Source organism: Meleagris gallopavo, chromosome 2 (genome assembly GCF_905368555.1).
Source record: "Meleagris gallopavo chromosome 2, MGAL_WU_HG_1.1, whole genome shotgun sequence".
Classification (NCBI taxonomy): Eukaryota; Metazoa; Chordata; class Aves; order Galliformes; family Phasianidae; genus Meleagris; species Meleagris gallopavo.
Window position 1 is genome coordinate 86,372,399 of NC_139405.1, and position 273,266 is coordinate 86,645,664.

The following is a 273,266-nucleotide window of genomic DNA, read 5'->3' on the forward strand; positions in this document are numbered from 1 at the left end:
GAGCTGGGGCTCCTAAAGCAGAAACCAAATTTAAATGTTTGTATCTATTGCCCACATTGTCTGCATTATCATTAAACTGTTTAGGGCTATCACTTTAACTATGGAAATACAATTTTCCAAACATCAAGCTTTTTAAAGCAATGGTTTAAATGACAGGGATTGTGGAAACTTCTGTTTTGAAAATCCTGGCATCTAACCACTATTTTCCAGTTGTTTATTTCTCATGCTTTAGCTCTAGTTTCTTTTTTCCCAGCTCTAGTCCTTCCTCTCATCATGATAATGCAGAATTCATTTCAGAATCTTGATTGTGCCAAAACAGTAAACCAAAGTATATTTATTGGAGAGAGAATGCAAAATTGCAGGCTGGTATGCAATCAAGTCATCAAACTTCTATCCCTTGTAAAATAATCTGATCTTGCAGGGATGATTTAAAGAATATGGTGTGGTTGCTGACAGTGGAATTTAATAAATGTCTTGCATTGCTAGTTTTCTATAGCATAAGCTCCAAGTGGTGTGATTAGTACAGCTCCCGTATTAAGTAGGATTTCATTTACAACTTAAAATTGTATCTGTTTCAAATGCAGTGAACATCATTAGGGTACAACTGTGATCCTGTACAGCCTGAACTCTTATTAAATATTGTAATTCATAGGCAAGAGTATGTGCATGAGAAGTCTAAGTACTCCTTATTCATTAAGTATCTGCTGAGATCAGCAGAAGTACTGGTCCAATGAAAATTATCCATAATATGCAAATGTAAATTCAACTGACCCAGCATCAACACTTATCTCTGAGCCTACTGGTTCCTGGCTGACTTCCTACTATACATTGGCTGGTTGTCAGGCTGGATAAAAGTAAAGATATCATTGGCACACAAAGTTTAGTCTGGAAAAATCTGAAAACTAGAAATTAAGTTTGAGTTTGAAACTAGTAGGAAATGTCTTACAGTTTGAAATTACAATGATACCAGACTGGTCTGTGAGATAATGAAATATTGCTATTTTACGTGTGCTTACTACTAACAAGAGTAGAAGTTTATGTAAATCTCTCAAATTACATGACTTGAACACAGCATTGCTTTGGAAACAGTCTAAACAGATACATTTCTTTTTAACTAATGCATAGGACAGTTGATGAATTCTAAAAGATGCTATTTCATGAAACCAGTCTTTCATACCCCACCACTTTATGCATCCAGTTTGTTCCACGCCAAAGGGTACGGGACCTGCACTGCTGCTCTGAGAGAAGGAAAAGGAGAATTTGTGGCTGGTGAAATGGGTGTCGTACCTACATAACCTACGTAAGATTTCTACATGGATGAGTCATGCTACCCCCATTACTCACATCCTCAGGACTTTTCCCTGCAAACACTAACATGCACACCAATACATCGTGTCATTATTCTGAGTAAAGCCACTGGTGTGCAAGTAGTTACAGAAGTAGACTTATGCAATAAAGAACTGTACATTATGGTACATTTTATCGTCTCCTGAGATTTCAGTTAGAAAGGCAAAACTCTGTTTCTGTTTCTCTTGTAATAGTCTATCCTTTAAAACTTCAACATAACTTTGTTAAAAATAGCAAAATTAAAGTTTTGCCTCAGTTAAGGAAGAATAAGAATGTGGTTTCTTTATCCAGAGGAGAAACATAAACATGGAAAAATATGTTTTTAAATGTAGTTATCTTACTTTCAGTGACTAAAACTTGACTCTAAAATATATTTAGGCAACATGGGTTTGGGTCAACCTAATTTCTTGAGAATTTCCACAAGGAAAGCTTTCTGTCGACATAGACTTGGCTACAGTACCATATTTGTAGAATAACCAGAAATTGAATTTGAAACCACAGAATCCTGACACAGAGAAAGACATCGAGAACTTTCACAGTGTGGGAGGAGGATGACACAATTTCTGATTGCTTGAAGCAAGATGGGAATGTAGCAGAGACTTCCATATGACTAATTTGTACACAATTCATGCTTAGATTTCAGCCTGGATTTTATTTAATTTCATATGACCCCATTGGGCATCACATCTTTTCGGTGCTTTACATAAGAATGTGTCTTTTTTCCCCTTTTGAATTCAGCATCTAGGCAAAAAATATCAAATCCTACTGATGAATGATAAGCCGGAAATCACCATTTTCATAATTTAATGCTAGGAGACTCTTAATGGTTGAGAAAACATCACAGTGGCAAAAGTATCAACTACTGGGAGCTATGTTCACTTTCATGTATAATTTACCTTCCTATACCATTTCATTAAGTCAAGAAAAAAAGGTCATTAGTGAAATCTGGGTTATCACCAATGGATTTCAGTTCTATGATAGCTAATTGTGATTGAGACTACTGCTATACTACTATAAATTTTTGGGCTTCACTGTAAATTCCGTTAAAAGCAAAATTCATGCTGTAGATAAATAGATTCCCAGCAAACAGGTTTGTTTAACAGCATAACATAAAGATTTGCAGATGACTGTTATCTAAGGGCTCATGATATAATGGCATTGAGAGCAAGGTGGAAAATGTTCCTCATGTTACTAGAAATGTACTCTTCCTATGAGCAATGGCCCAGAGGTGCTACATATTGAAAAATATTGATTCAGTTAGATTTAAGTCCTCCGAGAGCTGATGTTTGCTATTATGTTCTCTATCCATGGAATATTTATTGGTTTTCTTTCCTTTCTGAACTTTTTTAAAACTAAAATAGGTATTGTCTACACCATGACAGTTCACATGCAGAAACCTTTTAACATCTGTCTTCCAAAGGCTCTTATTCAAAATAAGGAAAAATATATACACAAAATCCATGTGTTTCATTATGTGAGTATATATATATGTATATACATATGTATGAATAAGTTCAGAGACAACCAAACCACGTCATCACAAATTGAAACACACAAGGGCTGCTCTGAAAGTAATTCCTCCCGTTTTATTACATTAACCCACAACATGAGAGGCGGATGTTGTGGTCTGGCAGAAGAGATTGAACCTTTTTGCCAATATTCTGCTACATTTTGTTGGCGTGCGACAGCTGGCAGCAAAGAAGCAGTCTGTATTGTATGTCTTGTCCACAAAGGTGTGGAACAGAATTCCTCCATGTCGAAAAAGTTGACAACCATTGACATTCACGAATGCATGCTGAACGTTTATGAAGACCAAACAGTGGATGTGAGCACAGTGAGGCAGTGGGTGGTAAGTTTCAGCAGTGGCAAAAGCAACAGTGGCTCACTTCCATTGGTGCAGATTTTTATGAGTGTGGCATGCAGGCTTTGTTCATTGCTGCTGAAAATGCACATCTAATGGTGTTGGCTATGCTGAAAAATAGTGTTTAGTAGCTGAGAATTTGCTCTCTCAAATAGTGTTATTGTGCTCTTTGATGCAGTTTCCACAGGCTTAAACAGGAGGCATTGCTTTTGGAGCGACCTATGTACATTGCTTTATTGATGAGCCAATCAATTTTCCAAATATGTGGTCAGTGAGAATGTGAAGCAAGGAACTGCTGTCAAAGAAATGCCTTTCACGTGTGTCTAAATAGTATTTTTCTGGGATAAAATTTAGAACAAAAAGTATCTTATGCTTCTTAGTTGTGTTTGGATAGACAAACATCAGCAGTGTTGATATACATATATATATATACGCATAGACACATTTCATTTCTGTTTGCACTTAACAGGAAGGTGATAGCTCTATCAAATGTAGAGATGTTTGCCTGAACCTGTCTCTATGTATGAGTATATAACATGGATGCTAAGTGTCTCATTAATTCACAGAAAATCTGCTGCTGTTCAGCACTCCTCAGAAGAAGCTACATGTCAGAGAACACCTGAGGTTACATTTGAACATAGATTTGTCTCCTGGCTGAGCTGTATGTACACAGGCATGGGCCTGAAACACCTGTGGGTATGAGCATGAAAAGGAACGCAGGAAGTTGTATCTGAACAGCAGGAAGCACTTCCGTAATGATGGTGCATTGGCACAGGATGCCCACTGGCTGTGGAATCCTCTCCTTGGAGATCTTCAGAAGTCACCTGGATGTGGTCCTGGGGATCCTGCTTTGAGATACTGAGGTTAGATGGCCCTGCAGCCCCTGCCAAGCTCTGCCATTCTGTGACCCTGTGAGTGGTCCAAACGGCAAGGGGCAACGTGTGTGAGTAACACGCACCAATAGTTTTGAAAGAGCAGAAAGTTTCTCATCTGAGCTCTGTTACGGGTAGCATACCACAAGCTGTGAGAAAACACAGCGTGGTGATCCCTCGAGGTCTGTGACACAGCTTCCCCGCAGAAAGCCTGAAAGCACGTGTGCAACAGGAGCGGTGAGGTGCGTGGCCGCGCAGCCAACTTCTCAGGTCAAGTATCTGCAACGAACGGCGCCATCACGGCGTTATCTGGCGCCGTGCCCCCGAACGCCCTGCGAGTCCCACGCACCATCCCCAGCCGCGCGGCCGCAGCTGCGGGGGGCGGGCGGGAGGCGGTGCTGCGGGCGGGGCGGGCGGGCCGGCGGCGCGGGGCCCGTGTTGCCGCCGAACCGGCGCGGGGCAGAGCAACGTCGCAGCGAGCGGACCCGCTGCAGGTGGGGGAGCGCGGCCGGCCGGGGGCGCGCGGGGCTGCGGGTTAGCGGGGCGGGTCCTTTCGGGCGGGAGAGGCGAGCCCAGCCGCGCTGCACCCCGCGGGGCTCCCCGCGCTAGCGGCCGTGCTGGAGTCTGGGGGAGACGGGAGGGACGGCGCGGGGACGGGAGCGGGGCAGCGCCGTCCGGGCGGCAGGTGCAGCAGTCGGGGCGGCTCCACAGCCCGAGGATGGGGACGGTGGGAGCCGGAAAGCCGTGTGTCCGAGATAATGATATTTGTGCCTTCTTTTTAACAGGGAGCTGTGAGCCCGGTGTGTCATAGATGTGTTGGGTTTTCTTGTTGATTTTCTACTTTTTGCAATACAGTTGCAGTGCGGCGGGTAGATTGTGCTGACTTGAAATGCTTGTTTTGTTGGCACGTGATGAATTTATGTTATATCCTCTGTTATATCCTTCTGTGTGATATAGAAATCCACATTACTCAGACACACGAGTGAAATGAATTGTTGGCATCTGTGCTTAAGCTAGTTTGTGGCATGGTTGTTCAGACATTATGGCAAGAAGCAGAGTAGAAGAGATTACAGTAACTGCAATTAGACTCTTTTCTGTACCTGCAAAGGAAAGTCTGCTTGGGAGGCCACTTGGGATGGCTGTTGTTCCATTGCCTAATGCTGGGATGTACTGGTACTCGCTGTGCTGGAAGGATCTGGTCTCTGGTTCCAGGATTTCACAGGCTGGGAAACCAGCCCTCTGGTTGATTTGGAAAGGCTTCCAGCTCTCAGGCACCTGAGGGAGCATTTCAGGTTTATAATACATAGTAGTGAACTAAAGAATGAGTACAGAATGTTTATTTGAAGTGCCTTGAAAATTGTGAAAATTAGGAAATGTAGCTTTCAACTGTGAAGAGTCTGTTGAGATACAGCATATTGCAGATATGTGAAAAATGCAATGTCCAAGTAGAAGTTGAAGTAGACTGGCAAAGTGGAGGTTCAACTCAGTCAGTTCTGCTGATCAGAGCTGTATATTTGTTTGTATTTAAAGAAAAATCAAGGCAAACGTTATCCTGGGATGCTTAAGTGGATTGTTCCAGGCATATAATGTCACCTTGTGGTAGTTACAACTTCAGTGCCTGTGTCTGGTATCAGTACTGTATATGATTTTGGACACCACGGTTCCAGCAGGCAGTTAGCCAAGAGAAGAATAATAAAGGCGATCCAAGATCTAGAAAACGTAACCTATGAGAAAGAAGTGAAAGAACTGCATTTTTATGGTGTAGGGAAACAAAGAGTGATGAAAGACATGATAACAATCTTCAGATGTGTAATTGGTTGCTGCAGAGTGGAGAGAAATAAACTGTTCTTAACATCAACTGGAGGTGCAACAAGAACCAGCATGCTGAACTATAGCAAGAAAGATTAGGTTAAATGGCAGGGGAAGTCCTCTCTAATTGCGCAAGTAATTGAGCATTGGATTGTCCAGGTAGGGTATGGAACTTCCTTCACCAGAGATTTTAAGATCACATCTAACCTATCTAACAGTGTATTTATCAGAAATACTGAAAGCAAGAGTGACCGTGGCAAAGGTTGGACGTTAGGAAAGATTTCTTCTCAGAAGGAGTGATGAGGCACTGGAACAGGCTGCCCGGGGAGGTGGTAGAGTCACTGTCTCTGGAGGTTTTCAAGAAGGGTGTAGATGTGGCACTGAAGGATGTGGTCTGGAGTGATCACAGTCATGGGTTAATGTTTGGACTAGATGATCTTAGTGGTCATTTCAACCTTAATGACTCTATGATACTATGAGACATCTCATCGGATCCCTTACAGTAGTCTAGGTTGTCTGAGGCTGCCAGAAGGTCAGCCTGTGAACTGGCGCTCCTAAGGCAGTTCTAAGTGGCAGCTTTGTAAGCTAAACATTGCTCAATAATCCACTTACTATATTTTACCTGTATGCCTAATTATTACACTAGATTTTATGATCCTTTTTCCTTCTACTCAAACCACACTTACAGCTGAGGTCTAAGAACCGCGGTGGATGATCGCTAAAGAACATCTTGGTCTGGCACCATCACAACAGCAGATTGGCTTATTGGTGAATGTTAAGAAATTTGAACTTAATTCCAGAGTACAGTTCTATAAATTGTATCATATTGCTCCCTTCAGGTCGTTGGTAACACAAATATGTTTCTGGCAAGTCTGTAAGGGTTATTTTGCCTCATTCTAGGCTATGATCATAATCTTGGAAATTACTTGCATTATAATTCAGTTTGCACACGTAGCTGGAAAGTGTAGTTTGTCCTACTGGATTTTTTTGCCCAGTCCAGTTATCAGCCCAACTAATTACAGAAACAGCTAGCTGAAATGGACCTTCTCTTGGTGTTTTTCTTCCCTTACCTCCATTATGTTACTTTTTTTCCCCTCTTTTTGCTTAAATTTTACGCTTTCATGGTGTTAATCTTTGTGTTATTACCCGCTTACATTTTACTTACTGTTAAAATTCTGCAAGGTTCTTTGCTCCCCATGTTGGCCTATGAAATGAAAAAGGAAAATCAGTTTTTTTTTTTTTTAATATCTCCATTTTATTAGAGAAGGGGTGTGCATAAGACCTACCTTTTCTTTCAGTGTTTTTCGTTGCTTTGTTTTGTTCTTAACTGCTTTAGAGAGGTATTGAATAAAACAGATCTAATTTTTTCAGTGTCTCTTTATAAGACAGATCTTTTTTTTATGCTCTTAGTCATCTGTATTATCAAGATGTCTTTGTTTCTGCTTTTTTATCTTCTCTGAGCTAGCATAACCAGAGCTGAACCTGATAATTCCATTGAAGACTCACTATTTATGAAGGGTTTGCTGCTGTTTCCTGTTTTGCTGCTCTGTGTGCTTTCCATCATATCTACGATCAGGGAGCAGCCTTTGGCGCTGGGTAGAGTTGGTTCAGAATGCTCAAGGAGGTAAAAATACAGCTTACAAAATGCACTGTCTCATTTCCTCTGAATTATCTCAAAGCACACATCAGAGCCAGGACCAGAGAGGGGTTCACAGGGTGGTATCAGGGCCCATCCCACTGCCCCACCAGGAATAGGGCAAATGGGGACAGCCCCAGCCCTACCCACTGCGTACCTACATTGAGGCCAAGCTGTGGGCCTGCAGCTGGGCCCAGCAGGGCAGTGCTGTGAGGAGCTGGAGACCAGCCCTGGTGTGGCCTTGCTTGGGGCAGGGGCTGTGAGCTCCATGACTGGCATGGGGCCCTAGGTGTTAAGTTTGTGAGTGCCACGAGGACAATGAAAAAATTTCAAAGCTTCACTGATACAATTTTTGTGTTGAAGATGTATGATATCTACCCATTAGCACTGTATCCAAAGGTGGGAACTTTTGGGAGCTGGTAGACTGGGAGGCAGTGTTAAAATATGACCTAGTGTGATAACTGCAAGGAGAAAGCTTGAATACTTATCTTTGCCTATTAAACAGAAACCCCTATAAATGTTTCATGCAATATTAAGCTATGGTTCAGCACCGCCCTGGCGTGGTGGCTTGTGGAATGTGATGTTCCCTATGTATCCCCTTCTAGGGACAACCCAGTGCATCTCCTTGAGCAACGTACTGTAGCCTTTGAGTGGCCTACTCTGCCACTCATCAGTGAAATTTAAGGACAAGCAGAAAATTAGGGAGGTTGATACACTGTGACCATACATACTGCTTTGTTAAATAAATAAATAAATCGAGCCTTGACGTTTCTTCCCTGCCCATGAGTGGGAAAATAGGCTGAGCCCTACTCTATGTTGCTTCATTTAAAAATGGACTGGCCATGGGAAAAAAGCAGTAGGAGAAAACCAGTGCTGACGTAGACAAAATGACTTAAAGGGCTTTTTTCCTCTCTCTAGTTTCCATGGTACTGGGATACTGTGAAATTTATAAAGAAACTTAATTCTGTATTGCCCATAATCTGCACAGACATTGTTTTACAGCAGTGCTGATTGATTTAGCTTTCCAGGGGAGATGTCAGGCATGCTAGTAGTGATTAACAGCAGATAGAAACCAGGGAGATGAGCAGTGTTGATCACACTGAATAATATTGTGAATGAAAATAGGAGTACAAAGTAAATACATGTCAACCTTTTGGAATTTTATGTGATTTATATCGCTTCAATGTTGGATTGAGTAATTGGTCTTTTTATCAGTGTGCTTTATGCTGTAATAAAATGGGGCTTAAATAGTGAGAAGTTAATAGCTGCTCTAAGTGAAACACATAGGCCCTGAAATGAGATGCATTCTTTCTAGCAAAGAACATGCAAAAATTGCAGGGAAGTTTGTTTGCACTTGGTGAGATAAAAAATTAAACTATCTTTCATGCCAGTGAGAGATTTCCATTTCTTCTTGAGTTTTCTGTCAGTTCAAAGTAAGCCTTTAAAGAATGGTGCATTAGCACATAGGAAATCTAAATTTCCTCGTGTATTAGTATTTTAAGACCTGTTCATAATTTAAACTTTTATATTTCAAGTCTTTCTCCCTCCCATGATTAGTTCCAGTAGCTTGGTCTGAAGCTTTAGTTTGAGGCACGAGGCACTGTACTAATATCGAAGAGAAGTTGCGCGCTTCTAAGCAGTGTCAACAGAAATAAATAATGGTGGGGCAAAATGAATGTGTTCTGGAGATTGCAGGGGGAAGAAAAATAGAGGCTGGGAAAACCTGCCGCTCTTTGGAGCAGGAGAGGTTGAAAGGCAGCTGGAAGAGCCACGTGGCTTTGAATGTGGGACTGGGGACGAAGAGTCTTCTGGGAACTGGCATGGTAACAGGTGTGAGGAGGCTCAGAGGATTTTTAGGAAGGTTTGGGGGAGTTTTTTGAGAGTAGAATCTCTCGTTTCCTCACATTTTTCATCCAGACCAGCCTTTCTCATTGTTTTCTCCTGCACTGTCTCATGTTCTGGGTACTTCTCATTGCTTTTGTAGGTCTGCATGGAATAAATAACATGTGCCAACTGTAGTGGACTACTTGCTAATGTATGTGCAGGTTTGTCCAAAGCTATGAAAGACTCTAAACAAAAAAGTGAGTGTTGGGTTTTTTATGTTTTCATTAAGGAGTTATGATTTTTTAAGATGGCTCTGAATGTCTCTGTCTAAGCATGGATCACTTGGATGGTTGAAACACTTGCAACATACTGCATATTTGCTGCTGTAACAAAGCTTACAGGATTTTAAAGATTTAATCTGTGGAACACACTAGAAATGTATATTTACCCAAGCTGTCTTTGAAAGAGAGACACTGAGTTGCTGATATAGCGTTCCAACTACTGTGGTTGGAGTGTACATTAACACTCAAATTTGGTTACCTCAGAACATTTTTGTATATTTTAGAAAGTATGTAAAATAACCAAACCTCAACCTTTTCAGTGTTTAGTCCAATTTGTCAAATTTACAATAGTGAGTTGCGTTATTCAAGTTGTCTTTAATCTTTCCCCCTTTCTCTTGTGTGAATCTTTGGACCCATGGTAATGATAGAGCATGTTTTAACTTGCCTGAGTTCATTTATATCAACATCAACAGAAAATTGAAAAAAAAAAACAAAAGAAAACACAAAAAACAAACACCCGAGCTCCAGTGTGAGAGTAAGCCAATAATCTTTAAAGCATGCCAGCTTGTATTTTCCACATTAGTTTTTAACAGTCTGTACTTTCTTCATTAAGTAGAGTTAATGATTTCCAAAAGTTTTATTTTTAGTCAAAACAGTTGCAGCATTTTTATTTTGTATTTGTTGAGCCCACCTAAGGTAATTTAAAGACAACTAAGAGAAGAGTGTTGCAGTTGCTCTATTAGTAGCAGTACCTATAGGTTCAGCCTTTGACGGAGACTTGCCATCTCTCTGTTACCAAGAATACCTTGTGCTTATGTTAATCACAGTAACTGTCATTCTTATTGCTTAATGGTATTTGTTCCCTAAGTCCACAGCAGCCTGGGATATCTTATGTGGAGAGGTTAAGATAATGTTGCATATATGTAAAAGTAATAGAATATATTAAAATACCAGATCATTGAGCTCAGTGTAAAATCTTGTGGGGTAACCCTTGTTTCACTAAAGTACACAAAACTGTGAACTTTTGTCACACTAGTTGGGGAACTGTGAGGGATGGACGATGCAATGCCATGATGAGCCTTTTGAGCTATGAGTGTTACCTGTACATTAGAAGGAAGATGTACATAGTGGTTAATTGTCTTTTCCTGATATCCTTGACTTACAATGTTCACATTATAGAAAAGTACATATTGCCTTTAGAGTCTGCAAGCATAATAATTTCTGTTTTCTTAGTCTTTTAACCACGTAGGTGGCTCTCTTTGGAGCTCTGGCATAGATAGACTATTAGGCAGCAATCTACACATGTTAAAATGAACAGCTCATCCTTTAATTGCAGCTTTCTTTGACCAGTTCAGCATGTTCCTACCTCTTGCACTTGGGATCTGACCCTGGTTTTCTTCCATTTCCTCTCTCCTCATTGCAAGTAGACAGAATCAGATTCCCAGCTTTAAAAAAAGAAAAAAAAAAAAAAAAAAGGCAAGAGAGGAGAAAATAAACACTGTAAGTGTAACTACAGTGTCATTGTGGTGAAGAGGAGGAAGGCACATCTGTGCAATAATTTAAAGGGTGTTTGATTTTCTGCAAAATATGACTTGAAGTTGGAAGAAATGAGTGTGGACCACTGCTGCATTGTTAGGGTCATGGACTCATTCCTTTCTCAGCTGCACAAAGTTTTTCAAAGGAAAAAAATCACTCTGTGGGAAGTTGCTCTCTGAGATTAGAATTTATGTCCAAGTAAAAAACCCAGGGGAAAGTTGTCATACTGTGCTCTTCCATTTAATTGGGGCATAAGTTGTTTATGGGAGATGGACAAGGGAGTCTCCAGTTCTTAAAATCTTAGCTTTGATAGCATGTGATTACAAGATAAAACAGATCACTTTTGATAGAGTATAAACAGAACCAAAGTGAATGTCAGTATTTTTGGAAAACAGAACTCCTTACCAAGTGGAACAGTTTCTGCAAAGTTATCAAATTTTGTTTAAAAGGCTTCCATTTGGAGAGTGAAGACCAGTGCAGGCAAAAGTGAGGGAACTTTTGAGACACACCACAATGTTTATCTTAGGAGATAGAACTCTGTGGAAAAGTACAGCCAAGAAAACTGGAGCTAAATAAAGGGTCCCTCATTTCATAGCAAATTAAAACAAAGGAAACTTTACGTGGAAATTCAAAAATTGAAAGGTCTTGTATGTCAAAGGTGTTATGTTTCTTACTGAAAGGAAATAAAAACTTTCACCTTCTAAAAAGGAGGCTTTTTTGTACTTCAGAAACTCTGCCACTTGCAGAAAAAGCGAGGATTAAGTGGCAACTCTAAGCAAACCAACAAAATAAACAAAAGGGCGTTTTGAAGAACTCTGGCTGGAAGTTGACAGGAAAAAGAAGAATGGGAAGTAATGGCAGTTGGAGACTTGGTGAAGATTCTTCATACCCCTGAAAAGTAAATTTGAAAATCTTCCAGGTAGAATTGCACAAATCATGGAGAAATCACTGATGATAAGATGTATTGAACTGCTGGCAGATAATTAAACTGAAAAATGCACTTCTGAAATGTAATGGAAGATAAAATAATAAAGGAATTTTTTTGCTTTTGTGAGAAACAATGAGGGGTGGGGAAGGGGAGGCAGATTTGCTGAATAGGACATGGAGGTTTTTTTTTTTTTTTTTAAGGTCCTAGACAATAGAGTTTTATGTTTGATATTCCCTGATGAATTTGCAATGAAGAGAAAGGAATGTAATTGTATGCCCCTGTGATTAAGTCCATTTGCTGTGCAGAGAGGCCCATGTGGCCGTGGCGTGCTTCTGACTCAGCTGAAATGAACATTGACAACTTTTGCCAAATAGGAGAGGGAAGCTAGGATGCAGAGGATTTCATTAAGAAGCTCGAAAGAGAGGACAGCTGTACCTAATTTTCAGAAGCACATAGTTGTCTTTGAGGAAGCCAAACAGTACCAAGAAAAAAAGCTTAATTTTAATTTCCTAAAGAGTAAAGGAATTCCATTTATTTGATCTCTTCTGCTATTTTCAGATCCGGATTTAAATAAGAGATCTGCTCTCAAAAGTGGTATTTCTAGCCAAGGAGAATTTCATTTTTTGCATATGCCTGGGTAATTTACACTAAACAATCTCTGTTGTTAATGAGTAGTTTGTCCTTTTATGCTACCTGGTAGTAGCAAGAAGGCTTCAATAAGGCCCTTGTGGGAGCTGTCCATTTCCAAACCTTTTACTTATGGAAGTTTGGGTACTTTGCAGAGATGTGATTCTCTCTTCTCTTCAAGACTTGACCTCATGTACTTCTGGATTTGTTTCCTGCTCCATTTGATAGGATTTTTAGATAGAAGACATATATTACTACAGTTCTATTCCTCCAGAAGTATTTATAGGATGTCTTTGAAAAAGTTTCCTCAAAGGCATCTGGATACGAAGAAATCTTGCTCAAAAAATCAGAATTTCAAAAATCCTGTTTTATGGTTATTTTGCCCACGTGACACCAGGCTGTGTGGTGCAGCTGAAGGGGTGCTATCTAGAGGGACCCTGATGGGTCATGGTTGTGGGCCTGTGTGAAGCTCAGGCAGTTCAACAAGGCCAGGTGGCTTAGGGTAATCCTAATGATGTATGGTATTTAACCCAAGTTAAATTTAGCTTCTCCGTTTTGATATGTGGAATTTACTGCAGAATGTCAGCATTCTGCATCACTGGTATGTTTTGGTTTACTTTAAATATGTTGCCCTCAGAACTAGGGTAGAACTATAGAACTAAGTCTTGATTGTATAATTTCCTGAAGACCTAAGGACTTAGATGTGTAACTACAACTTAAGTCCACCGTTTAAATGCCAGAGAGATTCTTGCTTCTACTCAACTGCAGAGTTAAACTTAAGCATAATGACTTTGGTTATGTCAGTAAAAATTCCTGCACACCTACATGTCTGATGGTAGGCATGCCTAGACTGTCCTAGAGTGCATAGCATGGTGGGTACTTATCAACGTCTGATTCCTAGAAAGATTTACAAGGCAGAAATTCTTCTGTCTCACCTGTGGATCTTGATCTAGCAGGAATTTTAAGGACACGTTTTTATTTTCTTGGAACAATCTCCGGGAATAGTAAGGTGTGGGTTTTTTTTTTTCTTCCTTTAATGCCATGTGGATAGAATATTAGTCAAGATAGAGAAGACCTAGGTTTAGTTCCCTTCCTCAATCTGAAACAGTTTGAACAGTTTATCTTGTTACTGGTAAATGTTTAAACGATGAGCTTCTGATTAGAGGTGGCATGGAAGAGGAGAATGGCGAGAGTTGGTGTAATTATGGGTGGTATTGTGTGTTTCAAGACCTTTTCTTTGCCAGCACTGCAGAGAGCCTTAAGCATAGGGTTCAGTGTTTTCAGTTTCCAAAGTGGCTCTTGGGTGCATAACCAACACGCACCAACACCAGAAAAGTCTGATTAATTTTAGGTATTAGGCCTCCTAAAGCAAGCTATGTCACTCAGTAAGCATTTGCTGTTTACACTGGAGCAAAATAAATTGTGTCTATGTACGGTAGAGATAATGCTTCTTACCAGACAGAGATGAAAGCTAGACTAAGTGTGATTTATTCCATTAAGGGTAATCGCAAACCATAGGGTGGAGGCTGCTGTATTAGGAACAAGCTTGCAAAAGTAAAACACATGGATGCATTGCTCATACTGCTTCAAATGGTAGCAATAGCAGCACACTTAGTAGCTTCTTTATGATTTTCCTGTTCTGTATAGCTCTTTACGGAACTGTGTAAGTGTCTCTGTCGTACACAGTCAGTGATGCTCTGTGACATGGCTGGACAGCAAAGGCTCTGCCTAATTTCACACTGCCTTTCACAACTAGGAGGTTGTGTTCTACAGGGTGTTTCAATACTTATTAATAGTAACCTCCTAATATCATGAGAATATTAGAGCAGTGTATTGTAGAAATAAAGTTTTAATGTTTTTTAAACTGTCTTTTTAATTCACTTTAAGTCCACTAAAACTTTGTCTATGAATTGAATTTCATATACCATGGAGTATGTTCAGAAATTCTTTCTCTGGATCCATTTTGATCTCTTTTGTGTATGTTGGCTAACAAATTATTTATTGCTATCTCTTGAATAAGTTGGGTATAGAACATTCTCTTTTTGCTTCTTTATTCTATTTTGTATTTGTTTAATGCTTGGTGATGCTGCTGGATTACAATAGTTGTAACAGCTTATGAATTCAACGATTTAAAAGATAATAGATATTTTCTGTTACCAACACAGAAATAATTATAAATCCTCTGCATCTTGGAGAGCAAATACAAGACAAGTAATTTTTTTTGGTTAGCGTTGAATGACATCAAAGCAGGCATTGAACTCTGAATCTGGAAGCTTTGTTTTGTACCATGAAAGGCACTAGCAGCACCTCCTCTTGTAACTACTTGCTAGTAATGCATTTAAACCATGATTTTCTGCTTATTGTAAGAAATACAAATCGGAACCGACATTTGACAGATGAATTTATCTCCACAAGTCTCCACAATGAAATTGCTGAGACATGCTCAGTGCTTTTGTCCAGCTGTTATAATCCTCAGTTTTAAGAGCCAGAATCAATCCTGCAAACTTTATTTGCTCTGAAGGACTGTGAGAGTTTGTCTTCTTGCAGAGCAGTGAGAACACAAAATATATTAGCATTCTCCATGTAAGATACATTCAGCATTTTGTGTTTTTTTTCTTTTCCTTTTTTCTACATGCACCAGTCTGACATTTAACAAAAAATAGCAAGTCCTTCCAAACTTGAAAAAAAAAACAAACCTCAGGAATATGTCTGAAAATGCATCTGGCATGTTTTGAAATGTCAAATTTCTGGCACGCATAATAACATTGTGTTCCTTTCACTTTTTTTGGAAACCCATATATTAGAATCCATAAAAATAAAACACCTGCTTTCTTAACTTGTGGGTTCTCTCTGAAATAATACACATGATAGTACAAGAGAACGTGACCTGTAATTTGTTCAGGCCTTTCCAAAAGCATTGATATGCTGTGGAAGCAACTTCTCATAGGTCCTAGCAAATGGGCCATGTTGTTTTACTCTGTTTTGGAACCTGCTTTGGTGGCATGGACTCTGCAGAAAATGTGCTACAAGTATGTTTTGTAATGTGTGACTGATTTATAAAAAAAAACATCTGCAGTGGAATGTTTTTAAAAGCATGTCTAAAGCTGGAGTACTGGTGGTAGGTGGATGGTTGGACTGGATGATCTCAGAGGTCTATTCTAACCTTGGTGATACTATGAAGAGTGAGGCATGCTATTTGCACTATTGAGTGCAGTGTTGTGGGAGGAATAGGTTGATATTTTAATCATTCTGTGTATAATGACTTATTCAATGATAGGAAATGCAGTCTCTCACAAACTGCTTGATTTAGATCATTAAAGTTAGCTAAAATCTAAATTTAAAGACTTATAAGATGGCTTTTTAACTGTATTCTAATAGCTTATAGTGTGGAATGGTTTGTCTGTGAAGGCATCAGAGTTCGTTGCCTAAGCTAGGTAGAAAAGCAGATGTAGTATCAAACCTACTGTCTGTTTTCTTCTCTTTTCCTTTCTTCTTAGGGGAGATTATTGAAGTTGCACATTAGTGCATATCACTGTGTGTATAAAAATGTATCATTAAAAGAAGCATGGCCAGCAAGTGAGGGAGGTGATTCACCATATCTTCTCCATCCTTAAGAGGCCCTGCATCCAAGTCTGGGGCACCCAGCATTAAAAAAAAATTAAAAAATGGAGTGTTGGAGTGTGTCCAGGGGAGAGCCACAAAGATAATCAGAAGTCTGAAGCACTTCTCTCTCCTGTGAAAGCAGACTGAGAGAGCTGGGGTTGTTCAGCCTGGAGAAGAGAAGGCACCAGGGAGATATTATTGCAGCCTTCCATTACCTAAAAGAGGCCTACAAGAAAGCTGGAGAGAAATACCTCATCAAAGTTTGTGGTGACAGGACAAAGTGAGAAAAAGTGGACTTAGTTTAGATATAAGAAATAAATTCTTTGCTGTGACAGTGGTGAGGCACTGGAAGGGGCTTTGGGCAGCCTGATCTAGTGGGAGGTGTCCTGCCCATTGCAGCAGTTAGAACACAGGTGATCTTTGAAAGTCCTTCCTAACCAAAACTATTAACTTATTCTATATTTGTACTTTTAGGCATCATCTTGTTTAGCCCGGTTTAGTGTGAGAACAGCAGTGTGCTGTGAACACAACATTGTTTGAAGATGGATGCTGAGATGAAGACAAATTTCTGAGACTGGCAAAAAAAAGTCAGAACACTATGCTTTTCCAGTAGTACTTATTTTGCTTATTTATCCTGTTAGTACAAATGGGTTCATTCTTTGTAATATGAAAAAAAGGGGTGAAAATTATCCTGAAAAGCCAAGATATATAATTCTAGGTTAATCTGTTAAATTCCTTTTTTTTCCTTGCTACAATCTGTTCTGCTCTGTGTTACTTAGAAGTGCTATTGAGAGCTCTGGGAGGAAATAAGAGTTTATTCTCATGATTTTCATAGAGAGAGCCTATCTGAAGTACAACTTTATTATTAACAAATTCTAAGTTTTGCTTAATGGCAAAGAGAAACAGCAGGCTAGTTACAATATGGGCTATAATACTGTGAAATCTTTCAGAGTAGTCTGAGGAAGCATGCTTAACGTAATTATTGCTTAAAAGAGAAGAAAAGTCCCTTGCTGAAACCTCTGCAGATGACAAATGCTCACGACTTTTTGGGATCACTGCTGAATGTAATAGCAAATTTCATCCCTGAGTCCGAGATGACTCTCCAACCCATATGTTGAATATTGCTTCATAGTTGTAGAGTGGGAGGAAAGAATTTGCCTTCTTCCCATGTGCTGTAGCCTGGAAATACTGAACAGGATGCTGCCTTCCACCCCCTCTCCAACCTTGCAGTGCCAGCTTGTAGGGAGTTGTCTGTGGCAGCCAAGGAAGAATTTTCTGCAATTTTGAACACCGAAATCTCAGAGAATTTCCAAGTGTGTAAGAAACTTGTGTGAATCTGAATGTTGTCGCTGTTGTAAAAATAGAATCCTCTGACTTGAGGTTAGGTCTTCTTTCAGTTTTCTGGGGGTTTGGAAATGTACTTCTCTCGTAATATTAAATCTTGACCAGCGAATGTCTGAAGATTAAGCAAGTGGCCAGTAGCGTAGATTGTCCGAGTGAGAGGAAAAAGGGAAGCAAGTATATTGAAAATGAATTGTAATAGCAGTATTACAGGGTGTAGAGGCTTTTTCATAAAGAGAGGTAGTACGTGTGATGCTCCTCACTTAATAGTGGGGATTTGCTTCCTTGCATCCACAAGGGATGTATTATAAAACAGCCATGGAAAAACTAAGCAGTTACGATGCAGATATGGAACTGTGTATACAAGTAGGAAGTTCCACATGAGAAAAATCCAGCATAAAGATAAGTAAGGAACATTTTTAACACATAAATACAAGCACTGACCTTTCAACATCAGAATGGAAGAGATGGAAATACTCATGAAAGGGGGAAAGCCACACCATTACTTGTTAAAAAATCGTAAGCAATAAAAAGCCATTTTGGAAGTTGGGAGGTACAGGGTAGGTGTTGTAGTATAGGGTGTTCTCTAAATAGCTAAACTTTCTTTCGTGGTTACTCATCTCTCTCTCTTAGCTCTTGGTGCCAAGAGAAGTCAAATATGAGGGGTGGCATGCTGCTAGTAGAGCTCTGTTCTGTCCTGTGCAGCAGGATGGCAGGGCTGTCTGGGTCTGCTTTACTCACCCTGTTCCATCTCCTCCTTTTTGCTCTTCATTGTACTGTCCTCTTACCTTCATATGCCTTGTCCTAAAGCCAAATATCTCAGGAAGGCAAATGACGTGGAAAAGAGCATTATTCCTGATGAATGGGCGGGCTCTGCACCTGAAGAGCAAGTGCCCTATAATTTACACTTGTGAGTGAGAAGGAGGGTTCCTGGAAGTGATTCAGAGACACAGAAATGTGGAAGTTGGAAGGGTCCTCCTGCGATTCTGTAGTCTAGCCATGCTCAAAGCAGACGCATTTAGTGTAGTTTGGTTTGGGCCTTGAACAGACCAAGTTTGAATAACCCCGAGGATGGAGATTTCAGTGCCTCTGGTAGTCCCTTACAAATCCAGTTGGCATTTTGTATTTTCCAGCACGTACCCATTTCCACTTGACTTTCCAGTGTGGCTGTAGGAGAGACTCCTTCCATCTCTTCTATGCCTTCTATTGCAGATTGCACTAAGATGTCCCCTCAGCTTTACCTGCATTTAGAATGGGGGTTGAGGAGAGAAGAAGAGACCTCACTTTTATTCCTGCCTCCCATTTATAAGTTACCTGGTGATATGGTTGATGCCCCATCCCTGGACACTTTCAAGGCAAGACTGGGTAAGGCCCTGCACAACCTGATCTAGCTGTGGTGTCTCTGTTCATTGCAGGGGAGTTGAACTAGATGGCCTTCAGAGGTGCCTTCCAACCATAAGGATTCTATGATTTAGCTTCCCACAACCTCAGAACAATATTTCCAGGGCTGCATGCAGCTTCCCCATCCTGCTTTCCTGTTCCTGGAGTCAACTTGAGTCTTCCCAGATAACTTAGCTTCCTACCAGTTTCCTCTTCATAACTTGAAGCCATCCTGCATTTCACCCTCTGCTTTCATCCTGCACTGCCTCAATTTCTTCAGCAAAGGATATTAAATAATTAGAAACAGGTTGAGTAGCAGACAGCTAAGGGATACCCATTGGCAGCAGTGCTTTTGAGATCATCCTGAATAATCGTTCTTTGTCAGATTTATTCTTTGTAGGTTACTTCAGATATTACTTTTTTTTCTCTCACTATTCAGAAGATAATTGCCTCAATATGTGCTGTTGCTACAGTGCTGGGGCAAAATAAACCAGTATGTTTGGATGCGTGAAGTGTAAGTCTTTTGAATAGAAATGGAATGATTCTGAGATTTTACAATAGCAAGTATGTGCCCTGTTCTGTGTCAGTGCCTCAAAAATATGGTGGCAAAAACAAAGTTCAGAGGAAAGTCACAAAAATGAGAAGGGATTTGAAAAACAAGTATTACAGTGTGAAACTTACGAAGGTAAAGTATATGAAGGGCAGGACTGGATGGTGGCTTGGATTGTGTGTATGTGTAGATAAAGTGAAGCAGGGGAGACCTTGTAGTTTTGATAAGAAAGTCATAAAAAGAACTGGTGGCTGGGGATTCTGGCAAATTCAGCTTTGAAATACAGTGCAATTTCTTGAAAGCATCAGAAATATGGTGCAGTGTCTTAAAAGTGAGGGTAGTTCAACAGTACAAAAGATTAAGGGGAGTGGAAGAAGGACATTAAAACAAGAATAGATATTTTTCTAAAAAATGTTTTTTTTTTTTTAATAGTAAATGCATTTCTTGTAAATATTCTGTGGCTTTATGCGTATGGGGGTCAAACTTGATGGTAAAAATATCCTGGGTGACTCTTTCTCTTCCCAAGGTCACACAATGACTTTTGGCAAAGATGATTAACTTTCACTTAACTGTATGGTTGTTAAAATAGCATTTCTCTTCCAAATGTGAGTGCTTTCATGTATAACTTAGAACAGCTTCTTGTTCAGGTACCCATTGAGGGGACTGGGAAAAAAATAGTGCATTTGCTATGTCAGAAAGTGATTTACAACAGCTAGGGTGAAGTTTTCATGCCTTGTTTTGAATATTTTTTTTCTTAATGCTATTTACATAGGTGAAACAAAGCTGAAAGCAGAGGGTGATACAAGAATTTCCTGGGATGGGGTTTATCCAGAGACACTGGTTAAATAAAGCTGGATGGCAGTGGCCATCTCCCAGTCTGCACCTTTGCTAAATGTTTGTGTGCATTGCCTGTTCACTGTTTATTCAACTGTGCAGCTTCCATGTCCTTACTTGCCTCGTGAACTGAAGGAAGGATCTATGTTACGGACTGGGGAGGAATTTTATACTTTATAAACATAATCTAAATAATTATCTTCACAAAACAGCTGTAAAAGTAATCACATCTTAAAGAAAGTGAGCTTGAATATTTACTGGATCATCCTTAGTCTTTTTTGCAGGTGATAGCAGCTGAGCAGATAAATCTTGCATGGTTTTAATCTTTGCCTTGAGTTGTTGCATATCTGGACCTTCAAGAGTTTATTAAAGTACCAAATTTAGGAAATAGTTGAAAGAATAAATATTTATGTAGTAAAGATATTTTGCCCTTTGAACATGAATGTGCTAAATTTGTTTTCTTCTCTCAGAAAACTATCTTAAATGTTAAGAGTCTGACTTAGCTCCACTGAAGAGAACGGAGCTATTTTAAGTTTTTTGATAGTTCAGGACCTCAGTTCCTCTAGAATCACTACTATTTCTATTCCTGCAGCAATCACAGCCTACTTTTGAATAAGAAAAGGACTATAGGGAAAAAAAAAAAGAAAAAACAACACCCTCAACCACTATATTTTAAAGAACAGAAATAGAAAGCCTTGAATTCTTTTTCTGTTTGTTTAGCTTATATGATTCTTCTTGGTTTGATGTCAGTGAGTGTATATAAAATAATATAATATATTGGCACAATTTTAAGATATAATCAAATATTTCCAAGATACTTTCTTTTATGTAGTCGAAAGCTGGCTGTACTAAGTTCAATGGAATGAAAAGACCCCAAAAGACCAAGATATTAACAGTGGCTTTCACTGTTGTAGCAGAACTGCTGAGTCACGGCTTGAAGTGGTGATTGAACACCTGGTGGGAAGGCAGGCCCAACCCAGGGGAGCTCGGGTGCATGCAATGCTGCTGAGTGACCGGGAGGGGTGGAGCTTGGATCCACCTCTTCCCAGACCTCATTTAAGGGTTGGCAGTGGAGGTAAGGGTACTTTGCTGGAGATCCCTGTCTATCTGAGGCCTTCTGAAGGTAAGCAGCTTCTTTCCTTTATTTCTGTGCCTATGGCTGTTGTATTTGAGCAAATCCTCTCTTGCAGAGCTTGCTACTCTGCTGTCACTGCTGTACTTTCAATCCCATTACAACTATATATCATAAAACAATAAAAACAGCTTCTGCAGGTTTAGCAGAAGCTTTAACCAGTTTTCCCCATGGCTATAGACTACTGTTAATTAAAAAAAAACAAACAGTAATCTGTTTTATCTCCAACTGAATGCTTCCAGAAATGAGGGAAAAGAGGGAAGATAGTTAAAGAAATGAAAAGGGCTAAGATTTCAAATAAAATGTTAAAACCTTCAGCTGAAGTGGGGTTCTTTGTTGTCATTTTTACTCTTACGGCTTTTGACAGTACATCACGTGTCACTGGGAATGGTGTTAGCCATTATTTTTAGAAAAAGATTATGAAAAACTGTAATAGGCTGGATCTGTTGTGCTTGTTGGAATCCAGTCCTCTTTGACAGATAAATAAAAAGGAGATGGATAAATAGAAGGGAATGGAGATAGAAAATACAATTCTTGATTTTGATATTCTGTACTGAAAGAGGCAGACAGAGCTCATAGATGGTCTTTTCTTCATATAGCAAACATTTTAAATGTTGTGTATTTCCTACTACTTCTTTTTTGATTTCACTCAAAATGTTGCAGTCATGACATTGCAAATCATTTGTATTAACTAAGCCAGCCCTACCTTCCCTTTTTAAAATGTAGAGCACAAAAATAGATGTGTGGGAAGAGGAGGAAGTGAAGAGCTATCAGCAGAAGCATTTATCTGGCACATCAGGGACCTAGTTGAATTTGATAGTGATGATAGTGTTTCTGAATTCTCTGCCAGTGTTCTTTTATGCAGACTTTGAGAGTTGTAGCAATAATGGATATAAGTTCCTGTGTATCCTTTGTCAACTAGGTGTAAGCATAACATAGTCTATATGTTGCTTTAAAAGTTTACTTGGATTGGTTCAGTTTTCATGTTATCATTATGTCACTTTCTATCAACATCTAAGCTATTTGTGATTACCAGTTACTGCACTCTGCCCCAATGGCTGTTTTCTTTCCTTTATCAACACTTACTATTGGCCCATTTAAACTGTACATTCCTGAGTGCAGACAGAATGGTCTCATAGAATATTGCTTCAGGATTAAGTTGTCAGTTGGATTAAATTGTCCTCTTTTCTTTAAATACATATACATATGCACGCTTAAAATTAGACCTTTTGGATATCCAGTAGGAATAAGTTTGACTGAGTCTTATTATCAGAGCATAGTTGAGTTTCAACTGTACAATTTGAGTGTCAGATTTTATCCCATTGATTGGCTTTTTTGTTTTCCTTGGATCTGTTGAAGGAAGGAAAATTCTGTGGAATCTCAAGTTGCTTGATAAAGAGAGAAATAACAGTATGGGCTTTCACAGTCAGTATGAAATCATGGTTTCCAGGGAGACCTCAGACTCATTGCTTGCAGCCGGGATGCTGAGCTGCCAATGGTAGTTGCTTACATAAGTTTCTCATCCCTGTATTGTTCTGCAGTCAATCATGTATCAGTTCAGCAACTCAAAAGCTGTAGCAAGGCTTTTTTAATGGCACAGCATCATTGAGGAGTCCAGCAAAGTGCAAAATGCCAAAAAAAAAAACCAAAAAAAACCCCACAAAAAAACAAAAACAAAACAGAAAAAAAAAAGGATTTAAAAATACATTTCTGTGATTTCAGATGTTGGAGCATGAATACAAACTTTCTCTGCAATAGATTGGAGGAGTCTGTGGGTTTGCTGTGCTTCATTGAATCTCATGAAAAATAAATAGTCAGCCAATTCATTTAAGAGTGTTTTTTTCTTTCTGCTTTCAGAAATATTTTTCTTTCTCGCTTGGATTAAAACAACTGTATTTGTCTTTAATGTATAACGTCTCATGAAATAGGCTGGATAACCTGTTATCTTGTAGTGTACAATTTGATGAGAAGTATACATAAAAAAAAAAAAAACTTTGAAAATCTGCCTAAATATGATTCATTTCTTTAATCCTCTCCACTTCTTTACTTAATCTTCATAATGCTTTATGCTACCGGATGCATTAAAGCTATAAATATGGAGTGTAAACTTACCATGTTGTGTTAATTTGTATGAATTTATTTTGTACACCGCATACTGCCAGTAGTGGAAATTGCAATTGTTTCGCACAGTTTTTTCATTTAAATGACTTGCTCTTTTTTCTCTTTTTTTTTCTTTTTTTTTCTTACTTATCTCTGAAATGCCTTTCGGATTGAAGATTTAAACGATTTATCAGTAGTCAAGTAATGCACTTTTGATGTTATCAATTTTTAATGTGAGGCTGAAGTTGTAGCTCTGCCATGGGGGGATGAAATATCAAACATAAACATGAAATACTTGTTAATGCCTTTATTGAGCTCTGGATGAGAAATCTGAAATAACATTTAAGCAGCCTTGTCTCTGCGTATAGAAAGGGGCATAGGTGTCCCTGCCTGTGGAAAAGGAGGTGGAACTAGGTGGTCTTAAAGATCCCTCCCAACCCAAACCATTCTGTGACCCTATGACAGGTCATGCTTGTAAATGCGAGACTGCAGGTGACTGCAGTCCTTTCCTACCTCTGTCACTATTTTAAAAAGAAAGATAGCAAAGAATGTTGAAACAAGGTGGAAGACCCAGATAAAATCTATATTAGTCTGTGTGTTTTAAGGGAGTCCATGAAATGTTTTATGCTTGTTTTCAGGATCAGCAGATGTCTCTGTGTACTCTGCTGTGTTACTCTGTGTAACTGCATATTCCTATATAGCAGCTGTAATATAAATAAGTATAGATGCGACTTAGCTGGAAAAGAACTGCTGTACAACTGCTTCTCATTTTTGTTGCACTGGTGCTAACTATAATAACAAGTAAAGAAAACTCACAATGTATGCATCTTAAACACGTCATTCTCATTTTTGATCCCTCTTAGTAAAAACTCCTGTGAGCTATTTTGTAAGCACGTATTTAATGCTGTAGAACAGTCCTAGTGTGAAAATAATTATACAGGTGATTGTACTAAAACAGTTCATTCCTACATAAAAATAGAAAAATAGTATGGGAATAGTAATACCCTCCTTATTGTAAGCAATTTTATGTACTTATGCATGGCACTGCAATTATGTACGCGTATTTATGTACAAACTGAGCCTAAGCTGATTGTGTTTACAGCCTCACCCTTCCAAGGCAATGCTGTTATTCTTTTAAGTGATTGAAGGTATAATAACCTCATCAGTTGTGCTTACTGGGAAAAATAAATGAAGTGTAATAATATGGAAATAATGGAAAACATTGCAGAATGGAAGTGAAATCCAAGTGGAAATACAGATTCAGACATATTACTTGTTAAAAGTAGCAGACTTGGAAGTAACTTCATTAACTTTTTGAATGTTTAGGGCTGGTAATATTAGGAATAAGCATAAAAAGTTAATATAAATTGCCCCAAAATGTTATTTGTAAGATTCATTTATTTTGAAAACAGATTGAATATAAAAAAGGTGATACAATATTGCATTTCTTTTTCACATTTATTTAATGCACATAAATCGGAATTTTCAGGGTTGCTTTTGTCATGCTGTACTTTTTCTATATTAATGCATAAGCTTTGGAAATAGAAAAAAATCTCCATTATGTCCTTTTAATCATTGTTATAATAATGTTTTAATATTTCTTTCTTTGTGTGCCAAACTGAATGATCCCTAGCTGAATTGAGAGATGTTTATACAGTGATGTAATATGAGAGAAGTGTTAATTTATACTTGGAAGACAAGATAGTATGCATAACCCTTAGACTGTTTATTTTCTTGGAATGCTGGAAAAGGTTAAAACCTGCCCTTACCTGCTTCTTTCATAGGAAGAAACTAGCAATGGGAAGAAGCGAAGAAAGAAACAACCTCTGTAACGCTTCAATGCCATTCCTGAGCAAGAACTCTTAGTATGTTAGGGAAGCCAGGCTTTTCAGAGAAATGAAGTCTCCCTCCGTTCCCCAGTTTGAATAGTGATAAAACTGCACAGAAGAGCAAATAGTTTTGATTCTGTAAGATTCCAAATTGCTCTAAATGGAAAGTTTCTTCAGCAAATATTCCTGGGAAGAGTAAAATGATACACAGCTGGGCACTAGAAAGCTGCATGTGGAAACAGTGCATCAGCAGGCTGCCTTCTCAGACACAAGAGGTGCTGCTTTTAGGCTTCTTAAATGCAAGGTGGAAATGCTGCCTAACCTGCTTAGACACCTGTTTCCTACTGAAAACTCAAGGTGGGCATGAAATTCTTCTGCTGTGTATGCATACAGAGGTGTTGTGGTTTAACCCAGCAAGCAGCTAAACACCACACAGCCTTTTGCTCTTCCCTTTCCCCCTCACCCTAAAGGGGGGGGAAGAGAACTGGGGGGGGGGAAAAAAAAACAACTCACAGGCTGAGATAAAAACTCTCTTCCTTTTCTGTCTTGTTCTTACTGTTCTTTCTATTTACTAATTATATACGTGTATGTGTATATATGCAAAACATATGATGCACAAGCACTTGTTCACCACATGCTGACTGATGCCCAGCCAGTCTCTGAGCAGCCCCAGACAACCCTCTGCAGTTCTATAAGTGTGTTTTTCTTTTTTTCTAACACAATGTCATATAGTATGGAATATCCCTTTGGCCAATTTAGGTCACCTATCCTGATTCTCATGCCTTCCAGCTTCTTGTACTCCTTAGACCCATTGCTGGCAGGACGATACGAGACACTGAAAAGCTGAAACAACCGTGGCTCTGTACAACACTGCTCAACAACAATTAAAGCATCAGCGTGTTATCGATGTTGTTTTGGTTCTGGGAGAAAAACATAGCATTGTACCAGACGCTGTGATGAAAATCAACTCTTGTCCCAGCTGAAATCAGGACAAGAAGATGCACTTGTCTGAATGTTTCTCTATGTACTTCTGTGTAGCAAAGCTGTTTTGAGAGTTGCATGCCTTTGCCATCTCCAACACATGGGCAAGCATTGAATTCCTTCAAAATCAAGTAATGGCTGTTTGTTTCATTAATGGCTGTACCGGGTATCCATTTCCTTCCCAGCTGGGGGTGTGCAGTGTTTGCCCTGTTAGTGTAAATGCTGCTGCAGAGCATAATTGCAGTGCCCAGAAAATGCACCAAGGAAGATGGTGCATATAGACACTTACTGTCTAATTGGTTCAAGCTGCCTAAAATGGCACAGCATGTGGCTATGTTGAGATGACACTAAGCTCCAAACTTAAATGAATTTTCTACCCGTGTATGACAGAAAACAAACAAACAAACAAAAAACCCAACTTGTAGAGAGAGATTGTAATTTGTCTGTTTCTGTAGTTTACCATGCATTCCTGAGGCATGGGGTGGTGGAGCCAAGCTTTCTTGCTATTGTTTTGCCTTTCGCTTAGTCTGAGATGAGCAGAAGCTTGCCTGGCTTTCAATGCAGATTACAGGCACTTAGATACTGAATAATATCTGGTGTACTCTACAGTCCCTTTTTTCAGGGGTACAAAACAGAGACCTTTATTAAGGCATTTGGGATTGCTCTTTACAAGAGAATCTGTTTTATCCAGAGGGCTGTTCTCACTCAGAATATCCTTTTAGTATCAGAATGGTGGCAAGTAACCAGCACAAAACCAACGCACAAAAAAACCCCTCGTAAAATAAACATATAGTCAAGACTAGAAGAATGACCAGGCTGAGTTGTAAAGATCCACCGAACCGAGTATCCTGTCGCACTTAATGTCTGATAGACCCTTGTGGCCTGATAGGCCTTTGCAGCTTTAAGTTAAACAGTTTTGTAGAGCTGGGAGGTAGCCAAAGGTTTGCTTTTGCTACCCAGTGCATCACTAGAATTGCAGAGCCTTTGGGTGTGGTGCACTGTTCCATTTACAGTGGAAAAATGAAGTAGCCATGAGGGAAACCTCGACAAATACAGTAATGTGTGATAATTCTCTTGTATTACTCTCCCAGTACCCAAACCTTTACTTTAGCTGGATGCAATATCTGTGCATTAATTTAGTTACCCTGTATGAATTTGTCTTCCATGAGTTCTCACATGTTAAAACCAGATAGCTATACTTAAGAGGTAGGAAAAAAAAAAAAATGATTTCCTGGTTACATTTGTTAAAATCTACTCACGGATAAAAAGAAAAAAAAAAAAAAACAACTAAAAGTCTTTTATGTTTGTTTTGTTTTGTTTTGTTTTCAAGCAATTTCATGTTGCTTGCTGTAATATTTTGAGGTATATGGCTGGCTACTATTTGATTCCCAGCAGATGCAGAGAAAGTAAGGAGCAAACAGGACTCCCGTGTCCTGCTGCCTGTTCAGGTCTGGGACAGATCTGCTACCCCTCAGGGGTTCCCCACACAGCCTGAGCCAGCTCCTGAGCTTCTGCGGCAGAAAGTTGACATGAAAACCCTGACTTCTCAGCTCTCAAAGGCAGAGCAGAAAGCAATGAGCACTTCCATGAACCACCATAGAGACTACTTTCTATGTTTCTTTTACAAGAAAAAAGATAGAATGGTCATGATCAGCTGTGATTAATTTTATTTTTTTTTGCTGTGTCAGTGGAGAGGTCCTAGGCTGGTATTAATGATGGCCTCTTCATGGTAGCAGAAATGAGGCACTTTGGCAAGTGTTTTCTGTAAGAAATTTCAAGTGTGCTTCTGTTGCCTGGGCTGTAATTACTGTGTTGAGAAGACACAGAAGTTTGGTCTCTAGAATTATTGGTTTGGCATCTCTTTTGACTATTAAAAATGCAGTGCTATATTATTATTTTCTTTAAAATTTATTGAACACTGGTAATTCCTGGAATCTTCTTTGGGTGGTTGCTTAAGTTTTAGGTTTATCCTTTTAATTTTGGTTTCTATTAGTAAGTCTGTTTTGGACTACTAAGTGCTTAATTTGGCTTCATACTTTAGGTTCAGTATCTCATATTTTTTGGGTTTTGTTGTAAATGAAATACAGAAAGACTGTTGCAAAGAAATGGAAAAAAATCTTCCACTGAAGGAATACAATTTAATTCTGCAAATCAGACAAGCCTGTTTTGGCAATTATTCTGCTGATTCTTTTTAAGAAATGCCTCAAATGCAAGCATAGTTTTCACCAAGAGAAATCTTGCTCCGATGTAATAGTTCAATGACTTTAATGTCTTTCAAGGTTAAAGACTTACCCTGATGGCTGCTGTGGAAATTTCTTCAGTGTGAGAAGTGAGATATATATTATGCATGCCCTACAGTTCCCTCATGTGCTTCCAACGCTGATGCCTGATAACTTGTGAAGGCAGAATTATTTCTTTAAGCAGTGGAGCAAGAAGTTTGGATATGCCTTAGTTTAAGAGGCCATTACTGCATGGTGAGCAAAAGTTCCTGCTGTTTGGATAGATGGGGTGGAGACCAGGAAGGCCTGTTAGCATTTTTCTTTCTTGCTCTAAATTTTTTGTCTGCTAGGACTTTTGTTTTGCAGAGTTTTAGGACAACTTGATGAGAGCTGACCAGTGGGGACATATGAGGGCTATGCCATTAATATTTCTGTCATTTAAAATACGTCCACGAGTGAAATGGATGTAAATGAATAAAAGTGAAAATCATAGAATGGCATGGATTAGAAGGATCTTTGATAATCATCTCATTCCAACCCTCCTGCCATAGGCAGGATTGCCACCCACTGCATCAGGCTGCCAAGAACCCCATCACACTTGGCCTTGAATGCCTCCAGGACAGGGGCTTCCACAGCTTCTCTGGTCAGCCTGTGACAAAAGGCCACAATGAAGTTCCCCCAGGCCTGACGTATACGTTTCTTGACCTTCTTCATGGAAGGCATTTTAATTCTAGGAAATGGTCTAAAAAAAGAGAAAGAATGGTAGTGATAGAACTAACATGTGATAGGTAAATACAAATATGACAAATATCATAGCTGGGTCTGAAGAGAGAAAGGGGTTGCTTAGTCTTCTGGCCAGTTGTAAAATATTTGATGGAGATGAGGAGTTGTGCAATGAGTTGTCCCTGAATTGCCACTGAAAATTTGCCATAAATTTAGCTCTTTTTTTTCAGCCAGCTTTGAGATGATCATTCTGAAGGATATACTAAAAGGTGAACCCCAGAGCTAGAGGAATCTTAGCTTTCTCTATCAGAACTTCTATTTTTCTTATTGATTTCTCACATAAAATTAAGATCTAAAAATCATGCTATTTAGACCTGTGCCTTCTGAAGAAAGAAGAACAGAAATACTCAGGACACTACTCTAAACTAAGACTGGGCCTTTCGTGTACCATCTGCTACCTCAGACATTTCCAAGAAACTGATACAGGTGATCCCTAGGTAAACCTCTAAGTGGTTTTTGGAGATGTCCAAGAAGAAGACTCCACAGCCTTTGGGCAGCCTGAGAAATGTATATTTTCACATTATATATATATATTTTTTTTCCACGGTAGATTAGAAGAGTGGCTTAATTAAAATAAATTTATTACATTATATTTAGGATGGTGTTGCGAGACCAAAATTCCATATTTGCCATTAGAGACATAATTCAGAGATCGTGATTACAAAGGAGATATCATGAACGGAATAAAAAAATTAAAATTTAAGATGCATATAATTCATATAACTTTGGGTGTTATGGGACACAGTCACCCGGCCTTGATGGTTCCTGTTGTCCTGAATCCTCGTGGTGGGCCCAGCTCCAAGGTGGATGAGACAAAGGTGTGCCTGACTCCCTGAAGGGGGCTTGGATTGAGACAACAGTAAATTCTGTACAGCTGTACCTGATGCATAAACACTTGCTTCGGAATAGGAGCTGTCAAGGCTTTGAATAATGGCATCAGAAGAAGGATAGCAGATTAGCAATTGTAGCAGTTATTGATAATAAAAACTCCTTGTAGCCCATATGTGGGCCTTGGTGAAAACTGAGCTTTGACAGAACTCAATTCTGGGTGTGTGTGCCTGACTGACACGATTTGAGTCTGAGGTCTATTGCAGATCAGCTTTATGTCAGAGCCTGCAGATTCTATTGAAATTGTTCCTCGTGCACAAGTTTTGTACTGTAATGACACTGTATCTTCTCTTATTTCTTCCCCTTCTAGTTTAACCTCAAGACTTTGAAAATATAATACACATGGCACAGCTTGTAAGACTTTTTCAGACACTGTTAATTCTGCTACTTTGTGACTACATCTCAGCTGAAGATGGAGAAACAAGAGCAAGTAAGTCTTAATTTTTATATTTCAGCTTAAGGCAATCTCAAAGCATGCCGTATGCTATCTGTTTTCAATCCCATGAAGATACTTCTTTCCATGGTAATTTCCCTGTTGAAAATTCTATGATACAATATCTTATTCCTTTTATAGGAAGAGGTTACCTGTATAAGTTTCTTGGAAATGTCTGAGGTAGCAGATGGTACAGTAAAGACCCAGTCTTAGTTTAGAGTAGCGTCCTGAGTATTTCTGTTCTCCTTTCTTCAGAAGGCACAGGTTTAAATAGTATGATTTTTAGATCTTAATTTTATGTGAGAAACCAATAAGAAAAATAGAAGTTCTGATAGAGAAAGCTAAGATTCCTCTAGCTCTGGGGTTCACCTTTTAGTATATCCTTCAGAATGATCATCTCAAAGCTGGCTGAAAAAAAAAAAAATATATATATATATATATATATATATATATATATATATATATATATATAAATATTCTGTATCTGTTTTATTTGGGAAAATTAACAAAAGTACCTTTTTGAAAGACAAAATGGCCAAATAAAAAGAGTGTGGAGAACTTTTCTCTGACCACAAGGATGCTTCCAGGATAAGAGTTTTTCTTCTGGTTTTCTTTCAGTCAAGCGATTTCAGTTATTTTACAGGAAACTCCATCAAATTCCTTCTGTTCTGAAAAAAAAACCCCAAAAAAACCCATATAGAAAAATAAGTGGACCCAGAGGGCTGGATTCAGTGCCATCCAAAGTCCAACCTAGATTATTCTGTGTATTTTTGTCCCTTGACCGGGCTATTTATCTTTTGTTCTGAAGAATCACAACATGCTTGCCTCTTGCTCCTTCTCCCAGCATCTTTTCTCTTTGCCACTACCTCTGCTGCATAGGCATCTCTCTAGCAGACTGTGGCTGCTTGCTTTCAAGGAAAATGAAATCTGGCAAGGAGTTTCCTTGCCATTCCTACCTAATGTGGAGTTGGAGCCTTTCATGAAGCAGAGGGCATGGAAATACACAGCAACCTGTGTAGCCCCAGGTGCCATGGGATCAAATTAACCTCTCTTGATTTTAGCTGTTTGCTTTGCACCTTGTGTATCAGTTATCTCAGCTCCTATCAGAATGAATGGAAGGTGTCTCTCCCCTCCAGAGGGTTATTGCTTCCATCTGAGGATATGCATATGCAATAGATAGGACTGACCTATTGAAATACACGTGTTAGTCCATAACCTGCAGTTGCTAATTTGGTGAGGGCTCCATTTTTGAGTGGTGAATCCATTCCGATGTCATTGTGCAGTTAGAAAGACCTCTCTAAGTAGAGTGCATTGTATTTGCTAAATGATTAGATAAACTTACTATGGAGGTTGAGCTGATTAATTGAACATTTTTCTTTTAGTGAAATCAGAATATGCTATTAACAGCATTCAGTTGAGGCTTGGGGCTTTATGACAAGTTTTAGAGGTGCCAAGTAGTAGTTTCAGAAGTCCATTAAAATGTATTTGTGGAAGGAGTGGATATTACTGCTGAATTCTGGAGTATTTGGACTATTCCTCTCCAGTGAGTTTTGGTTTGCTAACAAAAATGAATTTTTCTGTTTGTCATTTCTACAGACAATGAGATATGGGGAAAAAAAAATCCTCTCTGCTGATTGTATGAATTGCAATTGGCAGCTTGAGGAACTGAATTTCAGAATATTTCCTACTCATTTCTGGTGATAATTTACAAAACAGAAAATGGTGTAGTTTTCAGATACCAAACTTGAATCTGTGTAGCTTACAGAAACAATCTTCCTTTCTCTGACAAACTCAGCTGATTTTTTTTTTTTTAAACAATATGTATTTATTTTGACATAGATTCAAGTACAAACAGTAATTAATATGAAAGAATGTTTTCCTGTGGAAGAGGGAAGTGGTTGAGTTCACTGAAATGTTTGTTTCATTTTTGTTCTTTTCAGGTTGCAGAACTGCTCCGGCTGATTTAGTCTTTATCTTAGATGGCTCTTACAGTGTTGGCCCAGAAAACTTTGAAATAATCAAAAGATGGCTTGTCAATATTACAAGAAATTTTGACATAGGGCCAAAATTTATCCAAGTTGGAGTAGTTCAGTACAGTGATTATCCTGTACTTGAAATCCCTCTAGGAACTCATGAATCCACTGAAAATCTTATCAGGGAAATGGAATCCATACATTACTTGGGAGGAAATACAAGAACAGGAAGAGCTATTCAGTTTGCCTATGACCATCTTTTTGCCAAATCTTCAAGATTTTTAACAAAAATAGCAGTTGTTCTCACTGATGGAAAATCCCAAGATGAAGTCAAAGATGTAGCAGCAGAAGCAAGGAAAAATAAAATCACTTTGTTTGCAATTGGTGTAGGCTCAGAAATTGAGGAGGATGAACTTAAAGCTATTGCCAACAAGCCTTCATCAACTTATGTATTTTATGTTGAAGATTATATTGCAATATCAAGAATTAAAGAAGTTATAAAGCAGAAGCTCTGTGAAGGTAAGTGATCATAAAATGTTTTAGTGGGTGTGCAGAATGAAGTTTTGTACCTATACTGGTTTCTTCCACAAGCAGAATTCATGATGAATGTAGTCTAAGGCTCTTGATAACCTTTCTTATGTTCTATGATGCCCTGTCCCTGGAGATGTTCAAGGCCAGGTTGGATGGGGCCCTGGGCAGCCTGGTCTAGTATTAAATGTGGAGTTGGTGGCCCTGCATGTGGCATGGGGGTCGGAGCTTCATGATCCTTGAGGTCCCTTCCAACCCTGGCCATTCTGTGATTCTGTTTCATCACTCTTGCAGAAATCCCTCTCAAAATGTTATCTCTCTGCTAGACAAAGAGGGAAAGATGCAGAATGTTAACACAGTGAGTTTAATTTCAGCGTATAGAATTTTGCCCTAAGTTCCAATTTTTTTGCATTGATAACGTTTAGAAACATTGAATTAGTTGAGTGCTTCTCAGAGTGCTGAGGATATAGGGCTGACTTCATCCCTTTTCCTAGGTGCAGCTGATACTTATCCACATTGCAGAGTTTCTTGGCAGTTGAAAGGGTAGCCTATTATTCCAAACAAGAGTTCTACAAGTGTGTGTTGAAAAAAACAGGAGAGACTGTTGGCAAAAGTGCCTGGAATTGTAACAAGCTGATCTTTCTAAAAAGGATTTTGTCGAGGAATTAGCCAAGACCAACACTGTAAAATGATTTTTTAGTTTTAGAATGCTGCAACAGTGCTGTTGCATAGAGTTTTCTGATAACTTTGTAAAACAATGTATTTCCTGCGTATGAAAAAGCAAGCAAATTTCTTCTAAAATGTGTCACTCAGAAGGACAGCTAGTATGCATCAGTGCTGTATAGTACATGTGCTATTACCAAGAATTGATGGAAGTTGTATTTCAGTTCTACTGCATTTCTGCACTTTTAAAGAGCAAAAAGTAGTTTTCATTTGTTCTCACTTTGAGTATTGACTTCATTGAAAAGGAAAAGGCGTTATTTATGTTGAGATTAATAGTGTTCATTTCTTGATAAAATTATGAAAATCATAATAATTCCATCTGGCTGATGTAGTGAAGTCAAGTCAGTCCAAAAGTTAAGTCAACTAAGTGCAGCTGAATCCTTTAATAAAGCTTCATGCAGGGGTGGTTTTCCCAAAAATAAGCACAATATTTTCTTTAAATAAACACTATATCTTTGTCAAAATAAATGTGTTGCTTTCACGATTATGTCTAGTGACATGGTTTAGCAGTGGATTTCTAGTGTTAGGTGGATGCTTGGACGTGGTGATCTTAAAGGTCTTCTCTAACCTAGATAATTTTATGATGTTGAGTTAGCTAGTGTCCTTAAAACTCAAATACAGTATTTGACTCAATTCTTGCAGCACTAAATTGTGACTGCTGACTACATGTGCAAAATAGTGTTTCCTTTTACTGATTTATTTCTAATGACCCTTTTTCTCCATGCCCTTAACATGCTCCCCTTTCATACTGACATTCAGAGATGCCTCTTGCAAAGAGTGGACAGAGCCAATTGGCAGCTTTGTTTCTATCTGCAATGCTTTTAACAGGTGAACTCAAAGACTAGCAAGCCGGGGAAATTTTGTACATCAATAGTGGATTATTTTATTCATATTGTTAAGATTGATTTTGATTCTGAGAAAGGAAGTTCCATAAGAGTAAAGCAGCAATGATTTGTCTATGGTCAACCGCATTGAACTTTCTCAAAGTTTTGCAATTTTGACTTGATCATCTGTTTTAATGTCAAAATAAATGCTAGCCTTTACTCTTTAGTGTTTCTAAGTTTGTTATTTAATGAACTTAAGAGCATAGAGACAGTATTTCCTTTTTAGGAAAAGAAAGCTGAGGTTTGGTGGGTTGTGGGGCAAGTAGTGCTGATGTAAAGTTCCTTGCATGGAGGGCTGCCATGTGTCTGTTGGGTACTCTAGTGTTTGTTTCAGAGTATGCCAGGGTGAAAAGAGCTGCTGATCCTGTCTTCCAGAAAGGATAGGGGTGTCTGGAAGGCAAATATGACTAAAAGCATCCCCAGATATTTAAGATTTCTTATTCTGGATGTTGAGTGTTTTTAATATTCTCCAGTAAAAATGCAGAAAAGATTGTGTGTCAAAATGCATGTGAAAATAATAGTCAGTGCAGACCTCAGAAGCAGATAACAGATTTTAACATCTGAAAGCTTTTCCATGTCTCAGGAATGAAAAGTAAAGTATCAGAAATCCATATAAAATCATTAGAAGGGAACAAGATATAACTGTAGGCTGGTGAGTTGCTGTGACTGGGACTGTGAACTGGAAATACACTCCTGTCTCCAGTGAAAGACAGCTCTTAATTTTGCCATTGACTTCTGCATCCTTTGTAATGGCCCAGTTAGTTGTCAGAATAGCCCTGCCAAGATGGTCCAGAAGACCCAATGATTAGCCTTACTGTGAATGTTTTTATGTAGTTCTGCAGAGTGCCATTGAAAATAAACAGTAGTTTCTTAATGTATAATTTGACACGTGTTTAATTTATACTAGTTTGATTCAGAATAATGACCCTCTCACATAAAATAATCTGATTTCTGCATTGTTTGATTTTACAGCATATTTCTAATACTGTGACTGAGAAGAGATGTATGGATTCGTTATCTTGTCAGTGCACATGGTTGTCTGTAATCTGTATTAATGACAATATGACCATTATTTAGCTTTGAAATAAACCTTGTAGCAATATAATGGAATCATTCTTTGTGTGCTTTTTGCTATATTGAGTAAATAAACCTGAAAAATAAAGTCTTGTTATTTTTACTTATTATTGGAGCATGTGGACTTAAATCCTACATCTATTTTTTGAGACAAATAAGAAGGAAAATAGTGCTATATTTTCCTTTTTTTTTTTTCCTTTTTCTTTTTCATTGTAACATTCAGAAGGTAAACATTTTATTTTCCTTTATTTAAGCAGGGAATTAATGCAGTTCTTTCTTATACAACCAATCAGATAACTTGTAATATATTTTTGTTTTGGGACTCTGCTGATATTTTCCTATGGAGAAGAAAAGAAATCCAAGGGGAATGCATGCGATTTCTACACAACTACTCCAGGTAGTTGTGGCATGTCCTGTTAGGGCTGATTATCCTTTCCGATTATAGATACTTTGTGCACACATTCTAGCTCAAGATTTTCTTGAAATTTTACTATCCCACTTTTCCCACCAGAATGGAGATAGCTTCTGATTGCCCTTGCATTGGCTAAAAAGAAGCTGTGAGGCATTGCTTTTATTATATAGAAATTCCAGTCTAAGCCATTGGGCTGATAATTCCTTGGCACTGAAACCTGAGTTTTCCAGCCACTCCATCATGATGGAGGTGAGAGAACTCTCCACCACTTCTTTGGAACTTTTTCCTATCTTTTTTTTTTTTTTTTTTTTTTAATGTGAAGAAGTATGTTTCAAAAGAAACAAAGGAAAGTGAACAATTATAACATAAATAATCTAGCATAATTTTAATGTAATGGAAGATTTTTGTTCTTTCAATTCATTTAATACCATAATTCAGTATTGGCTTTAGAATTAAATTTTGCTTTTCTGTCTTGCATGCTTTTAAACAGTTAAATTCTGTTGTTTTTTTTGTTAAAAAAAAAAAAAAAAAAAGATTGAACAGAGATAGCATAAGAGATAGCATAAAGCCTACTTTAGTTTCCACAGGAAAGATACCATACAGTGTTTGTCCAGCATCAAGCAGATACCAGTGTAATGAAATAGGTTAGAGCCACTTTTGAGAGAGAAAGTGGGGGAAAAATAATAGTTGTAAATAATTCTAACTTTTTCAATTTTTAGTCAAATTTTGTAATTAGGAAAGAGGCTGAATTAATCTAAATTGTTAATGCAGTAGAGTAACATCGGTTTCAACACCAAACTGAGTGGTGCAGTTGATAGACCAGAAGGAAAGGATGCTGTCCAAAGGGACCTGGACAAATCTGAAAAGCAGACCTAATGAGTTCATCAGGGCCAAAAACAAGGTGCTGCACTAGGGTCAGGGAAATTCCAGATATGTGTACAGAGTAGAACTATTTGAGAGCAGCACTGTGGAGAAGCATTTGGAGGGTTCTGGTGCACAAGAAGCTCAACATGGGCCAGCAGTGTGTGGTTGCAGCCCAGAAGGCTCCAGGGGGACCTCATTGTGTCCTTTCTGTATTTCAAGGGAGCTCACAAACAGGACAGGGATGGACTTTTTACTGGGCCTGATAGCGATAGGACTAAGGGAATATTTCAGTCTAAAAGAGGAGAACTTCCTTTATTCAGAGGGTGGTGTGAGATAGTGCCACATAGAAGTTCAGAGAGTCCAGGATGCCCTGGAGGTGTTCAAGGCAAGGCAAGACAAGACAGGGCTTTGGGCAACCTGGTCTAGTGGGAGGTGTTCCTGCCCACAGCAGGGGGTTGAAACTGGATGATCTTTAACGTCTCTTCCAATCCAAACCATTCTGTGATTCTATGATATGATCTACTGTAGCATTTTGAGACCATGAATTCTAAAATATGTCCAATAGTTTTATGAGTCAAATATTCGGATACCTTTTTAAGTACGATTATTTACAAATTAAAATAGCAGTATGTAGTTGCAGTAAAATGCGATGTCTCTGTATTCTTGCTTTTCTCAGAGGATTCTGCATATTAGTTCTCTCTTGTACTTCAGTAGCAGTTATAAGTTCATTTTTTATTTCTTGAGAGGCAGCAACAAAAAATTGGGTAGATGAGAGGTTACCTTTTGGAAGTTTTAAGTTAAATTGTATTTTTAACTGTATATGCATTTCTTACTTTGCAGAATCTGTTTGTCCTACAAGAATTCCAGTGGCAGCTCGAGATGAAAAAGGATTTGACATTCTTGTAGGACTAGGTGTGAAGAAAAAGGTTAAAAAGAGAATTCAAATACCAACTACTAATGCTAAAGCTTATGAAGTAACCTCCCGTGTTGACCTGTCAGAGTTGACAAGGTATTTACATTGATAAGGTGCCAAATGTGATAAGATTTTAATGTTTGTTTAAATTGAGAGAGACTTGTTTTAAGATTTATGTAACTGTTCAAATATTGGCCTTTTTCTTTTCTACTGCCTTATTTAGGAATGTGTTTCCAGAAGGTTTGCCTCCATCCTATGTGTTTGTTTCCACTCAAAGATTTAAAGTAAAAAAGACATGGGATTTGTGGAGAGTTCTAAGCCTGGATAAGAGACCACAGATAGCAGTCACAATTAATGGAGAAGAGAAAACGTTGTCATTCACTACAACAAGTTTAATAAATGGCACGCAGGTTATTACTTTTGCTGCACCTCGTGTAAAGGTAAGAAGTAGATCAGCATTCTGCTGGAATACTCATTTAAATACACATTTTTCCTTCGCCCTTTATGATTTTTTAAAAATGCATGATTCTTATTATTGACTGCTTAGGCATTTAAAAATGGATGGTGGGTACTTCACCCATGTTTCCTCAGCATCCACAGTGTCTGCTTTGCAGGTGGTTTTTACTCAGCAGTTTCCAGCAGGTGATCGTGAAGATTATAGATAATTATTTGCACACAGCTCTTGGCTTAACATATGCTGGAAAGTGTTTTCTGCCTTTTTTGTAGAATCAAAAGGGTGAAAATAAGAGTAGTCCATTTTTAGTGGAAGGTTTTTTGTTAAGCACCTAAATTCCTTGCAAACACATAATGAAATGAGTTCTTCTTTAGAAGAGCACAAAGTAAGTTGAGTCTGGATTTGTTTAGCTCTCTGTGGAATAAAAATTCCTTTCAGCTGCTTGTTTTTCTCACTGAAGGGATTCCCCTCTTTGTGCAAACCATTTTTATTGTTTCTTAGTTTATTCTGTAGGTTTTCTCTCAGTCTTTTTTTCATTATTCCAGTGAAGTATTCAAGTCTGTAAGAAAGAGAAATAAGTTGCAGGAAGGAGATTTAGTGTCTTCACTCTTGTGTTCATACCGGTATATGAATACACAGCCTAGAGATTCTTGTTTCTGGCTCAGGGAGTATTTTTTTAATTCAAGCAAGAGGGACACTTTGGCCAAAAAAAAAAAAGAGTGGGAAAGATTCATTGTTGGAGCACTGGGTTGCCAAATGGGTTCTGATTTTCTGGGAAGTGGTGGCCTGCATTTGAATTCTTACTCCAAGTGAGGCTAATGAAATTTGAAATATAAATCCTTGGAGAAAGAAGGTCTAATGTCTAAGAGAAGGTCTTAGCTACAAGGCTTTTATTGGGAGGTGTTCTATTCTGTTTTTTAAAAGAAGAATTTTGCCTTTTCTTTCTAAATTTTTTCTGCCTTGATTTACCTGAGATTGCTGGAAATCTTATTTATGAGTAAATCCAATGCATTATATATAAGTGTTTTGGGTATCTACAGGGGAAAGAAAAATACTCCTGCAGTCCTAGGTATTTTTATTTTTATTTTCTAGTGGTGATTTATCACATTACCCAAGAAAATTGAAGCGTTTAATATAGTGGTCTGTTGTTTATTTTGTCTTGCAATGAGAACCACTGTAAATAAATAAAATTGTGATCTACAAATGAGAATATGTTGGAAACAGAGCTGCTGCGTAAGGCTATGTAACGAGAACTGCTCTGAAAGTAATGCCTCCTATTTTACTATGTTGGCCCACAACGTCAAGGGCAGGTGTTGGTGGTATGGCAGTAGGGATTGAATCTTCCTACCAATATTCTATTTCATTTTGTTGCTGTGCAAAAATGTCAGCAGAGGGGCAGTCTGACAAGAGGGCATCTGACATGGAAGCGTCTATGAAGCAAAAGTGTGTTGTTGAATTCCTCTGTGAGGATGAAATGATACCCACTGTCATTCATCGATGCTTGTTGAATGTTGATGGAGACCAAACAGTGGATGTGAGCACAGAGAGGCGGTGAGTGGTGCGTTTCAGCAGTGGTGACAGTGACAGTAGGTCACCTCCAGTGGTGCGGATTTTTACAAGCGCAGCATGCAGGCTTTTGTTCATTGCTGGCAAAAATGCATAGCTAACACTGGTGACTGTGCTAAAAGGAATGTTTAGTAGCTGAGAATTTGCTCTATGAAATAGTCTTACTTTGCTCCTTGCAATTGTTTTAGTTTCCATGGAAATAAATAGGAGGCATTACTTTTGGAGTGACTATGTACTAAGTGAAGTGGAATTAATTTATCTTCATGCCTACAGAAGTTAGTAAAGATATATAATGAAGTGTATGTTTAAATTACTATTATGTGTATGTACTTACTGTTGGATTAATTTCATAAATTTAGTTATGTGAAAAGTAATCTAGGCGAGGCAAGGCTAAATAGTTTAGAAATTAAGGGAAAGACTCAAGGATACTATTTCTTCCTCTGTTGAATTTCTTTTCTTATGTAGGTGTCTTCTTTAAAGCTCTCTTTAATTTTGCTACCTATGTAAATATACTCTATTTAAATCTTAAGCTGAGGTTCTGTGATATGATGAATGTAATACTTTTTTTTTTTTTTTAGACTATTGTGATTCCTTCTGCCAATAGCATTTCTTTAATATTTTTCTGTAAAAGATTAAGTAGAAAGTTTTTCAAGTACTGATGTGTTTGTACTACAATTTAAGATCTGAAGTACTTGAGACATCATACCTCTGCTTACAAAAAATACCTCTCAGGTTTCATATTTGCAACAATTACAGATCTCAACATGTCCTGGGTCAGACTGATCTGTTTGGTTTAAAATAATTCTGAAGTGCAGACTATTTATTAGCAAGTATAATTTTCTCAGTTGTATTACTTGACTAATACTTTCTTTGCCTGTGCAATTGTAAATATAGCTTAAGTGTTCAAAATGAGTTCTACTGTCGTTTAAATTAAAAGTAATTTTGTTTTAAATGTTTCCATTTTCTCTGCTTTTTTAGACATTGTTTGATGAAGGCTGGCATCAAATTCGTCTCTTAGTTACAGAAGACTTTGTAACTTTGTATATAGATGACCAAGAAATCGAAACAAAACCATTACATCCTGTTTTAGGTATTTACATCAGTGGACTAACCCAAATAGGAAAGTATTCTGGAAAGGAGGAAACTGTACAGGTATGCTTATGCTAAAAGCACAGTAATTTAAATGTCAGGTTAATGCAGTTGCTGTACTGTAAGTTAGCATTGCACTGGTGCTTTATATTTTCCTGCTTCTTGCTCTTCTAATTTACTCTAGGTTGAAATTTATTATATAAAATTCTAGTAGAGGGAATGCAAGTTGTCAGAAGGACCCAGAACAACTGGTATATCCTGCATGGTGTACTTAGTTGGTGCCTTCAGGAGGTATTGGTTTTTGGTGAGTCATTAATTTGATGCAGTACTTTGGTCAAATTTGGAGGACCATATATCAGAGCGGAGTATATCCTCTGTGCTTGACACTTGCGTTTAATTTCCATCCATCGTTGCGTGAGCTGCGTCAACACAGCTGGGAGAGAACAAAATTTCTCTCATCGCTAGCTGTCAAGAAAGTATGAAACTTGTCAACTCTGGCTATGTTGCACAGCAAATACTGGGGGTACAAGGGAGCAACATTTGATTGCTGTGCTGGAAAAGAAGCCCTGAAACCGCTGTTTGAGGTTCTCCTCTATTCTGAGGAATTCTATATTCCTCTTGCCTTCAGCTGTATGCAGACACCAAGAAGCTGATAACATCAGGCTATATAGGATAGAGCAGTGGTGAGGACTGTAATTTGACAGTGTTCAAGATGTTGACTAAGTAGTTTGTTTCCTTGCATTTATAAAAACGTGAGCAAAGTGATAATAGCGCTAACAATTAGATTGAGAATAAAGGAAGCAATACTAAGAAATACTGAAGTACACAAGTAGGCGGAGTTTTTCTACTCATTTTGCAAGCTATACTTATCTCTTTTTAAACTACAGTACTTAATTTCATGACCCTTCCTACTCCTTTTAAACTGTGTTGATGTGTTTTGCGTCATCTTCATTAACTCTATTCACATGCTGTTAATCAGTCTCAGTTTTGTGCATTTGCAGCCAGGCTTCAATGCTATTATTAACATATTCTAAAACTGTACATGGAAACTTGGACGACATTCTGTGTGTGTGACTCAGCATTTCTGATAGAAATATAGTTTGTATAGTAACATTCTTCTTTATGAATAACAATGAATGCTTCCCACAGATTTCTGGTAGGCATTTTCTTTCAAGGAAAGTAAAGATTTTGGAATTGTAATCAATCATCTCACACATTTTCTGTGTCAGCACAGGATTATCTCATTCTCATAGTTTTGTATGTTCTAGGATTTTAGGGTTGGTTGTTGTACCTTTTTTTTTTTCTGTCTGAAGTCTCTGCAGAATTGGATTTCATAGCTTTTGCAACAATACAGTTTCTCAGTTGAAGAATGTCATTAGCAAAACATGTAATCTAAAATAAAAATAAAAACATTTTAAGAATGTAGAATTGTATCAGATCATCTCCTGATAGTGGACTGGAAAAGAAATAGAAAATCTGCCTCACGTTGCAATTTTGTATTTCAAAAAATACTCATATTGCTATGTATGGTGTTAACAGACTTGATATTCTCTTCTGTCTTTCCTCTGCTTGTCAAACTTATGATTTCTTGTTAAGTGTGATTGGGGCTTTTTTCTCTTTGTGGCCATGACAGCTTCATGCTAAAAAAGCTGGTTTGTGTGTATTTGTTTTCCTGCAGTGACAGAGCAGAACGGCATAGATTTTTGCTTACCTGTTGCCAATGTTTCTATTGACTATTTCTTACAATTTTATATTGTACATCTAAACTCTAAACTAAATTATTCCAAGTGTCAGGGATGCTTTCTGATGCTTCACCAAAATTTAGTAATCTTACATCTAGAAGAGGCAGTCAGTGTAGACATGTCTAATCAGAACTGTTAAGGTGAAAAGGGAAATGTTGGTTTTACTTACAATCAAAGAATCACCAAGGTTCGAAAAGACCTCCAAGATCATCCAGTCCAATACTTGTATACTTGTTCTGTTGCAACTGTTTCCAAATGGCATTGGTAGCTGGTATAGTTCGTGCTGTGCATGTTTGGATTTACTACCAAGGATTAAGGGTGGTTATTTCTATTATTTTAGAAAACAAAATCTTGGATTGATTATTTTTCTTTAAATAACTCTGTTACAGAATGTTGAATCGGTTGCATGTATGAATCACTGTGAGAAGCATCACTGAGAGTTCCTATATCTTTCATTGATTTTTTAACTCTAGCGGACACACAGAGCTTCCAGTTTCAGTTGCTTTTAAATATTTTGTTCATTTTTAAAACCTCTGGAATGATATAAAGAAGGATCTTGTTTAAACATAGAATGTCAGACTATTAATGATTTTTCTAAAAATGTCTTTTCTGTCTTAAATTATAGTTCGATATACAAAAACTGCGAATCTACTGTGACCCAGAGCAAAATAATCGAGAGACAGTCTGTGAGATCCCAGGATTTGTGAGTACGATAGATGGACTTTTGTGACCTACTTGGCTTTTTTACTCATCACTGTTTGAAGCTGACTTAGGACTGTGCAGTATTAAGTGACCCAAAATTTGTCCACTTTCAGCCTTAGTTTTGCACAAACACACTTTAAAAGCTTTTTTCATTTTAGATATTTGACGGTGCTAATTTGTAACAGCAGTGTAGGAGAATCTCAGAATTTTCAGTTACAAATTCAAGGTTTTAAACATTTCAAATAAATAAAATGGCTAGATTACAGCAGTGTAAAATCCTTTAAGCATAACTTTTTAACTTATCTAATATACATTTTGCTACTTCCTCCTTGAAAATTCTGTATGTACTCAACAAACCTATACTTTTAAATCACCTTTTCATATCAGAAATATCTGTGCTGAAGTCTGATTTTAAAATCCCAGAGGCTGAAATGAAGCCAGGATTTTATGAAGTATGTTATTAGTAAGACAAAAGTAAAATGCTGTTCAGTATTGCAGAGTTCTTATATGCAATTAGGAAGCCCATGGACTCCTTTGATTCTTTCTTTTCTCTCTTACTTAATAATATGATGTAATATAAAACATGCGCAGACAAATTAGAAAACCATTCGTGGCACACAGTTGTGGCGAGATTTTCAAAAGCATTCAACTACCATCCCAAAATATTTGCTAGAGATTGGTTTATATCTACTGTTCCCTTCAAAATGTCATCTTTCGTTTGGTGCCTAGACCCAACCAAGCTAAAGATAGTCCAGGTGCATACAAAACTATATTCTGCATGTCGTGATTTAGTATAAGACAATCTTGCCAATTTGAGAATAGAGTCTGTGAATCTTCAACATCCAGATACTTCATTTTTTGCCAAATTTCCATAGAGTCACAGCTTAGTGAGTTTGGCTCGTATTCAATTAGTGCCAGCGTTTCTGTTGTAATCAGCTCCCATATTAAAACCTTTCTAGAACTCACAAGCTTAGAAAATAAGGAAGTGGCTAGGTTCTTACTGTTCTGAAATCTGAGTGTGTGTCTGGAACTAGTGAACACAGGAACGCTCTTGCAGAAGAACCTTTAAAGTTAGCTTTAAATATGAAGTAAACTTTATTATTTCACTATTTACCTGCACCACATATCTTCTTGGTCTTTGAAGAGAATGAGTAGGATATAAAAAATAAATGAGAAAAAAAGTGTGACCCTTAGAAAGAAATACTGAAAAGTCTGTCGTTCTGCAGTCTCTTCAACTTGGAAAGACGTCTGAGCAAAAAGCTTACATTTTGCCAGTTTAGTTTAACGTACTGTTGTAAATTAAATTTGGGCTTCACCCATGAAATTCTGGACTTCAAGAAATAAAAATTTTGGATGGTCTCCAAAGAGGTAATGAAAGTTGGAGACATGTGGTTTGTGCTTGTATTCCATCACAGTGTGGTTGTGTCAGAGATCCTGAACTAAACTGGGGCTGTATGTAATGTTTACAGCCTGAATTCAACCCCTCTCCCTGAGGCTTTAGAATAATTTGAAACTCCCACTATAGTCCCTGGGGAAAAGCAGTCTTCTTTAGAGTTTGCCTCAGGGAAAAATTGAATTCAGAGGAACCTGTTTACACTCAGTTGTTTATAAAGATTGTGATAACTGCGTGCATCGGAAAACTCCTGTATGTGGTGCATGTAATGGTGGCTAAATCATTAAAACAGACAATTTCATGTTTGATGTGCTGAATTATATGGGGATTTTTCTATGATAGTACAGATATCATGCAGTTGCACAGGAAATCATCTTAGAGAAAGCCAGCTTTGGCTCTGTGCTGCTGTGTATTTTCCCAGATGCTGAATTCGGGCAGAAATCAGAGATTTTAGAAATGTTTTAGGATATTTTTGGTCATTAATGAATAAGTAGAGTATTCTTTTGATGAGAAGTTACTCCTGGCAAGCGATTTGAGCTAAGTCTGGACGTTCAGTGTATAAATATATACACGGTCCAGTTTTAATTTTAGTTTTGTCATGCCTTTTAAAAATTGCTCCTGGCAACTCTTGTTTAAATACCTTTATATGATACTGAGCTTCATCTCTGTTGACGGCAGCTGCATACAAACCTGAGAAAAATCTGAAATTTTGAATTATAGATGCTGGATATTTACTGCTTCAAATTTATAACTGGTTTTGATAATGTTTACAAATGAATGGATTTTGCTTAATGCAAGTATTTTTTTATTCTTAAATGATGTTTCTTCTTGTTTCAGAATGGAGAGGTAGGCACAATCCTAAACTGCTCAAACTCACTTTAAGGTAGTATATGACTTTATATAACTTATTATTATAGGGAATGTACACTTTGTTTAAAAAAGCGAATGGAAGTTTACTAAGCTCAAAAATGCTATTTGTCATTAATTGAGTAGTACTCAGTGGACAAACTTAAAATCAGTTTTCCAACACATATTAGAATAAATGGCCTGATTTTTTTATTTTTTTATTTTTCCCGGTTCAATTGGATTGCTCTTATTTACAGGGCTGGATACTGGTGCAGAGTCAGTGGGGGTGTGCAGTCAGGTTCCTGTATCATACCAATGGGAGCTCCCTGAAGGGGAGTTGGTTTGAAGGCTTAATATGATAGTTCCCCTAGCCACGCTGGTAGCTCCACTTTTGCTTGGTACTGTTGTGAAGGCAATGTGGAACTATATTTTGAACAATCATTTGACCCTAAGAAATAATTCCATTCAGAGAACATTTTAAGGAGTTTGTATCCTTATAGAAAATCTGGATGAAATGTAATAGGAAGTGCATTAGATAGTAAGTGCAGTCCACTCTTTCATATCTTGGTTTCTTAATTTTTTACCTTTTCATATCTCTGAGAAATTACTAAATGAAAGAGAATTCACTGAATCTAGCTGCAACATATTTATTTCCTACAGATGCACCTACATTTTGGCTGCCTAGCCTTGAGATGATGAAATATGAAATTGATCTAGCAGCTCTCCCCTTTCTGCTTTAGGTTTCACATGATCTCAAAGGGGGGAAATAGATACATCAAATGATCCCATACCCTACCTTCCCTGAAGTAGCTTAATGGTTGGGGACGCGTGCACAAGATGGGGGGAACTGGGCTTTATATCCTTTTCTGGCTTGATACACAGTAGCATGCCCAGTCAGTTGCAGTCACTATGCTATACATATGATGCATATTATTTGTTAGATTATTTTTGTAAACTTCTGTTAAATATAGATATATTTAATAAGTGATCACACTTCAAATTATGGATATCAATTAGTTTAGGAAAACAGTTTTGTGTGTTGCCAGATTGAAAGTTACCAAATGGCTTGATAGAAGATCTGTGGAAAAGCAAATAGAGTTACAGGTATCGGCACATATTAGTATTTGCTTCTTTATTTATTTTCTTCCTTATAAAATGATGGATGCAAAGTAGTCGGAGGGTAGTGTTCAGGTGAGTAAAAATTCCACCTGAACAAACTAGTGAAAGCCAGGGCCCATGCAACCTAAGCAAAATCAGCCTCACACAATCTTATGGTATGCTTGTTCGGTGGTTTTGGCAAGTGTTTTGATGGTTGGTTTTATTCTTGATAGTGCATGAATGGCCCAAGTGATGTAGGCTCCACACCTGCCCCTTGCATATGCCCTCCAGGGAAACAAGGACCTCCAGGCCCCAAAGTAAGTTTTCATTCTTTCTTCTTACATTTTTTTTCCCCTCCTAGTCTCATGCTGACCTGTCATGCAGATGAAAAAAGTCGGGTTCTGCTAGTTCTGGTTTCCAGCGAATGAGTATAGTGATTAGAAGCAACAAGGCCAGGTTTTGGTGCCGTAACTCCTGATTGCATAAATACATCTTCTACTTTCAAACAGAATGGTTGTGGTTATAAAATTGTGTTGATTTTTTTTTTTTTTTTTAAACCAATCTTCAATCTTCAAAACGATCTTGCACTGCTAATTATTTCGGAATGAAGTGAATTGCTAATAAAGTAGTCTCTAAGGGAAACATTTCTTCCTTCTTTAAGACAAAATGCTTGCTGCAGAGTCACAACTTTGCTGTTCTGATTTTTGTCACCTCACTTTTAGCCAAGGATAAGAAGGATAAAGGTGTGAACTAGACTTGGGTCTCAGATGCCTAATGTGTCGCTAACAAGTGTTTTGCGGCCCTATCTTCCCCAATTACTGTGCTAAGCAGCACTGTCCCCATTTACTGTTTTCCACTTATGGATAAACAAGAAGATCCCAAACTGCTTATCTTTCATTAAGCAAATGATTTAAAGAAAATACTTTCATAATTTAAGTGGTAACAGTCTGCTGTAGCTAACTCATGTTAGAGGGCTGTTTGCTATTGTGGTAATAGTTTCTAATTAGGGAATTGGAAACCACATGTTGGAGACCATTGTTATTTCATGTAATAGAATGTTTGTGGTGTTTTTTTTTTTTTTTTTTAAACCTTATTTCTCCTTTATCATATTAGAGAAAAAGGAGAAGAAAATATTTATAACAACATTTTTTGAAAGCTATATCCTGTAAAACATGAAAGAGTATGAAATATCTGAATTAAGGTGATCTATACAATTTTAGTTAAGTGTCTGTTTTACATGCAATCTTCCAGTTGCATTGCAGTATAATAATTGAGATAATAATACAGATAACAAGATGGTGTCCAACCCAAAATTCTGCAGGAAGAATTAATAGGAAGCCAATTTAAGATCTGTAGGTATCTCACAGTATTTCTTAACTCTTGAATACTGGACTTTGCAAGCTTATAGATTTAATCTTAGTTTGTGTGTTTGTGATATTAATGAAGATTAATGATTTGTGATATTAATGAATGTAAAATTAATTCATTTATAAACTTTGAAATACAAATAAACGATATTTAAACTTTTTCAAAACAAAGACATGACACTTTGTAATTTAGGTAGTGTAACTGAAAGCAAATTTATTTTCTCTTGGCTCTCAAACCTGGACTCTTTAATTTGATCAATAATAATTCTAGAGAATCTACTATTAATTTAGAAAGTTATAACTGTTACGCTCAGTGGCTTTTTAAAGGGACATTATTCTATGTCCTTTCCCATTTAACTCAGCATTACATTTGACAGGCTTATATGCTAAAATACGTGTTTTTTCATGATGAAAGCTTGTTTCCTATTTCTCTTCTGATGTTCTCCCTGTTCATAACAATTCTGCAATTGTAGCTGTCCTGAAGGTCTGTCTGATCAGACGGAAGAAAACTGTACTTGCTTAACACTTGTGCAAGTTAAAGATTTTATTGACTGAGACTTTAATGGATTTTTCGAGTCCAGATCAAGTCTGTTAGTAAAATAAACAGAGAACTTAAACACATTAGGACAATATATTGAGTAGGAAGGTATGTTTTTGCTCTCTGACAACAAACACAATGCCTGAGAAATTGAGTTTTCTTTTCCCTTGCTGTGGTCTTAACAGAGATTATCAAAATAATTGCAAAGGTCTTATAAAAAGAATTTTTTAGTTTTAGGAGAGTTTATTTAACAGGTTTTGATCTTAGCTGTTTTCTCTTCAATGCTTTTCTTTAAAAACTAGACAGCCAAATCTTTGCTTAACGGGTGAGAGTTTTCTTCAGAGTAGAACTAGTAGAATAACAAGGTTTTGGTAGAGATTTCATTATGTTATTTATTTTTGTTGCTGATGATGTTGGGAAGCTTGAAGGCATATGTGATGATAGGTCAAACCTGCACACTGAGCATGGGCTTGCTTCTCCAGGTCCTGCATCTGAAGTTAGGGATAATTTTTCCAGAGAGGGTTTACAAAATCAGTTCCCTTTTTTCTGTAGGAATTAGTCCTCAATTGCAGGTATCTTGTATTGCAACAATAGTTTTATGGGATGTATTAGGGTTAAAGCTTCTCTATGCTAATTTTAAAATGCTATTTCATGTCTTCTGTGAGTTAACGTACTACTTCTCTGCAGGGAGATCCTGGGCAGCCTGGGAATCATGGTTATCCTGGTCGGCCTGGTCCAGATGGTAAGCCTGTGAGTACTAAAAACTCAGTCATATATTGCAAATGCAAAACTAGAGGAGAAAATGCATGTACCACTAATAACAGATTCTGAAATTTTGATGGTTTTGTCTCTGTTCTTTGAAACTGTGAATGCCACTAAGCTCTAACAATTCTACGAATGTAGCAATACGTAAAAATTCTATGAACTTGTTAATCACAGTATTTTTGTGTCAAGCTAAAATACAGACGTAATAACATGAGGTAAGCATTGTTATAAAGCAGAGAACACTGTATGAGTTTTCCTGCTGATCTTTGCATCAGTTTGCAGAAGTTAACACCTTCTGACTGTCAGACTTTACTGCGTAGATTTTTTCCATTAGAAAGCAGTTTAGTGCAGCTGAAATATAGGTATAGGTACAGAAGGTACATCGTGCAGTTCTAAGCATTGTCTATTAAAATATGTCGCAAAAATGCCTGTATTTTGCTTTTCTTTTTACTTTAAACTGACATTCCTTCAGTATGGATAGTAAAGGCTGGAAGAAAATAGATGAATAACACATGCCTCTGAAATAAAAATGCCAGATATAGCAGTGGTTGGTTTAGTCTTCAAGATTAACATTTTTATTGCAATAAAACTTTATTAAAAGCAAATAAATATATAATAATAGTCTAAGATTTCATTACAAAATAAATTAGATCTTTGAATCTAATTGGAAGCCTTCAAGACATTGACATCCAATCTGCTCTGTTGGGCAAGATTCTGTTAAAAGGCTGCAGTCCTGCATTCGCAAAGCAGTGGTAGACATGTGCCAATGGTGTGCTGAGAAAAGGCAGGCTAAAAGCTGGGAGTCTCGATCGTCCATGTTTTGATTCTCAGAATGTGGTCTCTTGTGTTTGTTGTTCATTAGAAGGTACGTCAGTCCAGAAAAAAAAAAGAGAAAAAGGAAAAAAAAAAAAAGAAAAAAAAAAGTAAAGGGGTTAAAAAATAATTTGCTTCTTCTGAAAAAAGGAGAAATTCTCTGCTGGGTACTTGGATACAAAAAGCAGGTAAATAAAACTGGGTGCATGTGCTACAAATTAGGCCACTGTAGGTTTTCATTCTCAGTTTGAGGACTACATTTTATAGTTGAGCCCTTAGTTTGTAGTGCTATCATGAAATCTCCCTGGAGAAGTAGAAGAGAGAAGGTAAGTGTCGTGACTTTGTATTTGCAGAAAATACAGCTGGGAGGGATTCCAAATGCTATCAAGAACTAAAATATAGAAAGATGCCCTCAGACATTACAAAATTTAGGTTTTTTTAGATTAGAGAAGACAAAATAGTTTATGGACTGAGTAATTAATAGTCTGTGGTTTTGGTTGACATTTAGAAGGGACATTAAGTTATTTTGGGCCATTTTTGTCCAGGCTGGACAAACCAGAGAAACCTCAGAGAAGAGCAACAAAGGGCTACATTGGGCTTTTCAGTTTAGCATCCTGTTATATTAATGGCTTTGTCCTGTGAAAAGATTGATGAGGATGTTCTAACTACACACAATTTTTAACTTGAATTTGCGGTTGCTTATCAATTTTAGGAACTGTAGCAAGTTGTTCTGTCTAAACAGGCACTACCTGCCAACTTCGATGGCTTAAAAAAACCAATAAGGTTCTATTTTTGTTAAGAATTTTTTATATCATACATTCAGTTCTTTGTAAGCTAGAGGTGAAAGCAGTGAGATTGATACTTAGTTAGAAGTGTGTATATTTTAAGGGACAGTAGATATAATTACTTATTAGAGAAAGCTCTGTGCTGCTCATTATTAAAAAGTTCATATTTTTCCTATTTTGTTGCTTAGTTACATGCTGGCATTTTCTTAGGGGTAGTAGATGGTAGGTCTAACTGTGGGGAGTCCTTTTAGAAGTAGAGTTAATGTGAAAGGGAAAAAATAGCCACTGAACACAAAAAGTGCACTTATTTCTAAAAATTGAGAATTATTCTGTTTTAAAATATAGAGTTGTTATATTGAGATGTGCCCTTCTCTCCTTTAAAAAGAAGACTGACCTTATTTCCTGATTGCCCAGTCAGATGCAACATTGTTTTAGAATTAAGTTGTTATGACTTTTTCTCACTTCTATTAATGATTTTTCACTTCAGTGCCATATATCTTCCCATAAGCACTGAGATTTGTAACTGTGAATCACGGAAGAGAAATAAATCGATGCTGTAGTCTTTCTGTAATGCTGTAATCTGGCAGTTATGTTTTTTCCTGTGAGTCATCGTTTGCATAGATGGGCATTCTCTGAACTTAGAAAAGATTATCAAAAGTATCTTGGACAGTTAGAGTAGGCTCTAAAAGCCCTGTCAATTAAGTATTTTTACCATTTTGATGTATTGAAGTTCATAATTTATTTGAAATGCTTCCAGTAAAATCATATTTATTAACTTCCTATTTTTTTTTTTTTTTTTTTTAAATCAGCTGTAGCTTTTTGCACTTGTTCTTTGTAAGGACATAATTGCAAGCCTATTAGATCATCTGCAGCTCTGGCCAGTACATTATTGTTCCTTACAGTACATTCTTGAGTGTTTTCCAGGCTAGCTTTTAGCTAGGAATGACAGAAGACCCTTTAAGTACACTGTGTAGGAAAACAGACCCCTCCTTTCGTCTTTTTATTCTGTTTTATTTATTTATTTATTTGCTGACTCTACTAGCACTTCATCCTTGCTGTCAGTGATTTTCCTGGTTTGAGATAAATTTGCTCATATGAATAATTTCAGCTGCATCCCATAGGAGAACTCTGGAAAGCAAGCTCTTAATTCAGACAGCACAATAGGCTTACAGGTAGTTGTGTAGTCAGTGTTGTTTAATCAAATGGTTTTTGCATGGAAAGCTTTTCCTGGAAAGTCAGTCTTTTTTGTTCCCAAACACATTTTTATGTTCTCCTCTAAAGTTATTCCAGTTTGCATATCTGGTATTCATTTTCTTGGAATAGTATAACTGGTCAACAGAATGTTTCTTCCTGTGAGAAAGATTTTAGGCATGCGTTTATATGTAACTGATATGTAACTGATTTTAAAGCTAAGCATCAGGAAAATTTATTTTTCATGGACTGCATAGATGGTTGTAGCACTTAAAGTTCGTTTTAGTCTGAAAAAATTCTAAACAATTCCCATGAATATCTTCAGTATTACCAGAAAATAATTGTTCACTTAGTATTACCTAGGAATATTTTTTGCTATAATACCTGGGGAAAATGAATATAAACAGAACTCAATTTCAATCATTCTTGAATTTTAAAAAAATAATACTTTGGGCTATAAGCTCTTTTCGGTATTATTTCCTTTCATCTATGTCTCTGTTTATTTTTCTTATACTGATACATTTAGAAAAGATCAAAGTAACTAGATAATAGCACAAAAATGAGAAGCATAATACTAATAATATTAATAATACTAATAATAATAATAAAAATACATTTATTTTCTAATAAATAATACTAATAATATATAATACTACTACTAATAATAAAAATACATTTATTTTCAATTAAAAATGTTATTCTCAACCTGAGATCATTTAATTGCCTTGCCAGGAGAAATTCCACTGGTAAATAAGTAGAAGGGTAAAAATAGTATTTGAATCTCAACTGGAACTCATTTTGATGGGAATTATTCATGAGAAAGAAGCAGCTGGAGTAGTTGCTTGGCCTAGAATCACAAAGCCATTTTTTATTCCAAAGGATACTATATACATGCTAGGGAAGAACTCAAACAGCAATCGCTTGTGGTTAATAGAGGTGACAGGTTATCAGTCTGCTGAAAGAAGTGGAGAAAAACTATATACTTGTCACTTTTCAATTTTGAAACTTATGGCTGACAAATTTTGCCTATTTTCTTCTATTCCATCTAGTTTCATTAATGAAAATTTGGAACCATTTACCCTGTCTTTACTGTGCTCATAAGCAATAAGCAGTTTAAAATTAATCTACTGAGACTGGCTTTACTGGTGTGTGCAGATGCAGAGTTCATAAGCTATCAAAATTCTGGCATATTAAGTAATTTCTGGTCATTTCCATATTTCTTTTTAAAAATGTGTAGAACATTGTTACAGTTGTACTACCAAGAGTTGGTGGTAAACTGAGGATTGAATCTTTTATGAAGAACTTAGTATAATAGCCAGTTGTTTTAACAGTACTCGTGGAAGCAAAATGGATAATAGTTTCCTGTGTACTTAAGATTACCTGTGCTGTTGGATAGTTTGTCTAGGGATTTAAGTTGATATACTGCAGCTACTTTCTGCAGGAAACTTTTGTAAGCATAGTTGATAATTCCACTAGAAAATGCTGTTTTGATTTCCAGAAAAGTTATTTCTTAGTAACACTGAGACCTTGTTATTGTTAGTGGAACTATGTTTTCTCCATTTTGACTACCACAGTCATGTAATGGCTTCACTGAGACCTCCTACTTTGAATTCATGGTGATACCTTGTGCTGACTTGTGTTGCATACAGCTGTGCATCAAGCAGATACATTAGTGCAGATACAACTCCATCTGACTGTTTGCAACAGTGGGTAAGGGCAGACAATAGGGATGAACACCTAAGTGATGAATAGGAAGTTATACATGCAGAGTACATCATCTCATTTCCCAGCAGTGTAACGCTTGGGTTCTAAGCCAGGTATTATGATCTTATATCTAATAGCCTTGATGAAACTTTTCTTCTCCATGGTTCTTCAGCACAAGCAGATATTTATCACACATCATGCTCAGTTAGAATATACTGCCGGAGGCTCAGAGCTATGAAAACCTTGGCAGATGGTGGAATAGCCAATGGAAGGAAGTGTAATCAAATGGAGAAAGAACTAAACAGTTCAAAGCAAAGCAAAATGAAAAAGGCAATAAATAAAGCAGGGAACAAGGCAATTAAAACTCTGTTCTGTACTTTTACCGTAATAATGTTTATGTGATGACTGACCTTTAATCAGGAGACACTTAAAAATTTACGTTGGAAAATAAAAGCTGCATTTGGTTACCTTTGGGATTTAATGTGGAATCTACCGTTCATTTTCGTATTTTGATATGTGTAGGCAGAGGAGCTTCACTGTATCCAGTAGAAGCAGATGGACACAAGTGTTTTAAGGGGCCCTGCTGTATAGTAGAGGTAGGACAGAAGAGATGGGACTTGTTTTGATCTCCATTTTGCCAGTGGAGCTATAGTGCTGCAGAAGCTCCTAAAGAAAGCTGTGAGGCCTGGTCTCCAAACACAGGACCAACTGGTATTCAACATGGCCAGAGGGGCAGGAAATGAGAAGCAGTAGGCAGATGAGTACGGACAGATTGGAGTGCTAGAGTAGGTTGTTTAAGGATGGGAAAAAAAAGCTTATTGAGAAAATTAGGAAGAAAGACCTAAGGAAGAAAAGTTAAGATGATTAAATTAAGATAACTTCTCAGAGAAAGCTAAAACGCTTCATTCAAATTCATCAAGTACTTTCTAACATTTCTGTTGCATTACAAGATTTTAGTTACTGTAGAGATGTTGCTGGTGAGATATACGATTATACTATAAAGTACAAATTTGAATATAGGCCATGGATACTTGTTTGAATGGTTATAAAGACTTATTTCCTTTGACATGAATTGAAATACGTAATGTATTTCATGAACAGGGTTTAAAAGCTTTTCTTTTAACACTTTAGATGCCTGTTTTAAATGTACTGAAGATTTTCTACAGAGACTTCCACATGGAATCTGCAGACCTCTCTGTCAGGATGTTTTCCCAACACCAAGTCACAATTTTCTTTCTAAGTTGAATTCCATTATGATTAGTTATACCACTCTAAATAGTTCTGTTTACTTAGTGTTTACAGTCCTTAAATATCTTCAGACCATTACTTGATCTTTGGTTGTTTCCTAGCTGACTAGACCTTGTTTAATTCTCTCTTGACTTTTCAAAGTAGACCTGTTGTAATTGCTTTATCATTTATGTTGTTCAGTGACTTCCAAAAATTTTCAGTAAGGAAGTGTACAGTGCAAATACCAGATTTTATTTTAATTTATATTTTATTCATTTTATTTTATTTTTTATTTTTTCTGATGTGGTACACCCATGAATGCTGTCTGAACTTCTTCCCTTTAGGCATGCAAGTGCGTTGAAGATTTACCTCTGATATTGACTCTGCTATTGTACCTACAATGTCAATTTTGAGTTGATAATTGTCATACATCTCTCTTGCTCAATCTTTTTCCCCTTACAGATAAACTAACTTGAATTTCCCTACGAAGTTCTTATTTCACTGATGATGTTGGTGTTGCTAATTTGCTGTGTCCTTTATATGAATTCTTTAACCTAAGAAATCTGTTCTGCTTTTCCCTTTAGAACTATTTGTTCTTATTATTGTCTTGCTATCCAAATTCCAAAACTAAAGTCTGTCTGTGATTTTGTTACTATCTAGCCATCTGGTACCTAAGCATCATGGTATCTTGCTGATTATAATTTCACCTTACAGGTTTTCAATTATTTGAGATTTATGAGCATTGCTACTATCCACACAAATTGAGAGGGAGATTTTGTACACTCAGTTGCTCTGATGAAAAATAATAGAGAATATAAACAGAGTGCTATTGGAGTAGTGCTGTTTGACAACACTGATGAAACATTATAGGTGGTATTCAATTTAAGGCACCTACATTTAGTGTTTTTGTGTGTGCAAAGCACAGCACTGGATATCTAAAATTCCCTTGTTATTCAACATATTTATAACTACTATACCCCAGGAGGTACGATATTCTCATGCCATAGAGCTGTCTTGCCTGCAGCTGCTCTTTCAAAATGGTGAATGTCTTCCAAATAAATTGTGTGTTTGTCTTTTAGCACTCTGCAGGTGTCTAGGGTATATGAAAAGGCAGTAACTGCTTATGTTTAAGCTGTTACTCATCAAAACTGAGTATCAAGTTCAGGGTTAGCCATGATACTTTTCATACCATTTTTGTGTCTTCTGTGAACTGATGAGAGAAAGCCAAGAAAAGATTAATTCTATTTAGTGGCAGATTCTGTATTTTCACAGTATCAGGAAAGTGAATCTTCAGTCCTGAACTAGTTTGAACTAGTCAAATTAAAAGTGTACTTTCAGTTTTCTTCATTACATAAAATACGAGCTATGACACAGCTGCTCTCAGAGTGTATGTATGTATGTCACATATACACTTCTGTTGAGGGCTCTGTGAAGTTGAGGAAGGAGGACTTTTTCTGACTTTAATGAAAAAAATAGGTCTCAGTGTGTAGGTTGTAGACTGATAATCCACAATGTATTTGCCATTTAGAATATATGTTTTTAAGTTAGAGTTTTGTGAACAATAAGCAAGTATGCAGTTAGGTTAATATAAGCGAATAGAAGGAGATTATGCAAATTGTCAGTGATAAAATAATACATTGCTACTTTTTGATAAGTGGAAAAAGAAGTATTTCGAATGCTGGTTGTCATAACTTACAGAAACTTGCCCAAAGAATTGCTAGGCTAATAGAGAATCACATGTTGATTCTCTATTTTGTATCTTATCCGTTACAGCTTTTCATTGAACAAATACAATGAACATGTGCTTTATTTCTTCTGAACAGTATTACAAGGTCTAGCACTGAGTTAAATGTGCAGTTCTTGTAAGCTGAAAACTCTTGCCATCCTCCATTCATCTTTCAAATTTTGAAATTCAGTTCAGCCAGGAAATTATCTTCTGCTATTTCTTTTCTACTCAGAAGGAGAAGAAAGGGAAATTGCATTTCAGAGATCTAAAATATGAAATAAAGTTTTATTTATATAGGACTACATCCTACAGGAAGTCACACAAACTTTTTGCTTTCTTTGGAGTAGGAATAAAAGGACAAACTTTTAAAGGCATTTTGGCTTGGTGAGTTGCTTCAGCTACCCAGGAGCTTTATAAGAAATCTTGAAATGCTACACTATTTACAGCTAAAGCTGATTTTGCTAGAACTGCCTTGAGCATTAAAAGAGCATTGCTTGATAAAGAATCCATGTAGGACAGAGACCTAGAATTCTGTTTACTTCTATATTAAACATTACCAGCTGGCTCTTTGGGCATCTGCTCAAACATCTTTTGTGAAGAGGGCACAGAAAGTACTCTCTTGTATCTAACCAGTAAATAATTTTAGCTCTGTTTATTATTCCCAGACAGCTCTAACTTACTTGAAGGAGAAATCAGACATGAAAGTTGCCTTCCTTGTATTAAAAAGGTTCTGTTAGCTCTTGTACACTGGTGTGGAAATTCCCCTATTAAATTTTGTACTGTTTTTTAGACTGAAACTCATGTAGAAATGGGATTATTCATTCTTTCAGATCAAACCAAGATCAGATTCTGGACAGCTAACATTGAGTAGTCCATTTGTGTGGGGTTTATCAAATGAAATAATTTTTCTAAGTAGAGTTGAAAGTTACTACCTGTTGAAAGGCTTCAGCCAAATAAACTGAATTTTATAGCACAATTTCCTTTGTTGTTTTATATATTTTCTCAAAAAACCTTTCTTCTAGCTCATTTTCTTCATTGGAATGGCATGCTTTTAATGGAATTAAGTAGAATTCCCTGTTCTTCAGTAGCTTGTCTCTGTTTCAGGGTTCTTTTAAAGCACTGTTTAATTTTGCATAGATAACTTGCTATTTTTATAGTATATACTGAATCCAATCTACTAAGAAGTCTCGGGCATACGTTTGGGATTCTGTCTAGGTTCTCTTGCTCTTCAAATGCTGATTTCTAGTAAAGCATTCCTGAAATTCTCTTTTCATCTCATGAAATATTTAGTATTTCTTTTCTTTGTTCCAGTCATTCAAATTTCTTTTTTTTTTTTCCTACATGTATAGCCTGTTATGTACTTCTAAGTTCATAGCTAAGTGGTTACTATTGAGAATGGAACTTTTATTATTATTGGAATTTTTATTATTATTTGGAGGTTGAACTAGATGATCTTTAAAGTTCCCTTCCAACCCAAACCATTCTATGACTCTGATTACTTAGAGATATTATAAAACGAGCTGCATAATGTATTAGAACATGCCTTGTTCATTAAAACTTTTTTTTCTGTAACTAGAAATAAGCCTTTAAAACTCCTGGCATCCCTCAGCTACTTTTGTGGAAGGAAAAAAAAAAGGCGAAAAATGATGTCTACATATGTAGGTCAATTTGTTCTTTTTTTTTTTTCCTCTACAGAATGGTGAGTAAAACAATATGTTTGTTACATTCTCAAGTACAAATTCTAAAATAACTGATTTTCCTTATTGTCTGAAAAGATTCACTGAGTTAAAGTTTGGAGGCTGCAAACTTTAGATGCAGAACTGAAAATTTATGATCGCTGAAATTTAAATCTTGAAAGTAAGATTCTAATAGTAATTACTGAAATGTTTGTGACCTAACATGAAGAGCTGGGATAACAGTTCTTTAGTGGGATTTTTTTTTTTCCCCTAAGTAGGTGTTTGAAAAATTGTGAATATATCTTATGAAAAATCACAAATCTTGGTTCCTTTTTTTTTAGGGTTATCAAGGATCAGCAGGAACTCCAGGTATCCCAGGAACTCCAGGGGTTCAAGTAAGATCCTATTTCATTTTCCACTCTACTCAGCGCTGGTATGGTATCACATTTAGCTCTGCATGCAGGTTTGGATGCCACAATATAAGGACATAAAAATATTAGAGAGTGCCCAGTGGAGGGCTGGAGGGCATGATATATGAGGAGCGGCTGAGGTCCCTTGTGTGCTCAGCCCAGAGCAGAGGAGTTGATGGCGGCTGCAGCTCCTCACAGGGAGCGGAGGGGCAGCGCTGAGCTCTGCTCTGTGTGACAGCGACAGGGCCCGAGGGAACGGCATGGAGCTGTGTCAGGGGAGGGGCAGCTGGGGGTTAGGGACAGGTCATGCACCAGAGGGTGGTGGGCATGGAACAGGCTGCACAGGGCAGTGGACACAGCTCTGAACTGATGGAGTTCAAGGAGCATTTGGACAGCACTCTCAGACATTGGGTTTGAACTTTGGGTGAACCTGCGTGGAGCCAGGAGCTGGAATCAAGAATCCTTATGGGTCCCTTGCAGCTTGGGGTATGCTGTAATTCCTGGAATTTGGAAATCTGACATAAATTATCATCTGATGGAGAGCAGAAAAGCTTTGCAGAGGCTTTAGGATATTATGGATTGATATGCAGAGTCCAATTATGTGACATTCAGCAAGAGTAAGTGTTGAGTCCTAGGTAATACATGGCTTATGGAAGAGTGTCTGGAAATTTGCCTGGAAGGAAAGCATGTGGGCAGTCTGGGGGTTGACAGCTGGCTGAACATGAGCCAGCAATGTGCCCAGGTGGCCAAGAAGGCCAATGGCATCATTTCCTGTATCAACACAGCGCTGGTGAAACTGCACCTCAAATATTGAGTTCAGTTTTGAGCCCCTCGCTTTAAGAAGTATCTTAGTTGCTCAAATATGTGCAGAGAAGAGAAATGAAGCTAGTAAGGGGATTAGAAAAATAATAGTGAGAAATTGAGGGAATTGGGGTTGGAGAAGAGGAGGCTGAGGTGAGACTTCATTGCTCTCTACTGCTACCTGAAAGCAAGTTCCCACGAGGAGGGCATTAATCTCTTTTCTCAGCTGACATGTGACAGGACAAGAAAACAGTCACAAGTGGCGCTAAGGGAGTTTTATCTTGGATATGAAGAACAATTTTTTTATGGAGAGGGTGGTCAAACATTGAAAGGGGTTACCCAGGAAAGTGGTGGAGTCACCATTCCTGGAGGTATTTAAGAGACATGGCACTAAGGAATATGGTTTATTGTTAAGACAAGGTAGGTCAGCTTTTTGAAAGGGCTTGGTCATCTTGAAGTTATTTTCCTTTGTATGAGTGATAGAATCTAGGTGTTTCTATGGTTCTGTGATTCTAAATGCTACCTACTCTCTCCCAGAATTCACTATTTCTCATTGAGAGCTGAGGTGCGAAGATTAAAAAAGGCTCCAGGGATAGCATGAATTCAGGGACAAAGCTTAGATGAATTGCATTGCGACTTACATAGCCTTGGGGTTTGCAGGTAGGTTGTCAGTTAGATCACAGATGTAATCATTGCTAGTCCAAGGCCTGTATGAGAAGGCCTCACCTGGGGCTTGGATATTTTCATTCTGATCTAGAAGCCAAGCAGTAGTTCCTTTTGTTTTAATTTGCACTGATAACAGTGATCTTGAGTCATGTCATGGGAATTGATTTGTTCTAGATGGTCCTGCTTGAGCTGGGAGATTGGACCACATGACCTCTGGAGGTCCCTTCTAACCTCAACTATTCTGTAATTAGCCACTAATCACATGTCTAAACAGAGATTTCAGATTAAGTCTAAAGTGATTGTAAATAATTCTTTCTCTTCGTAATGTTTAATTTAGGAGTCTTTACTGGGACAGTTACTGCAAAACAATGCTGTATTTTACCTGTAACATGATCCAGTCTTGCTGAATAGTTGAGAACTTAATTTGTTCAATTAAATATCTGAGAGTATGATAGGATGAAGAGCCACACTACAACACAGCATATGTGAAGGCTGTCTGATGGATATTTGAAAGGAAGGGGACATCAGTACGATCTGTCTGACAATCCTTTTTGCCTGTGGTGCTCCTCAGTTATAGCAAATAATAGTTTTGATTTTCCCAAGTCATGGATTATGAGCGTGCTGAATTCTCACGTTAGGTATGTTTCATGATTATTTTTGCTTTAGTGTGTAGTTATCAAAATGCTGTGATCAGATAATTCCCTGGGTCATATTGCATTGCATATCTAGGTCTCATTCTGTGTCATAGCACTGTGTCTTAATATTTCAGCTGTTATTTTTTTTTTCCTCTCTTAGGGACCACGTGGCTTACCAGGTATCAAGGGAGAACCAGGAAAGGATGGAACAAAGGTAAAACCCAATCAAACAAACAAAAAAAATGCAATTAAGCGAATTCTTATTCTTACATCATTTTGGTTGTACAATGAATAATACCAGTATTTTCACAAGAATCCTCTGTGAAATTCTGAATCTGTTCAGTTTTTTTTATTAAAGTTTATATAGACATTAGTGCCACCAGTAATGCCTTTATTGCTCTGAATAATTTACATTTAAAAAACATATGTGCATTTAATTGACTGGTACTTTGATATAGATGTGTCACAGTGGTTTCTTTCCATCTCTTTTCACCTTTTTTTCTCTGTAAGTGATCATCCAGATGAGCTGGGTAAGGATGTTTGGATAACATTTTTTTTTGTCAGAAAACATGGGCTAATTAAAACCAAAGGTTTTTTTGGAAAAAATTCTAGCTGAGGTCTAGCAGGTACCTTGTTGATTTTGACAGATGTACAAGCTTATATCTAAGTCCTGTCTGATAATCAGTATAAACTCGAGTCTGGATCTCCTGTATGCACAACAATTAAACCAGTCTTCAGCTGTTGGCAAGTCTGTTTGATATGTGAATATTTGTGTCCACCTTTCTGTCATATGTTTGCCCTGTAAAAAAGAGGTTTAGAAGTAGGTCTAGAAATAGAAAATAGAAAATAGGTTTAGAAAAGTTATGTTCGTTGAGATACAAGCTTATTTTCTTTCTCGTGTATTAAAGCTTCAGTGCCTCCGTTTTCTTTTTTTTGTTTGTTTGTTTTAAATGAAAGTTCATTTTCAAAACGGATTTTACTATAAAATTTCCTTCTTCTAAAGTTTCCAATCCTAATAGCAGGTCCATACATTCATTAACGTTGGGTAGAACTCTCTAGTGTATTATGCAAAATGAAAAATATGCTTCTGTGTTCTGTTGCTTTAGTGGTCTTATGTCAGTCTAATTGATCAGTCAGTATCAGGCCATGTGCTGAAAGTAAGATACTTTCAGCTGGTGACGAAAAATGCTATTCTCCTGGCAGTGTAAGTTGTGGCAGATAGAATATTTCCTAATGCTCAGTCCAGCCCTGTTTAAATTACGCCAAGAAACAGGGCTTCCACCACTGTTTTAGAGAACTTCTTCCACAATAAAGTAGGTCTTGCCATTAGAAATTTTTTCCTGATGATTAAGCCCAAATGTTCATCTCTTAATTTCATCCTCTTACTTATGAAGTTTCTACAGCAACTAATTTAAAACTTTCCATTGCCAAGTCTTTCAGTTTACCCAATAATTGAATCACCACCTCTGAGCAGAAATTAGGGTTCCATTCCTTTACAGCAGCAAGCAATGGATGCATAAAAGGTTTATTCTATGAGCTTTTCTAATTTTTTTTTCAGCTGTTTTCCATTTCTATTGCCTGCTTTTCCTACTTATTTGTTCAGAGATACTTTGATTGTATTAACCCACAAGCTTTCATTCCCACAGTTGTGTTCCTGTCTTGTGGCATTTGTGAGAGACCACTAGAAATCTCCTTTGGCATGGATTATTTTGATAAATACCACTGAGACATGCTACCATTTGTTTTTAGTCTTAGAATTTAAATATATATATAAAATAACTTCCTGGGCATAATTTATTATTCCTCTCTTATGGCTGAAATATATTATACAAATTGAAATATATCACTCTTTTTTATGTTAGAAATTAATAGAAAGATCCCGAAAACTATTTGGTGATTTGTTCTATTGGGAATGAAGTAGGGCCAGTCCACTGAGACTTTTATAGCTTCAAGTCAGCAGGTGCCTAGTTATAATTTTACCTCTTGTTGTAATACCTCAAGGAAACTTGCAGTCTAATAAATATCCTCAGTACCAATAGCAAAAATTCTGAAATTCCTGACATTTGTCAGCTGTGAGGACAATAGAAAGAACTGTTGTTCTGGCTTTTGTTTTCAATTACCAACTGCTTTTGCTGAAGTAGATTGTTTCTTTAATTGAAATCAGAACTCATTTGTCAAAGTGCCAAATTTTTATCAATTTAATCCAGTTTTATTTTGTTTATTTTTTAAAAAGAAAATACTTAATACCTTATTATTGATCTTATTGCTCATCCAGAATAAGCTTGTAGGAAATTTTATGAAGTCAGTAGGTGTTTGATATTATCAATAAGAGAATGGGATGGAACCATCCCAGATTCAGGAACATTCCTTACTCTTTGGGAATTAGGAGTGAGTGGAAGAGTTGTCACAGTTCCACAGTTTTCAAAGCTTTTTTCAAAACTTTTTGAAAGTTGCTGTTTTGGAACCTCAGTAAACCTTATTGGAAGATTACAGTAAAATGTTTAAAACGTTTCAGTGGTTACTTTTTATTTTCTGTATTAAATTGTGTTTAAATATTAATGAGCACACATCAGTCAGCATACCAATATTCTGTTGTTGATATGGTAATATGTAACATCTTTACATTGTTGACCAGTTAGATTATGGGTATTATTAAATATTAATTATTTTAGATATAAGGATTTGAAATATGTTTGCTTTTTTAGGGTGACCGTGGACTGCCTGGTTTTCCTGGATTACATGGGATGCCAGCACCAAAGGTTGAAAATAAAAACTTGTTACAATATTCTTATGTCTCATCCTACTCTATATAGCTTTTAAAGAAAGATAAGTGCTTGTATGCAGTACTTATGCAGTTGATGAAATAAATTAACAGATCTGATGTTGAAGTTGAAGGGTAATACGTGCTGCAGGCCTTGATTAAAGGCCAGTTTTCATTGCCTGATTATCAGGCATTATCAAGCAATGAAAACTACCTGTGGGGTTTTCTTTTCCATTTTTGTTCTGTTATGTGGAATTTTATGTGAATTACTTTGAACTTCAGTTTTAAAGTACTTAGAATCTTCTACATCCAAGTAATGTATCAGGAACTGAGAAATAATCATAGAATTTTCTTGAAGTCATTCAATTTAAGTGACAGGATTTTGACGGATATCTCCGGTGTAACCAGAGTAAGTTTTTCATATGTATGTTTTCCATAACATCATCAAACATATCTTCTATGTTAATATGCAACTGGATTGACTTCTTAATTTTTCCAAATCTGTTTTTTCAACATTTCAGATAAGGTTTTCATTAAAGTACAGCAGTTCATAGAGAGCTGAATTTTCATTGAAGTAGCAACCTGTAGAAAGTAACCAGAAAGTCAAAGTGCCTTATGCTCAGTTTCCATTGAAATGAAAAGCAATAAGCTTGTGAGTTGTGGAGTTCCTCGGCTTCTTTCCTAGGAAAGCTTGGAAAATTCAAGATTTGCTTTTACTTTCTTGATAATTTTCTTTCTTTATTTTTTATTTTCTATCAGGTACAACACTTTGCCTGCTTCCTTTTACATCATCTGCTCTCTATATTACTTTGTGTATGTACATATACTTGTGCATATATCTACTTCTATTTCTAAAGTCAACTTATTCACACACATTTTATCTAGGGAGAAAGGGGCCCTAAAGGTGACCAAGGACTGCCAGGGATATATGGAAAAAAGGCAAGTAAAATTATGAAACAATGTTACTGATATGTGTGGTGGGGTTGTTTGTCACATTTTTTTCCCCACTTCTGTGCAGCATTTTTACTCTGTCCCAAAGATGCCTGCCAGCAGCACTGCCATTTTGGCTGCTGGACCCAGCTGTGCGCTGCAGTGGAGCCATTGGAGCTGGCTGTGTGTGGCATGGGGCAGCCTGCTGCCAGCACCTGGGCACCTGCACCCAATACAATATCATTTATATTTTATGAAAGCTGTTGTCGCAGAGAATTTAATTCTGCATTCCTAGTACAGTCATCATTCCAGTGAGGATATGCTTTTGTTTAATAACAATGGTATTTGGATATCTTGATAACTCTCTTCATCCTTTTGACAATGTATTTATGTAACTCATTCTAATATAACACAAAATGCACATAAATATATTTTTACAAATGTGTCTATGCCTTTAATAGGGTGTATATATATTAATAATATTGCAAAACAGTCTGGACTTTTTAAAGTCCATAAAGCATATTTACACTTCTGAAATGGATCATAATTATTAATCAATTCCTGCCTATGTTAAGAAAGGAACAGACCTTCCACAATTTTTCAGAATAAGAAATAACATATGAAAATGCTGTTTAAATAGGTTGAATTTGAAGCATAAGCATTTAGTATTATTTATTTTTGTTGTTGCTTTTCTTAGGGATCAAAGGGAGAGAAAGGTGATACAGGGTTTCCAGGAATGCCTGGGCGATCCGTAAGTTTTACCCAGACAATGTGATGTGCCTTTAGCTTTTTTTGTATGTGTTAATTTACCTACTGATGACTGTTAACTGTTGCCACAGGGAGACCCTGGCAGAAGTGGGAAAGATGGATTGCCTGGAAGTCCTGGTTTCAAGGTATTTACAAATATATACTCATATATTGAAAAAGTCTTAAATAGCATTCCTGTTTGTCTACATATATTTAGTTTATTCTGTGGAGAAAAACTAGAAATTAAAACAGTATTGGGAAATGTCAAAGTTTACTGCAGTGACTGGGCGCACTTCATTGATTTCATTTAGTTTGTAAACAGGAGCAGTAGGTTTTATTAAGAGTGTATTAGTGATCATCAAAGATTTGTTCATCTTTGGGACTTTTTTATTCTCTGCCAAGCATGGAGGTGACACAACTACCCTGTGTAGTTTGTATCATCCAGAACTGTCTTCATTACGAAAAAATTTTCACCCTTATTTGCATAAGGGAGTGCATACCTATATTTTATTCAGCTGCTGACTTAAGTACTAAGAGCACTCATAAATTTGCAGTGTTACTTGCTGCTTTTGGGTACCCCAGGTGACCTGTGATAGCCATTTTAGAAGGACACAGGTCTTCTCTAGGTGATATCTGCCAGTCTGATGTGGAAGCTCTGGCTTCCCTGCGGCACCTTAGATAGCACCAGGGAACTGACTCAAGCCCCTCATAACTGCCATGGCATCTTAGATCTTAGAAAAGCACGTATATGTGTCTTAATTTGTAGTTAAAGAAACAAGTCAGTTCAAATTTTTTACTTGTATACAACAATACAGCACTGCTAGTCTAAAAATTGCCCAGCATATCTGAAATAACAGCCTTTTAAAAGTACCATGAAATTTAACTCCAATGTTATGTAAACTTCTACTTTCATTTCATTTTGATCTTCCACGCCATTTATACTTGCCTGCAAATTTTCATTACTAACGTATATCTACAACAGCATACTTTGACACTTGCAACTGTCTCAGGCAAAGACAACTATACAGATGTTCTTAAAACAGATAGTTAGATTTATGCATGTGGATATAGCTGTCTATGTTCCCATTAAAGCCAGAGAAGAATCATTCAGTTACGGGAGTGGAATCTGGAGAGAAATTCAGCTCAAAGAAGTAAGACTTGTAGACACCAGCTTAATGGCCTACATAAAGCATGACATGTAAATTTGAGATGTGTTAAAGTGTCTAAAGCATCATAAGGTATTGAGTATTTAAAAAATGACCAAATGTGGGCAATGAAATTGAGCTCCTGGTGACTGATAGCTGAATCAACACTGAATCTTTACAATTCTATATCTGTTGGCTGCAATATAAGCTTATATGTCTTTCTTTCAAATGACTTCTCCTGTATTTTCCCTAAGTATGTAGATATCTCTGCTAATTTGGTGGAGAAGTCCCTTTTCTGGCTTTTCAGGAAATAGAACAAATAATTAGATGTTTTCCTTTCTGGTGTTTAATGATATGAGCAGATAATAGTAACAGTTGTTGAGCAAAGAAATTTTAACTGCCACACATTTCAGCATCTTTTAGAGTGAAGTGTTATACTGATAAATCAGAAATTTGGAGAGTATTTTGATGATTCAATATATTAATGTGAAAATGTGTACATTTAAATTAGAAGACTTTTTCTTGTCTATTAATGTAATTACTATAATGCAAAAAAAAAATGAATCATTAGTTTTTATTCCCTTTAAAATGTAATACTTATGCTGTATTCATTCAAACATTTTGTTAATTTGACTTCCACACCTGCTTGCTGTAAAACATTGCTTCATAATGAATCCATAACCAAACTGGGAGCAGTAACAGGCTGTTTCTGAAGAAAAGCTGGAGCTTTCCTGTTTTCTTACCATATTCATTTTGGGAAAGAAAATGGAAGAAAAAGTATGCCTTGAAACCCAGATGCTACCCAGTGTGACTTCAAGACCAGTTTTTGTAATTTACATCAGTTACTATATTGTTTTATGTATTTAATTGGTCGACATTTGTTTCATGTACTTTTGCAATTATTTTTCAAATTTTCAGAGTATTTTGGGGATTGTACATATTTTGAGTAAGAGGAAGAAAATTTGATTGTGTCTGCTACCACTGTAGTTGTGAAGTGCTTTGAAACAGTTTTCAGACAATCAGTTGTACTAACAATTAGACAAAAACAATTTATTAGAACTATATGACCTTGAACAAATAGTTGGTGTTCTGATTCAACTCTTCTCAAATTTCAGAAGGCAATCCTCGCTTATTTCTTTCTGCAAACTGACAACTGTCTGCTGGGCACAGAATGAGGGAATTCTGGATTGAGAACTTCTCACTGTTTTTGTAACTGTTTTGTGTTGTCTGTTTGATGGAGCCTTGATCATGTGTTTTTGTTTCACGTTTTACTTTTAGTAAGAATAGTAATTCACTAATTGAAATAATAATTATTGTATAAAATAAGGTTTTTTTTGAATATGGTGTTTAACAGTCTTTATCATTTTAAAGGGAGAAGTTGGACAGCCTGGATCTCCAGGACTAGAGGGACATCGGGGAGAGCCTGTAAGTAGTTACGTTGCTGACATTATTCTTAGATACTTTTTTAATTGTTTTTTTTTTCTGTTAAGGGATATTGCACTTCATGTTTCACCCATTTTGATTTGTATTGGTTGCTATGTCCTTTTTTGTAAAAGCACATTTATTTTCTATTGTTCATCTTTTAATTTGGATTTAATAAAAGATATAAACTTTTAAAGTCAAAGGTGCCTTAAAAGATTCTTGATTACGTTGCTGTTACGCACCAGTTTTTATAGATAATACAAAATTGTCTCATTACTGACTTATTTCCTATTGATAGGATGTTTTGGCGAGTTATTTGTTACTTGGTGGTTACTTGAGGAAAGACTGGCTGTTTTTAACTCTCATTTTTGCAACATGGAATATGTTATTTTATCTACTTGTTAATTGAGTTTACTTTTCCACTTTCTGCTTTCTCTCTTTGTTCACTGACTTCCTTGTATCTTGTTATAGTGGCCATGTTATCTAAATCTCTGGTCTACTAGCTTACTTGGGAGCATGTTGCTGCATTATTGTTTTGCTTGTTTCCCAATACATTGTTCCTCTGCTAGTGTTTGGGCAACTTTTTTCCTACTGTTTTTATGTGGTAAACTGTGTCCTTCTCATTTCCTTGTTTCGCTCTTCAAGGCCACCAGTCTTTGCTCAGAAAGCAGAGGATCCTAAGGTATCAGAAGAAAGCTGAAGGCTTTCAGTGCTGATAGTGAGCCAGCTGTCTTCAAGCCATAAGTAATCATTCTGTAGGCCAAGAAGTGATTGGAGCTCAGCTTGTGAATCATTGCCTTTCAGATGTATGTTAAGATAAGAAGGTGAAGTTTTAAAAGATTGTGAATTTATATAGTATTGAATGGTTAAGCCAGATTGTATTACATACTCCAGTTTTAATTAATGGAGGTTCTTTTGAAGAGCAGAAAGTCTGCATGCTGATCAGGATATTGCCTCAAGGTAGCCTGTAAGACATGTAAGGCACCTAGTTGTGTCTGATTTTCTACCTGTGATGCTGGTGTAGTGCCAAATTGTATGGGCAGTTGTAGTGCCTCCATCTATTTAGATCTTGGAAGTAGAGCAAGAGATGTCTCCATGCAACCAGTGTATGGCAAAAGTGTGTGCTTGGACTGTGGGAAATAAAAACTATCCCAGTCAGCCACAGTGACCTGGTGTATGTGGGTTCCTTTATTCGAGTAGGAAGTAGTGGGCCTTCATCCAATGGAAAGAGAACTGCAATGTGGGACTGTGGGGAATACCTTGTGCATTTCACTACTTCTGTTGTTCCCATTTTTCCTCCAATACATACTTGATACAAAATGTGTAAGCTCCTCTCTGCTCTTCTGTTACCATGATTTCTCCAATTGAGAGTAGTCTTCTCTAGTGGGATACCCTAGTAGTTATGGCACTGATATGGGAGAAAGGCACCCACCTTTGTCGTGAATTCCCTGAGATAGTGAAATAGGCAGCCTAAAGTCAAGACAGACTTTGTATGTTTCTTTTCAAACTATGACTGTGTATTGGCCAACCAGATGCAGCTGTGGCCCTGGAGCAGCTCAGTAGGTTGCATGGATACCTCATCCACACAAACAATTTTTATTTCTTACATTCAGCCACATTAGTGTTAAACATGGCCTAATTTGTTGTTAGTCTTTTTAAAAATAGCAATCTTTTGATTCCTTCTGCATTAACAAATAAAAAGAGCGTGATTGCAAAGTGAACGCATCTTGAAACAATGTCTAAAAAGCAACTGCCTAGGACAGAGAGCACAGCTGAACTGAGCTCCCATTGCCTCCAGCAACTGAGAGGTGTGGTTACTTTCTGGACAATATGCCATACTGTCTCATATATTATTACTCTTATTAATCCTCGCATATATGAGGAGGAAAGAATTGGTTGTAAAAATAATGCCAAGTGAAATGGTTGTTTTCCCTTGGTAGTACTAATGGAACTGAAGTTAGCAAGGCTATCCTCCTGATCCTACGTGCTCTGTATAAGAAAAACATTTGCTATTATAGAATTCTCTCCAAAGCATTTGGTAAAACTAGTAATCAAGCTCAGCTTACCAATGACAAACAAGGCATGCTCCAAGTGCAGTCATGCTGTCACTCGAGTGGCACTTTAATGGCCAGTCATGCATCTGACTTACAACAGGCTGTTTTGGGAAATACGGTTTTTTGAGGGGCAAGCTGTCTAAAGGGTAGAATAAATCATTTCATATTTGAACTTAATTTCAGCCTAGTTCTCCTTTCTAAGGTAGTTAGAGCTTTGACAGAATTTGGTTTCCGAGAAAGCAAAGTGAGATGTGAGTTTACAGTTCTGCAGATGGGAATTCTGAAGTGAGTGCTTGTGGATGAAACTGGCAGGACATTTATAGCACTCTTCTAGGCCTGGCATATGCTGTCTTGCCACAAGTAATGTGTCTGACCAATTGCAGCTGCTGATGTTTACTCTCCAGAAATTGTATTTTTCAGAAATACAGCTGTAAATACTTAAAATGATAGAATTTGCCCTTAATATTTAGGCCACATCATTAGACCTCAGATGTGGTCTTTTATGACAGTGACAGCAGTACAACGTGGCTTTCAGCTTCTGACCAGACTCCTGCTGTTATAGCTACTCATAGTTTGTCTGTTTGTCTCCTATTACTGCACCAGTACTGTCAGTGCTAGATCAGTGCATTCTCTAAAAATTGCTCTCTGAAATTCACAGGATGTCTGATCTGTGCTAGCATACCAGAGTTCTTTTTGAAGCATGCTCAAGGTAAACCAATGAAATTACGGACTACAGAAGTTGCTGAATTTTCCTTCATAAAGCAGAAATCATTATGATATGACACAATAAAATGATGTAAATAGGTAGCCTGTATATTTGGACAGAAACCTAAGGTTAATGTAATTCTGCTGCATCTGTAGACGTGCTGAGAATAATAGAAATGGGATGCAAGGAGAGGAAGTTCCCGATTTGCTTATAGTATGTATGCAGAACTAAATATATTCTTGGTGCTTCTTCTGTGTGCCACATTGAATTGCCATCTGTGCCTTACTATATAATTTTCCAGCATTTCCACCAACAAATTGTCTTTACTGTAGCCCTTAAAGTGCAACACCTTCTTGAAGCAGGATGCTTTCTCATGTGGTCTTCATTATGTTGTGTTACCTCTTACTGTTCTTGGCATAGGAAACTATGGAAAAAGCAAACGCAGTCCTATTAGTAATTACTTTAAATGATCATAAAAAGAGGAAATAATATTTATTTATTAAAAAGTAGTTGCAGCTGGTTCTGATTAACTTTCTTCTTCAGTTCAGCTGTGCATGTATTATATCGTTGTCTGTTGAAGGTGACAGGTAAAACATGCAAATTTTAAGAGGCAAGTCCACTATTCTATATAAGATGGGACAGGAAATAATTTTAACATGATAGACAGCTTGAGAGGGAAAATAATCAGTTACCTGTATGATAGAATGGGAGTGCAAATAATGGAAAACTCAGTAATTGCTTCATAGCATTAATGGAACAAAGCTTAAAATTCACAGTCAAAATCGTTGCAATAGATAGAGGGTTGTAGGAACTATGCTAATCTCCTTAGGAAAAACATACCGTTCACTTTGCCTTTAATAAAATGCTTAAATTTTCTACTTTTAGTGATCATATTTATCAACAATATTGACAGATATGTTTCTAATTACAACCACAATCAAGGATGCAGAATCACGTGTTAATGGATTGTCAGTCCTATCATTCGTTCAGAAATGATGACCATTGACTGAGAAAGTAAAATATCTGCACCATATGTATACATGCACTTTTTTTTGCAGTGACTATGATGATATACTTTGCTTAATACGTTTTATATTATGATTTTTTATTTTCTACCCATTTTAGTTAATCAAGAAGTTGCCATTTATTTAACTCGTATTTTCAGTCATCTGCGTTGAGGAGTGATTTATGGAATACTCTTATCCTGCACTTAAAAGCAAACACAAAATCTCTCCAGGATAAGTGTGCAGTAGTGGCTGTGACAAGTATTTTTTTTTTTTTTTTTAAATCTAAAAGTGTTTCTTAGTTAATTTTCTAAATGCACCTATTCTGATTATTGTTATATTTTCATTCTCTCAGTAGAAGATTGCAGCTTTTGACCGCTCCAAGGATCATATGCTGTGCAGGTCTAGTAGTTCTGAAAATGTTTCATGGAGTACTAAACAATCATTTAAATTTTGCATTGTCTTAAGTAGGCTCTGTTATGAAAGTAGTCTATTTAGAAGCAGTTATTCTCTGTCAATCATTAAGACAAATGTAATCAGGAGACTCAGCAATCTGGGGGGTGTAAAACCATCAAAATTCTTAGCCTCAAAGCTAATATTTATACTTTTCCACTAGTCTGAGATACCTAAGTAGTGGCAGATGAGCACTGGTGGCTTACTTTCCAGAGGTACCAGCATTGCAGTCATAAGGGAAATAAGGACTACTGTTTTCTCTGCACATTATGTCCTCTGGGTCTCAAAAAATATGTCATTTCTTTCTTGAAAAATTTGCCTCGAATTTTTACTTATAAAGTGAAAGGGCTATTCAAGGGGGTGAGGTTTTTCTTTGACAAAAACAGCTGATGCAGTAAGAGTTTGGTAGGTAAAATGCCATACATTACTATTTCTTCACAAGTAGATTTTGTTGGTCAAATTAATTTTTTAATGATTGTTTACTAAATTCTTCTAAGCTAAATTTTTAGAAGGAGGATTACTTTTCTGATGACGGTCTTCTCCTTCCCTTCTTCCTGCCACTGCAAAAAAAAAAAAAAAAAAAAAAAAAAAAAAAAAAAAAAAAAGTAAGTGCATCAGTAATTTTTCCTTGAGAGGCTTTGTGGAATCGTGAGAGTAGTCAGGACAGAGTCTTCTGAAGAATTTCTGATTGTTGGAGCTACTATTACAGATGCTAATCTTCCCACTTGAGAAGTAGAGAGATGACTGCTTTGGCAACACAATAATTTCAGTAATCTTTCTTTAATTATATAGTGCTTGCTGTAAGCTCAACTACGTTTTTTAGATTTTTTTGGAGTGCAGATTTTCCTCAAAACACTCAAAAAACCCCCATGCTTTTTGAATGCTGGTTTTCCTGACAATTTTAACTTCTAACCAAATTCACTTAAAAGGTGCATATATTTTTTATGAAACATTATTTGCAACATTGCTTATCTTCATCATTTGGTCTGACAAGTTATGTTAATTAAATGCATTTTGTCTTGCATTTTCAGCAAATTTAATTGCTGTTAAGAAGATGAATGTGTGAATGGTGCTGTAAAGAAACAGGTGATTAAAATACTTTTGGGACTTCTGGCAGGTTAACGTCAATGGCTCTATTATTCCTAGGTGACAGAAATGGTAGAAATGGCAACTAGCTGCTGAACCAAATCGTATTGAAGTCGTTTGAGGGATTCTCACTGAATTCAATCTGGACAGCAGCCACAATAAGTACTGTAATAAACTTGGATCCACTGACCAAATGATGCTTGGAAAATAATGCCTGCATTTCTAAGCTGTCATATCAAACAGTTCTCTACCATCTAATTCTCACTTTCTATCTTGTTTTTTTGTGATTTCTAGTTCTTACATTTTGGCTTCACACACCATGCAATTAGATGAATTATATTCATTTTCTGCACTTACATGGCATCTTTCTTAACATAACATTTTTGTTATGTCTGCAAAGACTTAGGAAAGTATTATTTTTTGGAATTTTGCAGTTAGCATCAGTTCAAATCAGATAACTTATTCTGGAAAATCAGGCTGGGAGAAGCCCAGTGGTGTAGAAATAATTCTGGCCAAGATGGTGTACCAGTTTAAAATCTCCTTACTGATGTGTTGAACTGTGTTACAATAAATAGAATCTTGCCATTCGTTAAGATCTCTCTTAGCTTTTTGTTAACTTCCTATATTCTAAAAAAAATCTGTTAAAAAAGCATGATTCTGTAATAACTGTCCTGCAGCAAACAATTTAAATGCACTTTTAAAAAATTGCAGTATCTTCTAAGCACAAAATTATTGGTAGTTCTTATTTATTTGTATTCAATGAGTGATTCCAATAAACTAGTCCTGTTTATACACGGAACCATAAACTTGTGCATCTGAAGAGTTTTATGTTATTGTGTACTAAAATAGTTGTGTTTATTAGTAATTTTTGGGTAGAGACTCTGAACTTGAGATTATAAATTATACTTATTAGCTGTGCTAAAAAGTGAACTTTAATTCCCAGATGAAGTGTACTGACTGGCTTATACTTATATTGTAGAGTTAAGTTTGTAGAGTAACAGGTGTTGACACCCATTGTGCCTTTTTCTGCTGAGGCAGTGACCATATTCACCTCATATGCATCCTCAGCTGTTGTGTTGTCAACTTGCATAATGCAGAGTCTAGAGATATGCTACAAAACCAAAAGAGAATTGGCTTGGTGTGGATCCTCTTGTGGCAAAATTACTTAAAAATCAATATAAATGTTTTCCCACTTAAATGTTTGGGCATTTAGGGGACTGGAGCACACCACTGACTGCAATATACACAGACTTAAACAGACTTTTTTTTTTTTTCTGAAACAAGATTTTCTTATGTGTTACAATGTGTCCTCCAGTAGGCATAGTTTATTGCTATTTAGATATTACATCATTTCTTATTTTCTGTATTGAAAGACTTTGTTTTTAATAAATGTTATGACCAACAATTCCTTTCCTAGAGATAACTTTTAAATAGTGTGTATTTCTACTTAGGCATTTTTTCTGAAAAGATGACATGTCAGAAATCAATTGCTACTTGGGGCTAATGAAACATGTGGAATATATGATGCTGTTCTTAGGTCAAGCTACAAAACAAATTATCTTTAGGAGTTTGACACCTTTTACCCATATTGGACTGATATGGAATAAATTACATGGCCAGCAAAAACAAGCTCTGTGGATCCAAAAAGACAAGGCATGAAACAATATTAGTACAGAAATATTTAACACAGAGTGGTACAGAAATATCAGATCATTTAAGAAGGAATCTTTGGCTAACACTGCAAAAGTTCATTTTTGCTTTAGTAATCTGTTTCTGTAGGTAAATTTAGCCATAGCAATTACAGATTAAACCAAGGTATGATTTTCCTTGTGCTCTGGAAGGGTTTCATCGCATTCTCTGCACCGACTTTTGTTAGCTGTCTTAAGCACGGGTGAGAACTGCCAAACAGACTAAAACTAAGGGAACTATCACAGAACCTTTTATCTGACAGTGAGTATGTAGAAAATCTATTTTCTTTCCTCTTTTATTTCCTGCTAGATTCTGACTGTCTTTAGGGACTTCCTTTGTCAAAAGTGCAAGCTGGTCCTTTCTACATAATGGCCTGCAATGAACCAATTCTCTAGTAGTTTAATGGTCCTTTTGGAACACAGTTTTATTGTTTTCTTTTTTACATCCTATGACAAGTTTCACGTTATGGGCCATGTGGAAAGAAAAAAAAGCATAATTTGGTATTAAACCCACTTTCTGCTAATTTAAATAAGCGGCCCCTTACTGTAGAAAATGGTAATGGCCAAAAATTGTATTCTTCCAAATCAGTGTGATCTGAGTGAGCAGAATTGCAGTTTTTGCAGTGTTTAACATCCAGGAGCATTAGTCAAGGAACAGAGCAGCGGGCAGTGCCCTTCATGGAAGCTCTGCCATCCTTAGCCTAACTCTGATGTGCCAGGTGCTCAGACTGTGCAATGAGTCATAAGTTTTTTTGCCAAAAATTGTTAGTAGTGGAGAAATTTTAGACTATTTCAAAGACACGTAACTGCTTGAGTATTAGTGCATTTACATATAGGTATGAAATACAGCTTGGTTTGTCAGCTGATAGAAGTCACTGTGGGATTTTTAGCTGGAGTGGACATGCTTGGTTTGCAGAGCCCATTATGCTGGTGGCTGACAGGACAAGCAGGGGGAGGACATCACAGTGTCACCTGTAGAGCTGGGGACTTGGGTTTTGTCTGCCTAGCTTCGGATCCACCAGGATGTGCTGAGTCTGTTATTCATAGTATTTTGAAGAGTATTTGCAAGAAACAGTGACATCAGTTTTCACTGTGCTGGCAGTGCAACAGGGGTCACTGTGTTCCACACGTAACATATGTCTGTTTTATTTTTAATAAGCAATTTGCCAAAAAAGTAAAAAAAAGTGCTTGCAAACTCTGGTCTTCTAACTGTGAAGGTTTTGGTAATGCGTTCTCCTTGCTTGCATTAATTTAAAGCTTCAGTTTTAGTCTAGTGGATGCTCATTATGCCTGTGGGAACCGTTCTTTGTATTGAGCCTATTTTCCTTTGTTGTCAGTTCCAGGTAACCAGTAGTAACCGATGCAACTTCTTTGAATTTCTTTTATATATTTTTTTCTACTTTCTACAGCAGAAGAGTTTTATCCATTATCCAAATCGATTTTATGTGTTTCATTCTTTCAGGATTATCGGGGATTTGCTGTAATCTTTTCAAAAGTATCTGGACTGTTGTACATTTATCCAGATTTTGACTTGACTCGTACTTTCTAACATGCCTCCAGTAAATCTCTCATGTGTCATCAAGTAAGTTTGTTCAAGTGAAGATTGGTAACACAGAAACAGTTGAGTTTTTTCAGGTGCTCAGAGAGGTCATGGAGATATCCTGGTAGATGGATATCTTTGTGAGTCTTGTGCTATTGCTATAACTTATGCAACGTACTTTAATGCTTTCCTAATATCAGAACTTCAATGTTTTTTGCCGTAGAAGGAATAATTTAACTGAAATATAATTCAGAGAACTCATATATGCAAGAAAAGCCATCTTTATATCAGTAGTCATGATTTCTGCATTTTAAACATCTGACTCCAACTGATCCGCATTAACTTACTGTTGAAAAAAAATTAAGGTCAAAATTAGTACTAATCTTTATGAAAGTTCTATGCATTTTGAGAAACTGAAACTTTGAATAACAGTTTCTCAATGTCATGCTAGAAGCATTTAGTGAGGATTGTGTCACTACTTGAATTACTAATGACCATTAGGGATGCAATCTGAATTTTTGTTGCTTAAGTGGGCAGCAGACCAGCATATGACCATCTTTTAACAAAAGTTTCTGAATGTTATTCTTGGATCCATTTTTGAAAATCAATATAATTTAATTATATATTTTTTTAATTTAATTATATTTAATTAAAAACAAAAATAACAACAAAATAACTTTACTAACGATCATCATACAAAGGTAAGAAATGAAGGCAGATATTATATTATACCGTAAAATAAACCATATTTTTAAGCAATATTCAACAGCAGTAGTAACGAAGCTGGTAGATACGTATTTTTTTCTCATAAAAATGGCTGCAGAAATGAAGAGTGTATGCTTGTCTGACATTTTAGTACTTTTTTTTTTGTCTTGTTTTTCATACAGGAAATATATTTTTTTGTCCTATCTTTTACAGTCATAATCATTTTTAATAGGAAAAATAGTTTTATTTCAGGTATTTTTGTCTTGATATTGAAGGAGAATGGATACTTTGAAACGCTGTCCCATAATGATTTCTTCTAGATGTTATTTATTAACTGTTTGCACAGTACAAAGTAAGTCCAGATGTACATGGAGCCTGTTTGAAGCAGTACGGTGAAAGATTAAAGTTTTATATACCCACTCTGAGAAAATAGGATAACATACTAAGGCCTTTTCACAGTCTTGGGGAATTGACCATGAAACAGTTAGCTTATAACAGGGAATCTTTTGGAAATATCCTGTAATTTTGTATCTTCCTCGGGGATAGCTTTAGGATAGTGACTATGTTACCTGTAATTGAGAACCTCTGGCTTTACACACCAAACCTGTCAACCATAGAATGAAGTTCTACCAGGCACTGAAGGGACAGCAGTGGAAAATAAAGAATGGAATAAGCTAATACATGCTCATTTTAGGACTAAAACGTTTTTTTTCTTCTTGAAAAGTTTTTATGCATAGTTTCTTCTGCTTTTCATAAACACAGCTAGAGATGAAGAATATTGAAAAAACAAAACAACAAATAACACTAACTAGAAAAGAAGGAAAATGTTTTGAGAAACGTAGCATATGCCTTAAGTGAAAATGCTTACACCCAGTTGTTTTGTATATAAAGTCCTGGACAACCTACTTAATGGATTTTTAGTTGGATTGCATGGAAAAAAATCCAGCTGTTTAATATAATCCAAAGCCAAAAATAGACACTTCATGATTAAGGAAACCTGCATAAAAGTTTTTCCAGGGATTGTGAAACAACCTTCCTTTTACAGTTAAGCCCATTGTATCTGCCAGTTACTATCAAAGAATAGAAAAAAAAAAAAAAACATATTTAAATTGCTAAAAGTGGGATAACATAGAGTATTCATAAAGAAATATTTAATTATCACCACTGAAGCTCATTATCATAATGGAAGCTGATTATTATTTTGGATATTCTGAATTTGTAGCTGTGGAGCTGCTTAGGAAAACTACATCAAGGGATTGAACTGCATATCCAGGCAAGCTTCTTTCAGCTGTGAAGCTGAGAACCATGGTTAAGCACTGGTATCTCCCTCGTGTCGAGAACACTTAGAGCTCCTTTTACCTTTCGATATTCCTAGTTTACAGTTATGTCTTAGTAATCGCTTCTTAGTGAAGACTGTTCAGAGGTTTTGCTAATGGAACATACAGAGACCTGTTATACCAGGCAAATACAAAAACAAGACAAAATATATAAATATTTGTTTTTGGTCCAGAGAACAAGACATCAGGGTGTGAGATTTGGCTGCCTAAAGTGAGATATGTGAGGTCATCTGCAACATCTGGCATCTATAGCACAGTACTTACAGTGTACTGACATCTTTTCTAAGAAGCAGGTGAGCTTAAATGTACCACAGCACCTTAAATGACAATTCCACATATGTACATGGTATTCAGGTGTCACTTTATGCCCTGGGGGTACCCTGCAAGATCTCCCTGGTTTGTAACAAGAGCATAGAAAACAGGCAGACTTGTAATATGCAGAGATAGCAAAGGTGGAAAATAGATGATTAAGCTGGCGAAGGAGACTGAATAAAGGGAAAACACAGCAGTATCTCAATAACTAAAAAATATCAGTTAGCTGCCAGATTGATTTGCAATCAAATTAGCTTTTAGTCATAAATTCAGTGGCTTGATACGTTGAGAAGCTTTTGAATAGCCTATCTTTTAAACCTGTGAACTGTGTTTGTTAGGCTGACTTGCTAGCTTTTAATTTTGTGTGACTGTAGCACTTGCAAACTTACAAAGGGATGAAGGAGAACTTCCCATTTAAGGGAAGTTTTCAGAGGAAAAATGAGACGTTTGAAGGAAGTGAAGATAATTAAGAAAGTGAGATTGATGCTGAAAGAGCTAAGGCAGGGGTAAGGCTTGCAATTACTTAGCTTTTAAATAGAGAAAGCAATGAATAAACATTAGATGAAATTTGATGTAAAAGCAGGTCAGGAGATAACTGATTTGAAAGGGTGAGACGGTGCAACTTGTGTAAGGACAGAAAGCATTAAAGCTCAACAAATACTTTGATTTCTAGCTATTCTGGTTAGAAATATAATGCTATGCTTCTTGGCATTACAGCTGTATATCTGATAAACATGAACTATTTAAAATGCATTTTCTGGAAAGAAGAAGTCTTGAATTACAATCCATTTTTTAATTTCATATGCACAAAATATTGCTTGACAGCTTTGCAAAAACCATCCTTAAAGCCATTTTTTTTTCCCCTAGCTCCGTGAATCATGAATTATTCCATAGCATTGATTCTGTTGCTCCCTTTGGGTGGCAGTTTTCCCACTTGTGGTAGTTCCAACATTGTGTTTCCCTTAATGGCAGGAAAATTGCATGATTAATCTGTTTCATATTAAGTTTTGATTAAACACAGGCGTTTGTGACAATTTTACTTACAACATGCACTTCAAAACTTTTTTTTTATCTTATAAATGAAATTTGTTGCTTTACCTTGAGCTCTGAAGTGAGAATACGTCTTTAGATAGCTAAAGTAAAATTTTTTGATAGCTTTGTTTTTGTTATGTTGCTCTATTAAACATAACTTTCTGTTCAAAGTGCCTTATCACTCATGGTAGATTGAAAAAAAAAAAGTTCAGATTCTGAGGATTTGTACTGCATATAAAATCTCTGTTTAGGAACAAGGATGCTAATATATTTCCAACGCTTGGTTTGGCTCTTGATCTAGAAGTTAGGGAAGAAATTGAGGATATCTAGGCTGCTTTCTAACTTTGTCCTCTGGAAAAGTACAAGTAATTCTAGTTGGCATGAATGGGGATAGCCATGTAAAAGGAAATAGTAGATTCAAAAAAGACAGAGGGAAACAAAATGAAATTTTTAAATCATACTGGAACTGAACCTATAGAAATCAGTCTTTGCAATTGCTGAACTATGGAAGCTACACAACAAAGTAACTCTCATGAGAAAAGCTTATTCTTTGTGAACAAATTAGCCATTTCATTCTCCTTCTCCTATGCCAACTGACTTGTGGTGAGTAACTGTCAAAGTCTCCGCCCCATGTACTCTGGGAATCATTCTAATTAAGATAAATGATAGTTTCATTCTGAGCTGAGTGAATGTCAGTAAAGCATGAGGGAATTTGGGGAGTCTGGACCATCTTCACTGAAAAAGGAGCAGAAGTTCCCAGCACTTCAGCAGTACAGAATCTACCACAAAAGGAAAATAAAAATAAAAAATGGCTAACAGTGGCTTAGTGGCTTACTTTTGCAACTGTTTGTTGAGTTTTATCTTTCTTTGCCACTGATATAAAGGTGAAGTTAAAGGTCTTGTATCAGGTTGTTTTGTTTTTTGTTTGTTTGTTTGTCTTAGCCAAGAAAATTCATTGCAGCTCAGTGGGACGATGTGTTTCTTCCCTTTGGCATTCTTATTTTAGGGTAGTCCGTTCACTGTGTTGAATAAATATGTGGGATGGACTTGCAGCTGAACATGAGCCATGAATGTGCCCGGGTGGCCAAGAAGGCTATGGCATCTTAGCTTGCATCAGAAACAGTGTTGCCAGCAGTAACAGGGAAGTGATTGTATCTCTGTACTCGGCTCTGGTGAGGCCACACCTCCAGTACTGTGTCCAGTGTTGGGCCCCTCACTGCAAGCTGACATTGAGGCCCGGGAGGGGATTCAAAAAAGGGCAACAAAGTTGGTGAAGGGTCTGGAGCGCAGGCCTTATGAGGAGGAGCTGAAGGAGCTGGGGTTGTTCAGTCTGGAGAAGAGGAGGCTCGGGAGAGACCTCATTGCTCTGTATAACTACCTGAAGGGAGGTTGTAGTGAGCTGGGGGCCGGCCTCTTCTCTCACGCAACTCGTGATAGGACTAGAGGGAATGGCTTCAAGCGGCACCAGGGGAGATTTAGGCGGGACGTTAGGAAATACTGCTTGTCTGAAAAGAGTGGTCAGACAGTGGAATGGGCTGCCCAGGGAGGTGGTGGAGTCACCGACCCTGGAGGCGTTCAAGGAACGTTTGGATTTTGTGTTGAGAGATTGGTTTAGTGAGAACTATTGGTGATAGGTGGATGGTTGGACTGGATGATATTATAGATCTTTTCCAACCTTGGTGTTTCTGTGATTCTCTTAGCCCTACACAGAACTTGGAAATGTAACCAGGGAAAGCTTTGGTGCATCTTTTCAGTAAAAGCAGATTCCTGCCTAGTGGAGGGGATCTTTTTCAGCATTGTGTGAAGTTCTGCTGTTGATATTTATAGTTAAATTTTACATTTTACAACTACAGAATTTAACTGTTGAATAAATATACCGAGAAACCATGCAAGGTCTGGAAGTTCCTAAATGTGGTTATAAATACACCTGATTTCCTATCTTTGTGCAAATAAGATGGTTTTGAACAAAATTTTAGCAAGACTGATGTTACACAGTGTGAGTAGAGGCCTTTGAACGAAACATTGGCTTTCCAGTTATTTTTATATTCTTTGATCTCTTCTTTGGATTATACATACACTTGAGTTTTGATGACTTGCAAAATGCCAAGGATGCCATAATTAACTCATATGCTGTTGACCATTGAACTGTTTCTGTTTTATGATGTCATCACTAACAAGAAGCAGGGTGTAAACTATAAACTACAAAGCAATTGAGCCTTTTTTTCCAAGACAGCATTTTACAACTGTTCTTCATATGGAGACTCAAGTTACTCCTGACTTTTGAAATATATATGCTTAATTCTTGCTGCAAATTAGTGATGGTACAAGTAACAACAGTATCTGTCCAATCAATTTGAATAGATTTAAGAGGAAAAATAAACTAACTGAATGTAGATGAGAGTTTTAAGTGTATATCAAGCTTTGTTTTAAAGTTAAGCTACATGCATTATAGGATCACTGTAAGAAACGGTATGAGATGTATTGTAGAGTGAAATAAACAGTGAGATCAAGGAAACGTTAGAGATCTTCAGGTGTTTATCAAAGTGGAAGCCAGTACTCATCACATACGATAAAAGCTGTCTCTTGTTTTATGTTACAATCACTGAATTTTAAATAGGAAAATAGGATGACCCGAGGTGCTGTTGGCCAATATTTTTTCTGGAAGAAGACATGCTTTATTTCATATGGGAATCTTTTGTGTAATGAGTAGTGGTTTTTTTCCCCACGTCAGGATTTTCAGTACAGCGCTGCAGCTCTTCTCGGGCAACCAGGAGTACATGAGCCTGTCCAGGGCAGATGTGGAGTTCCAGCAGGAAAGCACCACAGAAGGACTGAACATCACTGTTTCACTGTCCCCAGATGAAATAGTTTGCATGTTTTCATTTGAAGCTCTTTTCTCATTCCTGTTTATTAAATTTTCTATTTCCACCCCTTATTCTGAACCCTAATTGTATAACAAATGTTAAATTTATGAGAACGTGGAGTCTTATATATATGTGTATATATTTATAAAATATTCTATGTATTTAAAAGGTTTTCTTTTTCCTTCCTTAGGGAATTCCTGGAATCCCTGGAAATCAAGGAGCAAAAGGACAAAAGGTATTATTCATATCTCAAAATGCAGTTAAAAACTGCACATATATACTCTTTCCAAAGTGAAGGGTCAGGCCGTACTGAGAGGAGACTTTTCTCAGAGGAGATTAAGGACAGAAAATCATGTTGCAAATGAATGGAGACGTCCAAAATGCTTTTGATATGTTTGTTATCACTTATTAAATCTTATTTATAGTATTCCAGAAGGAATGCATAATTTAAAAGTAACAAAGATAATGTTATAATGTTATTGGAAAATAATCTTACTCAAACGTATCTGTAGAATTAAAGGATGTTTAAGAAATTTGTTATTCTTACATAAATTAATTCAACAACTGTTGTCTTAATGTCAAAAATTTAGGGTGAAATTGGACCACCAGGTCTGCCAGGAGCAAAAGGGTCACCAGGGGAAACTGTAAGTTTGCAAAATCATGTTATTATGAACAGGAACTACAAATAATTGTCATGCTGTTATTTACTACCTGTGATAAGGAAATAAGCAATACAGTAGCAACCCAGCATTTTTACATTTACAAATCCAATCAAACCAAGTCTAATCTCTGAATCCCGTTCCCACTTTTCTTTTAAAATTGATGATTTCCAGTCTGCACATTTGATAAATAAATCCACTGAAACATTAGTATGGATGTACTCTCTAAGTTAATTAAGTTTGTATTAACTCTGAATATATTTGTGTCAATCTACTGTGAAGGTAAACACAGGTTAGATATTGTCATAGTGTACAATGAATTTCTGAATCTGAATTACAGCAGACTTTCATGATAGCGTTCACCTTTGACCAGAACAGTGAGAACAGCAGAGGTGTCACAGAGAGATTTTTATTTTGGAATTTAGGAAATTGAAATAAACTCATTCTTTTTGAACACTCCAGCTTAACTCATCTTAGCTACTGCCTGAGTGGGGTGATTTCTATGTTCTTTATAATCCTTTAGAAATGATAGAAGTTGGTTACAGATAACCTCTTGTAACCAGGTAACTGGCAATAGAGCAAGAGATAATAGTCTCAAGTTGCACTGGGGAAGTTCGAATTTGATATTAGGAAAATCATCCTCTCTGCAAGAGTGGTGAGGCATTGGAACAAGTTTTGAAAAATTTTACTTTGGTTTTCAGATATACAGATGATATATAGGTATATCTATGCCTATGAATGTGTTCATGACCTGTTGTCCTTTGTTGACCTTGAGGTTCCTCAGTAAAATGTATTATCAATTAAAACCAATACAATTCTGAATGGAGAAAAAAGAGTGAAGGCAGTTTTATGCTTTACAATTTCTAGGCTACTCTGCCCATTACATTCAAATTTTCTGCATCTACCCTCTCCATCAGTATTTTCTTTCATGAGTCCTTTATAGGCATGACCAGTACATTACAGCTATGAAAAGATTTTTTTTGTATATCACGAGTACACTGGTTAATTTTTTTTGTGGACTTAAAAGACTTTTTCCACCACCTGAAGATCTTCTTTGAAAGAAATTTCCCTGAGAACCAGATAATGTAGTCGTTCAGGTCACATTGAAAAAACACTGAACTGGGAAGTTCAGATCTCTCTCTACTCCTAGGTAACATATGTGCATTTGGTCTCTCACCTGTTCCTCTAATAATTTTTATTACCTATCACTGAAATTTTTTTTCTCCATTTCTTTCTGAGCAAAACTAAACAATATGCTGGAGGTGAGGCTGTAAGAGCAGCTATAATAAAGCCTTGTGGGATTCTACAGTGTACATATTTATTCAAGTAACTCACCTACTATGTTTTCTTCAAGTTTGCTTTACATAAATAACATCTGGTTCTGTGATACACTTGAAAATAATATGTTCATATTTCCTGACAATTCAATTTAATGTATCTTTTGTCACCTGATAAAATAAGTAGGAAATTAATGCATGGAATATTTGAATATGTTATATGACATTAGGGAATTTCAGCCAGAAAAGATAGTGGGATTTTCCTTGTATTAGTCACACTGAATATATTTGTTCCAGACAAAACAGATGGAAAGCTTGTGGATGTGCTATTAATACCTTGGGAAAATTCTTCAATAACAAGTTCTTCTTCAATAGTAACTATCCCTATTACATTACCAAGGCTAGTGATTTATTCATGTGTATGCTACATAAATAGTGTCAGCTCTGGAACATGGGGTGTAACAATAAATGTATGTCCTTGAATTTTTACTCAGGACATACTCTTCTCTTGCAATTTCACATGCCTTAGTTTTCAGTTTGCATTCTCAAGCTTTTCCTGTATTGCACCAGAACGTTTTCTTCTTGCAGAACACTGATTTCATATAATTGTTTTCCTGTATTTTTTTAATGAAATACATGAAATATGGCTTAGTAACTGGAGGACAAGACAGGAAATGGGGACAACTGGCTTTTATTTCTCCCTTTCCTGTAGATGCTCGTCTGTCCTTTAGTTATATTAAAGGTTTCTGCTTTCTTTTCTGCCTTATCTAGAATGGAATAGAAGATAGCAGAAGATTGAGGTAGATGCATGTACATATCTGATTAAATAAATCAAAAGATAAAGCTATACTGTATACCTAATATTTCTAATTTGTAAAAGATAAAATGAATGTGGGACATTTGCAATGAACATTTAACTACTTGTAATCCAAGGACAGGTCTAAGCAAGAAGTGAGGAGTTGGTATGGGATAGGCTCTCAACACCATGTTGCCTGAAATGAAACACAGGGCCACAATGAGCTAGTGATGTGAGAGTAGCCAGAAATGATGTAGTCCCTTCTCATACCTTCCCACTATTAGTCCCCAAAATTACACTTTCTTTTTCTTTTTTTTTTTTTTTTTCTGATTAACGTGCTGGAAATGAGCACAGAACAGGAGCCTGAAGAAGAAAAGAATAGTAATTTCACAAGGGTTTGCAGAAGAGGAAGGTAGACTTCAAAGACTGCAAAAAAGGTGGCTTAGAGCTGTATTTCAGAAGTGAGTCGATAGATAATATGAAATTTGATTTTAAAAAGGTAAGCTGTATTCAGCATTATAGTGAAGTCAATATTATCTAAAGCTTATTTTGCAATATAAATGCAAATAAAAAGAGAAAAAGTGAAGAAGCAGCATTAATCCGCTAATAAATAAAGACATTTCTAATGTAATCAAGGTTTAGTTCCAAGAACAAATTAATATTTTCTTACATTTTCTGTAACAAAGCTGATTCTGAAAATATGCCTTAAGCAAATGGTTAATGAGAATACACTCTCTCTTAGACTATTAGTGGAAGTAGGCTACAGAAGCTTAAGTCCAATTAGAGAGGAATTGGTTACTTATATTCCAAACTTTTTAAAGAAATAGCGTGGGCTAGTAATCCTTTATTCAGGAAAAAACTGGTTATTCTAAATGAGCTTCATCATGTCTGATGACAGATTTTAAGGTAAGAATGAATGTTCAAAGTTCAGGAAGGTGCTGGAGATTATGAGATGTATACAATATTATTAAATATATATATGTATATATGTAAACTGAGGTTTAATTAAATAATTTTCAGGTGTAATTAACTGAATGGGAGAAATCTGAGTCAGAGGAACATTAGCAGCAAAATTTTTCAAGTTTTAGTCTTGTGTAGAAGAGCCATTTTTTTCTGTATTCATGGCCTTGTATCTGTTGCTCAGAGATCAAGTTGGCATGGTTAGTAATATTAATGTGTTTATTTAATGCCTAGAAATCTATTACAACACAGCAGGACGGAAACTCAAGATAATCTGTGCTGCCTCAATTTGCAGTGTATGTGAAATATTGGAAAAGTGGTAGCATATTAAAAGCTCTGCATACAAAAATTATTTCCTGTTCTAAATATTTTGAAATTTCTCTAGTATTTTCAAAGCCAAAGCAATCCTTTTAGTCTTACTAAAGGATTTTTTTTTTTTTTTTTTTTACAACTGGATTACTGTCTGTTTAACAAATTACAATAGACACATTTACTTTTGATCATATGTAACATTTGAAGAAGATCTGGGTAATATTATTGAACTGAATAGTTTCCTAACATTTAGAAATACATTAAGGATGGTTGTTTCTATTCATATGACAGAAAGATTGATGTAAATAACAATATTAGCAGTAGTTCTTGAAAATACTATCAATAGCATCAAGAAAATTTATCGTCTAGGAAATTGGATTGCGCGGCCTAATTTATTTATTTGACTTTCTGTATTATTTCTTGTATTTTACACTGTGTGTTGTTAAACGCCTTCTTACAACAAATCATGTTTTAGAATATACCTGGAAGTCCACATGAAGCAATAATAATATATTGGTTTTATTGACACTTGAAGTTCTAAAGTAAAAAAGAGATGAAATGAAGTGGTGCCATAGATGTGTATTAACACCAGAATAAATGGGAGTTCCATTTTGGAAAGTATGATTTACTAATAAGTTCTGAAGTATACTTGATAATAGCTTTAGAGAGACAAGAAAAAAGCCAGCCTTTTAATGATTTAACACCCTTTAGTTCTTTGTTTATGTATGGAACAAAGACAACTATAAACATGCCTTTGTTTCTGTGTTCATGTCTCTGTGAGAGGAGTCTAAGGAATTGGTTTCAGCAATGCTCAGGTTGTGCACGTGTGCTGTAGTAGCAGAAGTTGTTTGGCTCTTGAGGGAATGGTTCAAACCCAATGCTTGCCAAGAAGCAAAGATGTGGCCCCAAGATCTCTGATCTTGATAAATCTCCTCAAGCTTTGGAGGAGTCATGGTGCAGCAACCGCGGAGATTCACAGTCAGAAACAAGGAGAGAATTCTGAAATACCATTAATAGTTTTGGGAACCCTAAATGGAAGCTGAGAAATTCCTTCATGGCTTTCAATTATAGCTAAGGATGTAATACAATTATATTAAAAATTAGACAGCATAGATGAGGTTTTGATTTGCAGGAGATTCTCTCTCAGAAATATTTTAAGACACCATTTTGTTTTTTTTTCCTGTGTTTATTTTTTTTTCCATTGCACAATAGCCCTTCCTCACACCATAGAAGGTGTAAGTAATCCAGAGCTACTGCCTGTATAGGGCTATGATGAAAATCATTTTTTCTATCTATTTCTTTCACAGTAAAAGCATAATAATACTCTTTACACAGTACTGAAGTCATTATTCCTCCAGCCTATTACAGAAATGTTTCTACCTTTTTAAAATTAAATAGGGTTTGATGGGACCAGAAGGCTCATTTGGACTACCTGGAGCTCCTGGGCCTAAGGTGAGCATTTTTGTTAATTCACTTGTGACTTTGATATATAAGTGCTTTATAAATGACAAAAGGTTAGGATTTTGCACCTAAGTTTTTGGTATACTGAATACTGAGAGTGACTTACATGATTTTCCACATATTACCTTATATAATAGTTTAGTCTCGAGAGAGCTTAATATAGCTCAGTAAATGGCACCTCTCATCCCATGAGGTTTGGAACTGCTGCAGAGATGGTCATGAGACTTCGTTTCAACTTCACAGTCCTGGAAAATGTTCTGCGATGCTTGGAGCCAGATAATTCTCAGTATACATCAGAACTCTCTGCCCGTGTTACATTTATTTATATTTTAATTGTGTTAAACGGAGTTACATGCTGCTTTTTCCATCTGAGGAGCCAAATTTATTTCAGATGTAACTTTACTGATTGCACTACAGCTACAGCGAGAATTAATTTGACCCATACTCTCAGAAACTAAAATAGATATTATAAATCTAGATCTGTTAGTGGAGCCTTTTATTTTAATCCAAGATGAGTTTTGGTTAGTAAGCACTGAAAGGTATATCCTAGAGAAAATTAATGAACATGGAATCCATTTCCTAAACTTTATGTTTACATTTAGCCCTCTTTCTGCACGTATTTTATCTTATACCCGCATGTACCTGTGTTTTTCTTTAAAGTTGTATACAGAAGGTGTACGTGTTTTAAAGTGGTCCGTGTTTGCCATGGTGAAAAAGATAGAATACCTATGAAATGACAAAAAGTTAATTAGTTTTATTTCCATTTGTGAAACATGCTTTTATTTTGTGTATTTACCTCTTATTCAGAATGTAAGCTTTGCTTCTAGAGGAGATCTTCATTCTTACAGAAAAACATCATAAAGTAATCAGTAATTTTTAGACTTGAATGGAAGTACTTGTGCTGACTATATGCTGAATTCCACAGACTACACTAAAAAGCAAAACAAAAGTATATTTTGGCTCAGACAGGTCAGAAGATTTCCAGTTTTATTAAATAAGGTGGTGAAAATGTGAAGTGCATGTACAAAAATATGGTATGACTGGGAAAGAGCCATAAGGGTGGTTAAGGGACAGGAGAGCACAGGCAAGTGGGTCATGTTCTGTCGTAAGTATCTCATTTTTCAAAGAGAAGATTGAAACTGAACATTTCCTTTACAGTAGCAGAAAAGTAACCTTTCAGTCACTCATTGTACTTATTTTTAAAAGCTGATTACCCAGCAGTGTTTGTTTTTATTTGCTAGTATTGCCATATTGTTTGATACCATGTTATATAATACCATATAATGCATAGCCATAGTGATGTATCACCAAAATGCCTGTGTTGTTCTGTTCTGTAGGGTGATAAAGGTGAACCTGGTCTACAGGGGAAACCAGGATCATCAGGAGCCAAGGTAAATACGAATCTGGAGTTCAAGTAGAGATTGATTTACTTTTCTGTGATTAAATTAGTTATAAGGCAGTTTTGTTTCAAAATAGAGCAGCAGTGAAGATAAAATCACATCAGAATCAATCCGATGGGTTATTCTTACTAGCTTCATACTAAACTTTAGGAAATGCAAGTCAGCAGTGTCTTTGAATCCTGCTTTACAGTAGTCTATGTGAGCAAGATTGTGTGGTTGTTTCTGTTGCATTCGTGTCAGTGCTGGCTTAAACCCAGCCACACCGTGTCACATCTGCCGACCTCTGTGGCAGATGCAGCTGTTTGACTGGTCTCTCAGTTGTAGCATGCTGTCTAGTGCTGGTAACACCTTGGGACCAGGGATCACACCTGAGAGGATTTATGGTGATGCATGTGAGCCATAAGGGATCCTGCTGCCTTTATGCTCTAAAACATGTGTTTGAATGGGAAAGCAGCACGACAAGGAAACTATCTTCACAATCCAAAGATGACTTCACGATCCAGAAACAGGATGGGACTGGGATAGACTTTCTGATGGGGTCAACTCAGTCTCACCAGAAGAACAGTCATTTAAAGCAGAGAAGAGGGTGATCAAAAAAGATCATTAACTGTTTAATCAAAAAGTTAATGTTGGAAATGCTTTGTCGGTAAGGGCAGAAAATAATTGGTTCATTTTCTACTTTTCCCCTTTTCTTCAGTCCTCTTCTGTCTCTGTGCTTCATATGTACACAATGACATTGGCTTCTATTCTGTTGTGATAGATCAGGGGAAAATCATTTCAGATTTAAAGAGGGTTTAGATTATAAATCGCCTTTATACCTAAAGATTTAGGTTAGATATAATGAAAAAGTCTTTCACAGTCAGGGTGGTGAGGCACTGAAACAGGTTGTCCAGAGATCTGATGGATTCTCCATCCCCAGAGACTTTCAAAGTGAGGCTGGATCAGGCCCTGGGTATCTTGATGTAGCTGTGGTGTCCCTGTTCATTGCAGGGGAGTTGGGCTAGATGACCTTTAAAAGTCTCTTCCAACTCTAAGGATTCTATGATTCTATTACAGTGTACTATCAGTTGAAGAGATTATAAAGTTGTGCTAAGCTACACTGAGACCAGTATGTCTTACTGTTATGTAACTTCCAGCCTCGTACTGAAATTCGAACCTGCAAACATTGCCATATCTTCCATCTGTAATGTTGAAAAATTGCATCAATTATATTAAAAGACAATAAAAGATATTAAGAGGAAATAAAAGGTAGTTTAAATGTTAGAAGTGTCTGTTGTGGTTTGTTGATTTCAGTACCCCTTCAAAAATTCTCCAGGCATTTCTAAGTTATAGAATTTCAGAATATCGTAGCCAAAAATATCATGTGACCTTGAAAAAGCATGCAATATAGATTTTGATACACAATGTATCACTGCTACTTACAGAGGCTATTTTATTGTTCAGGGAGAACCAGGAGGACCAGGTGCCCCAGGTGAACCAGGCTATCCAGGCATTCCTGGTACCCAGGGTATAAAGGTAAGCAGTTTTTTTTCTAGTTTTATCTTAATTACATTTTTTTACTGGAAGTTCTTTTCCAAGAAATGACCAGTTTCAGGGAAGTACTTTTTTCTTTTTAATACATTGTTTTTGTCAGAGGCAATTCAGTATAGTTTAGAAAGTCTATTAGCTAGAAAGCCAATCATGTCTCACAGGGAAGAGAGAATGACAAAAAGGGGAGAAACTGTTCACATCAAGTGCTGTAACATAGGCATTGATAAAATTTCCTTTATGAATTATAGTACACTAGGGTATGAGCTGTGGTTCAATATTTACTTAATATTGTATCTTCTTATAGCAAGGAATATATTGGCAAATTCTATAGTACAAAGTCTTCTAGGGATCTCCCCAAAGAATTTGAACCTATGTAGTTGGGACAGATTCAACTCAGTTACCCCTAGCTGTTTAGAGTCATCTGATCTAACCAGCTTGTCTAGGCTCTCTTGATATTTAGCTGAGTTTGAGCTCCTTGGGGAGTCATTCACTTATATCTTTGTTTAGGAATGAATGAATCTGGAAGTACTTATCTATTTACATTGACTGTAACTGAAGCCTAGATAATTGGCTAAATTAGATGTTGAAAATTTTTATGGCAAAGGTTAGAGGAATCCTACTAACATTGTCCTGGTTGAAAATTATTTATCCTGTTCAGTCAAGAACCGGTAGTTCTAACCCTTGCATTCTGAGTTTTCAGAGATAACATGCTTTCAGGATCTCACCATCTCTTGGTGTGGCCTTGTGTCAGTCAAACACTGTTACAGACATGGCTATGCAAACATTCTTCATTGCTAAAGAGCTGTTTTGTGAACATGTAAAATTTAGTATTGATGTCTCAACGGGCTGCCAAGGGAGATGATGGAGTCATCATCTGGAGGTGTTCAAGAAACATTTAGATGTTGTACTGAGGGACATGGTTTAGTGGGGAAATACTGGCGATAGGTAGATGATTGGACTGGAAGATCTTAGAGGTCTTTTCCAACCTTGGTGATTCTATGATTCTGTGATTCTATGAATTTCTGAATAGTTTTTAAACTGTAAATATGTAGGATTTTCTGACAGTCACGTGAGGAGTGATTTTTTTCAGGAGTTCCAAGTTAAACATTAGAACGTATATATGTTCTTTGATACATTCTGAAATTGAAACCTACATTGCTTTGCACACTACGTTTTGTAGTTAACATCACATTAGCTAAGTTCTTTCCTTGAGATTTTCTTGTACACGTTGATGTCATTCTGAAAATCTCATATGTGTTTAAAACTTTTCATTTTCATCTCAGCCAGTAAGGCAAAACTTTTTGTCTGGAAGCTGGAAAGCCCTTAGAATATTTCCAGTTTTAAAATACCGACAGAGTTGTTTCATGCTGTAACTCACAGAACTTAATTGGAGTGTGAAATGAATCTCTTGAGGAAAAATCAGCTATGCATTGTCTATGAAATGGGTTTTATGAGCCTGTAAATTAGAAGTACTAGAAAATCGTTACTTTTCATGCCCTGTGGGTAACTACAAAGAACTTAACAAAATTGTTTTCTAGATAATGTTTTCTCAAGATGGCGCCATTCTTCTATGTAACTCAACAAGAAACAGAGAAATATCAAAAATGTACCCTTTATCTATGCTATTAGGCAAATTGATATAAAAGAAATGGATTGAAGTGAAATTGTTGACTTCACTGCTACAAATCAATTATTTTGAATTGTAAATGAAGCTTGTATTTGTATTCATTACTTTTATAGTCTAATTTTTATTTGGAATTTCTTTACTATGGACACAATCAGTGTCCTGAAAAGTAAATGTTTAGTTGCTTTGCAAGATAATAAGTAAATTAATAATGGAAAGTACTTATTATTTACTAAAAATTTAGCTGTAAAATTAATCTTCTGACAAGTTTTGAGTTAGTGATTTCCAGACCACGTAAGGATGAAGACTTCCTAGCTTACATCTTTCAAAATCCACTGAAGTCCAAGAGTGACCAGAGTTGAGCTAGCATCACCAGAGTATTTTAATTAAATTCATTACCGCCATACAGTCTTTCAATATTTAAGGGTAATGAATCAAGATAGAAATACTGATTTTAAGGAGGGAGAATTTATTAAAACTTATGGAAAGTCTCTAGATTTTAAATCGCAGAAGATAAATCTTGCAAAATTAATTATCCATTTCATATGAAGATACAAGTCAGAATATGTATTTCTGGTTAACTGGAGTTGAAAGTATGACAAACTCCTGAATTATTCAGGAAAAATGTTGCAGTAAATGTTAAGCCCTTCAGCTATAGCTTATTTTGAAACTTGAAACCAAACCAAATATTTTACTTTCAAGTACAATACACAGCTGGCATAAATACCTTCTTATCTTGTGGGATTTTCTATCAGGAAAATATTTGCCATGGTCAGAATCTCCTCCATGCTACTGTTTAGTGTTTAAATAAACATTTTCTCTAAAAAAAATACAACTAAATACACACAGAGTTGGTTTTTACCAGGAAACTGGTGAAACAAACACAAAAGTTCCATCCCACTTCTTTCCATTATTAAATGCGATTTTACATCACCACTACCACCACCAGATCTGTCTTTTGTTTTATGTGTTGCTGTGTCCTCAACCCAACATTTTGTTTCAAGGCAATTTGAGTAGTCACACCAATTTAAGAGGTCTTCTAAGTTTCCTTTTCTGTCAATGAGGGTAGACACATTTTAGGATTACATTGTTATTGTAATTATTGCTCTCCTTTCCCTGTCTTTTTCCCTCCCATACACTCAGTAAATGAACTCCTGCTAGATTTGCTATTTAATTTGATATCTGACTTTTCTTTCTGACAGAGCTTTCTATGCCAGATTCTCTTACTATAACTTTCTGTATTAATTTCAGTTTTTGTGTACATGAGGATAAAGTTTTCTATTTTCTTTCAGTATAAACAGAGGCTATTAGATGCTCCCCTTGTATTTTCTGTGTTAAATTAAATCTGAGTACAAGTCTTTCAGATGAATCGTGTTATGATGGAGACTTTTCTTTGAATATTTTTACAGGGGGACAAAGGAAGCCAGGGTGAAAATGGTATCCAGGTACATCTATTTTTTTTCTAATCAAAATCATAAAACTATTAATAAACAACACTATTAATAGCATTATTATTATCAACACTATTAATAAAACAGCTAGAAGTTAATTAGAAAAAAAAATTCTTGAACTCTTGCTTGAAAAAGAGTAACAGCACTAAGCCTTAATTTTTCATGAAGCAAAATTGTCCAGTATGCCCTGCATTAATTGCCAGCAGCATTTTGGGGCTGAATAGGCATTTGGTGTGGCTCCAGTGAGGATACAGGTACATGGGTTGTGCTACTACCTAGGGGCCCTGGGATGTGACATAGCACCATCCTGGGCAAGGTTCTGTCCCCGTCTGCTCCAGTCATGCAGGACACACAGATCCTCATAATCAGTAATGCCACCTTGTCTTTTCCTACTACTCTATTATAAACTGTGGGATTTTTCTCCTAAAAGTCATGGAAATACACACAAAAACAGGAGAGGATCTTGTTACTACTCAGATCCTAACTTGGCTCCTGTGTTTTCAGAGTATACATTGTAGTCATCTGTTCTGTTTGTGCTCTGAACTCTTGGAGAGTAAGCTTTTAGAGGGATTGGGCTCAGTTTAAATTGAGATCTTAGGTTTTGTCTTTATGTGTTATTTTTGATAGCTTAATTGTTTCTCCCAGATAAATGCAAATCTAAGTAAACATTTATTTTCTGCAGGGACAAAAAGGAGAAAAAGGAAGACAAGGAAATCCAGGCTTACAGGTACTGTTAAAATGATGATCCTAGTTCAAGAGAGCCATGATTCATATTTATTTCTAAAGATTATTTCCATCAGAATGGGTAGGCAGTTCTTTTTATCAGGTGAAATATATTTATGTATAACATGAGTATGTAGATATATAAATTACTTCTTAAACAACTTTTGTAATTTAAATATAACAAATACAACACGTGTAGAGAAGATTGAGCCATACCCTTCTTTGCTGTGCACAGTGGAATGGCAGGAAAAAATGGACACAAATTGGAATGCAGGAAATTCCAACTTGAAACACAGGATAAACATGTTGCTGTGAAGGTGGTCAGACACTGGAGCAGGCTGCTTACAAAGGGTCTAGCAACAGCTGGCTGAACATGGCCTGGATAGAATCACTCTGAAAATTAGGTTGAACCCTGGAGGTCCCTTCTAGCCCACATGTTTCTGTGGTTCAGAATATATCTTGAGAAACAGACTGGAAGTCCATACCCTTGCATTATTTTATGAAAGCCTTCGTTATGGAAAATTTTTGTGACATGGTTAGAAATAGCAAAAAACAGATAAAAGCACAAAGCAGTCTTTGTGAAAAGTCAGGCATCACTTGAGAGAGTGATTTTAAGATATTGTGTATACCATGCTAAACTTTCATGTAGTTTATTAACACTGATAGTATACAGGGAGTCATTATTGACATCTTCTGTGCACATAAATTACAGATGTTTCCTGTTTCAGCTGCAAATCAGTGAGATCCAGTTATTTCTCTTTCTTTTAATTCTGGGCCAGTGTATTCTGATTGTGTCATAGTTGGCTATCTTGTTGTACCACAGAAAATAACTGTTAATATTTATAAATACTTGCTAACTACATAATGTATGTCATGTCTAAACAGAAAAGTATTTGTTAGGGGTACGTATCTAAAACTAGACTTGGAAGGAAGTTACAGTTGTTTTTTTCAGAATTATGACATTGATACAGCTGGCTGTCTAGCCAGAAAGATTTGATTCCAGCTGAACATGGGCAGGAGGTCTAGAGTGTGTGTTAGCCTGGTTTTATCACTCTCAGGGGTATGCAGCTTGACAGGAATCTTGCAGTGAAGCTGAGTAGAAATTTTTTAAGGAGAAATAGTTTGAACTAAAAGACCAATGACTGCGTTTAGCTAAATTTGATGTCATACTCTGACATTTTATAAATTAAACTTTCTGGGTTGTCCCCTTGCAAATAATGGACACAATTCCCTAAGTTCATTATTTTAATCACCAGGTGAATCGTAAGAATTGTTTTTGTGTTTTCTTTCTTTTTTATTATTTTTTTTTTAAGCTGAAAAACTAATATGAGACAGACCTAAAATCATTTCCCATGCTTATCTAGTTTGGGCAGCAACCAAAAAATCAGTCATTCAAATACTCTGGTAGACAGTACTAGGTCCTTCCAAGGTTCCTAAAGCCCTCAAGGTTTCTCTGAGATACTGTACAGATTCCCTTGTTAACATGAGCCTGTCAGAAAAGTGAAAAAGCCTCTGCTAAGCTGCCAGCTTGCCATGGCATTTAATGATCAGTTTGGCAGAAATGACACCAGAGCCATTTGCCAACATGAAAAATCTGCTTTACAAACTCAGCTTGTATTTCAGATGGGCTGAGCTTGAGTTCTGTCCAGTAAGATGATATGAAACAGGTACAATCTGAAGTTTCCTTTTGCTAGACTGTAAATTTTATTTCCTTGGTCTTTCAAAGAGTGAATAGGTTTTTTATCTAAATGCACTTGTTCTACTCTAATAAAATATACAATATGTAATATGTGTGATGTATTTCCCAGTTATCCTTTTTGAACATTATATTAAAGTTATTACTAAAATGTTATATAAAATTTGCATTTCTAAAATACAGAGATCTCAGAATCTTTAAATATTAACATTTGTGATTAATTATGGAAAACAAAGGAAAAAAAATATTTTTTATTCCAAGTAACTTGGCTCATCTTGTTTTTTTTTTTTTTGTTTGTTTGTTTTTAATATAATTCCTAAAGGGAACAGAAGGATTGAGGGGCGAACAAGGAGAGGTATGTATTTTGTAATGGCGAATACAATAGAACAGAATAATCCTATCTGCAAATTGTGATCTGTAAAATGTGTGTTTACAGTCTTGTTTTCATACTTACATAAGCAACAGAAGTGAAATTAATTAAAAAGTATCAGGAGAAGAGAAAGAAGCATTAGTTAAAAGAGACAGGTAGCATAATGGATATTTCACAAAATGCAAGATCTAAAAATGTTAAAGCCAAGTATAACTTTTAAAGGGATACAGATAATCAGAAAAGGAGCTGGTTGAAGGAGGCAAATAAACTGTCATTGAAAAGTAAAAAGTTACTTCATAAAAGAATACAGAATATTTGATTTAAACGGTCCTTCTTTTTCACTATCTTCACTTCAGCAGCAGCCAATACAGAAATATGGAACACAACACATAACAAAGCTCCTTCCTCTTGTACGCTTTTACTGGTTTTGGCAGTCAGCAGTGGAGGGGCAGTAGAGATCCAAACTGTTGCATTTAATGTCAATTACAAATTTATCTAATTCCTTTAGACTGTGCGGATGCACTCACTTTGCCTTTAGCTTCCATAAAGGACTGTGGGAAGGACTTCCACAGCTGAGCTATTTATCTGTTCATTTTAAACTTGGCCACTAAGATTGCTTTGTGTGCCTCTCTTTCAGAAGTAATGGCATAGAAGACTGTACAAAGATATATTTTTAGAGGATTCTATCATTGAGACTGACTTAGAAAATGCAGGGCAGAATTATTTCTCCCAACTATAAAGTTTACACTGGAATAATTTCCACATCAGCCTGAAATCTGAGGGAGATAAAGGGAAGCACACTTGGACTTTCCTTGGTCTGCGAGAAGCTAAATTTGTTCTTCTCTGGAATGTTTTAAAGTCCTGTCTCTTTTCCTGTGGTTAACTAATGCAGATATATTCATGGTCAGACCTTTTAACTGTTTGTTTTAGACGATGCATAAAATATTGGTGTACGAAAGATTAACTTGTTAGTTATATTTGATTCATTCCAGCATTCAGTGAAATGAGTATTTAATTCCCCATTCTGCTTCAACTTTACCTACAGATGTCTTTGTCCAACACCTTTTCGTTAAGAAGTGTTGCATATCAATAGCTGGACATGCTCTTTAGAAACTCACAAGCATTTAAACTTTAGAATTGTCCTATATGCTGCTGTAGTTCTATGAAATTCTTAAAAATTACAGTTTGGCTTATAGGCATTTTACTAAATTGTAGCCAAAACTGCTAAGATATTACTTGTGAACCATTGAGGTAGCTTCTTTATATGTTTTAAGTCATGGTATTTTTGTCTAAAATGTCAGTATTATCTTTACTATGCGTTATGATATAATGATGTAACTATGTTTACTTATCAGTAAATTGGTTTATTTTCTGCTTTAAAAACTATCTTGCCATTTGTCACAGTCTGACTTCTTAATAGAGAAGTTTCTTCAGGCTGTAATTCTCAGCACTTGCTGAGCTGTTTTATTCTTATTGATTTTCTTTGCCAATAGCAAAGGTCAGCAAACAAGGCCACACACAGGATGCAGCTTAGCATACAAGACCATGATATACTGCAGAAAATGTTCCCTCAGCAGTTTCATTTGCTTTTTGGCAAACTCTGCAGGCTCTTGTGCTGAGGTTCTAGTGTTTTGCCTTTTGTTTTGATTTGGTTTTTGTTAAATACTGGCTTCTTGACTGTGATGTTCTTCTACAATATATGCCATTTTCCCAATAGTTCACTGATTCTGAATGCTTTCTAACCCTTTTAACATTCAATTCAAATAAATCAACTTGCAAGTCAGATGTCATTATGTAAACATAGGCCATAGCTGTAAAAGTAATTAAACTGAAACAAATAATTTCTAGCTACATGAACAGCATTATCTTCAGATCTCAACATGTACAGCTTCTGGTGTGGCCATGGCAGCTTCTTTGTATGTTTATCCCAGAGATTTGCTGATCCTGTGGAGGTGTTGTTAAAATGACTCTTAAATATAAAACCATTTGCAATCAAGAAATAGAAATGGATAAATACAAATCTACATGGTGTAACTAAGAATATTTAGTCTCTATGGCTATGTCACAGGATTATGATATGGATTACTGATAGCGAAAATCATAACACCATGACAGGCTACAGTGTTCCACTTGACAGTAGCAAGACAGTAAAGTACAGCTAAACCTTGGACAAAGTAAGTTCTGAATTAGGGCACAACTTCTTTAATGGGGAGAGTATATGGACTGCTGTTCAATTCACATTTGGCATCTTACTCGTGGAACTTCTTTTCTGCCATCTCTTAGGCATTTTATCAACATGTGTCACCTTTTATCTTGAGAGGAAAAAATGCCTGACTTCTTGTAGTACCTTTTTTTTTTTTTGTTTTGTTTTTTGTGGGTCTTGTCAGGCAAATGGAAGCAAAAAAAGATCCAACCCCCCAAAACCACAAAAAGAACTTTTAAAGTCTTTTGGGATGCATAGACAGCCAGTCACTTAGGTATGTTTTTATGTGGTGGCTTTTCAGAGTAGGGTTGCACTGCCCTTCTGCCTTCAAATTTTATTTACAGCAGAACTAAATGACATAATGGAAGAGCTCAGTTAACCTGAACAGGCTGTGATCCCTTTTGTGATGCCAGGTATGCAATTCTGAGTGTTTTCTCTTTCAGTGACCTTGTTTTCCTCATTTCAGTATTAGTAACCATGTCTGAGATATAAGCCAGCTAAATGTAGCAGGGTGAAAAATCCTGATAGTTAGCTCGCTGTGTATGAAATGTGTACTACTCTGTAGTAATTTATCCGGAGAGCTCTGGGCACTGTTACAAATTCAGACCTAGCCAGAATGTTTTGAGTGAGCTATATATTTTTCTGATGTAAAGTGTTTTGATAAGTACTACCTGGAAGGACTTGAAGTAATATAAATAGCATAATATAAAAATCAGTGCAAGTCTATGAAGACTACATGCCTGTGCTTCTTAAACTTGCATTGTTTGCTCCATTAAGGTTTGTTTGTCATACATTGTGATTCTGTTGCCTTATTTCCTTAATTCCATCTAAAATCATTGGAAATTGACAAAGAAAATTTTTAAGCTACTGACAACACTGTGTAGAAGCTGCAAAACACAGAAGGAGAAAACTCATCAGGGAATAAAGACAGTATACTAACTTTAATCTTGGACATGTACCAAAATACATTCTAATGGAATATTTTTGGCTCCAGCACAGGGAAGGACTTCCACAGGAGCTTTTGCAGTAGGCAACCCCATACATAGAACAACCATTGCTTTGAAGAAGATAGATCCAGTACTAATTTAAACTTTCCTGGTGAAGCAAATGGACTGCAGTTGCTATCAATCTTACATAGAATAAATGAACTAAAAAAAGTTAAATACCAGAAACCCTAAATGAAATCAGAATCATTTTTCCTTTCACTTATAAACAAAAGTCATAGAGTAAAAGTCTTGATTGTTTTAGTAAATTGGAAGCATGCCAAGAACTTCTGTGGTCCAGAATTTCACTTGTAATTTTTCCAGCCTTTTAAGTTAATAAATATTTTCTTCCATATGTTAGTGAGGAATTTGTTTTATATTAATTAGTAAAGCAAATGGGTTTGTTTATGATTTGTTTAAGATTTTCTAAAGGGGAGCTGTAAGAAAGAAGGGGACAGACTCTTTGGGAACGCTTTCTTGTGGTGGGAAATGGCTTCAAACTAAAAGGAAGAGGGAAGATTTAGACTGGATATAAGGAAAAAAGTTTTTACAAGAAGATTTGTCTGGCACTGGAACAGGTGGTGCAGAGAAGAAGTGGATACTCCGTCCTTGAAGAGATTCAAGGTGAAGCTGGACAGGGCTCTAAGTGACTTAATCAAGCCATAGATGTTCCTGTTCATTGCAGGGGAGTTGGACCAGTGACCTTTAAGGGTCTCTTCCAACTCAAATGCTTCTATAATTCAATTCTAATATGGAAATTTAGGTACTTTGTAAATTTTCGTGACAACTTAAAATGAAGATTGTCATTGAAACTTTTCTTAGAATATATTTGTGGTGCTACAGAGCTTCCATGTAAAGATACAGCATGTAAAGATACAATTTGCTTTTCACTGGTTTCTGTTTCAGAAAGGTGAGAAGGGAGACCCAGGCATTCGAGGCATCAATGGACAGAAGGGAGAATCCGGTATCCAGGGTCTGGTTGGACCTCCTGGTGTCAGAGGTCAGCCTGGAGACAGAGGGCCCCCAGGACCACCTGGATCGGATGGAAAACCTGTATGCATAGGACCTAACATGGTCATTTTGGGTGCTTTAAAACTCCCAACAAATGCGGGCTTTCTGTTTTTATAACTTTTCTCTGTTTTCAATTTAGGCACGAGAATTTTCAGAAGAATTTATTCGACAGGTCTGTTCGGATGTACTGAGAAGTAAGTTTGAAAGACTCTTTACACTCTTTACTGTTCTTTCCATGTTTGAAGTGTTGAAGAAGTTTCCCTGTAACTATACAGATGCTTCTTTTTTTTGAAAACAATGCCTATACTTTGATCTGATTTATCACAGATTTTCATAGAAGAAGGACACTTCCACATCTCCATCAGGTGCTAAAAGCACTTTTGTTTCCTGAAGATACCATGCTGTCTAAAGAAAGGAAGCTGGTTTTATTTTAATGAAGAGGTAGAAATTTTTTTGTATTTTACAGTTAAAACACTCATGCACTTTTTTTGGTTTAATTCTGCCAGCCCAGTTACCTGTGATCCTTCAGAGTGGAAGGCTACAAAACTGCAACCACTGTCAGTCCCAAAGCACTTCCCCAGGACTTCCAGGACCACCAGGTCCAAGAGGCCCTGAAGGTCCAAGAGGGTTTCCTGGTTTGCCAGGGAATGATGGTGTTCCAGGTCTGACTGGCATCCCAGGTCGCCCTGGGGCTCGTGGGACAAGAGGTACTGTGTGCATATGGTTTCTATGCCTTTGTTTTCTGCTTGCAGTTTTGGATGGGACTGTTGAAGAGTGAAGGAGTAAAGGAATAGCTGAGTTTGTACTGCAAAGTATTAATGGGAGTATGGTGCAAAGGTTTCTCTGCTCTTGAAGTATGTATATCAGAAGAAGACAAAATACCAGAATGCACAAGATAACTAGTGTTCAGTTCTACTGTACTTAAATTTTGATCTTTTTAGAGTGATCTTTCATGTAGATATTTTTTAACTCCATTTAGTTTTTTTTTATTTTAATTTTCCGATCAGGTATGTTTAGATGTGGGTTTTGGTATATTTTCGTATTTGTTTTCTTCCAAACTTCCTTGTTTATGATATTTTAAAAACTTGTTATAATCACTGGTCATTTACTGTCTATAAATTCACTGTTATTTACCTGCTACCTGCAGGCTGTTCTTTGGCATATAATACATTTATAACCCTCTGACTTCCTTGGTTTTTCTCCTTTTTCCTTTTTATCTTGTAAGGATTTCTATTATTTTCTTTATACTTTTCTTAAAGATTCTGAAGTCTTTTTAATAATACTAAAGGAGCTAATGCTTTTAGGTGTCTCAGCCATACAAGCATTCCATCTGATTTCTGTAGTGCTTTTTGTGAGCTTAAATATGTACATCTAATCTGGAAACGAAATCCATTTGTAACTGCAGCAACTCTGTTTCTTATTGCATCAAAGTAATCAGGAAAGTTAAATTACTATGTAGTAATGTGCTTGACAGGTTGACAGGAAAATGGTTGGTAAATATTTTTCTCTGTAACTTCTCAACTATGACCTGGTGCAATGATAATTTGTTGTGCTTTCATAATTTCATCTCCAAAAGGAGAATGTGCAGTTTTCCTCTGGAGCTGACATTGACTAACCATGCCAGCTATTTCACACGAGAAAAATCGGTATCCATTTCTCTGAAGCAATTGAATTCATTGGGTTGTGCTGCTATGAGAGAGTATATATTTTGCCCCTCTCAGAAAGTATATCTTTTTTGGAGACTTAATTTTGCTGTACATTGATTTCTGAGTAGTCAGGGGCTGTGGTGAACATCTTACACTCTCTTCATGCATCTTCATAAATACATTGCCAGTGAAAAAGCATTAACAGTTAACACTTTTCTTAATTCTTCATCATCTGCTCCCTCAACTCATAGTGGCCATCTGTTTATCAGGGGCTATGTTGGCTCTTAATTTAGTGGAGATAAGGATAATTAAGAATCTAGTTACACTGTGCAGGTTACAAGGAAATGCTTATTTTAGATCCCATGGTTTGCTTTTGAACAATTAGATATTTTCATTTAATAAGTATCATCAAATGTTGACTTTCTAATTGTTCTTATGAAGATCATTCTTAGTGTGCAAAGCTATAAATGTGTTTGCTAATCCACAGGATTGCCGGGGAAAAATGGTGCGAAAGGCAATCAAGGAATTGGGGTTCCTGGGATCCAAGGCCCACCAGGACCTCCAGGTGAGAGATGGTTTCTGTGGATTTAATGCATGCTATTAAATATTAAGAAATAGTTTATAACAAAATGTTTATGTAGTTGAGAAAAATGTGAATAGTTTTTATACATATTATTTACTATATATCTTTTGTGGCTAATGCCTATCTCTTGCACACCTTTTAGATTTGTCATAGGATTTATTTAATGTAAGACCAATCTTGTATAGGTTGGTACCTGAGATTCCCTTTTCTTGATGGACAGGTCACTGTATCAGACAGAAAACTGAGTCTGATATAAATACGTGACTTGTAACCATTACTTAGTGAAGGAAATATTCTTCCTAACAGCATTGTTTTGATACAAAATGCAAAGCTGAGTGTTTGGAAGAGAGATTAGACCCTGATCCAGAGCTAGAAAAATGAATAAAATTCAGAGGACTTTGATTCATGCCCATGGTTCCAGATAATATGATGAAGTATAATTGTGCCAAAGCAGATTTTTATATTTCCTTCAGAAAGCTATTTTTACTTACTACATGCCTTTTTTTCCCAAAGTCTTTGTAAGATAACAAGTTTGCTAGATACGCCTGTAAATAGTTTGTGACAAGTGTCTTTTTCCAGAAGTGAAGTTTTCTTTATCTTAATACTTCACCAAACAGCAGGGCTATTTTGGGTTCCTAATTGCTCTTGTTTCGATGTGAATAAAAATACTCTGTAATGCGTGTATTCCTTGCATGTGTGTCGCTAAGGTCCTGAAGGTCCCCCAGGTATGAGTAAGGAAGGACGCCCTGGAGAACGTGGGCAGCCTGGTAAAGATGGAGATCGTGGCAGTCCCGGAATGCCAGGACCAGTTGGACCCCCTGGAATCTGTGACCCATCACTGTGTTTTAGTGTCATTGTTGGAAGAGACCCATTTAGAAAGGGACCAAATTATTAATTTGTGATTTAATAATCTAGAGGAATAGGTATGGTGCTTGTCTTTAATGGTCTTTCAAGTCTCAGGAAGGTGACCAGCAATAATTCCATAAACAAGAACAGAAGTACCTCTGACATTATTAACACTATAAATAAGGTTCCCAAATGTTATACAGTCCTTTAAGAAAGGAAATCCAATATTTTTTTTAATAACTTGCATCAATTGAAGTGTTTTTGAAAGAAATCATCAATTCTAATATAAATAAATATAACTATAATATTTGACATTTAGTATTTAAGTGTCCTGTCATATTCCTGCTGCCACTGAAGTCTTTTGCAGAAGTGCTGGAGACTCCACTGGCAGCAGGATTGGCCTGAAATGGTATAGGTCAGGTGTAAACTACTGTGAAATTTTTCACATGCAGCTGACATATACAGTATTTGATTTTGATAGAATGTGTTTGGTTTTGAGTTCATTTGTGTGTTAATCTCATTGGCTTGTGTACATTTCATAGCTCCAAGTGTTCTATGAGCAAAAACTTATATTGGATTTTTATAAATTAAGGGAAATATCTCTACTTGTTATAGAAGTAGTATCACCTAGTTTGCCACGCGGTTTCCTATTTAAAACCAAGGTGAAATGCAAGGTTAGACCTCCTACTGTTTCAAGAACAGCCAAGGTTTTATTTAAGGTGGTACTTTTGGCTACAAAAGGTCGAAAAGGTCTTATGTGGGTGATTCAGCTTACATGAAAAAAGTTGAATGTTGGTAATGTTGGCTTGTAGCTATAATTTGACAAAAAATAATTAATAAAAAAGTTTACACAAGCCCATTGTAACAGTTTTGCATTATGGATTAAGTTATGTAGCCACCGCTGTTGCCAAATTGAAGAAGTAGGTTTACAAGGAGAAAGGTCTAACTGCTGGCTAACTAACTGCAATGTTTGTTGCAATGTTTCCTTTTTCATTTTAAGCAAGGTTTGTGTAATTTTTCTTTGTATGCTTTGCTGATGAGGTGTATTGCTTGCTTTCACATAAACGGCAAATGCACAGTTCCTTGAGAATTTTAAATCCTTTTCTTAAATTAAGGCAGAGTCTTGTACTGAGCTTACCCAGTGCTTCATAAGTGGCTTTTTCTAATGTGTTGTTTTTCTGTTGTCCCACTATGAGATTGGTAATATGCTTGACATTCAAGGGAAAATAAAATTTTGTATAGAACTTGTGGTGGTTTGATGAGCAATTGAAGAGTTGCCTGTGTCCTGCATTGCGGAAAAGAGTGGTGTCTGTAATACAGGTAGGAATGCTTCCACCTGGCAGTTTTGCCTTTTTGTTTGGCGTCCTTCTATTTTCCCTGGATACAGTGCCGGCCCCAGGAGCAGTACCTCTTGCTGTGTGGTGCTCAGTGACTGCTGCCTGCTTAGAGCTACAGCCTTGTGACATGGTGTAGTAAGTAGCTTAGCCAAACCACATAGTGCAGTTCAAGCATTAGTGTCTCATCAGCCTAGTTTAGAAACCTACACAATAGTTCTTCAAAGATACCAACTTGAGAGAAAATTGATTTGCACAAAATTTGCTCCTTGAACAAGTATTCCTTGGTACCCACTGCTGGACTTTGCCCATGTGAAAAAGATCTGACTGAATTTTGGAGGACACAAATGCAGCTCTTCTTCACTTGCATTCAGTTTTCTTTTTGTTTATTTTTTGAGAGCTGGAAGCAAAGTAAATCATTGGGTCAGGAAGGAATCAGGACCCCAGTGTACTTTCAGAACCCTTCTGAGCTGTCCAGTTTGTGTGCAAATTTAAACCCATGTTTAAGTCACCTTTCTATAATAAGGTGCACAGTGTTGTGACCAATGAGCCATATCTTTTGGGAAGTTTCCTGGAGTCTGATGAACTTCTGACTACAGTGAATACAAGCAGAAAACCTGAATTTCTTACGTGTAGAAAATGCCAGTGTTCTTTCTGTTATAATGAAAAACGACACCTATGCATTCTTTCACCTACAAGAAACAGTGAAACTTTTGGAAATTTTGGGATATTTTGTATTTTCCCTCATTAATCCAATCAAACCATTTCTTTCTATATCTAAACATTTTGGATTTATGAGATGGTAGAAAAATTTTAGTGTAGTGCATTTGACCAGTAAAAATGTCTTGATATGTCGAGTCTCATTTTTGATGGCATAGGTTATGATTTCATGAGATTAAATTCACACATATATCACACTTTGATTTTAAAAGTAATTAGTGGTATTGTCACTTTCTTTGTCTTATCAGGGGTTTGCCTCCAAACTATTCTGGCTGAAGATCTTTCTGTACTTCCTAGTCTCTATCTGTTTATTAATATTTTATATACCTTTATTATTAATATATCTGTAATTTTGAGTAAGGAATGTCATTCATACTTCAGTGAGACTTATGAATGTAGTTCTGTTCAGATTACCATTTTATGAATTCTTAGGTAAGCTATACAATTGTCATGTAGATCTGTGTTTAAATGGTATTACCCAGATCTGTTAACCTCTTGTGGTTTTTTTTCTAGCAGATGAGCTAGATGAATAGGGTAATTCTTCCTGGAGGGGACCTCAGCTTAAAGTAACTGTGCTTATTAGTTCTTACATGTAAGAGCTTGTGCTTTGTAGCACTGCATTTCAGAGCTTTTTTACTGTTCTCATTCCGAGTTAAATCCTCCTGTGTTCTGATCTTCCTTTCTTTTGATCCTGTCTTCATTAGCATACTCCTACTTTTTATGAGAAGGAAAACAGCACTGTCAATCCAAAAACTAATTCTTGAAGCAATCCACTATGTAGCTACCACAGTATTTCCCTTTGAATAGCTTCCATTTATCCTTTTTCCTTATTCATTTTTATTGTTTCTAATTGGAAGCCTATACCTTTTAATTTTTTTGTCTATACCAATAAAAGGGAAACTTTTACTTTTCCTCTACTCCTTTTGTTCTCATTCTCATTCGTGAGCAATTCTCGTTCTGACCTAGAATATCTGTTCACAGCTGTGTAAAGAGTAGAATCTCAGCTAGTGCATGTCTTTTTTATATCTTTAAAGCAGACTGTCATTTAGAGTTACTTTCTTTCATGTAATAAGATACTCTATGAAAGATGGACTTTCAGAACTTAGCGATTAAGAGGCTTCACTCAACATAAAAATAATTTTTAAAAGCCATCTTTAAACCCTTTGTTTCCAAAAGGGGGATATTTGAAACTGAACTCCTATCTGGCTTTGGCTTCAGTAATGCTGTATCTTTGGTATTTTGCTCTTTGAGCTTGCCAAACCTGTCACATTTTTTCAGAAAGGTTTTGGTTTTATCAGCTAGAGGCAATGCTAACTATCCGTTGTGTTGAGGTACATGGTTTAGTGAGAACTATTGGTGATATGTGGACACTTGAACTGAATGATCTTGCAGGTCTTTTCCAACCTGTGATTCTGTCCAGCCTGTTCAGGTGCCTTTTTCAAAGCTAGTAACAATGCAGTTTACTTAAATGAAGACAGGCACTTCACAGCCTGTTCTGTATGATCAAATGGCCAGAAGCTACTAATATCTTGCATCCCAATGAGGTGCATAAATTACAGCCTAGGACATGATCTAGGCTATCATTTCTTTTACAAGATTTTATCAAGTCAGAACTTTGAAGATTTCATAATCCTTTAATTTTCTGGCTTTGTAGCGTTATAGAATAAAATGTTTGTGTGTTCATGGATTGATGGGATATTTTATCAAAGAATATAAATTTTTTTTAGTGTCTTCAACTAATCCTAAAATAAGAGGTTAAACCAATGATATAAATTCAGTAAATAAAATATCAGATTAATGATCCACAGGAGAGACGCTCATATCCTACTATATGTGCGAAGTACATGAGGTTCTTGCAGGTGTTCATCAGCAGTCAGAAACTGCAAATAGAAAACAATGACATTGAAAAAATGTTACTGTCTAACAACCAGAGATTGTCTGGAAACAGTTATGAGAAACTGTTAACTAGCATTATCTTTAAAATTGGATCTTGGGCTAAATTTTAAGTTGAGGGCAAGATGCAAGAAGAGTTTCCAGATTTCATTTAGTAACATCCTGCTTGCTCTTCAGTCCTGAGTTTAAAAATATAGTCCCAGGTTGATCTAATTCCTGTTGGTGTCAGTGTGGGAATTACAGTACAGTAATTTGGATATAATTTCAACTCACTGTATCTGTGTATGTAAAATGGACTTAATGTTTATCACTTTGCTACAGTTTTTATCGCTATTACTTCTTAATTATCAAGGTAAGTGTCTCCACACAAAGATGCAGAATTGAAAATTATTAGTGTGGGAACTGCATTTTTTAATGAAAGATTAGTGGTGTGTGGTGCTCAGAAATGTGCAGCTCTGAGAATCATAATCTTCTTGGGGAAGTTTGGAGTAAGCACATATGATATGTCTATATGTACGTAACGGTAAAAGACTAGATGTCACAGGTGGCTTCCACATTCATATTTACTTGGTGAGTGTGTGTATATATATATATATGCATCTGTATGCGTGTAATGTATGTATGCTTTACATATGTAGATATGGTTCTCAGTTCCTCATTAAACTGAAAGATGTAGTCTTTGAATTAAAGAAGATGAAGTCTAGTCTGCTGTGGAAACTGAACTATTGCAGTGCTTACTGCTGCTTGAGAGACAAGGGGTTCTTGTCAGCTTTGGGTGTAGGCAGGTTTGGTTGGCCTCTCTTAGAGGAGGAACTGACAGTCATTGGCTGTGCATCTTTCAGAACTACAGAACCTCATTTCTCAGAAAAATCAAGTGCAATAAAATGAAATTTCCTACTAGTGCGTCTGACTGGCCTGGCAGTGAGCGAGAACTGTTAAGATCTGTCTTTTGCAGTTCACATAGATTGAATCAAACATCTGTGGAAGAGACCAGTATTTTCCTGTGTGGGGAAGACACAGGTGTTAAAACAAAACATATCTGATGAATCCATATTCAGCAGTGGCATTAAACCACTGTTAGAGCCATTGCTGTCCGGTATACTGTTGAAATGTTTAAGATTTTAATTAACACAGAAAATATTTGTGGGTTGTTTTCTTCTGTTGATAGGCAAGATTTTCTCATAGAGAATGTCATCTAGTATCCTGGAGAATCGAAGTCCAGTTTTACAATGGAGTGATGACTACTATGTGATACCTGAGTTTTTCTTTACAAGCATTATCCTCCTCCCAGTAGTCACTATATTTGCATAAAGTGCTTTTTGGTAACAGAAATATTCTGGTGATGGTCCGGCGTATTGTATTATTCTGTGCTATTCTCTCCTTTCTTGGCAAAAGATGCAAGCATAAGAAGCTGTTTTTCCAGAAGCAGTGTCTGGCCACTTGGCTAACTCTCCAGAAGGTATGTTGGCGGCTTGGAGGCTCCTTGGTTGTCTGCCATGGGCTTATAGAATTATGTAAGTGCTCTGTATTCCTTGTTTGATACACTTCCTCTTGTCACTGATAAAAGTACACAGCATTTTTCCACTTAGGGAAAAGGTAGGTGTGAATTCATCAGAAGACTTAGCCACATAACTGTTTCGGCATCAGATGTCCATATTGCCTGCAAAAAGTATCTTTCTCATGTTGGAACCTTGTAAATTCCAGAGAGAGTTCCATTTATTGTTTTTACTTTTTCCTTTTGTAAAGCATAAAAAAAAATATCTACGATATCTGTGTGACACGTTGAAATTGCGTGTTAAATATCATGCAAGTAAAAGAAATAATGCTTATAAACAGTGATTCAAAGAAATAACTTTCTTGAAAGACACAAAGCTATCAGAGAATGAAGAGGGAGGTGAAGGAAAAAATAAAGAAACTGTCCTGTAATTAGGTCACGAAGTTGAAGCTTTTACTGATGCTGCCTTTAATGTGGACAAGATCTCTCTTGCCTGAAGAAAAAAACTGTTGTAGGAGTACAGTAGCCTGTATATCAGATGAAGGAAAATGAGAAAGTTATTCACTTTATTCCTCCATTCTAACATAATATTAATAAGGCTTTGAATGAATGGTGCTTCTCCCTGTTTCCAACAGAAAGCTATAAGAAAATTTGTTGTGAAAATAACACTTCCTTGATACGAAGTGAGAGACCTCACAGAGGGACAGGGAGAGATGAATCTACCAGTGCTGAGCACCAGGAATTTCTGACAGAGAGATTATAATGCACCAAATGTCTGGATGAGACTTCAAGAGATTCTAACTGTCCCACCCATTATCTAACTTCTGCTCTGGAAACTGGCAAGCACATGCTAGCACTCAACAGTATTTGTGTTAGGAAAGTTTAAAAAGATTTTTTATCTATGCAGTAAGTCCTTTTATAGTGTTTCTTAGGAAAAGATCCTAAACCTAGAACTGAAGAAGAAGAATCCTGGCTTTGTGAGTTATGATACATAGAGCTTGCATAGAATATCCAAAGCTATCTGAACTGGGGAGCTGGGTTGTTTTGCCTCTGTGAGGAAAGAGCTAGACTGGCACTCATTAAATCCTCTCTAATTTCTTCTACTTCTCCCCCTGTATCAGAGTTTCTATTGCACTCAGAAAAACAACAGCCAGCAGCTGTCTGAAGGGCAGTTCCTAATTAGATAAGCTAAGAGAAACTCAATGTTTAGTATTATTTTACAGGCTATAAGGTAGGCAGATCACTGCTAAATTATGAATCACATACACCGTTTCTGCCTGCTGGTGTTTACTGAGCACACCTTCCATGTACCACCAGGCATATATACCTGTAAACTGGTACGTAGGTGGCTACTGGAGGTATCTGCAAAAGTAACATCTATAAAATGTTACTGATGATACTCCTTTAATGGTTGGCATAATAAATAATAAGTAAGAAAAAACAGATACCTGAGCCTGCCACAAGAAGGCAACTTCTATAATGGTTGACATAGAAGAGAATTAATACCTTACTTCTTCACAAATTCATCATTGCCTTAAGGATGCTTTCACATTGTGTGCAGTGGCAAAACATTGAGAAACTGTGGATTACTACTTTGATAGTAACTCGCTGGTGAATCGTGATGCATTTTACTAGTTGAGAAGTTGACAGCATAGCCCTGACTCCTCTAACATCACTTTCTTACAAATTTGGTGAGGAGTCAGTAAGCCAATATTTAATATATATTGACAAGAAGCAACTCCAAGCTGTGTTTGATGAGGGAGTTGTATTATGGCCACGAATGCCCTGGTGACTCCTAGAGAGAAATCCCAGCTCCTGTTGTCACCAGCTGAGCCTGCGGATAACAGGAACCATATAAGATTTATTCCCAGAAGGCTGAGGGGTGTTGCTAAATGTAATGGAACTGAACTAAGTTCCCAGCTATAGTGGAAAAAGGCAGAAAGCGGTAAACTGGGAAATGAAAGTTAGAGCTAAGCACTGTTTTGGGATACTGAGTTTTTGACAAGAGAGGATGACTCTGTGACATGATTGCACCTGGAGACCTTTGGTGTATATTGGGCTTATTGGCAGGGTTGGCTTCAGTGAGACTGTGTCTGGGTGAGAAACATCTAGTTTTGTCTCTGAGTTGTGAGCAAACTAGCTGACATTATAGAGCAATCAGAGAAACAGCAAACTGCTGATAAATGGTGGCTGTTTTTCTCTCCGTGGACATTGTATGAGTATTTTAAATATGCATGTATCTAGAATAGATACAGACTATATCTGTGGGAGTGCCGTGCAGCATCTAGACAGGAGCAATATAATTGGTGTAGAAATAAATGTCCTGCTGACCAGAGGCAGCTGGATTAAAAATAACTGAAGCATTTTCTCTCCCTGTTACATGTGCCTGTGTAGTACAGTGGCATAGGAATATGAATAACAGTGAAAATAACTCAGAGCTTCTCTATCAGATGCTACCTCAGCTTTTAGACACTGCAGAAGGTAATAGAGACAACGTTGTTAAAAGGAGAGGGAAAAGTTCCACTGAAATTATAAATGTTGTACAGTGAATACAATTACAATGTGAAGTCTGTAGTTTACATTTTTGATTGGGATTTTTTTTTGTTTTTTAAGGTTTAATGTTCAGATGACATATGACAGCTCTGCAAAGTGCAATCCGTAGAAGTACCATGGTTTTTATTGCATTTCTCTCTCTTTTCTTCTCTCCTCCCACTAACTCATGCTCATAGTCTGCCTGCTTTGGCACTCTTGCTATTAGTCCTTTCACCATGTCTCTACAATACATTCTTTTAGTTTTTTCATCTGATAAATAACTAATTTGCTTTGCTCACTTTTAAAAACTTTTTTTCTAGCTGTAAAGTGTTTTTTTTAAATCTTGATTGAGCTTTGAGAGACTGAGCTTTGCTGTTTCTACTAGTAAGAAAATTACAGGGTTGACTGGACATATACCTAGGTGCAATTTAATGGATTGCAGTATATACGGCATCTAACAGTCCCTTTCACTTTTCAAATATAAAGACTTTGGCTGCCTATTTAGCGTAGCAAAACAGATACAGAGGGCTGTAGTTGCCCTCTATAAATATGACAGGATGAATGGTGGGAGGAAAAAGTACTACTTACGTTGAAGAATGTTATTACTGTACTAGTAGACAGGTGTAATCTGACCATACGTTAACTGCAGTGGAAAGCAAGTAGAGAATGGTGGCAGCTTTGTCTCTGTTTGGGAGTAAAACCTCTGGCAGCTGCCCTCACGTGTTGTTGCCCTTGTGAAAAGTACAGCCTAAAGATCCACAAGTGTCTGGAACAAACCCAGCAATTCCCGGCACTTCTTTGAGTAAATCCCATGTTCTGTATACAAATACTTCCACTTCTAAAGCATTTGGAATTTTTGCTTCATACGTATACGATTTCTTCTACTAATATTTGTTAACTGAGCTGTACAAAAGTAAACTCGTAAGCAGAGGTAGGCAAATACTCTGTAGTGAAAAGTTTTTATTTGTTCCAAAAAGGATCTCCTGTCAAAAAGGAAACTGAATGGGAATATATTCACCAGTTGGATGAAGAGTACTGGGGTTCCTTGTGTGAAGACTCCAACCCTCAGCTGCATGGGAACTGAGTTCTCACCTGGGTTGCTGTGATCACTGATCATAATAATCTCTTCTTTCCTATGCCAGTTCCTGCAGGTCCTGGAGCACTGAAGAGATAGGCAGAGGTTGGTGCTTTCAGTTTGGAAACTCTTAACTTCAACTTGAAACAAGTTATTTTTGAATATATCTCTGTCAAATTAAGAATATTTCCTACACAAGTCTATATTTAAGTTCAACTGGTTTCAAGCACATCTTTAGGAACCTAGACCTGAAATGCCTTCATTTCTGGTAATGCAGGTTCCTTTCATAGAATATGGATTATCTACAATATGTGTTCCTTTTCTTATTCTCTGATTAAAAATTAATGTATTGAGGTACTCAGAATCAGAGACTACTTTTGTGGGGATGATTGATCACCTCACTGGATATCCCAGGCTGGAGAGCTCAGTAGGTCAAGCTCAGTAATTAATTGTAATACAGAAATGTCTGAAAATGAGACAAATTTCTTTATCAGTCTGAAGAGTACTCTGTTATACATTGATAAAGATGATATGAAAACTTCTTGCGAGGTTATGCGATGTATGCATTAGTGGTGTAAAGTATCATTGATTTCAAGGAGAACAAAGGGGAAAATCTTAACATTGGCTCCAAAGTCTTCAAAATTGAGAGGAACTTTTTCTCAGCATTCTAGCAATTTCTCCATCTGTTGTACCCTTCTGCCAAGTAAAGAAATACTGTGTTTGGAAGAAGTAAAATTTCAATTTCCAGTAAAAATATTTTGATTCTGCAGAACTTTATGCATACATAACAAAATGTTCCTCTGTCTAAATGTTAAAAACAAATGTTTAAACAAATTGTCATCTGTTAAAGTGCCCTGAGAGCACTGGGCACTGGGTGTTGACAAATGGAAATTCATTTTTACCATGAGTGTACTAGTGGGAATTCTTTTATGGTTAAGGGAGTGTTCCAGCACATCTCTGAGAGCAGCAATCTCATTTGCCATGCCAGATCATCATGCATGCTTGTCCACTTTGGTTTTGAACAACCTCATCTGTTCATTTTCCTTGTACATAGAATTGCAACAGGATATTTTTTCCACTTCCCCCCTCTCTGCCATAGGTTCTTAGAAGTCCCTCTGGAATAACTTACCTTAAGACAGTGGGGGAAATTCCAAGTTCACTTGGAAAGTTCTTCTCTCACATCCGTGTTACAACTGGGATCAGTTGATCTCTTCTCCCAGTCAGCCCGAATGTCCTCTTGCAATTCTTATGCACGTGGAAGTTCCCTGGCCCGGCCTGCAGGTTTTCCACACCCATTCAAGTTCAGACAGATAAGACAGTCTGGGACCACCTGGGGATGTATTCATCTTCCCACATGCTGTGTTGATATGAACTGTACGGAATTAGATGGCAGATGCCTTAATTTCAGCCAGCATGCAACCTCTTTGAGAAGCTGCAGCGAGTTCTGCTGTAATGCTGGAACTACTGGCGATATGTGCTCTGCATGAATCCTGACCCATCTCTGAGTCTCATCTGAGACACTTAAGAAGTTTGGATATTGAGCGCATCTTACCAAGAAACAGTGGGAGCAAAGATACAGTTATTTCAGTATAAAACGATTTTTTTTTTTCAGGAAGTGGAAATATATGCTGTGTTTGGGACTTTAAAAAGCTCCAAACATATACTGTATTACAATAGTTCATTTCCAAAATTGCTTTTTTCTGCTGTAGAAGTTACTGTTGGAACAAAATGAAAGTATACTGGAAATCAGTGTTCATTTCATTTGAGTGCATTTCTTTATTTTGCTCAAAGAATTAGATTTCTTCTAATAAGTGCCACGTAACAAAAGGCAGCGTGTTTGTTGTGTTCTCACAACTGCTGTGGGCCACGTTTCAGTGCTGGAGAACTTAGAAAAGAAAAAAAATAAGAAAGGAAAAAAAAGAAAGGTTAAATGTTATCTGTCAGAATATAGATATTCTTTATAATTCCTTTTTCAAAGGGAAAGTTAGCATGACATTTAAGTAATTGCTGTAAACATAATCAAGAAATGTAAATATATGCATAAAAATAATCCTAGCCAGGCTGGGATTTTAAATGACACATCATCATCTTAAATTGAGAAATGATATAAAAGGAAGTAAATTAACTACATGTTTTTAAAGGAAATTAAGAACTTGAAAATTTCTACAGCAGCTTTAAGAGGAATAATAGAACCATAGAAAAGCACTAGTTTTGAAATGTTGGAGTCTTGTAACTTTTGGTTTACAAGCAGAGAAAAGGGAGATTTTGCACCCAAAAAAAAAAAAAAGGCAAATGAAGGAAAAAAAACATAAAAATAATGTATGGATCTGTTGATAAATATTTTGTGTGGACCAATTATAGAAGAAAACTGAAAAGGCTACATTAAATGTAGGGTGTCCTAGCCAAGCTACTGGACTGGTGTGCCCTCATCGATGACTTCCTTGCTTGCTTTATTGCTTGTTCATCACATCATGGAATTGGAGAAGCACATGTATACATTACATGCAAGCAGATGAATAAAGTCCTTGGGGCTGTTAGACCTAGAATGCTTGGTGCTTCAAGCTAGGCATGTGTAAGTGCTTTACTCATTTGTGGCCTTCTAATTAATGGAATAAATATTGTCCAGAGCAGTACACAGGATGCGGTGTTTAGCAACAACTTTATCAAACTTATAAACTTCTGAGCTGGAATAAAATTATCGTGTGCTCGTCATTTTCTTCCCATGGATAGGCCCTTCTTTGCGTGAAAGTATTTAACTACAGACATAGCTGGGGCATCATAGTTTGCAAGAAAAACTCTCTCATTGAAAATATTATTTTAGATAGTGCAGCTAAGACCCGAGCCCTTTTCTGAAGGAAAGCAAAACAAGCAAAACCCCAAAACAAGAAGAAAAAAAAACCTGTAACCTTTTAGGCAATATAAAGATTACTGAGAGAAGTAATAAAAAAATATGTATTTATAATAATGCTGGTATTGAAAAGAACATTTCCAAATGCTTCCATACAGATAATAGCTGTGATCCAGAACATGAGGTGCTGATCTCATATACTCATATGTTAACCGTTAATGTAAACATTTATTTTCTGCTTCAGATTTTGTTTTGAAACAACTACTAAGACAAAGTTATTCAAACTTATCTGAGGGAAGCACAGTCTCATTCCTGGTGAACAAAATCACTCTGCTGAGTAACATGATTTCATTGGTGGAAACACCTTCAAATTCATCAGACAGATGGCAGAAATTCAGTGAGCTCTGGACAAGGATTTTGAAATGAGTGTTGAAATTGAAGAATGGCGACAAAACAATTAAAGAAAACTGACAGCTTGTACAGTGCAACTAAGAATCATAAAGATTCAAAGCAGTGGGCTGCAGATACGTTGGCTGTACTGCCTGGCAATACCGCTTGTTTGTTTGTTTGTTTTGTTTGTGCTAAATGCATAAATTAATGACAAGTTTGACAAGGTACTTGAAAGCTAAAGGAGTGAAATTGCTTTACTGTAGCATTGTTGAGACAAAGGAAAACATCCCAATGCAACTATTAGTACCATAATTTAATGCTGTCTTTGTTTTCTCAATCTAACATTCTGTTATAAGCCAGTAATCACACACACACACACGCACACACACACACAAAATGTCATCAGTGATTTACATCTCTGAAGGAGCCACAAATTTGTTCGATGGCATTCCTAGATAAAGCTAGGAACAACTTTCTTGTGAGCAGTTTTCCATACAATAAGGAGAAGAGAAAGTTCTTTCCTGTTCTCCCAACAGTGGTCACAGTCCATCTTATCGTGGAAGAAATTCCTTTGTGATTGGAATATGATATTCTGTTTAAAAAAAGTGTACCTATAATTCAAGAGGCTTTGGTACCATGAGGGCCATATGTACATTTTGCCTGCAAATTCTGTTTTTAGCTATGGAGCTCATCTCTGTCTTCTCTTTGCTGTGCTCAAGGTAGTGAACTTTACTGAACGTTCACTTTTTAGTGCATATTCATACTGAATGATATATTCTGCCATGAAATTAATTCCTCCAAGCTCCTCCAGAAGTTTGAAGCTCAGTCATGTATGGAAGTCATGGATAGTCCTTTGTGTTTGTTGCTTCACTCATAAGAGAAAATATGTTTGTTAAGCTTGTTAAAAGTGCAAATACTTCTGTGTATTTGGAATATTCAGTTCTAAAGAATATATGTTCATGTTAATATGCATGTTCTTTCTCATTTGAAAGCTCACTTAACACAAGAGGGCATCCAAGTCAACATTTGTGCAGTCGTGTCGGCTGAAAGACAGTGTGTTAGCATTGGAATGGGCTATCATATCTTATGTCCTTCAAATGTAATTCTAATTAGAGAGAAACAATACAATATTTATGTCTTCCTAATTGAAAATTAACCCAGAATTTGGAGAAGAAAAGCATACCCTAAAAGCTATTCAGAAACAACAGAGTTGACACTGTTACCTGAATTATAGTTGAAGGAGCATTGCAGGCATAATTCCCAGGTTTCTCAGTACAGCAAGTGTCTGTCCTGTAAGAAAGAAGTTAACTTCCCAGTCTGCTTTTTGGATGAAGCTGTTTTGCTGGTTTCCTAACTGATTTTTCTTCAGGACAGGAGAGGATGTGAATCTATAACAAAAAGTATTTTCTAATTCTTTGGAATAAGAATGAACCTTGTTGTGCTCTGAGCATATGCATAATTGTCAGTCCATAGTTAATGAATTAGATGCTACAATTAAAGGGAAGCAGGGTTTGGTTTAGTTTGGAAGGGTGGGTGAAAGGGAAGTCAGAGTCAGTATAACCACTGGCCTCCAGAGCTGACTTCAAGCCTTAGGTGGGGTACCTGCCTAGATTGGTGGACTGAATGTCATTTGATGGGTTTTTGGGTTTTTGTTCAGCTTTTCCATACTCTTCATCATTTTATAGATTTCTCTCACATCCTTCCTGAAAACCCTTTTTTTTTTTCTTTTTTTTTTTTTTTTTTAAGCTCCTGATCTTTTTGATGGTACTTTAAAAAGGAGCCTTTCCATATCATCCCTATTGCTTCCTTTCCTGAGCTTTTCCTAGTTGCTTTATGTCCTGAAGGACATAATGTCTGGACAAGGTCCTGGGCAGTATAGTCTAGTTGTCTCTGCTTGAGCAGAGGGTTGGACGAGATGGCCTCCAGAGGTCCCTGCCAACGTTAACCATTCAACAATTTTGTGCTTGATTTGACATGATGCAGTGTTTTATTTCTTCTGTATCGCGTTTTCTGATGTACATTCTACTGTAATAGTTTCAAATTATAATCGAATTTGGGCTTTAATGAACTTTCAGTTAATGTTTTCACAAGTGTATATGAAGTAACTATGAGGCCTTTGTGAAATGAAAACAAATTCAGATGCACCTTTGTATATCTGTGGTTAGGAATTCACCCTGCCCTACATTCATTATTTTTCACTTATTGAATAACTACTACAGGCAATGTAATTTCCTGGTAAATCATTCTAGTGAGAAGTTTTTACTTCTTTACTTCCATTTAGTCATTTGTAGATTTGATGATCATGAGTACATATGTGTCATCTGTAAACCTGGCAACATCTGTGAACTCAGTCCATTTTTCACTTAACTTCTGAAAATGTGGAGCAGCAATAAAAAACTCAGTCAACTCTTCCCATTTCAGTGCATTTATTTATTTCTGCCCAGCTTTGTATCTCTTTACCAGCTGTTGATCTCCTGGAAGATTTTTTGTCTTGGTGCATGAGTTTCATTTCTTTTGGAGTAGTAAGGGATTTTGCTCAGAAACTTAGAAAAATGTGTCATCCTGTATTTCAGTGATAATGCTTACCTGCATAATTATTAATATATTTTTTTTATTGTCTTGCTATGGTTTTACTTTTACAATTTTAATTCTTTTTCATCTGGTAGGATATCATCTTGACTATTTAAACTGTATTCTCTTCAAATACTTTATTTTTTCTTTTTCTGCTATGTATCTCTAGTCTTTTTTTTTTTTTCCTCTTTTGCTAAGATCCTAATCTCCTGTTTAAAATCATGCCTGCAAACCCTTATAGATATTTATTTTTATTTTTTAAACGGATCTTCCTGTTTAATTGTTTCCCTCAAGAAAATTCAAGTTCAAGTGGAAGTACCTCTAGGGGAAGAGCAGAACTATTTTGCCTTTCTGCAAGGATGCTGAATACACACTGCTTGTACCTACATTTTCATTTTTGTCCTATGAATTAGCCAGGAAACTCCATAGTTACTTTTCCCTCTGTAGATTTTCTGCATAGATTTTGGCAGTGATATAGACAAATATTTCTGAGGGTTTTTTGAAATTTCAGGGTTTTTTTTTTTTTCTATTTCTTCCCTGAAATATGCTTTAAGTTATATAAACTTGTTGAAAGCATGAAATTAGTATACAACATTTTCTCTATGGAATACTTTAAGACTTCTGTGTTACACAGTCCACATATATCGTAAAGTATTAATGTTATAATCCAAGTATTATGACTGTCTCAGAGATCGTGTTTAAACAATAAACCTTTCATATTTTTCTGTATTGCGGTGTACAGCATAAAATACCTTAAATTATATACCTAAGGGATATCAAATTCAACTCTAAATGTAAGTTTTCTCTGTGCTTTGAAGATATGCTTAACAGTATTCTAATTTTGAAACTGCTCATACAAAGCATGGGTGAGAGCATTTGGTTCCTGTTTTAGACTGAAGGATTAGAAAGCAGACACCCTACCCTGCTCCCAGCGACTCTTTACACATTTGAATGCTTGTTGCTGCAGAAGCTACTTGACGAAGACACCCAACTGCAGCACTTGCTCGTGATGTTGTGCTCCTACCATGCTGCAAATGTTTACTTTAGAAAGTGGCATGAGTGAAGCAAGGAGAGCCAGAAGTTCTGGATAGCCTTGTATCTGGTGTTTAACTAGGAATTTGAGTGCCATGAAGCCTAGGAGAAGTTTGAAACTCCTTCCCAAGTCAGCCTGATTGCTGGGTTACGACAGATGCTGTTGCAGTTGTCTTGCAAATGGTCTCCAGGAGTTTGTGAGTGGCAGGCCTGCTACCAGCAGGGATCCTGAGCGGAGAACAGCCTAGCCCAGGAGTACTTCCTGCTCAAGAAATTAACCAAATGCTGTTTCTTTATTCTACTGGCATCATAGAGCTCAGAAGTCATTGGCTATTTCCTCCTTGACAACCTGAATCCAAACCAGTTGTGCATGTGGTTGGGGGGATTTTTCCCCTCTGCTGGGGCAGAGTTGGGAGCCCAGGAAGCATGGTGTACCCCAGGGCCAGCTGCTGTGCTTGGAAGGAGCTGGGCTAGGCACAGAGTGCTGACATAAGGCCAATAGCTACCAATGAGACAAAAAATATCTCCTTGCCCATGCATGGATGGTGAAGAAAGACCTAATATTCAGGCACTAGATCAACTTCACACTAACTCTTAAGGATCAGTATAGTAACTGCTTGGGTGACTTCAAAGGAGAAGGCAAGACACTGGTTTGGCCAAACTTTCTGGATCAGGCAGTGGCCAGCTGGGGAAGGGGAATTTTGGGATGGTGGGATTCAACCAAAACATTCAATTTATTGTTTTGTGAGTCTGGCCAGCTCTGTTGCTGGACAAACTCGAGCCCAAATAAAATTCATTAACAACAATGTAGTATTAAGAAGTAGGCATTACTTTTATTGCAGCGCTAGATACATGAGGGATATTATCACCTAAGATAACAAATTACGTCCTTTACATTTAGGTAGACATTGTGAAGCTATGCCTATGTGTTTGGAGAGAGATGCGCAGTCATCTTGAGATCTCACCCCCACCTCTCCCATTCAAACCTATTTGGTCAGTTAACAGCAGGGCTAACCTCCTTTCCTGCAGGCTAGATAGATAGCTCTGGTGCAGACCTGTTCCACAGTGAAGCAGGGAGTTGCTTTGGCTGGTCAGGGGAATCCTGGAATGAGGAGGGGTCCATGAGGAACTGCTGGACGTAATTTTCCCTCTGAGCGCAGTTGACAGAGCAGTTGATGGGGTGGAGCTTGGTGCAGTGGTAGGTATTTAAAGTGGCAAAACCACCCTGTTTATGTCTCCTGAAAAGTCAAATGCATCAGCAAGGAACTGAATGACTGAGCTCATGATCTTCCAGCAGCACAGTGTTCAGCACGGCCCATTGGAGGTGGTGAGTTTCTTTGGCAAGCCACGATGGGGCCAGTGACAGTCCACGTCAGGGTGGCTTTCGCTGAAGCTTTTCCCAGAGAGGCAAAACACTCCCCAGAAGAAGTGCAGGGAGAACAAGGAATCCCCAACCCATCCCATCCACCCCAAGTGAGAATAGTGGAGTGGCAGCACTGAGGCGGTGTGGGCAGAGCTGGGAGTGATGGCAGCCAAACCTCCTTGTGTACTAAGGCTGATTCCAGGGAGAACAATGACTCAGGAGTTCTGTGAACAGGACAGGCAAATGGCGTGGCATGGCTGTTGGTCTGTGGCCATTGGTGTGGGCTTTTGCAAGGGCAAGTGCCAGGTCCTGCACTTTGGCCATAGCAACCCACGCAATGCTACAGGCTTGGGACAGAGAGCCTGGAAGACTGCAGAGGAGAAGGACCTGGAGGTATTGGTCAGTACTTGGCTGAACATGAGCCAGCAGTGTGCCCAGGTGGCCAAGAAGGCCAATGGCATCCTGGCCTGTATCAGAAATAGTGTTGCTAGCAGGAGCAGGAAAGTGATTGTCCCTCTTACTCAGCACTCATGAGGCTGCACCTTGAATACTGTGCTCAGTTTTGGGCCCCTTGCTGCAAGAAAGACATGGAGGTCATTGAGTGTGTCTGGAGAAGGGCAATGAATCTGTGAGGGGTCTAGAGCACAAGCCTTATGAGGAGCAGCTGAGGGAGCTGGGATTGTTCAGTCTGGAGTAGAGCAGGCTCAGGGGAGACATTATTGCTCTCTATAACTACCTGAAGGGAGGTTGTAGTGAGCTTCTCTTGTGTAACTAGTGATAGAACTAGAAGAAATGGCTTTAAGTTGTGCCAGGGCAGATTGAGGCTGGATGTTAGGAAATACTTTTCTGAAAGAATAGTCAGGCACTGTAATGGGCTGCCCAAAGAGGTGATGGAGTCACTGACCCTGAAAGTGTTCAAGGAATATTTAGATGTGGCATTGAGGGACATGGTTTAGTGAGAACTATTGGTGATAGGTGGACGGTTGGACTGGATGATCTTGTAGGTCTTTTCCAACTTTGGTGATTTTATGATTCCCTACTGAAGAGGTCAACCCACCAAACTCTCTTTGCCTTATCAGTGGAACTAGGCAAGCCATGGTCTCCACTTGGATGAAAGCTATTGCCAAGAATATTGTTGCAAACCAGATTGAGCACTCATGCAAATGTGGCTGTTCAGGCCTGCTGGGAACACTTGAACCTGGCATAAGTACTGGGAAGTAGTGAGCATGCAATGTGAGGAGTACAATCTTCTTTGCTGGGTAGCACCACTATAGGAGTAGATTAAGAAGCCTCAGGGAGTGTGAAAGGGTGATTGACTGATGGAGCCATTCCCTGACATCCTTGCAAGAGAAGTACCTGGGTGACACTGCAAGTAGTCGTGGATCCCCTCCCTCTAGCATCCAAGCAGAGGGAGAGAACCTGGAAGACAAGGAGGAATAGGAACAGGTTGCCTAGGCTGTAGTGACCATGTAATCATGGAGTTCACAATGCTGAGGGATATCAGACAGGCAAACAATGAAATCTCAGGAAATCAAGACCCTGTACTTGGTGTTGAACCTCATGAGGTGCTCCTGGACTCACTGCTAGAGACTGTCTAGATCTTTCTGGATATCATTCTGTCTTTTGGGAGTGTCGACCACATCATATAGCCTGATGTCATCTGTAAAGTTACCAAAGGTGCATTTACTGTCCACTGATCCTACTGTCAATGTTATTCTTGAAGACGTTGAAGATCTCTGATCCCAGTACTGAACACTGAGGGATACCATTCATCTCTAATCTCCATCTGGACACTGAGCCATTGACCACCACTCTCTGGGTATGATCTTGCAACCAGTTCCTCATTCATCGACCAGTCTTTCCAATTTGGAGAGAAGGATGTTAGGGGAACCATGTCAAAGGCCTTACTGAAGTCCAGATACATAACATTAGTGGATCTCCTGTTGTCAAGCGATGCATGTACACCATCATAGAAGTCCACTAAGTTGGTTAGGCAGGATATGCCCTTGGTGAAGGCTTGTCTTGTATCACCTCCCTCTCTTCCATGTTAGCATAGCTTCCAGGAGTACCTACTCCATGATTTTCCCCAGCACAGAGGTAAGGGTAGTTCATTAGGTCATCCTTTCTACCCTTCTTATAAATAATTATGGCACTGACTTTTTGCAGTCACCAGAGAATGTCTATGATGTAGAAGGGAAGAGAAATGAAACCAGAAAAGATGCTCAGCATAAACAGAAAAGTGTAGGAACAGAAAAGCTGAGGTGATTTTAAAACCACTCATTAGTGGTACCAATCAAGTATACATGGAGATGATAGATTGGAAAAGCCTCCTTTCATTGACCTTTTGGAGAGCACTGTGCCTTTACACAAATCTAATTTTCTAGCTGTGCTATTCTTATGGAAGAAGAGAGGAGGAAAATAGGAAGGACTAGACTGAGCCTTTCCCTGGGCAAGTAATAAATAAATGAGATGGGTCCACATACACCACACATACTGGTACAGAATGTGCATCACAACAGCCTTGGGGTATGTGGTCTCTTACAAACATCTGTATTTTATGAGCTTATACAAACTAATTTGGGGCATGCTCATGTTTGACGCTGGTTGAACCAGCTGTACTTTTGGTTGCATGGAATTCTGTAGTTATTTCCTCTCTAAATTATCTTTGCTGTCATCAAATCAGGTCATCAAATGCAAATATGGTGGGTACTCCAGCCTAAAATGAATAGCTGCTGTGGTCCAAAGCAATAACTAGCATCTTTACAGGAAATCTATTTGCTGGAGACACAGCAGCAAAAAGATTTGTTTTTTGTTGGATATATCTAATTATTATCCAAAGCAAATTCTACCTAATTTGCAAGAATTTACACAGTAGTATACTTTGGCCACAGAATACTCCAAATTAATCATGGAAGATTAAGACAGAATGTCTTAAGTCTATCAGAGTCAAAAGAGTTAGAACATTATGATAGTCAGCCAAATCCTCTAAACATGCTGAAGATTAATTTATTTTAACATATTCAATTCTTTACTACTCTTCCTTTTTACTTTCTTTTTTTCTTTAATTTTTCAAATTAAGGGCAAAACAAACTATAAAACTACTTAGCATGTGTTCTTCCAAGCAGTTTAAATTGCCAGGAACCACCTAATATCTCGCCAAATTATTTGCACAGTTTGCTGAGTTGGAAAAAGTACATGTAACTGACACGAAATTAAACAGCTTCCGTGGACTGCTGATGTTTGGGGATTCTTACTTGAAAACATTGAGCTAATAGAACTACCACATGTGTTGGCTACCAAAGTGCATCTTGTTACTCACTGCTATGTTCATTGCCTATGGAAACTTACTTTTCTGCCTAATGTTAAAACATGGCACTTCTTTCTGTAAACATTGTAAGAGCTGGAAACTTCCTTAGTAAGAGTCATTATTATAGTCTCCAGCCATATTTTAAGGTGATGTGTTTTAAGTTCACTTATACCATCTTTCTTAAACATGTAATTATAGATATATGAAACATTCCCTGAGCAATGACAGTGTATGTCAAAGTCTGTTTCTTCAGTTTTTTGTTACTCTTCCACATGCTTCGGTATTTCATAAATATCATCGGGGTCTTTGAGGAAAACTTGATTTTCAGGTAAATTATTTGGATGATACAATCCACAGTGATGTAGATAACTGGTCAAATCCTTGCTACAAGGGTGGAAAATACATAGTACTCAGAGGCTGATGATGTGGAATCAATACAGCAGTCATTAAAATCTGCCTTATTCAGGCTGCTTTTAGAAAGCACAAAAAGAAAATAGCTTTTTCCTCACTGACTCTTAAGCAAAACGAAAACTAACAAAGGGTAAAACTGGAACTCTTCAGTCTTCTAGTCATGGTGTTTAGGGAGCATGAGATTATGACTGTGCACCTTGTACTGGCTTTTATTCAATTTAATTTATTTTTTAAGTTCTACCAAGTCAAAATGGCAATTATTTGGTACTCGTGTTTCATTCAATACCAAACAGGAAAGAACACAAATATTGCCACGCCAAATCAGATCACTTGTACATTCTGCCAACTGTGCTTAACCTGCTCATTTTCCTGTAATAAGCTTATAGCAATCAGTGCTTGTCAGCTTTCCTGCGCTGTAGGTCTCATCTTGAACTATCGTGTTAAGTAGTCTCCGATGAATCTATTCTCCAAAGTAATGCATTTTAATGCCTTTTTGAACCTTCTGGACTTCTGACCTCCACAACAACCCATGATAATGAGTTTCACAATTTATTTTTGCATGAGTTTTAATTATGTGTGAAAAATGACTTCCTTTGTTTGTTTTAAACTTTCTGCCTGATGAATAAATTGGGTATTTCCTGATACTTACAGTAAAAAAAAAAATAGTAAAGAGTGCTTCTCTATTCAGTTTCTCCATGTATTTCATATTTTTGTGAACCTTTATTATGTCTCCCTTTTGTTATCTCTGTCTTAACCAAAGAGACTGTCATCTCTTCCTCCATTAAAGTGGCTTCACATCTTTGCTCTGCTTTGTTTCCAAGACATGTATAAAAATGAAAAAGTGAAGGTGATGATGCACTTGATGATAATAGCTCATACTAAAAGGACAGAGACTCCATTCCTTTTCCAAGTTAGTAGAAATTCTACCAGTCCAGTCCTTCTCACTACTGGGCTGTCTTGGAATGAGTTATTCCTTTTATGAACGCATTTTTTAATATCTCTAGACCAGACAAATTCCATGGCAAGTACATGGCTTTAACTTCAAAGATTCTGGTTCAATTTCTGTTCTGGAATTACTCTATGACCTTTAGTTTCCTTGCCTGACTCTAGTATCAGTGTGCTTATCTATGATGATGTTTGTACCTAAGAATTACAAACTGTAATGTAACTGCTGGATCTTCTCGACAGTCTGACACAGTCACTCCTAAACCTAAACTGTTTTCTTGACCTGCTTGGATATGAATAGGCTGCTAATGCAAGTACCTGATTAGCAGAATTCACACCCATAGAAAATGAGATTTCTGTGTCCTGCTTTGTGTCACACAATGAATACATCTAAGTAACCTGATATTGAGCTGACAGCTGCTTTGGGTGTCACAGTCACAGCCTGAGTCAGTCAGAGGCATGTGCAGAAAGAGTTTTGGGAAGTGATAGAACCAGAACTTCTATTAAACGTGCTGTGCACAGAGAAGTAATTCAAATTCCAGATGTTTCGTGTTTGCTTTTATTTCCATATACAGCTCTCATTCTTAATCAAAACAATCTTAACTGCAACAAAGCCTATTTTTATCACATTGATGCTTTTGTCTTTTGATTAAATACTGCATTTTGTGATGTAATTCAGTGATCCTTTTCCATTAACATTTATTGGGTGTATAGGAGTTAATCTGTGAAGGAAAACAAATGTGTCATTGTCTCAGGTGCATTAAATTACATTTCCATTGACATTAAAATATACAGACACTGACAGCTTGTCAGTGTGACTGCGAACCTTTCTGGGCTTTGGTTTCTGTGACATTTGCAAACCAGGTTTCCTTGGTTTCATCAATCTTTTGGTGATTGTTGGTCAATTCCATCAAGTTAGGAACAAGTTTTAAGTGCTCTGGAAAATGGACTACCGGTTCAAACTATAAACTAATTCACAGTTTGTACAATATTTATGAAAAAACTTACTTTGATTCAGCTAAATTTCATTGTATTTTCCTGGAATCTGAATACTTGTGTTCATGGGGGAAAAAAAAATAAAAATCCTGTCTGTTTCCATGTAATCAGGTAATGAGTAGTTTTCTTCCATTCCGTATTACAAAATTAACAATGTTCAGCAATTCAGTGAAGTATGATAGTCCTGTGACAGTTAGTTGATGTTGTAATAGGATCAAACTGTGATCATAAATTGTTCTTGCCTATGGGGCAAACATTTTGTACATTACCCTATCAATATGAATTTCCTTTATCCTCCTACTTTATCTAGAAATAACAGTAAACATATTGTGCTGAGACCTATTTTGGAGAGGAACATGTAGTTCTCTCACACATAGCATAAGGAATGGTTTACTTTTTCTAGGTTAAAATGTTTCTGGCTCAGAAAGAGTTGTCATAGGCCAGCAAAAGCTCTAGACAATTTGACGCTAGACCTAGATCTGAGGGAGGCTTTGCAATTGCAGAACTCCAGAGTGGTATCGGCATGATGCTCTCAGTGGAGGTTTTCAGCTCATCCTTTTGAAGAGTTCCTGAAACAAAAAACAAATCCCATAAGCCCATTGGAAGTCTGCGTAAAAGTCCATGACGTGCCCCTAGAGTAAGTAAGAGACAGGCTTGGACATGAACAGGCAAGAAGGAGGAGCTGAGGCCAGTATATTGTGGGGGGTTGCTAGTAGTGAAGATGGAAGACACGAAGTGGTCCAAAGGATACATAAAAGCTCTCTAAGGAAGTGCAGACATAAATAATCATTTAATTATTGTCTGTCTTTTTAAGTAAGTTCAAGTTAAGTAAGTAAGTAAGCACAGCTTAATTCAGAAATAGACTTAATAGATATCTCTCGGGAATATTTTCATGCAAATTTCATCTCTCAGTTTGCCTTGTAAATTGCCTGTGAGACATTATTTTCTCAGCTATACGTGCAATACTTATGTTGTAATTTTGTAAAATTAATGCTGATAACTGATTTTGCAGAGATTATTGCTGCATGTGATACTAACAGCTTCTTCAGTTTAAATTAAGAGGGTGATAGGTCTGTTTCTTTGAAAATATCAGTATCTTATATGAAGTGATTTCAAAGATTTGTGGTTATAATTCCTAGTACTTTCAATCAATATTCTGTAATAATTATTTGAGGTGCACTTTGAGATCCAAACAGAAAAAGAATGCAAAATTAGTTGAAATAAATGAACATAATATTTTAAAGTAATCATTTCCTTTCAAAAGGGACATAAAATTTGAAAAGCCTTAAATTCAATGGCCTTTATCTCATTAATCAAATTTTGAGAGAAGTGTACAGACACACAAAATAAATTTACAGACTTCAGTCTTGTGAGGTTCAAAAATTTTATAACTTATTTTTTTCCTCCTTTAGTAGTGATGACTTGAACTTATTATTCACATATTTGCATCTAAGCTATACATTGGAAGTCTTTGCTTTAGTTGGGTCCTGGGTAATTAACTGAAAGATTTCTTGAGGGTGAAGCTAAAATATATTGTACTCGGAGGCATTACTTGATTTCCTGCTTTATGTGAACACAGAGAATGTATGGGTAAAATTTAACACTTGGCCAGGTAAGCCTAGAAATTTACAAGTCCATAGCTCACAAAATCACCTCTGCTGTGGGAAACAGACATTATCTTTACGTCCAGAATTAATATCCTAGAAAGTAAAGGTGGCCTGTACTTCAGTTTTTTCCTAAGCATTTCTCAGGGATGTCAGTGTTTAAAGTAATGATACTTATGATGGGATATGTCCAACTATTATCATTTTACTTAGACTTTACTCTTACATTTGATTTCTTAGAATTTTATTTTTTAAAATGTATTATTTATTGTAAAGCACAGAATACTCCTCTGCTTCCAAAATTATGCAATGACTCATAGAATCACAGAAACATCCAGATTAGAAAATACCTTCAAGACCACCTAACTGACCGTCACATTGACCTACAGACTCCCATGATAAATAATGTCCATTGCTGCCACATTCACATACCTCTAGGGACGTGGACTCTGCCACTGCTCTGGGCAGCCTACTCCAATACTTGACCACCTTCTCTATGAAGAAATTCTTCCTAATATCCTATTGGAACCTTCTGTGGCACGGCTTCAAACTGTTGAGAAGTCTGTATGTCTTGAGCAGCACTAAATGTCTATGTAAGGACAGGTAAATTGAATGATTTGGATTACTGGGAAAATAAAGATGCTTTCCTTTATTTTAGAGAAATACGTTATGTGAGAAATAAAATCACATAAAACACTGTTAATTTTTGAATTACATATATTTTCCCTGTGTGTTCATCTATACTCTCAACAGAAGCCTCTGGAAACTAATTAAGTTTTTATCCTTTGAACACATAAAAAATAAGGGTTTGACTTGGATGTTATATGCATAGTAGTTACAGCCATATTGCCTTAGCCAAAGTCATCAGAGTAGAGCTGTTGCTATTTCCTAATCAGAGAACTTTCTGGAGAGAAGATACATGGGAAACCGATGGAAACTCATCTAGAGTCCTAGGAAACCTACCCTAGCATCACTGCCTAGTCATTTCAATTGATATATTTGATCTGTAGACAAATAAAAGCAGTTGGAAAGACTCTAGTATACTCCAATGGGCTTACCTCAGGTGACTGTAAGATTGCAGTAGGACTGATGAGCTTTTGCCTTAAGTAGAAGTTCTTTAGAAATCAATATAAAATGATATGGTAGAATCTTAGTGACATATGTGTGACTTCCTCTAAGTACCATCATTGCTGAATACTAAAGAGTGCATGGAACTGATGTCCAATTAAATATTTCATGCTGTCTGAAGTGGGTAGGTATAGAAGTTCTGTAGTATAGTGGTGCTAGAGATCTGATAAGGGCACATGAATGCAGCTATATGCACAGTGATATACTGACTGACACCTCTAAGATTTTATTTTCATAAAATAACCAATTTTTTCTCTAAAATAGTTTCCTTTGTATTGGCAAATTGATTGTATGACATAGACTATTGCAGATGTTGCTTCCATTGCTTGTAAAAAAGAAAAAATTATGATCTCAAAGCAAGTCTCAGAGTTCTCTCCTGAATGCTGTTAGACTCTTAACCTCTCTATGTCCGAAGTCATGAATCAGTGCAGACTTCCCATGAGCAGACGGGAATACCTCACAACATGTAAATGACATGTTAAAAACAATTATCCACTCTTCAATTTCCCTAAGGTGTTTTGAGCGTTTGCACTTAAATATATGAACTGCCTTATTGAACTCAGTGAGGCTACAGGCAAAATCTTTAGGATTGAGCCATTTGTAATAAGTTTGGTCTTCAGGGTTTTCTCACTGACTTAGTTCAATTTGTACCATATTGTGGGTTAGGCAATATTTGAAACGCTTCTGATGTAATATTAAAAGATGAAATTGTGGTTTTGGACTATTACTAGCTAGAAAATTTCAGATTGAGTAATAAATGTACTGAAATCACAGTCAATCCAAAAAGTAATCCCACAGGAACATTTGTTTTCTGGCCAAGCACTGTAGTTTTTCTATACTCACATTTTGTATTCGCATTTAGATTTTCCCCAGTGGATAATAATTTCTAACAATACAATAACAATAGATTTATATTTCTATCTTTCCTCAGAGACTTTCCAGCTCTCTGAGGAATACCAGAAAGATGTTTTACTGGATAAAAGCATGAGATGTATTCTTCAGGGGTCTGTGCTGGGACCAATACTCTTTAAAATCTTTATCAATGACACTGACAGTGGAATTGAGTGCATCCTCAGCAAGTTTGTGGATGACACCAAGTTGTGTGGTACAATCGACACGTCCAAGGAACAGAATGCCATCCAGAGACACCTAGACTGGCTTGAGAAGTGGGCCCAGGTGAACCTCATGAGATTGACCAAAGTCAGGTGCAAGGTCTTGCACCTGGGTTGTGACAACACTCACTATCAGTACAAGCTGGGGAACAAATGGGTTTGAGAATAGCTTGCCAAAAAGGACTTGGGGATACTGATGGATGGTAAGCTGGACATAAGCCAGCAATATGCTCCCACAGCCCATAGAGCCAGCCATATCCTGGGCTGCATCAAAAGAAGCATGGCCAGCAGGCCGAAGGACGTGATCCTGTCTGTTCTGCAGGAGACTTCACTTCAAGTTCTATGTTCAGGTGTGGAGTTCTCAGCACAGGAGAGACCTGTTGGAGCATGTTCAGAGGAAGGCCACAAAAACGATCCAAGGGATGGAACAGCTCTCTTACAAGGACAGGTTGAAAACTTTGGGGCTGTTCATCCTAAAGAAGAGAGAAAGCTGTGGGGGGAACTGGTAACAGCCTTTTAGTGTCTGAAGAGGGACTGTATAGAAAATATTAGGTCATTGCCTGAACCAGAGGTTGAGCACCTGGTGAAGGGGTATGGCCAACCCTGGGAGCACAGAGGCAAGACATTCACCTGTGCCACCAGAAGGAGTGGACCCTGGGTCTCTTAACTAGTCTTCCCTTATTTCATTTAGGGGCTGGCAACAAATAGGGAAGTATTTCTACATGGAAATCTCCCTTTGGAGTTTCTGGTGAGCCCTGATCTTTGGAAAGGCTAAGCTATTCCTTCTTTGTTACTGAGTTGTGACCACTATCTTTCTTGTTAAGATTAAAGGCAACTATCATCAAAGGGGCTATAATAAAGAAGGGGATGGACTTTTTAGCAGAATCTGCTGTGATAGGACAAGGAGAAATGATTTCAAACTAAAAGAAGGGACAGTTAAATTGGATGTGAGAGAAAAGCTTTTTTTTATTATTTTTATTTTATTTTATTTTATTTTTTTATTAGTGTAGTGAAGCACTGGAACAGATTGCCCAGAGAGGCGGTGGATATCAAGTCTCTGGAGATGTTCAAGGTCAGGCTAGATGGGCTCTGAGCAACCTAACCTAGTGTTGATATCCCTATTCATTGCAGAAAGTTGTACAAGATGATCTTTAAAGGTTCTTTCCAACTGAAATGATACTATGATTCTGTGAATAGGTTAAGTCATGAATGACCATTGGGTTTTTGTGATTTTGTTCATAGTGGTCCACCATACATAAACATATTGTATGATGCACAGAGAATGAAGACAATTATCACAAATATTAAATTATCATGTATGCTGACTATGTGGAATCAGTGCTGACATTTTTGCATGCTTATTTTTCTGTGGAAGTGCTGCCTTTGTCTCCTATTAGTTTATTTTCCTTTTTGCTAGGAAGTATATATTTTTTCAAATGAATTGTTTTGTTTGTTTGTTTTTTTCCAACACAGTTATTTTGTTTAGCTAAATTTTGAGGCCCTCTTAATTAATTAAAAGAAAATCTTGGCAAGAAACTAAACAGATCTTGAATTACTTTTCAAAGTCCGTTTTTACACCCCTTTAAAAAGACCAAGGAAATATTTCAAAGGAGTTCAAAGAGAGGGAGTAGAACATTCGGTGCAGATGTGACTTTATGACGTGTGTCTGGAAATAAATGGTAATGTAGAATGTACATTTTGACTATCAAATGTAAACAGCTTTGTTTCTTGCTGTTTTTAAGGTTGTTTTTTCTCCTCCATTTATTTCATGGCATGTGTTGTCTGCATTTCAGCAGATGGATTGACTCTGTGCTTTGGATTATTTAGTTTGTTGTGTGACGTTAAATCTGCAATGAGTGTTACGTTGGTTATAGGCTTCATTACAGCTTTCATTCTGTTGCAATTATTTTTAATAGGTTACGTAAAATTTATAAGTTATAATATAAAGTAGCTATTGCAATGCAGTTGGATGTCGTGCATATTTGTGGGTTTACATTTAATAAAAGCTGATGCTGCAGCTTTGAGGCATTGACAAATTCTGTTTTCTGTTGCTCTATTTGGTATAATTGCCTCTGTGAACTTCGTAAGATATTTGTCAGATACCGTGGTAGGACTGACAGTATACCATGCAAGATTTATACTTTTTCCTAAGTATCCAGACTAAGGAATAACACACTAATGCTGAGCATTATCTTCTGAATTATGCGTCCTTTCTTCTCTACTCTACTTTTGGCAATTGGTGGCTTAGGGATTTCCTGAACTAGAGGCAGCATCTGGACCATCATATTTTAATAGACATTGGTGGACCCTTTTTCCATGAATTTGTCTAGTCTCTTTTTAAACTCCATATATGTTTTTGGCTGTAGCAACATCCTGTGGCAGTGAGTTCCAAAACTTAATTATGTGTTGTGTGAAAAAGGACTTCCTTTCGTTGGTTCTTAAATACTAGCTATGGGCAAAGTGTGTTCTCTGCTGAGTGATAACACTGATTTTTTTACTGTTTGGGGAAGCAATCACGCCCTGGACAATAGGTATTCCCAGCAGTAGTTCAATGTGGTTATATGTGAATATCAGTGAGAACAGTGACAGGAGAAAAGAAGTGTGCAGTGGCTCCAAATGTATTTGACTTTGTTCTGTCATTAGGCTATATGTAAGAAAGTGATATGCTTAGATAGGCACTTAGGCACTGCTGGGTCATTTATTGATGATGTTTAACAGAGTGGACAAATGTTTATGGAAGACTCTTCCTCTTCCTTTGCAAACAAACTGAAATACAAACCAAAATCTACCATACATGGTTAGACACAAGTTTCTATCGCTCTATATTTAAGATATTAGGGAATAAACACTTGTTTGCAACACAGAAACGCTGCAGTCTGACCTACATAATGTACTTAGTGTTACAGACTTTGGAGTCAATTTTTTTCTGGCCAAGAGCTCAGAATTGGCAGTGGTTTGATGTCGTTATCAAACTGTGCCCCTGAGCATTAGGAACAATACTTTTGTTACTAACAATGTCTTATTTGGTTGGGGAAAAAAAAAATAATCCCTCGATACAGTTATTTAATTAGAATTGCTGATTGCTTGGAACTTCGGCATTTTACTTAGGCAGCAAGATAAGAATATAGGGAAATTTAACCTCATATTAAAGAAATTAGTGCTTGAAAACTAGGGAAAAAAAAATTACCTTGCTAGATTCTTGCATTAACATCCCAAAAGGAGATTAGGACAAGTGTATGTTTTGTGTTTTGTTATTGTTGGTTTGTTTTCCTGTAGCATGTCTAGTTAATTTTAAATTGCATCAAGTTGGTTGTTCTTTGTGCTTACATCTGCAGAGTAATCATTTTTCTTATTAGAGAAACATACTCTTGCAGAAGTAGATGAAGGTCATTATTTTCATCTGGGTTTTGAGTAAAGACTAGACTGAAGTTTTATAGGCTATCTCTGACTGAAGGATTGTGAGACCGGTTTTCATTAAATTGAAGTTCTACTACCAATAAGTACAGGCAAAAACTGACCACATCTTATTTACTATTTGATTTGAAAGCAAAAACATCTAATGCTTTACATGGCAGTGGCGAAGCCTGTCACAGTATCACTAACCTGCGGAAGTTCATTGAGCTGAGGCCATGAAAATACAGCAAATAGATAGTCTGTATTACTGGAATATCTTATGGAGCAGATGTGTCACTCTCTGTTGTTAAATTGTAGACATCTGACTCGAATACCGAAGTTAGAGGGCAGTCTGTCTTCTTCTGTACAGGAAACAGAAAGGAAAAGAAAGTATTCAAAGAATTTTCTTGATATTCTTCAAGCACTTAAACCAACTGCCCAATTTATGCAAATTTGGGAGGTTAGAATGTAATGGTCTCAGCGCCATTTAACTTGAATTTCACATGCAAAATAATTTCCAATGATTTCTTTTCATCTTTTTTTTTTTTTTTTTTTCCTGTTTCAAAGGAGACTGGGAGTTTTCTTGCTTTTAAAGCTTTCAGTGATGTTGTTCAGTATTTTTTTTTTTTTTTAAGTAGTTAGGAAATGTTTCCACTTTGATATTAATGTAACTGCTGAGAATTGTTCTCCAGAACTGGCATAATGTGAATGAATCTATTCATTTCCCTTATGGTAAACAATTCCATTTTAGTATTAAAATCTAGTATCTTAATAACATTTGCTTTCTTGTGTGATAACTGTGAGCTGAGATGTATTGAAGATGACAACAATTACTTTAGTATAAAGACTACTTATCAATGCATCTATCTGCTACAAAATGAAGCTATGGGCAGAAACTCAACTGTAGCTTCTTCTTATCCAGCATCTCTCTTTGGGAACACATGGTATGAAAGTCTCATATTTTCAAATGTAACCATTAAAAATCCTCATACAATTAAAAAGCTGACCCCATCTGTACAGACACAGCTAAGCATGTTTAGGCAAATTAGCTTGCATGGCGGTAGCAGCCTTTCTGCTACAAAGATCACAGAATTGTAGGGGTTGGAAGGGACCTCTAGAGATCATCGAGACCAACCCCCCTGCCAAAGCAGGTTCCCTACACCAGGTCGCACAGGTAGGCGTCCAGGCGAGACTTGAATATCTCCAGAGAAGGAGACTCCACAACCCCCCTGGGCAGCCTGTTCCAGTGCTCCGTCACCCTCACCGTGAAGAAGTTCTTACGCACATTCGTGCGAAACTTCCTGTGCTGCAGCTTATGTCCGTTTCCCCTCGTCCTGTCTCCACGTACCACTGAAAAGAGACTGGCCTCACCTCTATGGCCGCCACACCTCAGATATTTATAAACCTGGATCAGGTCCCCTCTCAGTCGTCTTTTCTCAAGGCTAAACAGACCCAGTTCACTTAGCCTTTCTTCATGGGGGAGATGCTCCAGGCCCTCACCATCTTTGTGGCCCTCCGCTGGACTCTTTCCAAGAGATCCCTGTCTTTTTTGTACTGGGGAGCCCAGAACTGGACACAGTACTCCAGATGAGGCCTTACCAGGGCAGAATAGAGGGGGAGGATCACCTCCCTCGACCTGCTGGACACGCTCTTTTTAATGCACCCCCAGAATGCCATTGGCCTTTTTGGTCACGAGGGCATACTCTGATGACACCTCTACTCGAATTCCAATGTCTGCATAGGTCAGCTGCTGGCTGAATGTTTTTTTGGGGGGAGGGATCCTACAAGTATATATATACGAAAAGTTAGAGCTGGGTTAATAATATTCCCAGCTCTTGTTTCTTTGACTTAGACTCTTCTGATGTTCCTCACAATCAGTAGAACTGCACTGAATTTGCACACAATACTTGCTGCATGTAACTTGTGTTTTCAAGATGTGTTAATAGAAGCTTATTTCTCTGTTTGGAAAATAACCTAGATGAAAAATAAATATTACAGTGGATATTAACCCATTAAAATAAAATCTATAGACATCTGAACTTGTTCTGTTAAAACAGATGCGGGGCTGCCCCTGAGGCTCTGTAGAGCTCCGATTGCACATCTGAGAGCAAAAGTATATCCAAAATCCCTTGAAAATATTGCAGCATAGAGAAAACAGAATGTATAACTGATACTTTAAAAATATTTAACTTTTGCATAAAAACTAGTGGAGCCCTATATTAGGAAGAATAAAAATGTAGAATAACACAAGAAGTTTATTGAAAAATATTTGTAACTATTTAGGACAGATTTAAAACTTCTATCCGTATGGACAACATATGTATACAATAGATGAAAACAAGATGTATTTTCCACTGTCCAGGCACATAGAATTTATTCATTAAATGCATTTTATACTGATAGTTGTAAGATATATTTCCTCATGTTGATGAAACACAGTTATTTGTTTATTGGCTGAACTAAGCAGATAGAATCAGCACTTGTAGTAGCAAAACTTAAGATGGTATCCCATATGACATCCTTTCTGAACCCAGTTTTTTAATAATTGAATAATGTTGCAAAGTAGAAACACAGTAAACAAAAAAAACCTTGTTTGTTAATACTTGCTAAAAATGGAGGAAAATGCATGTCTTTGCTAGTGATTTTTTTCTTATCTAAGTAGTAGATAACTCCATGTTTAGATTTTTCATTTGAAATGTTTGTATTAATTGTTTTTTAACCTGCTGCTTTTACTGATGCGTCAAGATTTGAGAGGTGCATTAGTACCTTAATAATTGTATCTGGTTTATAACTTCTGGAATTAACTTCTGAAAAGATGACGAGTATAAAGACCTAATCAGTCCCTGAGTTAGGATTACATTTGAAAAGTACCTTATCATTCTTAGCAGATCTTGTATTTTGACGTTGTGGTTTAACCTGACAGGCAGCTCACCACCATACAGCCTTACGTTCCACTCCAGCGGAGTGGGATGGGGAAGTGAACCAAAAAAAAAAAGGTAAGTGTGAGAACTTATGGCTACAAATAAGAACAATTTAATTTGAAAGAGAAGAAAATAAATCTAAAAAAACTCAACAACAGTAATAAAGAAAAACTGATGCACTGCTAGAAATGGTATACCCCTAGCCAACTCCCCCAAGTTTTATTGCCCAGCATGACACCATGTGATATGGGACATCTCTTTGGTCAACCAGGGTCAGCTGTTCTGGTTCCCATCTGAAGTCCTTGTGTACCCAGAACTCCTTGCTGGCAGGGCAACACCAGAAGCTGAAACATCCTTGGGTCAGAGCAATTCCAGGTATTTATACAAGCTGGGGGAAGATCTCCTTGAGAGCAGAGAAGAACTTGGGGGTCCTGGTAGACGAGAAGCTGGATATGAGCCAGCAGTCTGCGCTTGCAGCCTGGAAGGCCATCTGTGTTCTGGGCTGCATTAAAAAAGGGGTGGCCAGCAGGAAGAGGGAGGTGATTGTCCCCCTCTACTCAGCTCTTGTGAGGCCCCGTCTGGAGTACTGCGTCCAGGCCTGGGGCCCCCAGTACAGGAAGGATGTGGAACTCTTGGAATGGCTCCAGAGGAGGGCCACTAAGATGATCAGAGGGCTGGAGCACCTCTCCTATGAAGAAAGGTTGAGGGAACTGGACTTGTTTAGCTTAGAGAAGGCTCCAGGGAGAACTCATTGCGGCCTTCCAATACTTGACGGGAGCATATAAACAAGAGGGGAACTGCTGTTTATGAGGATGGATTGTGATATGACAAGGGGGAATGGTTTTAAACTGAGACAGGGGAGGTTTAGGTTAAATATTAGGAGGAAATTCTTCACACAGAGGGTGGTGACACACTGGAACAGGTTGCCCAAGGAGGTTGTGGATGCCCCATCCCTGGAGGCATTTAAGGCCAGGCTGGATGTGGCTCTGAGCAGCCTGGTCTGCTGGTTGGTGACTCTGTACATAGCATACATAGCAGGGGTGTTGAAACTAGATGATCATTGTGGTCCTTTTCAACCTAGGCCATTCTATGATCCTTGGCTGTGTGTAAGCACTGAAACGTATCAAACAGTATGTTTGATTCTTTCATTTGTTGAAGGGTACTTTTGTGTGACCTAGAACTAGTGCAACAGAGGCAGAAAAGGAGTGCTGAGGTTTCATCCATCTTATCTTCTGCCACATAAGTAATGTGGAGAATAAAAACCTGCAACACAACAGGGAGTTACACTATTTATTTTGGGTAGTGAAAGGCAGTGTACACACACTTGGAATAATAAGGACACTGCTTACCAGTGAAGCAGTTTCAGAAGGAAGCTCATCTCACTCAAAATTTTTAGAGAGCCTCAGATGGCTGTTTCAAAAGCTACAACAAATAAACAAGGCCTACAGTTTTCCATTGCTTTCTTAAGTGGATGAAGAAATTTTGGACATAGTACCCTGCAAGGGATTTTTTTGCTTAAGTGTGTTAAAAAGGTGTATGGGTGGAGGTTATAAAAAGTGATGAGATATAGGATACTTAAATAGCACCAAAATAGAGCTGTTGTGATAAGCAGCACTAATACTGGCTTTTAGCTGGGTGATTAAGATGGGCCCTTTGGATGAGATGAGGAATTTTTCCAGTGGTTGCTGTAGAAAACTGACCCTGGGAGAGAGTTTGGAACCACACCGACTCTGATGATATTGAAGTCCCTGCTACTTATAGATAAAGATTGCGTGAACTGTAAAGGAATGTTTGTGTCTGGAAATGAAGCTCCAGTTCCTGGAACAAGCATTTGTTTGGATTTTTCTTCCTGAGAGAGGGTGTGATTCTTGCTACTTACTAAGTCTGAAGACTAATTTCAGTTTTCTTCCCCACTGAAAGAGCAAGGCTAAAATCAATTCACTGTATATAGTTGAAGAAAGGAATTTAAGTGATTAACTGTTATTATGGAAGTATGGTAAATGATCAAAATTTTTAGACTCAAGCCTCTATTTCTATGACTGTAAAACATACTGCTACCACGAAAATGTAGTGCCAGTGTGGCTTAGCTGTTAGCTATGTTAAATATGAGGTGTATGATCTAAGAAATGCATTCAAGAGTATATCTATTCATATATAGAGAGACATACGTGTTTGTTAGGGTTTCACATATGCCTTGTCATCTTCCGTTGACCATTATTATGCACCTTTCTTTGATAATTTTTTAGAGATTAAAAGGTTTAGTACAAGTTTGAATGTAGTCAGATGGACTCCTGTTGACTTGCTGACTTGCGGATAAATGTTGTTCTAGTACAAGTCTTTGATCTGAGTATCCTTGAGGGTTAGACTTCTTTAGAGAATCTCAAAGTACCCACAATTGCTCATATCTCAATTTAAGCAAATGCAGTAAGTACCACTAAAAATTACCTTTTATAAAAAAATGTTAAAATTTGAGTTCTGCCCTGGTGACCGCTGAGAATTTCAGATAAAGAAGCAGATCTGCTCAGTGATCAGTGTCTTCTTGATTGATCTCACTTCATAACAGGTGAATAAGTACAGACTTACAGGTAAAGTACTCAGTAGTAAGTGGCAATGATTTAACAATCTCCATAGAACAGTTTGCTCAGCCATTTTTAAGAATACATTGCCATCTGGTGTACAAATTTCTGAATTTGTCTTTAATATTTGAGCAGAAGAATCTTCCATTGTTTGAAACTTACTTTCTGTAATCAACCTATTGACCTCAACAAAATAAAACCTGTTGTACCTTTCAGTGCCAACTGTGTCATAAAGATTTTCTGAACTTCTGTGAGTTTATGCAATTGAAAGAACATGTTACAGAGACTAGTTACATGTAAGGACTAGTAGCCCCTGTTTGACTTAAATTTCTCTCTTATTTTATCGAGGTGCTAGGAGAGTTGCAGTGATGTTACTATCTTGTGGAAGAGGAAGTTTAAAAATAGAGCAGTCAGATCTTCAGCTCAGATTTTAGGGGTTTTATATTAAATAACAGTTTAAACTCTCATTTCTAGTTTGATGATGTTGCATCTATGTTCATAAAAGTCATGGTTAACAGGACTCTTTGGATAGTTACTTTCATGTGATCTCCTAATAAGCATCTCAGAGTTTTTGTTAAATCTTTAGAATACATCTTTAACTCTTCTGTAAAAGTTGATCAAGGATGATTTTCTTATCATGAAAGCTGGTAAAACTGGCTCCTCAAAAATCACATTTATGATGTGGTAGGCGTCATACAGTGATTTTCCTGCTAAAAATGCAGGCAATCTGAAAAAAGAAAGCAAATCATAATGCCTGTTTTTATTCTGAAGAGCAAATAAATGGAAGTGCATTAAAAATAAAATCAAACACCCCCCCAAGCATAGTTCATGACTGACTCCCAAGTGATTGCACAGTCTGATAAGAAATAGAACAGTCTTGTTTCAAGTTTAATTGTGGGATCAGCTCTGAATTTCAGGGTAAGAATTTTTAAATGATGAAGTTTTTAAAAGTTGTCTTTTTAAAAAAAAAAAACAAATTATTTCTAGTTTATGTGAATTTTAAGTTAACCAATAGACTGTTTTTATGACTATCACAATATGCTTGCTGCTCTGTGCCTTTATGGAGTCTAGGTCCAATTTTCCTTGACCATGAAAGACTGCCATGCTAATAAACATGTTTAATGCTAATCTTCCTTATCTTGGATTTTTGAGGACCTCATTTTCTCTTCTCATGGAATCTGAGGAACTAACACATGAGGTTACTGGGTCAGGCTCTAGTCCTTCTAACAATGAACATTGATTTGTTTAATGTATCTGTCAGGATTTGTTTGGCTTTACATAATTACTTCCAGGCTTATCTGTGATAACTTAATGGCTTACTTCTGCTGTGACCTTTTTAGTAAAGTTATATATAAAAAAAAATCACTGATTACTTAAGAGGATGTGGACTGTATTATAAAATATATTTGCTTGATTAAATGGTAATTAAAAAGAGAATGTTATTAAAAATACAGTTGTGCCTAGCTCTTGTTCATTATGACTCCTGTGAAGCTTAAAGGTCAGTCTATGCTATTGCTTATAGTGGTTATTAGTGTTTATTACATGTAGGTTATTACATGAAAGCACTGCACAAATAAAACACTACAAAGTCGCTCTTGTTGTCCTGTTCGAAAGAATTAATGTCTAAAGTATTCTTACGTTTAAATCTCTTCCCATTTTTTGTCCTGAAATTTCTTGCTGCAGTCAGGTTGAAACTCGCAACAGAAAACTGGCTCTTAATAACACAGGAATTTTCAACAAAGATGAATGTTTGGACACATATTGCAGAAAGTGAGGGTTACTCTGATTTTTCTAAATTGTGTTTAGGGATTATTAATGCTTTAAGGAAAGTTAATCCCTGCTGTATTTAAGGATATAAAGATATTGTTGCACTCTTGTTGGAAGATGGTGAATGTTCACACCTCCTAACAAAAGAAAGCAATAAAAGAAGAAAGGTTCCCCAGACCGCCATCTATCTATGACAGCTTTATCTCTTTCCTGTTTAACTAAATTTTGCACCTGATTGTGAGTGAGTCAAGAAAACAGGGGAAAAAAACATGCTATTTTTAACTGTAAACTTGAATAGGAAAAACCTGAAGCTGTTTGGTAAATCATAAGAATCAAGAAAAAAAATGTCGTTTTGTGATTAAGTAGAGACATTTATTTCTACTTCCTCATCAGGATGATTTGCAACATTATCTTTAATTCTGTGATTCACATTATAATTTTTAAATAAGATTGCAGTCTGTGCTTTTCTAATATACCCATGCAATCATGACTTAATCAAGGAATAAACTAATGCATTTTGTTTTCTCATTGAACTGTTTTTTCACCTCAGGCAGAACCTAATGCTGGAAGTCATGAAGTCTTGATTTCTCTTCCCACACTTTTTTTCTTGGTCAGTTTTAATGCACTTGAAAAATCTTACCTTATGAAACTTCAGAACACAGAAGAGGTGATTACAACACTTACATTTAACAATGATCTTGGAGACACAGCAAATTATAATGATGTGTCCATATAGAATCTTTGTGCATACATGGAAAAGCCTTCCGGATTATGAAATAAGCTTTTCATTCTTCACGGCACCTTTTTTTTTTTTTTTTTTTTTTTTTTTTTTTTTTTTTTTTTTAACTATGATTATCCTGCATAACTTCCAAGGAAAAGAAGTTTCTTATCTAGTCACCTCATTATGTTCTCTGTGTGTAGTGGTGATTTGTGATTCTCTGTCAAAGATTTGTAATCAGCTTTGAATGGCAAGGTAGTTCAGTTTGAGTTTTCAAGCAAATAAAATTCTTAATGTGTCTGATAATACTGAAAAGAAATGAAGACTAATTTTTGTGCTAGCTTAATTCTAAACTTTAACTCTCTTCTGCGTTTTGGTAGTAGAGTTGGCCATAAATTCATATTATTCTATCTTTAAAATAACTTTTAAATAAAACACAGTTGCAGTGCTGCTTGTGCTGGATCTAGATCTCTCCTCATCTATAGATCTCTCCTCACCTATATTTCTTTTTCTGGAGTTAAAATCCTACTTCAGGCCAACTGCTCAAGTAGCTAATGTCTAGTTGCTGTTTTTTTTTTATTTTTTAGCCAGTGCAAAAGAGGAAACAGTAATAAATATTCATTGTGAATGTTGGAAGATTGGTAGTTCAGTTTCTGTTCTAAATCAAGCATGAGCTGTACCAGCTGTAGCAGGTATTCGCACGCCAGATGAATCTCCCAAACGTTTCTGTGCTGACCTTTGGCTGTAAGTATGCTCCAAACAATCCTGTAGGTTTAAGTTCCCTTAACAAATTGGGTGTTTTCTATAATGCTACGTCTGTAAATGACAGCAACTGCAAATTGCTTGAGAAACTCCATAGTAGGAAGGGTACTTTCCTGGGTGACTGCAGAGAATGATAGCTTTGAGATCTGAGCTTTGGCTACCCCTTTCTTTCACTTGTTTTCTGTTAGGAGAATAATATGAAGTTCAGATGTAAATATGGAATAATTTGTTTCACCTTCAATTTGGAGATTTGGCATGCAGGGCAGATAATGCTCATCTGAATGTTATCTGCTAGCATTGGATGGTAGCCAAAGTACCCTGTGGTATGCTCCCAATGGATGTGCCTGACTGCCTCCAGCACTACCTGAAGCAGGATTCCTCCTGGAAGGATCAGCCACAGCATACACAAGAATGTAAAGACTGAAGTCCAGAACAGGGAGTTTCAGGTGCTTTTCTTGTGTGTGTTTCAGGATTAGAGAGAGTTCACCAGATGTCCAGTAATCCAACCCTCACCTTTGCTGCTTTTGTATTAGACAATAGAAATGAGTTCAGTGAGAATATTGTTCTTTCATGGTTTTTTTCCTTATTATTTTTGGTGTTGTTGTTTTTGCCTTTTTTGTTTGTTTGTTTGTTTGTTTGTTCTTGCTTTCATCTGTTTGCCTGGATTTAATATAAATGCTTAGACCTCTGTGGTCCTTGGGAAATGGTGAATTTGAGACAGACAGGAACAATAAAGAAATATTTCCTAGTGCTTATATTTACTAGCGACCCTAATGGAGGAAAGGCAGATAATGTAACAAATACAGACATGGTTAACCTCACCATAAAAACTAATGAAAGCCCTAACGGATGTTAATCAGCTCCAGTACTGTATGGGGTGCAAGTGCCCGTGTGCTGGCTGTAGAGCTAAGAGCAGGGCCCTCTGTGGGGTGAGACTGGGGCTGCCCTGTGCTGCACACAGCCAGTTCCAGAGTGCTCCAGTGAAGGGCATGGCTGTGCTCCACAGCCAAGATGGCGGCACGTTTGAGAAAAGGTACAAAGGCTGAGAGGGGCACAAAGGGACAGCCAGAGGCCAAAAGGACTGAGGAGGGAACAACAAGGTCAGAAGAATAGGATGTGCTCCATGGTGGATCAGGCACAGCCCCAGGGGAATTGAAGCCAAAAGAGGACTCACACTGGGACACAGGAAAAGCGAGAGAAGGAAGGGAGCCGCAGAGGGAAACTGCTGTGAATTGACCCTGACCTCCAGACAGCCATTGCCTCAGAGAAGGCATAGAGAAGCCTCTCTGCAAAGTAGCTGTGAATTTGTTGTTTCCTTTTACTGTTTGGATGTGGAAAGGTGGAGGAATGCTGCTGGAGCTCTTTGTAGTTCTGTGACTTTCCTCCAGTGGAAGTATCCAGGCTTCCAAGGCATCCTTCGAGGTCAGGATTGTGGCTGTATCTGTAAATACACGAATATATTGCTTCTTAGGACTGACGGTTCCGATTTGTTAGTGTGAGATACTGAATCACTTTGAAGCCCAAGAGGAGAATCAACTATGGTATTATTTCGATGACTTCTGGTTTTCTTCGGACTAAATGCTTTAAGATTCTCAACTCGTTGTCTGCTGGATTAAATATTTTTAAGTTGGGCATTCTGATCGCAACAATCTACAAACAGCGAGGAGGCTATTTGGAAGCACGGGATCGTTATTTGGAAGCTTGTGAGACATTTTGCCCACTAGATGGCAGGAGATACTTTGGACCAGAATATTCAGCAATTGATAAATAAATTATCACATTCAAATCTTCTTTTTATTCCAAAAGTGTGGAGTTTCTATTCATTAAAAGCATATCTGGTCAGACATTAACCAGGTTCCATTGATTACATAGGCCTGCTCTCTCTGAATTATTGCAAATAAATGTTAGAATGTAATCAGAAAAGTTTGACTACAAAATTCGCTTGTAATTATGTGGCATCAAAGCTGAAATAAATACATAGAAAACACTACTGAATCAAAAGATGTTGCAAACGTGCAATGAAAGTGATGCAAATACTATCACTGTAGTGTTTCCATTACAACGTGCATATATTTTTGAGATTGTAGGTACAGTAAAATATACATATTTTAAATGCTGTATATTAGGTGGCATGACAAGTTGTATGGAAAACTTTTACCCAGTAATTGTTTTCACCACCACTTTTTCATGATGTTGAATTTAGTGTGGCTTTAGTAAAGTGCTGTGACAATGCAGTAGTCTTTATTTTGCCAGCTTTTCCTAGCATTTGCAGATTCCAGCAGCTGCAATCTTCACAGAATAATGCTGCAAGTATGCACTGCATGTATACATAGAAATCCCCCCCTTTCTAGCATACATGTACGTATGTAAATATGTACCTATGTTTTATTTTCCCCTAAGTGCTTCTCTGACTGTCAGACAAACACTGCAGTTGCTAATGTCAGTTTACTGTGAATGTTTTCCATATAAGTTTCGCATCAATAACATCTGCAGGCTGGAAACACTTGGAAAACTCAGCTACCTCTCAGGTGGAGGGTGAGATAATACATTCTGTGGAAAGGGAAAACAGTTTCAAAGACCTTCACTTATGCTATTGTTTTATACCTACAGAACAGCTGAACTGCTGAGCATCAGTAGGAAGTTTCCAAATAGAAAAACCACTCAGGATTCTGTTAGTTTGCCTTAACTAGCTTATACTTAGTGAATGCGTTGTGGTGATGTGAAGTGTTTCCTACAGATCAAGTAAACTGCATGTGACTGAGATTAATAGAATCACTCATGCTTTTAATATTGCCTGTTCTAAAACCTGGTTTTCAGCTCCTTCAAATTTTCTGAACTGTAATGCTTCTTCAGGGCAATGCTTTATATCCTGGCTCAGCCTCAGGCTAAACTTTGTGGAAATTTTTGACTTAGAAGGTTCAGCCATTTTCAAGAAAGCCTAGGGAAACTTAGGCTGGGATCTTTTCTGTGAATGACTCTTGCTGTGTGATACACTGAAGGAGAAATGGGTAAGAAAAGGCAATTTAGAGTCAGAGTATGACCTTTGCTACTCATGGGAAAATCTGTTTCAGGCCTTTTCAAAATCACTCCTTTCAGAAAGGCAGTATATTCTCCCTCAGTTTTAGTAGCTACTGTCACCAGATGGCTTAATTGAGCACCTTTTGTTTCCTTGTGCTGGACAGAGAAGGCATGTGTGGAACTGTGGCCAGAGATGTGGAGAAGAGCACGGTGGATTCATCATCCCAGATTCAGACTCCTGCATCTGGGTGAGCTGCTGCTACTTGCATAGGCTTTCTTAGGCACAGCTCATCTGTATATCTTTTAAACCCATAAGATCCTCATCTGCTGTCAGTGGAGTAACCAAACTCAGATATATGGATGTATTTCTAAGCTAGATGAATCTGAGCTGGTGACTTGTGTAAGACAATAGGATATGCAGTTCTGGAGAAGGCTGGGTATAAACAAGGTGCATATTCTCAGCATAAATTAATTTTAGGTACTTTTTCTTTCTTGATAATGAAGACTTCCTAACAGTACCTGAAAACACCTCAACACTTTTGTCATCAGAAGTTGTCCCTGATAAATACCCTAAAGCTACCCAAAGATTTCTGAATTATTAACTGCTATCAGTAAGAACAAACACTGGTGTTTTTTTCTAAGGATACTTTTCTTTCTACAGTGTTATTTGAGGAAGGCCATTGTATTACTTTAAAATACTGACAGGGTATGCTGATACAATAATTTTTTATTTACAACTTAGTAAATATCTCCCTTTATTCTGGATGTTATTTTTTTTGTGCTCTCCTTTCTTCATCCTTTTATTAAGCAAGCAATATAAATATTACAAAACTTAGTTCTCTTGTTTTGACTGTTGTCTCTTTTGTAGAAGCAATATTTTATGTTAACTATGTCTCAAAGAAGTGCATCCTTTTCAGCTGATGTTTTCAAGTCTATTATTTCACAACTTACGTATCTCAAGAAACAACTAATGCATCAATAACTTGCACTGTAGAAACCAGTTTGTCCTTAACAGTTAGTAGAAAACAATTAAGCTAAATAAATACTTTATTCACAAGCTGAAATAAAGTTCTGTGGGCAGTGCAACGCTGCTTCTCTCTACGTTGCTTTAGAGAACTTTTCCAGTGATATCTGTAACACAGAATGGTATCATAGTCTAGAAATATCCTTCTTGTGTGATTTTTTTATACATGGGGGAAAAAAAGAATTTAGTCTAAATGACTGCCTAGATTATTTTTTTCCTTTTTTTTTTTTTTTTCCTCCTATGTGCCTATACATAAAACAGAGGGAAAGCGTTAAGCAAAGGAAGTGTTAATAGTTCCTTCTGTGAATTAGCTTCTCTTGATGACAGTTCCAACTGACCTGAGACCTGACAGAGCTCTGTGCAGGCTAGGTCTTCTCTGACAGAAAGAAAAGGCAGCCAGTAATTCTGCTTTGTGGTTGTGGTTCTAAGCAAGTTTTAATGCTCTTGTGGATACCACATTAATATTCCAAGAAGTCTTACACTTGAAACCAGTTAAGAAATCAACTATGTCATTTGGGGGTAAATTTGGGACTATATTCCCTTTGCTGTTGCTGTAAAAGATAACACAGTACTCCTTTATATATACGTTTCCTGTCTGTCTCCCATAAAAATCTTGGCTCTTAGTTTGCTTTCATGTTAGTAGAGGAGATTAGTACCAAATGACATTAAGAATCAAAGAAGCTCAGCAAATTCAGGTGCCTTGAAATATCTGTCAAATGAATCTAATATAATGGTTTGTTAGGTCTTGATAGCAAAACAAAACAAACAAAAACAATGTTCCATCTCTGTTAAAGTTTCAGTATGGTGCTGGAATGGAGCTAAGAGCTTCCACAATATGAAAAGGAATCCTGTTACGAGGATAAGTAATCAACCACCTGGGAGAATATAAAACTAAAATGAGAGGTGTCCACGGAGACACAGCAGTGCTGCCAAGCTAAAGATTTAAATCCAAATAAAATATTACAGTAGTCTCAGGTGATAGCATCCATAGAAGTTTGGACTTCATTAGGGGAATTGAAAAGCTTAGAGCTGTTTCCAGTAATAACACTCTATTTAGTTGGTTAAATTAAAGCCAAACTAATCTCCTTTCCATGAAGTGTTTGAGCAAGCTGTAGAAAACTCTCCCATCAGGATTCATGTAGGAGAGAGAAGTCTCATATAAATAGCTGTGCATGACTGAACTCAAAGTCTGCACCAACCTGGCAGTTGCCATTTGTACTTTAGTGTGGTCATATCTCTCAACATATTAAGCAAATCTAAGACCTCACTGTTCCATCCTTCAGCAGATCTTATAAAATCAAACTTCTGGAGAGTGTTTGGATTCAAAAGTATCAGCTTCACTCTCGTAAAGAAAGTGGTGAGTTCATGATTTCAACAGAAGCTGATGGAATTTGGTTTAAAGGAACTAAAGTAAGAGTTTTCCTTTTCATGTGGCATCCTCTGTGTTTTTTCACGTAGTCCTCAATTGCTTATAAAGATTCTTAGGAAATGTTTAACTAGCCAGACTTAAAAAATGAAGAGGTGACATTAAAGGAACTATTGAAGTAGGAAACAAAACACGTTCCACACATCACAAATCAGTATTACACTGAAAATAAACCAAACTAAGCAAATATCATTCTTCGTAATTCAGAGAATACCAATGAGAGAAAAAGACTTTGTACAGTGTAATCCTTCATCAAAGACTTTTCTGCAAACTATGATCACAACGTGTCAGTCAAATTATAAATTCCAGGGTTTATTGGTGACTAAACGTAATCAATATCCATCCCAGTCTTTGTCTAGCTGGCATTAAACAGTACTGTTTCCCTTCACTCTTTGTTGTTTTCCATGACACTTCTGAAACAACTCTGAGTGATACAAAAAAAAAAACCTTGTTTTCCAATTTCTCCAGCATTTCAAATATACATATATTGCCAGACTGGATAAATTGTCTATGGCTAGATTTATTGAGAATTTTACTCTAGATAAAATTAGAGTGCCTCTAGCAAATGTGAGATCGATGTTGTCATATACAGAACCCCAAACCCGTGTTTTGTATTCAGAGATTTGGGAAAAACGTTAAAATAAATCTTGAAAAATATGAAGTGTCTGTTGGCTTTTTTCATTACTTACTGTATTCTACAATTTATCCTGGATCCTGTAAATTACTTAAGAGGAATTGACCTCATTGAATTTCAGCATGTGTTTAAAGGGAGGGCTTTGCTGAGCTGGGTGTCCTGCTTGTGTGTTATGGTTTTATTGTGCTTTTATTATGCTATCAAGGTTTCTTATGCTTGTCACCTTTGCTTTCAATGTTAGATCATTTCCAGGAATGTGGAAGCTACGTACAGCAGGTAAGAGAAACAAAAGATGCAAAGATCAGCCAGAACTGCTGAGTAAGCAGAACCAAACTAACAAAATTGCCTTCTTCCAAGGTAAAAACTGGCTTCTTCCTTCAGTGTGGTGCTGCCATGTCAAAAAATGTGGTCCATTCAAAGCCTATTGGAAGTTTCTTGAAATGTGCTAAATCTACTCGGGGATGAGGATGGAATTCCACAAACATGCAAAAATGAACACTGCACCATTAGGTCTGCAGACCTCCAAAAGGATTGCTCTTAGCCGGGTTATGTCTACTTTCCATAGGAGGATAGAAGATTGCAGACACGTAGCAGGAATGCTTCAGACTGACTTAAGATTCTGCCACGCATCTACAGGCTGTGATGTTTTGCTGGATTGCATTGTTAGTAATGGAAAAATCACTGATTTTAGATTGCCCATCTGATACATGAACTTCATGGATACAATTATGCAATTGTGGAACAGATTGTAGCATTTTTGCCTGGGTCATGGTTGGACAGCTAAACTGTTGGATTCTTCTGTACAAGTTGAACTTAGCAGTGAATGGAGTAGAAAGGCTCATTTTAACGAAGTCTCAAGTAGCTTTCACGTGTCTTTAAAATATATGATGATAAATGTCTTAGTAGCTTGAAAAGTTGTAGAGAGAAAATGAAGTCTATAAGCAGCCTTAATTGAAAATGAATTTTTTTTAATAAATGGAAAAAAAAAGAAAGATAAAGCTATAAAGCTCAATAGTTAAACTGATTTTCACGTCAAATGTACATAATTTTTGCCATAGTTGAGTACATTTATGCTCTTCAAAGTACCTTGTGTTAAAGTAACCCATGTTGCAGAATACAACAATAAGGCATAAGGGTGCTCATATCATCACTGTTTTGCTGATTTAGTAATTTGTTGCTTAGCTAGTACTGTCTTGTTTTCTTCTTTAGCATTCATTCCAGGTAATAAATATTATAATTAAACTGTACACACTGAAAAAATGATAAAGAGCCCAAGCTAGCACTTCTGATTTAGAAAAAATTATGTGGAAGATTTGCTGCTGAAATGAATGCACTCTTACACCCCAAATATTCGCAAATTCGATTCTCTAGAAGTGGATTTTCTAAAAGTAATGCCTACTGTTTTATTATGTTGGACCACATCAGGGGCAGATGTTGGTGGTATGGCAGTAGTGGTTGAGCATTCCCACATTCCATTACATTTTATTATCATGAGACAGATGGCAGCAGAGGGACAGTTTGACAAAATGGCATCTGAAGTGCAAGTGCAGATGAAGGAAAGGTGTGTCACTGTGTGCCTCCACATGAAAACACTTGTTGACATTCACTGATGCTTACTGAATGTTTATGGAGACCAGACAGTGGATGTGAGCACAGTGAAGCAGTGGGTGGTGCATTTCAGCAGTGGTGACAGCAACAGTAGGTCACCTCTGCTGGTGCAGATTTTGATGAGTGCAACATGCAGGCTTCTGTTCATTGCTGGTGACAATGCAGAGTTCACTGTGGTGACTGTGTTGAAAAATAGTGTTTCGTAGTTGAGAATTTGCTCTATCAAGCAGCGTTATTGTACTCTAAATAGAAGGCATTACTTTCAAAGCAACCTACGTATAATGTACTTTCATTTTAGCACTCCTGAAACTGTTAATCAAAGAAATTAGATTATAATTATATTATAGACAGCAATCATATGCTTAATGCATACAGCATATTTGCAAAACAGTTTTTCAATTTATGCTTTTTTCCTACTGCATGCAGTCTAGAGTTGTGTTTTGATTGCTCTTTTTATTTTTATTTTTAATAAGCATGTATAGTTCTCTTAAATCATGAGAGTCTCTTTGGAATATAAGTCTGTTTATTTTATTGTGCTCTGTTTAGTTATTCTAAAAAAAAAAAAAAAAAAGTTACACATAATTGTAGCCATCTGTTGTGTTTTAAGTCCAATCTAGCCCAAAAGTCAAAAAAGTCATGGCAACGACTTATAAAAACAATGGCAATAATATGAACTCACTATGGTTACTGAAGAACCTTTATTTCTCCAGTCAAATGAAGTAAGTTTCCTCAGAGAATTATTTAATGTTTGATTTATTTCTTTATTAAATTTGCCCACAGTATGACCAGCTTCTCTATCAAGATTGTCATATAGCTGTCTCCTTACAGTAAATCTGTATGTCTCCGCAATGTTGAATTCTGTGATTATACAAAATCAAACTCTAAGGGAAGTCACAGTGTTTGCTGTATATTACTCTAGCAGAGCCATCAAGAAGGATTAAGATTGTTTAAGAAAATTTATTAATGGATCTGAGTAAAATGTATCATATCATATATTTAACCCATACTCTGATGGATATAAAATTCATTATTTATAGATTTTAGAAGAGTAATTTGCTTTATTACTTCACTGAGATACTTGGTAAAAAGTTATATTGATGAATTTCATCAAAATGTCAGCAACTTTTATGAGAGATTGTTAATTTTCAGTATTATCCTGTCTTCTAGATGTATCTAGTTTGAAAGTGTACCACAATTATCGTAGCGAGGAGTGGTGCACTGTGTACATACAGGTATTCATGATGTGAGCACTAAATGCCATGCTCATGTTGAAAATGACCTCTAGAGGTACTGGGTGGATGGATGCTTTCTGTTGCTGCAGATTGCAGCCATAGTGTGTTTAATTTATTCCCTTTCCTGTATATTTATGGAGGAATCACACGACACAAATCCACATGAATTATTTTTACGTATCTACCTCCTGCTAAACAGAAATGCTGAAGTGAATTTGGAAAGCAGAGGTGTCCTTTTTAGCTGAATTATAGATCATTGGATTCTAGTGGCTGCTATCTACCTGCTAAAGTAAGGGTTTTAGGACATGAAACGTCTGCTAACTCTGCCCATTTTACTCTTTTGGCTTTGTAGGTCCTGAGCTTATGAAACTGTAGTTTTGATACTCATGCAGAGCCTGTCATTAGGCAGAATGGGTACAATCCCAGGCCACCTCCAGTCAAGTGGTGATCCAGTGATGAAAATGTTTCCTTCATATTAAGCAGTGGGCATTGCTGCCTGGACCCTTTAAAATTTCACCATAGTAACAGCAGGGAACTGGATTGTTTCAGTCAAACCAAATCTGGCATTGTGATGGTGAAGGTATAAGAAAACAGAGTTTGGTTTCAAGTTTTTTAAGCTGCCTCCATTTTGAAAAAAAGAGGGTAAGTAATGTTCAATGTATATAGACTTTTAGTTAGCTAGCAATCATCTCACTGAAATGGGCAATACTTCAAATTCCTGTAAAGGAGAGGTAATATAGGAAATGCAAATAACAGTGTGTATGCAAATTTCATTCAGAATAATGTCATGTGTGAGCCACCTGCTATTTCTTTTGGCTGTCATTTATTGGGCTCATTAAGATGGTGTATGAGTCTTTGCTTTTACTCTTGACTCTTTTGATAAATATGTCTACTGAGCATGGTAGTAAAATCACTCTTATTAGTACCTGCCTCATAATACCATTGAAAGTGGTGGTATGGACATGCTTTTACAAATTACTGCTTTCTTTTCTTCAGGAGCATACAAAAACATCCACTTTTGATGAAAAATTACTTACAGAATGATAGCAACTGCAAAATATTGGTCAAAATATCAACTATTATTTTCTTTTTCCTGAGAAATTTACGGTGAACAATTCTTTGCATGATCAGATTTTCTTTTATTTTCTTGAGTTGCAAAGAAGAACTTTCAACACAATATCATTCTCTAAGCAAAATGAGTTTTTGGAGTCCTTCCCATTTTTTGTTGTCCTTTTTTCAGACTTCTAATTCTCTCTCATTTGAAACATTTTTCTACATATTTATCATTATTTCTTGTTTGTGGTATTTGAGTCACTGTCTTTTAAATCTTAATACTTTAAGTAATCTAGAATGGATGTATTCATTTTAATACCTTTTATCAAATAACGCAGTAAGTGAAAATCAATTTATTTTACGTAATTCATACTAAGTAGTCATTTATTTACTATTTCATTGCACAAAACTTTCTCAAGCTTCCTGTATTACTTCATCAGAAGCTGGTCAATGTGTAGAAGTAAGGCATGGCTCAGAAGGCAAAAGGAGCATGCGGCTGGAAAGAAAGTGTGCCAGACTCATGTCTGATCAGTAGTGCTGTTGATAACCTCATTTGGTCACCATCCGCTTGCAGCTGGGACTACATTATGCAACTGCAAGAGTTTCTGATCTTTTTAATACTATGTCATCCATAGCAAGGAAGAGTTAATTTTAGAAAAAAAGAAAAGATATTAAGATGTTTTTATTCAGCTCAGGAAGCTGAAATACAAATGACACCAATTTAAATATAATTGGGATATTTTGGGATGAATTATAAGCAACTGTTTTTTTTTTTTTAAATGTAATTAATACTCCTGAACATCAGTGATTTATGTTTCTAATCAGAGATCTCATCTGTTACACAGGTGGTTGTACAAACCATTTGAAAAGTATTTGCAGGATCAAAATATCACAGTTGTGTGCTGTAGAGTTTGGAATTTCAATTTGCCATAAACTCCTCTTTCCCGTTTCAGTTCTTTCAGTCTCTGGTTAATGTTAATCCTGGCTAATGGTGCAAACATTCTGGGTGTGATGCAACAAGACATAAAAGCTTGTTCATAATCTGAAGTATTCAAGTCATCCTTTTAGCTGATAAACATATGATTAAGTGCTCTGCTGGTACTCTGCCAGAGGGCATTTTACTGCTAACTAGAATGAATTTACTCGCTCACTGTATCATACACCTTTAAATCCTGCTTGGGACAAGCCTTCCCTCTGCAGGATAGAGCTGGTACATTGTGGACTGGACTGTTATCACAGTGAACATCCTCATAGTGTTCAAACTATCTGCCAGTGCTGTATAAAAAAAGGCAGGGATCATAATCTGTGAGTGAATAAAGAAACCAGGCCAATTTCCATGATTCGTGTGAAGCAAAAATCTCCCACTGGATTAATTAGGTGCCCTGTCTGACTATAGGCTGTATGATTTGGCCAATGTTTTCTATCATTCCGCTGTTATGACAGAAGTCACCTGAACAGTTCCAGCTGAGGAGCAGTTATGCTCTGTGTTTCGACTGGAGGACAAATGGAGGGCTGCTGCAGAATCTGCAGGCAGATTTTCAATGGCTAGTGATGCTACATAGTCCTGTTGCTCAGCTCCTGTGGAGCTTTCAGATTTAATGACCCTTTTATTTACACAATGACATGAGACAGAAAAGGCTTCCTCTTAGGTAAACAAAATGAAGCTTTTGTTCTTAGCTCTTGTATGTGCTGTATGAAAAGTTCTGTTTCAACAGATCCTGTAAAAATAGTATCTTATTTCAAATAGGAATCTTAATCTTTTATTCTACTTGTTATATGTTTTTCTATCATTGATATCTTGTAGCAGAAATTCAGTTCCATTGGTTTCCGGTTTGCATATTATTCTTAGGAGATGATACCTAATTCTGGTTTCTACCAAACACTCCTCGTAGTATTTTTCACTATTTTTCTTCTCTTACTGAATAGACTGAATCTTGAAAATAACTCAAGTTTGTATTACTAGACATGTCAAGTGGAAAACTTCTGGTTTTCATGGACTTCTACATACTTAGCTGTTTTCTTGACCATAGATCCTTTCCATTATGTCTTGACCATTCATCCTTTTTTGCTTGCTCTTTCTGGCACACCTTTTGTAGATGTTATTTCAGAAATTCATCTTCCTTTTCACATTTTTTGCTTTTTTAAAAGGCCTTATTCACTCCTCTTCTATAGCAGAAAATATGAAACTGACGAGGTCAAATACACCCTCCTAGGAGATGGATTTTACTGGTTTCTGCTTTCACCTTTGCAGGCATCCTTTTCTGGGAATTAAAAAAAGGCCCCAAACCTAAAAACATGTGGAACTGATAAACATGATGTCAAAGCAATCAGTTTAGTCAGTTTGGATAAAGGAGTCAGACGATGGGGCTGGTGTTTTCTTTCTTTTTTGTTGTCACACACAGCCTGTTCATTGGTCCCTCATGTTTCATGCATGATGAAATATATGCAAGGATCAGATAAAGAGGTGTTTTAGCATATGTCCAACGGGAGAAAAATTATATAACTGAACCTACAGTAGCGCTTAGTGCAATAATTCTTCATCACCGGTCCTCAGGCTTTTCTAAATCCCCATATTTGTGCTGCATGCTCATTCCTCGCTCTTACCTCCACTCCCTGCTTGCACAGCCCTGGATGCCTCTCCCTCTGACATCCAGGCCAAGGGTACTGCTCCCTTCCCACTGCATCCCCTGATCGGAACTTGCTGAACAGTGAGTCACTACCATGCCTGAAATCTCTCCTTTAAAGCTTCTCTTCTTCTTGTGATTAAAAGCAGAGCACAAGTCAGCATCCAGAAAATGATCCACTGCTGTGTCTACTGGATTTTGCTGTTCTTTGGGACTTCACTGGACCTTGGCTACTTGTAGGTATCTAGGCTCACGCTCTCTAGTCTTTCCAGTCATCCCATAGATTATTGCTTGTTCACCAGTTTTTCTGCCTGCGCCCTGTCACTGAAGCATATTTTCCTTACACAGTTGAAATCAATGTCTCCTAATAAATATCTGGTGAGGAGTGATACTTGAGATATTTGAAACCTCAAAAATAGGTATTGGAGAAAGGCCTATGATATAATTTATTTACATTTTCTATTGATTTTCTTGTTATTTTTCTCTCTTACATTTCCCCCCATTTGTTCTCCAAGGACACAAAATGAAAACAAACACTCCATTTCCATTTTCATTCAGCTGTTTGGCCATCGTTATAGCTCTTTGGTAATTTAATACTGATAGCTGTTTCAGGACCCAAAAGGAAATCACAAGACAGTGCAATTATTTTCTTGTTAATTTTTTTTTTTTTTCAAAGCACATAGTGATAGATTATCTCCTATGCTCTTTTTCCTGTTCTCCACTTGTAAGATACAAAAGTCAGCAAAGACTTGCTGAGGGTCCTCTTGGCAGGAGGTACACTTCTGTAGGAGGAAGCAGGAAGAGATCTGCTGGTAATACTGACTTCTTTATCTCTTTCTTAGCCTGGGAGTGTGTTGGAGAAAAGAAAGGAAGTGACATAATTAACTTTGATAATCTCTCTGGTTGGTAGATGGGCCTTGGGGAAATGACTGAGTAGTGTTTGTTAGAACAGCATGATTCCAAGGCTGGGCAGAAATAAGGGAACCATGGCAATAATGTGAGCTGAATCCTCACTGTACAAATGCAAGTCAGTCATGTAAAATGTATGGTGAGAATCATAGTCTTCTAACCTTGATCTGCTTTGGTTTGTATTTTGCTTTCAGGGTAAAAATGTTAAAGCATGTGTCTCATTTGAGCGTGTGCCTGTGTGGTGTTAATACTGCAGCATGTTAGAGTATACATGCACTGTTGAGAACTAGTTAATTTTGTGCATATCATGGTCCATCTCTGAGTATCTAATTACCGGTGTGGTTTTCCTGTCAAAATGAAATAGCACAACATTTGTGGAATGTACATGTAAAGAGCTGACACTGTTTGTGGTTGTTGGCTATGTAAAGATATACCATTCTAACAACATTAAGCCACCTGAAAATAAATCAAGAAACAAACGAAAAGCCCCAAAACTCAAAGAGCTTGTGAGGCAAGCCACAGGCAGCTAGCAGCTCAGTGTACCAACAGGTGCAGCAGGCTGTGCAACTTGACATGCATGGGGCTCCTTGGGCCTTGCAGCCCAGCTTCAGGATGCTGCTGAGTGGCACTTGGTGCAGGTTGTCGCTGTGGTCCTGGCACACAGAGCAGGAATTCTTGGTCAGAAGAAAGTGTGGTGGGCGTCTGTTTTGCAGCCTGCACCTGTCTAGGGTGTAGACATAGAGTGTGCTTTTGGATTTAAGGCCTGTGTGGGACAGATTAAAGCAGATCAAACTGATACTGTAGTAGTACACTTCCCAGAGACTTAAACTATAAACCTTTTCTGATGAGGGGAACAAAAATCTCCATTAAAAAATACAGAGCAACTGAAGTCACCAAAAGACAGTTAATAATGATCTATAAAATGAATGTGATCTTCCAGTCAACAATATAAAATTCATTTAAAATATTTAACAAAGAAAGACTACTACAGGCAAGAGTCTCTTTTACAAGAGCGTCCTGGCAAGAGGGGCAGCATAACAGTCAATTATTACAAACAAAATCCAGGTTTCTTAATTAAAATACAAAATACTGGCTCTGCTGCATAGCCTGTAATAAGTTATGTCTTGAGAAGACTGTAATTATGCTGGCGCCTGCTAATGCTGCCATAGTTAAGTCTGTCACCATTTCCATTATAAACCCCATTTTTGAACAATTTATAACTTAGCTATAAAAAATAATTTTAGATTGAAACTTGGCAAAGAGGTTTTTAGCCAAAAACTTTTTTTTTTTTTTAAATAAAAATAATCTGTTTGGTTATCTTTTAGTTTTTTTTTGAGGAGAGAACTAAAAAGGCCAGAAGTTTTATGGTTTTGAAGCTTTCTGGCCATCCTGTAGTATAAACATACTTTCTTTTTTCATCAGCATCAAGAGTATCTTCCATTTCTTGGAAGCAGGGGATCTTAGCTCTTTGAAAGTCCATAAATACAGAAAAGCAAACATCAGCATTCCTTATGGAAGTAGTGAAGAATCATTAACCTTACAATGGAAAAATGAGAATGGACAGAAAAGTCAATCCTGGGCCTCAGAGGAATCATTGCAAAAGGTTTCTGCTTGTGAGACAGTTCAGCTCCCAACAGAGGCCTGCAGCACTTTCTCATGTCTGAGGAAGACATGGATGGAACCAGAGGTATCTCATGGGTCTTGAGTGGAGAGGGCCAAACCTGAAGCTTCCTTAGCAGCCCCTTCTATATGCTTCTGGAGGCGCTCACAGGATGTTGAGAAAAAGATCTGTCAGAAAATCATAGAATGTTCTCATTTACTTGTTTCAGTGCACTTTTTTCACCAAAGATAAAAAAAGAAAACAATGAGCCCTGAACACATTGGACATCTGCTCTGAAAAAAGGACCGTGAGAAGGTGTATCTGTTTACTTGGGCTATGCTGAAGCTATTCCTGTTAAGCATTATTGATGTAACAACTGAATGAACTACAGAAGTTCCCTGTGTATCATCCTAATCTGAGCTATAAAGGAACAAAAACCAGTTTATTTTTATGACTCAAGGCTGAGTTTCTAGAGAGGCAGATACATTCTTTGATGAGTAATACTGAACAACAAATAGTAAAAACCATGAAAATGTAATTGTGTAACTACTTCCCAAAGGAAAAGATTGTTTCACAGTCCCAGTCTGCATCTGTAGCTGTCTTATAATTTACATGTCTTTAGTAGAATTCCTCTAGGACATACCATTTGTTCCAAATTAAAGGTCTGAATGTTAAAAAAGGATCACTGTAGGTAATGAACTTAAAGGATAGAACAGATGGACTGCTTGTATATCTCTACCATATTTAGATTACCATGTAGTTTTGGATGCAAAGGTTGTGATCTAAATTATTCTTTTATTGCCTAAATCTGTCTTATGAGGGCCATGCATCTAATTAACATCATGCAAATCCTGTTTACAAAATTCCAGCTCCATAAAGGAAAGCTTAGCAGCTAAAATTATCTTTTAATGCCAGTATACAGATTTTAGTAAAAAGTAGGTAAATGCTTTGCCTAGTATTTCAGTTTTTGTCTACCACTGTAACAAAGAAACTAAGGAAAACAAGTGAATTTTCTAGGTCAACAGCACAGACGGTCTTTTCACATTATTCCTTTGCTTTGCCGGCTCACCACATGCTGATTTGGATAGATTGTTTGTATTAGTAAATTTTGGCAACCATTACCTACTGTTGGTTAAAAAAAAATAATTCATCAGCTGTGGCAAATTGTAATCATTTGTAAGATAAAGGCAAGTTTATGTGCTAGAAGGGAGTATGGTCAAATGAGAGAAATTCAGTCAGGCAATACTTCATTTGAAAGACTTGCATTATGGCCACTGCTGCCATACTGCTTCTGCCTGTTGTCTACTTGAACAGACACAGCCACAGAGAATTCAAATATTTGTGTAACATTAACACACTTACCTGTCCCAATTTGGTTCCTATCCTGTTTTGGGTTCTTGCAGTGATAGAGCAAACACGAAAGATACAATAAACGTCCTTTCTGACTGAGGTAGTATGGAAACTGTGCCAGCACATGTTGTCTAATATTACTGGACCATTCACAAAATTTCAGGTATTGTATTGGTCACTCTTAGTCAAGCCCAATGTTGCCTTTTCCATACAGTGTTCTGTAGCTTGACTGTTGCCAGTTCCCTAGCTGTGTCTGGGCTACATCTACAACAGATCACCATGCTTGAAGAAGTTTGCATGGAAGGACCAGCCAATATGCACCAAATGTGGGGTGAATTTAGTCTTTTTCAGTGATCCCATGCACATCATTTTCTTCTGCAATCCTCTTCTCACAGCAAGAGGTGACTGGTCTCTCAAGAACTGCATGACTCATGGTAGTGCTCATTTAATTGAATGTAGCTCCTCTTTTACTGCCTGAGAGGCCAGCTGATCTTTTACAAAAGGGTAGAAAAATTCCTAAACAAAGGAAGTCATTTTAAAAGAAGAAAATAAGATCTGTCTGCAGATATGTGGGTAGGGAGAAAAAAAACGTGAAGGGCAGCAAAATACAGTGGAAATGGTGAGGGTTAAAGTTTAAAGTTTAAAAGCTGAAAAGAAAGGCCATGTGGTATCAGAGGCAGCATATCCAAAAGCAAAGAGACATCATGGGAAGAAATACAGGATAGAGAGGGGATAGCACATACAAAACAGGAAAGGTGTAAAAACAAAACTGCAATTTTACAGAATGATTGTGAGACTGCTGCGTCGTCCAGTCGCCAGTAGAGGTGCTAAAACCACAGCTATAGAGCTTAGTGGCAAAATGCTCAGGGGAAGAAATAAATCCTAAATTGAGATAGATTGAACGTTTCAAGAAATGAACAATAGTGCAGTACAGCTATTTGAAGGGAATCAGCGCAGAAGTGAATTTTTAAACTTCTTTGTAGGTGAAAACAAAAAGGCAGCCAGCAAGAGGCAGAAGAGGTTCCCCAAAAGGCAGAGGGAACAGCATGGGAACAGCAGAAAATTCCTATGGAAGCGCTGTAGCCAGCAAACAATGAGAGCAGGTACCAGTGTGCAGCTGGGGCACAATAAAACCCTCTACAAGCTGAGTCAAGAAAAATCTTCTTAAAAAGTGCTATACTTTCTACTTAGAAACAACTTGCTCTTGTCCAAGTGTTTTGTATTTGCTTCAGTGCAGTTCTTTTTTTTTTATTTTTCTTTTAACTAATTAGAGGCTTATTGTAAACCAAAGGGGATTCCTGGAAGCTCTTTGGGTTTGTAAATTATGCAAATGACAGCACTGTGATGTTGGATCATATTATTAATTGTATATTTTGCGGTACATGTATTCTTAAGAGTACGTGTGAAATCAGATCTTCCTTTTTTATTTTCCCAGTCCTCAAACACAGTAAATTATAAGAAGTCTTCAAGCAGATTACTGAATGATTTGCTTTTTTGTTTGTTTGTTTGTTTTTGTTTTGTTTCATTTTTCAATCTTTAAAAAGAGTGCATTGTTAATGCTGCAGGCTGTTTTGTGCTGAAAGCTTTACAACATTTTGTGCATGCAATGGACAGGACAAACTTCACAGATTATAATTTGGAGCTGGGGTTCCTTCTGTAGCTTTTAAGCAAGTGTTCTATTAAATGCCACCTGTAAGATGCCTGATGACTTACCTCTGATACGTGATTGTGCAAGAACTTCTGCAATTCTGAATGAAAAACTATTTTGCTACAGGAAGCTGATTGATAACCAAATAAATTGCTCTATAATGTCAGTACTGAACACTTGTATTTAGCAAACTTTGCTTTGTAATGCATTTTTCTGACTGCAGCACGAAATAGAAGTGCTCTCCCTATATAATGCTTAGCAATCCTCAGGAATATATGTAAAGGGTACAAACAAAGTGTAAAACACCAGTGGTTACCCTGAAACTGAGGTGTGAGGAGCACAACACAGCTATCATTCTGTCTGGATATGAAGTTTAATAAGGTAATCATGCAGAACAAATTTTCTGTTGCAGTAATGGTAGTGTTTCCACACATGAAATGATTCCTGTCTGTCAAGTAGCAAACACTGTGAGGTTATCCCAAGTTAAAGAGCTTTATATAGGTACATTTACAGGTTACACTTATAATATTGTAATCAATTTATTTCCCAACTGCCAATTTCTGCAGCTAATGCAGCCAATTTTTACACTTTGTCAATTACAAGTGGAATTCCCTTTGCATTAGCAGACATGTATTTCATTGATACAGAAAAATGTTTGGTTTTCCTTAACATGTTTGCAGGTTAAAAATGCAACTTTCATAGGCCTTTCAACTCAATGAATTTAGAAAAAGAAAAGCAAAAGATATCATGCTTGGACATTTGGAACATATAAAGATAGGCATGCTTATGCTAAAAGCTTTTATATATACAGCTGATGTCCAAACCATTGTAATTTCAGCTTAGAGGTAAGGAGTATAGCAGGTATGCCAGCAACAGTGTCTCTGTAACATTTCTGTCCCATGAAGAATATAGAAGACTTGTTTTCTATTTTGCTGGAGAATCTGTAATTTTAACCCTTAGTTATTTTCCTGCTTTCTTGAATCCTTTTTATAAAAATTCTTTCTCCATGCACCTTTTTCAGCATTAATCTTGCAGAGACAGCAATGATAGATTTACACATTTTTAACAGTGGGTCATCTGTTTATGCATTATATAAATGCCAAGTTTAGCTGGTCATTAAGGGGGAAAGAGCCAGCAGAATCAATCAGTTTGCATGTGTAGGCTTCAGACACAGACTGATATCTTGGAAAGGATCTGTCTTTTATTCTATTTTGCATGTGGCAGGCAGTCACGGAGATCTGCTCTTGTGGTGAATCTCTGCCAGCTGATGTGACAGTGAGGATCCAGTGAGTTACTGCACTTGGTGGCCCTCCACTGATTTTATTTCTGAATAATAGGCACTGCCCATAAAATCAACCTCACCCTTAATGATTGCACTAGCCTGTGGAGAACAATAATTTTTTTCACTGTTGCAGTGTTAGGATCCATTGCAATCCAAGTCTGTTGAGACCTGGATTCCCAGGTTTCATGACTTTAATTACATTTGCTCTAATATTGTTTAGCTTGGATCAGCTGTAAGAAGCTCCAAATCTGCTCATAGTGCATCCATGAGCCATGTTATTTAAGAAATTCATGATTTCTTTCCAACATTGTGTTGCCTGTGGTGCCCACACAGTGCTCTGGCTGTGTGCCATTTTGTGTGCTCCCCTGTGTGTCATTTTGGTTTTCCTCTTTATTTTCTTACTTTGTTACGTACCAGATAAGTACTGGTCAGGTGATTTCTTACATTGCTTTCTGGTTGAGCACCTGGGGATGAAAAAAGGTCAATCCGTGTATATGTTTTATATTCTGGAACTTCAGTTTTGAATGCAGGTAAAACTAGAATCTCTAAGGCATTTTTTTTTAAATCCCTGGGTTTGATTCTGGGTCAATAATTTATACTGACCTCAACTGTTATTTAGATTTGAATGTGTCTGAACATGGCATGAACATGGCATTTCTTTTAAGTTTTGATATTATGCAAACAAGTTGAAATAAGTTTTTATTGTAAAACTTGAAACATAGATCTAAGATGACTTTGAAACTGAACCTCAAGCTAAACTGAATCCAGATAGCTGTGCCAATATATTTTTATATTTTATCAAATAAAATATCTTGACATGCTGAAATTGTATGTGATATTTTTCTCTGGAAGTAAATTGGTTCTTATTGGAACATTGAAATGGGACCTATCAGCTCTCAGAGAGTCCTTTCATTCCTCAAGCAAAGGCTTTCATTTTTAGAGCTGGCTATATCTCACGTACATGAAAGATCCACATTAACCATGACTGTTTATGGAATGCAGATTTATTACGTAAGATCATTTATATTAATAACAACATGTTTATGCTCTACTTATGGATGTTTCAAAGCTCGGTGAAGAGGAGGTTACTGTAAAATAAATCCATTGTATTAGTTTGCATCTTTGGTTGTGGCTCCGTCTGAAAGTGGCAGGAGCTATTTTCATTAACCATAAGATTAGTAGGTTGTCCTACCTCATTCCTATCTAGAAAGATGTTTACAAGGTAAAAGCATCCTCAAACTTGAGGGCATTTTGGCTTCCTCAATAGAAAGAGATTAACTAAATGCAGAACTCCAGACACCCTGGTGGGATAATATAGGAAGTTTCTATTGCTGGCTGTACTGATGGGCTGAGGACTTAAATCCTCTGAGCAATCAATCTATGGGCTTTTATGAATGCTTAGGGAAAAAAAAAGAGAATATATTGCTGGAAAAGAGAAATAAACCTTGTTGCAAAATACATGATGGGCTGATTCAAAAAAGACATATGTATGGTAAAGTCTCATGTATCATTACAATTGTCTGAGCAGAACAAGTGAAAGCAAAACAAAAACGGAAATGATGGTTTTCTTCTAACAAATGGATTTTGGGGGAAAACCTTAATGAGGGAAGAAAGCATATTCTGATTTTGAGTATTTTTCCACTAAGAATAGCAGAGCTCTTGCTGAATAGCTTCATTAATTTCAGTGTTAATCCAGCAGGTCTAGTATGAGATAAATCCTTCCTTGGTAGAAGCATCGTCTATTATGTGTGTTGATTTATGAGAGAGAATCAGCTGTATTTTAATGATAGTTGGACTGCACTGTAGATATAGACTAGGAGTCACAATATATGAGAAAAGCTCATTTGTACTTAGTATACTAGATAAATTGTTCCTGGCTTCTTAGGGTGTGACTGTACTTGCTGTCACACTCCCAAGTTTACTCAAGGACTGTGTGATTTGCTGAGTAGGTGCTAGTCATGTAAGGGAAAACCCGGCGGGATGCATTTTATATACCTGTTTTTTTCCTCAGCGTCATATGTTTATTAACTTTTTTTGTCCTCCCCCCATCCCCACCCCCATCAAAGGAAAATCTCCCCAGGACGAGGTAGGAGTGAGAAAATGTGACCACAAACAATCTGAGTGGTATGAAATTTAACACTGTGATTTTGTTTTAGTGAGAGGAAAACACAAGTTGCTGGCTCTCATAAAATCCTAAGCTAAATCCTAACTACGTATGTAGCAATTTTAAAATCTTTTTTTCTTTTTTTCTTTTTTTTTTCTTCTTCTTTTTTTTTTTTTTTTTTTTTTTTTTCCTGTAGTTAAGCTGTTTCTTTCTCCAGTTAATAACAGGTTGTGGGATTAAATCTCAGCTTTTGATATTTACTGGGAAATGTAGTACAGTAATTTATGAGTCAAAATCTACTTTGACTAAATTATCATTGCAAATTACAATTTATGAAAGTTGTGACTCTGACCATAATTACACCGTTGGCTATGCACAACTTGAAATCTCGCTTGCTGAATAAATTTGTTTTCATTCAGAATGCATTGCCGGCATTTTTAGAGAAGCGTGAATCAAGCCTAACAGACAAAATTTCCTACGGAGTTTGTTAAAAAGGTCACCTTTATTTGCTAAGCCTACCTAAAATATAAACATTTCTTGAATTAATGAGATGCTATTTTGGTCTGCTATACGGGTTTCATATTCAAGGTTACGAAACTATAGACTCCTGAGTAGAGTCGCAGGAGCTTCCACATTACACCAAGCCTTCAGCTATCTACATATCCTAAAACTGCTAAAATTAAAAGTGCTTGCTTGGATATTCTGCAAGCTGCCAGGAAAGAAAAAGCAGTCGATAAGCAAATTAAGTGCATTACTGTAAGTTGGGGAGGTGGAAGGCTTAAAGCTTTGTCTGGCAACAGAAGGGTTAAGGACTTTTTTGCTATACCCGTTTCAAATTACAATGAGAAGCCTCTTCTTTCCCAGCAGGGTTGTGCTTACATTAGTCTTTAGATCTCTCTTGAAGAGAGCTGTTATATTTGTGCCTGCAAGAGTTGGAAATAACAGTTAAGAAGCTGAAAAGGGTTGAATGGATTTACAGACGGGTTTTTTTTTCAAGTAAATTCATGGCAACACATTAATTTGATTAGTACATGCTTTAGAATTACTTTACACTCAAGCGCTTCAAAAGATGTTAACGTTATCACCAGGCTGCTGGACAGATATGTGTTACACCACCAAGGTACAGATCAAGACTAATCTGTGACTCAGGATTTATCTTGGGAAGAGCGCAAGGTGTACGAAGAACTCAGAATAAGAAGGGAAGATAACTCTGGGAACTACAATGTGTCAGAAGAACAGCTCTTGCTGATACAGCTCCCCACCCAAGACCTGGTTATCTAAGGTTTATATAGGAATGCCTAGGTCAGCTGAGAAAATACTGGTCTTCTGCTCCATAAATGCAGAAAAAACGATAACAAGAGTGGAAAATTGGAAGTCTGAATTTCAGCTTTCTTAGAAATAACTGCAACCTGACACATTCCATAATATTTAAACAGGGTGGGGGGAGAGAAATCACCAAAGATGTTACGTTTAGAGATGACATTGACATGAAGAATAGGTAAATTTTGTTTTTCAGCCACTGGGAAAGCAGACCTCATAGGAACTCAGGACAAGTAGGAGAAAAGATTTTTTTTTTCCCTGTTCTTTTTCTTTTCAAAGATGAACCTAACTGCACTCAAAGCTTTCGTGGGCTTGCTCTGGAATTGCTGGGTTCTGGTGGGTCACGCACAGGGAGGTTTAGGAGACAATCATGTCCATTCGAGTTTTATTTACAGGAGGCTGCGGAACCATGAAAGAAGGGAGATTCAGAGAGAGATTCTCTCTATCCTGGGTCTACCTCACAGACCCAGACCATTTTCACCAGGAAAGCAGGCTTCTTCTGCACCCCTCTTCATGCTGGACCTGTATAATGCCATGACAAATGAAGAGGATACCGAGGAGCTGGAGTACTCACTGAAGGGATCCATGGCAGGGGAGAGCAGAGGGATGCAGAAAGGATACCCTGCCTCTCCAAATGGATATTCGCGGAAAATACAGTTGTCTCGCATGACCACCCTGGCCACACAGAATCCTCCCTTAGCCAGCCTGCACGACACCAACTTTCTGAATGATGCTGACATGGTCATGAGCTTTGTCAATTTAGGTATGTCAAAGTTTTTTTTGTTGTTGTTCTTTCTGCTCTGTTTGACGAACTGTTAGGCTGATCTTGGAGGGCTGAGAGGGGAAATGTTTCAGCCGGAGCGTAACCTGTTCTAAAACAGCAGGATTGGGCCCTGGCTGCTGTGCCACTTGCAAAAGAAAAGTTGTACTAACGGTGAAGTAGCTACATTGTAGGTGGCCATGGAAAAAGATTTTTCTCACTGTTTATATAAAGTCAGTTTCTATAACTCCCCTCTGCTGGCTTCTGTTTTCTTTCTTTCATTGATGTAATGAAAATTCTGCCTTAGGCCAAACTAACTCCTTTTTTTTTTTTAATCTCAAAAAAATCAAACACTTATGCCTATTGCTCGGTTATTTCCCGCACTGTTTTGTTTAAAGCTCAGACATGAACAAACATCAGTTGTTAATATTTTAAAACCCAGGATGTTATAAAAAGGGAAAAGTCAAGCCATTTCTGAGGTGAAAAAAAAAAAAAAAAAGATTTCTTAGGTTATTTGGGATTTTTTTTTTTTCTAATGGTAAAAGTCAGATTTTTATTATCTTTTCAGCTGGCTGGTTGGATTTTATATAATCTGTTTCTGTTTCTTTGTTATTTCTATTTAATAACCACAGACTATGTTTTACTACACTGCCATGGTGCTCAAAGTCTGCAACAGTTCTTATTTTCTGCCATTAATCAATTAGAGAATTAAACATCAGAAACATGCAAGCAAGGAATGCTTTTGAAAATTGTATCATATCAGACACAAAACCTGATAAAACTAAATTATATTGGCTTCTGAGTACAATAAACATGCTTACCAGTTATGTTGTGGTTAAAAAAGCAGTTACAGATTTCTTTAATAGAAGGCAACCTAAATCTCATTAAGAAAGCTGCAAATAATTCATGAAATGTACTTGCTATTTTTATAAGTAATTTAAATGCTGCAGAACTCATAAAGCTATCTAAAAACTTCTTGTTTAATCTGAATAGTAGGAGATTTAATTGGAAACTTCTCAGTAAGCTCATGCAAAATCTGATAAAACCTTACTTTCCAGGATAATGCTTTCTGTAGAAACTTTTTAAGCAATGGCACACGTTCTGAAATACCTTCCGATTATCACACAAGTTCTATACCTTCAATGTCTACCAGGTTTTTAATCCCTGCAGCAGGATTAAAAATGTTTCCAAACACTAAACTCCTCAACATCTAAAATTTCTGGGAAAAAAATGACACCCTGGAGTTTAGCTGGCATAGTAATAAAATTACATTTGTTTGGCAGATCGGGGGGTGTTTAATTCTGAGATATTTTTTTTTAGGAGTAACATATGTCTGAACTCTAAATGCATTTGCTTGTTGCTCTTGCTCCTGAAATAGCAGGGTAGAAGAAAATGAAATCTCTGATTTTGGGAAGTGTGTTACTCATCCTTAAGAAAGAGTTACTTCTTATCTCTGCATTTCTTTTAACTTATCATCAGATGACTCGATTCACTCAGAATGGCTGGAATACATTGAGTTTAAAATGGCAATGTTACAAAGAAAAATTAGAAATGCTCTGATCTCTTCAGCATTAGGCAAGGTCCTGATCCTGCAAACTTTTTTTCTCACTTGTCTCGTGAAAAACCCTCCATGTATATGTCAGAGACCATTTCATCAATGGCACTGATGGCTGTTAACATGGGACCTACTCTCTTTGATTTCAAGAAACATCTCTGATTTCAGGAGGACTTCTTGCATTTCATGAGTGTAAGTCTCAGGGTCAGTGTCAGATGTGTGCTGGCCTGATCCTGCTGTGTTTTCCCAGATGAAACTCCTCTCTGGGAGGCTGCAGGTTTCTAATGTCTTACTTTAACTGGGAAGTTTATAACATAGTCTCATTTTGTTGGGAAGGAAGCATTGCCTTGAGATAGTTTTTAGGAGCAGTTAAAGTCTATGTATATTTCACTCTGTGTTTCAAAGCTGTGAAAAGTGGGGGAGTATGTTATTTTTCTAGTGAATATGGTTAATAGACTCAATTAGCTTACAGCAGAAAAAAAAGTAAATAGCAGTTTTTGTTTGTGTTCTGTAAAATTAAAATGTCTCAGCTTTTAGTGAGGCTAAACCCCAATTCACTTCAAATGCCCTTCTATACTCGTTGGTTATTGTGGTTTATCACATATTCTACCATGTAGCATGCATAAGAAATATTGATGACTGATGTAGATTAACTTCAACGTTTTTATTAAACAATCCTATGTTTCGGTATAATTAACATAATAACAAAATAAATCATGGAAACAGGTAACCATTTCGTATGATTTATGCCACATAAGATTGTGACAGATGAGGGCAAGCTCTTTTAATATACAATGGGAAAAATATGCAGTGATAAGTGAATGCTAACACTGTACCTTAAAATCAATAAATGCTGGTGCAGCACAGTAATAATTCAAAAGGTTTTAGATTTGAAGCCCCAGTCAACTTGCATCAAATTAATCTGCACTGGAAAAACTATTCACCATATTCATACTTGCACACTATTAATTGCATAAGGTGTAATTATAAAGCTTTATTAATCATGTTAAACTGAATTTTTTTTATTTTAAATTGAAATTTTTGTATATATCGCAGCTAGTTATATTATTTTAAGATAAAAAATATTTAAACAAGAAATATGTAACTGAGATGTTTGTTAAGAATTATTAAGCATTAGATTGAAAAGACTGAATATAATTAAAAAAATAAAGTAAAAAAAAATGAGAAAGGACAAATAATATTATACTAAAGAATAAAAACTGGAATGTGTATGTTAATTCTGATAAAAAATCAACCTGTCAGAGCTGTGAATACCTCACTTTCCAAAGCAAATTTAAAAAATAATCATCAAGGGAAGTGCAATTCGTCAAGGAATCAGGGAGAAAAACAAGATTGCATTTACTTCTCCTGAAGTTAAAATTGTAAACACCTGCTCTTTGCACCTCAATTTCCATCTCTTTCTTTCTTGAAAGATACAACAAGGCAGAGAATATGCCTTGTCCTGTGCTTTGTATAAGACTGTGTGCATTGGCAGCTCTCCATAAATATTGATGACTGTAGCAGAAGAGTTAACTGGGGTTGGTCCAGCAGTCAAAGAATAAATCCTCCACTAAATACACTGGGGTTTTCAAAGATCTGATTATATCACCTACAAGTTCAGGACTTTGTTTTCCTCACTGAGTGTTTTTTATCCTATTGTTATATTTTATTATATTGTTGCAAATCCTTGACTGTTTAGAGTTCTGGCATCTTCTTTTTGGCTGAGCTCCTAAAATGACTTACATAGGATACCCTGTTCTTCCGAGAACATGCAAATAATGCTAATGTAGCTATACTCACTTTTGTGCTCACTCGAAATTTAGTTGAAGAAGGACTTTGTTAAGATAAATGTTAGCATTCCCAGTCCTCACCTCTCACCAAAAGAGAGGGCTCAAATAAAAACATAGACATGCCCGAGACTGGGAGAAACAGCAGCACTTTTTGAAACTACAGTTGAGCATTTCACGGACTGAATTTTACATTAGCATCAAAGTGATCATTAAATCCACTGGACTTCCATGTTCCTTCTCATGCAATTCAAATGTTCTGTATTCTCATTGGTTTACAACACATCCGTGATTTTTTTTTTTTTTCCCTAAACAGATTGTTGCATTTGCTAAGCAAATTTATTTTCTTTCTCCATATCTTTCTGTGAAATGATTCATGCTCTATATGTTATAGGGGGCAAACATATAAAAGCTTTGTGGTTTTTTTTTGACATACTTTTCTTTCTTAGCATCTAAATTAACTTCAGAAACTCAGATGTGAAGATTACTGTCAAATTTGTGCCTTTGAACTGCCCTATGCTAATATAGATTACAGTACAATAATATACGGATTTTTAGAGTTATTACCGCACCATCAAAATACCTTTTCTTCACATTCAATATGATTCTGTAATTTTAATTAACATAGTTAATAATTAAAAAACACACTCTCTGTGATCAGTTTTTAAATCAGACATGGAAATCCAAGTGAACATTCCCTATTGGAGGCAGAGAAGACTGCTCATTTTAGTCCAGTTTCTCTACCCCAACGTTGCACACTGTCTTGTTCTTTAAAACACTGAACAAATACATAAATTCACAAGATTTACAGTCCATTGTGTTCAGCCAAGAATGCTAACACAGTAGAGCATAACTTTTATAGAGCTGCTTTAAGAATCCTACAGTAGATTAATCCACAACGAATACCTGTACAAACATTTTTTTTGTTTCACCTGAGAAAGAAAATGTTGCTAAATACAATCAGACCTGAAGTGTATTTAGTAGCTCGTTTCATAATTTAAGCTAATTCAGTTTCTTCAAGATAAAATATCATTGGTGAGGGATATAGAGTGCTAAGACATAAAATATCACGGATTGTGGAAGGAGAGCTGGTTTTGAAGGATACATGCAAGGCCTCAGGGTTGTTAACTTCTCCCCTCAAAGTTTAGGAATAACCTTCCTTCCTTTCCTTTCCTTCTTCTTCCTTCTTCTTCCTTCCTTCCTTCCTTCCTTCCTTCCTTCCTTCCTTCCTTCCTTCCTTCCTTCCTTCCTTCCTTCCTTCCTTCCTTCCTTCTCTTTCCTTTCTTTCTTTCTTTCTTTCTTCTTTCTTCTTTCTTTTCTTTCTTTCTTTCTTTCTTTCTTCTTTCTTTCTTTCTTTTTCCTTTTCTTTCTTTCTTCTTTCTTTCTTTCTTTCTTTCTTTCTTCTTTTTCTTTCTTTCTTTCTTTCTTTCTTTCTTTCTTTCTTTCTTTCTTTCTTTCCTTTCTTCCTTTCATCCTTTCTTTCATCCTTTTTCTCCCTCTCTCTATCTACTACTCTCCCTACTTCTCTCTCCCACTCAATTTCAGATGTTGCTGTCTTACAACATTATATGAATTTCCTTGGCGATGGTACAGTTTTAGTCTGTAAAATGCAGACTTCTAATGAAAATATTGACACAGCCTTAAGTGAAGTGGCAGAAATAGTGCTATTATCTTGCCATGAACAGAGGGATGCTATTACAGAGATAAAACATGTTAAATAACAAATAGACTCCATGTCATTATTTGTGAACTTGGATCAATACCAAGACAAAATGAGAAAATATTTGTGAAGCTTTTTAAATGGCAACCAAAAGTCAAAAAGATAGTGTTTTTCACTCTTTTCCTTAAAATGTAAAGCAAATTAAATCAAGAAGGTCTCATTTAATCTTTGTCTGAAGTATACTCTACAGGTATCTTGAAATCCTAAGATACTTTTTCCCTTAATGAATTTTAGTCACACAATCAGTGGGCTGAAATTATTTGTTGTCACCAAGGTACCCAATCTGGCATTAGAAGTAACTTTTAATAATGGAAAGATTTTCTATGCTCAAATTAAATGTTAAGACAGCTTTTGGCACAGGTTTATTTATTTATTTCAAGAACAAAAGGACTTTTCTAACTGGCTGACATTCCATAAAAATCCTCACCCCATCTTTACAATCGATTAGTCAGATTTAACCAATTTTTGTGTGATGACAGGGCAAGTTGTTCGGAATCATTTTTGATTTTGAGCTAGAAACATTTTCCATACTCCTTTTTGAAATTTTAGTACATTTGTTGTTTTCTACTGAAATATTTTTATTTCTTTTTTAAATCTCTCATGTTACATGAACATTATGAACTACGTAGTTTTCCCTCAAAATAGGTTTGTGTATAATTCATAAATATCATCATCTAACAAAATAATGTTTTTTTTTACAACTGTCAATTATTTCTTTGCCAAAGTTAACACTTAAATTCAAGCAAATTATTGTATCTACTCAGCCAAAAAAATGTCAAGCTCTCCATTAACTGGGGCATAAAACTGTCTGACTTCTCTTGCCGACAGGTTTGAAAGAAATTGCAGATAACTGAAGAGAAACTGATTTAGCAGATGGTTAGACGTGCATGGTGAAAAGCTATATATATCCATGAATATATATAAATATATATTGTTAATAATATTTTTCCCATTGGGAAGAATGGCTGACCCAGTTCCGCTGCTTCTTTAGAAAGTGCTGCTTTCCAGACTAAACACAGACTTTGGGTGGGGTTGTGGGGTTTGTATGTATTGTACAGTACATATTTTCCCAGGAAAACACAATCTCGAAGTGACTCTGGCTGGCCATGAAAGAGGAGGGCGGCTTGCGGAGACGCCTCAGTGCAGAGCATGTGAGGGAGGAATCGGCCTGACATGAGCTGAGTGGAAATCCTCCTGGTTCTCCTCCTAAATCCCACTTTATATGCTTAGATAACAGGACGGCTCTGGCACATATGTGATCTCCTACACTCATTGCTTCTGTCATTATTTTCTCTGGATGTTACATTATGCAAAGAATTTCACCATGGCTACCTGCCTTCTTACTGCCTGAGTTATGGCAGTAATTACAAGATGGGCAGTTCCTTTTTCTTCTCTTTTTAGCCATGGCAGCTCCTTTCAGCTCGCTTTCATGGGCCCACAGGCTAATGAAGTTTTGCAGAAAATTGATTGATTATAGTCTGATCATGCTTGGTGTTGTCTGGTGTTTCCACATAGCTGAGAATGAACAGTTTATGAAGTGCCAATTGCAGCCTCCAGCTAAAGAAAGACTCCCCAGGGCTACAGGAGGACTCTAGCTGCTAGCAGACTTCATAATGATTTCCCACACTTCTCCCCATCCTCTCCTGCTTGTCCTTTCCCTTGTCTCTAGCCCCCTCCGCCTGGTCAGGGTCACTGAGCTTTAATTTTCTGTCAGTGGCGATCAGCTGGGGAAAGGATTAAAGGAAGAGAAGCGGTGAGAGCAGGCGACGGCGCGGGAGATGGTGGAATGAGGGGAGGAATGAGAGAAAAATGGCAAAGCTCCGAGCAGGCCTCAGAGGGAACAGAGGCCTCTGCTCAGCAGGCAGCAGCCTGTGGGCCTGGGAAAGATTCTGGACAGAGGCACAGTGTGTGCTGGGAGGCAACTGGTGTTACTGGGAGCCTCCAAGAGGTATTGTGAAGCAGAGCATTGCATGGGCCAAGGCAATTACAGAGACACAGTGGAAAAGCAATTTAATGGTAGGGAGAAGAAGGTGCAAGCAGACAGAGAGAGATGAACAGAAGAGAAAACGAGAGAGAATGTCATAAATATGGATAATTTATAATTGAAAGAGAAAATAAGTCAGGGCTTGGTTTTCTGTTTCCAGCAAGCCTTGCAGGTGAAGGGAGTGGTTTTCTTCCTGATCCCTCATGGCAGAGCTGCTACCTCACCCCCAGCCATCTCTCCAGGCAAAACTTCTCATTCCTGCAAAATAAAAATGCAGCCCTCCCCACCTTCAGTATGTGTATGCAGAGAGTGCACAGACGGCCTACTAACGTTTATGGTCATAAATAACATAGAAGCTAGCTTTTAAAAACCACAGGTTAAAGGATGAGGGCTGCCATGACGCACACAGAGAGATTGAGATCAGAGGAGAAGCTAAAAGGGGTCAGGAGAAACAATGAATCCCCTTGTTCTTAGTAATATTTATGAGTGCTCCATTGCACCTAAAGTTCATATTTTATTGGTGAGGCCATGGGGTTTCCCCATTTGCTCATCTCTTAAAATAACACCCTTGGTTAAAATTTCCTATAAAACAAAGAAGTGCTACAGCAGGCAGAACTTGTCAACCCTGACAACTACATTATGTGAGTTTGTGGGTGAGGTACACCTAGCAGGAGCTGGTTTGTGTTTGGTACTGGATTATGAATTTGTTTCCATACAAAAAACAACTGTGAACCAAGCAGTTCAGTTCTCTGTTCAGAAGCTTCCCACGATTATTAAGAGATGCTCCAAAAAGTAAATTTGAATTTTTAGTTTTCAAGTCCTTTTTTTTTGAGCAACTGCTCCAGTGTAGATAGATTGACATCCTGATTACTATTAAATAATTTGATGGTATGTGTGGTATCTTGCCAGGATGCAGCTTTAGTTTGCTGTAATTAGAGCAAAGTGAGACATTTTTTAATGAATCAGAGCATAGAAAGATGATCAGGACAGCTAGTAATGGTAAAAGACATATATCTCTACCTGTGAACTTTCACTTAATCCTCTGAGGTAGAAAGATGAAAGGTGCTGAAATTTCTTTAAGGTTTGTCTTCTGCTTAGCAATATTACTCATTCAGATCCCACGAGAATCTGGTTTGTAAAATTCTTCTGGAGACTGCATCTTTCAAATGGAATTGTTCTAATTCTCAAAAATCTGACTAAAATTAAATCTTGAAAAACTGTAGCCATGATCCAGAATAATCATAAATTAGTAATAACTTAACTAGGTATATCCGTATGAAATATTCCTTTGAAAAAACGGAGGGAAAAATTTAGATGAGATATTCAATTCTAAGATACTACAAAATAATTTCAGAAAAAAATATTTCATTGGGCTACTGCAATATGGATAGCATCAGTTTCATAAATAGAGGTGATAAAATATGTCCTGGCAAACCTAGACTCCAGGAGATGAAAGAGCAGAAACAATAAATGATTTGTGAGTTTGATTTTGGAGCAGTGGGGGTGGCATCCACTGATGCATGGTATCTGGGGTCACAGAATTCTAGAGTAATGATTTGCAAAATAAATTAGTTGAGAAATCAAAAAAGTGGGTGAACGGTGGTGTGGATAATAAAGCAGAGTAAACCCAGCATACACCTCCATGGCACCTGTAGTCTTTGTGGTGATTTATGATGGCAGAGATGCAGCAGGGACATAACTTAGGAAGGCCTTTCTCAAGGTGCCTCAGCTGGGCTATCTGTCTGACTGCAGGTTACAGAGTACTGGTGATGTAGAAGGTTTATCTGCTACAAGGCAACCTGATTGCCTTGTACATGAGATGCTGTGCAAAAGTCTTGCTGTGAGTCTCTCCAGCACCAGCCTGAACCTGGAAGTTTGAGTGTGAAATGACTGAGGAGCGAAAAATGAAAACCTGAAGATGCTCAGAGAGTGAGCCTCAGTCTTTTGAACCACAGAATGAGGATGGACAAATAGTTCTGTGTTCATTTTCACTTCTTTGTGCTCTCATTCACAAAGATGAATGTCCTTTTTTCTTTTACTTTGCAGAGGACTGCAACAGCTTTTTTTTTCTTTTTTTTTTTCTTCTGAAGTCTGTTTTTACTGTGGCTGGCTAGATCTATGAAAGACCTAGCTCCTGAGAGCCTTGAACACCTTGCCTTTCCTCCTGGTGAGTTTAAGGCTTCGATAAGCCAAGGACAAGAAGTTTTAAAACAGACAGTTTTACAAAATAATGAAAAAGAAAAGGAAATACTGGAATTAAAGCATCAAATCTGACGTTTCAGACCTGGTGTAATGCATGGTGAGCATGTGGTTAGTGTAGCTCTAGTTCCCAGAATGTAGGCTGTTGCCTCTTTGTGGCATGTGTGCATGCATATCAGTGTGTGTGCAAGGGTTTGTGTATGTAATATAGAAAGCATGTAAATCTTTTCAGTTTTAGTCACTGGGATTTTTTCCCCCTTAAATCATAATATTATTTCCCATCAATACTATGTGGCTTTAGCAGCCCTGACCTTTCAAGCTGCCTGTTTGGACCAGTGTTTATCAGATGACCATTTGACCTCCCTGTTAATTGTACTTAATTACATCCTGTCGTAACATTTTGAAACAAGGAGGAGAGTTTATGGATCTGCTCCAAAGAGCTGAAGTCTAAAAGAGCAGAAGAATTCAGTGGTATGAGGTGCTGAGTAATCTCCTAGTTAGATTGGTAAGAGTTGTGCTTTGTACAGTTGATTGCAAAACATAAACTGTTCTTTTTCTATTTATGATCATTGGCATTTCTGAGAAGAAAATCCCACAGTTTTCTTTATTCTGAGAAAGACTTCTCTTCACTGATTCTCAGCTTGGAGCTTTCTCTTACGGGATCGAGGAAGGAGTGAGAAACCTATCAACAGCACTGCAAGGGCTGAAGTTCACATATGATGAGACAAAAGAGATGAACCACAAATGATCTCTCTGTGGTTTTCCAAAACTTCGGAGTTCCTTATGCTTCCCTAGCATTGCTAGTTCCCATGAGTTTATTGAGAGTTGTATGATATTTAGTATGAGATGTTCTGTGAGTTAGTGATTTATGGGAACATCTAAGGTTTCATTAAAAAGCAGCAATTATCCTGTCGTTGCAGAAAAAAAAAAGAAAACAAATCAACACACAGAAACAGATGCAGTTCTTCAAAATGGGCATTCTAAAGGCTCAGAAGGCAACTTCACACTCAATATTTTATAATGCTTTTCATATAGTTGATGTCTTCTAAAACCCTTAGTGTTGATCATATTGCTTTTCTTCTGACTAAAAACAATACGTATGTTTTCTATTGTTACTGTTCCGTAGCTCACTTGTCATAAATAGATTATACTAAATGTGTTTTCCTAAATTGATGACGGGGAAAAAAAAAAAAAAAAAAAAGGAAGGAAGCCATAACATAAAAATGCAGGTGTTGTTTATTTTATATATATATATATATATATACACACACACATATATACCCATAGCTGATTTAATAATTCAGCTCTATTAACATCGGAACAGTGCCAATGAATACCAAGTGAAAATCTAGACTTAGGACTTTAAAAAACACAAAGCAAAGAAATATATCTTCATTCTTGCTTTATTAAGACCCTGATAATTAGACTTACTGGAGAATGAAGTGCCATGAAGAATTAATTGCCTGCGGAAGTGAATTACACATAATTATGGCATTATTTTAAAAGGTCTATCGTGCAGCATGAGTAATATTTTACATTAAAAATGCTACCTTGTGCTGTGCTATGAAGCTCTAGGATGATAAAGTACTGCCCATGAATCTTCTATCGTGAACTGAGCAGAATAATTCTTGTGAAAGTTCAAAATCTTTACTAAGTCTTTTTTTCAGGGAGGTATCGCTAAAACTGAAGTTCAGCTCTATACAGTTGCATGTACACAGTTGAATATTTTTACATGTCAATTTAAGTTATAATCTTCTACAATTAGAAACCTTTATTTTATTTATTTATATATATATATTTTTTTAATTTGGGGAGGTACAGGTATAATGACACAATAAGATTTCTTCATTGAAGTAGTTTAATGTTAAGTATTTTTTCAGAACACTTTGACTTCTTGACATTTCCTCTATTAATCATTTTATTGCTCTTGAGATGAATATCCATTTTAACCACATCTTTTTAAAAAGTGATATTTTTTTACCACTTCTTAAGAGATAGAATTAATCATTTTTTAGTGAGACTTTATATCGCAAAGAGACAATATTTTTAAGGAGATGGATTTATATATATATATATACACACACACACACACACACACATATAAAAACGTAGTAAGTACAGTTTAAATAATATTATCTAAAATGCATATTTGTATAAAAATTAATGGAAAATCCATTCTACTGTAGAATGAATACAAGTTAACTGAGTTGATGCTGCAGTTCATAGAGTCAAGATGGAGAGACTGATGCCATTAAGATTAATATTTATGCATATTTATTAGAAATGCAAAACCACATAGGATGTGCTTAGTAACATGTGTGTTTAAGAGAGAACTAATGTAATAGGGATTCTTGAGGGGACTCAAATCAGTGAAACAGACACCTGCGTGAGCTGAAAGCTGGTCTCAGTTGGGACAATTCCAAAACAAGTTATGAAAAAAAGTTCAGATTTGCTCTCCATCATTGCCATACAGGAATGAAGCTTCCTTAATTAACTTTATATCACATTGGTCAGTGGGATTTACTGTGGCCTCCTTTAAACCTTGCTGCTCCAGTTTGTTGTCTTCAGGCAGGGGGCTTGTTCCCAAAATGGAACTGGAAATAAATCCAAAAAGATAACACTATGATGCTTTCAGTTCTGAGGATGGGCAACAGAGAGTTCTCAATTACTTTATATGGAAAACAAAAGATAAAAGCAAAGATAAAAGCAATAGTCCTAGCCCTTGTAGAAATCAAGTTTTAGCACAGATAGGTGCAAGGGCACCTTGCTGACTGCACACAGTAAAACACAAACCAAGTATTCTTAACAGTGTTGTAATAAAAAATTGCATGGAAAATAAAAGCACTGTAAACAGAAGGCTTCTCTCTCCCTGCTCATTCTTAATGTCTGCTCAAAAAGACACCCAAATTTTGTGTGAGACACATTGGCTTAACTACTAGGAGATGGGAGAAGCCGGTGTTACAGAATATGTCACAAGCTTTGTGAGATCATCTTTGTTATTTCGGAGGTGTGTTGTTATCTATAGATAAAAAGTTTGTCAGGAACTGAGCAGATATATTATGAAACATTATGTCTACATACATGTGAGAAATGCAGCCACAGGTGGAATTACAGCGAGAATGTAAGAATGACTCAGGTACATGATCTGGACATGGCCTTGGGCACCCTGCTCTGGGTGCCCCTGCTGGAGCCGGGGTGGGATCAGATGGACCCAGAGGTTCCTGCCACCCTATCCGTGATTCTGTGATCACAAAGAAGGCTTTTATCTTCGTCTTCTACACTGACATTAATCATTCCTGATTTACTTTTTTTTAAAGTCATTTTGTTACTCCTGGATCTTTCTTCCCCAGTCTGTCCAAAATAACTTAATGTGTTGTTGTCTTAGGTATGCTCACCTGTTGTTGTCTTACCTATAACTAATCTGAGCTCCTTCATGGCACAAATACTTTCTGTGAAGTCTGTTTTTAATTTTTCTGACAGTGCAGGCCTAATGCTGGATGGCCAATATAGAGAACTTGCAATTCATTAACAGTCAATTAGTTTCTGTCTTAAAAGAGGGTCAAAATATTCATTAACTCTGATAAGGTTTAAGTTTCTTTCAGGAAAAAAAAAACAACAAAAAAACTTCGCAGTAAGTGTATTTATTCAGTATGGGGGATTATTTGTAGGTGAAATAATCTCTCCTCATGATGAATTAATTATGATCAGATTAGATCACCAGAGCTCAGGGTGCTGTCTGAATTAGTGTAAGAAGCTGTTAAAACCATGACTAGCTCCTAAACTGGCTGTCAAAACAGTTATGTGTAACAGACCTTTCTTTACTCTGAATGAGATGCTCCTGAGGTCTTCCTTCCTTGTAATTGTTACAGCTGATTTTTATTGAATGTTTAGTCAGTGTTAATGCATATGGGTAGTATTAAAACACTCAGATGTGAAGCTAAGCAGAAAATAGTGTATCTGGTCATATCCAGTTCAAAGTGCAGAATTCCATGGAGGCTCTTATGACAAAATCCACCACAGGAAATAGCTGGAGCTTTCGAGGCAACATACACAAAACGGTGATGGTGGAGTTACTTGGCACCATTGGGTAGAAGTGAGCAGCAGAGGGTTAACATGTGCAGGAACTAAGAAGATGTGGGAAGATAGAATGTGCTTTAATGTTTAGTTTTACTCCCCTGCCAGTTGGCCTATGATGATATATGACCTTTCACCCTGCTTAGAAGTTATGTTCCATCTGTATACTTCTACAGTGTCAAAACAGTTATAACTTACACCTATTTTCTGACCATTGGATCCCAGAGGTATAACTTTTGTTCCTACTCATTTGCAGCTGAACTCAAGAGGGATTTCTTTTTTCTGTCATTTGTTAACCTCAAGGCTGTGTTGATCTGACATCCTGACTTTCACACACAGTCAGAAACCTGGGAATAATTGTTAGTTTTCTTTGTGACAATTTGTGATTAGAGAAAAGCAGAATTACGTACAAATAAAAATGGAAGTCTATTGACAGAAGATATCAAAATACGGTGGTTTGCCAAAGCAATGACAAATGTAATTGAAACTGCAGAAAAAATTAACAACATTTGGTCATGTTGCAATAAGGATTAGTTAATTTATCTATGCATTAGCTCAGAACTGAATATCTTTTCTCTAATCGGTTCTTCTTTTTGAAGTGAAGGTGATTTTCACTGATGAAAATGAACACAACCAAAAATCTAGTGGCTATGCATTTTTAAAATAGATATTTAAGATCAGAGTTCTTTTGCAACTGGATGACTTAAGGAAATCACAGGCTTCTCCTTGTTCCATATGTTATGGCAAACTGCACCCCATCCTTTCTTCATTGCCTTCCCCTAGATGTTTGGTTGTAATGTGTCCCTCTTTCTAACTGACTGCCCAAAATATGATGTCCTGGTAAGACCTGTTACTGTTATCCCCCAAAGCTGTGATCACCTGGGCTTTCAGCTACTAAATTTATGAAAGATTCAACTGAGATGCATTCTGCCATGATTAATAGAGCTATAAAGTGTATGTTTTGTATTCAGTGCGTCTTTTTCTGTATTTTGTGCTATGGTGAAAGTTTTACATTCAAGAAGTTGATGGATAGAGAACCATCAAAGAATAGCTTAGGTTGGAAGGGACTTTAAAGATCATCTAGTTCTATATTGTACTATTCTACTATACTGTAAAAACTAGAAATAAAAAATAGATTGTGAAGAGTGGCTTTATATTCCTTCATATTTATATTTATATTCCTTTGTATTCAGACTGTGATAATATTCAGGCATAGACTCTCATGGTATTGTTCACTTCCAAAGCCCTGTTACAGCAGCCGTCATCCAACCTCTTTATTCAGGTTACTTATTCCCACTGTTGCATTGGCCAGTATCAGACCTGCATAATAAAAGCAGGTTTCTGTTTTTCCACTTATTCTGTATCAACAACTGAAATCTTTCCAGCATTTAATTATCACTGGAGCAGCTGCAGTGTAGCACTTTTTTTGACTTGCCGAGCAAGTGCATTTGACTTGGAAGGCATAGAAAACAGTAAATTGAATGAATACCACGTTTACCAGTGACATTTTCAGCAAAACATTGGCTATTGAATGAAGACCAGCAATTTCATTAAAACAAATATTTTGTCCCATATTTTGGACAGTGTGAAAAAAAAAAAAAAGAAAAGCATCATAGATATTGTCATGGTGTAGAGAACATCTGGGACACTATAGAGAGAGAGCAGAGCTCAGTTATACCTCTTTGGTCCAGGTATATGTTTAGTTCTAAGGTTATAAGAACTGCTGGAAGGCACTGCTCTGTGGTTCATCTTTTGTGCTCATGAGGAATGGTAAAAGCTTTTAACTACTAAGCTTTAGTTCTTAAAATTATTCCAGGAAAAAAAAAAAGTTATTTTTATATATGCTCTCATATTTTACTATTTCTTTGTAAATTCTTCTGTTATTTGCCTAGTCACTGCCTGCCCCTTACTCAAGTTGAATGTATGTAGCAAGGTGTTGAGGGAAGTTAGAAAGTAGATATCACATCACTTGAAAGTCTCCCTTAACAAGAACTTCAAAACATTTAAACTATTTGTTTATTTATTCTTAATTAATATAAATCTGTCTAATCTTATAAGCTGCAACAATAAAAGTAGGAACTTAAAATTTCAATAATAGAATAGTACTTCTCTGGTCATACTCAAAAGATGTAATACTAAATATTTGGGTAAGATCCATGAATATTCTAACTTAATTCTGTTATATATTATTGAAACATTTTTTTTTTCTTTTTTTTCTATGTGAAGGATAAAGAATGAAAACCAATGTGTGCTTGAAAAAAGTCCATGCAAAGTATTTTATTATTATTATTATTATTTTAATTTACAGTTTTCCTTTTCACTCTGGCTCTAAATTCAGTTGCAGTGACTGAAAGTTTTCTTATTGACTTTATCTTGCCTTAAATTGCTTTGCAATTCATAGACTTTAGTAATTCTGTGCAATTATGGAAGGTTATTCCACCATTAAATCCTGGATTCAGGAAACAATCGACGATTTTTCATTTACTGAAGCTGCCACTAACTACATAGTATTTCATCAAACTTTCTAACTGTCTCTAGTTAACCAAAACAACCAAACATTGCTCACTGATGTCAGTAACTGACTGAAAATACTTTATGAAGTTTATGGAGTTATTTTGAAATAACTCCAAACGTACTGCAGTGGAACTTGCCTTAGAATATGACCTACCAACCCTTCTCCTTTCTGTTTTAATAAGAAAATATATATTTTGTAAAACAGATTTGCATCACTCTTTCAATACCACATCTGTAACTCTTTAATTACTTTAAATTCAACCAATCTAATAATAATAATACAGAGAAACTAAAAAATATAGTAATACAGTAACTTTTTTTTTTTTTTTTTTAGTGAACTGGTGCAATAAAAAAAAAAAAAAAAAGATTTCTGGAGACTTACCTTCCTCTAGAGAGGAGAATTTAAACAAAATTCTTACTGATTACAGAAATAATTTTGCCTCATCTAGGAAGGGATCCAAATTAGAAACTGGACTAAGACTCTGATGGATGCATTTGGTGTTTATGATAAGCCATGAATGAAATGTAACTCAAAAATACTGGTAATTTTGAGGACACCTGTTATCAGCTGCCTACACTTCTGACCTAAGGTATCTCAATACAACTGCTCTTGGGATCTGAGTACCAGCTGATCCATTTTGTGCAGAGATAAGTCCCAAAAGATCTTGATTCAGAAGGCACGTTCTGAACACAGGTAAAGCACCTGCACAGGCAACACTGAACCCTCTGCAACATGTTTTCATGAAAGAACCAGATGATAATGACCACATCTTCATTCACTTTTTATTTCTCTAGTAGATTGTTCACCAAGGAAACAGAGAATGTAGTTTTGGTTTCCACCTCAATCTAGGGAGAAAAATCAGAAGGAAAAGGGTGGTATTTTAAGTCTCAATCACCTACTTTTCCTTATTAGTGGTTGCAGAATATAAATGGGGATCTCAGCCCTCCCTTTCTCAGCTGATTAAAATAGATTGCAATGTGAAAAGAAATGCAGAAAACTAGGCATTAAGAGATCAGGCAAGTGGGCATGTGATTCTGAAACTCTGTGGTCAAAACACTCAGATGAACGATTATCTAGTAGATGCCTTTTATCAGTAAAATAAACTTTAGAAAAACAAAAAGGATGTGAGAACAGAAATGAATTTTCCTTTCATTTTTACCAACTCCTGTTTTATGTTTGAGGGTGGCCCAGGATGTCCCATTACTGAGCTACTCAATATTGTGGCAGTCAGGATGTCGTCACTGAAAGTAGCTGCCATGGGTTGAAATGTCTGTTGAGAAAGGGCTACCTCTAATTCCTGTGGTCTGGAGCAGTTGACTAAAGAAAGGTAGATAAACTCGTCTCTTATTATGGACCGGTGCAAGACAGTTGACTCTTAACAAACAGAAGTGGCTCTCTAGTGGCGATATCAGGCTCTGATGTCTGAAACATTCTTCTGAATACAAATGACTATTTTTATGAATTTTGACTTCTAACTCAAAATGGCCTTGATTAGAATTCTTACAGTTTTATAAAAGCAATTAAATCTTTAACAAAGCAGCATCACTAAGACAAGTATTTCCTTTTTCTGCTTTTTTTTTTTTTTTTTAAATCATTAGGAGAATATTTTTCTTTACACTTGACTTTTAAAAGTGCACTCATTTTAAGACCTTTCTGGAAGCTTAATTCTTATTCAAAGTCTAGCAGATAGATATAAAAGACTGCCATGTACTTCAATAAAATTTGAATTAGATTTTGCATTTTGAGAAGTAGAAAGAAGAAAAGTGTATTTGCTGAGTTAATGTTTTTATTCAGCAGCCAAAAAGCCTGCACAAAATTACAAAGATTTAACGCATTTATTTTTAAGTCTGTTTTCTGATCTCCTCAGCTGAGAATGATGTTTTGCTTAATGTGGTTCTTAAATTCTCTGTGATGCACTTTGTTAAAATCTTGACATCTGTCATATCAAAGAATCTTTCATTCTGCTCATGGATTGCATTTTTTCCCTTGTCAACACACTCTATAAAACCTTTTTTTACCATATTTTGTAAAAAGCATTGTCACTAACATAGTCTGATGTTTAATAGTCTTGAATGGGTTTCTAGGATTTGAATGCTGGAGAGCAGAGCAATGAGGTAAATAGCTATTTGATGTCTGTCTTTTCACAGTAGCACAATAGCTAATTCCTAGGGCCTCTGACCTCTTAGTGTCCTGTAACAGAGTACTTGCATTAATCTGTTGCTTATCTGTCACCTACCACATTTGATATTTCCAGCCTCTGCTTTCAATTATCAGTCATTAGAGGCAGCGCTGAGTAATTTCAGGAGAAAACGCCTGGAACCTTTGACCTGTTTCTGTCAGATAGCCACAAGTGTTCACTGTAGATAAACTATCATTTCATTATATTCAAGATGTAAACAAGTGTCGTTTGTAGTGTATCGGCTTACTGTAACCTTTATCACCTTGAAGTGATTAAAACTGACTGGTTTACTTAGTGCTTATACAAAGAATCCAGAATTAAACAGTGAAATTCAGTGAGATTAGTGCAAATGGCCCCTTATAGTTACACGGTCTGCAAGACCCTTTCTTTGCCTTGGCATGTATATGTAGTGGTTAAACATTAAGTTGATTAAAGAAGCCTTCACGATTCATGAATCCAGTTGGGATTCTTGGACCTTACGTTGTAAAATCAGCTTGTTACAAACTGGCCTTAGTTTGCTCCCCATTTGCTGAAGAGGCTTTCACTTTCCATACATGTCACCACATACCAACCTCTTTAGGAAAAGTGAAATACATCAGTGGAGAGCTAATTGCCAATGAAAGTGCATGCATAATAGTCCCATGCACTACAACATAAACTTCTTGCTAGCACTTTCAACTTTTTTTTAAGCTCAGTCAACAGTCAATTAGACATTTGTAGCTGAATTGGTAATACACTGATTATTTACTGCACTGTTCATCCACCTATGTGCTTCATATTTTTATTAATGGAAATTAGTGCACAATATTTTCATATGACAGATAACCCTTTTTTCAGAATATCTTTGTGGTGTAGATTTCCTTTCATTCCTTCTGGATTGGGGTGAGTGTTAATACAGTATGAATATTTCATCAGTGAGCCACGTGGGTGGAAAATATCATTCTTTCCTATCTTACACACACAGGTGTTTGTGATATTCCCCTGAGCTATGATTTTTCTGATGTAACCATAGTGCTGAATATATTAGTTTCAGGTGGTATGAAAATACCAGTGCAAAAAGCCAGTGCTCCTGATCAGTGAGAGAAGATGAAGAATTTTGTTGTAATCAGCACTGACCTGATACAGTAGTTCTTTTTAATTACAAAAATTATAGACTTTCAATGGTTAAAAAAGGACTTCCCAATATTCTGGTCAACTGGTTTTTAGATGCTGTGATCTGTCCCGCAGAGATGCATTTTGGCAGATGAACTGAGCAGAGCTGGAATGACATGAGAATGATCTGGAAGAACTGAATACTTCAAAATCTTGAACTGTATTTTTCGGGCTGCCAGTCCTGAAAAGCTGTCACATGGAAAATAGAAATACTTGAGACATGGTGCCCTGCTGCACTTAATGCCATTTCAGCGATGCTAAGGACCTGATGGATGGCTTACTGTGCATTCAGCGTCTTCCCTAACAAAGCATTTATTAGATGCAGAAGAAAGCTAGATTTGTATCTTATTTTTAGCATGAAAATACTCAGTATCATTAAATAACATTTCTCTTTTATAATTCATAATTGTAGACACTAGACAGTGCTGCAACATGATTGTGATTGCTTTTTTCCAGTCTGCTATATAATATAAAATCTTAACTTTTCTAAATACAATAAAATTGTTTTTAATGTTTTGTACATTGGCCTACAGAAATTTATGGTTTGAGATTCTGGCTTCAATGGAGAGGGTGGGACTTCCCTGGACTCAAGATTTTTCATGGATTTTAGTGCCTGTTTTACACACCCCTTCATTTTTGGAGGCTATTTCTACTCCCAGGTCCTGCCTTGCTTGCCAATTCTGTTCTGCCAAGTAGAGGCCTAAGGAAATTTTGAAATTGCAATCCTTTCAGATGGCAATGCTTTCTCTTCCTTGGGTATACATAGATACATAATATCTAAGTTAACTGCAATTTGAGGCTCAACAGACAAGGGCTATCAGTGTTCTTTCAGCAGTTATAAGTGCTCGTGAGAGAATCCCATCAGTGGTTATCACACTGTGTCATAGAAGTTTGTGTCCAAACTGTAGTGTACATGGAGACAACTGCTTTTTCTAAACTAATGTTCTTAATTAGAATGTACTTGTAAGAAACTAGACAAAAAGAAACCTCAAACCCAAATAAAAACAGCTCAGGCCAGAAGTACTGGCGTTTCAAACTTTTATTCAGAGTAATTTTCCAGTGCTTACTCACAGTGAGTTCTGCTTAGTTACCCATGAAAGCTGGTAAATACTTGTTGAATAAATACTAATACAATATATTGTTGCTACATTAATTCTGGCTTTAATATATTTTTCATTTGCTGATTATGGACATATCTGTTCTACGTTAGCTCAGCAACCCTCAGCTATAATATTAGAAACTTGTGGCAGACTCCATGCTAGAAAAATCCTCCACAGTTCAGTGCATTTGCATATGTTAATCTTTGCCAAGTTCTCTCAGAAATGAAAGGCTTTACATGTACATTAAAAAAAAAAAAGGCAAACAGACCCCAAACCTCAAGCTAGATCTCTGTATATATCTCACAGCTTAGAGCTGAGCAGCAGAGCTGCTAAATAGACTGTATCCTGTTTCTCTTCAGTAGCAGCCCATTCATCTCCAGGTACAGAGCAGCCCGTTTACATGCTTCTGCCTCTTTTCTGTTTTACTTTTTCTACATAGTGTAAAATGGCAAACCCATGTAAGCTAAATACACAGTTGAGCCAAGTAAACCTTGCAGCTAGCAGACAATTTTCCTTTTGTCAGCCAAGAGAAAGTTCATTTTCACTGAAGACAAAATGTTCTATAACCTATCTATTTTATTTTTGGTGATTTGTAAGGCAACGTACTTTTGTATACTTCCAAAAAAAAAAAAGAAAAAATTCTCATGAAAACAAAGATAGTGAACATTTTTGAAAGGATGAATGTGAAGTGTTCTATAGGGCTCTAGCTAGATGGCCACAGGTCACTGCTGCTCTGAGAAAAGTGTAAAAGCTTTTGCTTCGGTGATTTTCATTTTAACACATCCATGACTATGCCCTTAAACAGCAGCTCCAAAGTATAGCATTTTCTTTCAGCTCATTTCTGCTTTTAAGACTGCATACGCATTATAATAATACAAACAGCATATATATACAAACAGGTATGCATTGTGTATGTATATGAAATAGTGACAGTGTATACACAGACATGAACATCTAAGTATAAATACACTGTAATAATGAAGATATTTTATTGTTTATAAATATAAGGTAATCTGTACCTACAACTTTTCAGAACTCATGTTGTTCCTCCCCAGGATCTGAAAACAGTTATTACCAAAACTCAGGAGGAGAGCAGGAGTTGTATGAGGGAGCATTCAGTGAAGCTGGGCGCAGTCACAAACCGTTAGCTCTGTGTGTCAGGCTTTGTCCACCATTAATCAAATCAGGAGGAAAGTGAAACTTCACTGCTGCAGGGGGGCTGGAGCACAGCTTTTTTAGAGGTCAGTGTTACATTTCTAGGAAGGAAAACTATGGATGATTTTCCCTTCCGCGTCTGTAAAATCTGGCGTTCATCCCATGAGATAGTTATCAGCCAGCACTGAGCCCTGTGGGTTTCCTTGCTGCATCAAAACATATTCGTTGGTGGGTCTAGCACCTAACTCAGGGTCAGGACTGCTGCAGATACCTGAGCAATCCCCAGTACAGCTGTACATTGAAGTCAACTTATATCCTCATCCACTCCAGACTTAAGGAAGAAAAAGATTAGTTGTTTTGGAACTATGGTGTCATAAACATTGGCAGTGGCCCTGTGCAGCCACTGCCTCTTGGAGAGACCTCTCCAGCCAGGAGCAGCCCTGCCTGTGCAGGAGTTCAACACCATTTTGCCTCTCAGCCCTGATTCATGGCTCCTTCTGACCACTGGCATGATGATGCCGATGTCATTAAACTGCAGCATGTGTTAATTTACATGATGTGATTTATGTGATGTGACCATTTCTTGAATATATGGTGTTGTAGTGCACTTTAGCACTACTTCAGAATTTGTTAAGAGGGAATGATCAGCATTCCCCTCATCTGCCTGGATATTAGTGATGAGTAGCACTTTCAAAAGGCATCTATTTCTCTGATACTACTGCTGCTGTGCTTGCAACTAAACTGAACTCCTAAGTCCTTCTGCAGCTTTAAGTTTGTCCATATTTCTAGTTACTTTACAACATGCCCTCTTTCAGCTTTTTTTTATATTCTTTCCACTCTGGCTTCTGGAATTTGTATAAAACCCACTGAGGGTTTTCCTTTTGAACTGAAGACATTTGGCTTGTGGAATTTCCTTTAACTGGAAGTATGTCTGAGCTTGGGTTTTATTATTTCCACAGTTTTATATTGTCCTGTTTGTTTACTCCTAAGCACAGGGAATGCTCCATTAGTCATGGGAAATCGGTATTCACCACTTTAATTTGCATTCAATTCTTTCTCTAACAGTTGAAAGAGACAAGGACTTCTCCCACCAGCGAAGGCACTACAAGGAATTTCGGTTTGACCTCACTCAAATCCCACACGGAGAAGCAGTGACAGCAGCTGAATTCCGGATATACAAAGATCGAAGCAACAGCCGGTTTGAGAACGAAACAATTCAGATTAGCATTTATCAGATCATCAAGGAGTATCCCAACAGGTACCATGTCGGCATGAACATATTATGCCTGCAGTAATGTTCCAGATTTCTATCTGAATTAGAGAGGTGATAACTGATCATAAGCGTGCCCTTGGCAAGGCATTATTGCTGTCGCTGTGGTTTGTGTTGCATTAATTCCTAGGCAACGTCAACAAAAACTGAGCAAGAACAAAACTTATCTTCAACATAATTTATTCCAGGTTTATGGAGTTGCATTTCCAGCCTCACCAAACAGTCTGCCCATATACAGAGAGGGTGAGGGTTCATGTTCTCAGTGAACAAATGGTGGATTCGTATGCATAGTGTAAGCGTCTGGATTTGGTAAATACACCATTTGCTGACACTGAGGTACTACAAGCCAAGATTCAGCTAGTTCCTTACAGGCAGATAGACTGTTCAATTTTGCTGACTTTTGAAGGTTTTTTTTTTTGCAAGCATGTTTTAGTATTCTGCAGAATGTCACTGAAAGATTGAGTCAGGCACTGCCTTTAAGATGACATACGGACACTTAACACTTGCTGCTTACAATAACTGAGAATTAAAACACATATGACATTACACATGAGCAAATCTCTGATTCTGTGTTTGCAGAACAGTGTGGGACACATTTCCAAGACTGTGCAAGAGCCGTGTAAATGACCAGATTTGACAAGGCAAAGTAGATAAATATCACAAAATTCCCATTAAAAAGTAGTAGCAATTCCAAGATGCTTCTGAAAAAAAAAATGACATGCCCTCAAAATACTGAAGTTTCTACCTAGATTGGTGAACATTTTAAAATTAAATTATTTAATGTCTTTAATGTTTGAGAAAAGCGAGAAAGAAAAGTTGTTATGAGTTAAATAAAAACTTCCCTCATCTTGGAACAGATAACACATTTCTATTCTGGCAATGTCTAGTAAAGGCAGCAGAAATGGTAGCAGAAACTTGCAAAGCATCAAATGCTCTATCATCAGGTAGCTCAAAGGCTCGGCCAGAATTCAAATCTCTTTGCTGCTCACAGAACTCTGAGCTTGCACCTTCTAGGTGAGATCTCTGACCATCAAGTTATAAACATTTTATGGCTATAAAGAGGCCTTGTTTCATGTCAATGGAGCAGAACCAACAGAAGGCAAAACACTTATCCTTCCAGAGTATCTTCTGCTTTCTTAGTACATTGTGCAGAAATAGAACAGTGCAGGATATTTTTTTTTCCTCTGTGCTTAACTTGCAAAAGTTCTGTTGTTGTAGGTTCCAAAAGAAACTTTTTGGAGGAAAGAATGAAACTGGAAGGAAAAAAATATATACATTTTTGAAGAGCATATGTCAGGGTTGGGATGTTGAAAGCTCTTTACTTGCAAAATCAACAGACATTTTTTTAAAAACAAGTGGGAAAAGTTAGTTTTCTAATCCACTTTAATGGGTTTCTTTCTTTGTATGTTGTTTTTTTTTTTTTTCATTAAGTTGCTTCTGTTTTATTTTAGAGAAGGCAAAGCCGCTTACTCCTCTGAAGCAAGACGAAACTTTAATAAGTATCTGACCTGTTAAATGACAGTTGTCCCTATGAAACAACTGAATACTCATGAATTCTCATGAATACTCATGATTTCTTTCAATATCTTATCTACACGTTTCTAAGATAGTAAAGTCACTATTTCTATTTATAAACAACATTTTAAAAATACTTATGTATTTCCATTCACTAGCCTAATAACCCCGCGTGTTGATTGGGGAGAGTACACATTCAATGACATACAGTCAATTGGCTTTTCCCTATTGTAACTAAGGAAACTTCGGACTTAGTCTAATTCATGTGTTTCCCTTCAGTCTCCACTTATATATACAGCATATGATGGCAAATGCTTTAACATGTTGGGATTGGAGAAATCCATAACCTCACAATCTCTATAGTGCTTGTATTTGAAACAAGGAACTTTTCCCACTTGCTTATCAGTATCTCTGGTCGGAAGAACTCCTAAGCATATTTTATCACTGCAATAAAGTTACATTTTTTTGCCATGGGATCCAGATTTCAGTAGCTTTAGTCATGACTTTGTCATCGCAGCTTTGTCTCAGCTTTGTCCTATATCCAGACATAAGACTTTAGTTGTAAAATTTTCAGATTTAGGTGCAAATATTTCTGTAGCTGCGGAGTGCTCCACACTCCTGCTAGTGTCATACCACAGCAGAATTTGACCCTGGCCCTCCACCTTTCTTTGCTCTGAATGGGAAATGGGGTGTCCAGTACGATTATGCAATCTGTTATGGGTTCTGCTGTGCCTTTGGGCAAGGCGGGGTCAGGGTTTATGGTTTCTGTGTTGCAGACTTTGTAGTTTCAGACATTTTTCTGTCTTTGGAGAAGCTGCTGAAATGCATGTATTGAATTCATTCGGAATTTGCTGAAATTACTGTCTTTGAGATTGAAATTTTCTGTTTGTTCTAAGGGAATATGTAAAGCATTGCCAATGGCAAGGCAACTTTTCTATTCAGCCCTGCCAATGTACTCCTACCCTGATCTTTTCTCATGACGAATGTAATCTGCTCCAACAGGCCAAATCCTTGTTCATGATCTAGTGGCAGCTAGCCACTAATTTAACTAAACCCCAAGGATTCTTCCCACATTAGGGAATCCTCAAGTGGCATTAAGATACTAGAGCAGCTTTCTGGAATGAGGCGAGAGGTGAAACAGCATTATGGGGATGGCCTGTTACATAGTAGTAGTCATGTTTCGATCTGGTCAAAATCTCTGCTGGGTTTCAAGGAATTTAAAGATGGTTTATTTCACCTTCACTTTCCTGAATGACCCAGGATCTTAGACGTTCTGGATCTTAGACGTTCTGCCCGTAACCTCTGCTGAAATTCTTGACTGTGGTAGCATTTCTGATGTAGGCAACTAATCGTCTGAGACCAGACTGTGATCAGTAAACTTAAACAGCCTCCATAAAGGTAAAGCCAATCAGCTGTGTTCTGCCTGTATATGATCACTGTTGCATTTCAGGCTATTTACGACATAATGCACTACTTTTTTATTATGTGTTGTGGACTATTTTAAAATAGAATTTCTATTTTATTTTTTTTTTAATTAGAGCCAAAATTTGCAGCTGTTTTTCATTTTAAATGTGATTTCTTTTCTTCTTTCTCTTCATAGAAAAAGGAGAATTTAAAAATTGAAAATGTTGTGAAATGTGATAAGAAATTTCAGTGACATCAGCTAATGGTAGTATACTGAATCCAGAGCAATCACTGATTTTTGATAGGCCAGGTGTTCACCCAGTATTTATATGAATTCTGAAATAAGTCATTATTTTCCTGATATGTATTTTTAATTTCTGTGGTAAATTACTGCTATATGGGCTAAAACATTGGCGCTGATCTGGAGTCTTTTTCTCTATTTTACTATCTTCTCTTGCAAATCAGTTCTAATTTCCTCTAGGTACTCACAGATAATTTTTAGTTTATTTGCCAAGTAAATGGGTACGAACAATCTGCCTGTTTGCGTCTGTCATCACAGCCAGATCCTTGCAGGAAGGTGGACGTAACAGTGCCGAAGACAGAGCGATGTGAGTTTCTACTGCCATACAAATAACATCATGCTGTGAAGAGATCCTCAGGGAGAATTTGTTCTTTATAAGGATTTCTGGGCTACCCTGTTAGTAGCATTCTGATTCAGCGCATAGATATCGTACGCACTGACTTCCGAGAACTTGTACCATTCACAGCAAAGTTTGGAGCTAAAAGAATATATATGGGAAAATAATTACGTATTCCAGGAGGAGACAATAAAAACAAGAAACCATGGCACTGTAATATTGTAATACTTTATATTCCACATAGTTCTACACTTTCCTATTAAATTTACTGAATAGTACAAGAGATATTTACAAATAACTGTCATAAAGCCTGTTGCATTCAGAATTAAACTGTTCAGTTTTAAAGTTCTGATAAAACTGCTTATTAGAGAAAAAAATGGGCATTTAAGACTCCAGAGAATACTATTTATGAGCCTGCGGTACGTTGTTAATTTCTTCAGTGCTAGAGTAGTCGGTCAGGCTCTTTTGAATTGTAAGACTGTTTTCATATTAGCTCTGGAGGGAGAAAGGTATGTTTTCTCCTTGTGTGGCCGTTCACACAGTTCTACTGGAACACAAGCCGTAAGAGCTCAGCAAACGATTATCCTGTAGAAGAAGGCAAAAAGGATGAATTTTAAAAAAGTTCCAACAATTTTCTTAAAAATAAATAAATAAATAAATAAGGATTCACTCATTGCTGCTGAGCTCTTTAGCCTGATTCTGCAACTGTTTCTCACGTACGGGCAAACGTATGCTTGTCTGAGCTCATTTGGTTTTATTTTCCCATGTGTTGAACTAACACAGTTTCAAGAGCTATACAAAATGTTTTTTCAGTATAAGAGCTTTTCAGTGCGTGTAAAGTGGTTAGTCTAGATAAAGCCATAAATTCCTACCATGTCATTGTGATTAAGCAGACTGAGAATACTGCGACAGCAACATCATAATTCTAAATTCACTTATGCACAAAGTCTGTTCTTGCCGTCTCTCTTACCTCCTTAAACGTACATTCATGCTGCCTGTAAGTTAGCGGTACAATTCCAAGGTCTGTGTAAGCCAAGTTTGCCTTGACTTGCGCAGTCCAAATGTAGAGTAAAACATTTCTTCTTGTGCACTGTTGTTTTGATTACTTTTTATGGCAGAGAAGGGAAAGGTTTATATAACAATAGACTTAAGTTTAAAAGGCACAATGGAGAAAACATTTTTTAATAATGCATGCTGCTTTGTTGAAGTGTGTAAAGTGAAACTGATGAGAGTTAAATATCTTGTTTTTAGTATCGCCGTTGCCGTAAATTATTTGTAATGCAGATGTGGTTCTGGAAGCAATTGTTTTGGGAGATATGTGAAAACAGAACAAATAAATGATCCATGCTAAACATTTAGTAACACAATTATACGAACTCCCCTGAGCAGCCCTTCTGAATTACTGGAAAATTTCATGGGAATGAATTTGAGAATATACCAGGGAACTGAGGGTTAAAATGTAATAAGTACATTACTGAATCAGTATATAATTTCCACTTTGATATATAGACTTATTTTCTAAACATCTGTATTAATATGAAATTGTCATATATTCATGTTTTGTTATATGATATCACTGCTGTCATATGTTATTGATAACAGATTCTTTTAGCCACACTATGCCTTTGAATTTTAGTTGAAATTTGAACGTGATTTTGACGTTTTTTGTCATTTACACTAGATGTTTTATAAATGTTAATCTTCCTATGACATTCTGGTGCTGAAAGATGAATTCTTTATGCACAGTCTCAATTATATATTTTGTGTATTCATACCAGGAAACTAGATTTTTTACATTTTCCAGAACTGCAGTTTTCATGTGTTGGATCATTTCAGCAAGGCATCTGAGGGGAATACCTGTATTATACTTCACAATTATGTGTTGGCTACAGCATACGCTGTGCTGTGTCATGATGAGGATGTGTCGAAGGATTATTCATTTGGACTGGAGAAAGTTATTGTCAGCAAGGAAGTTAAGGAAAAAAAATAGTAATATTTGAATGTCATAACTCTCTATTTTCTTTAACTTAGGGATGCAGACTTGTTTTTGTTAGACACAAGAAAGGCTCAAGCGTCTGATGTGGGCTGGTTTGTGTTTGACATTACTGTGACCAGCAATCACTGGGTGATTAATCCACAGAACAATCTGGGCTTGCAGCTCTGCGCGGAAACAGGAGACGGTAAGACCGTGACTATAGCTCGTAGCTCCGTATATGCTCTTGTTATCCTCTTGCTGTGAACCTCTTCTGGATTGGTGTTTTTCAACTCTACTGGGTGGCAATTCATGGCGGGTTTATGAATGAAGAACACAGTCTTGTCCTGATGTAGTCATGATCTGGAAACTATTTCTTGTTCTTAATTTTATAGAATATAGCAATTATAAAGCTAACTGAAACTAGTCAAATTAAATGAAATTTGGGATAAAAGCTCTTACATAAAAAATTAGGTTTGATTTTAATGTTCTTGCATTGATGATTACCTACATACAGTCAGAAAGTTGAAGAAGATTTAGGGAATTTTTGGTTTATTAAGCTTCTAAAGATCTTTCTGAGGTGAAGTATGGAGAAAGCTATAAAACAGCTACAGGACCGGAGTGACTTCCTTGCCACTAATACTGACATTGGAAAAAGATTAATAATAGGGTAATATGGAAATTGATTTTCTATCTTTCAAAAAATTTTTTATTTCAAAACATTTTTACCCTGAAATGTGTCAATATTTTAAAATTTTTAACATTTTAATTAGCTAAAAAGTAGAAAGAATCTATTAAGTCTGAATAATAGCCATGATATTTAAAGAACAATTTACTAGACTACTATATTATTCATGGTTATGCTGTTTATTAAAAAGTGAAAATGCATCTCAATGCAAAATAATATTTTAGAAATGTTCTTTCTTAGATTTCTTTAGAAACTAATAAAAAGAGAATTATGTGCAATTTTTTTTCTGTGATGGTTCACTTAATCTGCACTACTTTACAAGCAAACTTTCAGATTTAGCTTTCTTGTCGAAAAGCTTTTTATGCCAGAGGTCAGGGGATCTGTGATGCTAGCTAATCTAAGCCTTAGATATTAATATTAATGAGTAGCAGAAGAAACCCTGGTGTAAGAATTAATATATTTTTTGTCTTCTTTCTTTGTTCTGGCTACGTTTTCTCATTGGTTTTGATCTTCATTCTCCCTCAGGCTCAGCTGGGCTGTGATCAAAGTCTCTCAGAATTTTCCGGCAAGTGCTTTGCCTGCCGGAGAGTTATGCAAAAACCTGCCATGGCCCTGGAGTCCTCCATTAGGCACAATGTTCAGAAAGGCTTGAATCAAGGTGGCCAATTTCACTTAAAATTGCGCAGAAAGTTCAGATACAGCCAGCGGAAAAGGAAGACATTGATCCTAAGTAGGCCGCCATACTGTTGCTGCATTCAACATGTCTTCAAATGCCCCGCACCTGGCTGCGGGCTGTGTGGGGAGCCAGCCTGGTTTGGTTAAGGCCAGATTTAAACCCTTAAAATTTTGGAGAGGTGACACTTCCGTCAGGCATCCAAATGAGGTGGATTGGCTCCCGGCCAGTTTTCCTGCTCCAGAATAAACTCCATCCATGATTTTCTTTTCTTTTTTTTTATTTCTTCCAGGAGATTCAAATACAGAAATTCTTGAAAATTAAATATCCATGAAAGGTACTTATTAAGAAATCCTGGAACTAGCAATTTGTTGATTCTAGCCTCAAACTTATATTCCCTCAGTAAACAGCAGGAAAGTTTGTACAGTTAAAAGAAACCTTTAGGTTAATACACTGAAGAAATTGTAAAAGAACGGTTTATATAAATATTTCCCCTGTCTTACTCCCAAGATCAGAAAGGTGATAGATAATTTTCTATTTTAAATACCAACGTCACAGGCAGGTTTAGCTTCTTCACCTTGCTCATTTTAATTTCTCAACACAGCTGCTGAAGAGAGGAGGGAATTCCCCTTTCCTCACTTTCTGTTCCCCTTTTAGTTTATTCATGCAAGAAGACTGCCCTTCTAGGGACTAAAGTTTTCAAAGCTATTGGGAAGACCTGTGCTATACCACTTCAGCTTAGCAAAAGGAAAATCATCCTTTTATGCTCTTACAATTTTCTTCTTAAAACTTAGATTATTTTTATTGGGTTGCTGTTACTTCTGGAAACTATTAGAAACACCAGCAGTTGAATGACATGTTTGTGTACAGAAAAAACATGAATTTTTATACTTGGTATGCAGTGGACTCTGCAACCCAGGGAACCCCACCCACCTTTCCTCCAACCACTTCTCTTTGAATGCCCAAGGGAGTGATCAAAAGCAATGGGAAAACCTGCCATTGGCTTGGAGGAACTTCAGGCCATGAGGATCTGAGGCACCTTTCTTCCTGCCCTCAGCTGTCTATAGAGTTTATGGAAGGTACAGGAATTGTGTCCCTATAACTGGAGAGATATTTATGATAAGACCTGGAACATGAACCTTTTTGTTGCAACAGACCATTAAACTAAATACTAAATTGGATTCCATTAAGTCAGAGGATTCATGTTTGGTGTATTCACTGGGGCACGTCTGTAAATACGTACTCATTTTTTCAGATTTATTCATAGAGCACTTTTAAAATAGGGAAACAGTAATTACTGAGACTCCAGGGCGCTACTATATTGTTATCATTATCATTAATAATAATCTTTCTTATAGTTGTCTTTCAATGACATTTAAGCAATTACTTGTAGAGATACATTTCTTTGATGCAAGTTACATCCCTGAAGAAGGTACATCAATAATAATAATGTCTAAATGAGGAATTAAAAAAAAATAATAGCTATTTAATACAACAGTGTGATTAAACAAAAAACAACAAAAAACCCACAAACCCTTGGAGAATGTCTGGTTGTTGTAATTCATATTTTTTTCCTTTTAAAAATGCTGAAAAAGTACAAAAAGCCACATGACATCGGAATGCATTTTCTTTTTTTCTTTGAGACAGTATTTGGTATCATACGCACCATTTTAGCATGGAATGTAGACTTTTTCTCTTAATGGGACATTTTATTTTGAACAGTAAGAATAAAGGTTTGCATGACACATATGGAAGCTGTCAACATATAATGCACTGTTTCCCTGGGGCTGTGGTAAATTAAGGATCAGGTTTTTTTGATTCTCTTTTTTAATGTCTCCTCAACATTCTGCAGCATCTCCTTTGGCTGGTTCCCTCCTTTTGACACCGAAACTCTCCATGGTGTTTAAAATGAGAGGTGATCATTTTCACACTGATGGAAATGCGGGTGTTAGATGAATTACAGCATAAAGTCAATGCAGATGCAGAAACAATTTGAAAGCTCTATGTGACGCTTTTTTCTCTATGTATACCATATGCCTCCTAAGACTTAAAACATGTTCCAGTGAATCAGCACCTTTCTATTAACATTTTTATAATTAGACATCACTTCTAATGGAGGAGTACAAAAGCTGCAGGAGTCTTCCTGTTGCCATTTCTCTCATTGCTGAGGAGAACTTAGCATTGCCTGTGGAAAATGGGAAAGGAAGAAAGAGTGTAACAGTGACACGGATCTCAATACAACATTCTGGGTAACAATAGGCATGTATTTCTGTGCCTTTTCCTGAATCACTGTGCCTTATACTTTGTCAGGCTGTGCATCACATGGGAGAAACTGGGACTTTCCTTGAGAAGTCCAAGTTGATTAAGATGACTTCTATCAACATGTAATCCTATAGCAAGTTTCCTTAGGCTTTCTTGCTGTTTGAGGTAGGCAGGAAACAACAATCCTCAGCTCCCTGACTCAGCCTCTTCAGGTATTTATTTTTTCCTCAGAACAAAGAGAAACTAGAACAAAAATAGGTTTCTTGATTCAAATGAAGTCTGGGGCAAGACAAGTCTTTCTCCAGTGCATATTTGGGTATTCTACTACATGTTTCCTGTGGAAGGGGGTTTGGCTCCTACTCCTGCAGGAAATACTCCAGCAATAATAGGGGAGATGCTAGAGACATATTTTTTTATCATCTCATCTGAGGCTGGGCCTTTCAAGATCCTATCTTCTGTGAAACCTTCAGAGAGGCAGCATGAACAAATTGCTTTCAACCAATAGCAAGCTATGCCAGCACCCTGGCTTTTTCAGGTAGTAGGCTGCTTACTTTCACACTGGCCTTGGCATTACTTTTACAACATTCAACATTATCAGTCTCATCCCACAGTTGCCCCAGGTCAGTCTTGGCACCTACCCACATGACCACAGTAGCTGGCAGGTCTTCCAGAGGACGCTGTTGTGTTGTTACACTCAAGTCCCTTAGTGGAACTGATATTTACAAGGCAAAACATCAGAGTGATTTAACCTTCATTAGTGTCCTTACAGTGGGGGAATTTAGGATATATATATATATATATATATATATATATATATATATATATATATATGGAGTTTGGCAGGCAATAGCTCTGCCTAAATTCTGAGCCATCTGGAAGCCATATAGCCATGTTAGCACAGCACTGAACCCAAGCTAATATATCCTGCCCCTCAGCAGGTTTTATTAGCTTGGGCTCGAGCACTGCCTAAGTACAGCTACATGAGTTCTGGTTCAGAGCTGACTTTGGCCAAAGTTATAAGAGTAAATTAAACATGCTCGGGAATACTGTGGGGCACTGAGCTCTGCTGGTGTAAAATGAGCCAGAGAGATGACTCTCTTAGACTCCAAAACAGGGTAACTACATGGCAGTTGCCCCTGGGAGAGCCTGGGGACAGTGCCACGAGGACAGTGGGACAGCTGATACGGGCCACAAGTACGCAGCAGCACCCTGACACTCAAGCAGAATGGATAGTCCATCTCCAGTACCTCCAGTACAGGAGGCGAGCCTGGACACCCCGTAACTTAATCCAGTAAGTGTAAACTATGTTTCCAGCTGGGTCAGAAATACCATGAGCATCTGCTTGTAACAGGCAATGTGACCATCCCATGTTAGTATGGGCATGCTTACTGGAAGCAGGAGTGTTGAAGAGGTGGGACAGGCCCCCGCTCCTCCTGCAGCCAACAGTGCATACTGGTCTGATCCTGTTGGCATAGCTATGCAACAATCCTCCACCAGCCTCCACAATCAGATGAAGGATACATGTGCTTCTAAGCACCAGTAGTTGGGTTAATAATTAGTGTTGGTCCTCAGATTCATTTAGAATGTTTTTCAACTTTTTATTCTTTGGTGAATGACCAATTAATTTAGTCTCTCCTTGTTTTATTGTCTTGCTGAACATATTTTTAACCGCAGAAAACCCCTTGGACTCCTACAGAGGGTTCACAGTTTAAGTACATTAAATTGAAAGGATATATCAAGTACTTAGGAAACATATTTGTGTATGATTACTTCCGATTTTTTGCATAAGCATACACAGTACTGCCACATTTTGCAGCATATCATGGTTCGTAACATGTTCACAAATAATCCCACTTGCTTTCTTCAAGAGCTTTATGAATTATCAAAATCAACACAAAAAGGTATGGAAGATTCCTTCAAATAAACAGAATAAAACTAACATTTTAAAGATTTTAGTACCAAAAGCAGGATCTTTAGTTTTGACTAAAGCTGAGAAGCCTAGGAAATCCACAGCAGACCATCCAAGACCACCTATTTTTCAGAATTCCTTAAAGAGTTCAGGGAGCAGAGAAGTCTATAAAACACATGAATCTTGTTTCAAAAGCTGTATTTTACATCCATATAGATAAATGTTTCCACCAAAAGGAAAAATTTGCCTAACAGTTTACAGAGATAATACAGTAGAGATGGTATAAAATACTTTAGAGTTGGAGTATTGGGGATACCTTCCTTATAAATGGGCCATCATACTTATGTTGTTAGCTTTTATCTTTTTAAGATAAATCTTCATTTAAGCTATTTTATAGCCAATCCCTACCTCTATTCTTCTGATTCTGTGAAATCTCATTGCTCTCAAGAGCACTGTTCAGGCATGAGAAATCAAGCAAGTTTCTGTCTAATTTTGAAAACTACCTCATGATCTTTCCGACTCAGAGCCTCAGGAGAGTTTTTGCTCAAATATCAGATGTTATTGGATCCTGTATACTCAGAGTCTTTCTCCGAGAGGCCTTCCCCTATCCTTATTGCAGAGATCACTCTCTACAAGAAGTAAACCATAGATGTGACATTGGAATGCTTTTGTTGTTTGGTTTTGGATTTTTTTCTAGCAGATCAGAAATGAATTCCCAGCATCACTGAAGTTCTCAATTCTGTCTACAGATATGTAACATTATTACCAAAATAACTACTGTGACCTAGAAGCAGTGGTTAATCTGTAAAATGTGTTTTGTGGCTTGTTGAACACTTTTGAAAGTAAATAAGTGCTTGTTTTTCATAACAAAATGAGTGGTTTGTTGCAGTTCTATGACTCAGGACAAAATAATGGATCTTGGACTTACTCATTGTCCTGTGCTGCCAGTGTAAATCTGGCCAAGATGCATAATGGCTGAAAGCTCTTGCAAAATTAGTGTCTGCTAAGTGCCTTACATAAAATATATACTGCCTGAGGAAAGAGAGCCAGGTCACAAATCTCACCACTGTCACTGGCATCCACACTGGTGATCTCAGAAAAAGTCAGGATTTTGAATGTCATGAAGAACGTGGTGATCTCTCCAGGTCAGGATTCCAAGACAGATTGTTTTTGAAAACTTGAAGTGTTCTTGCAATTCTGTTTGAAGAAGCTGGGGGGAAAATGAATTTTTAAGATGGAACTCAGTCAGTTTACTAAAGGAGTTGTATGCTGCAACTGCATGTGACAGCAGAAAACTACACACAGGAGTCACACAGCAAATCACTCCAGATGTTGATCCTGCAGGTAAAAAAAACTTATGAAATTGTCAGGATTGTTGAGGAAGTACCTTTAAAGCTGATTTTTTTGAAGCAGCTATTCCGTTATTATAAGGGGTCATAATGTTAAAAGGCAAATAATATTCATTCAGTTCAGTTACTCAGCCTGGAACTTCTATACAACCTTTCCTGTAAACTGCTAAGGGCACTTTACTATCAAATAGAATAAATGCCAAAATTAAGTTTAAATGCCAAGTTAAACAAACACATCTTGCCAAGGACTCAAAATCATATGAATAAGGACTAAGGAGTTCAGCAGATTTGGGACACAGTGCTTTAAATGAGTTTTTAGTCTCCAATATACCTGTCAATATGGAGAAGAGACAATAAATTCTTATAGCAAGATTGAGAACCACATGCCAGAATGTGAGGAATATGAAGGCTCTGGACTGTCCCTGCATGAAATTTATCAGTTGCACTTATTTATTTTTGCTAGGTGTAGTGCAAGTGCAGTGGCTAGGTTCAGTAAAGTTGACTGCTGGTTGTTTACAAAGTGTCTACAGGCAAAAAAAAAAGATCATTGTAATTGTTCAGATTAAAAGTATGATAGAAGTATAAAAGAAAATCATTTTGGAATGCTTGGAGATATTTGATTCTTTGGAAACACCTGATTAGCAGAGATATACTTTGCCTATTTGGTTTTACCAGCTGAGTGAAGCCATCAGGGAAGATATGTGTCTGCGCAAACCACTCAGTTGATTTTAGAAAATACTGGACAAATATTCCAGTATGGAACAACTGTGCTGGAAACACTTCAATTTCTAGTTATCCTTGAAGCCAAGAGAAAGATTTTCCAAATGTTTCTAGAAGTGATAGACTAAAACCACTTACCAAAAATGAAGTCCATCAATGCTTCTTGCTACAAAGACCAGTTCAAGTTAGGATAAGACTTTTTTACAGTATTTTGAAATCCATGCTACAGAGAAAGGTGCATTCTACAAGGGTATGGCTTGGAGATGGAGCTCCTGCTATGGCAGAGCTCTTGGTGCTTTTCAGAGTTGGGATACTTCAAAATATCCCCTCTTCAGAAATAGACAAAGCTTTTTGTTCTTAGCCTGATCAAGATCTCCCCAGTGTCCCACCTACACACTTTTTTTCGTTGTTTTTTTTTTTTTTTCTTTTCTTTAAGTTAAGGATAGATGTTCCGTAAATGCAAACTTTCTTTTGCACAGAAGCTACCTAAAATGAGACAACATATGTGGTTTACATTTCCAAACCAAACAGTTCAGAGATCCTTCTTGGAAGAAATATAATGTCTCGAGGGCAGTGTATATTTTGATTGCTTTGTCTTCTGAAAGTTAGAGTTAAGCTAAGGTATATGATAAACTGAGAGAGAAAAGTTTAATGACAAACTCACTGAAGTCAATACAAGTTTTCCTTTTGACTTCACTAGGAGCAGATTCAGTACATACACTATTCATGAAGTGAAAAAAATGGGTCCTAAAAACTCTGGCTGGCTGCTTAAAAGATCAAGCAAATAAGAGAATAAAGTCACATAAACTGTTTCTCTGTGTAAAAAGGCTGTGGGTTACAGGCTTAATTTTTTATGGTATATCTCTATACGCTGAATAACTAAGTAAGCCCTAACTTGTGGAATCTTAATAGCCATCTCATTGCTGAAGTCTAAAGGAAACCCAGAGGAAACTTAATAATATTAAAAGTTGTTTTAAAGGGAGTTCACATTGGTTTGAAGGATATTTTGCTTCGCACACAATATCCACCATTGTAAATTCAGAGAACCTAGATTTAAATTCGGAAAACCTACACAGATCTTTATAGCCCTCAGTATATAAATCTAATAGTATTCTTAAAATGTCCACCAGTGAGGTATTAATCTCTTAGAGATAAAATTAAAATTCTGAAAGTCACTGGAACAAAAAATAAAGAAAAATAATATAAATATTCCCTTTAGAAATGAGGGGAAACTTGGAACTTTGTGGTACAAGGTTGGTTTGTCCATGAGTTGCAATGAATAGAGAATAGTCTGTACAGTTTTTCATATCTGACTTGCGACAGAAGATCTGAACTTATAGAAATTAATGTTGCCGAATTATTTAATAGTTACGTAAATAAATACATGAAAAAAATTAAAGAAACACAAGGCTAAAAAGCCATTTAAAATGAAATCAGAAGCTTCAACAAATATATTTTTCCCTTGCAGTCAGAAAAGTAATTATCAAAATTGTTCAGAATATGTTGCCAATTACTCTACTCCATAACTGCTAACTTTCTCAGTTCTTCTCCTGCCTTTGCTGGGCTCTCTGTCACTGGAAACATCTTAAACCAATTTAAAGTGCTACACCTGAATAAACATGTTGTAAAAGTGTTTATGTATTGAAGTGGGTCAGTTCAAGGTATGGTATTTGGCTAGAACTTCTAATTTCTCTTTTTACTGCAAAAAGGCTGCCAGAAGGAGGAAGTCTGAGCTGAATTAATACATTTGTTACAGTGGAAGTAGAATGGAAACTACTTTAACCACAAATCAAACTGCCTCTTTCATTTACGCCAGTGATAGAGTTTTTCTAAGAAATATAGACTCTGGCGTACAGCCACTGTACGTTTGTGTTTGAAAAGGAAACCTATATGCTTATTTCTGTAAGGCTGATTCCTATGCTTATTTGTAAGTTCTTTTTCAGGGTGAAGGAGCTAACAGTGTTATAGGTTTGTGGGGCAGATGCTCCTTTGTTGTCCATGTGACAACCTTTCCAGGCAGCTTAGCAGAGTTCCCAGTATAGTGATACTGTGCGGGCGGTGCCAGTGCCCGCACCTCCCCATTTAAAAAACCTCCGTGTCCCCCACCCAGCACAGCTGCACAGCTTCACATGACACTGTCTCATTTTCTGATGGTTGAAGGGCTCTGCATAATACACATATGCACAAAAGCATTTATGCTGCCAAAATAAATTCTGTTAAGAGCAAGGGTTTATTTGCTAAAATGTCACTGATGCAATTTCAGTGAGTTGTTTTGCTTTCTTTTCTTTTACGGAGGTTCAGATCCTATAATATACTGAGGTTACCACACAGTCCTGGCTGAACAAATATTTTAAAGAAATATGCACATCTCTCGGGAACAGAACCAGAGTCAATAATGTCCATATTTCAAATCCTGTTCTCTGGAGTGACTGAACTCCTTCCTACCTTTACTACTGAATGAACATCAGTTTGAGTAACACTGTACGATATTTGTTTTTAAAGTAGAGGTATATTTATTATCCACACTTCTCTTTGCTGCATACTTGCTTTGGGGATATAGGGTTTCACATCTGACACCCAAGTGATGCAAAAACTAGATGACTGCATTACATTATCCTTTTGGTAGCCTATAGACTTTAATGGGCCTCATTATTTTTTTACTTCTATAGATGTGTACAAGAGACTGATGTATTGAATAAGATACATAGTGTACAGAGACTACAATTTTATGCAATGACAAACTACTTGGAAAGCAGTTGAATTGTTGAATTTTTTGCCTTTTAAGTTTTCTTCAGCAAAAGGAGGTCAGGATTTCTTGTTGTGTAACTTCAGGATTGTGGACAAAATTCTTATCGTGCTTCAGTCAGAGGTGGAACTCCCACTATGGCTTCAGGAGGGGCAGAACCACACCTCATGTATGCAACTTACAATTTCCATTGCTTTATAGGTCGAAGTATCAATGTTAAATCTGCTGGCCTGGTTGGAAGGCATGGGCCTCAGTCAAAACAGCCATTCATGGTTGCGTTCTTCAAGGCAAGCGAAGTGCTTTTCCGTTCTGTCCGAGCAGCCAACAATAAAAGGAAAAACCAGAACCGCAACAAATCCAGTAGTCATCAGGAGTCTTCTAGGATGCCAAGTGTTGGGGGTAAGACAAAGCTACTAGTCTCTGATTTACTAGTCTCTTTACAGTAGTTATGGCACTTGCTCAAATGCGGTGGAGTCACAGCTGCTCATTGGCTGAACTGCTGGAAACTGTTCCTGCTCTATTTCTGTCTGTCTCCACAGCTTTGCTTAAACCTCTTTTGTTATGACAGCCGTGAGCATGATCTAGCTTGTGTGAGTCAGTTCACCTGCATGTATCATGGGCTCTTGACAATGTATTTTGGAAAAGTCTGTATACGAGCTTGAAACTTGTCCTGTGTAGCAGGCAGCTGGATGAGATCCTTGCTGCACGTGAAAATGAGGCAGAGAGCGGGCTGTCCCCCAACTACTTCGCCAGAACAGAAGTAGTAGTTCTTCATTAGAGTCCAGAATAAATTATGTTCCAATTCTTTCCTGAAATGCTCTTTTCATCTAGATAGTAAAGTCACTTTTTAAATATTCTATCTTTTGACCAAATAACTCCGCTTTTCAGGGACAGGATGTGAAAATGTGTCTTTGTAGAAGTGTGGCAGATCTAGTACCAGTTATCAAAACCTCAATGCAGATGCAATTCTTAAGCTCCATCTATAAGCAAGCAAATTAGTATCTTGCTGTGGAAAGAATTCAGCCTTGGAGTGAAACTCAACTATTTGTGAACATTAATTATGAACATTATGCACTACTTTAGCCCATCTCAAAACCTCAAAAACAAATGGCAGATTAGAGACTCCTTTCATGTAATGTGTAAGCCCTTCCCCGATCTTCTGTCCAAGGATAACAGCCTTAACAACCACAAACTGCTATTAAACTGGTAAGGAAATCATAGAAATCACTTCAATAATCTATCTTTCACGAGTAAATCACAAGGTTTACCTAGTGATCTACTGGAACTAAATAAGTTTAAAATGAATATTAAAATATATTCTGAAATATTCTGACTTGGAACATAGTGATTTCTGAAATACATGATATAGAGGGATGCATGTGTTCCCTTTGATGATCCTAGGTTTTGTAAAGTCCCTGACATTTGTAAAGGCACCAGGGACATCTGTTTACAACAACAATTGTGTTTTTGTTGTTATTTACCTGCTGATTTACCTCTTCATGCAAGACATAGTTAAAGTAAATGACACATGGATGAGCAAAAGTTACCATGTGTTATAGGTCATTGTTTCCACATGTATTCCACAACCTAATATCTACTGCATCTTAGTCAGACTTCCACAGCGAAAAATGCAGCTAGATGTTATACAGCCAAAGCCAGATAGATACGCTGCCATTTAGATGTCACAGAGTTCAATTATATTTTTCTTTGCATGCTAATCCCAAATTTACTTTGGCCCTTCCTTTTCTCTTCACTTTTCTCCTTTTTCTCTCCATCTTCTTCTGTTTTTTTTTTTGTTGTTGTTTTTGTTTTTGTTTTTCTCTCTTCTTTTTGGCCCTTTCCTTTTTCCCCTTTGCCTTTTGTCTTTTTTATCTCCTTTCTTTTGCATGTTTCTGGACTCAAGCAAGTAGCTTTACTAGAGTCTCAGCACATCAAAAAGGATAGCCCTTCTAGGCAGCTCAGTTCTTCCCTTCCACTGGAAAACACGTTTTTGAAGTATTCATGAGGATATACACAAACGCAATATGGAGAAAATAAAATCTACATGCATCAGTTACTCTAGTAGCTGGGCAGACGTTCACAGATTTGGCATCAGGATCCTCCTACTACTAAAATCTTCAAGGGAACATGAGCACTATGTAGCGCATTCAGACTGCGCCTGCCTGCTATGCACAAAGGATTAAAGTGTTTATTACTTACCCGGTTATACTGTGGTTGAGCTGCAGTTTGAAGGAAAAAAAATAAATCAAAACAATGAAAATTTTTTCCCAAAGTACTTCATAAACTCTACCTTGAAACAAAGTCTGGCTTTCTTTTCCTCTTTTGAATGTTACCTAAATTGAATTACTGTGGAATTAGGCAATAGAAAATATCCATATTTAAATAATTAATGATGATTCACACTATGAAGTTTCACAGTAAACCTACATAATATTTTGTCATAATGCAGTGAGATGATAGCAAAAAACAATGCCTAACTGTGCATTTCCTGAGTTTTATTGATTGATGTCACATTAAGAATGCTGTACTTTATGATAGTGTGTGTGTATATATATATATTTATATATCTATATATGCATACACACACACATAGTTTACATTTTTGTTTTCCTTGGGGGAAAAAAAAAATCTTTGAAATTCTTTTATTTTGCCCTCCTTCCACAGCTCCTGCATCACAGGGCTTTGGACTATAACTACAATCCCCAGAGAGCATGGGAATAATGCTTCTTAGCCACAATACCTACAGTTTTGATTCTTGACAGAATAAGCATATGGACTTTGAAGTTGCAGTATGTGAAATTGGATCACTGGCATCAGAACTTAGTATAAATGTCACATTTGATACCTACATGCAATTTTACATTACACACAACTTGTATGAAAGATAGAAGTCAAGGAAGGGATATACATTTGCCTAAGTTTAACTTTCTTCTTATGTGTATGGATTAGACAGTTTGTGGACTCATGTCTTCATATTAATTGGAGACCATCGTATCAGGTAAGCTGGTGTGACTACTCACCCCTGATTAACCTGTATTTGAGTAATTCAGACAATCACTACTTTTAAACACTGATGCACATATTTATTATTCAGTCTCTCTCCTTTAACTGTAGGAAGTTCTGCTACATTCTGATACTAAAACTTCCATATTTATTCTTAAATATGGAAATGTTATGACTGAGAGAACCTGCAAAAGCACAACTTTCAGCTTTCATTAGTTGGTCCACTCAGGTTGTATATAAAAACATACTATGACTTTCCTGACTGCTTCATATGCATAACTTTCCCTAATTTTTCAGTCAGAGCATTCTATATGACTGAAATTAAAGTTCTTATTTATGTTTGAAACATAAAAACTCAATATTTACTTCCTACAAGCACTGATATTAGTCAAAATCAGTATACAGATCCTTGTAAAAAGTGATAAGTGAAATACAGTTGAAATGTTTTCACTTAAAGCTCCTTTGCACGCCCCTACTTTCACCTTACTGCTAATGTATGCGAGGAGCAAACTAGACTATTATGGGCAACTCACCACAAGGAATGATCAAGAGTCCTTAAACTAAAAGCATATAGCTTTTTGAAAACTCTTAACATCTTAGAGTGTCCTGCCTTGCTTCCAGTGGCTATTCCAGAAAGACACAGAACTTCTACAGGATGTGGGCATATATTTTGACTCTATGTACCATGGGGCAACTGTGAATATGTGACACGGCAGCAGGTAACTAACTACTTGTGGAGAACTGAGCTGAAACTTTAATGCCTGTTATTGAGAATCAGTCCATTAAGAGCTAGAGAAATGTTGTAGGAAAAAAAATAGTATTTATCATTAAAGAGTATTTGGGTATAATAGCTTAGAAAGCCTAATTTACCACCCATGATGATACTACAACAAATTATTTAGTATTGCAAATGTTTATGTCTTGACTTGTGAACAGCTTTTGATACTATCTCACTAGATATTCTGGGGCCCAGGTGCATTCAATAGAAGTGTGGTAGAAAAGAAAGAAAGAAAGAGAGAAAGAGAAGAAAAAAAGAGAAAGAAAGAGAGAAAAAAGAAAGAGAAAGAGAAAGAGAAAGAGAGAGAGAGAAAGAGAAAGAAAGAAAGAAAGAAAGAAAGAAAGAAAGAAAGAAAGAAGAAAGAAAGAAAAGAAAGAAAGAAAGAAAGAAAGAAAGAAAGAAAGAAAGAAAGAAAGAAAGGAAAGAAGGAAGGAAGGAAGGAAGGAAGGAAGAGGAAGGAAGGAAGGAAGGAAGGAAGGAAGGAAGGAAGGAAGGAAGGAAGGAAGGAAGGAAGAGAAGGAAGGAAGGAAGGAAGGAAGAAGGAAAGGAAGGAAAGAAGGAAAGGAAGGAAGAAAGAAGAAGGAAGAGAAGAAGGAAGAAAAGGAAAGAAAGAAAGAAAGAAAGAAAGAAAAGAAAGAAAGAAGAAGAAGAGAAAGAAAGAAAGAAAGAAAGAAAAGAAAGAAGAAAAGAAGAAGAAAGAAGAAAGAAAGAAAGAAAGAAAGAAAGAAAGAAGAAAGAAAGAAAGAAAGAAAGAAAGGAAAGAAGAAGAAGAAGGAAGAAGAAGGAAGAAGGAAGGAAGGAAGGGAAGGAAGGAAGGAAGGAAGGAAGGAAGGAAGGAAGGAAGGAAGGAAGGAAGGAAGAAGGAAGAAGGAAGGAAGGAAGAAGAGGAAGGAAGAAGAAAGGAAGGAAGGAAAAGAAAGGAAGGAAGGAAGAGAAAGAAAGAGAAAGAAAAAAAGAAAGAAAGAAAGAAAGAAAAAGAAAGGAACAGAGAAAGAAAAGAAAGAAAATCATATTCAAATAGCATGTTACTAATAGAAGTAAAATTTGGATGGGTATTTTTAATTATATCTCATTGAATCTCTTCTGGATCTGATTCAGTCCAACATTTTATTGGTAATTTGGATGACTGATGACTCCCCCAGATCTGGTAACTTTTGTGAACTTGCTGAGAGCACACTCTGTCCCTTTGTCCAGGTTGCTAACAAAGACAGTTAAAAGTATTGGCACCAGTACTGGTTCTTGAGGGACATCCCTAGCAACCAGCTGCCAGCTGGAATTCATACCACTGATCACAACACTCTGAGCCCAGCAATCCAGCCAAGTTACCACCCATTATATTCTTTACCTATCCAAAACACGTCTGATCAATTTGGCTGTACGAATACTACGGAAGACCTCTTAAAAAACTTTCCAAAAGGACTGGGAACAATACCCAGTTGCGACTAGCTCTCAGAGCCCTTCTTGTTCTCCATAATGCCTGGACAAGGCTTTCAGGAGGATTTGATCCACAGATTTCACAGAAACTGAGTTTAGCTGATTACTCTTCCTGAAGATGGGTGTGGTATTTTCCATTTGTGAATCATAAGAAATATTCCTCAGTCATAATGAACACTCAAAAATGGCAGGGAGTGACTTTGCAATGATGGTGATCACCTCATTCTCCACCCTTAAACTCTTGCCTTCTGCTCACATAGACCTGTATATTTTTGATTTGCTTCAATGCTTTCTAACTCTATTTTACTGTGTGGATAGAGTTTCAGCCACAAGGTTCAAGAACTCGGAAATAGTGAAGGCAAATCTTGCTAGTAAAAAACAAGGTAAATAAGACACTGAGGAGCATAACTGCTCTGAGTCCTTATCACCAAGGTTCTCTGCATGGTTGAGCAATGGATCTGTATTTTTCTTAATTTTTCTCTTGTTCCGAATATACCTGTAGAAGCCTTTCTTGTTACTCTTCATATTCATCAAAGTTTCAACTCCAGCTGAGCTTCGGCCTTCCTACTACTCTTCCCTGTATGCTCAGGAAATATGTCTATGTTATTTCTCATTCTACATCGATATTAGAATTATTTAATAATTGAATTTGAGCTCAGTCAAGAGTTTACTATTCAGCAGTAGTAGCTTTGTGCTACTATCTGCTTGACTTGCATACCTGATGCTTCTCAGAGGTTCTCCTGGCAGATCAGATCAGCCAGCTATACCAAGCTCCTTTGGACCCCAGCTCAGTTTCCAAAAGATCACACTGAGAAGACCTCTGAGTCTGAAACGTGTCCTGTTCTTCTGAAGCCCAGGTTTCCAATACTCTTGATCTTCATCACTTCTTTTGAACATTTAGTTCTGTGATCTCATGGTTTTAACAGATCTCATCAATATTCCCAACCCTAATTTGTTCTTTGTTCATTGATAGACACAAATTCAACAGAATAGCCAGCAGTACTTCAAAAAAAGAAATCTGAAATGGATCATTTGGCAGTGTGATTTTGCTTTAAAATTCCCATTCTGTGGTCTACTGCTAGAAAATCATCCAGAAATCACAGGAAATAATTTTACTTAATCTAGCACTATCTCCAGTTTTGACCATCACATCTTCAGAATGACACAGACAAACTGAGAAGAATTCAGAGCATTGACAATAGCGCAGATGAGGGTAGTTGACAAGAAGCAACTGGTAAATTTGTAGAAAACCTCATTTACATCTTCTGCAGACATGGTGAGGCATGAAATACTGCTCCCTTGCATGTTTCATTGACACTCAGTTTAGAGCATTAGCATCCAGGGTGCTAATGGGGTGAAGGCATGACCACACCACCTTCTTTTCCCATTAGCCAGGGGCAGTAAGGAACAAATACTACATTTTCTCAAGGCTTAAAGTTGTCCTGGAGAAGAACACGTGGTAGCTTCTGTATGTCCTTCAATCTGACACATCTCTCACTGCCTGGAAACATTCAGACCTTTAAAAAGTAGCTGTGATTACACTCATGTACATTATTAAATCTAAAACTACAGATCATTTACTGATTGATGTTTCCAGAAAATATGATTTAAAAAAGAGTAAAAAACATGCTAATATTTAAACAATAGACTTCTTGGAGTTTTTTGATTGAGGGCCATTTTTTTCACTGTTGACTTATCTTTTGGACAGAGCTATTTTATTTACCTCGTGATTAAATCTGTGCCAACTTGCAGAAGACTTCATTATACCCTGGATCAGGCTGTTGGTGTACTGCTTTAACTACCTGTACAGATATTATCAGAATTGTTACTTAGCTAGCAAGCAAGCATAAATCATATTAACCTGCTTTTCCTAGTATTGTCTCATTCCTGCTGTATGCACATATTGCATCAGGCTGACATTGTTGATTCTGAATTTCCTACTTTACCTTGCCTTTATGATCACCCCTAGTAGTATAATTGACAGTATGGTTGTCACTTTCCTTTGAACAGTTTAGTCAGAAGTTCAAAAACAGCAATCTCTTTTCAGTTCTAACAATGTTTCTTTAAAAAAAAATTTTGTTTTTTTTTATTTTCTTCCTATAGATTATAACACAAGTGAGCAAAAGCAAGCATGTAAGAAACATGAACTTTACGTCAGTTTCCGAGATTTGGGATGGCAGGTATTGTTATTAATTCTGTTTCCTATCAAAGCTAATTGGGACAGTCTAGTTTACAGTCCCTCAGGATTTACAGTACATTTTCTTCATGGTACATGGTATTTCACTGATGAGAGACAAATTCTTTAAATGCATTTTGAAATGAAACCCTATCACTATCTCTCTACCTTTTTTTGGTGCTGATCTCTTAATCTTTTTGCAAACTTTAGTGGCAGTCTGAATACATTTGCTGAAAGATAAATCTGAACCATTACTCATGATCTGTATAGGTCTGCAGTAAATGAAATCTAAATCTCCACAGTTGTTAGTAAAGGAACTTTTGAAATTTGCCCTCAAATTTTCCCTGTTCCAGTCTTCTGTGAGTCAAAGGGATTTCACTGTGTTTGGATCCATAGACAATATGAACTTACATCACTGTTCAGTGATCTTTAAAACACCAAAGCCAAATTGACATAATTCCTAGGAAAAAATCTGTCTTTTATAAAATAATAAGAAAAAAAATATATTTCTAGTAAAGGGCCACAAAGAAGTAGAGTTATTATGAGGAAAATACAGAACAGTCTAGATGTTTTTTGGCTCAACTCAAATTCTGAATTTTGTAGTATGTTTATACTCACAGCAGCCTGAAGAAGTAGGAATAGTGTTTTCACAAGTTTGCAGAGCACAAGTATCCTGTTTGTGGTGACAGAGCAGGCTTGTGATATTGACTTGAGCTCAGGCTTCTGAGTCAGCATTGTCTGTCTTTTTCAGGTATCACCAATTCTTTCCTTTTTTTTTTTTTTTTTTGTTGAAACATGAAATTCTGATATGCCCTATTATACACAAGGCAGATACCTAGATATGCCCTATGATACACAGATCAGTCAGCCAAGGTGGTCATAGAAAAAAACAAAATCTTTTATTTTCCACAATAAATACTTCAAAAAATTGAAGTTGCAGATGGAGATCCAAAGTTACACTGTATAGAATTTAATCTGTGAGACTCAGGATGGAGTAAACAAACACAAACAAACAAACAAACAAAAAACTCCAACCAACCAATCAAACAAAAAAACCCCCATGAAATAGATTATCTCCCTTCTTTTCCTTGGAAAATCCGTTAACTTTGCCTAGCAAAAGAGGAATTCAGCAAACTAAACGCATTGATTTATTAACATTTTTATATATTTTTCTTCGTATGTTATTTTCCCTATACAGTCTGTGTTGCTATATGTTATCAAAATTAATGATTCAGTGATATTCAACTGAGTAATCTCTAGTAACCCTTAGTCTCATGCAATATTACAATTAATAGTATTGAATACGATGAAGAAAGAACACATTTTAATTACATTTATTACATACACACACACACAAAAGCAGTAAATAATTTAAGTCTGGGAAGAAAAGTATGCTAATAAATATGTTTGGACTTTTAATTCCCTTTACAACCTCATCAGTTGGTATTCAGTTCAATTTAATTTAATTTTCATTGGAGTTTCGCAGGAAGAAAGCAAATACTTTTATTTTTTTGGCAAAAAAAAGTATATTAACATGCCACGTTCTGAAGTTCATTTTGTCCTTGGACAAGCCTTAGTTAGTTTGATAATAGTTTTACATTCTCTGCGTGAAAAAAAATAAAATAGAATTGAGTGAATTTATTTGCTATGATTTTAGGACTGGATTATTGCACCAGAGGGCTATGCTGCATTTTACTGTGATGGAGAATGTTCCTTTCCCCTCAACGCCCACATGAATGCAACAAACCACGCCATTGTTCAGACACTGGTACGTCTCTGCCTATGTTACACTTCCCTACTTCGCACTTGTGTCTTGAGACAGGGCCTGTCTCTTCCTCTCTGTTTACTACCACTGGATTTTCATTATTTCTGTGAAATTACCCATTTCAAAGACATGACTTGATGATTACACTGGAGAACAGATGAATTGTGCAGAATGGCCTGTGTGATAGGTTTCCCTTCAATTTAAAGAACAATAATACATGAGAAGATTATGTCTTATTATTAAAGCACTGTGTGGACAGAACTAAAAGGGGTCTCTGGTTCCCCTGATTTTTTTTTTTTTTCCGCAGCTTATTGAACCTCCATGTTAACATCTACATGCTATTCCTTCCAGAAATGTTGGCACTTGGCCACTCTGTGGACCTCTGTCATCAACTGTTGGCAAAAAACTTAAAATATAATTGAATGTGAAGCTTTGCAAGCAGATGCATTTGCATTTAAGAAATTATGTTCAGTCATGCCTGGCTAACAAATACAGCTTATAAGTAAGTGTGCTTGGATTTGTTGCTCTGCCTGGTAAATGTAAAAGAACTGCAGCCAGTTTTTTGCCTCTGCCAGTTCTTATGTTAGTCCTGCGCATCAACCACCGCTGCCAAAAGGATGATCTTAGTTGGATCAGCTCACAAGGCCTCCTCCAGCCCGCAAGTGTTCAGCTACACTTCGGTAAACACAGCAGCTCCAGAAATCAGGACTTTTAGAATGCAGTGCCGCAGGTCTGATGAATGGTCATGATTTTTCCAATGTGGCAGCTGAAGAATTGGCTCTGAAAACCATTAGTATTAAAAGACTGATTAAGAAATGGAGAAATGAGATACAATAAACAAGAAAGGAGAGGGAGTATGAAATGAGAAGATAAAATGGTTGTCATTCCTTATGAGTTTCTGGAAATGTCAAAGCACTTACTCACCTGAAATTAGAGAAATGTGGTTTTGTGATCTTTGATTTTGATTGAAAAAAATAACAGAACAACTAGGCCTGAAAAGCCTTTTTGACTATCACCTTCCCAGGCAAAACCAAAAGAAAAGAAAAGAAAATGAAAAGAAATGTTGGTTTTCCCCAATTCTTTCTGATAGAAAAAATTTTGCTTGTGAGAATTGCTATGTTACATTAAAGGGATATTTTTAGAAACTCACCATGTGCTGAGACCCATCCCTTTCCATACAACTTCTCATTTATATACCTTCCCCAAGCCCAGACACCAGTGTAACCAGAGGTTATTCCTCTACCCCAGAACTGAAGTCAGCAAGATTGACAAAAAGAAAAGTCAGAGGCTGGGAATATACAAAATTGTGGTAGGAGGTTCAGGTGAAGAGGAACAGCAAATGCTACTTGGCAAGGAATATAGCGGTGTGCCTAGGAGATGATGAGGAACAGAATTCATGCAGTCTTGAACTGAAAAGAAATAGGTCAGCAAAGCAAAAGTTTATCATTATGTAAACATGGCCCAGAAAAATTACCAATAAGACTGAGATCCTCAACTTAGAGTTCCCTGCTACAATTATGGGCCGTTAAATAAGAAGTGGCCCAGTGCTATTTTCTCTTGTGCATCTACTCTTTCAAAAAATAATTAATTTCCTATGTTTAACAAATTTTTGTAGATTGTCCACTTATTAAAATTTGGATACTTAGATTTTCTCTCATTTTTATGGCCTTTCTGGAATTGTTTGTCTCCCTCTGCATGTACTGTACATGCGTCCAGTTGTGCAGCCAAAAAATCAAGAGGCTAATTAAATTTTAACTGCATATAAATTAGATAACAGTAGTTGAGTGCTTTATGGTTTAAATTATGCATAATTCAGATTTACACAAGGTGTGCATATGGGGATGGCTTGAGAAATAATTATTCATATACCCCACCCTCATCCAAATGTAATAATCTCTCAGCCATACTGATTACACCATTCTAAAAAAGCCCACTCTTTTGGGCTCGGGAAGTGATTGTTCCTTGGTATCCCTCCAAACTTTACTCATTTTTTTTTCTTTTGTATTTTTCTTTTGTAACAAGCATAGGAGAAATGTTGGTAAAGTACCTTTCTCTTTTCTGAGGTTGAACTTAGGTAGACAAACATACAGATACATATAAATACACGAAAGGCTGTATTTAATGAATTATATTATCTTTCTTCTCCAGTCAACCTCTGAAATTGTGTTGACATAGAAATGATCTCATGATCATTCAGTTCAGGGCATCAGCAGGTAGACTCACACTGTCTTCCAGCCTTTTGAAATTCTGCCCTTTGTATAGATGCTCCCTCTTCGCCATGCTGTGCTCACTGTTGTGAGGGGCTGCAGGGTGTTGGAGCTGGTGAGGCAGGAGCTGATAGAACCAGAAGTTGTGGTGGGGCAAACATCTGTCCAGACACGGCACAGTCATTCTTTTCTTCAGTTGCTCTGCTATTCATTTGTTAAACTGTTTTAAAATGTGCGTCTAAACCCTTTCTAAACTGTTTCTTCAGGATTTATTATTGTTCATTTCAAAAGACCTTCTCATGGTAACAGTTATGTAAAAATTGTTTCCTGATAGACTGTTCTCTGTTGTCTGGCAAAGACTTGGGGCTTATATCACTGCAAGACAGATGGCTCTAACAGATTTACAAAGACTTAACATACAAATGAAACCTATTACTGCTGAAGTCTTCATCCATGCCTTAATAATCTCTTGCCCTCTCTATTACAACTCCCTTCTTTCTGGCCTCCCCAGTTTCCAAGTCTTCAGCATGTGCAGAATATTGCATCCAACCTTCTTTCAAGTACAAAGAACTTCCCCCATTTTCAGATATTTCCACTAGATCTTGTTCGTTCTGGGATGCTGTTCAAACCTGTTTTTCTTCTCTTTAACCTTTCATTGATATATTTCAGCCTAGTATACAGAAAGCTTTCTCTGTCTTGGTCCTTTCCCCAAACTTCCTGTCCAGCTGGCACTCAACTTACAAATTCATTTTGACTCCAGTAGAAGTAGAGCTGGATGCACAAATACCTACATAAGACCTTAAAATACACTCATGCTGTCAGAAAATGCACATCTTACTCTTTCATAGACTGAAAACAGTGTTTCAATATGAGCCATTTGCTTTCTGTCACATCTTTCCTCCATGCTGAGACTCTATGCAAGAAAGCATTTTAGCACATGCTGGAGTCTTGGTGAGACAAGGGACATGAGCATGTGCTTCATGTTAAGCATCGTCCTCAACAGAGATGATACTAACATATGTGTTTTCCCAAACTGCAGCCTAACTTCAGCTCTTTTCTAAATTTCATCTGAAAACCAACTTTGTATCTTGGCTGCTTCTCCTCCCTTAACTCTCCATCTGCTATTATTGTATAACACTGCCCGCAGGATTGAAATCAGAGCAACATTCTGGAGATAAGCTCTGCTTTAAAGTTGTTAACTGAGGAAAATCTGCATCCACAGAAGTGAATTGCAAAGACATGTCTTGATCTGAAGTTTCTCTGCTTGATACGTGAGCTATGTATTTCTCTGTCTTTCAGGTTCATTTGATGTTCCCTGATCATGTACCAAAGCCATGCTGTGCACCAACAAAACTGAATGCCATCTCCGTGCTCTACTTTGATGACAGTTCCAACGTTATTTTAAAGAAATACAGGAATATGGTGGTGCGTTCATGTGGCTGCCACTAGGATGAAAAAAGTAATAATCTAAAGCAGAGGGGTTTATTCAGAATTGTAATAAAGTCAAGATATAGGCCTTGCTGATGAGAAGGCAGTTCTAAATTTATTCCATTTCATGTCATCTCTCATTTAAATGTACAGTATAATGTATATAGCAGCTTTTATTTATTTAAAAGTATATAGTTTCTTTTGTATGAGCAAAATTTCAAAATCATTTATTTTATGGGTCACCTTACTAAACAGTAGAACTTCAGAAACTAATTTTTTTTTTTAATTGAACATACTGGAACCTATGTAATTCCATTTCCATACTTTAAAGTAAAACCTTTGTATAGATTTTTTTTAAAGTTAGTAACTCTGGAACTTCTGTGACTGCTTCATATTGTTTAAAGAACTAAAATACGTTTGGTCACATTGTGCCAATGAAAACTGTGGAGGGATATTTATTTAGAAAAAGGCACAGAATAAAAAATAAACATGACTGCTTGGCCAAACATATTTTTTTCTTTTAGAAGTTCTGCTTCATTAGAAAAAGTGAAATGTTGAACAGTGTTAAAATAAATAAATAGTAGATAGAAAATAGAAGTGAAGAGATTGCACATGTAACTATTTTCTTTAACGAGTGTAACTGAAGGAGCGTGCTACTTCTGGGCCTGTGGGCTGCAGGGATTGCAAAAGAACTTTGGGAATTCTGCAGAGACAGACTCTAGCCTCTAGATCTGACCTTCCAAGTTAACACTAAACATCGAACTACAACGTTCTTACCTCAATTCACGTTAGTCCATTATCCATCACAGCATGCTACCGCGGCAAATATTTTTATAATTACAGCACAAGGTGAAGTCAAACAAAAACCCACACAAGCTGTACCTCCACACAGGTGAAGTTACCATATACTTGTCTGTGATGGTGGCTGTTCACGTGGAAAGATGAAAAATACCATTCATAAGTAATTTGCAGCCTATGGTCAGTCCCATCTTCTTTCCTAATAGGTTTGATTTAAATAATGAGACTGAGATTGGATATCTTTCCTCTTTTTAGCATCAATTTTTATAACTTTGAAATTTCTTAAATCCATACATATATTTTTTCATTTCCCTACATTTTTGGCCTCAAATAAAATCCTGTGGTCGTGAAATGCACAATTTATAATGGTAACATTACCATTCTCACAACCAGCACCCATGTGCTTATTTTGAATTGAACACATTTAAAAACTTTGGACACCTCTTTGTTATAGAATTATGAAAATGAGAAAATTGAAACTCTGTTTTCTCTTTATTAAATGGCTAACTGCAGTATGCTTTTATCTTGAACTACCTTGATTAAAAATGCTTTTTAACAGTTCTCAGAGTGCTGTTAACAAGTGAATAGTACATACAAGCCTCTCCTTCGACAATCTATTCATGTAGATGATGACTTCAGTGGTTATTTAAGGCACATTTCAGAAAACTCAGATTATGACAGACTGATAAATCAGCATGTGTGTGTGACTGTATGCATGCGAATGTGCAGCTGTCTTTTTTGCAGAAACTAATTTATTTTATCTTGCTACTGGAGTATTACATACATCTTTTTATGCATACACTCAGATTTTTGAAAAATGAATAGTTCTGATTTCTGTCTTCAGAGCTCTATCTCATTAATAGAAACAATTCCGTTTTACGCTTCCAGTTCTACTTTATACATACATTACCAACATATCTATGTTTAGTTGTGGTTCATGCACAATGATTTATATCAAATTATTATGTCTCCAACTGAATTACCAATTTGGAACAGCTAAATAAAAATAAAGTTAAATTCCCGAGATATTTTCAAAAAAATTTCAGGTTGCTGTATAAATTGGGCAGGAGGATATGCTTTTTAGAAGTTGATTTTTTCTAAATAGAATTTGATGAAAACTACATTTTGGGTACATTAAGTAATATATTTTTAAATAATGGTGTACCATTTTGAGAATAAGAAACGGAAGATTATTGTTATATTATTCTATAAAATATGCTGTTGGAATATATTTCTATATTTTGAGACATAATAAACCTGTAATACTACTTTGTTCTGCTGTGATTTTGCTTCTCAGACACATGACAAAGTGACACCTACTTCATATCTTATTTTAAAGCTAAAAGCAAGAGATTGTTTAGAGTTATTCATAGATTTTTTTACAGTTATTTTTATTACAGACATTTTGCAAAATGACTTTTGTTATGTCTTCTGATATGTCCTGTATTTTTTTAAGCTGCAGCTGGTTGAACTATCTACTCTATTAATAAATTCCACACCTTGAATTCATACCTCCAAACTGCTTGCACTCCACTCAAAATATACTAGAAATGCAGAAATATTTTAAAAAATCTCCTTAAATACCTAACTAATCATTCCTCTGTTTGAAAGGAAGGATATTGGCACCACACTCTCTGCATGCTCTGAATAAGGTTATATATGCATACTTTCGTATAAGCTGGTTCAGGTAATCCCTTCTCCAAGACTACTGTACAGGTTTTTTGTTCTTTTACTAGGTCCTATCAAATATCTCTGATTTTATATATATTTATACATAACATATACACATACAAGTATACATATAATGTGTACGTAAATGTATTAAATTATATTATCTTATATATAATCTGTACCCATTTATATAATTGCTAAGATAATTCAATTTTCATTTAGGACACTTGAGACTTTTATCCTTTTTAAAGTTGCTTAAATTTTCTGGATCCTTAACAACTGGGAAGAGTCTAAAGAGTTAAAAAACAGACAAAATAGAGGAAACTGTACAAAATCGGTGTTTCATTATGGGCCTGAACATCTGAATTTTCAACTTACTTGTGATGTTAGCACTATAGCCGTATATCGTTGGCCAAAATCAAATGTTTATAGGATGATACCAGTGACAATTTCTATGGCATAGAAGAACTCAACTCGTAGAAGTCAAAGTTGAAAGGTGTACAGCATTCCAGCAGCAATTATTTAATTTTCCTTTTAAAGTGCATAGTCCTGTGAGACCAGATGAAGACAAGATGAGCTCTGCGTGACTGAAGTGCAGAGCATTTGTAAATTCTCTGGTGTGCTACGCTGTGAACCACGTAACAATCTGCCTTCAGTTTGGAATTTGATGGGCATCTCTGTCTGGATGTCCATTTCAACAAAGTATTCATAGTGTCAAGTATTTCTGATTTTGGCCAGAGGTAAAAACCTGTAATTAATCAGGGAATAGGTGGGAAAGACTTGCTAGCAGTCAAAAACATGCTTTTTCAGATTGCATTTGCCCTTCTAATGCAAGATGAAGCTAAAAATTAAATTCATATAAAGCCATCTGGTAACAACATAGCAGCACATCCAATCACTGTGAAACTCAGTTAGAGATACCTCCAACAAGCATCGGCATGGATGTCTGCGAGCAAAAAGGATGATCTTGCTCTGTTCTGTTCTTGTTCTGTCGCTTATCTCCCTGAACGTTAATCCTGACTGACATGTTCCTTCCAAACCTATGACTCTACTTTCTGCAGGGCCTGTTTACATTTTTAGATAAATTTGTGTTTGTGTTGAGTGATTAGGCAGGTAATATAAAGGAGCCAGGAGTGAGAACTTTACATATCTCCAGGAATAAGAAACCAGTGCCATGCAGCAGTTTATTTTGCATACTAGGTGTACCTATAGGACTACAAGTCAGTATTTTGTCTTGGTATTATGATAGAAGTCAAATGTCAGACAATTTGGGACTTCACTGCATTAAATAGTATGTACCTGGTGCTGTGAGTTACATCTGTAGTCTAGACACTGCAACTGTGTCTTTTTTTAGGGACAATACAGAGAAATTGCACTTCTGGGTTACAGTTCACCTATCTCTTCATAAAGTGGGTTAAGAACAGCTGCTGTGCTTTAGGCCTTGCCTGAGGAACTGCAGGAAAATGATCTCTGACACTTTTCAAATACCACTGCGTTATGAAATTGCTGTTTTTTATCATCATGGGAGGCCAGACACTTCCATTTTCTCAATCATTTACCGGAAAAGCATTTGTCTAGATTGTTGACTGCATATTTTTCTGTTCCATTTTTTTTCTCACTTTGTCTGCTGAAGCTTCTACCAACTTCTCTGTAAATTGACTTTGACTTAAAGATGACTCTAAAGGTGGTAGAAGAAGTCTTAGGTTTCTACTCATAAAATTCTAAACTGTTTCAGTATTAACCAAGGGATTCTAACAACAAAAACTTTAAAATCATGTTCTTTGCAGTCTCTACCAACTGTTCTGCTCACACATTCATCTGCGCATTGAGAGAATCTGACATGTGGTGCTTGAATGATGAACGGGCCACATGTGAATTGTACAGCATTATCTGTTGCTATCTCATCTGCAGTCAGAGAAGTTACAAACTGTGATTTACAGTGTGTTACTGGATACTTGCTCACACGGCTTGAGCAAGAGCTTGATTAAAAACAAAAGAAAACTAAAGTAAAAATCCAACAAAAAGCAGAGAGTATGTTTTCTTGCCATCTTAATTCAAATAAATCAGCACCAAACATGGTACATGAGGAATCGGGAATCTCATATGAATTAAATGGACCTTTTGTATTCTGTTTTCCATATTTACAACACATGACACAGGCACTTCTCCCGACTGCCATATTTTCAGCTGAATGGTTTGTGCTCTGTTCCTGCACTTTTTTGCTGCCAGATGGACACCATCAATTATTATTATTAATACGAATAGATATTTCCATTGCTTTAGCAGATGTTAATGCTTTATAAAAGACGTGTTACTATTATCCCTACCTTGCAGGCACAGAAAGGTGGAGACATCTGCCTGAGATAAGAGCAGAGGAGAAGCAATATAGTGGAGACAATCAGATCTCAGTGTCCCAGTGCTCTAAGCACTGCTTATGGAGTGACAGATACACTTCACAGTCCTGTCCCTGAAGATCAGATCCTTTACTGATTGTAGGCTTTATGAGGATGTGTAATTATTTACATTTATCAAGTACTTTACTAGTTTCATGATTTTTTTTTTGTGAGAATCTGGGCATGTGCCCAGATAAAATCAAGGCATGTGCATTTGCAAGAGTGGTTATATTTTGAAGCTACTTCTGTAGCCATTACCAAGATCTCCTCAAAGCAGATCTTGGAGAACCTTTTCAGCAGAGTTGTAGATCTGCACCAGTAGGGCTGAAGGCATCCCTCCCTCTTCCTCCTTGCACACTTCTCCTGCTCAGTGGGATGTTCAGCAATGAGTTAAGATTGTGTTAAGAACTCCGTAGCAGGGGAGCTTGGGGCAGCTGGAGATATGAGAAAAACATATTTTCTAGGGAACAGTTCTCTGAAAGAGAGAAATTGAAGCAAAGATCTTCTCTGTATAACTTGTTCCGGTCTCTTCTGGGTCTCCAATTGACTTGTGAGCAGAAACATTGGTAAAAATGAGAAAGATCTTCAATTAAACTGTGAGAGAAACCTTGGAGGGGGCTTTTTGTCTGTCCCTCAGAAGTCCTTCCACAAAAGAGAAATCCAGGCTCAAACCTGTGGAGCTACACAGCTGCAGAGACCAAAAGTTGGACAAGACTTGGGGGAGAAACATGGCACATATATCAAACTCCCTAAATTGATCTAATTGAAAAACAACACTTTTCATACTTGCTTATTTTCTTGGTCGCTGAGCTGTCTTTTATTAACTTGCCACAAGAAAGCATGTTCTCTTTTATTTGGGCCAATTATATACCCACCACTGGGATTCCTTTTCGAAATGAGTGTTTCTTCCTTAACCTCTGAAACAACTCTTTTCAGCCTTCTCTGCGTGTTGTCTGCTTTGTTATTCACGACTAACAGCTCCCACAGGGAATGCTCTTCCTAGACTGTGCTGCAGGGATGGAACAAAGACAAGACGTGCCAAGTTGGTTACTTGTTTAATTGGGATGTGAAATTTTGAGAAAGCATTTGGCTGACATTTCCTTTCCTTTTCTTCACATGTTTGGGATTTTTCTTGGTTTGATATCATGCTGTAAATGCTTATGGGTACAATGTGTAGGTAAGTGCACAGAGTTTCACTAAATCATCTTTTGAAGAGAATTTAGCAGGGAAAAAAAAGAACCATCATAATTGGTTTCCTCTTCAAAAACAGAATGGACACAGATACTAAAAAAAAATTAAACTAAGGAAACAAACTACTGATCTTCATTAAATTTCATGTTTTGCAATCTATTAATGTAGACAAAATTAAAGAGTTGCTAATTAGTAGGATCTACATTTCTTACCATTGGACTTATACCAACGGACAAGATTTTTACTCTCAGATACACTGATGTCAATTCACTAACATTACAGTGGCTTTGAAATCCTCATAAAGATATGTCTTCTTCTCACTGTTTATCTTCACTTGAGCCAGAATACAAGTTAACTTCTTAATTCTCAATTTTCTTCTTGTAATCAAGCCACTATGCTTTTGCTCTTTCATCTATCCACAACAAAAAATAGGCTGAAGTTCACGACTTAAAATTTTTTGGGGGAAAACATATTACACTTCAGAACTGAACTGAAATTCCAAAACTTCCATTAAAAGTTTAAATAAAAGATCATAAGAAGATTAGAGATTGGAAGAGCCCAGACCTGGGTTGCTGGGGCAGAGGGCTCAGGGCTGGCCCATAGCTGGTAGAAGCCAGCAGCCTCAGAGGGCTGGGCTGCAGGGTGCGTGTGGACCCTTGATGAGGAGACAGTGCTGCTGTGGACTGCAGGTTCCTAGCTCCAAAGAGAGGAGCCTGGAAGCTACAGTTTCTCTCTCTGACTTAGTCCAAACACGGAGGTGTCCAGGAGCTCTGCATCTTCATGTCCACGGCAGGCAGATAGGAAAGGTGTCTCACAGAACCTTTCATAGTGGAGAGCACTGAAAGTGAGTGCATTTCATCTGAAAAGTGCTTAAAGAAATGCCTCTGTGACAATGATGGAAAAATATTCACTGTGAAATTCCCAGCCTGGCTAAAAGCTCTACTAATGTTTCTGAGTGAAGTTTTGCTGACGTTTTCACAGAGCTTTGCTCATTTTTGGCAGGAAAGAATTTGACCCCTCTCCTCAATCATGTTACACCCCATTTCCACCAACTGTCTCTAAGTCTTTTACCATTCTCTTGGCTTTTCCCATGATGTAAATACAAACTGCAGTAGAAGAAATAGTGCTCCTCCAGATTTACTCTGAAATAACTAAGTAGCATTGCTAAACGGTTCCTAGGATATTTTCCTCTCACTCCTCTGAATCTTTCCCCTTAACTGACCTCTGCTGTTAAACAACCTGTAGGAAATGAGTCAAGTAATAATCATCAAGGCAAGAATCAGATGACGTGCATGTATTTACAGTTTTTTAAATTAGGTAACTAAATATAATACACAGCTATGCTATCATTCTCCTTACAGACCTTAGCAGAAGGAACAGGCTCACATATGCTTGCAGCCATTAGCAGATACGTACATTCTCTGAAAGCCTTTCTTGTAGCTCTTCTAAAAGGGGGTTATAACTGAGATCAGCACTGGTACCCTCCTCCATGTGCAGCAATGGCACTGCAGAAGGCTTCTGCCTTGGCCTCTGCTTTGCCCTGGCTCCATGAGCTGCAGCAGATGAAGCCTACCTATCTTGAAGAAGAGTGATCTGCTTGAGCTTTTCAAGAACTGTCAAGCTAGTCAAGTTGTTTTAGTTCGCTGATGGGACCTTTCCTTCATTTTTTAAACAGGCTGTTTCACTAGAAAGATACCAGATACAGTAGCTTCCACTAGGAAGATCAGTACTTCCAGAAGTGCAGCTAGGAATGTAACCTGCCCACTGATATACCTGGATCATGAAACACCTGTCCCAAGGTAGATTTTCATTACAGAAATGTACATTCTTTGCATTCTAGAGATTGAAAATGATACTGTTATTTTCTACCAAGAAGTAGAACTCTATCAGATAAATCACACCTGTGGTTCTGTCTTTTTCTCTATGATCTAGTTTCCACCATTGCTAAAAAAAAATCCCTCTCATTCACCGTATCAGTAACCACTATTAACTTTCCCGTGGACTGCTCTAATTTCATGTATTTATAATCACCCATTTCCTACGTAACTACCACAATCATTTATATGCAAACAGCTGTTTTGGTAATTACATTCTTGTTTGCTCATTTTCCCACCAATATCAGGTTTTTCTCTTTCACAGTCATGATTCAGTCTTTTCACACTGCAGAAAATGTGATATTATGTTAATGAAAAGTTGGGCAATTTCCAATTTTTCCCTTAGAAAGAGAAAAGGAAGTGTTTCTAAGACTGTTTTTATGTGACACAGTCCAGCAGTTTTATGTAGATACTTGAGCTATCCCTGTTCCAGAGCCAGCGCTGTTGTTGCTGCATATTTCCAGGTTGTTTGTAATGCCAGCAGCATGCCAGTCAGAACCTATATTTTGATACTAAACAAGTAGAAGTACACTTCCTACACCATGTGGTGTAGAAATACATGAAAAAATTGCTGATGGTTTGTGGACCTCTGAAGAGAGCTGACAAGTTCTAAACCATTTTGCAGAAGTTTGTGATTGATAATTCAAAGTGTATGTTTTTCTGTGTGCCTCCTCTGTGCTGTGCAAGGAAACCAAGGCGAAAAATCAAAGGGTCTTGAATTCATTGAGTACATTTCTGTAAGGTATGTTCAAAAAGATGCTGAACATCAATTTGCTATGAAATCCAGCTGTAATTTTTCACTTGGGGTTTCCTTTCTCTTGAGCCTGTTTTGTATGCTTCAGCTTCACGTAGAGTCACAGCTGTTTTTGAAGTTCTAACAGCACCATCTTCTGACTAACATCTTGTCAGGAGTACTTTTGGGTAATTTTATCTTTGCTTCATTGCATCTCTGAGGGTCGCACTTTTGAGAAAAGGTGACAGCTCCCATGCTTCATGCATTGCTTTGAAGATCCAGTGAAGGGTAGTTAACTGCATTAGACACTGAGCAGTACAATAATCTGCATAGAGCTGAGATTTCCTACCCTTTGGCAACGTAATATTGAAATATACACATGCTGCCAATGAAAATGCCAAGAGAATTAAATGAAAATAGAAAATGTTCTGCTGATATTTTTGATTCTGGCTAGGATCTTTATGAATAAGAGCCCCTGACAGCACTTGTTCTCTCAACGTCTTCCAAGGCAGGGATTGTATGCTAGATATTTTCTGTTTTCAGTGGACTATTACTTTACAAATATGGTCAAGTTATTAAGGTTTTAATGTAGCTCAAGGTGGCCTTATTTAAACTTTGCTTTGTTAAGTACAAGAATGTAAAGTCTTATATCTAGTTCATTTCATATAAGTTATTACTAAAACTTAAGATACAGTTTAGAGGGCACAAACCCAGAGCCTTGTATTTCATTTAAACTAGAGAAAGAGAAGGGCTCAGAATCTCTGGATTGTTTCTTTGCTTTTGTCATTGGTTCATTATGAAATGCTGGAAAACAAAAATTCCGTATTTGCATGTGTTAGTTATGCATTTATAACAGAAAAGTGAAAGGAATTAGCTTTTGTGAGACATTCTGAGATTGAAATTTGTATAGCAGAACAGAAATAGTGCTATTCCAGACAATAAATGCTGTTTTTTTGTTTCCTAATTTTTGTCTACTATACACTTCTATTTTTGACAGACAAAAATTTTTAAAAATGTATTTGCCTTGAAAAGATTCTGGAACCTTGTTCTGTGCTCATTTGTAATACAATAATAGCAGCATTTATCAACAGCACAGGAGAATTAAGAGGCCTTAGTGATAAAGAGAGATTCAGATATATCAGTTGTCATGTAAGTGTATATAAGTTATTTGAATATACACATAATGTGTTATATTACCCTATTAAAAAATCGTACCTTCTTTTCCAAATTTTATTTTAATATGCTCATTTGGTTCCATTGTAATAGTTTGTTCCATACTAAAGAAGACCTTTGGTCATACCCAAAGAAAGTCGTTTGCTCAGGCTATCCTTTTATTTCTCATATCAATTCCTGTGACTTTCTCCAGTCTCTGAAACACTTACTTGTTTGTTCTCTGAATTTTCTACAAATTGTGGAAAAAGCCTGGGTTCAGAGCTGATGTCTCACTGGAACTGAGAGGAGGTTTCTCTAATTAGTGACATAGCCTGGATTCAGTGTGTTGCAAAAATCTTTACGAAGCAAAGTGCAGTGCAGTAGAGAACTGAAACCCATGCCTATAAATACACTGCAGTTGTGTTGATCTTTATTTCCCTGATGACACTGATTTATGTGTGAATAAGCTAGAAAGAAGTACAGGTGGTTATAGTGATATTCTTTACTGTATAGAAAGATTTATTTTCTCTAGAAAACATAGGTTTCAGGCTTTATGCTTCAGTTTTAGCATACTCTGACTCATCTACAATTTTTTACTTTGGAAGTGTATCTCCAAAATCATGGTGAAAACTTGCTGTATCAGAATATTTTCTTTCTGCTCTCATCTCTGCATTTATTTTCAGATTAAAAATAAAAGGTAGAGGAAACCTCATCTCAAAGGTCATGAGAAAGTGGAGAACTATCTCAAACTAGCTTGGAGCAAGAAAAATGTGCATCAATTTAAAATACTGGTGAGGTGATATCCCCAGATGGGCTTAGTTCTTGCTTTGATTTCTGGCTGTACATTTTTGTTCCATCTCCTATACAAGTTGTAGACTCTGAACATCCCAAGGGACCAAAAGCCCTTAAGGAAGAATACAGATGCCCCACAAAACATTTTATTCTTACTTTTCATCTTAAATTTTCAGCTTCTAAACCTGTTTATAATTCTGCACTGTAATGTATATTTAATATAACTACATTTGGGAATATGTCATGCTTTGATCCCTTGATACCTATGCACTTCCAAGTACAACCACCCCAACCACTATCAAGGTCTACATTTGGCTCCTCCATCCATTGAACTAGAAGACATCAGGTCAACTCCTTGCTGATCTGATGATCACAAATCACCAGCTTCCATACCAAGGCCTGTTGGAACAATTACTTGCCTAATCAGCCTCTTGTCCCTTATCACATCCTCTTATTTGGTTAAGAGGTGACAATTTTGCAGATAATCTTGTCTTCCTGTCTGCTTTTCATAGCAATCCTTCTGAATCTTGGGTCCTCCATGACCCAATCCTCAAAGTTGCCTGCCATTTTCTTCAAATTTGTCTTCAAAATAAGCTTTCTAAAAAGGAAAGGTAAGGCGTAACGTGTCTTTGGGTTAACGCGACAATCAAGAGAGTATGAAGTTGAGGCAATGCAGTGTCATCTCTTATTACATGCAAAGAGCAACGGAATTTCCATTTCTCTACAGCACCATCTGCTCTTTAAGATCAGCATTTCATAAAATACTACAGAATCTTTGCGACAAACTAATCCTGTATTTGTACTATTTTAAGCCATGAGATATATGACAAATTCTAAACGATTATAAATCTTGCTTTACTAGTTTTACCCTTCCTAGCATCACCACTTGTTCTGCCACTTGCCATTTTCCTGTTCACATGCTATTTGTTTTAGTTATCTGTTTGTTAACACACTTTCTGACTATTTGCATACATGTATGTCTTTCAATGTGATATTTATCGCTTGTGTGCTGTACTTGCATGTATTAATAAAAAAAAGTCTCTTTTTGGGATACAGATTGGTTATTCTACGTATTTTAAACAATCATAAAATCATAGAATTGCTCAGGTTGGAAAAGACCTTAAAGATAATTGAGTCCAACCATAACCTAACCAAACTACCCCAACTCTAACAACCCTCTTAAACTGTACTTAACTAAATCATGTCCCTGAGCACCACATCCAAATGGTTTTTAAACACATGCAGCGATAGTGACTCAACCACCTCCCTGGGGAGCCTATTCCAGTGCTTAACAACCCTTTCTGTAAAGAAGTTTTTCAGCAATCACTGTGCTGAGGAGTGCAACAAATTTGTTTATGGACTTGGAATACCACTGGAAAGGCCAGAACACAACCTGAAAGTCCCAAGCTCTACATTTTGCATTTGACTTCCTGAGTTCCCCGGATGACAGCTACAAAAAACTAGGTCCCTCTGGAGTATGACCCTATGCATGGCTGATCTGTGGCATCTTCCAGATAGTGTGTACATCAAAGTGTGTTCAGAGTACAGGATTTCCCTCTGAAGGACTGCACAGAAAGTAGAGCATTGCTTAGGCCTCTCATACCCTTCTTTAAGCAAGTTTTGCTCTTACTATGGAAGCATCGAGTACAGATATTTTGTCTACACGTAACAGTCCCAGTTCTCACTGTCAAAAGGCAGCAATTCTTTTGCATGAAAACAACAGTGCTTGGGCTGTACTTTGCTACCATCACATATGACTTTGCTTTGTGAAGTCGTGCACAAGGCTCAAAACTTCAGTCTATCTGTGCAGCTGGTGCATTTTGTGGTAGCTTTATTGTATTTGATTGATATCACCTAGAGAGTTGACGCTCATTTGCAGCAGTGAAAAATGAAGCCTTCCCATGACATGGCACTCTGTGACAGTACTGTGCACACTGAAAGGAAACCTGGATCTGGAATTTATCCAACAGCCAGAATACATCTCAGTGACAAATAAAGAAAAGGTACAAAAAGTCCAGATTTTAGTCCTATGGGTTCTACAGGCAGTTGAAAAGCTTGAATTTCTATAATTTCTAAGCTTACTATTGTTTGATAAAAAGCACTTGTAATAACAATTTTACCAATTGATGGAAATCTGATTAGAATTCCAGTATAAACTCTTCTTCCTCTTGGGCTCCCATGACTTTTTCTGTTCTGCTGCCACTGACATAAATTTTGAGTAGGTAAAATCACTACTCTTATGTTTATTATTACCCGATATTTACAGTATTTGTCAATTCATAGGACTCAGACAACCACAGAATGATAAATTACAGTGCATGAAAATGCATGAAGTGATGAGCTTCTACTATCCTTTCAGCTGTATTTGTGCAGTAACTGCTGTACTTTCTAAGTACATCTTCTTCATCAAACTTTAAAAAATAGGTAGAAGCATGAGAATGGCACATTCTCTCCTGGGACTGCTGCATGCTCCTTGGGTCCTTTTCCCAAGGAAGACCTCAGGATGTAAGAGAAATCTTCACAAGATTTGGATGAAAGTCCCTTATAGAGAGTTTAGAAATTCTTAAGATACAGGAAACAAATTTGTTTAAAACAAAGGTAATAAAGTAAGCATTATAATAGATATAAAGCAAAATTGGTTGTTCACAGAAACATAATTTTCAGCCACGTGAACAATAGTAGATAGTAGAAGCAACTGTTCTGAGGAAAACTGTGATAATCATAATGATAATCAATCTTCCAAGAAAGCTCAAGCTGAGTTCCTCTCTGTATGGCACTTAATACCTTATTCTTATATAGTACATACTGCCATCGAAGGCAGGAGTCTGACTGATGGGAAAAAATTAGGGAATCTCTTTAAGTCATCAGCATCTTCCTTCATAACTTGTTGTTAAGCATTACTTTAATTAATCAAGTGTTATTTAAATACAGATTCTGGCTATGTCCAACTCTGTTTTCCCTACAGCAGGTGTGATGATAAAGCATGTTAATTATGTTTGTTTAAAAGCCTGGTGCAGACTTGTAAAACACAGAAGTTATTACAGCGTTTATAATTATCCTTGAATCATTTGTGATCATCATGGCTGAAATCCTCAGAGACACCTACACAAATTAGGGGCTTCCATGACATCTTCAAAAGTAGATTTGAAACCAGGAATTAAAAATCCCAAACTGATCTAGGACTCCAAATGTTATTTTACTACAAGAATAAGCATCTTCAACCAAACACAACTTCAAAAAAATGCCAACTGAAGCACTGTTGAATCCTAACAGCCAGAATTCTTCCAGTGCAGCTCCCTAAAAGAGCTCAAATACCTCCCTTTGAGAGCCCAAGGACTGGCTATACCTGATCAACAGCTAAAGACCTTGTGATGAGTACAAGGCCAGGCCCCAACCTTTGCCAGAGTCCTGACCTCTCCCTTCTGAGGTTGTTTGGCCACCTCCAGCTGAGCCATTTCAGCAGGCAATCCCAACAAAGAAATCAAGTGAAAAAAAAAGACAGCTGTTTTCTCACATCGAGAGTTTCAGTGCAATGCTTGTCAAATGCTGGTCAGTGTGACAGGCACAGTGGGAGCACAGGGTGGGCTGGATGTTGCCTGCCTCAGGCTGCAGTGGAAAGTGTCTTAGAACATGCTGGATTAAGTGATACAATAAAAATACAGGAGTGAAGATAACTTCCCCACCTTTCAGTAAGACAGCAGTCTGTGGAGGCTCAGTTTTTAGCTACTTTAACTTTGGTAGATTTGCACTTTTTTAATCTGAGGTCACCTTCTACTTGAAGGCCAACTCACCTGACTGCATCATGTGCGCTGCTGTACATCCGCAGCTGTGGCAGCAGGTGAATCATGAGCTAAAGCCAGTGCTCCCAGATCTTCATTGAGCTAAGCTGAGCACCCAGCTCAGCTCTCTTCATCCTATGAGAGCCCCCTGTCACTTTCTATCCATGGAATTTTCCTACAGTTCCCCTTCATTTTCTTCTCAGGTATGTGGCGCATACTCTGTCATTCTTGGTTGTTTATGCTTTAACTGTATCTTGAAAGCAGGGTGACTTTCAATTCTGGTGGTAGATATTTTGGTATTCTGAATTAAGTGGCCTTAATATTGCCTAACAGAATTGTTTTTCTTTCAGTAGCATACTTAAATCTTATTGCAGGAGGGAAATTTCTTAATCATTGAGAAACTCATGTGGGAGATGTGGACTCTCATCCCCTCAGGCTGCTCTGAACCCTACATTACTGCATCTTAGTCTCTAAAACTCAGCTTTTTAGGTAAAAGGGAATGCTGACTTGATTACCTTTTACAATTGATATTGGGTTTTATGCCTAAGACTGCAAAAACATTAGCTTGCAAAGGAATTCATGGCATGAATTCTAGCTACATGGGGCCTTCACGCGCTATGGGCTTTGGCAAATCTTCCCAAATTGCTTTAGCACCATGTGCTCATTAGCTTAGTGTGTTCTCCATTCAGCTTCTGGATCCCAGAGACAGCAACTTAACTCCTGCAGAGCACCTTGGGAACAGTGAGGTATGTAAAGAATTGGGGTCATAGTGCTGTGCTTTTTGATTATTGTACCTGATACAGAATGAGGTCCTGGCTGAAAAGGGGACTTACGCTTTTAAGTCACTTAGAAGCTTTTGAAAGTATCACCGCTTGCTGTATTAGCTGAAAAATGTTTCATATAGAATGTGATACTCCCCAGTTGCTTCAGGATATGTAATCTGGACTCTGAACCCTGTGGTCACTGTGAAGCCTCCCATTCACAGAAATGTTAAAGAGATGTAGACCAAGAAAGCTTACTGCATTTATCTGGCGAGTGTAATAGGAGATCTTCACATAGTAGCTGATCTAATTTTCCTTAGACCCAGCTCATTATTTTGGGTGATCTCACTGCAGAAAAGAATGGAGTTGCTTATACAATTCTATCTCAGCAAATAGCTTAAAATACAGTAGCTTTTCTTCCTTGTCTTGTATTCTTAGCTTTACTTCTGTTACATAGCTGCCAGTTACAATCTTGTTTTTTGTGTGACTGAAGTAAATTTTTTAGTGACTCCAGTGCTCAGTAATTGTGTACATCTAAAAGAAAAGCAAGACCATGCACAGCAGATACACAAATGCTCACAAAAACTACCTGTTTGTTTCATTCGTGCATTTGAAACAAACCTCGTGATTCAAGATGGCACTTTTAGTTTCTGTAATTATCTCTATGCTAAATTCAACAAGGCTAGGGCATGCGTCAGTTCTGTTCCCATGGCCATCCTGTTGTAAAGCTCTGAACTACTGTTCAATAATTGCCAATGTTCACTCTGGATACGGCTTTGGCTCATGCTAGTTAGCACTCTCATACAGAGCAGTAATTCACAATTGGCATAGGCTGAGGGACTGCCCAAGGGGCAGAATGAAGGAGGCCATTTTGCTTACAGGGACTGACGAGGAACTTAACTCTATACATGTGCATGATGCCAAACCATTTGTCCTTTAGGGCACAGGGTGAGCTCTGTCTCCTGTTATTAGTACTGATGTAGCTTCTACTAATACACGGAGATAAACACAGTTGCAGGACCAAAAAGAGCATTCAGCAAGGAGGAGATCTTTGCTTCAGCCAGAAAGGATGAGCCTGTCCAGAATTCTCAAATAATAGAGCAGCCAAGCAAACATGGCACTCGACAGCAGGCTGTTTCATTTTTTTTATTTTTATTTTTTCCCCCTTCAGAGTGTTCTCCAACTTGATTTGACCCTGTTATTCTGAAAGAAGAGAGTTGCCACACTCAGGTGCAAAGGCTTGGGGTGGTGAACCCAGGCAGCAGCCACTCAGGAATGTCCCTGCTTTCTGCAGAGTTCAGAGAAGACTGATGACTAAGTAAATAACTATAAAGGGCAGGAAAAAAAATGAACCAAATCAGACAATTATTCCCCTATTTAGTGATGATTGACACTTTCTAGTTGACACTTACTGATTCATGAATTAAAAAATAAAATATATTTCAAATTAATTATTCAGACTGTTTAACATCATCTTCCTTTTCCCTTTTGAGTTGCATTTGCTATATTGGATCAAATTCATATGACTTTCACTCTCAGAGGGTTCTTTAAAATCTTCTTTAATAAGAGTTGGCTCATTAAATTGGCTTTGAAGGTTTTTATATTCCTCCTAGGATACAAAAGGTTTTTATTAAACTTAACTCTAATAGCTTGTTTATCAGTAGACATATAATTGATTGAGATAAGCTTGTGATATTGAGTTTCATGAGGTAATGTTAAAAATATTTTTAATCTTTTCAGGTTTTTGTTCTCTTTTAAATTCTGTCTATTATATCATAAAAATATTAGAAATACCTCTTTTCCCTTAATTGTATTATTTTTAACTTTATTTCATTGTATCATTCTTCAATAATTTTTTTTCTAATGTAGCAGAAATTATACAGTCTTTCATATGACTAAGAAAAAATAAAATATTTCTAGCTTAAAAGAGATGCAGAGGTAAAACTAAGGGAAAACAACCAAACACTGAGACATATGCTTGAAAGAAAAATCTTCAGCTGAAAAAAACCAAAACGGTAGAAGTACTCTATGTTCCACAGCACTGATAGAAAATACCAGGTTTCTGAACAAAACAAAACAAAAAGGCATTATTCCTCTAACTAGAATTCATTTTTTCATTAGTCTGGCACTGGATTTCAAAATAAATAATGGATTCCCTAGACCAACTTTTGCTGCAGATAGTAGTAAGGTAACTTTTGGAGTTCATTTTCTGCTAATACAGCTACTTAAGTTTGCACAGCTGGGAGACTTCTATTTTTTCCTGTAGCCTTTTCTCCCGGCTCCCCCATTCTGTTTTGTTATTGTTTGAAATTCTGAGAATGTTTTACACACATTTCCAGTGTACAACATTTGGGCACTGATAAACGAATGACAAGTATGATATAAAGCCTAGTGCAAGACCCTGCGGGGTCTATCTAAAGAGAAGCACACATCTGCCTCCAGCTGTGCAGCTATTTAGGAGCAAAATGGCTTGTCCAGGGTTGGGCAGGGATGGTAATTATTTTCATTGTTGATGTGAAGATCAAAGGTTATTCTCAGGAAGTAAGGACAAGGACTGCGGTATTTACCAGGAAAGATTTATACAGGACATAATTTAGTACATGGTTTGCACATTAACCTGGTGCTAATGCATGTAGATGACAGAGAAAATGTAAACAGTCCTGATGTAAGATAAATTATAATTGGTGAAAAGCAAATTAATCTACTGGTCATGAATCTCCCATAAGCTAGCAGAATTTTGAGCAGCTGCTACATTCCACAATCACACTTCGAAAAGAGGCTGCCTGATCTGAGAATTTCTTGCTACAGTGCAAATAACTTCCTCCTCCTGTCACAGTGTGGCTTTAAAAAAACAAAAACAAAAACAAAAAAAAACCACCCTTTCTTTTAATTAACAAAACCATTGCTTTTAACAACAGCATCCAGTCCTAGATTATCCTACCTCATGGTTTTCTTCCCATAAGAGTGAATCCTTAGGGTTTAGGATTTTCAAGGTACAAATTAAACACAACCCCCTCCTCAAAAGCACAGAGGTAGCAGTTTATAAATGACTTTTCATAACTGAGTGTACCGTGACCTCATGGTCAGTAGATGAGATGTAATGTTTACTTCTCCACAGTTTCCTGATACCAGGCCAGAAATCCATGAAATAGCTTTCTCATGTTTTTGGTTCCTAAAATCGATTTATACATGAAAATAGTTTTTCTCTGTTAAAAGTTACTCAGTATAAAATACAAATATACAAATTGTGTGAGCAAAGAGGAAAAAAAAATACTAAAGAAATGATGTGGGAGAAAACATTAGTATCTCTTCGAGCAAACCAAGACTGAACTAAGATTTATGCACTATGTATTTAAGACATGTAACATTTTTCAGTAACACTGACATATGCATAAAAGCTTTTCTGTTCAAAACCGATGAATTCCAGTATCAATAGGACCTTAGTTCTCCTTACTAAGTCAGACTGATCTCAGATTTGTACTGGTTTAAATCAAGAAACTTGCATGAGCTTAAATGAGCTATGCTGATATGACATCAAGATAAATGAGCTTTGGTTAATCACAAAATGTAGGCTCATTGCAGAGTCCCGTGACAAAGCATTACCTGTTTGGGGGAGGTTTAGCCAAAAAAAGGTGGCAAAGCTATTTCATAATTGTTGCTCATTCACAAATATTCATGGGAACTTGCTTTGTCATTTTTATTAAAGTTCAGGTATTCATCCCCTGAATAAGTATTGGGCGGTAGAGAAACAATGCGGAGAATGAATTTACAGACTTCTCCCTATCTTTGTCTGACTTTCTTTCCATTTTTGTATGTGCAAGAAAGCACATCCAGGGACTCATAAGCTGTATTCTCCTCAGATGGCTTTGCTATGATCCAGCCATCAGATGTCCAGGGCAGTGGTAGACTGCTCAGCAGGCTTTTACAGCAGGCTTTGCTGTATATATATCAGCAGGCTTTTACATGGTAGAGAAGTTTCCACCATAAGCAGATTTGGTTTTCTAATTTTGTGCAGGCCCCAGTAAATCTCTCAGCATAGACTAATCTGCTATTACAGCAATTGCAGCCAAAAACCAGAAATTCTCCAGCTAATTCCGGCTACAAGCCAAACCTCACTGTTTCCCACTGCACTGCCCTCCCACAGAACAAAATCTTACTGGATTCCTTTAAAATAGCAAATGAACTTTGAATTCATTGAAGGAAAACCAATGCAAAAGCGGGCTAATGAAGTTAGGGGTTGCTCCTAGTTTAACACATAAAGTCTTAATATATTATATATTTTAGCATCCTTCAAGAATTTACATTATTGAATCATAGAATAACCAGAGTTGGAAGGGAGCCATAAGATTTATCAGCTCCAACTCAGTGATGCAGCATTTCTGTATTGCTAAACCAGTGGTATGGTGTGGACCAAGTGGTCCACAAGTTGAAGAAAGCAGCAGCAAGATAGTTGGAAAGGAGGCTCCATACCTGTTTTTTCAGGCGCAGTAAGCACCTGGTACAGTAAGACTAACAGTGATGAGATTACCAGTCATTACAAGACTGAGATAATTAAAAACTGGCCTGATAGGAGCATCAGGTATGGAAACCATAGCTTCTTTATTTACCTTGGTGATTTCCACATTAAAAGATGTGGGTGCCAGCAGTCCTTCATGTCAAACTGCTAAGAAAGAAGCATTGTGAAATAAATAGCAGTTATTTGTAGGCATGTAGAGAGTTTCTATCAACAAAGCAAGGTCACATCAGGTGGAGCAGGTATTACCAGGAGAGAAATGGCCATATGTGCTTTCTGGCTCTGCTGACAACTGCAATACCACATCAGAACTACTATAAAGTAATAAACATTGGAAAAGGGTCATCTGTACTCCCACTGATAAATGATCCAGAAAACTGTTTGCCTGCAAAGCTATCACAGATTCATTTAAAAAGAAAAATCCTCTAGTATGTTTAGTATTGTCTGTAACTGCAATACTTTATGAGGAAAGTTTACAAGGAGCTCAACTCTTTTTTATTTCCTTTTTCATTTTCAGAATGTTCTAATACATTTTTTTATGTGTTTGTTCCATTTTACTCTTATTACTTGGTTAATGCTATTTTTAATATTTCCCCTGAATAAGGCTGAAGCAAAATTGTTTTGCATCAGTTTCCATCCCACAGAGATTTACTGCTAGGGAAAAAATAAAAAATGTTCCATAATGACAAAAAGATAAAACTTTCAGATGGTTTTTGGAAAAAAAAGATATCTTTAGCTTTCAAAAGATCACATGGTATACACCTTATATACAAAAGCACATTGAATGAAGTTATATACAGTTCACCTCTCAAGTACTAGATGGACATTTGTCACGTGTGTCACATTTTCAAGAATGAATCCATTCTCTGTGATTTCACCTATGTTATATATCTTGCAGTAGAAGCTCATAAAACTCTGCAGTATTGTCAGTCACTTAATAAAGACTAATAATATTAGTTGGCCAGAGCTGGGAAAAGCAATTGAAATGGTCTATGCTACTGACAAAGCTGGATTGCATAATAACTCTCAGCAAATCTGCAGAATGTGAAGAAACTTCTTTGGGAATTCTTCAATTGTTAAAAAAAAAAAAAAAGAAAAATGACAGTGGCAATATTAGAATCTAACGGATTTTTAAAAAACATTTTTACTAGCATTTTCTTGCAAACCTCATAACCTCCTACAGTCACAGAAACAGCTGTTTCATAATATTGCTCTGGAGAGCATATTAATAGCTATTGTGCTATTAAACAGGAAAGAAATTAGCAGCCATTGCATCATCACATTCAGTTCATTCATTGAAAAGAAGAAAAAAGGAACAAAAGAGCCCATACTTCCTCCAAGTCATGCAGCTCTCTTACATCTTCTTTGCACTTTGCAAAGACAATTACTGAAGCTGGATTAATGAAGACTCCGTTATTTAGGAATGCTTGCATTCATCAGCCTTCAGGCAAAGTTCATCAAAGGAATACAGATAATTGCTTTAAAAATACTGATGAATCCTTAAAAATACCTCAATGGCACTTAACTCATCCACTTTCAGACTGTAAACTCGTCCTACAAGCTACTGCAGACTTTGCAAGGGAAGCCACAGCGTGTGGTGTAGGTCAGCCTTTCAAAGCCAGGGGACTGCTCCTGCCTGGCCATAAATTCCCTGCAATAGCACATTCCTCGCTATGTGAATCACAGGAAGCCACAGCTGCTAGATTTGGGTGGATCACCTTGTTCAGTAGCAAGATCAGCTGGCTGATAGGAAGAAGGAAAAACAGAGGAATTTCCTGGCAGCAGCCTGTAAGTGACATATGAAAATGTTCCTTCATACCAATTGTGTTTAGCTGGTGGAAATCAATGCTGCAAGAGCTCATGGAGATGCGACTGGGGAAGGCTGAACATCTATCAGTTCATTTCTAACCTCTGAGAATTACATGTGTAAAGGCTAAATTTACAGATGAGGATGTTAAGAGACAGAAAACTGTGCAAACTTCAGGAAACAAACCAACTTCTAATAGATGGCTTCTGACATACTGCCTATTTATTTCACCAGTATTCAGAGGTGGCTGGTGACAGCACCCTGTTAGACGACTGAAAGAGTGACAGTTTGATACCTGCTTATAATTTGGAGTATGTCTTAGACTCTACCCAAAGTTCCACAGTTACATTAAAAATGAATTGCATTTCCTTGTGTATACCCAACCATTTTCAAGACCTAACAGTTTCTATGCAGTGGTGTTTAGTTCAGGTCATGGTAGTTTCCAGTTTAAGTGAACAGTGTTTTATTTCTCACTGTCAAAGAAACTTTGATCTCAGTGATAACCTGATTTTATCTGCTCCGTGTTCCCAGAATAAGGCTGCTGGATGTTAGAAATGGTGGAATTCATTTGGCAAACTTGTATCTTGCTTCACCTTGCATTAATTAGGTATAGGAACGTCAAAGGGATAATAATTAATTTAAAATGCATATGGAGATATTCATGACAGCAAATCTTTCAAGAAGACTCCTTACTGACACAATGCACTGTTGATACTGCTTCCTGAGCTGAACTCTGTACTAAAATGTTATTAACTTAGGGCATCCTTACTTACTTGCTATTAAATATTATTTGGTGAGCAGATTTCTGTTGCTTCTGGCTTGTAGACTGCTGAACTATTACAATGAAGAAATCTGAAGGAAAAAAAAAGAAATGAAGGAAAAGTTCAATATGAACTTCAAGATGCCATCTTCAGTCTTTGTGGCTGTAACAGTGCACTACACTGAAATGCAAAATTGCAGGTCTTCTCCTGCACTGAACTCATGTCCTTGTCATTGGAAACTCTTCAGATGGGTGAAACCAAAAGAAGAAAGCCCTGATGTAGAGACCAGACACCATGGCTTGGCTGTGTCCACAGGCAGAGCATGTCCCTTAGGGACTGCACCCCACCTCCCTTGGAAGCATGGGGTGATTTGGTGGCACGGTGTGATCAGCCCAGTGCTGGGCTATGATGAGCTGCCCAAAGGCCCCCTAAAGGTGGGTAGGAACCCTCAGCTAGTCCTGGTACTTTGGAGCACCCTGAGGTTGGAGCAGAGAGCTGTCTTTGGGTGCTTCTTGTGTGCTTTCACACTAGCTACCGCTGGGGATGATGAAGGCTAGAGCAGGACTGAGAGCTTTGGACTTTGTTAGTGTTTCAAGACTTGGTGATTTTGGAGCCCTGAGGTTAAACACTTCTTAAATAGGAGCATACAGTTTTGTTTTCTTTTGTTTTACCCCTTTTCCAATATTCATAGCCAGACTTTAACATCTCTTTTTTAAAGGACTGTGTTTCCAAATGACCAAATCAGGCTGCAGAGGTTTAAGTAACTTTTCCAAAAACTTTAAAAAAGAAAAACTATTTTGAGGCCTCCTCCAGTATTGCACTTAAATCTTTCTTGAAAGCCATGAGAACTTATAGTGAAGGAAAGCTTATAGATAATTGAAAACACAGAATCTAGCACTAGCAATAATTTTAGGCAGCTTTACATAGACAAGCCCCTGCACAGATGCATTAGTTGTAACTTGGGTGCTGTTGCAGGTAGCTGCTGGTGGCTCAACCTTTCCTATCTCACCACAGCATGGCATCAGCAATGAGACATCCAGTCTCATTCTTCAGTGCAGTGCATCTGTCCCAGCTCCCAGCTGCTGACTGTCAAACCGTCAGTTGTACTAGGAGGTATCACCTTTGAGCAGATATCACTATTTATATTCAATTCAATCCTTTGTTTTTATGCTTGCTTTTTTTTTTTTTTTTTTTTTTTCCCTACTTTTACCTGAGAATAGAGAACAAATCTTCTCATCCTGGTTTTCACATGGTAGCAAAGTGCCTGGCAAATCCCTCTACCTTCATAAGAAAGTAGCTAGGTGGAGTTTACCATAGAAGTTTAAAGAAATCTTGCAGAATGGATGCATTTGGGCCTAGCTTCATCTGTGAAACTATGCAGTGTAGTAGCATTAGCTGGCCAAGCAAGGCACAGCACTTCTGTTGAGTGGTGGAAATCCTGCATTTCTCACTGCTAGGGAAGACCTTCTGAATTGGGCAACAGGAAAAGGAAAAAAATGTTGACAAAAGCGTAATTAGATGAAAAAAAAACATTCAGAAATTCTGCAAGAATAGGAATAATAGAGGAATAAAACTCCTCATATATTTGTTCTGTAGCTAAAAGTTTATATGTTTGATTTTGAGTTGTATTTCATGTATCACAACTTTTGTATCACAAAAAAGATGCTAGATTCCAAATATCAAAAAAGTAGGAGTGTAAATGTGAAAAAGACTAAAAGAATTTATTTGGAGGATAAGAGTTAAATATGCTTATAATTCAGAGTGCAGATACACATTCATGCTGGTGCAGCAGAACTTTTCAAGACTGAAATAGCTTCTCAGGTTGCAATTTTTAAATGATTTTCCATATATTATATAGATTGAGATTAATCTTAATTTTAAATTGGTCAAAGAGCCCTTCAGTATTAATCAACAGGTTTTTCCAAGCTATACATATTTTTCTACCTTCCTTTCTTTGAGTCCTTGAATGTAATAACATAGGGATTTCCTCCTACAACGATGGATCTGCTAAATAAATTTGAATGAATTTAAACACTTAAATAAAAGAATAAAACCCGTGTAAAAATGGTCTGATAGCATCAGGAGTCTGAATCTATAATCCCCAAAACACGACTGTTTGAAATTAAATCTGAATTTACACGCTCTTCTATTGTTATTTAGAAACATCAATTCCTTATATGACTTTTTAAAACCTTTTCTGCACGCCCACAGCCTGAACATAAAGTTTATATAGGAAAATATTCTAGAATAAGGCTATTATTATATAAGCCCTGTAACTCCCACGGAATTTCCCTTACGAAAGGGAACTCCAGACTGGCCAGTTGGCTTTCCTGTCATCTTTGCTGGTAGAGACATTCCGAGGGGTTATACTGTTGGTAATGCCCCCATATGCTTCCTGCATTAAGAAGGTGAGGGAGAAGAACACCTGCCATGACATAAGCCATAATGAAAATCGTTCTGCAAGGTAGAAAAGCCTTAAAAAAAAAAAGAGGTGGAAAATCTCTATTTCTGAATTTCACTGTGTAGTTGTAGAGGGCAATTCCAGCCAAAAACTGATCAGATTTAGAAACAAGTGATGGGGACAGTCTGTATCTTGCATTTGCAGGATTATGGAAAAGGCTAGAAAAGAAAAAGCAAAGAGCTGCCCTGTTTCTAAAGCAGACTGTGGTGAGTTCTGAGGGTGTTCTGGGTTGGCAGCACTGGCAGATCACACCTGTTCCCTGATGTTAAACACCAAGCAAACATAAACACATAAGAGCAAAAGTACATTCCTGCTTGCCCTACAACAGATGGTTTGTAGAAATCGCAGAACAAACTGACATTTAATAATATAACTGCACAATATAACTGCACTCTGAAGCAGGTTTTATAGTGCCAAGTACCGTATACATCTCTTCACAACTGTAAAAAAAATCATGCACATATTACATATTTTGACCCATTTATATGACAAACAGTGCTGGGGGGCGGTAGGGGGAAGCAAGGGCATTGCCTTCCCTGTAGCATCTGCTGCAGCTCCAGCTGCTGGCACAGCTGGATGCTCCTCTGCTCCACCCCACGTGTGGCTTTTGGTGGTTTTAAACTGAGGCAGGGGAGGTTTAGGTTAAATATTAGGAGGAAGTTCTTCACTCCGAGGGTGGTGACACACTGGAACAGGTTGCCCAAGGAGGTTGTGGATGCCCTATCCTTGGAGGCATACAAGGCCAGGCTGGATGTGGCTCTGGGCAGCCTCGTCTGGTGGTTGGCGACCCTGCACATAGCAGGGGGGTTGAAACTAGATGATCATTGTGGTCCTTTTCAACCCAGGCAATTCTATGATGATTCTATGATGATGACAACCGACAAACACGTGAATCAAGTACTCCTTTTCCATTCTACTTGTAGTTGGTTCAGCCTCCATTTAAAACACAGCTACTGGACTGGTTTTCTGAAAAAAATAGCCCATGCTTTTACCTACAAATCTATCTCATGGTGTTTAGGTTAGAGCATATTTCACACAGCAGCGTTAGACCTCCAGCCACGGATGTGAGCAGCTCAACTTGAATGTACTGCTATTAATTAAGCAGGTGAAACAGGAGACGGGGAAAAATTAGCTCAAGTTCAGTGGTTACTTGCTGCAAATTTGTAAATGGTCTCTCTACTGTGCAGATAGGTAAAATAATGCTCATGTTAAAAGTTATGTGGAAAACAAAGGTTCTCAGCAAGCTAATTTTACTCTGTTAACAAAGCATGGTTTCAAGCCATTCTTGTTAACCATCCACCCACTTTCTCTTCCTTCAGCACCTCAGATCTGCAGATAGGAGATATAATTGCAGTCCTTTGTTTCATCTTGAGATCTCTTTACAAAATAAAGTCTGCTTTTATCCCGTTGAAGTCTATGTGCTTTCCTTCATTGTTTAAAGCTAAAGAAGCTGAGGTCTAACTTTAAAGTAATCCTTTGTGCTGCCTTTTTACTCCCCACACCCCCCCTTCGTTGTTGTATGTATAGTCTAACTGTGTGCCTTCAACTGAACTTTTCCTCTGGCAAATCACACACTTAAAGCAGGGAAAAAAAAAAAAAAAAAGAGGCTGAAACCCTGGCCCCACTGTAGTTAATGGACAATGGACTTTAAGGGGGTTAGGTTTCCACTCTAGTGACGACTGCTCTTTTTGATGCTCATTTTAATCCTCCCAGAGATGTTTTTCCATTCTGGAAGGGAAGCACTCTGAGCAAATTTCAGATGTAGAAGGTCTGCTAGAATGCACCAAGGACCATGAGTTTGTGTGATTTAACTGACTTTGTCAACAGCACTTGACACAAGAGTGGAGTCATAGTGTCAGAACAAGTACGCCATTCTTAACATACTTGGAGTTCTTAATACAATTCCAAAAGAGTGAACATACAGAAACTGTCTTTGTATTTATATTTGTATTTGTTTGTTTGTGTTTGTGCCTTTGTTTTCATTTTCATTTTTATTTCTTCTTCTCTACTGGTGTTTTCGTTTTTTTTTTTACCTGCCAGAGTATCACAGTATCCAAGATAGACCAATCTGTCCTGTGTGCTTTATGGGGTATTGTGAGAACTTGTAGCAGAATAGAATGCTGCAGAAGGCAAGCAGAAAGGGATGTAGAAATAAGGAAAGGTGGTCAGAAACAGTCTTCCTCCCTGAACCACCAAAAACTAAAGGAAAAAGGAAATAGAAAAAAAAAAAAAAAAATTACCAATACAATGTTGCAAAATGTGGTGGGGATCCTGGCCACTAAGCTGAGTGGGGCAAGCAGAAGAAATTGTCTGCAAGACTGATGTAGTGTGGTTAGGGGGACAGAACAGTTAAGATGTTATGTTGAAGTGTTTCCTGTGGTGGCCTGCTGTTTTTCTTTCATGCCTGTCATACAGCTGCTCTCTGATGGAGCCACAGGAGATGAGATTGATGGCAGACTTGTCAAAAGAATGCGTGCCTGAAGACTAAACCCTTCCCCCTTCCCCTGTCAGTAGTTTCATCCCATGGTGATATCCGGGCCATCTCCTTCTTTTCCATTAAGTAATCCCACTGAGAGCACACTGAGCCCAGCACATGCTTTCTATTGAATCAAATCAACAGGAGAACAGAGATTGGAATAGATATGTCTGTTCACTTGGAAGGAGCAGTTTCACATTTCTGTATCTTTCCATTCCTTTGTCTTTGAGACCTGGGATGTGCACCATCAGGATCCTGGAGAAATGACTTCTTCATTCCTCAATCATTCCTGTGACTTTCAGAAAGAAAGGTACCACCCTTCTGAAAACATTTCTGTAAAAATGCTTAACTTTCTACACATTGACTTTCCACATCTTGCCTAGGCTTTCATAATTCATGTAGCTGCCTATACTCATCTTTAGCCTATAAGAAAAATTCCACAGTGATCATGATATCTTTTATCCCTTTGAGTTTGTCTTCAAATATTTTCTTATTCTGTTTTCCTGAGCTATATTTTTCTTCAAAATACATCCATGAGAAGGATATTAAGAGACACCAGAGAGATCAGTAATGTTAGCATTTTCCATAGAATGCTGAGATATTGGAGATTTTGCAGCATGCCTTGAGAAATGGAGAAAATGTCTAAAACCCCTCAATCTCCTTAGGTTTTCAAAAAGATGATGAGGGGATGACTTGATTACTGTGTTTAATTACATCTGTAGAAACTTTTTGACACTGCAAACTCATCTGAAATAGGAGTTTCATGAGGACTGAGACAACCAGCAAGCATCAATGAATTCAGAACATAGTTCTTTGCTTGTTTTCCTACTTTTACAGCTAAAGCTAATTCCTGCATTTGAAAATACTTTACTTAAAAAAAATTACTTAAGTGAAAAGAGCTTAAATAAAAAGTCCAATTTATACATTTTGTATTGACCTAACCTTTTGTTTGTTAAAGCAAAATCTGTTAACTCATTATGTTGATACTTACTGCTCTAGCAGTTCAGTTATCACTGTGTTAATTCTTCTAGTGCTAAACAGACATTCCCCACAGTGGGCTTTGTGTTCTCAAGTTGATGTAATGAAAAAAGCAACAAGACTCTGGAATCATCTGAGCGTTCCTGGGTACAAATAACCATGGTCTTCTCTCAATGGGAAAGTCAGGGAATGGCCTACCCACATTTTAATCTGATAATTCATCTCATATATGTTGAGAGGGAAAGGGAATATTTAGCCAAGTACTGTTATTATCATCTTTCAGTCTTAATATTGATTTAAGGCTTTCATATCATAACCTATTAATGTTAGCAGTGACCTTCAGATGGAGCTTTCTTATGCCCTCTAACTTTTGCCTTTATGATTTGAAGATCAGCTTTACAAGAGGCACTTTGCTAAAATAACTACTGTGTAGATTGCTACAGAACACGTGTCATTTAGAAAGTTATAAGGAATGTAAGAAACACAGACATCCAGGATCAAATTGTTGAAGTGATCAGGGAAATGGACCTCTTGGGTGATGACCCAAACTTTTGTCTTAATGAGGAATATCAAGCTCAGTGTTTAATTAGGAGAAGTAAAATTGTGAAATGAAACAATGTATTTTTAAAATAGGATGCAAAATGACTTTCTTCATATGCAGCTCTTGTATCTGCTTTCTGGAATAAGTGGTAGCAAGGATCTTTCACTCTACAGAGTACCAAATTTAAGACAATAAAAGATGAACAGTCTTCAGCAAAAGTACTCATGTCTGCTTCATAGGCCAGCCTGCAGCTCTGGACTTCTGCAAGCTGTTCTAAAAAAGAAAGCATTTGACTAATTGGACAAAGGTGCTTGGTGGAGCTCTAAAATAATCACTACCATCCCTCATCTTTCCCAGCCCTAAATACACATTTGAACTCTATCTTTTAATCCTGTTTTTTGGCAGAACATCTTTAATCTCCTGTCCTCCATACTCACAAAAACTCATCTGCATATGAGTTTAAATAAAAGTCACTATTTATAGTAGATTTATATTGTCTAGATTTTTATTATACTGTCACGAAGAATTTTTAAGTGTTTTGCTTTGAACAGAGATTTAGATGTGCGCTCTACTTATACCCTCTAACTACTGACACTTGATTTTTTTTCCCTCCAGTAACAATTATCATTACTCCTTCCTATATTTTTCTAAAATGCAGTTTGAAGTCATTCAAAATCAGCTGCAAATTTGATTTGAATTTTGTTTAACTGTTCTTACAAAGTGAAAAACTTACAAAAGAAAAAATTTGGAAATGAGAAATTTCCAAATGTTTTAAAGTCTAGTGTTTGGTTTACAACAAATCTAAGATACCCTTCATAAACATGTTTTGCCACTGTCAGTAAACTCAAATTAGGATACAGAATCACAGAACTGTAGGGGTTAGATCATCTAGTGGGTTCTGAATATCTCCAGGAAAGGAGACTCCACTGCATCTCTGGGCAGCTTGTTCCACTGCTCTTGTCACCCTCAAAGTAAATAATTTTTTTCTCATGTTGATATGGAACTTTTTATATTCCAGTTTGTTCCCATTGCCCCTTGTCCTGTTACTGGTCATCACTGAAAATATCCTGGCCCCATCCACTTGATTTTCCCCCAGTGAATCCATGTCATCCAAATTCCTTGGAGATTAACATCCTGAATAAGCTATTCATCATCTTCACAGGGATAGAGATGAAGCTGAGTGGCCTATAGTTTCCCAGGTCCTCCTCCTTCCCTTTTTGAAGACTGGAGTGACGACATTTTTCCTCCAATCCTCAGGCACCCCTCCCATTCTCCATGACCTCTCAGAGATGACAGAGAGCAGTCTGGCAATCACTTCTGCCAGTACATGAGTGCATCTCATCAAGACCCATGGATTTGTGTACACTGAGTTTGCCTAGACAGTCTCTGACTGGATCCTCTTCAGCCATGGAGAAGTCTTCCTTTTCCCAGACTCTCTCTTCACCAGGGAATGGGATTCCTAAGGGGCAGTCTTAGCAGTAAATAATACTGAAGCAAACAAGGTGTTCAGTAACTCCACTGTCTCTGTGCCACCCATTACCAGAGGACCCACCTCATTCAGTAGGAGGCTCACATTTTCCCTGGTTTTCCTTTTGCTATTGACATAACTTAAAAAAGTGCTTGACCTCCCTTGTCATTTTTCCAAATGGGCCTTAGCCTTCCTTGTTGCTTTCCTGCATGCTGTGATAATGTTCCTACATTTCTTCCAAGTAGCCACACCTCTTTTCCACATTCCACAAACTTTCTTCTTCCACTTGAGTGACTCCATCAATTCCTCGCTCACTCATGCAGGTCTCCTGCCATGTTTGCCTGATTTCTCACTCCTAAGGATGTATCAATCTTGAACTTGGAAGAAGTGGTGCTTGAATGTCAACCAACTCTCTTAGACACTCTTACCTTCCAATGCTCTAACCCACTGGATACCTCCAAGAAGAGGTCAGAGTTGGCTCTCCTGAAGTCTAAGACTGTAATCCTACTTATTGACTTGTTTCTTCCATGTAAGATCCTGAACTTCACTATTTCATGTTTGCTTCATCAACTTCCTCCTCCTGATCAGGTGGCCTGTAGTAAAAACACACAGTGGTGTCATCCATATTAGCATGTCCCGTAATTCTCACTCATAAGCTCTACACTTGCTCATCATTCATCTCCAAGCAGAGCTTTATACATTACAGTTATTCTCTCACATAAAGAGTGGCTCCACTGCCATGCCCTGCTGGTCTGTCTTTTCTAAAAAGGACACAGCCATCCAAGACACCATTCCAGTCATGTGAGATGTCCCACCATGTCTACATGACTGCAATGAGATCATGGCCCTGCAATTACACATAGATCTCTTAATTCTTCCTGTTTATTTCCCATGCTGCATGCAGTGATACTTTAGAAAAGGGAGCAGGGGATGCAGGTTTCCCTTGAGGAGTAAAAGAGGATCCCCCACAGCTATACACACCCTTGAGGTGACCACCCTTCTGGCTCATGTGATGGAAGGCAGCTAAGGAACATCTGTCACTCTTCTGGTTGGTCTGGATTATTCCCCAGTCAGTTGCAACGGCATGAGCTTTGCCATTTTTTACCTCACCCCTGAAATCCTTCCATTTAAACCTCACTTCACAAGGTTGGCCAGCCTGCTGCCAAAGATTGCTCTGCCTCTTCTAAACAAATGGATCCCGTCACTTCCTAACAAATTATTATTCTCATGATTTCTTTTGTCACTTCGCACTGGCACCAGTCACATAGCTGGGAAATGATGTGCATTATATGTCTATTTCTGGCTTCCTTCTTTCCTCCAGCTGGCAAAATTAAAAATATGATAATTTGGGCACCAGTATTCTTCACTTGTGCTCCTAGGGCTTTATAGTCTTCTCTGATTCTACCCGTGTTCCAGCTTCCGCTGTCATTCATATCCACATACAAGAGCAATAGTGGATAGTAGTCTGTGTTCTTGACAAGCTGTGGCCCTCTCTTAGTAATGTTCTGGACCTTGGTTGGCTCCTGGGAGGCAGCAGATTTCCTGTCAGGCTGCCAATGGGGATCCTCAGTACCTTTTAGCATAGAGTTACCCACTACAAGAATAGTGCAGTAGTTCAGATATTTCCTTAGATGTCATACTTGAGCCCTCCGCCCACTTCTTTCTTGGAATGTTTTCAGCTTTTGCCAGTAGATCACGCCTTGGTAGCTCTCTCTATCTCTCATTCTCTCCCCATGAATTTGTATTTAAATCTCTAATATTTTAGCAAACTAATTAATTAATGCTAATTTGATTAGTGGACAAGGAAATAAGAATTATATTGTGTATTTTGGTTCTGTAGTCATACATATCGAAAAAGCAATTATTTTTTACAATCCCCTAACCACATGCTAAATTTTTGGGTGATGATTTCTTGGATACATTACGTTGAGTTAATAAAGAAATTTGATGCCTTGGTTTGGGTGGCAGAGGTCTATAATATGTCTGTGTTAGTCAGTGATCTAAGGACTGCTTACTTCTTAGAGACCATTTCATCCTGCATCCTGGTTTCTTAATGACTTTTTAATTTTATTTTAATTCCATGATTGTTGTGACAGAATGAATTATCAGATATGGGAAAAAGTCAAAGCATATGGGCCCAATTAGTCATTAATCCCCTCATGGTTTTGCAATGAGCTATGGCAGGAGTAGGGAGAAAGCTCTAAGTCCTCCAGTAAGCCGGACTTAAGTCACTGCAGGACAAGAAGTATTCAGAAGTTTCTGAAGTGCCAAGAAAGAACTTGTCTAACTTGAGACTGGCAGATTTTGGAATATGAAAAATAATCCTTCCATTCTGATCAAGTCTTCCTGCATTTAGTTTTGAGCCTTGCACTTCAGGAAAAAATGTAGTTTGAATAAAAAGAGAAAACGGAGGAAGTAATCTGAGACCTTGAGGACATGGTTTATCAAGAAAGAAAGAATGAATGATGTTATACTTAAAGAAGCATAACTGGTGAAAGGATTTGAAATGAACAAAGAAGAAAGGGGTCTGATTTTTTCGTCAGTGAGGAAAGGTCAAGAAATTATAGGCTGAAATGACAGTGTAGAAGGTACAAATTATCAATGGGAAAAGCTTCCAATAATTAAGTGGTGAAGAACATGCTTCCAGGTACTTATCAGTAAAAGGAGAGACATACCTCAGAAAAAAACAGTTTTGACTATCCAACACTATCGTGCCTTTCAATGTGTGAGTTCTGAATCAACAAAATTCAAATGTGTTCATCAGATGAATACTGTAACCCTTGGACCAGTGGTTTCCTAGTCAGAAGATAGGGTATGAGAGCAATGAAAATAAGCTACCAAACCCAAATTAGCTAACTCTAGGTCTGCAGGACAGAATCAGTACTGTTCTTGGGAGGAGGCTAAGGAGACAGACCCAGTAGTGAATGGGACATGACTGATTTGTATTTCTGATGTAATATAAATACTATTGCTCTAAGAGAGTTTTGACTGAGACAGAAATGGGCAATGATTCTAGTTTAGGTAAGTTACTCTCCCAAGTGACAGATGCTTGTGTTTTGGTCCTTGGTCTAGGGGAAGTATGTTTATATAAACACTCCGTAACTTTTAACTCTCTCCTTAAAGATGAGAGTTAAAATTCTTCAACCCAGACAATGAATTAGCTAGAGTCTTGTTTAGAACTTTAACCCATAATGTATGTGATGAAAAGAACAGAGGAAGAATATTCACATCGGAACTTTTGTGTAAAACTGAACCTTAAGAAATACAAATGAAACTATGGTATGAATTCACCAGAATTTCTGTGTAGTTTTATCATGACTGAAACTGAACTTTTCAGGGGAAAAAAAGACCTTCTTAACACACTAAAATGTTGTCACGACATTCTGCTAGTGCTTTTAATTACATTACAGTGTTAATACATTTAGACTTACAAGGCTAAATCTAATGTTCAGAGTGCTTTCTGTGAATGTTATGTCTTCACTCTTTTTTGGAAAGTAAAGACCTGAAAACAGCTGTTACCCTCAAGAGAGCCATGTTCTGAACATTGTTTAGATGTTTGCTGCTGTTTTAAATTGTTTCAGGAGACCAATGTGCAATGCTTTTTAGTTTTCTTACACAAATAGATAAAAAGTTACATTAAAAAAATAAAGACAATAAAGAATGAAAGCAGAAATATCTTCTTTTATAACCAGGACACACTATTTACAAATATTTCTTTTCATGTTTGTCCATTGATATAAAAATGTAGCATCAACTGCAGCATTTTTTAATGACAGATTTTTCTTTTCCTTTTTCATCCATTTATCAAAAACTAGAACAGTCTCCTGCACTATTTATGACTTGTAAGAACAAGTTTAAGTAGCATCACCATAGTATTTATTGCTTAGTTCATTAGCGTTTGGAGAGCAACTATCATCTAGTGAAACGTAAGCGCTAGTAAATAGATTATTCATTCTTACATATAGAACCTTCACAGTTCTCAGACTGCCGAAACATGTACTTATTCATTCCTTAATTCCTGACTACTCAAAGCAGAGAGCTATTGTTTTCTAAGCCAGAATTTATTCTTTTTTTCTTTCATAGGAAGCCCCCATTACATGGCTATCAGTGATAGTACTGAAAATCAGCATGGGGGGCTAAGTGAAGCCACATTAAGCAATGAAAGTGGAACCCAGAAAAAAAGAAAACATAAAGCATAAATTAAAAAGTATTCTTGGTCTTTTCCTGTATCAGTGTTTGTTGCTGTCACTGCTTTTTCATTTCAACAAAGGAGCATGCCCAGTTTGGCACAATTAAAGAGCAGTTCATAATGGAGAAGAACCTGAAGAGCAGATGAAGGGCTGTGGAACCTATAGCTGTGGCAATGCTGGTGGGAAAGGCTGGAACAGCCAGGAGGAAAGTATCAGCCAATAAACCTGAAAAATGGTCCAAACGCTATCATAAAGCCCTTCTTTTAATAACATTTTTAATTTTAATAATATTATTTGGTTTGTTTCTTCAATCCTTGAAGCTGCCAATCTATGGGATCTCCCCTAAACTCCCTCAATACACAGTTTTGGTAGTTTCACTTTGTATTGAGAAGGTCCATTAATAACCACACACTACTAGAGGCATTAAATAGGCCACCCATGCTTCTAACATGCACAGACCACGTTTCTCTCCTCTCTTCATGGCAGCTAGCCTAATGGGAATGATGTCAAGGGGTGAAGTGAAACACTGTTTGCCTCTTAACTTCTACCTCAGGGTGGATCTTTTCCTGGTTGACAGCCATTCATTTACTCAGAGAACACTAAAGTGGAATTCATTTAGTGCTGACAGGAAAGGAAGAGTGCCACCTGCCATATCATCATCAGCAGACCTGGCTTACAGCCTATGCTGCTGCCCTCCGGTCAAGTCTGCATACACAGACCTGAGAGTTGCTCTAATGACACATAACTCTCGAGTTTATCATCCACACGTGTTGCATGACTGTGACCCATAACCAGCATCTGCAGTGATGGGAGCCTCATTTCTGGCTGACTCCAGACAGCTCACGCTTGCTCTGTGCTCCTCCCATCTGTCTGGCCAGCTCCTCTGTCTGCCCAGAAGTAGACAAGCGAGCACAGATGAGGTTTTTGAGGAAGTACATGTCTGTGTGCAAATGTCTGTGTGCAACCTTTTATTACTGACAGAGCTCATTTATTACTCTGTTTATTTAAAGCTGCCTGACACTTCTGACTATAAAATCTCATTTTCAATGCTGAAGTGTAACCATCTGATCTGAAATAGTCCAAGTCAGTAGTCCACCTCAAGCCGAAGTGACTGTATGGGGCATGTGCTTCTTTATTTGAAACTTTCAGGCAAACCTCTTTGGTGGTCCCCTGAAAGTTAGGGACAAAAATACGCAGCTTTACAAAAAGTGCACTTCTTTTCCCACATGACAAAAATGATTGCTCTTTGGTGAGTTTTTCTTTGAAAATTGCTCATGCCTTCATAATAGCAGGGATGACTGCCAGCTCAGCTGGCATATAGTGGCCGTTAGCTTAGGGGGGTATGCTTTTATTGAAAATGTGTCCAAATCTGGCTGACAGTTAAGCCACCAGCTCAGAAATTACAACCTGCCCTGTAACTGCAAATTCGTTTGCTGTTGCTGCAGCCACCTGAAAGAACGTGGACTGGTTGTAGACTGCTCACCGCCATCTCTTGACCTACCAGGCTCCTGACTGGAATGCTGTGAAAACTCACATGTCCGACACTGACAGCTACTCTACAAGCCAACTGTTTGAACTGTTTAATTAATTTAACTGTTCTCTACTGCCTAAGCAATGGACTGGTTCCATTTATGAACTGTACTGCTGATTAGCGGTGATGCCTGGTGTGTGCCATCCCTCTAGAGGTGCTCTGGCACTGAAGGGAAAAAGACTAGTTAGCACGGGGAAGTTAGCTAAGCCATTTCTCTGATAGTACTCATTATTCCATAGCACAGTCAGAGCTACTGTTCTGACTTGAAAAGAGGATGGCCAGAATACTCAAACTCATGCAGTTAAAAAATAAGGGTATTTATAACAAAATTCAGACGTTCAGGAACCCTGTATTCAGTCAGATTGGTGGAGAGGCAAAAAGCCAGGAACATTAGAAGGATCAATGGGGTCCAACACCAGGCAGAAAAAAATTTACTTTCTGAAGGCTGCTCTTTGCAGTCAGAGCCCAGCGCTCCTCCCCTGCTATCATGCCGCTATCAGCAGACGCTAAAAATGTTAGCTACCCTTCATAGTGATAATGAACAAAGAAGAAGACCACTCTGAGTGTGTTATCGAGTTACTTCATTTGTTCAAGTGGAAGAATTTTTGTCTGGTGTATTAGGACATCAAAGGGCAGATTCTGTTCTCTTTTCTGTTTTCTTTTTTTTTTCCAATTTGCTTCAAATGAAAGTCCCTAGACCTCTACACATAAAAGAACTGTAATCCAATCATGTTCAGATACTCAGAATTTAGGAAATTCCAGAATAAAAGTCTTTCATCCTGACAGTGTTTGTATGAAAGCATAATTCAATAATACATAAACATAGAAAATTCCATATACTTTGTATCAGTATAAAATGCAACCAGATATTTTTTACAAGTCTTAATCACAACCTACATTATTCTCGATTTCCTAACATATAATCGTTTATCTCTGTGTCTGTTTTACAAAATTTTACTGAACTGGTAATTTTTTCTAGTTCTCTGTTTATTATTATTAATGATTACTATTAATATAATTATTAATATTATTATTTACCAGTCAACTGCTAAAAAAATCCTCAGATTGATCCTTTCTTCTTTCTAGAACTCTTATTCACGAGTAAGGAACCTAAACACATAAGCATTTTTCTACTTAATTCGACAGTTTCTTTCTAACCTTAACCCTAATTCTGAATTTTAATGAAGAAATTAAGTCCTTCAATCATAATTACAAAGAAATACAATTGCATAAAAGAAAAAAAAATACATAATACAAAGTAATAGCAGACTATTGTTTCTAATAATTGTTTCTAATAATTTTAACTGTTGTAAAAGAAAAAGATACAGTCCGCATTGTCTTCAAGCAGAGCAGCTTTTAGAGAGCTTTTATCAACAGCAGCTGTCGCAGATGGGTTATGTTAGTTAAGAAGATTCCAAAACAGGAAAAAAAAAAGAAAGAAAGAAAGAAAATGCTTATATAAAGGAGAAGAATCTTTCATGAAAAGAACATTTAATGCTAGGCTCATCTGTGTTTCCTTAGACATGAGTAAGGAAGTGGAGACCATAGAAATATAGTTCAGAGTACTTTTTCCCATGTAAAAACTTGCATTTATTCACATGCTCAGTGATTAAATAGAACACAATATATCATTCTGCATATTTTGAGGACTTCGTAGGAGCCTGGATGAGGCAACTGTTAAGATCATGAATCCAAATGCTAAATTTGTTAGTAAAAAAATAATACTTTATAGCCAGATTCGTTTCTGAATGGTACTGATAATTTTATCTTAATGTATCACAAATTTATATAGCTATTCATTTTTATTTCAATCTTTACAGAACTCTAATTAAAAAAAAAAAACTTTTATATTGACTTAGCATAGGCAGTCACAAACCAAAATGTATTAATAATCTGAAAATGACTGGAACTTTGTCTGACATGATCTCACATTTTATTTTTAGTCATGTCAGTAGAATTAACTGGAGTATACTCTGAGATTTCTGTATCTATGCTACACAGCTCTTCATGAAGTGAAAATGATGGTGGCGGTTGTTGTCAAGTTCATTACATACTCAGATGGAACAACTAATTAGCATCAGAACATTGATTTAAGTAACATTTCTCTAGCCAAATCCATCAGCATAATCTAATAATAAGCCATTCATTTCAGTTTTTGCTATTGAGATTATCTCTCTACATTCTGTCGACTGAGTTCAATGCATGTGGTTCCAAAAATGTGAACATGATCTTATGTACAGAGGGCTCTAGCAGCCAGAGGTCCTTCTGATTCCACAGTTTGCGTTCTTGACATCCCAACTGGGCACCTTCACCAGGGCAGTCAGTAAATGGAAAAGAAAGATAAAGATTCAGATCATCTGAGGTTAAATTGGGATCTCATTTTTCTGGGCTGCACACTAAAGGCAGTACAGTGCTGTGTTAATGAAGGTAGTACTACTGTTTGTCACTTCTCACCTGAAGAACTGGCCAGCCAAAGAGCATACATGATGTTTTAGGCAGTGATAGTAATTTCAGCATTGAAGTCCATCTGACAGAGCAGCTAAAATATGTGGAAGGGTCAGAAATATGAACCCTTTCCTTTGGCCGCTTCTGTTATACTCATGTAGACTGATGTTATCCACACCCTCCTAAGGCACCTAGTTTTCTCAATTTATTGCATAGAGAATGCAGATTCATGACTCAGTGTTATGAATTTCATTCCATGGTATTGGCACAGCAAGTCAAATGCAGTTATGCAATACCAATATGCTCCTCTCAGACCGTGCCTGAACAAGAGAGTAAGATGCACACAGTGCACCATAACCTATACTGATATGTGAACTGCACAATCTGCAGAGGAACAACTCATCTCTGTCTGCACTTAACCATGGCTATGCTGCTGTTCAAACTAATTCCTTTCAAACTTGATATTTTGGTATCCTGAATATATGTTTCTTTAACTACCTGTCTGACATAACCACTGGAAATGAGGTGCTGGAGGAACCTCGTTGTAATACATTGAGTAGAATGTTTAAACCCATGTGATCTCAGATTTATTAATCACCTTGTAAGGTGGTATTTCTAGTGTAAAGTGAGATCTGCAAATGGAAAGTGTGAAAACAATGCATAGGTTTGGATATGCTCCAGAACTTCAGTCTTTTTGGATAACATGCTTCACTAAAAATTTGTGTTTGCTCATTAAGGACTAAGAAGTTCATCTATCCCATTGCTGACATCCTCATCTATTCAACGTCTATACTGTCTGAAACAAATAATTAATTCAGAAAAGTTAGAGTTTGCACTTGAAGATTGAAGATTGTTGTGTTTCTGATCAGCAAAAAGTCCCATGTTCCTGGAAACATACCTGCTATTTCAAACAACATTGATCTAATCCCTCTAAAGTCTGCACCCTATTCTTATTGAAAATCACAGCCTAGAGAAATCTGCTGAAGATCTATGGTTCTAAGCATGTCTGCAAGCTCTTTTTGGATATCTGCTGTGTATAGAGTTTTCTAAACTCTGTTAAGATAAGGCATGAAGTGTTCTATGTGGGAACTGTCATATAACACATTGTAAAATTTGTTGAAGTTTAAAAAGTTTTACTGTATCAAGAGGTCAGAAAGATAGGAGATTTGGGAAAAGGAATGTGGTAGCTTGCTTTTAATAAAGACGAAAAGAAGGGTCACTAAGTAATGTATACTAAAGCTACTAAAGGATTAAAAGGTACAAAATTCTAAATAAAAAGGTAGTAATATTTAACAGTAATTACATGATCAGAGCCAATCATTCTTTATATTTTATATCCTTTGTGAGCGTAACAACATATTTGGTACTAAAAACAAACTTTTTTTTTTTAATAAAAAAAAATTCACAAAGCCATATTTTAAGAATCATTAACTATGAGAGATAGTAAACAAGATAGTAAAAAAGATAGTAAAAAAAGAAAGTAAATGAGAGATAGTAAAAAAAGATGTATAGCAATGAATGACTCGTACAGCCAACATCTAAGCAAAATAACAAACTTCAGACTGCTGGTAAAATTAAATTTGTTTGAATTAGATATCTTCAAGTAGCCCACTGAGCCAGTAAAATTGAAACCAGCTATTGAAAGCACATCAAGGCATCATCAAAAGAAGCGGAAGAGGCTGTTACTGATTTCAACATGAGCGTATTAAGCAAATAGCAAGAAATACAAACAAGAATATTACTTATTTTTCTTTAATTGGTGTTAATCAAACACAGAGTAAGAATTTTAATTCGCTATTTTCCAAAAGACAGAATGAAATATTAAGGTAACTCATCCTTTTCCCTAGCAATTTTTTTTTTCTTGTTCATTGTTTCTATTATGGGAGGATCTTGGCCCAGCTCTTTTCCCTTTTTTCCTTCAGCCATAATTTAAAAAAGGTCCAACACCTATGTTTCCAATGACGTAGCGGTAGTGGAAAAGCTAAGAAGAGCACATGAGTAAGGGAGTAAAATCAGCAGCCTTTTTTGTTCTCACTTTCATGAAGTAAATACCCTTGTTTGGTAGACCACAAGAGGAAGTTCAGCCCACATGTAACATTTTCACCCAATCTCTTGTTCAAAAGCATTAACTTAGTTAGCAGAACTGAAGTCATTCTGCCAGAACGCTGTGTACCTTTGGCATTCCCAGATAATCAGACACAGAATATATCCCTGTAGTTATAATTGAATTCTGAAATAAGTACTTACTGCAGTATAAAATACACTTGGGCAGCATTTTCATTACAGCACTTAATCCAGCAGGAATCTGTATGAGTGCCTCAGAATTCCCCCAAAGAGTATCACGTTTTCAAAAATAGATTTGACAGATGTACAATAGGTCATGAAGTACTTAACAGAGATAACACCTTGAAAACATGATTACTTCCACAATAAAATGAATAAAAGAAACATGTAGAGTCTTAAATAAAACAAGTCTGAAATGCTACACATCTGACTAAAGTACCAAAGAGGTCGAGCTTTCCAAGAAAAGAGCTGAAACTTATTACAAAAACGGAGGTGAAATAACTGCTCTCAGGACATGGCTTCCAAAATAGCATTTACTTTATTGTGACTGTAGGACATTTAAGACAAAGATTGGTCAGAGAAGTATTTTAGTTGGGTTTTAAAAAGAATTCCTAAAATCTTTGAAAATTATTCTAGTGATTTATTTTCAAAAACACTGTACCCAATTACAAGAAATAATAGAAAAATTCTGAATAGGTTTTCAGCTGCCAAATTAGTTTAAGAACTAAAATAAGTCTAGAACTTCTACTGTCTGACATTTCAATATTATATGAAACTGTACACATAGAGGCATGTATTTCCATTTGATTACTTTAAATGGTATTTTTATCATCTTTACCAAAGAGATTGGAAAATATGTTCACGTAAAAAATATGTGCTACAAAGATAGGTCTGATAAGAAGTCTCATTAAGTGTATGCATAAACTCCCTTATGTCCAAAAAGAAACATTTATTAATATATGAAGCAGATGTTTTCAGCATAGGCGACTGTAGAGATTGCATATATAGTTACTGAAATTAAATGGTATAGAGTCTTTTTTCTACTTACACAATATCAAAAAGTTTCACTGCTAGGTGTCTGATTTGCCCAACCACTTATAGTTGCTTCTTAACTACGCAGTTTGTACATCTGTTAGCTCTGATTGCCTAATCGTGGCTGTCAGGTAATCAGAACAGATTAATTTGCATGATGATGATATATTTCTTCTTCAACAGCTACAAGCTGAATAGACAAATCTCTACTTGATGGGATGACTACAGTCCTAAAGCTTTTCAGCTTTACTTGCCAGCAGTAATGATTCTATTTCTCTCCTCCCTTCTCTTCAGTGCAGGCAACCACTCCCAATTTAAACCAAGTAAATGAGAGAATTTACATACATAGAAGAGAAGGAAAATCTCTTCCCTCCAGACCTAGTTCTGCTGCAGTTGGAGTCAGTGGAAGTTTTGCCATTGACCTCAATAGGAATAACACTTTGTAAACTTCCTTTCTTCTAGCAGGCCAATAAACTTCTTATCTGCACAATGACTGCCATGTATTTGTACCACATATTTTTACCTACAGTTTGACTAGCTTAACACTGGGAGAAGTTACATAGTCATAAATTTTGGAAGCATTTAATAGGGCTTTTAGGCACACAATCCCCTGCAAATCAGCAGAAACTATGCAGCTGAAACCTGACATTCACTCTGCAAGTGCTATTGAGGTACCATTTTCTTATATATGCTGACTGCTAGTAGACATATGGGTTTTTATATCAGAATAATGAATGTAAAACAGATATTATTTACTTGTTATATACCCTATTGAGCATCTGAATTAATAAAACAGAATTTGTGTATGGAAGCAAGCTCGGGGAAGAATAAAGATATTACTGCCTATAACTCAACCTTTGATGTGTTCATTTATGAGTGGCTGAGGAGGAAAGCTGGTGTTGCTTGTTTTGTTGGCTTTTACAGTTCTACTTATAATTTGAAATTTGGAGGAGGGAAAGCAAATAGTGAGATTATATGTATAATTACAGAGTAGACAAATGCAGGCAAGGCTATTTTCCAAATATCGGTCTAGTACTGTGCGTCTGTGAGTACTTGAAAGAGTATCATAGATTCCAGGCGGATGCAGTCTTTTCTGACTAGTGAAAGTAAAAAAGGCAACTGTAATGCAGCTATGGGATAATTACGTATGCCCATTAGGCTCTGGACATCTATCTCTCTTTAAACAGAGCTACTGCTCAGCCATCATTTACATTAAAACTCCCGGTCCATTACTAACGGGTGACCTTGTGACCTTAGTTTAAATGCTTCACATCCTATTGCTTTCCTCTGAACCATCCACTTTCTGAATACTTTTACAATGAGTCTTAGCATTGTCATGTATTTCCGGCTTCCAATTCTGGAAAATGTTTCTGTTTGAGAAAAAAAAGTCCACTGCATGCATTATTTTACTTTTTTCGTGAAATTAAAATGAAGCATGCCATTACCTTTTGCTCTCCATAGCAATAGACTGAAAATACATTTGTGTGCTTCTCTGTCCTGGGCTCTGGAGGATGGCAGTTAATTTTCCCAGTCTTTCAAAAAACAAACAAACAAACAAACAACTAATGTAATCGTAAATGCATTGAAATTAAATACTAATAAAAGGTCTTTGAAAGAAAGCATATATTCATGTTCCCACTTAAAATAAAGGTTTATTATACTTGAAAAAAGTATTTAAAGCATTCCAGCTCTCTAAAGCCTTGCAATACACTTCTGCAATAGCTTGTTACCCATTACCGAATAGATCTAATTATACTTTCTCTGTAGTAGAATTACAGTTACAGATGTTTTTTTGCTACTGATTGGAACGTCAGTAATAATTTAATTAGATATTATGACAATTTCCATGCCTTATATGTTAACACAGTTAAATTCTCTCTGTAAACTAGTTTTGAGAACAAATGTTTCTGTTCAAGACCTTTTACAGTGGAAATGTTTCAAAGGTAGAAAAAGTTAATTATAAGGCTTTTTTCCCCTTCTAAATCCTCTGAAGGAGCAGGAACATTTTCCATGGAAATATGGTCAGTGGCTGAAATGTCAGAGAGGCTCTAACATTCAGGCACTGAATGTTAAATGGAAAGTATATGAAATTTAAACTACCTTACAATCTAGGTTAAGCAGTACTATTTATTTATATAACTATAGTGACCCTCACTGTGCAGAAGATATGATTTTTACTGTGTGGTTTGCTTGTATGCGAGAACATTGAATGGCTGTATTATATTTAATTAAAAGCAATAGTGGGCCTACCCAGATGTTAAAAGGGCTTGATCTCAACAGTGTGTTGACATCAGATGAATAGGAGAGGCCACCTGCTAGCTCCACTTTTGGCTTTGTGGATGATTTGCATTCCTGTGGCCTGTTGCTCTGCATGATTGCTCTCAGCACTTTACAGCCCCATGAACTGTTTAATATCATGGATACCTTCCAGCCATGCAGGCTATCTCCTTTTGTAACATCAGTGCAAAAGAAAGAATGACCACTTGCATGATTTTGATGGGTAGAGAATGATGTTTTCACTTAGTATATACCACATCAAAGAGGAGGAAACGCTTTTATATAAACTGGCTTTAGATAAAAATTAATCCATTCTTGCCTAAGAGCGCCAACAGACTTTTTTTCTCTTTCTAAGGGATAAGGCTCATCATTTGAATCAGTGTATGATGTGGCTCAGTCTGTGAGTAGTACCCTTGTCTTTTCACTTGAGCTCAGAACATTTTTAGTGCGAACATGCAAAATGAGAATAATTTACTAAATGTGTTCAATGATTGTCTGAATGTTGAGGATCCCTTTAGCAGTTTAACGTAATCACGAACACAAGTGCAGCTGTTAGATTGTATGATTTATAAGGCCAGTGCAGGCCTGATTTCTAACCTCCTTCTAAGAAATAATAAGTATTTCAAACTGAGAAGTAAGAAGAATAGAATCAGAAGAAAAAGAAGTAATCGTAACAATGATTGCAATGATTTCCAGTAGGTAATATTAAAAGACAGAAGAAAAATGTGAGATGCGTATTTCCGTATATTGTCCTCTCCTAAAATTATATTTGCTGTGTAAATCTCAGTGTAATTAAATTCCAACTTGAATGTTACAGCATCATCACCCAGAAAGCAGAGAGATGCCATTAGCTAAAAATAGCCTTAGTTATTTTCCAGATTCTTTTGTATTTGTGATCTGTATTTATTATTTCAGCAATGTGTTGACTTCATCCCAGCAAGCTCTACTAATGTTTCCTTGTAGTTTTATACTTTGGTATTAAATAATGCATTCAGCAGACACAAAAATGTATCCCATTATGCTTTGATAAAACGTACATTCATTTACTTAAGCTCTAGAAGCAAAAGCTAACAATTTAACTTACAATAGATGGCTTGCTTTTTTGTTTGATATATCTTTTTCATCATGCATGATGATTAAGGTACAAGACTGAAAAATAATTTAGTAATACACAGAGGATTTATACGCAGTATGTGCAGTAATTCAGTTTTAACTTCATGTTAAAGGGTTGTCAAATGTTGAATATTTTAAATTGACCTTTTGCTATAAATGGACAATGATTTCTTGTGCTAAATTGGCAAATTGAGATCGAGGATAGTTGAGATTAAAGCAGAATCTATATACCAAGACTGCAGATTTTCTGATTCCTTACTAGTTAATGTCTTGTGCTAGCAGTATATAAAATTCCTATGCATTTATGATTATGATTTCAAAGCTGCTCATGTGTCTCAATTTTTTTTACTCAGCATATCCACAGATGACTCCAGTCTTTGTGCTTAGAGACAGGAGAGATTTTATTTTGAATTTCAGAAGATAAAATGTCCCTCGCATTTAAGAGAAATACGGTTTCAGGCTCATCCTTTGGCTGCAATGATCTAACTGTTTCTAAACCACCAAACTTCAGAGGTCTCAGGGCATAGGAGCTGCCAGTGTCTTGTGGCAATCTGAAGTTTTTCACAGACTGATTAAATATTTTCTAATCAGCAACTGATTCAGAACATCAGTGAATGTATTGGTACTATCCCAGGGAAGACTGCAGTGACAGCTCAGCTACGGTGACCTGTGCCACTGCCACTGGTTAAGCAGAAGGTATGTGACTGCCTTGGTTTTCTTGCAGGAAAACTGACCCCAGTTTCCAGATTGTGAAATGTCATTAGGCGGAGATATCTCCTAAATCTGTAATTAAGTATACAAAACCTTAAATGGGAGTAAAGATGAAGACAATTCACCACTTAGAGCATTTCTTACAAGCTGCTTTTACTGACCTCTGCTTTCTGAGTCCAATTCATGGGTCCCTGATTCTGCCCCATTCTTGAACAGGAAATCCAACACGTGGCTGTGAAATCTGTCAGGGACCTACATTTGGGTGCTAAATATTCACAACTGCAGCACTTCAACACTACTCTTTTTATTATTATTATTATTATTTATTATTATTATTATTATATGGTTCCAGTTGTAGTATCTGCAGAGAAAAAAGATCAGATTCTGAAAACACTTACAGTGTCTGCATACACATCAGTCTTGTGGTCTTCTCCTGGATTGCCATTGCAATTAGTAAAACTATAAGGATTTAGAAAGCATACTGCCACAAATACAAATGTTGTATACTAGTCATTTAAAGGTACCTGTGAAAGCTAGGTATTGTATGCCTGGATTGCAGCATAAACTGCAATTACGTAAACAACACCGTAGCATCGGGAAAATGTAGAGAAACGAGAACATACTGATAACCTCCCAGTAAGCTAGATCGCAGAGCATTTAACCATGTGCTCATACTGCTGATGTCCACTATGCTTCTTCTGGAGGGGCCAAGCAGGCTTAGGAGAGCTCAAGAAACTGAGACTGGCAGCAAATTAAAGTTTAATATGCACTGCAATTTGTATCTTTTAGAATCCTACATCACTTCCTCATCATAACTGTGTGTTAACTGCCATTACATCCAAGTATATGAAGTAATAAATAGGTCCCAAGTGCCAAGTAAATAATAATAATAATAATAATAATAAAACAAACCTGAGGCATTTCTCCATGTGGGAACCATCCCTGGTGAACTATAGTTCTTTAAAACGAAACTTATTACTGTTGTTCTATAAGTGTTTTCTTTCACTAGAAAGCTGCTATGGAAAATGACGAAGAGTTTACTCTTTTGTTGAGTGCTCTATATATGTTGTATGCCTTCTCCAGATACAGCTTTACAGATGGAAGTATTTGAGGTGAGGCTGAGTGCTGTACTGAATTGCGATCTATTACAACAGGAGTTTTCTTCTCAGTCTAATTCATTCTGCTTTGTACTAGTCAGGTGCTGCAAACCAACTGTTGGACTAGATGGTTTTATATCTGTAAATTCTCCTTATGCATGAATGCCCGTGTAATGTTGATAGAAAAGGACGTGAAAGCTGTATACCAGTAGACTTTTAGACATGAAAATCATATAATCACCGAGGTTGGAAAAGACCTCCAAGATCATCTAGTCCAACCATCCACCTATCACAAATAAATATATCCCCACTAAACCATGTCCCTTAGAACCGCATCTAAATATTTTTTTAGCACCTCCAGGGATGGTGACTCCTCCACCTCCCTGGGCAGCCTGTTCCAGTGCCTGACCCCTCTTTTGGAGAAGAATTTTTTTCTAATATCCAGCCTGAACTTTCCCTGGTGCAACTCAAGGCCATTTCCTCTCATCCTAGTTATGTGGGAGAAGAGGCCGAACCCCCTCTTATAACAACCTTCTTTCAGGGATTTGTAGAGAGCAGTAAGGTTTCCCCTGAGCCTCCTCTTCTCCAGACAAAACAATTCCAGTTCCCTGAGTTGCTCCTCTTAAGACTTGTGCTCTGCATCCCTCACAGCTTCATTGCTCTTCTCTGAACATGCTGCAGGGCCTTACTGTCTTTCTTGTAGCGAGGACCCCAAAACTGAACACAGTACTTGAGCTGCAGCCTCACTAGGGCTGAGTACAGGGAGATAATCACCTCTCTGCTCCTGCTGGCAGCACTATTTCTGATACAGGCCAGGCTGCCATTGGCCTTCTTGGCCACCTGGGCACACTGCTGGCTCATGCTTAGACAAGCGCTGAGCAACACCCCTAGGTCCATTTCCTCAACCATCTTCTCAGTTGGAGGCCTGTATTTAGTGCTTATCCTCAGAGGTTGGTGCTGCGTCCGGTCTCGTTCAACATCTTCATCAGTGACCTTGATGAGGAGATAGTGTCCACCCTCAGTGAGTTTGCTGATGATACGAAGCTGGGAGGAATGGTTGACATACCAGGAGCCTGTGCTGCCATTCAGTGAGATCTGACAGGCTGGAGAGTTGTGGAGAGAGGAACCAGATGAGGTTTAGCAAAAGCAAGTGTAGAGTCTTGCACCTGGGAAGGAATAACCGTATGCACCAGTACAGACTGAAGGATGACCTGCTGGAGAGGAGCTCTGCAGAGAGGGACCTGGTGGATGACAGGCCATAAGCCAGCAGTGTGCCCTGGTGGCCAAGAAGGCCAATGGCATCCTAGGGTACATTAAAAGGAGTGTGGCCAGAAGGCCAAGGGAGGTGATCCTCCCCTCTACTCTGCCCTGGTGAGGCCTCACCTGGAGTACTGTGTCCAGTTCTGGGCTTCCTGGTACAAAAAAGAGATCTCCCGGAAAGAATCCAGTGGAGGGCCACAAAGATGATAAAGGTCCTGCAGCACCTGTCTTATCAGGAAAGCCTGAGTGACCTGGGTCTGTTCAGCCTTGAGAAAAGAAGACTGAGAGGGAATCTGATCACTGTCTATAAATATCTAAGGTGTGGGAGGCAAAGGGACGATGGCCATCACCTTTTCAGCAGTGTGTGGCAATAGGACAAGGGGAAGCAGCCACAAACTGAAGCATGGGAAATTCTGCACAAATGCGCTTAAGAACTTCTTTGCAGTAAGGGTGACGGAGCACTGGAACAGTCTGCCCAGAGAGGTGTGGAGTCTCCTTCTTTGGAGATGTTCAAGACCTGCCTGGATGCCTACCTGTGTAACCTGGCCTAGGGAGTCTGATTCGGCAGGGTGTTTGGACTAGATGATCTCTAGAGGTTCCTTTCCAGCCCCTACAATTCTCTGATTCTGCGTGACTCTGTGAACAGGACAGTCCCCACTACTGACCCCTGAGCAACCACTCATGACCAGTCACCAGCTGGATTCAACTCCATTCACCACCACTTTCTGGGCCTGGCCCTCTAGCCAGTTCTATACCCAGCAAAGAGTGTACTTGTTCAAGCTACAGACTGCCAACTTCCTTGGGAGAATACTGTGCAAGATAGTGTCAAAAGCTTTGCTGAAGTCTAGGTAGACTATGTCGATATCCTTTCTCCCATTCACCAAGTGAGTCACTCAATCATAAAAGGAAATCAGGTTGGTCAAGCAGCACCTGCCTTTCATGAATCCATGCTGGCTAGCCTGATCCCCCAGCTGTCCTGCATGCCATGGGATTTCACTCAAGATGATCTTTCCTGGCACCAAGGTCAGGCTGACAAGCCTGTTGTTTTCTGGATCCTCCTTACAATCCTTCTTGTAAATGGAAATCCCAATGAAATGAAAACAAAATGGATTTTACTAAATAGGTGATAATCGAGAACATTCCTGCACTCCAATACTCCCCGCCTCTTTGTATTTGTGAACATATTCATGTAATTTTGAAGCAGAGCTAACTTCTACCACAGTCAAATTAGTTTTTGCTGAACCTCAACAACACTTAAAATGACCTGAAGTCAACTGTGCCACTCATACATGTCACGGGATTATGTTTAATTAGCCTTAAGTAAGGAATTTAAGTAGAAAAGAATAAGATTATATACATTTAACTTTTAAAACAAATATAAGATTATCATTCCTTCGACCATATCTTAGAGACAGCTTTACGATAGTATCTCTAAATATGCCCCAAACATGATAAGGAATTGATAGTGGATGTTTTTGTTGCCATAGCAAATGGAGTGGCAAAGTATGATGAAAACAACAGCTATGTGTTGCTATTGTATACATACTGATGGGGTTGTATGGCACCACTCTCTTTGCTTATCTTTATCTATTTTTAAGCAAAGTGTTAATTGAGTGCAAATATGTCTGATTCTGTGATGGAGAGAACTGTGCTTTGTTGACAGTCTTCAGTCTCTTGATTGCTTGTTTGGTACTGACCAGCTGTGGCCTTGAGTGATGAAATATCTTAAAATATGAACTGTGCTTTTTTCAAAATATGTGTTTTGCCTTCACAGAAATCAAACCTTTAGATTTAGCTTACAGGAAGAGAGGAATTTTGCTATAATAAGTGTAGTAAGTGCTGGGAGGAGACCTCAGTTCAAGGAAAGAGGATGCTGAGGAATGTTAAAAGCAGATACTGTTATCACTCCATTTGAGTACTGAGTTTACCTTCAAGTACAGTTGCTTCAAATACTCCCTCTCTAACCTTAAAGAAAGCCTTTCACAACTATTGTGACATAATTTAAGGAAGATTTAGCATTGAAGGAGGATGGGAGGGGAATATCTCCATTTTTCTCCTCAAAGTATTTTTACAGGAAATACATAGTGAACCGTCTGGATTACATGAACCTTTTTAAAGTTCTGTCTTCACAGTAACAATTCAAACAAACAAACAAACAAACAAAACCACAATGCTATAGTTTTGTTAAGAGAAACATAATTTATTAAATCAGAAATTCTAACCTAGAAAAATCTCAGATTATTTTCACATAAATTCCAGTGTTTGGAAAATGGGAAAATATACAAGCCATTCTTGATTGATATGTGTTAACAACTTTTCCTCCTGCTATCACTAACGGAATCAAACACACTTTCCCTTATATTCTAATAGAATATCTATATATCTTTTAGTGAGAACTCCTGGTGATACGTGAATGGTTGGACCGGATGATCTTGTAAGTCTTTTCCAACCTTGGTGTTTCTGTGATTCTGTGATTCTGTGATATCTAGTATCTATATTTGAGGATAAGCCTGTCCAGAAGACAAAATCTGAAAAGCCTAGGATCTTCGTGCTTAAAAAATGAAGAACTGACCCCAGCCTCACAAACACACTTAGGTGGTAACTACAAACTGACTGAAGTCGATGGCTCCATTGGATCTGAAATGAGGCCACTGGGACTTTCATTTCAACAAAGCTACTCAGATAGGATGAGAATTCACAGGACCAAGTGTTAGTAAGTTGCTTGTCCCTCAGAGAAAACATCTCTTGCTATCTCTTTTCCAGAATACAACTCATTATGTGTATTTTTAGCAAAGTCTCTGGTGTGTTTGTGAAGTATGCCTCAAAAGATTTGTTCCACTTCCTTGAAAAATGAATGTAACAATCATATTTGTGGTTCACATTCACTCCAGTGGCATTCCTGTTTCCTATGTCTTCAGAAGCTACATATTCTCTGCTCTCAAACCAGCTCTCTTACCTTCACTTGGCTCCATTGGGAAAGAGCAAAACTGTCTGTGACTCTCTCCTGAGAAGTATTTCCTTCCCTTATTCTTGTGTTTATTGTCTGAAGAAGGCAAGAAAGTTCTCTCTGGCTTTATAATTTTCCTGGCTACCCTTACTTACTGCCTTCCCTCAGCAGAAAAGTTGGCATCCTGCTAGCATATCTTTCTTACTTGTACTTTGTGGGAACTTACGCTGATGTGGGCACAGTCCAGATCTCAGCAGCTGGAAATGAACTGTCAGGCCTAGCCAAAGACAGGTGTTGGAAAAGACAAGAGATTCTGATTTTTATAAAAAAAAAAAGTCACTAGAGTATAGCCTTTTATTTGCAGCAACCACGAGTTGGATACATTTGGATATGCTTAAGTTGAAGTCTTTCACATGTGCATGGCATTAAATACGTATACATGAGGCTTCATCTTGCACAAATCTCTTTGGTAAGCTAGTATCAACAATTAAGCTAAAAAAAAGGATCTGATTATTTTATTTTTCTTTTTTTGCAATTCTTCAATTATGATAGAAGACACTTCAAAACAGTGCTTAGGTGGCTCACTTGAGATCATCAGAATAGGTTTACTTCTGCTGTGATGAGCCAAGAGGAATTATAGTATGTAGAGCCCGAGTAGGCTGAACCCAAATTTCTTCCAACTGGAAGCTGGAAAAGGGCAAAGAAGGAAGGTAAAGTAGAAGGGATTAGAAATGGAGCGTGTTATTCCCTTTCCTTTCAAAATGAGTTCTGGAAAATTATAAAACTGCTGTCAAGATTGTGTTCTCAACCTTCAGTAAAGAGCCTAGTCTGCCAAAATGAAGATGATTTTCCACCTTTGAGGCTCCTGTAATTCTTCAGTGAAGCCAACACAGCAGAACACCTACTGAATAAAGCAACTCTACCTACTATTCGGAGGAAAAAAAATTTACATTACTGTCATCAGAAAGAAATGTTATTCCTAAGCCACTTTGTTGTGGTTTATTATCCAGTAGAAATGTTACCTTTGAGGATTTTTTCCCCCTGCCCCTTGTGAGCACATTAGCAGGTATCCCGAATCTGGAATATCTCTTCTTGAAGCATGATTATGGTTATCTACAGTCCTGAAGCATCGCACTCTTCAGAGTTAAGAAGGCAGAGCAAAGGTCAATGGAAGCTCAGCTCATGACTTTTTACAATCCAGCTTTTTCTCTAGCACACAGTATGAGGAAGTCCAAGCTGTGGTGTTTCACTCTCATGAATGTCTTTTGGCTTTCACTTCAGCTTGTATTTAAAGCTGGATAACTGTTTTAAAGGGCACTTGAATTCAGTGTCCTTTGTAGCATACTGTTCTGCGTCTATTTAAGAGGTGTTCCATGTGCTTTTGGCAGATGATATTTCCAACCATTCTGAAATGTTTTAAAAGGCCAGTTTTCTGAACTGCCTGCTGCTGTGTATGCTGTAATTCCAATTCAGGCTTATGAAGCTATGGCTAGATTCAGTATTTTAGTTTTACTTTGTTGTGAAAATAATAAAATAAAATACCCTTCCAAAATACAAATAACAGAGGAAAAAATCAGAAAAATACAGATTTAATGATTCTATGGTTTGTCTTTTTATATTTGGAAGACTTAATTTTGTTTCTTCTGACACAGCCAAGAGCCAACAGTTCTCACTGTAGCAATATGGAAGGCTTCAGGCCCAGAAAATATTATTCAAAAGAACAATGTTGTTAATTGCTGGGTAAATAAAAACATTGAACATGGGTGACTCCCAGAATAAGAAGATCAAATCTTTAGAAGCTTATCTACTGTGACACTCATCATTGTCCTGTAGATAACATGAGATGAAATACAGAAAAGTTGTTTCACCTTGCAGCATGATGCAAAATATGTATCCAAGCAAATAAGATGGGGTGACATATGTGGACGCTCTCTCTTTCATTTCTGTTTGCTCACTAGAAAAAATTTAAAAAATTAAAAAAAAAATAAAAGCTGTTCTGACAGAGCTTGAGGCAGAGCTTAAAATTCAGAGGGTGTTGAGTTGCTTATCCTTATGTCAACCTTAAACCAGTGCTACTTTTTCGGCAGTTACAATAGACAGCCATTCTGGATGGAAATGGTTCACAGGTTCATTCATCTGCCATGCATATACAAACCACGTATCATACCTTGCATTTCAAATTCATCAGCCCCATACAAACATCTCATTCATTAAAGTGCTTAAAAATATAAGATGGCCATGTTACGAACCTGAGTCACTCTCCAGATGGACTAATTGAGAAGGGAGACTGTTCTTGGCAAATATTTATAATGGAGGATTCAGTACAAGTACCTTGTTTGTAGTTTAGATATTCATATGCCAGTATTTAAATTCTGGTAGAAATATACATGAATGCTACGCAAGTTTATGTCTGAGTATTAACAATAAAAGGTACACCTCACTGTGTGTTTGTCTATGTGTTTATGCAGATTTTCTGCTTAGAAAATGTATTGCTGGAAATACTAATCTAGCACATTTTCACACATATAGAGAACGGACAAATTCTTCCAACTTAGTGTACATTAACTATCATTCTCTAAGTCATGTGCTTAAGAAATCTAATTGGAATAATATGTATCCATAATATGAAGTACCACTGCCTTTGTTTAGGCTTCTAAATTTACGTTAAACAATGTAGCTAATGCATTTTTAGTCATTTAGAAATGGTCATGACAATCAGACATTGCTGGTGTTGAGGGTGTTTAACTCTGTACTTCAATAGCTTTCATGTAAAGCTGGCAAATAGGATATTGGGGTGTTCACTCAAGCGTAGCTATTTTGAGTAATCAGAACTGATGACATAATGAAATGCCTTTCGTTTTGTCCTGTACAGCTCCACATTTAAAAATATTATGTGACTTAAGTTGGGAGTGCTCAGCACCTCACAAAACTGTCCTGGAACAGCACAGTTGTACAGTTGCATTTTATTAAGCTAACATTAAACATTCACATTTCAGCCTTGGTATCAATTTTATGCTGTTCACATGCTATGGTAGTTTGCTGTTTTCAGATTTGTTGCTTTTGCCTCACAGTAAGAGGCCAGTTTACAATGCTGCAGAACCGCTGCACCTTGGTAGAAGCAAATATATTGCAGACATATGCTAAGCAGCCACCTTGTTACACTCTGTTTCTCTGCTCTGTCACACCACTGTTATCATTGATCGGAGCCTCTCTGAGCGAGGGCTGCCAAATGTGCTAAAATCCCCCCAACCTGTGTGGCAAGTCTCTCAAGGACTCTCCTGACGTGAGGGAGGTTTGGTACCTAATGAAGTTTTTGCCTTAAAAAAGTGCATTAAATTGGAGGCAGTTGTAATTTGGAGCATAAATCATACATCAAGTAACATAACTGTAGTTTGCCCATCATTTTTCACAAAGAAAATATGCATAAAAGGTATTTCGATGGGGAATACATAAGTGGTGTTAAAATGTGAGAGAGAATGCTTACTTTAAAGAAAGACTGGCCCTTTACTTGAGAAAACATATTTTATCATTAAGATTAATAAAGGTATCCAAAACAGTATGTGTCTGCAAAATTCCACAATAATTTAAAATGGATTCCTGTTGGCGAGCAAGGGTCACCTCAGACCACTTTCCACATTTGTCGACTTGCAGATGAGATGAGGGTCTAAAAAGTTTACGTCTCAGTGGGAAGTGTCCTTTATCTCCTTTCACAGCAGGTGAATCTGTCAGATGGGAAGAATGATACCAAGAAGACCTGTTCCAGCCCACTTTATCTTTCACTCTTGTTTTGCCTTATTAAATTTTTTAAACGATTCATCAGGTTAGTCACCAAGCTTTATTCTCTATTATTATACTAATTTTAAAATGATACTATTTTGTCTGCAAGAATAATGAGATAAAGTCACTGGGGATCAGCTGTGGATACATGGCCC

At 37.1% G+C, this 273,266-nt stretch overlaps 2 protein-coding genes across 3 annotated transcripts; both read left to right on the forward strand.

Annotated features, from left to right (window-relative positions):
- Window positions 1-4,467: 4,467 nt before the first annotated feature.
- Window positions 4,468-105,920, forward strand: COL21A1 (collagen type XXI alpha 1 chain). Its single transcript, XM_085217884.1, has 30 exons — window positions 4,468-4,574; window positions 30,672-30,791; window positions 32,735-33,286; window positions 38,093-38,261; window positions 38,389-38,605; window positions 41,164-41,337; window positions 43,642-43,719; window positions 45,949-45,957; window positions 47,289-47,372; window positions 49,648-49,710; window positions 59,189-59,242; window positions 61,520-61,573; window positions 64,065-64,118; window positions 65,006-65,059; window positions 65,748-65,801; window positions 65,890-65,943; window positions 68,314-68,367; window positions 83,336-83,380; window positions 83,736-83,789; window positions 88,548-88,601; window positions 89,948-90,001; window positions 91,454-91,525; window positions 94,574-94,609; window positions 95,298-95,342; window positions 97,357-97,389; window positions 101,497-101,643; window positions 101,741-101,795; window positions 102,108-102,308; window positions 103,735-103,812; window positions 104,538-105,920. The coding sequence occupies exons 2-30, from the start codon at window positions 30,704-30,706 to the stop codon at window positions 104,723-104,725; spliced, it is 2,874 nt and encodes a 957-aa protein (XP_085074010.1). The 5' UTR covers window positions 4,468-4,574; window positions 30,672-30,703; the 3' UTR covers window positions 104,726-105,920.
- Window positions 105,921-165,939: 60,019 nt separating this feature from the next.
- On the forward strand, window positions 165,940-219,024 carry BMP5 (bone morphogenetic protein 5). 2 transcript variants are annotated; one of them, XM_085217886.1, is made up of 8 exons: window positions 165,941-166,201; window positions 166,797-167,164; window positions 189,647-189,839; window positions 195,440-195,588; window positions 205,929-206,126; window positions 213,046-213,122; window positions 214,776-214,886; window positions 218,390-219,024. In XM_085217886.1, exons 2-8 carry the CDS (start codon window positions 166,915-166,917, stop codon window positions 218,537-218,539), a joined length of 1,128 nt encoding a protein of 375 aa, XP_085074012.1. In that variant the 5' UTR covers window positions 165,941-166,201; window positions 166,797-166,914; the 3' UTR covers window positions 218,540-219,024. The 2 variants fall into 2 exon arrangements, with proteins under 2 accessions (XP_085074011.1, XP_085074012.1); XM_085217885.1 differs by having other exon boundaries at window positions 165,940-167,164.
- The last annotated feature ends 54,242 nt before the right edge of the window (window positions 219,025-273,266 follow it).

Coding starts and splice junctions, on each gene's coding strand:
- COL21A1 (XM_085217884.1), top strand. CDS start 30,704: ATGGCACAGCTTGTAAGACTTTTTCAGACACTGTTAATTCTGCTACTT. Junction 94,610..95,297: donor AGGGTGAAAATGGTATCCAG/GTACATCTATTT, acceptor TATTTTCTGCAG/GGACAAAAAGGAGAAAAAGG. Junction 101,644..101,740: donor CTGGATCGGATGGAAAACCT/GTATGCATAGGA, acceptor TTTTCAATTTAG/GCACGAGAATTTTCAGAAGA.
- BMP5 (XM_085217885.1), top strand. CDS start 166,681: ATGAACCTAACTGCACTCAAAGCTTTCGTGGGCTTGCTCTGGAATTGC. Junction 167,165..189,646: donor CATGAGCTTTGTCAATTTAG/GTATGTCAAAGT, acceptor TTTCTCTAACAG/TTGAAAGAGACAAGGACTTC. Junction 189,840..195,439: donor ATCAAGGAGTATCCCAACAG/GTACCATGTCGG, acceptor TCTTTAACTTAG/GGATGCAGACTTGTTTTTGT.